Genomic DNA, 288,358 nt, shown 5'->3' on the forward strand with positions numbered 1-288,358 from the left:
CTTTTAATGAGTCTTATTACTTTTAATACAAACCAAGTAAGAATTTGGTTTAAGCCAGTTTAAGAGGGATTTCTGCCACTCGGAATGGAATAGTCTTAATAATGATACTGGATAGAGCTCAGCCTTGGAGGAGCTGAGTATTGGTCCATTCTGTAAGAAAGGTCTCCCTGCACCATGGAACACCCTGCTGTCAAAGCTAAAAAAGGACGTGGATCCCAGAACGAAGTAGAAACATGTACCATCCAGGGGCATAAGACAAGCATTCAGACACTTGATTCTGAGTCCCAGAGTATTGGGGTCTTTAAACATCTCCAATTCAGGCTAAGGCAGAATGAGTATCCAGACTGGGGCTGAGAACTCACTGTGAAGTGTGGGTGCTGGTTGCCATGTATTTACTGGCCCCGGCTGACCCAGTGTCTTTGGACAGGTCATTTTTCTCCATTCTTCCTTGGTTTCCCCATATGTAAAATGAGGACATTGGATCACCTTAAGGTCCTTGCAACCCTTAAAAACTACCTCCTTCTCCTACTCTACCCCATCCAGCAGAGGATATAATTCCCAGGATATCCATTAGTACCTCAAGATGATGGATCCTGGGAATAGATTAAAAGTTTTCCAGAGCAATAATTCTGACTTCTATTTCCACTATAGGGAATTTATCCTCCACACAACTGTTAGTGGGAGGCTCCTAAAACACTAGTGAGAACTTGTTGTTTTCCTGGTTAAAATTTCAATGGCTAAAAAATCTATTGAATCCTAGTGAGGACCACTAGGATTGGGCCAATAGTGGGGGAGTTGAAGTTGGAACATTCTGCCACCTGAAAATTTCGAATTTTATGAAACTCTGATTATGACATCTTTTTACATTCTTTAAACAAAGACATAAGAGGAGCTTATAAATGTTACATAGTATGATTTTATATGGCTTGAATTTCATTATCCTATTTGTGCTTAATGTTACTATAAAGCAAATAGAGAAGGAAAAGACACAGAAAGAGACGATGTGGGCTAGGAGTATGTGTCAAGATGTGACTCTAAATGCATGATAATCTCTCACTTTTATAATAAAAGAGTCACTGCCTCAACTCAGTCCTACACTAATACACTGAGTTGGTTCCAGTTTAGTGGTCCTGAGAGAGAGATATCACTTGCTTCTGATTATTGCAACGTCATGTTAGTCATGGCAGTGCAGCTCCTTGTTGTCAGTAACAGCTCAGCATAAACTTGACCTCACAAAAAATTGCTTCTGGGATGTAACACTTAAAATTATCGCAAGCCCTGAGTGGAACAACGTAGCCCAGATTTAGGAGTTACCAGGAAGGCAGCCTCCCATTCCCACACTCTTTAAAGATGGGGCCATTTTCCAAGGAGTGTTTAAGGAACATTAGCATTTCAAGATGTCCTGTAGGAAACAGGATCTAGACAATTAAGCCTGTACCAGTCTCTAAGCTGAATACTGAGGATGCAAGGGAAAGCTTCTTAAGGAAGACAGAAATTGAAGGAATGCTTAAAAAGGCAGAACCACACATAGACAACTTCATTTTTATGTGGTAAATGCAATAACTGAGATACGCAGAGGGCCAGGAAGAAGTAAAGTGAAAATAAAATTTAAGAAGGGCAGAGTATGGATTTCTGGTGGGAGAACAAGGAATCCAGGGTTTTAAATTGACCAGATGCAACTTGCAGTGTTGAATTTCAGCAAAATATTTTCTCAAGAGATTCTTACTAATTTCATGACTAAGGTTACTATGAGAATGCTTCCAATGTTCATGTTCAAACAATCACTTCCAGTCTCAAAAAAATAAATCTTTTAAAGTCTAAAACACATTTATTTTTAAGTAAATATAAAATATTAAATGGTTATGCAGTACAACACCATGACCAGGAACGAGACACAAACAACAAACAGTGGATGCCTGCGGAAGAGTCGAACTGTGGAGAGTAGTTTGTTTACTTCTCCTGACCAGTTGGTGAAGCAGCCAAAACTAGTCATGGAGAGAAGAGGAGAGGGGATGGAGGTTCACTCTGTGAAGTAAGGGAATTAGAAGATTAAGACAGTGTATAGATTTTCAGTATAGTTTCTCACATTGTTTGATTTTTTAATGTCTGAATTAGTTTAAAGAACCTTGCTGAAAGTTCAAGTTTATGACGTTTCTAAAGTTGTTTCTTGTTAGACTTGGGCAGAACATATTGATTGGGCGTGGACCAAATTATGGACCCAATTCACAGTAGCAGTAAAGGTACTGGAAAAGAGCCCCTTTCTTACCCAAGCACTTCTTAATCATATCCATTAGCCCCTGGCTAATTAACAGATGCTAATGATAAGGAAAGCAAGGGTAAGTAGTCAGGAGAAAGGGAAGTATAGGCTGTGAGAATATACACTGAGAATTAAACATAATGAAAAGAGCATGGAAGAAATGAATTACTAGGGTTCACTGCAATCTCCACTAATTTTATTTTTAGACTTGTGTATAGCATATAAGAAAAATAAAGGTGTTTGATGGGGGAGGGCATGGGGTTAAATTCACTTGATTTTGAAGACAAATTCAGAGATTTATAATTCAGTCTCCTGACCATTCAGATTCTCAGTTTCTTTTTTCCTCATTGGTGAAACAGAGGAATAAGCCCACATAGGATTATGATTTGGATTAGAATCTAAATAAGCAAATCATCTGGCAAAATGCCTAGATCATAGAAGGCATTCAGTCAGTTACAGTCTGTATTATGGGTATACTCAAGTTACTCTGGAGAACTTGGACCACAAAGTAATTATTTATTCTCTAATACCTTGGTTTTTATTGTAAATTCTTAAGCTAAATTGTCTTCCTTTTGCATCAATTAAAATATGGAGACATAAAGGCCCTAGATTTTCATCTCTTTTACTATGAATATAACAAGGATTTTTCATTTGAACATGATGGATAAAATGCATTTTTGCTCTACTCCCATCTCTCAAACCCTATCAAAAATAGCAATTAAAAACATAGAGTAAGATTGAGAGAAGAAAATGTATCAACTTCATATCATACAAGGAATAACCATGATGAACTATGGAACATACCTGGTCTAGACCCAGGTGGTCAAAGATGCTAAGCAAGCTATTCTCCATCTGGAATCCCAAGCAGAATAGATTGTCCTAAAACATTGCCCTCCTGAACAGTGTAGGTATTGATTCTTTGATTAAGTATGTAGGGTTGCATACAAAATATAGAAGAGTTGACCAACCTCCTTTTAGAGATCCCATCCAAAACATGGATTGTATGGAGGTTTGGATCCAAGACTAGGCACGCCATTGCCTCCTGGCTGATGGGTATGGGTAGAAGTCACGTAAGATCCAGAGAGGTAGTGCAAGCAGAAAAATCAACATTGTAGTTCAGAGAACATGTGGCCTTATTGTTAGTCCCAGCCACATCTTGCATGTTGAAAACTGAGGCGCAACATCCCCCAGAAAAAAGGAGATAATAGGTCTTATAAATAGGATGAAAGATTCAGTTTGCCCAGAGTTGAGGCAAAACCTGTCACAGCTCTTTTCCCCTGTCCTTTTTCAGAACATTTGTCTGTAGGTATTTTGGACCATGAAAAATGTTTTAAAGTACCAAAAAAAGACAACAAAAGAGATATAAACAAAAATATATGAAGCATTACATAATATATAATATTATATATATATATATATATATAGGAGGAGGAATTATTCATGTTGATAGACAAAGAGCTTAAATGATTCTACATAGGTTGAGACTTTTCTCTCCAAATGAATTCAAGAAAATTAAACAATAGTTCAAAGAAAATCTTATAAGAATAAAAGAAGTTGATAATCTAGAAAAGAAAAAATATTGAGATAAAATCCATTTTAGAAGCAAGAAAAACAGATAAACACAATTGAAAACAAAAAGACATGAATAATAAGCCTGCAATATTACACAAAATAAAATGGAAAAGAAAGACAACAAAATTATTTTAAGGAAGATAAAGCATATAAAAGACAGTCAGAGAACACCCAATATATGTATAAATGGAGCTCCTGAAGAAAATAACTAATAAAATAGTTCAATGATATTTTAAAAATTTCATGAGATAAAGTCAAAAATATACAGTATAAATAATACATTATACCTCAGGGAAAAAATAATTGAATATGATCAAAATTAAGCTAAATGTTAGTGAAGTGACTGATTATCAAAAACAAAGGAAAAATCATAAAGATATCTAAACAAGAGAAAAATGTTATCCACAAAAAGATTCACATATTCAACTCCAGAAGAAAGTTAACTATTGTCAACAAGTTTCTAAGGGAAAATAGAGTAATTCACAAATTGCATACAAAACCAAGTTAGCTCACCTGCCATTCGGGAGACCTGGGTTCAATTCCCGGTGCCTGCCCATGCAAAAAACAAAACGGAGACTTCTGTTTGAGAGATTTCAAACAGAATCAAGAGGTTATCCTGGAGACTATTCTTACGCATTTTATAGATATCCCCTTTTTAGTTTAAGGTATATAGTGAGACTGGAGGGAAGTGCCTGAAACTGTAGAGCTGTGTTTCAGTAGCCAAGTTTCTTGAAGATGAATGTATAATGATAGAGCTTTTGCAATGTGACTGAAAAAAAAAGAAAAGAAAGAAAAACAAGTTAGCTTTCACCCATAAGAACAATAGACAAAAAAACTATCAAGGATGCAAAATTTAAGGACTACAACAGCCAGGATTAATTATTTAAAAATCTGCTAGACCATAAACCCAGTCAACAATGCTATGAACAAAAATAATGAACCAGGAATAGAGAAGCTCTATTAAGAAGACCAGCAGAAGGTACTGAATCCATTCAAATATAGAACTAAGAATAAGCAACTGTAGAAAGAATGTGTTCCAGTTCGCAAGCTGTTGGAATGCAATAGGCCAGAAATTGAATGGCTTTTAAAAAAGGGAATTTATTAAATTGCAAGTTTATAGTTCTAAGGCCATTAAAATGTCCAAATTAAACCAAGGCTATAAAAATGTCCAATCTAAGGCATCCAGGGAAAGATACCTTGGTTCAAAAAGATTGATGATGTTCAGGGTTTCTCTCTCAACTTGAAAGGCACATGACAAACCTGGCAATGTCTGCTAGCTTTCTCTCCAGGTTTCTTGTTTCATTAAGCTCTTTGGAGGTGTTTTCTTTCTTCATCTCCAAAAGTTTCTGGCTGTATGAGCTCTTAAGGCTCTTTCTAAAATGGTTCCCACTTAAAGGGCTCCAATAAGTAACCCCACCTTGAATGGGTGGAGACACATCTCCATGGAAGTCATCCAATCAAAATTTACCATCCACAAGCTTTCCAGAAACCTACAACCTCCAGATGGGTCTCTGGACCAGATAAGTCCTGAAACGTAGAGGGCTCAGCTTCTCCAGAACATCAGCTAGTTCCATCTCCCTGCCCCATATTATTGACAGCCCCTTTCAACATGAAAAAGTTAGAATGGCCATAGCCCAAATACCCCTAAAGAGTGGGATAGAAAAGTCAAAGGTGGTGATGGAGTTATACAGAGAAGGTAAGGTTAACGAATGAATATGATTGCTGAATCATTGAATTAATATTTCTTTTAGTCTCCAGTATCTTAGAGCAGCTAGAAGTAAAAACCTGAAATTGTGGAATTGTAACCCATACCAAACTTTGAAATCTGTTCTACAACTAATTGTTGTGTTGTGCTTTGAAATTTATTGGCTTTTATGTATATACGTTATTCTTCACAAAAAAGGAAAAAAAAGTTGATTGTGATGATAAAAAAAAAAATTTATTCCTTCTAGCCTCCAACATTTTGGAGCAGCTAGAAGTAAAAATCTGAGAGTATAGTATGATAGCCCATGACAAACTTGGATCTGTCCTGTAACTACAAGTTGAAAAGGGCTTCGAAAACTGTTGCTTTTTTCTTTCTTTGCTTTGTACATGTTATATTATACAATTAAAAAAAAAGTTACCACCCACAATTCAGTGGGTCATATTTCCAGGGATAATCAAAAAGCTCCCACCCAGCAATATTGAATGAGGATTTTAAAAGACATGGCTTTTCTGGGATCCACCACAGATTCAAACAGGCACAGTATGATTTAAAAACATATAAATGTTTAAAAAGTTTAAACAGTAAAAATGGCAAAAGATAAAATATAAAAATGAAGGCATAACAAAAAACAGGGACTAGAAGGAAGGGAGATGGGAGGAAGTATAGGCATGCTCATTTTTTCATCTTTCATAGTAAAAGTCAATAGATACAGTTTAAAGTTGAATATTCCTCTAAAGACCTCAAAGAATTTTCCATTATTTTTATCTCAAATATTTCATAAAGTCATTTACCTAAGTATCATGTTTCTTTTTATTTTCAATATAGCAAAGTAAAGGAAAACTGCATTTAATTTTTATTAAAACTAGAATTATAAATTTTCTAGAAATACACATTCTTTCTAGTTACATTTAAAATTTTCTCCTTTTATATACATAAATGTGCCCAGAATAATACCAGATGTCTCACAATTGTTCTTTCTGAGTAATTCAAAGTGATAATTTTACATTTTGACTTCTCTTTATTGCTTGCATTTTTCATAAATTATCAGAATTTTTTATAAAATAAAAATTGGTTATTCTTATAACAAGATTTAGCAGTATAGAAGATTCAGTTAGAGAATTAGATAAAACCAGTGGCCACTCTGCCAGCCATCCTCACTTTCTACAGATCTCCTGGGCAAGAGTTACACAAAGAGCCACATAAGCGATCATCTAATGCTCTGCTTGCATTTGCAGGTCAAAAATGACCCTCCCCTTGTCATTACCATATTAGCAACCAGAAACATTTGATCCTCCAAAACCCCAGGCCATAGGGAGGAGAGTTTGCTGAGCAGCCATGTCATAATGGAGGTCCCCTTGCCTCTGTCAGGTCTTTGGAAACCAAAGTCCTCGCCATGCACCCAAAGGCCTCAAGTTCAAAAGGACCTTTCCTTTGTATTAATGCTTTGCCACTATCTTAAAATTCTTAATTTTTGGAAAAGGAGTCCCATATTCTCATTCTGCCTTGGACCCCACAAATTAAATAGCAGTTCCTGTTGTAAAAGAGCAAATGGATAAATGAATGCTATCTAAGTGAGTCTGGGCCAATCATTTTGATCTCAAAGCCTCAATTCCTTATTTGCAAGGTAGCGATAATAATTCATCCCCTGCCTAATCCACAGTGCATCATAGGATCACAGTGGAGGTACGTGGAAAGCATGGCTAAAGACAGTTCCTCAAGATATAACCCCACCCAATGTCCTATTCATCCACAGAGCTAGCCCCAACACCAACCCATGCTTCTGCAGCACCAGGCCATTCCTGCTTTTAACTACAAAGGCCCTTTACTTATATTGTTTTACCCTGTTTGGAATGCCTACTCTATTATCTACCTGGCTAGCTGCTCAAGATCATCAGGACAAAGAGAAGACCATTCCTCCTCCAAGAATCCAACCCCACCCCAGAGGATTAGTAGACCTCACCAACCACAGCAACAACTCTCAAAATCCTTCATTTACTTTCATCACAGTACTGTCAACTCTGTGAGCAACTTTGATACAGGGACCACCATCATTAATTCATTTCACAAACATTTTCTGTTATTCTACTCACTGCCAAGTCCTTTGATTAACGCTTGAGATGCCTGAAGCTTTCTCTGGCAGGGCAAACAGACAAGTTTTCCATCTCTTCTTCCATTTCTGCTGAGTCCATAAATGGTACTCAATAATTGCTTGTGGAATGAATGTATGGCTCTGCACTGGGCTTGAGATTTGTGGGACCTGGTTTCTTACCAAGCCTTTGCCACTCTACCACTGCAGGGTGACCTTGGCCAAGTCACTGGATCTTACATGCAGTTTCCCATTTGCAAAACAAGAGGAGTGAAAGGCCAGGCTAGATGACTTCTCTCTTGTCTCCCCTCTAATCCATCAAAATAGGAATGCACATAGCAGGCACCAGACACTTCAAATAGCATCTTCTCTAATCCTTCCTTCAACCTTGTGATCTGGATACTATCATCCCAGTTTTCTCAGAGGGTTAATGCATGGATTAGAGATTTGAAACACATCTTGCTCACTGTCACATAACTATTAAATGACTGTTCCAGGATTACAATTTACCTACCTGACCCCGAAACCCATGCTCCAAACCACTGCACTAAACTACCCCACATCCCCAACCTAATCATGTCTTCAGTTCTCAGTCCCCTCACTGTCCTGAAAACAAAAGCCAATTTGAATTAAGAATAGGGAGTATAAGACTATGCCTATTGTATGTGGTTTTCCCACTGGCTACCTTCCAGTAAGCCAGGGTTAGAAAGCTGGGCATTTTCCTTTTCTGGCTGGCATGAAGCACCCACCAAACCTGTGGAAATCAATCTCCTGGGGGCTTGCAATAAATCACACCCACAAACATAAAGCTTGTCATTCATACCTAACTGGGTCAAACGGAAGAGTTGGCCTTTTCCCCCAAGAAGCTGAATCCCAAGTTCCCCTTCCATCAATCCAAGGTCGCAACTCGAGTGCTTTAGCTGATGACAAAAAAGCTCCCGTGCTGCTGTCAGGAAGTCAATTGTGTGATAGATCTCCCGTGAAGCTGTGCCTGTCTCCAGCCCTCTCTCCAGGCTTACCTTCTGACAGTTATTACTGCTGCAATAAATTCTTCAGTAAAACAAACAGGCACACTGTAAATTTATTAGTCTGGGCACTCTGTGTTACTTAACGTAACGGCTAGTCTTAAACAGGTAACTACTGCAGTAAATAAACCAGTTTATTTAAGCCCTGTCATCCCTAAGTGTTCATAGGGGCCTAGAGAAATGGCAAGGGCCTTTATAAGCATGATATATGCCTACGTAAATTCTGTTTGCCCACTCAGGTATTTGATGGGCAACACACCACCTGGGAAGAGTATGGCACCTCAGAACCTTTCTGTGAACTTCAAAAACTCTATTTATGGGAGACTTGTAACTATATATCTGAGTATCAATGTAAGTAGGACTCATAATTGCAGTCCCAATGTAAAATCAACGGATGCCCTGGATTTGCATTTTATGGAAATGCATGTAAAGTAGACTGAGATTCTTCTCCTGAGCTGTTTGCAGAAGACTAAACAGAGGATGAAAGATAGGAGATGAGAAAAGGGAACCCACATTTATTTAACTGGGCCCTTTGTCAGTCAGTCTGTCTTCTTCACCTTGTATCACTTGATGACTCAGTGCATCTCCAGGCACCAAATGTAAGCAAATAATCAATGCCAGGACTCTGTGATAAGTTCTATACTGGGTTTTGTACAAATATTTATTGGGTACTTCCCATGCACAAAAGTGCTTTGAGGCTGTTATCTCATTTTATTTCTGTTGGTAGGAATCTGTATGTCCTTTTTGCAGATGAGGACACTGAGACTCAGAGATCAGACATCTTGAACAATGTGCCAGAGCTAGTAATTGATGAGGTCAGTGTTCCAATCAGTGTAATCCAAAGTCCTCATTTCCCCAGGGCACTGAAAGGCACATGAGGCATGTGCTCAAGACAAGTGAAAGTTTCTTTAGATCCCTCTAAAAACTGAAGGGTACAGAAAGACATGTATGTGTGTCTATGTATTCAATGAGGTCAATCTCATTGGAAAAGATAGTTTAGATTATTTCAAGGCCAATTGCAAAAGCTAAAAAAATCAGGGCGGGGAGAAGAAAACAGTATATAATGGAACCAGAGCTTTCTTCAGACCATATTTGGATTCAGTTGCCTGCTGCCCGGAGTCCTGGAAATAAATGCACCAATAAATTATCATTTCTTGCTCTGCACATTACCAAATATGACTTTGCCCCATATGGTGGTGAAGGAGCCAATCCATTGTTCAAATGCCTGTCCCCACCCCCACCCCCTTGGCTGCAAAAAAATGTGGCTTAACTTTCCTGTGAATCCCAACTCAAAAAATAGAATGGCACTCTGTCAGCAATGCCTTGCCTTGGCTCACCACTTCCCGGTCCTGGGATCAATTAGATAAAGATGGAGCAATGGGGCGTCCTCTGAATATGGTCAGGGAAGCAGTCTTCTTGGATCTTGTGATTCGGGCACAGACTGTTTGAGAAATGGTGCAGAGACCTGCAGTTAAATAGCATGCCACTCAGAGAGGCCATTCTCCAATATAGTAGCCACAGGGAGGCGTACAATGAAGAATCAAACTTCATTTTGTCTTACAATAAATTGGAGGTGAGAATCAGGAAACTGAATATCATTTTGTCTCACTCAGGAACATCAAGTGGAACAACTACATTTAAAAAAAATGATCTGGTATTTCAGAGCCATGTAGGCTTAGATTTGAAACCTACTCCACTATACTCTTAGCTGTGTGATCTCAGATGAGTCACTTAACCTTCCTGGGTCTCTAACTCTTTCTTTGAAATGATCCATGCCCACCTGTCTATAGAGCAAATGAGCTAACTGACAAATTCCTAGTTAGACAAAATTGGATCCCCTCATCCTATACTCAACAAATGGGGAAACTAAAGTGAAGGCTGACCATTATAATGCTAGCAAAGTCAAGATTTGAATCCAGGTCTCCATTGCCATTAAGGTTAAGATATCTAGAGTGGGAAAGGGATTTGAGGGTTCCCTCAGAGATGCTGCCACTAAAAGGTATATTTTTGCCTCATTAGTTATATTTTAGAGTGATAGTAATCCAAAGAACCACGTACCTTGATGAATTTTCTGCTTATGTGTCCACCTACCCACTAGACTATGATTTAGTTTCATGGTATACCTACTATACCTGGTGCCTTCTTCTCTGTTAATCATCACACATGCATGTGCACACACACACAAACACACACACACACACAGCACAAGCATTATCCCCATTTTACAGATGAGTAAATCAGATATTGGAGAACTGAGCTAAGTTGTTACAGATCTCACAGCCAGTGCATGTCAGAGTTGGGAACAGAGGTCAAGTCTGACCACAAAATCCTTGCTGTACTAGATGTTTCTTCAAATGTTTTCTGAAGAAATGGAGGAAACATTTCCTACATCGCCATTTCATCTAGATGAGCCATGTAGAAACTCTTCCTTGCCGGACCTCCTGCTTACCCTTGCTGTCAGAGGAGCTGGGAGCTGTCCAAGCTGAACAGCAAATTACATTGTCTGAAGGCAGAAGCAAAGGGCTGGGTCTTCTGGACAAAACATCATTAGCATGCTGGGACGCTGTTTTGCACCAGCCAGGGCCCGGTGACTTCCCAGTCAGGGCACGAGGTGGGGGTGAGGGGCTGGGAGGCTGGCTGAGGTGCCAAGAGGAGCTGAGTTGAGTACGTGGCCCTGTGGCCAGCACCGCAGAGCAGGGATGGAATGCCGCTGCGGTGGCCAGGGTTTCCTCAGGCATGTGGGAGCCACTCACAACATGAAATCCAGCCCTCCACGTCTGCCCTGCTCGTTGGACAGGGAGCAGAGAGGGTTTTATGGAGAGAGATGAATCCCAGAGGCATTGACAGATTAATTAGGGAGGAAAAGGACCAGCAGCCAGAGTCCTCATCTGCCCACTTACCCTCCTCCAGAATTAGGCCAGACAGGTCTCCATTTGTGAGTTTACGGATTAAATACTGATTAAGCACGTGCCAGGTTCTAAACCCAGTTCCTTCTTCTATAATCCCATTTGATTCTTAAAAGGGTGCCTTGATGGTCACTTTGCCAATGAGAAAACTGAGTCTCAGTAGACAATTAGAGAAGAAAGTCAGCAAGAGGAGAGAAGTGCTTGTATCCCCACCCCCAATATTAGATTTGGGAGAAAGATACTTAAATGAGGATCTGGAGATTTCTTGAGGAGCTCAAGAATCATTTTTGAATATGAACCCTGGAGACCAGGGAGCTGCATCCTATCATTTCCATTAAAATGAGACATACAGTGGGGAGTGTCCAGCAGTATCTCTCACTTGTGTGAGTTCCCTTCTTTATCTGTTTTGAAGAGTATTGGCCAACTCCATTTTGGGCTATGATATGTTCCTTTGGGGGCTAAATGGGGCATGTTCTAAAGGTTATAAGTATTTTCTCACCTGAAGATGTGCATCCCAGGTTTTCAGAGGGACATTTGCATTGTGCTTTGGGGTCTACAAAACAGTTGGCCACCCATGGACTGCCATCACTGTGAGATAGTTCCAGACCATCTAAAGGAAAGGACAGAGGCTTGGAGACCTGGATTGGCTATCTTTGGGGGAGGAAAAGGGCACAGGCAGATGTTGCACTGCCTTGCACCAAATTGTCTGGATTATGTGGCCTACAGAAGACCCTCAGAGAGGCCCCTACTTGCTCACCACCCCCACAGGCCTGTAGTCCCTAGTCTTCTGCCCCAGGTCTGCTTCCAGATTCCTCTATGGATGTGATCCAGCGAAGTGACCTTCCCTCCTCCTCCTATTCCTGCTGCTTCCCCTCCCCCTCTGCCTCGTCCTCCTCCTCCTCCTCCTCCTCCTCCTCCTCCTCCTCCTCCTCCTCCTCCTCCTCCTCCTCCTCCTCCTCCTCCTCCTCCTCCTCCTTCTTCCCCTCCTCATCTCCAGCACACTGGACACACCAGCCTGACATGTCTTTTCAATTAGGCCAGTCCTTAGCTGCAGAGAAACAGGAAACCACTTGCAACCTCAGACCCATCCAGACGCAGGAAACCGGGGAGAGACAGCGGCGGCCCCGGCAGTGGCGTCAGCCGGAGACGCAGCCTCTGCTTGCCTCCTGCCTGCCAGACGCTGCCCACCCCTCCTGCTGCAGGCCAAGGGCCTTGCCTAAGGAACGGGAGTGGAAGTCTTCCTTCAGATCCCCCACAAACTACCTCCCAGGAAGAGTGGGCTGGAGATCAAATCTATGGGCATCGAGGCAGCCAAACAGCCCTATGCTAAGAGCACTGGCTTAGGAGTACAAAGGCGTGACCACTGGCTAGTTGTGACATCTTGAACAGATTTCTCCAGCTCTCCAAGGCTCCTCATAGACCCTGCAAAGATAGTGGAGTCACTGCCTTGAAGTATTGTGGTGGAAACAGCTCAGCAAGATAAAGTGTGCAAGCCAGAGCCCAGTGTCTGGCTTGTCACCCCGGACTGGGTGCCAATTTGTTAGCCTACCAGTGGGCAAGATCTGTATCCAGGTTATCCCATCTGTTCCTTACAGTACTTCTGGGAGGAAGAGTGTGGGGTCCCATTTTAGAGGTGAGAAGACAGGCTCACAACCTCTGTACGGTGCACTGGCAGACATGTACTTCAGAATACGACAGGGCCAAGGTTCAATCCCAGCCCTGCCATTTGCTAGTTTTGAGCCTAGCGTTGTCCACACCCAGTACCGTGTTTGAACATATCACCACTAATCCTTAATCTTTACAGCCCACCAGACGTGTGTCCTAGCGTTTGTTCTGCAGCGGAGGTGCCTGAGGCTCAGCCACTGTGTCCAAGGACCCATTCCCGTAGTGGTGGGGCCCTCGTCACCTTGGAGGTAGACTCCCTTCATTTCCATACTCCCCTTTTGTCCCAAGTCCCATGGCTAACAACCTTTCTGGGCATCATGTGAAGTGCCAGAACATTCACAAAACAGAAAGAAAATGCTGAAGAAACTGGGGTGCCACTGATTCAGCAATTTCCAGGACAGATGGCTTAACTCCTCAGAGCCTCTCAGGGCCCCCTTTGTCCCCCGAAGGGCCACGTGTCATGAGCCACAAGTCTTCCTTCAGATTCCCCACAAACGACCTCCCAGGAAGAGTGGGCGGGAGAGCCATTTGCACGCCCCAACCCAAGGCTCAAATTTGGCTAAATGCATTCGCCAGATGTCCTCTGCCCAAAGTTCGTTCAGTGACTGCACGATTTGATCTCTCTTCGCTATGCAGCGGACGAACGATGTGACCATGTGTGGCTACCATGGAGGGGATCCCCCAAATGGTAGTCAAAGTGAGGGAAGTGGTTTTCCTCCTGGAAATCCTCAGGAAAGCCCCCCCCAATCGTCCTCCTGCTTGGCCCCCAAGCCTCCCTGTCGTAGCTGTGCTTCCTTTCCAAAAGCAGTACCCACGTGCATGGAGGTGTGAAAGCCCCACCAGAGGGAGGGTGCAAAGAAATTTAGCCATTTTAGTGCGAGAAATGGGCTTGCAAGCAAAGAGAGACAGGGTCTTTCAGGTTTCCTCAGAAAGGGTGGGTGGGGACAATTAACAGTAAAAGGGACATTGGCGTTTCTCCCTGAAATTTTACAGTCACAGATTTTAACGCAAAGAAGCTGTAGGCTGTGAGCTGTGAGCTGTGACCTGTGAAGAAAACTCGTTCAGCAAGTCAAAGGCCTTCGCTGAGTCCCCAAGCCTCCCAGCAGCCACGTTCGTTCACTGACTCAGAGTAGGAATCGACTGTACCCCTGCCACCGGCCAGGCATAGGCTTCCTGTTTCCTTTATTTTAACTAACGTTTTCTTTTACTTAGAAAAAAAAATTCTGCTAAAATAAAGTAAAATAAAAAGACTATGGAGTAGCTAAGGGCATTAAAGTTGATGTGTTTTAAACCCTGATCATAGCAATGTCTTCAAATCTAAGAATAATGGTAAGGACATATGATGTAAACCTCTCCCTACTTTGCTTATAGGCAGTCATTTGCAAATGCACACGTGTGTGTGTATGTGTATGTGTGTATGCACTTGTCATTAGTTCCTTCAGAGTTTGACTCTGGCTTCATTTCAAATAGCTGTAAAATGCATTTAACGAAAGTGGGGTCTTTGGCCTTCTGTTTGGTAATTGTGTCGTGTGTGTGTGTGTGTGTGTGTGTGTGTGTGTGTGTGTGTGTGTGAGAGACAAAGCCATCCCCACCCACTGTGGGCATTCACATCCATAGATCCGAGTCTTTCTGAGAGATGGAAAGAATCAAGACTTGAGTCCTGAATACATTTTCTGAGAGAAACTGAGCCCCAGAGAGTTCATTCACTTGTCCAAGTTCCTGTACGAAGCTTTCCTGCCATCTCCTCCAGAACAGCTGTCTCTACTCATCAGCGTCTGCTCAAAGAGGGGCTTGAACCTGAGAAGTAGAGCCAGGGAACTACCAGTGGAGCTGGACAATCTTTCTAATGTTTGTCTCTAAATATTTTCTTGGTTTAATGAAAACTCTGTGACAGGGACTGTACTGCTCAGACCCTATCTTGTAGCAACAAATTTGGCATCTCAACATGACATTTGTTTCAAAGCAAGGAGTTGTTTTCACTCAATATTCCATTCACAATTGTTTCATAGGCATCCCTTAATTTTTAAATCATAGTATTTCTTTCAGTGTTTTTAACCAGAATCCTGCTCCTGGACTTCCGTACCTTATCATCAGGGTATACTTTCTCTGCTGTTATTTTCTTCAAAAAAATATCAATAAATTGTTTGTGATTCCTCTAATTGATACCACATGTCTATAATGTAGATATTCAATATTTACGTTAAATAGCAAATCTATTCTGTCAGACACTATTATGTGGGAATTGTTTCAGAAAGATAATGATCTTATTCCAGGCAAACACACACACATAGATCAGTTCAGACTGAACTTTCCAGGGAGGAGACATCCAGCGTGTTTCCAGGTTTTTGCAGCACTCAGCAGGATGCCAGATGCAGAGCAACACAGCTTAAATCTCAGTGGTGCCCAGTTAACCCGGCTCCCTTAGCTGATCATAAGGGATCTGATATTCCCTTGTGTTGTTGAGTATGAGTTGATCTGGAGAGAGGGAAGCTTATTTAGTGGCCGCTGAGGTGGTGGGAAGAAGATTGAGTTAGGAACCAGGAGACCCAGGTTCCAGCCAGGTCTTCCCAATAACAGTCAAAGTGATCACTGGTGGAGGCATGCTAGGTGGCAACTGCTTATATGTCGCCAAGATTCCCACTTTATAGAAAGTACCAGAGCTGATAGGAAATGGCTAAGGCCAGCCAGCTAGATGGCCTTGGTACCAGCTTGACCCAAATTTTGTACCTTTTCCATCATAGCCCTTGGTGCTGATTGGTCTTAGGGCAATTTTGTAACCTCTCTAATCCTCAGTTTCTTCATTTGTAACATGGGACGGTTGGACTAAAACGATTTCAGAAGTCTTTTCTGAAAGATGTGTCACTTCAGATCACAGGATCACCACCTGAAATAGTTACAATGCAATTTTATTCCAGGCAAAGACACACACGCACATGCACCTGCAAACACACACATACACACATACACAGCATTTAAAACTGAACTTTCCAAAGACTATATCTTAATGCATCTTTGCAAACTGGGTCAAGTGAAGCCTGGCTCACAGATGACCCATGGACCACTGTGGATCTAAACTGAACCTGTATCCATGTCCCTTGCAACACCTCCCATTAGGAGATAGAGTCCATTTCCCGACCCTTGTGTCTGGTTGTCAGAGAAGGCCATAGGGGAGGCCTTGTATGCTTCTGCCCTCATGTAGAAGGTTGTCCAACCACTAGGAAACAAGCTCCAGTGGGCCTGTTGGAGGCAACAGAGGCAACACGGAGGAGAGTCCTGGGTGTCCACCAAGGCCAGCCCTCCAGCCATCTACTGCTACATAACAAACCATCCCAAACTTAATGGCTTAAAGCAGACCTGTATTATTAGATCCCTGGTTCTGCAGGTCTCTCATGAGTTTGCAGCAGATGACAGTTGTGGCTGAAGCCATCTGAAGTTATCTGAAGGCTCAATGAGGCTGGAAACCCAGATGGTATCTTCATTCTCCACCTAGATGCCTGGCACCTCATGAGGATAGATTTCAGCCTTTCTCTCTGTCTCTCTGTGGGGTATAAGTGGGTGTGTCTCCATTCAGCCTCTTCACCAGAGGGAAAGGCTGCCCCTCCTTCACCCTGTCCCACCCCATCCCCAGCCCAGCTCTCACAGCACCTTGCATCCCCTACCCCCACCCCCAGGCTGTCTGCTGTTCATTCTCCTGCCTCTGGACTTTCTCCCTGAGATTGGACCCCACTCTCAGTGTTTCCACCCAGAAGTCCCTCCTCTGGGCTCTGGGGTAAGTCAGGACACCTCCAAGCAAGGCCCTTTAGAAGAGAGAGGAAATGATGCTGGTTTCAGAAGGCCTATTTAGCAAACTGATGATGCCGTAACTATCCTCACATAGCAGATCTTTGAGTCCCATCACCCATTCTGGCACATCTCTCCTCACTGTTCTCCTGCTAGTCTAGAAACTTCTCTTATAGCACAACAATGACAAGGAGTATAACCCTTGGGAGGTATCCAATTTAAGTCAGGCATACCAACCTTACCATCTCCCATGTTTTAAGATTCATGCTTCTGTTCATGCAGCTGAAAACTGCAATTCTCTTCTTGACACTGATGCTGGAGGGGTCTTGTTAAGCCAATCATTCCAGAACCAAGGCCTCCAGAGTCCCAAGGAAAATTTCCGCATATTGTCTTTCTTCCCCCACCTTTCTCTTTTTTTTTTTTTTACATGGTCAGGCACCGGGAATCGAACCTTGGTCCTCTGGCATGGCAGGCCAGCATTCTTGCCTGCTGAGCCACCGTGGCCCGCCCTATCCCCCTTTTTGATCACGGGATATTGGTTTCTGTTTTTTGGATTCCACATTAGGAACTTGCCCCCACTCATGTCCTAAGGAAGACGACAGCCCCATTTTATGAAATGAGTATAAGGTTTTAGGTCACAGACTCAAACTCACGTCAATATCCCACCCCCTCCTCACTGTATAAGTGGGAGCATCTTTTGTCCATACTGAGCCTCTATCTCCTCACGGGAAAACAAGGACAGTGGATCCCACTTTTCAGCAGGTTCACAGAAGACTTTCAAGTGGCCAGGACTGTATCTGGCACACAACGTTCCAAATAAATGGGACACATTATGGGAAAAAGTATTACTAATTATGAAAATGACAATTAAATTCTAATGTATTTCATAGTGGCTCATGATTCTTGTCCATGAGGATATTTTAGATCGTCATCACACCATCCACTATATTTAAAATTCAGCTTTTTGTCTTCCACAAATTTGTTAACACTGGCAGCATTTCCAACTAACTTTTTAAGAAAAACTTTGATCAGACAGGGAAGCTGATAAAGTCATTGGGAGTTCACTGAATCTCCTAATCAGCATCTGCCATGGATGGCTTTTGAAATAATTTTTTTATCTGCCTAATTTTACCATCATTTCGCCCATATTTCTCCATCATGGCTACATAATTAGAAATCAAAGTAAAATATTTAGCTCTTAAATTTCTTCAAGGCTGTCATTTTATTTTCTTCTCCTTCTCTCCCTGGAGACTTCTTCACCTTCATACTAGCTCCTTACCAACAACTTCAAATGAATATAATCTTTCCACTGCCTCCCCCTTCCCAAATCACAACTTGATACCCCCTGCTTTGCCTTCTCTCTTTGTTGGAACATATTCAATTCCTATTGTCTGGATGATAGAGAATTTTTTAAAGTTGTTTTGTTAATAAAATGCTTCAGTTTAAAAAGTTTGTTCAGCAGCGTGTGTCTCTTAATATGTGTCAACTTCTGTTTAGAGCAATTGACGTGGGATGCTATATTAATTATTCATTTTTGCAGAATGGAAATTAATTATTGTGCATGAGATTCTAAACACATATGGCAACAGTACTGGCTGGACGGGCCCCCCTGCCAGGATTTCAGAGTTTCAGATTCAGAGGTAATATGTTGTTTTGCAAAGCCAAGACCTCCTAAGGGTTCCAGGATAGAAGAATTGAAAAACTGACATTTTTCTGTCTCCAGTCCAACTTCTGCATTTCCTTGAATGCACCCATGACTTCTCTGCTATCTCTTCCAGAATCTGGAAGAGGGGAAGCATCTGAGTCTATCACAATAGGTGAAACGACCTAAAACCTTCTGACTCCTCATCCCTGCCTCCAAATCTGTCTTCCTGCGGCATGTGGTACCGTTAGCCTCTTCTCCCTGAGTCCTTCCAATTGAGTCTTCCTGGTGGGGATGCCTAGGTACGTGGTGCTTTCACTGCGCTCGGTACTACCTCTATCATTTCGCTTATCACTTTGCATTGGAATGAGTCTGTCTGCATCTATCACAACCACTATTTCATGAGTCCTTTGTGGGAAGGAATTATGCCTCATTCCTTCTTGTATGCACCCATGCCTAGCTATTAGATATATAGCTAATTAAATTGAGTTGAAACCCACTAGTTTCATAGGGGAGAAAGTTCACAGAAATACTAGTTCCTCAGAGGGAAATAAAGAAGGAAATGAATTCCTGGAAGAAGAGAAACAGTCTGCACATTTCAAAGGTGAGAGAAGTTACTGAGAATTCTTGATCCACAGGAGAAATGGATCTCTTAATATTTAAAAGGAGAACTATTTTACAAGAGAGCAAAACACCCAATTTAATTTTCCAGCATCTTTATATCCATCCCCTCATTTCATCCTCATTGTATTATTTAGCTCCATGTACAGCAGAAAACAGTAGCTCAATAAATAGTTGCTGAATTAATGAATGCATGAAAGAATGAATAAATAAGACTGTTTGGGTTGCAAGTGAAAAGAGACCCAATCGTAAACAGTTTAGAAGCTGAAAAGAAACATCTTGGTCCCTGTAACTGAACAAGGCTGGCTTCAGGCTGAGTTTGATGCAAGGTCCTATATGATGTCCCCAGGAGCCAGGTTCCTTCTGCCTCTCAAGTCTAATTCCCTTGTGCCGGCTTTATTCTCAGGCAGACTCTTACTCTGCGGTTAAAGAAATGACTTCAGTGGCTCTAAATTTTACATGTTCTCAATTAATTTCCTTTCAGGAAAGTGAGAGTCTACACATTAGACAGTTGAAATGAATCCCAGAGATGAGGGTCCTGGCTCATCTGGTAAGTTTGGATCAATCGCATGTGTCTTCCTGAACCACCACTGTTGTCATGTTTAGAACTAAAATGATTGGCTTCAAACCCAGTAAGTCACGCAATTCTGAAGCCAGTATAATGTTAAGCACCTTATACAAGGTCACTATAAATAGAGAATGGAACTAGTAGAAAGCAGAACTTTCTGGTTCAGGCTTTAGTCCTCTTTTGCCTCAAGCTGCCCTGAACTTCCCTGCATCCCAAACCACTTCACCCTTTGAAGTCCCATTGAAATGGCCTTTCTTTCCCAGTTTTTTGGTCCTTAAAAGTCTTCTCCTTTACAGCTTTGATCTCAGCCCGGAAAGTCATCCTTCCATTACTTTCTAAGTCTCATTCCATTTTACTCTCCATTCTTCTTTAAAGTCCCCCCGTAATGTAAAGTAAAAGAACATTCTTCTATCTGGGAAGATAGCTGTTCTCCACAAAACCTCAGGTATGTTGCCTAGAGTTTAAGCTCCAGGTTGTCACTCAAGTGACATGTTATCTGAAGCAACTCCCTGCCTCTCGGACCCTCGGTTTCAACAAAAGCTGAAGGACTGAGATGCAGAGAACAGTACACCATCCACCTAGTGCAAACAGCCTAACACACCTCTTTCCAGAGGCCCAGAGCCCTCAGGACAGGGTGGCAAGGACTAGGAAGTAAGCCAAGCCACTTTCTGGAATGTGCTACACTCACACGCATCACCCTCCCTGTCCCCAACAACTCACGAGTCCCATCACACCCCACACACCTGAACCCGGTCACCAGGTCCCCCTCCAGTACTCTAAGCACCCCCACCCTGCCCCCCTAACCCTATCCCCCACCCCACGCATCCCCACCCCAAGCACGCATACCCTAACGTGCCTGCCCCAGGCCCACCCGCCTCTCCAGCACAAGCACACAGCCTCTTCCTGCCCCTCCTGAGACCTGGGCACCTGTGTCCAGGCTCTTGACCCCTACCTCCTCCTCCCTGCCCCTTGCAGGCTCTTCACCTTCAGACCTGGGGTAAATATGCCTTCAGACCATACAGTCATGCAAATCCACCCTGTGTCCTCTGAGCTCCGCCCACATGTACATCAGCATCCGGCCTTCCCAAACTCGTGCACGGACATGTGCACAACCCCAGCACACCTCCCTGCGTGCACACACACACACACACACACACACATACACACAGCTCTGGGCAAGGGCTAACCCGCACATCCAGGCCACACCCACCTCCAGCCCACACAGCACAAACCCGCCCAGCTGCCCCTGGGTTCTGAGGATGTGGACACCAGGGCTCCACCCCCCTGACCCTCACATACACACACCCACATCCTCAGCCACATTCTCCCCGCAGGGCACACACGCATCCGTGCAGAGACTTATTGAACCTTGCACCCCAGTCCTCCTGCTCCACACACATGCACACCCTTGCCACACCTACCGGCACAAGTTCCCTGTTCCCACATCTGGCAGGTGCTCACAGGCGTAACTGTGCCACATAGCCCCCGCCCTGCACAGGCGTGCACCCCTGCTCTACCCCACACGTGCACACCCACTCCAGGCCCTGCTCATCTGACATCACCCGCCACTGACTTATGTCCTGCAACCCCGCCACCTGTACCCCAGCACACTTGCGCATCTGCATCCTGGTCCTCCTGGACCCTTCCCCTTTTGCAAAGGCATACCCATGCTCTGCCTTCCCTGTGCACCAACCTCTGTGTCCCGTACTCCCTATCCTGATATCCACAACCCACATGCACTCACCCACATCCTGCCTGCACACCAGCCCCTGTGCATCTGCACAGCCACATCCATCCACTTCCCACCGCACCCTACCTCTGTGTCCCCTACACAGAACCATGATCCTGAACTCCAAGGCCTGCCTGAGCCGCGCCCTGCCATGAGGCACCCCAAACTGCACCTCCACAACCCCACATTCCATACTCCGCAAACACCAGCATAGTGTCTCCTACCAGGGCCTACACCTGTGCCACAACCCCTCACCGCATGGTATTGCCCTGCCCCACACCCACATCCTGCTCCACAACCGTCCTGTGAACACAAAGCTTTAAACTGTTGAAGGAAATCAACTTCCAAAGTAACCCTATCAAGATATTGGCATGCCTCAAAGACAAGATCACTAAGCAAATCAACGTGCAGACAAATATAGCCCAGCCTAATGACCAAATTAAAACATTGGAGGAGACACAGACTTTGGAACAACTAATCAAAGACGTTCATGTACCTTCTCTAAATAAAATCAATGGGATGGCTAATGAAATAAAGGAGATCAATAAGACACTAGAAGAGCATAAAGAGGAATTTGAAAGAATAAACAGAAAAATAGAAGATGTAATAGAGATTAAAGATGCTGTAGACCAAATCAAAAATATAGACTCACAAACAGCAGATTTGAATAGGCAGAAGAAAGAATAAGCAAACTAGAGGACAGGACAACTGATTTTGAGCACACAAAAGAGTAAAAGGCAAAAAAGATGTAAAATTTTAAACCGGATCTCAGGGAAATGATGGGAAAAAGCAAAGTGCACAAATATAAGAATCATCAGTGTACAGAAGGAGAAGAAAAGAGTAAGGGCTAGGAAGATTGGATGAGAATATAATGTGGGAAAACTTCCCCACCTTATCAGAAACATAAACATGCAAGTCAGAGAAACCCAATGAACTCTAAATAGAATAAATCCAAATAAGCATACAACAAGATACATACTAATCAGTCTGTCAAATGTTGAAGAGAAGCAGAAAATCCTGAAAGCAGCAAGAAAAATATAATCTACAACATACAAGGGAAACCGAATAAGGCTGAGTTCAGACTATTCAATTTGCACTACGGAGGTGAGAAAGCAGGAGTATCATATATTTAAGATCCTGAAAGAGAAAAACTTCCAGCCAAGAATTCTGTACCCAAGCAATTTGCCCTTGAAAACTGAGGAAGAGATTAAAATTTTCACAGATGAACAAATGCTGAGAGAATTTGTCCTAAGGAGACTGACCTTGCTGAGTTCTGCCAGCTGAAAAAAAAAAAAATACAGGAGACAGAGGGCTGGAGGAGGGCACAGAACTGAAGAGTACCAATTAGGGTAACTTAATGGATAACAAGAGAAAGAGGGAAAAGAATATATAGACCTGACAAAGAAAATCCAAAGGATAAGAGGGTGAATTCAAGAAATGCCTTTACAGTAATAACTTTGAATGTTAATGGACTAACCTTATGAATTAAAAGTTACAGATTGTGGAGGGGCCAAGACGGTGGCTTAGCAATGTGTGTGTTTTAGTTCGTCCTCCAGAACAACTACTAAATAACCAGTAACAGTACAGAACAGCTCCCGGAGCCATGTCAGTGACCGGACACACAGCGTACCCCAGTCAGGACCAGCTGGACCAGCTGCAAGCCTCCCCAAAACCGTGAGTTCCCCAAGCTGCAGCGGCTGGCACCCTCCACCACAGGCAGCTTCCCAGAGGGAAAGGAAAGAGACTCTAAACCTGGCCAAGGCAGAGTTCGCTCATTGGGCTCATGGAAAAAGAGGAAAGGGGAGGAAACAGAGCTTTTAGTGGCTGTGTTTCTACAGAGACTTGGCAGCCTCTGGATTCAGTGGTGGGACTTCTCAGGCTGCAACTGCCCCAGGCATAGGCAGAAATGGGCTGCTTTCAGGGCTGTCTCCCACCTGTGCCTTCCCCAGGGGAGGGGTGAAGCCCAACTCAGGTGGAATCCCTGTCTCAAGGAATTCAGGCCCCAGGGCTTGGCAATTTGAAGCCATTAAAACCAGCCTACAACCTCTCCTCCATCTCCACCATGCCCCCAGCAGGGAGAGTCTTCCAAAGTTAAAAGTGCCGCAGCATCTTTTGCTGGTGCAATCCACAGGCAGACGTGCCACATACTGGGCAGGATAAGAAAAACAGAGCCCAGAGACTTCACAGGAAAGTCTTTTAACTTGCTGGATCTCACCCTCAGGGAAAACTGATGCAGGTGACTCCTTCCCCCTGATAGGAGGCCAGTTTAGTCCGGGAAAACCTGGCTGGAGTGTAGAATACCTACGTAGACCCTCCTAAGGGTGGGGAGGGAAAAGGCACCATACAAGCAGGGCAAGAAATAAGAAAACAAGAACTGAAAAATTTTCTTCTGTTAAACAAAACCTAAGCTAGAGGTCCGGAAAAAGCTGAACTGAAGGTCAAAGAACAGATAGACCACAAATTCATCTAGCAAGAAAACCCTAGGTAAGAGAAGTGAAAACAATCTCCAGAATAAACTAATTAAGGTAATTAAATGTCTAGACGCCAGCAAAAAATAACAAATCACACCAGGAAAATTGAAGATATGGCCCAGTCAAAGGAACAAACCAATAGTTCAAATGAGATATGAGAGCTGAAACAACTAATTCAGAATGTACCAACAGACATGGAAAACCTCATCAAAAACCAAATCAATGAATTGAGGGAGGATATGAAGAAGGCAAGGAATGAACAAAAAGAAGAAATGGAAAGTCTGAAAAAACAAATCACAAAACTTATGGGAATGAAAGATACAGTAGAAGAGATGAAAAAAACAATGGAAACCTACAATGGTAGATTTCAAGAGACAGAGGTTAGGATTAGTGAACTGGAGGATGGAACATCTGAAATCCAACAAGGTACAGAAACTATAGGGAAAAAAATGGAAAAACTTGAGCAGGGACTCAGGGAACTGAATGATAATATGAAGCGCACGAATATACGTGTTGTGGGTGTCCCGGAAGGAGAAGAGAAGGGAAAAGGAGGATAAAAACTAATAGAAGGAACTATCACTGAAAATTTCCCAACTCTTATGAAAGACTTAAAATTACAGATCCAAGAAGTGCAGTGTACCCCAAAGAGAACAGATCCAAATAGACGTTCTCCAAGACACTTACTAGTCAGAATGTCAGAGGTCAAAGAGAAAGAGAGGATCTTGAAAGCAGCAAGAGAAAAGCAATCCATCACATACAAGGGAAACCCAATAAGACTATGTGTAGATTTCTCAGCAGAAACCATGGAGGCGAGAAGACAGTGGGATGATATATTTAAATTAATAAAAGAGAAAAACTGCCAACCAAGAATTCTATACCCAGCAAAATTGTCCTTCAAAAGTGAGGGAGAAATTAAAACATTTTCAGACAAAAAATCACTGAGAGAATTTGTGTCCAAGAGACCAGTTCTGCAAGAAATATTAAAGGGAGCACTAGAGACAGATATGAAAGGACAGAAGAGAGAGGTGTGGAGAAGAGTGTAGAAAGAAGGAAAATTAGATATGATATATATATAATACAAAAGGCAAAATGGTAGAGGAAAGTACTACCCAAACAGTAATAACACTAAATTTTAATGGATTGAACTCCCCAATCAAAAGACATAAACTGGCAGAATGGATAAAAAAAACAGGATCCTTCTATATGCTGTCTACAGGAAACACATCTTAGACCCAAAGATAAACATAGGTTGAAAGTGAAAGTTTGGGAAAAGATATTTCATGCAAAAACAACCAGAAAAGAGCAAGAGTAGCTATACTAATAGCCAACAAATTAGACTTCAAATGTAAAACAGTTAAAAGAGGCAAAGAAGGATACTATGTACTAATAAAAAGAACAATTCATCAAGAAGACATAACAATCATAAATATTTATGCACCGAACAAGAATGCCCCAAAATACATGAGACAAACACTGCAAATACTGAAAAGGGAAATAGACACATCTACCATAATAGTTGGAGACTTCAATTCCCCACTCTCATCAATGGACAGAACATCTAGACAGAGGATCAATAAAGAAACAGAGAATTGAATATGTTGAATATTACAATAAATGAGCTAGATTTAACAGACATTTATAGGACATTACACCCCACAACAGCAGGATACACATTTTTCTCAAGTCCTCATGGATGATTCTCAAAGACAGAACATATGCTGGGTCACAAAGCAAATCTCAACAAATTTAAAAAGATTGAAATCATACAAAACACTTTCTCAGATCATAAGGGAATGAAGTTAGAAATCAATAATAGGCAAAGCGCCAGAAAATTCACAAATATGTGGAGGCTCAACAACACACTCTTAAAAAACCAGTGGGTCAAGGAAGAAATCACAAGAGAAATCAGTAAATATCTCAAGGCAAATGAAAATGAAAACACAACATATCAAAACTTATGGGATGCAGCAAAGGCAGTGCAAAGAGGGAAATTTATTGCCCTAAATGCCTATAGCAAAAAAGAAGAAAGGACAAAAATACAGGAATTAACTTTCCACTTGGAAGAACTGGAGAAAGAACAGCAAACTAATCCCAAAGCAAGCAAAAGGAAAGAAATAACAAAGATTAGAGCAGAAATAAATGAAATTGAGAACATGAAAACAATAGAGAAAATCAATAAGACCAGAAGTTGGTTCTATGAGAAAATCAATAAGATTGATGGGCCCTTAGCAAGATTGACAAAAAGAAGATGAGAGGATGCAAATAAATAAGATAAGAAATGGAAGAGGAGACATAACCACTGACCCCACAGAAATAAAGAAGTTAATAACAGGATACTATGAACAACTTTATGCCAATAAATACAACAATGTAGATGAAATGGACAACTTCCTAGAAAGGCATGAACAACCAACTTTGACTCAAGAAGAAATACATGACCTCAACAAACCAATCACAAGTAAAGAAATTGAATCAGTCATTCAAAAGCTTCCCAAAAAGAAAATCCAGGACCAGACGGCTTCACATGTGAATTCTACCAAACATTCCAGAAAGAATTAGTACCAACTCTGCTCAAACTCTTCAAAAAAATTGAAGTGGAGGGAAAGCTACCTAATTCATTCTATGAAGCCAACATCACCCTCATACCCAAACCAGGCAAAGATATTACAAAAAAAAGAAAACTACAGACCAATCTCTCTAATGAAGATAGATGCAAAAATCCTCAACAAAATTCTAGCAAGTCGAATCCAGCAACACATTAAAAGAATTATACATCATAACCAAGTAGGATTCATCCCAGGTATGCAAGGATGGTTCAACATAAGAAAATCAATTAATGTAATACACCATATCAACAAATCAAAGCAGAAAAATCACATGATATTCTCAATGGATGCAGAGAAGGCATTTGACAAAATTCAACATCCTTTCCTGTTGAAAACACTTCAAAGGATAGGAATACAAGGGAACTTCCTTAAAATGATAGAGGAAATATATGAAAAACCCTCAGCTAATATCATCCTCAATGGAGAAAAACTGAAAACTTTCCCGCTAAGATCAGGAACAAGACAAGGATGTCCACTATCTCCACTGTTATTCAACCTTGGGTTGGAAGTTCTAGCCAGAGCAATTAAACAAGAAAAAGAAATGCAAGGCATCAAAATTGGAAAGGAAGAAGTAAAACTATCACTGTTTGCAGATGATATGATACTATATGTCGAAAACCCTGAAAAATCCACAGCAAAACCACTAGAGTTAATGAACGAGTACAGCAAAGTGGCAGGTTACAAGATCAACATTCAAAAATCTGTAGTGTCTGTATACACTAGTAATGAACAATCTGAGGAGGAAATCAAGAAGCAAATTCCATTTACAATTGCAACTAAAAGAATAAAATACTTATGTCATTGGTAACAGAGACCAACAGGACTTAGAAACAGGGTAAGATAATGGGTAATTGGAGCTGAAGGGATATAGACTATGCAACAAGACTAGATACAAAAACTCAAAAATGGACAGCACAATAATACCTAATTGTAAAGTAATCATGTTAAAACACTGAATGAAGCTGCATCTGAGCTATAGGGGTTTTTTTTTGTTTGTCTGTTTGTTTGTTTGTTTGTGTCTTTTTTTACTATTATTATTATTTTTATTTTTTTCTCTATATTAACATTCTATATCTTTTTCTGTTGTTTTGCTAGTTCTTTTCCTAAATCAATGCAAATGTACTAAGAAATGATGATCATGCATCTATGTGATGATGTTAAGAATTACTGATTGCATATGTAGAATGAAATGATAAAAAAAGATGAGTAATCCAACAGTTAATTAATATTTAGTGAAGTTAAATATGCTTGTTTAAATACTAGCTGGTGTGTTATCTGGTTATAGTAGAAGTTAATGTCTGATTTAAGTGGTTAATGCCTGTTTATTAGCTATTGTGTTCAGTTTAGTTATTAAATAAAGTGTTCCTGCAAAAAAAAAAAGTTAAAAACTGTACAGTGGTTGTTTAAGAGAACATCCTAATTCTTAGTAATGATACAGTGAAGCATTTAGGAGTAAAGGACCATAATGTATCTAATTTATACTCAAGTCAATCAGAAAATAATTATTAGCAAATAATAAAGGTAAAGCAAATTGGGCAAAATATTAAAAATAGGGGAATCTCAAAAACAAAAAATGCTGATCCATCTCTGTGGTACATTTTGGCAACTTTGGCAGACTAAAACACTATCTTTGAATATTGTGTATCCAAAATCATAGTTTTGTTGTTATTTTTATGTACCTGCAGTTTACACCTGTAAGACATAATAATTAGAGTTACATATAAAATAGTACATTACAATAATACTGATGTTTACATTTACACAAATGGTTATCTTTACCAGAGGGCTTTATTCCCTTATGCTGCTTTGAACCACTGTCTAGTGCCATTTTCTTATAGTCTGAAGAACTTCCTTTAGCACTGCTTTTAGTTCCAGTCTAGTGGCAATGAACTCCCTCAACTTTTGCTTATCTGAGAGACCATCTAATTCTCTGCCTCATTTTTTGGGGGGGAGGGTGCATGATCTGGGAATCAAATCCAGGTCTCCCACATGCCAGGTGAGCATTCTACCACTGAACCACCCATGCACCCCCCTCCCTAATTTTTGAAACAAATTCTTACTAGATATAAAATTATAGGTTGCCAGTTTTTCTTTCAGCAATTAAAGTATTTCAACCCACTGAAAAAAAAAAAGAATAAAATACTTAGGAATAAATTTAACTAAAGAGACAAAAGACCTATATGAAGAAAACTACAAGAAACTGTTAAAATAAATCACAGAAGACCTAAATAGATGGAAGGGCATACCATGTTCATGGATTGGAAGACTAAATATAGTTAAGATGTCAATTCTACCTAAATTGATTTACAGATTCAACACAATATCAATCAAAATCCCAACAACTTACTTTTCAGAAATAGAAAAACCAATAAGCAAACTTATCTGGAATGGTAGGGTGCTTTGAGTATCTTGAGGAAAAAAAAACAAAGTTGGAGGTCTCACGCTGCCTGACTTTAAGGCATATTATGAAGCCACAGTGGTCAAAACAGCATGGTACTGGCATAAAGATAGATATATTGACCAATGGAACTGAACAGAGTGTTCAGATATAGACCCTCTCATCTATGGACATTTGATCTTTGATAAGGCAGTCAAGCCAACTCACCTGGGACAGAACAGTCTCTTCAATAAATGGTGCCTAGAGAACTGGATATCCATATGCAAAAGAATGAAAGAGGACCCGTATCTCACACCCTATACAAAAGTTAACTCAAAATGGATCTAAACATCAGGTCTAAGACCATAAAAGTTAAAGGAAAATGTAGGGAAATATCTTATAAATCTTATAATTGGAGGTGGTTTTATGGACCTTACACCTAAAGCAAGAGCACTGAAGAAAGAAATAAATAAATGAGAACTCCTCAAAATTAAACACTTTTGTGCATCAAAGGCTTCATCAAGAAAATAAAAAGACAGCCTATACAATGGGAGACAATATTTGGAAACGACATATCAGATAAAGGTCTAGTATCCAGAATTTATAAAGAGATTGTTCAACTCAACAACAAAAAAACAGCCAATCCAATTACAAAATGGGAAAAAGACTTGAACAGATAACCCTCAGAAGAAGAAATACAAATGGCCAAAAGGCACATGAAGAGATGTTCAACGTCCCTGGCCGTTAGAGAAATGCAAATCAAAACCACAATGAGATATCACCTCACACCCACCAGAATAGCCATTATCAACAAAACAGAAAATGACAAGTGCTGGAGAGGATGTGGAGAAAGAGGCACATTATTGACTGTTGGTAGGAATGTCAAATGGTGCAACCACTGTGGAAAGCAGTTTGGCGGTTCCTCAAAAAGCTGAATATAGAATTGCCATATGACCCAGCAATACCATTGCTAGGTATCTACTCAGAGGACTTAAGGGCAAAGACACAAACGGACATTTGCACACCAATGTTTATAGTAGCATTATTTACAATTGCAAGGAGATGGAAACAGCCAAAATGTCCATCAACAGAGGAGTGGCTAAACAAACTGTGGAATATACATACAATGGAATATTATGCAGCTTTAAGACAGAATAAACTTATGAAGTGTATAACAACATGGATGGACCTTGAGAACATTATGCTGAGTGAGACTAGACAAAAACTAAAGGACAAATACTGTATGGTCTCATTGATATGAACTGACATTAGTGAATAAACTTGGAATATTTCGTTCATAACAGAGACCATCAGGAGATAGAAATAGGGTAAGATATTGGGTAATTGGAGCTGAAGGGATACAGACTGTGCAACAGGACTGGATACAAAAACTCAGAAATGGACAGCACAATACAACCTAACTGTAATACAATTATGTTAAAACACTGAATGAAGCTGCATGTGGGAATAACAGAGGGAGGAGGGCTGGGGACATAAATGAAATCAGAAAGAAAGATAGATGTTAAAGATTGAGATGGTATAATCTAGGAATGCCTAGAGTGTATAATAATAGTGAAATGTACAAGGTACAATTTTAAAAATGTTTTTGCATGAGGAAGAACAAAGGAATGTCATTATTGCAGGGTACTGAAAATAGATGGTAATTAATATTTTAAAATGTCACCTTCTGTGTGAGACTAAAGCAAAAAAAAGTTTATTAGTTACAAAATTTTTATTTTGACTAGTGCACTTCCTAATATAACTTACGTAGATAGTTTGATTGAATGCCATAAGTACTTGGAATCTCAGGTAGGACATGAGATTTTGCTGGTTTGTCCAGAGTGATGCCCTGATGAATCCCAGAGTAATTTGATCAGTGAGTGGAAAAGTATCTGCAAAGCCCCCTTCGGGGAGTGGTGAGAACGGGGAGAAATTCAACTTCCCCAAGTTGAATTCTTGATATTCTCACAAGCAGTGTGACAACCAAAGATATAGGCAGAGCCCCCAGTCTTGGGGTTTGTTCATATGAAACTTAACCCCACAAAGGATAGGTCAAGTCTACCTAAAATTTAGGCCTGAGTCACCCCCATGAGAGCCTCTTTTGTTGCTCAGATGTGGCCCCTCTCCCCAGCCAACACAACAAGCAGTCTCACCACCTCCCCCTCTCTTCGTGGGACATGACTCCCAGGGGTGTGGACCTTCCTGGCAACGTGGGACAGAGATCTTGGAATGAACAGAGACTCAGCATCAAGGGATTGAGAAAAAACCTAGAATGAGCTGAGATTTAGCATCAAGGGATTGAGAAAACCTTCTCAACCAAAAGGGGGAAGAGGAAAATGAGACAAAGTGTCCATGGCTGAGAGATTCCAAACAGAATCAAGAGGTTATCCTGGAGGTTATTCTTATGCATCAAGTAGATATCATCTTGTTATTCAAGATGTAATGGACAGGCTGGAGGGAACTGCCTGAAAATGTAGAGCTGTGTTCCAGTAGCCATGTTTCTTGAGGATGATTGAATAATGATACAGCTGTCACAGTGTGACTGTGTGATTGTGAAAACCTTGTGTCTGATGCTCCTTTTATCTACCTTGTCAACAAAGGAGTAAAACATATGGAATAAAAATAAATAATAGGGGGAACAAATGCTAAAATAAATTTAGTTTAAATGCTAGTGATCAATGAAAGCAAGGGGTAAGGGGTATGGTAGGTATAATCTTTTTTTTTTTCTTTCCTGTGTTTGTTTTATTTCTTTTTCTATTGTCTTTTTATTTCTTTTACTGAAACAATGCAAATGTTCTAAGAAATGATGAATATGCAACTAAGTGATGATATTGTGAATTACTGATTATGTATGTTGTTTTATTTTGTTTCTTTATTTTTTTAATAAATAAATAAATTAAAATAAAATAAAAAGTTACAGATTGTCAAATGGATTAAGAAATATAATCCAGCTATATGCTGCCTAAAAGAGACTCATCTTAGACCCAAGGATACAAATAGATTGAAAGTGAAAGGATGGAAAAAGATGTTCCACAGAAGCTTTAACCAAAAGACAGCAGGAGTTGCTATACTAGTATCAGACAAAATAGACCATAAATGTAAAGCAACATAAGAGAAAAATAAGGGTACTATATATTAATAAAAGAAAAAATTCACCAAGAAAATAATAACAATCATAAACAATTATGCTTCCAATCAAGGCACTCCACAGTACATGAGACCAACATTGGCAAAACTGAAAGGAGTAATGGATGTTTTAACAATAATAGTAGGAGACTTCAACACACCACTCTCCTCTATAGATACAACCAGACAGAAGATCAGCAAGGAAACAGAGAACTTAAACAATCTGATAAATGAATAAGACCTAACAGGCATGTATAAGTTGTTATATATACACCAGGATGTATACTCTTCTCTAGTGCTCATGGAACATTCTCCAGGATAGATCATATGCTGGGGCACAAAACAGGCCTTTATAAATTTAAAAACACTGAAATTATTTAAAGCACTTTCTCTGATCACAATGGGATGAAGGTGGAAGTCAGTAACTATCAAGTAACAAAAACTCTCACAAATAAACAGACATTGAATAACACACTTGTAAATGGCCAGTGGGTCAAAGAAGACATTGCTAGAGAAATGTTAGCTTTCTGAAGAAGGTTGGAAATGAGAATACAACATATCAGAACTATGGGATGTGGAAAAGGATGTGCTGAGAGGGAAATGTATTGCCTTACATGCATATATTTAAAAAGAAGAAAGAGCAAAAATCAAGGACTTAACTGCTCATCAGAAACTTGAGAAAGAACAGCAAACTAACCCCAAAGCAAACTGAAGAAGATAAATAACAAAGATAAAGCAGAGCTAAATGAATGGGAGAACAAAAGAATGATAGAAAGAATCAATAAAGCCAGAAGTTGGTTCTCTGAGAAAATCAATAAAATTGATAGACCACTAGGAAGGCTGACAAAGAAAAAAAGATGGAGGATGCAAAAAATAAAATCAGAAATGACAGAGGGGCCATTAACACAGACCCTGAGGAAATTTTTTAAAAAATCATAAGAGCATACTATGAAGAACTCTGTGTCAACAAACTAGACAACTTAGATGAAAAGGACAAATTCCTGGAAACAAGGTACACTGACTCAAGAAGAAATAGATGATCTCAACAAACCAATTGCAAATAAAGAGATTCAATCAGTCATCAAAAATCTTCTTACATTTCCCAGTGCCTAGCCATGTAAAAAAAAAAAAAAAAAAAAAACTTACGAAGAAAACCCAGGGCCAGATGGCATCACAGTAGAATGTTATCAAACACTCCCAACAGAACTAACACCAATCCTGCTCAACCATTTCCAAAAAAATTGAGGAAAAAGAACATTATGTAACTCATTTTATGAAGCTAACATCACTTTAATAACAAAACTGGGTAAAAATGCTATAAAAAAGGAAAACTACAGGCCATCTCCTTAATGAACACAGATACAAAAGTTGTCAATAAAATACTAGTAAATTGAATTCAACAACACATGAAAAGAATTACATGCCATGACCAAGTGGGGTTTATACCAGGAATGCAAGGATGGCTCAACAAAAGAAAATCAATTAATGTAATACAGCACATTAAGAAAATGAAAGGCAAAAATCACATGATCATCTTGATTAATGCTGAAAAACATTCAAGAGAATTCAACATTCTTTTCTGATCTTCAAAAGGTAGGAATCAAAGGTAACTTCCTCAATATGATAACGGACATATATGAAAAACCCATAGCCAACATCATACTCAATGGTGAGAGACTGAGAACTTCCCCCTAAGATCACGAATGAGACAAAGATGCCCTCTTTCACTTTATTCAACATTGTACTGGAAGTTCTAGCTACAGCAATCAAGCAGGAAAAAGAAATAAAAGGCATCCAAACTGGAAAGGAAGAAGTAAAACTTTCATTATTTGTATATGACATGATACTGAACTTGGAAAATCTTGAGAAAGCTACAATAAATTTACTTGAGCTAATAAATTCATCAAGGTGTTCAAATATAAAAATAATGTGCAAAAATCAGTAATGTTTCTATACACAAGCAAAACTGAGAAGTCAATTAAAGAAAAAATTCCATTCAAAATAGCAACTAAAAGAATCAGGTATCTAGGAATGAACTTAACTAGGGATGTAAAGAACTTGTACACAGAAAACTACATAATATTGCTAAAAGAAATCAAGGAAAATCTAAATAGGTGGGAAGACATTCCATGCTCATGGATAGGAAGGTTAAATGTAGTTAAGATGTCAAATTGATCTACAGATTCAACACAGTACCAATAAAGTTCCAGTAACTTATTTTGAAAACTTGGAAAGCTAGTTACCAAATTCATCTGGAAGGGAAAGAGACCCCAAATAGCTAAAAGCATCCTAAAAAAGAAAAATTAAGTAGGAGAATTAAAACTCCCCAATTTTAAAATTTATTATAAAGCCACAGTGATCAAAAGAGCATGGCACTGGCACAAAGTAGAAGTATTGACCAGTGGAATCAAATTGAGAATGCAGAAATAGACCACAAAATCTATGGTCAACTGATCTTCAACAAGGCCCCAAATCTACTGACCTGGGACAAAACAGACAATGGGCATGGGAGAACTGGATTTTGATAGCTGTACACTTCATACAAGAATTTACTCAAAGTGGATCACACACCTAAATATAAGAACAGCACCAGAAAGCTGCTAGAATAAAATATAGGAAAACATCTTCAAGACCTAGTAATAGGAGGTAGCTTCCTAAACTTCACACCCAAAGCCCAAGCATAAAAGAAGAAATAGATAAACAAGAACTCCTCATAATAAAATGACTTTGTCAAAAAGCTGAAAAGGCAGCCAACTCAATGGGAGAAAATATTTGGAAATCACACATCTGATAAAGGTTTGATGTCCTGTGTATTTGAAGAAATCATACAACTCAACAGCAAAAGAACAAACAACCCAATTATAAAATGGGCTAAAAATACAAAAAAGGCATTTTTCTGAAGAGCAAATACAGATGCCTCAAAAGCACATGAAGAGATGCTCATTTTCACTGGCTATAAGGGAAATGCAGATCAAGACTACAGTGAGATACCACCTCACACCTATAAGAATGGCTGCTATTAAACAAACAGGAAACTACAAATGTCGGAGAGGATGTGGAGAAATTGGGATAATTATTCACTGCTGCTGGAAATGTATAATGGTACAGTTATTATAGAAAACAGTTTGGCATTTCCTTAGAAAACTATATATCGAGTTGTCCTATGACTCAGCATTACTACTACTCAGTATATACCCAGAAGAGCTGAAAGCAGTGACACAGACACCTATTTTCACACTGATGTTCATAGCAGTATTATTCAATTGCCAAAAGATGGAAACAATCCAAGTGCCCATCAACAGATGAGTGGATTAACAAAATGTGGTATACATATATATATATGATGGAGTATTATGCAGCAGTATGACACAAAATGACATCCTGAAGCACATGACAATACGGATGAGCCTTGAGGACATAATGCTGAATAAAATAAGCCAGACACAAAAGATAGATACTGTATGATTCCACTTTTTTGACTTTGTTAAAGGTAAAATCAGAGACTTATAATACAGAATATAAGGGACCAAGAGATACACAGAAGCTAGAGATGGGTTAACAGTTAGCTAATGAAGTTGAACTTAAATATAAGGGAATCGATAGAAGTGAAGGCAGTTTACTAGTGGGTCTATAAATATTATTACCATATTGAAGATGAACATGATTGAAAGGGATTTTATAAACCCATGTATCCCACCGATTAACGCTACAAACACAAATAAGTTCTTGCCTGAACTACTCAAAGGTATGAATCTTGTACAAAGAATGTATAATTTTGGAGTATAGGGTGAAAGCTACTATTCCATGCTATGGGCTATGTTTTACAGGAAAACATCAGCAGTACCACAGCAACACCAGGGGTAAATAATGGTGAAAGGGACAAGAGTTAAAGGCAGGTTTGGATTTTCTATTTGGTGAGGGTGTGTTTATTGATTGTCTTTCTCTTGGGAACAATGAAATTATCTAAAATTGAGAGTGTTGATGGACTGTTGACTTTGGACATTATACATGATGCCCAATGAATGGAGGTGGTTGAACTATGCACTGACTCAGAAGTGGATTGGCAAACAATGGTGTGTATATATATATGATTAATTACTGTACTGCTTCAAAAAGAACAAAGTTGTGAGGCATGCAACATTGTGAATGAACCTGTGGGACATTTGGTGAGGCAAAATAAGACAGAAACAAAAGAGGAATTGTAGTATGGTCTCATTTAGAAAATACTTTTAAGAAAACATGGCCTAGATTGTAAAATCTTATAGCAGTCACATTTAGTCTGGAGCAGTAATTGTTATTTCTGGATTTTGAGAGGCTGTTTTACATATGTATAACCTGGTAGTTAGAGATAAGAATGAATCTTATCAGATCGGGATTAAGTTAATTCAGAATACAGGGTTAAGGAAGACACTGTCTACATTTTAGAACTTTATCTAGTCTTTGAGGCCAAAGTAGGAAAGTTTTATTTTGCCCAGAACCTAAATTTTGTGTAGCACATAGTCTAACTCAACCTGTCTGGATAGATCATTTAAACAATCCAAATACAGGGAGTCCAGAATAAAATGAGGGCCTTATTTCTGTATAGCTTAATGTGATGTCTGGATATATCCTAAAGTATATTAAACAAATAATTTAAAATATTGACAAAGTCCCTTGAGAGATGGGAGAAAAATTATAGAGCTATTAAACTTTAACCCTGAGGAAACCCGTGACATTTTGTCAAACATTAGGGACACCCATATCAACTGGCCAAGTCCTTGATCTTGAAACTTGCTCTTGTAAAGTTTGTTTATGTAGCAGAGACATTAAGCCTACCTATAGTTACGCCTAAGGGTTACTTCTGGAGGACCTCTTTTGTTGCTCAGATGTGGTCTCTCTCTCTCTCACTAAGCCCACTCTGCGAGTGAAATTATTGCCCTCCCCCCTACATGGGACATGACATCCAGGGGGGAAATCCCCCCTGAAGGCATGGGAGATGACTCCCAAGGATGAGCCTTGCCCTAGCACCATGGGAATCAACAATGTTATCCTGACCAAAAAAGGGGAAAAGAGATGTAACAAATAAGGTATCAATGGCTGAGGGAGTTCAAATAGATTTGAGATGCTACTCTGAAAGTCACTCTTAGGCAAGCTTCAGGTAGTACAGCTTGCCAAACCCCAACCAAAACCATTCCTGCCAATTCTAAAGGACACCTAGGGTGTTATACAAGTTTCTACAAAAGTTCCATACACTTAGGTTAATTTCTCAGAAAATTACAACCTCCAGATGGGTCCCTGGACCAGATAAGTCCTGAAATGCAGAGGGGCTATCCTTTCCAGAGCATCAACTAGTTCCATCCCCCATCCCATATTATCAACAGCCCCTCCCAACATGAAAAAGATAGAATGGACATATCCCCAAACACCTAGAGTGGGAGAAAGATCAAGGTGATGGTGAAGTTATACAGAGAATGTAGGGTTTAACAAATGTGTTTGATTGTTGAATCATTATATTGATATTTATTTTAGTCTCCAGTATTTTAGAGTGGCTCAAAGTGAAAGCCTAAAATTGTGAAATTGTAACTCATACCAAACTTTAAAATCTGTTCTACAACTAATTGTTGCAATATGCTTTGAAATTTATTGCTTTTTTGAAAAAGAGAAAGAAAAAGAAAAAAAGCAATAGGGCCACATCTAAGCCATATCTGCAGGTGAGCTCACAGCTTCTCCCCTATGCAGGACATAACTCCAGGGGTGTAAACCTCCCTGGCAACATGGCATATGACTCCTGGAGATGAGCCTGGTCCTGGCATTGTGGGATTGAGAAAGATTTCTTGACTAAAAGAAAGAAGAGAAATGAGATAAAATAAAATTTCAGTGGCTGAGAGATTTCAGAGTCGAGAGATTATTGTGGAGCTTATTCTTATGTAGTATATAGACATCCCATTTCAGTTTTTAGTGTATTGGAGTAACTAGAGGGAAATACCTGAAACTGTTAACTGTAATCCACCATCTTTGATTCTTGAAGATGACTAAATAACTGTAGAGCTTTTAAGGTGTGATCATGTGATTGTGAAAACTTGTGATTGACTCTTCCTTTTTCCAGTATGTGGACAGACAAGTAAGGAAAAAAAGACAAAAAATAAAAATAATAGGAGGAAATGGAGATATAGGCTGTTTTAGGTCCTCTTTCTAACTTTTATTTTTGTTCTTATTTTTATTGGTTTTTTTTGAGTAATGAAAATGTTCAAAAATCTATTGTGATGATGAATGCACAGGTACATGTTAATACTGTGAAACACTGATTATATTCTTTGGGTGATTATATAATATGTGAATATATTTCAATGAAATTGCATTTAAAAAAGGCAAATTCCTCCTAAAAGAAAAAGCAATAGGGCAATCTCTAGTAAAAACACACACAAACACAGAACTAAAATTTAATAAATAAAGGGATGGCATGGTTCTTATCCTCAAGGAGATTACACCCTATATGGGGAGCAGATCTCCCCACAAAACAACAACAAAACATATTTATAAAGTAATATGAATACAAATAAATATAAACAACACATGAAAGCTAAGGGATATTATGTCAGTAATTGCTTTGAAGTCCCTAGTCATTCACAGAAGGCTTCCTGAAGGAAAAAGTTTGGACTTTCAGCATGATATTAGTGGTGAACGGGGCACATGCAAAGGGATGGAAGTAGTAATAAATATGTCACATCCAGTAAGCAGATTAGCTTGGTTAGAGTATATAAAGTTAAAATAGGTCTAATAAGAAGTGAGAAACTATCTGATGAAAGAAACTGCAATATTACGTCCCTAAAACAAAATGAGCAGGGAAAGAAAGTTTCCTTTTGGTAATGATTATGATTCCAGGACCAATTCTATTGGTCTCAAAGTTTTGAAGTTACTCTAAGAAAAATAAACTAGTAGTGGGATGGTGGAAAAGTACTCAGCATCCTTGAGCAATTCAAGAAGGAGAAACTGCCTTCTGCAAGAATTCTCAGGAAGTAGCAAGTTGATCCCCAAAGGCAAGGAAATTACACTCAATGAAATTCCTAGGTAGAGGATCTGTCACCCAAGGCCAGTTAAATACCAGCAATCTCAAGGGCTCAAGCAGAGTGATCTTGACCCTTGGTACTAATTCTTGGTGGGGAGCAGATTGTATACGCTTATAAAATATTTTTTGAACTATAGCGACAAGAAGTTGAATCCTAAAATTTTATAAATTAAAATAAGAGCATGAGAAGAGCCCTAATCTATAGGGAATGCTTATGTCCCTAAAGATGGATAGGTTAGTAAAAGGCCCACATTCTTCCCTGGTTTTTTAGTGGAAAAGCATATCATTACACCTTGGAAAGAGGTCGCTCTGAGCCAAAGCAAAAGGGCCTCTTCCTTTAAGCCAAGTGATCTAAATCTGTTCCAGGAAGAAAAAAAAGAGTTCAGGCCAAACGTTTAGCAATAGTCAGAGTTGCACCCTAGGTCACGAGAGTTCTGCTGGGAGGTGCAGGGTCCCACTGATGTTGAAATCAGCTGCTGAGGCCCAGTCTTGATGCCACTTACCTCATTGTGAACATCAAACAAGCCCTACTGGATCTTCCTAGATATTTATTTGGCTGTGTTAATTAAGGCCTCTTCAACATTGGAGGCTGTTTGGGTGGAAGTATCCATAAATGTGAGCCCATGATCCTCAGCAAAGACCTCTTCTTCTCTCTTTACATCCCTGCAGGTCTATACATCACTCTTATTTCCAATCAACATGATAACGATGTTAGAGCTGGAGTGTTGCAAAGCATCCTCTAACCATGAGGTGAGGTGGTTGAAGGCTTCATTCCTTATAATGTCATACACAAGCAGTACTCCAGCTGCTCCCGTAGTAGGAACAGGTGATAGAACAGAATTATTCTTGCCCAGCCATATCCCAGATTTGCAGTTTGATTTGTTTTCCATCCATGTTGACCATACGGACACTAACCACCACACCAAATGTAAGGTCACGGACAGGCTGGGACCACTTGTCAGTAAACTGCAGGAGGAGACATGCTTTCCCCACACCTGAAAGAGGACAATGTGTGTTCTCAGTCATGCTGCCCCTAGTATGGGTGCTCAGAACTCCAGGATAAGTTTTCAAAAGTTACTTCTATACTTATACCCAGTCATCTGCTTTCTGTTCAGTCTTGGCTTCAGTTTCCTCATCTACAGAAGAAATATGTTGGTTCACTTCTAAAGTGCTTCCAGTTCTAAAATGTTAAGTTTCAATGGCAAACAGAAAAACCATCGCAATAATTCATTGAATTTTAGGGATAGGACCTACCTTCTACTAAATACTCATTATGTGCCAGACACCACAATAATATATAATAATAACTGCTGCCCATTACTGATGGTCGGTTGTGAGCCAAGCATTGTGCTAAGTCTTTGATATGTGTTATCATTTTGATCCTCATAATAACCCTGCCAAGTATGACTTCATCCTCCTTTCACAGATCAGAAAAATGAGGCAGAGAGGTCAACAAACTTTTCAAAAATCACATGTCTAGTGATAGATTTGAATTCTGCTGTTTATGACTCCCATAGTCTTTATCGCCTCCCATCCTGCCCCTCTCAGGGGAAGTTGGCCAGCAGCATCTCTGGGAACCACCACGTTTACCTTATGCTACTGATTGTCTGGAAAGTTTCAGGGAAGGCATCCCAGATGATCTTGATAGTTTAATAACAGTTTTGTTGTGGAAAAGGACCAGAAAAAATGTCTTAAGGAGGTATTGAGGTTCAGAATGTGGTACTAGAAACTACCTACCTGAGTTTGAATCCTGCCTCTGCCATTTCATAGCAGTATTGCCTTATTCTCTCTGTTATTAAATTTCCCAATATATAAAATGTAGATAAATAATGGGGTTGTTTTAAGGAGTCACTGACTGAGTCCTGGTAAAGCCCTTACAATAATGTCTAGCATACATAAATGAATAACTAGATGGTGAATACAAGTTCTGGGTAGTGGGAAGATAACAAGGCAAGGAGAGACAAAATTGCATGTAGGTCATGAGAACCAACAGACTTTGATGTTAGTGAAAGATGATGTAATGCTTGAGACAGAGGATGCAGCAAAAGATAGATGGAGGACAGGGATAGGTTGGGAAGGGTCCCAAATAGCAAGCTAAAGAGCATGAAGTAAAAGGGAGGCCCTTAGCAGATGTTAGCAGGAAATGGCGAGGCAGGCTTTAAATCTCTAATGTTGCATCTCATTGACTCACATCTTTGATTATTAAAGGTAATGCTTCTTCATAATTCCCACACTCTAGCTTCAGTCCTATACTCAACAAATTCACAGAGAGAACCTAATCTTTTTTATGAAGCATGATGTCTTCATCATGAGAATATGCCATACCTGCCCCCATAAAAACAGAATATCTCGAAGATAATCCAGATGTTGCCCTCATTCCTTATAGAACATAGTATCAAGACTCCTCTCCAGCCTTATCTCTCTCTTGAAAGAAGCACCAGTTTGCATCCACCCTACTTACAATATAGAATTTGGGAAAGCAAAAGAGTGGTTTCCAACAAAATTTATCTCTACAGAAAGAAAATTGGGGGTAGGAATGAGAAAACCAAATCCAAGGAAAATGGAAAGGGAAATCATGAGGGCTCATTTGGTTGATTAGTTTCAAAGTTGAACCCAGAGTTTCCTGGTAGTCAAGACATACAGGAAAACAAAATATTTAAGGTTATCAGACTAGAGAAAGAAACTTCTGTATGGGGTGGGGGGTGGGGGTTGAGCAAAAAGTTCCAGACACTAAATCACAAAAAATATTTCTGAAGTAGAGGCTTTGAATAATGAGACAATGTGCCTTCAACATATTTTTAAATAAAACCCTTAACTTTATAATAATTTTAGATTTACAGAAAGTTTTCAAAGATAGTACAGAGTTTCCATAGGTCATTCACTCAGTTTCCCTGATTTTTAACATCTTACATTGCCATGGCACAATTATCACGCTAAGTAACCAACATGGGTGCATTACTCTTAACTGAACTCTAGATCTTGTCTGTATTTCACTAGTTTTTACATTAATGTCCTCTTTCTAACCCAAGGTTCTACATTACATTTGGTTGTCCTGTCTCTAGTGTCTTCTGGTTTGTGATAGTTTCTCAGTCTTTCCTTGTTCTTCAAGACCTTGATATACTTGACAATTATTGGCCAGGTGTCCTGTCAAATGTCCCCAAATTTGGGCTTGTTTGATATTTTTCTCAGATTGGACTGGAGCAGTGAGTTTTGGGAAAGAAGACCACAGAGGTGGAGTGCCCTTCTCATCACACCACATTAGAGGATGCATGATATACACAAACATCATCTTATTGCAACAACAGAAATAGTTTTCTATCTGTTTCTTCTTGTATGAGTGCAAATATCTATTAAAACAACCAAAAATATATCTTTATTTCATTTCTGCTTTAACAAATACATTCCAATATTGAATCTGAGGTTCCTCTTCAACTAATAATAATCCTTCAGTATTGTTTTTTATTCTAACTAGGCCTATTAAACCTCAATACCCGCTTCCTGTCCTTTGTCCTTGCTTCTTGTTTTTTTATGTGTTTGCTTTTAATAAATAAAATAATGTATACTTTCCCTGTGTAATGAATTTTCACCTTGTTTAGTCGACCATGATGCTCTGGCCAATCTATACCTCCCTGGGTTTTGTCAGACAGTATTTTAATTTTCTCTCCAAGTCTAGACCTTCCCAAATTTATCTCTTGACCTTGTTCACATTGGTGATAAAATCATTGAACAAGGTAGGGATGAGGGCTGAGTTATGAACTCAAAAAACTACCTAGAACTTGGTTTAGGGCTAATAAATTTAATAGCCAGGGGATTAGCTAGGAAAGGAATATACCTTCCATACGCCATCTTCTGCATTGGCTGCCAAAAATGGTATAATCCACCCTAAGCCATTAGTAATGAGGGTTAGAGACAGAGCTGTATAATTATCCACACATGCCTGAAATTACATATCTCAGCATTAGTGTTTTGAGTTAATTTCATTCTGAGTTTCTAGTTTTGAAGAATTCCATTCACCCCACAAGCATTTACAGAATAACCACTCCAGGTCAAATTTGCACTCTTTTTCAAAAAAATGCATTGCTCAACTTAGAATCAGAAATATCTTGTCTGCAAGGAGGAAGAGGTGACCTTCAACTCATGTGATTGAACAGGGATGGCTTAGGTGGAGGGAGTCTGGGTGCAGCTTCTCTGCCACCAGCATTTCCCTAGTAAACCACTGCAACTCTCTTCTGATCACTTGGTCTTATGTTCCCATGTCTATAAAACATAAAGATGGCATGGTGGACTAAACAAGGATTAGCTTGAACTATTTTTTTAGTTTGGTATTTTTTTTAGCACTGGTATTCTAAGTTGAAAGGATTTGAGGAAGGAGAGAAGAGAAAGAGAAAGAGCAAGAGCACAGCACTAGCACCAAGCTGGGTCATTCCTAATGTCACCCCATCTGGCCCTCCAGGGCTCTTTTATGTGTTGGGAACCACCAAACCCATTGACTCAGAGGTTGGCAAGTGCCTTGTAGTTTTCACAGCTTGAATGAACACAGCATGGTCTGAGTTGATGTAGGTTCATGAAAATGTTCATAGAACTCCTTCCACTGCACAGTTGTTGTATCTAATTTTAATGCTATATTACCTGTATAGACAGGCATTGTACAGCTGAATGCTTTCTTTGAAAACTGGTTTGATTCTGAAGTTAACAGCAATGGGTGTCATATCTACCATGTCCACTGACCCCATCATGGTTTCTTTCTAACAATGAAAAAGTAACTATCCTGAGAAGAGGAGTGCCTTGATACTGTCTAGAGCCATTGGCTCTGCTTGGCTTGAAGACCACAATCAAGAGCATCATGTGATTGACCCCGCTGGTAGGTCTTTACTGGCAGCAGGCTGAGCTTGGGATCTGGCACTAAAGACACCAGTGTCGTGCTAGTCTAGTTGTTAAATATGACAGATAGAGAAAGCCATGCTGCACTTAGTCTGGTGCTGATTCACACCCTGCGATTTACAGAGTCACTAGCCTGACTGCTGAATTATATCCTAGATGTGTTCAAAAACATGATGGGTTTAAATATGCAAAGCTCAGGGAGGAGAAACAAAGTCAAGGAAGGGACTATGGGAGAGGTTGATATATGACCTGAGTGATTGTTTTTTCCAAAAGCTACTTGCAAGCATGACTTTCTCAAAGGATGACACTGGGTGCATTAATTAATAAAAACCGCACTGTGTTGAAGGGCTTCAATGTCCTGGCACTGTCAGCCTCCACAAAAACCCTATGAAAACCCTCTGAAGAAGGCACTGCTAGCCTTAGTTTTAAGACGTGAGAAGTAAGATCTAGTGGAGAGATCAAATAGCTTGCCCAAGTTCGCACAGTTAATAAGTAGTGTTAAAATTACATTTGCCTGATACCAAAGCCTGTGAAATTTTCACTGGCCATTGTGAGTGCTGCATTATCCAAATAATGTGAAAAACTGAGTAGTCTGGTGATAGGGAGCACACACATATATACACACACACACACAATAATTATTTAAACTTTCAAGATATTTGTGATAAAGAATGTAATAACATCATCAACATTTTATTTGGAAAACAAGCGTGCAAGTTTCCCACCAATATACCCTCACTAAAGAAACATATTAATTGAAAAGGAAAATAATACAGCAATAAAATCTGAGAAGCAAGACAGATTGGTGAACGAAGAGTTTAGAAAATACGCAGGCAAATCAAACACAATTGTATCCAACAACAATAATGAGGCCTAATTTATCTGATTAAAATTATATAACAATGTACCTAGTAAATGAAGTGCAGTACCCCTCCCCTCTGAGGATTCTGCAGCCCTGAATATCCTTCTGGTAGAAGTCAGTTGAAAGGCTCAAGATTTTATCGGGGAAAACAACAGTTTTTTTTTTTTAAACAATAGTTAGTGGGCATGAAGTCAAAGATGACCCATGAGAAATATAAAAATATTTCTAAAATATAATGCATTTTATAGATGGACAAACAAAACATCAAGTAAATAAAATAACAAAGAAATATTAAATTGATAATAGTTGCTACTTTGCTATTAATTTTCATTGACCGAAAGCCCCGTGAGGGCAGTAGAGACTTTATCTTGGGCACAGGCGTACACTTTGTGAGTTCCTAGTAGAGAACCTCACAAAGTCAGTGCTCAGAAAAATTGTGAATTGTTATACATATACTATTCATCAACTTTGAATTCTCCTCCTAGGAAGATACACACACACAAACACATGTCTCATAGAGTTCTCTCTGTGGAACTTTATGCTGGTCCAATGTGCTGACACTGTGGTTGACAAATTAACTCAAACAAATGAATATTTCCATTAAACTGATTCATCTGGCAAGAAAAGCCACTCAAGGTGCCAAGGCAAGAGCTGACTCATATTATCCCTCCACTTAAAAATAGAAGAATCATTTTTGCATTTTCTGTCCAATGAATATTGAAAAGACATCCGTGTTTCTCTTTTTCTTGTTCTTCCATGTTAATACCTGTTGACAACTTGGCAATCAGACTTCTGCCCATGTGGAAAGAAAGGAAGGCCAAGGAGCTTACCTGGTTGATGTTTTAGCATGACTTTATCAAAATATGCTGCCTGATGATTCCATCCAATGTGCCATGGCTGTTCGGTGGAAGGAGTTGGGTGCCTTCAACATGGCTGGTCAGGGCACCTGTGGACCTATGCTTGCTTCCATCCTATGTTGTTGTCATCTTGAAATTCTTAATTTTTTTTAACGAAGGTTCCTCCACTTTCATTTTGCTCTGGGATCCACGAATTACATAGCTGGTCTTGTGCCTGGCACAATACTTGGTGCTCATTCCCCAAAGATAGACTAAGCATAGTGGTTTCCCACAATGAAGCCCCTTCTCTACCTCTATTGGTCCATAGGTCCTGCCAATGCTACTTCTTTGATGTCCCTTCTCATCCCCTCTTCATGACCAGGGCTCTGTTCAGATCTCATCCAGCTAGGGTGGCCTCGCCCACTTTTCTACACTCAGCTTTATTTCCCCAGCTCACCTAGTTATAGTTACCCCAATCAGGCATGTACTGTCTCTGCACCTGGACTTTGAACATGATTTTCCCACCACTTGGATTAATTAAACATACACACACATACATACACACACACATACATTCACTCACTTTCCCTCTCTCCAGCTAGCTGCCTTTTACTGACCTTCAGGAGTTAGTTCAGTGAGCAACTCCTCTAAGAAGCTTCCCTTGCTTCCACCATCTGGTCAACATCCCTTACCTGTTCTCCCACCACTGTCTTGCTTTTCCCTCTGTGCAGCTCCGCCTTCTCCTGCTGTCATGCTCAGTGTGTGCTTGTCTTCCCCATCAGATTCTGAGCTCTTTGCAGACAGGGACTGTGTCTTTTCCTGTTTGAACCCTGGTACCTGGCAGAGGACCCCTCATTGTCTGTGGAGTAAGAGTGAGTGAAACTCCTGGACAGGACTAGAGTATCTGCAATAACAGGAAAAAGAGCCACCCGGGATGCTTTGCTGGGTGCCCAAACTAAGAATTCAGACCCAAATTTACCTCTACTTGGCCTCATTTTCAGGAAGAAAAGCCATTCTACAGACCTCTATCTCCCAGCATGTGATTCCCCATTGGCGCCTCCTGTCTTAGAGTCTGATTCCCAATTCCCTCCCACTGCCAGATCGAAGCCAGCCCCTGGAGGCCACCTTGGCCACACACAGGCTTCCTCCATCTGGCTTTCCCAAAAGGCAATTGCCTCCTAAAGAGGGATCTCCTTTGCCTTCTGTATAACCCAATGTATACGCTCAGAAATGCCAGTAATAGCAGTGACACTTTGTGCTTTTATAGGCTCTTTCATCAGAACGTCTCTGAGGACTTAAAAAAACATAATCTCATTAATCCTCACAACACCTCGTGAGACAGCTGGCAGGTAAATCTACCCCAGTTTATCAAGAAAGGGAACTGAGACAGAAAGAGGATATTCAGAGAAAGGCCAGGAATCAAACGAAGACACAGAAGTTGCAGCCAAGGCTACCGACCTCGTGCCTGAGCCAACAGGATGTAAAGCCACCCAGTGCTGGAGTCACAAGTGCACATTCTATTAAAAAGTATCCAGATCTCCTGGGTGAGTGATGGATATGCCGACCGTGGTCACCTTTTTGTTTTTCACCAAATATTCCTGGAGCCATCTACTCACTACCACCTCCCATTGAGATACCACTAAATACAGCTTATCAATAATGTTTGTGAATCCTTCTTCCCAAATTTATCCAAGGGCTCATGAAGCTTCCAGCAAAAAGGAAAGAGTATAATCATATATGAATCCCAAAGCCACTTTCAACACCAGAAGCACAAAGCAAGAAGCTGAGAAAATGATAAGAATTACATCTTTTAATGAGGAATTGGGACACTCAATCCACTGAGCTGTGTTTACATTGTTAACTTGGAGCTGAATGGAATATGGATGGGATCTCTAGCTGAACCTTCTCCCTTTTTGGGGGAGTGGGGGGATACATGGTCTGGGAATCAAACCCGGGTCTCCAGCATGAAAGGTGAGCATCCTACCACTGAACCACCTGAATCATCTCCGCTTGCAGTTGGAAGAAAAGAGCCTCAGGGAGGGTGGGGATTTGGCCTGGATCACACCATAAATGAGGGGCAGAGGCAATGCAAGTGGCTTTTGTTGTACTTTTTCAGAGCAACCCGTATCTCACCACAAACACCTAAGCAGTTTGAGAGCATTAGAGAAAGTTCCTGTAAGCACCAATTCTTTCCGTTTTACTTCCAGAGAGTGTGGCTGGGCATTGAATGGGGGAGGAAGGGTAGAGGGAGGGGCCATGGAAGCTTGTGGAGGGGACTTCTTGTGAGGACACACCCAGCTTCCCAGACCCAAATGGGCCAGGCCGAGCCAGGCTCATTGCCTGGGCGAAAAAATCCATGGGCCTCCAATGTGTGAGTGCTGTAAAATAAATACCCGTCTGGTACAATTAATTATATTTTTCCTAAATTTAACATTGCCCAAAGGGGAAAGTCATTTTGCTTGGTAACCCTCCTCACCCGACCCCCAACTCCCCCCCCACACACACACACACTGTGTCTACGAGCCGGCCAGATTTAATTGCTGCGATAAAAACCACAAGAAAGACCAGGTTCCCACTCAATCTATAACCGCATCTACTGAAGAATAGCTTTAATCACCTTTGAAAGGGTGACCACAAGATAATTAAAGGGGAAGGGTGCTCATTGGTAATTATCCAGAAATATCAAATCTCTGTTTATCACAGAGTCCGACTTGAAATGTCTTGGCATGGCTTCACTCCCCCTGCCCCCACCCTATTTTCAGCTAAGACCTTGGAGTTTCCATTACTAGTGGTGGAGAAAACAGAGCTGTTCCCCAAGTTCACATCCACTCACAGGTTGAGAGGTGGAAGGGGCTGACAGCTGAGAAGAGCGCAGAATTTGGGGGAGACCAGACAGAGAATGGAACCCTATTTCCTCTGCCTTCTCCCTGTAGGACCCTGGGGGGGCGATCTAGTAACTCTGAGCCTCTTTCCAAAAACAAGAGCCATGAGAGTTACTTGGCAGTGTCATATTCCAATCTGCATTCCTTTCCTTCGGTAGAATGTCCACCCCTTTCTAGAAACCAAACAGAAATGAATAAAGGCCTGAAACTAATAGGGCAGAGTAGCTGAGTGTCCAGGAAGAGGTGGAGGAAGCTGGAGGGGGATGGATGGGTGGGACAGCTGGTTGGGCTTTCGTGAGCTTGATTTATTTTCTCCTTCTATTGATACTCTCCACTTGGCCTTGAGCAGGGCTCCAAGGGGCAGGAATGAGAACCAATGAAGCGACATTCTTGGCAGCCTGTGTGTACTGAGGGCAGGGAGGGAGGCTTTGTTCCAGACCCAAATCCCCAGGCCCTCTGGGGGTGGGAAGTCTCCCTGCCTGTTACCTCCCTCTACAGTTTTGGGTGTCTTGTCTAACTCATAGAGATGGAGAGGAAAACCCCAGACCCTGCAGCCCTAGGGGTGGGGGGAGGGGAAGCAGAGAGACAACCTGCTGTTCTGCTCAGTGGGAAGGAGAGGTGAGTCTGGTGCGACTGTTCATTTGTTCATTCATTCATTTCCTCAACCTCTGTAACCCGGGTGTCAACTGTGTCCCTCCCCCACCATCATCATAAACTTAGCCCAAACTCCAATTCCAGCCCTCTGAAAGTGGAAACTTGAATGTGATCTCTTCTTCTTTCTGCAGCTCACTTCAGGGTTCCCTCTTCCCTTGAGCTCCTGTGTCTAAACACCACTTGGCTCTGAACCCAGCCCAGTCCCTATATTCAGGCATGAAATTCCACTCTTCCCTATTATTTAAAAAATCTACTCATGTGTCCAGCAACAGGCTCAGTAATGTTCCCCCCCTAAAAAAAAAAAAGGTTATCCATATGTTAATCCTTGGAATCTGTATGCCTTACCTTAGTGACAAAAGAGACTTTGCTGATGTGATCAAGTTAAAGATCTTAAGATGGGAGATGTTCCTGGATTATCTGCGGGTCCAAAGCAATCCCAAGGTCCTTATAGGGAGGATGTAAGAGAGGATGCAAGCAGACTGTAGGAGATGTGACCACAGAAGCAAGAGATTGGAGTGATATAAGGAACACAGGCAGGCTCTAAAAGTTGGAAAAGACAAGGAAACAGTTCCTATCCTGAAGGTTCCAGAATGAATACAGCCTTGCAACACCTTGATTTTAAACCTCTGACCTCCAAAACTGTAAAAGAATAAATTTCATTGTTTTAAGTTGCTAGATTTATGAGAACTCATTACAGCATCAGTAGGAATCTAATACATCTCTGAAATTTGGAGAGCCATACTGTAATGTCATCTTATGGAATATCTGGCCTTCTACAAACATCGCACTCATCCACCATCTCCAGGCCTTGGTATTTTTTTCCAAATGGCATCTTTGCATGTAACATCCAACTAACCATGTTCATTCAAGTAATACCTTATTTTTGCTACACAACCAGATGTCAAGCCTGACAAGGAAGCTGCTGTGACTCTAGATAACATATTTATACTCAGTCCTAGGAGAAGGGGGTGGGCATGGTGCCAGGTGATTCTGTCCTTTTTATCAGAAAAGCAAGCGTTTTCCCAGAAGCATCCAAGCAATCTTTCCTTTTGGTGTCATTGTCCAGAATTGGGTCACACACCACCCCTTATCATCAAGGGAGGCGGGGAATTAATGGAACAGGATTATCACAGTTTTCTTAAGCCAAAAATGAGCCACTGCCTGGGTCTTGACACATTGCTATTGCAAACAATATCACGCAAAATTAGAAAAAAAAGAAAAAGGTGTGGGAGCCTGAGCATTGGCTGCATGGGAGCCTCGTGATAACCACTCATGATAAGTGCACACCAGCCCGACTTGTACATCCCTTTGCCTGAGAGAGGTAGAAGCTGGGATGAGTATAAGATGGAGATGGGGTAGAAGAATTATTTAAGCCAAAGATACAGTATGAAAATGACATCAATGAAGGGTAGGATGCATTTGGGGGCCTGGTGAGTTGTATGGCTAGGTGGGGTAGGGTAGGGTTCGTCCTGGGGAAGGGGAGCAGATGGTGGGGTGGAGGAAGGCAGAACCAAGGGGGAGAAGGTTCATTTGGAGATATACCCCTCAAAGAGAGTCATCCTTCTGCTGAGTTCTAAATCTCAGCATTCATTAAAGGAGCCCATCTCTGGGGGAGGTAGATTACTGATCTCTTTCATTTGCACAATTTACGAGGTATTACAGCATAGAGATTCATATTAAATCTTCACCACAAACTTCAGAGAGAGGATATCCGTCCCATTTTTCAGTGAGAAAGTAAGCCTTAAAATGATAAAGTGTCCTTCCTGAGGCCAGATAGAGACTATCTTTATGGAAAATTGATTTTATCTTCCTGTCAATGTGCTTTTGATTCCACTCTAGATCAACACTGTCCAACAGATGGATGGCGGAATTTTACATTTTCTAGTAGCCACCCTAAAAAAAGTGAGAAAGAACAGGTAAATTGAATTTTAGTAATATATTTTACATGACCCAACATATCCAAAATATCATCATTTTACATATAATCAATACAAAAAATCCTTAATGGGATATTTTCATTCTTGTATTCATACCAATACAGTTTCAGGAACTTCCCTTCAGCCACTTCAATATACTACAAGCTAAAAAGGAATACCTATATAATACATAACTTTAACCTCTAGGTTAGCCTCTCAATTCTGTTTAAAATCTCTCAGCCACTGACACTTTATTTTGTCTCATTTCTCTCTTAGCCCTTTTGCTTAAGAAGACTTTCTCAATCCCTTGATGCTGGGTCCCAGCTCATCCCGGGATTTCTGTCCCATGTTGTCAGGAAGATTTACACTCTTGGGAGTCATATCACACACCTGCTGGGAGAGAGAGGCCACATCTGAGCAACAAAAGAGGTTCTTTGGGGGTGACCCTTAGGCCTAATTTAAAATAAGCTTAGCTTCTGCTTTGCAGGAATAAGTTTCATGGGGGCAAACCCCAAGATCAAAGGGTTTTGTTGTTCCCACTGCTTGCAAGAATATCAAAAATTCTCCAAATGAGGAAATTGAATATTTCCTCCTTTCTCTCCAGGTCCCCAAGGGAACTTTGCAAATACTTCTTTATTCACTTTCCAAAATACTCTGGGATATATTGAGGCATCACCCTAACCTGGACAAGCCAAAAAAATCTCATGTCTTATTCAAGATTCCATGTGCTTTTGGTGTTCAACTAAACTGACCATACAAGTTAAATTAGTAAATGCACTACTCAAAATATGAATTTTGTACCAAATAAACATCTTTTCCTTTGGTCTCACATAGAAGTTGAAGTTTTAAAATATGGATGTTATCATTCTTTACCCTGTATTCTGATTTACCTTGGTCCTATCCAGAGCAGCTTCATTCATATCTCTATTTGAAGTCTGATCACTTTTTCAACTTTTTTAGAGTTCCTGTATGGGGTACTACTGACTTTCATAGCTTCAGAAAGTATATTATTATATTATTATATAATATAAGTATATTATTCACCTAAGTCTGAATCGCAGATGTCACATAAATACCCGAAGTTTCCAAGAATGGCAAGGTCTATCTGGGTATAGTATTCTTGATTCATGCCTCATATACTTAAAAATTCCCTAATCACTGTTCCCTGTCTTGGGTCTGACATATTACTAGGCGGAAATATCAAAGATTGATATTTCTCCCTTAAGGAGTCTTGCATTTGATGTTCAATAAATCCAAAAGTATGTATCTTGGTGTCAAATATTCTTATCAATTATTTGTAAAAATAGTGTGCCCTTTTAAATCAAATTAGTTTTTTCCTTCTTATTGGAGAGATTTTCCTTTAATTGTATCAATATCCATTTGCCCTATTTGTTGGTTTCTGTCCATTAGGGCCACAGATTAGTCTTATAATGCATTATCTCAGTCTACCCTCCATACCTACTTCCTTGTCTCTGATTGATTTAGTCTCTTTACTTGTCCCCTCTGCATTCATTTAGACTATCACAAGCATTTCTCTAAGGTCAGTAATTCAACATTTCAACCATAGTTTTCTGTCCTCTATTGTTGCTAATTTACATTTCTGGCATGCTGTTTTTACAGTCCCCAAATTGTTCTCTTAGTCCTATAATATCACTTTTCTTTTCATCTTTCTATTTTATTAACTCATCTCTAAGTTCCCATTTCACTAAACTTATGATCATATTACATTTTTCTACAGCACAAAGCAGTTGCTGAGATTTTATTCTCTTCTTCAGATTAGGTTCTTCACCTGTATTTTATAATGCTATCTTTAGTTTTTTATTACACTTGACTTTTGATGCACTACATGTTCATAGTTGCCAAACTATTCTTTTTACTAATTCACCCTATGGGCATTACAGTCCAAACTAAGCCTTCTATTTCCTTGTGTAGAGAATGGGTAAAATTTCTGTGGCATTTACCTCATCTTTCCTAAGAATGCTTGCTTTTCCCTCTTATCTGTAGTCTGAAACCTGTTCTCACCTTTTCTTTTTTGTTATCCAAATTCAAATGGAGGACAGGATAGATTAAAGGGTTTGTGTGGTGCTTTTGCTCTGAGGGCTGGGGGCAAACCCCAAGATCAAGGGCTTTCATTGTCCCCACTGCTTGCAAGAATATCAAAAATAAATTTGTCTTGCACATTGGTCACTCCACTCCACAAAAAGTTGGATTCCATTTGAATAGCAAGACTCACCACTTTTGATCATCACATAATTCCACAAAGAGTTTAGGAAACAGCAAAGTCAATTCGCACTCCACTCCATAACTCCCTTGGCTGGTATCAGACTGCTGGTACACAGGGACAACTCAATGGATTTTCCTTAACTTTCCCCAAGGTTGCCTATTCATCTCCTCAGTCCACCTCTCTCAAAATTAGGGAGGAATTATTGACCAAAAAATTTGAGAATCTTATCAACTCACTTTTTCTTCCTCTGGGGCTTGAGATAAGATCTAGATAATCAGTTCAGATTCTGATGTTCCTTTTTTGGCTTCTATGTCTCCATGTGAATAGCACAAGGTTGTGTCCCTTTCATTGCTTTGTTACAATTGTTGCTTTTGGTTGGTTTTGTTCATTTGTATTCATTTTGTTAAGGACTACAGAAGGAAGATTTTGTCATCCATTTCCAACCCTTCATATTTAATCAGATGTTTCCTCACTTTCTTAATCCCAGACTTCAGGATACTGGAGTATACTATTCATTCCCTCTATGTATTTTCCTACAATAGATCTTTTGTCAGAAATAGCTTCCTCCCATCTCCAAATACACAAATCCTAATTCCCCATTAAGATCTAGATCAAATGGCACTCTTATATGAAGTTTCCCTTATTTCCTCCACAAAAAAAAGAGATGGCTTCCCTCCTTTGAATTTGCACCATGTTCCATTCTTATACCATCTGCCACTTTCTACCTTCTACTAAATTTGTTTGCACTCACGTTTGTTTCTTTCACTAGACTGCAGTCTCTGTGAGGGTAAGATCTGTATGTTATTTGTATTTATCTCCTTTATACGTAATGAATCTAGAATGGAGTAGAGGCTCAGTTAAAGATTGTTGAATTAAAATTGTGCTCAGAGGAATTTCCTGATCAAAGACACCTATTGAAAAATCTCACAGCTAGCATCATACAAAAGACTGAATGCTTTCCCCCTAAGAGCAGGAACAAGTCAAAGATGTCTGTCTTGCCACTTATATTCAACAATGTACTGGAGGTTCTAGTTGGGCAAATCAGGCAAGAAAGGGAAAAAAGAGGGATCCAAATTGTAGAGAAAGAAGCAAAACTATCTTTATTGGCAGATGAAATTATCTTGTACATAGAAAACCCTAAGATACACTAAAAACTAATAAAACTGATAAACAAGTTCAGCAAGACTGCAGGATACAAAATCAATACACAAAAATCAAGACACGTGCAATGATCAGTCTAAAAATGAAATTAAGATAACAATTCCGATTATAATTGTCAAAAAATAGTAAAATGCTTAAAAATAAATTTAATACAAAAGCATAAAACATACAGTGCGAAAGCTACAAAGCATTGTTGAAAGAAAGATACAAAGATTGAGATAATTGGAAGACATCCAATGTTCATGGATCAGAAGATTAAAATTGTTAGATGGTGTTCTAGTTTGAAAGCTGCTGGAATACGATATACCAGAAAAGAAACAGCTTTTAGAGAAAGAAATTCAGTAAGTTGCAAGTTTATAGTTCTAAGGCTGTGAAAATATCCAAATTAAAGCAAGGCTATAGAAATGCCCAATCTAAGGCATCCAGGGAAAGATACCTTGGTTCAAGAAGGCCAATGACATTCAGGGTTTTTCTCTCAACTGGAAAGGCACATGGCGAGCATGGTGACGTCTGCTGGCTTTTTCTCCAGGCTTCTTGTTTCATGAAGCTCCCCTAGGGGAGTTTTCCTTCTTCATCTCCAAAGTTCTCTGGCTGTGTGGGCTCTCATGGCTGTAAGGTTTTTTCCAAAATGGTTCCCTCTTAAAGGGCCCCAGTAAGCAACCCTACCTTGAATGGTGGAGATATAGCCATGGAAGCCATCCAATCAAAAGCTACCACCCATCTCTATGGGAACAATCAAAAAGTTCCCACCCAGCAATACTGAATAAGGATGAGAGGACATGGCTTTTCTGGGGGCCACATGAGATTCAAACAGGCACAGATGGCGATACTCCCAAACCCTACACGATCACCATCAGAATCCAAGATGATTTCTTTGTAGAAATTGACAAGCTAATTCAAAAATCCATAAGGAACAGCAAGCCACTCAGAATAGGAAAACTATTCTGAAAAGGAAGAACAAAGTAAAAGAACTCACACTTTCCAATTTCAAAACTTACTGCAAAGTGGCTATAATCAAGACAGTGGTAGTAGCACAAAAATAGACATAGATTGTTTCAGTTTGCTAGAGTTGCCAGAATGCAATATACCAGAAATGGAACAGCTTTTCAGAAAGGAATGTATTAAGTTGCAAGTTTACAGTTCTAAGTCCCTTAAAATGTCTAAACTAAAGCACCAAGAGAAACATACCTTGATTCAAGAAAAGTCAATGGGTCCGGTACACCTCTGTACCGGCACATGGAGATGTCTGCTAGCATTCCCTCCTGGCTTCTCATTTTTATAAGGATTCCCTGGGGGGCGTTTTCCTTCTGCATCTCCAAAGGTCTCTGGCTGAGTGGGCTCGGTCTGCACTGAAGCCTTTTCTAAAATGATTCCTTCTTAAAGGACTCCAGTGAGCAACCCCACCTTAAATGTGTGGAGACACATCTCCATGGAAACTACTTAATCAAAAGTTATCACCCACAACTGAATGGGTCACATCTCCATGGAAACAGTAAGAAAGATCCCACTCAGCAATATTGAATGAGGATTAAAGAACATGGCTTTTCTGGGGTACACAACACTTTCAAACCAGCACACGGATCAATGGAAAAGAGTTGAAAGTCCAGAAATAAACCCATACATCTATGGTTGACAGTTTCAACAAGGATGGCAAGATGACCCAATGGGGAAAGAAGATTAGTTTTTTCAACAAATAATACTGAGACAACTGTATAGCCACATATAAAAGAATGAAATTAGGCCTGTACCTCACATCATAGAAAATTAACTGAAAGTGGATCAAATACCTAAATATAAGGGCCAAAATTACAAAACTTGTAGAAGTAAATATAGGAGTAAATCTCCATGATAATGGCTTGGGGAAAAGATTCTTAGATAAGACCCCAAAAGTATGAGCAGCAAGAGGAAAAGCAGATAAATTGGACTTCATAAAAATTAAAGAAAAAAATACTTTGCTTCAAAGGACATCATCAAAAAAATGAAAAGACCAACCATGAAATGGGACAAAATATTTGCAAATCATATATTTTACAAGGGTCTTGTGTCAAGAATATATAAAGAACTCATATGACTCAATAATAAAAAGAAAAATAACCCAATTAAAAATGAAAAAGGGATATGAATAGATATTTCTCCAAGGAAAATGCACAAATGGCCAAGTGACCAATAATCACCCAAGAAGATGCTTGACATCTTTAGTCATCAGGGATTTGTAAATCAAAATCATAATGAAGTGCTATTTCAGACCCACCAGGATAGCTAGACACAAAACGTCAGATAATAACAAGTGTTGCCAATGACTTAGAGAAATTGGAAACCTCACACACAGCTGGTGTGAATGTAAAATCGTATAGCCACTTCAAAATTAGATTAGCAGATCCTCAAACAATTAAATGCAAGAATTACCATTTCATCCAGCAATTTCACACGTGAGAATATATCCAAGAGAAATGAAATTATTTGTCAAAAAAGTTTGCATATAAATGCTTACAGCAGTATTATTTATAAAAGTCAAAAAGTTGAAAGAACTCAAATGCCCATCAGCTGATGAATGGATAAACAAAATGTGGTATATCCATACAACAGAAAATTATTCAACCATGTATAGGATTGAAGTTCTGACAGATGTGATAGCATGGACAGACCTTATAAACATTATGCTATAAGAAAGATGCCAGTTACAATGGATCACATATTTATATAATTCCAATCATATGTCCAGAACAGGAAAATCTATGGAAATGAAAAGTAGCTTAGCGTTGCTCAAAGCTGAGGGGTAAGGAGAGAATGAGGGCATGGGGAGATGATAATGGTATGGGGTTTCTTCTTAAGTGATAAAAATGCTCTAAAATTGATTGTGGTAATGGCTGCACACATGTGTGAGTATACTAAAAAACTGAATTGTACAACTTAAATTGGTAAACTGTATGGTATGTGAATTAGATAGCAACGAAACTCTTAGGAAACTTTTTTAAATAAAAAAATGTGCTTAGGAAATTATTCACTTTATGTCAATGTGCCTGAAGGCATGAAGGGATGCAAAATGGAGCTCAAATATCAGCTCGAATAACAGGTTTAGAGTCCACAGCAAACCCCATTCTTTACCTGTGATGGTAAAGTCTGCCATCAAAGCCTAGCACTCCAGCTGACAGACGTCTAGCTGGACCAGACAGCCAGCTTGTTTATAGTATGATTTACACAATAGCATGGATGATTACAATAATGTGGGTTGATAATACTATTTACATACATAATATTTACATATCAAAATACCCTCATTATAATTATCCCATTTAATCTTTGAAACAACCTGGAGAAGTCTGTCTTATCAGTTCAGTTTTACAGATGAGGAAAGTGAAGTGTGGACATGTCCAGTGGGCAACAGAGCCAAAGCCGAGGCCACATCTTCCCGCCCATCCCATGACATCTGAGATGCTCTTCCGATCAACACCGGCCACTGTTCACTGCTGGCAGGAACGCCGTGTAGGTTGTACAGGTCGTTGACTGCACATCCAGCTAAGGGACCAAACAAAGAGAGAAATCCATCCCAGGCTCCCCCTCTGCCAGCCTGTTTGTCCTGGCACAAGTCCACTTCTACCAAGAAGATGCCCTTTTTTTAATTCACTTGTAGGCCAGCAGGGCAATAAGGGTGGGGATCAGGTTTTTCTAAGATCTGTCTCCCCAAAGGCCTGTTTAGTACCTTGCACACCATAGGCATTATGAAATGTTGATTGAACATATTTCTCCAACATGTTTATTGAAAAGACATGTTCTCATTTACAAAGCTCATTTTCATCAACTATTCTTTTCAATCCCCATAACAAGTTCCAAAACAAATTCTGAGATACATGAAGGATTTCTGACATTCTTTGGCCCTTCTAATGTTGGAATTTGACCAGAATGTTCCATGCAGAGCTCAGGATCACTGCAAAGTCACGGGGTGAGAGCATGCTCATCTTCAGCCCCAGAGGACAGCAAAACCTTACGTCATTCTTTTCAGCATGTCCCATATTCAATCCAGCCACCCCTGACATGGACAACGTTTCCTACGATCTTCCCAGGTTAAACCTCCCCAAATTATTTTGTCCTCTGCATGAGTGAAAACAAGGAAATGAACGTGCAGATGTCCAGGTAATTACATGTGGTTGACTTTTCCAAATCTGCTGCAAATACGTGAGTCCAGCCCTGTGAACCAGTTCAGCAGGACAGTCTCAGCTGGCTGCAGTGTAAGGAGCATACCACAGACGAGAGACCAGATTGGGCATGAACTTCTTGGGATATGAGTGGGAAGGGGTATTTATCTGGCAGCGGTACAGGGAGGGCCGAGGGATGGAGGATGGAAGTCATTGGAGAGAGCCCTGTCAAATCTACCTCCAAAATATTTCCCAAGCTACCACCAAAACCCGCTCCACTCCAGCCACCCTCTTCGGTCCACTATCAGCTCCAACCTGGACGGCTGCACCAGCTCTGGAGTGGATTTCCCTGTTTCCTTGATTATTGTCTGCCTAGCTCCACTGGAGTGTTGTGCCCAAGGGGGTGGGGACATAGGTCCAGGAAGGACTGGGTCCAGCCACTTCACCGCTGGGGCCTGGTGTTCTCTTCATATGCATTCAGTGGGTGACGGAATAATGGGACGATTAGCATAACTTAATTAGCATAACTTTAGCTGTTGGTAGAATAAAATGAGATGACAACAAACAAAACTGAAGACAAAGACGTCCTGGGCCTGGCGTTGTGTTAGGATTCCATTCTCCAACCCAAAGGAAAGGAAGTGGCAGAAGGAAAGGAAAGGAGAGAAGGAGAGAGAAGCAGAGAGAGAATAAAAAGGCCTTCTCCCTATCTGTTTGGGATGCCTCTCATGACAGACAAACAATGAATTAGAGAGAGATCAGAACATCCGTGAGCAAAACAGTCATTAGCTGCCACTCCCCCAGACCCTTCCCAGCACAGGCCGGCTGCCAGAAGCCGGCCCAGACAGTCCAGTTGGGAAACAAAAAGATGGAACAGAAAGGTCTCTTTGAGCAGCCCGGCTATTAAGAGCTCTAAACAAGGAGAAAGAGAGCAGCTTAACTCAAACATTCGTGCCGAAATGTAAAAAAAATAATTATGACATTCAATTATTCCATTAAGTGAAATTAACTACTCTTCTTGTTCTTTGAAAAGAAGCAAAAATAAAACCTCTGATCTGAATAATTAGGTCAGTGAAGTCTTGTGAAGAAAGGGTGTCTAGACTTTTATTTTTGTTTGAAAGTAGGAGGAGGGTTTTGCATTGGGGTCTGTACATGCGCCTGCGCGTGCATGTGTGTGTGTGTGTGTGTGTGTGTGTGTGTGTGTGTGTGCTGTCTGCCCGTTCTAAGGATGGCTTTGAATTCCTGGGGTGCTCATATCCTTGGCTCTGCCCTGGCAGGTATGGCCAAGTCCGGATCAAGGAGTGGCATTCCCACTTTGATGTCTCCTGTCACACTCCGCTGCTTGACGATCTCTTTGGCTGCCTGCAAGTCTGTTGTCCTGGACAACCAGGTAAACTCAGCCTGGAAGGCAGAGCTTGCCTCCCCTTCCTCTGGCATCTCTTGCAGAGGAGACATTTAGAGGTGGGGACTTTTCCTCCATCCCTCGAATTCCCAAGAGGGATGTTGGCCTTTGATGCTCATCTGTTGAGGCCATATGGTCTGGTGGCAGAGCCACAGACAATACATGTGCACATAGCTGTCTGCTCACACATACGTGCAGATGCACACTCACGCTCGTGGTTCAGGTGTGAAGGCAAAGCCAGTAGGGAGCCAGGACTATTAGAAAGGCAAAGGCCAGTTCTGCAGCCCTGGCGTGAGAGCCCTCACGACTGGCGCTCCCACTGAGGGCAGCGGTGGTCTCCGCGGGACCAGGGGTGGACGGTGTTGAGTGAGCAAGTGCATTAGACTCACCAGCCCAGTGCCCAGCGTCCCTAGGCCAGGAGGGCATGATTTCTCCAGAAAGCTAGTATTTCCCTGTGTGTGTCTGTGTTTCAGAAGCCTGCAAATAATAAGTATCAACACCATCTGTTTTTTGTTTCTTTGTTTGTTTGTTTCTTAAATCATCTGTGAAGTGGTCCATTTCTCCAGAGAGGTTTGGGCCATTGAAACTCTGTGGTTTATCCTAAAAGTTGGCCCCTTGGTAAACATCAGTCCCAAAAGCATGTAACAGTAAACCATGCCCTCCCTGGGCATTCTTCTCAAATCACTTTTAAAGGAGAGAAAAACAGTATCATTTTCTACCCACGGAGAGCAAGTTTCTCTTCAGAGTGTGGAGCTACTGTGACATCACAGAAAATCCTTTGCATTCAAACAGAACCTGGATTAACATTTGGGTTGTAGCACAGACAAGCATTGTCAACTTAGATAAACTATTTAACTTCTCCATGGAGTCACTCTCTTAACAAGCAAAATGCCAAAAAAAAAAAAAAAAAAAAAAAAAAACCAGTGCTTTCCAAACTAGAAAAGTTGTTGGGAAGGTTGAGGAGATGAAGATCAGGTTCAAGAAGGCAAGGAAGGGTCTGCTTTGTACAACACTATGTCCTTGGGGTCTCATGATATGCCTGGCGCAGAGTAAGCCCTTCATAGAAATGATGCGTAAATGAATAAATAAAACCCACCTTATCCAGTACAGGGCACACCAGAGGCTCTCAGTACCTGGGAGCTGATGTTCTTTTCACTGCCATCCTAGAAACCTCAATAGACTGAGCTGAGATGATCATCAAGGCTCATGGGCTCTGCCTCTCCTCCTCCCTCACCCCCTGGCCCAGCCCTGACTCCACCCTCCTCCAGCAGCTCCCCTGGGTGCCTCCTTTCTGCTCCTAGAACTTCTCTTCGGCATCTCTGGGCCCAGGATTTCTTCTGCCCCTCACCCTTCCAGGAGCCAGGGGTTAAATCCTAGTTGGTAGGTAGCCCATCCCAATTTCGGAGGTTCCCAGTCACTGCTGAAAATCCTTCTTTCAGTGGACCAGAAATCTGTGTCCCTGCAGGTTCAGCCTGAGCTCTTCTGCTTATGGTCCCAGAGAATGTCTATCATTCATACATGGGCAAAGAAGTGAGGAAGAGACTAAGACAGCATTTTGAGGACAGAAACCAGAATCCGCAGTTACAGAAGCAGGATGGGAAGTGGCCAACCAAGTTTGATGAGGGGCAATTGAGACATGTCTTTTGGGGTGATAGGACATGAAATAAAGAAATTAGTTGGAAGCAGAAACCTGGGAGGCTAATACCTAACCTGGCAGCTGCGGACAAATTCCCTTCCTGTACACTGCCAGGTGAAGGAATCAGGAAAAGGCTCTTGAGGAGCGGGTGTTCTTTGGGAGCCTGGAGGCGAGCAGAGCTGATAACCTGAGCCTGGGACGTTTTAGCCAACGACCATTGGGACCCACAGAATGTCGATCACAGGCTATGGAGAGCACCCTCGGCCTGAACATAAGGACACAGCAAGAAACCAGAGGCAGCTGGGGAAATTCCAAGGAGAAACTGTTGAGTGTTCATACAAAAATATCTGTGTCACATCAGAAACCTATTCATGTTAGACCCATATAAGCAAGGATGAAAATAGGACCTGGGAGCCTTATAAGCGAATCGCCAATCACTGGCCAGAGATCTCTGTAGTGTCGGCCAGTCTGCATCTATCAGTCATATCATTATTATGATGCTCATTTTGCAGATACGTAAACCGAGGCTCAGAGAGGCAGTTTGGCTTAAGGAAAATTTCATGGGACAAAAGAGCCTATGTTCTCTTCATTCCACTATGCCTGCCCGCTGGGAAACGTAGTATTTGTGACTTGGTAAAAATGTTCTGGCAATTAGAGATAAATTCCAAAATATAGGTGAGGTGGACATCCAACTAATCAGGCAGAAGGAGGCAGAAAGCTGAAACAGGGCCCAGGAGACACCCCACAGGGCCAGGCCTTTACCCTCCAGCTGCTGCATCACCTGACACCCTCTGTGAGCTTCATTCCCTCCTCCATGCCGCCTAACACAGTCACAGGGCCGGGATCAGGACATGACACCTTCAGGGATTGTTTCTCTGCCGTGAACTCTCGCTCACATCCATCGACATTCATACACACTCACACATACATGCACATTCACCACATACACACACATGCATGCATGCACACACATACATATACACACATGCACACTCAAATAAGCATACTCACACATGCACACTCACACACATACACACTCACATACCCTTTTAAAACCTTAAAGCAAAAGGCCTGGGTGCAGTTACTTTGGGTGTTTGCTAAACCCAAAGCATCTGACAATAAATGGTAACGTCTGACCCACCCATCGCCACCACCCTCCAGCCTCAATCATTCTCTCTCTTAACAGGGACACAAACAAAAACAACAGGGAGAAAAACATGCTCTTGTCATGTGTACTCTCTGGCGAGTCCCTCGCATCTGGTTCCGGAAAGCTGAGCAGGAGGTGTAGAGGGTGCCACCGAATGGGCTAGAATCAGCAGGGAGGGTATCTGGAGGAGCTGGTATGAGGGAGTATCAAAAAGCCAGATTCTGGCGCATTAGAGGGCTTGACTTGGTGCTTGGGGAATGGGGGCCAGAGGAAACCTGAGGAAGCATACAAAATCCAATCAGGCTGAAAGGTGGTTGGCCCAGGGCCTGAGGACTCAGTGCCCGCCCTGGGCAAACACAGACTCCCAGATGGCCAGATGCCAGCTTAGCTCTTCCGGGCCAGGGGTGGGGATGCCGAGGGACTTCACTGCAGCGTGGGGAAGTGGGCACCAGAGAGGGGGAACGGGGACCAAGGGTGAGGAGACTGTCTCCAGCAGGGGCTGGGGACACCTCATGAGGACCAGAAGGGCTCTGAGACAGTCCAAGCCCCCCATCTGCGGTTGGCAGCACCGAGACGTGGGAAGAAGCCGCTCCCGCCAGCCCACACAACAAGCAGCAGGGGCAGCGCTAGAACTCAGTGTTTCCAGAGCCCGCAGGAGCCAGTTCTCTGTTCATGTTCCGCTCATTCTCTTTTTCCTGAGACCTCAAATCCCGGAAGTCAGATAAGCAGGAACTTCATTTCTCAGGCCGATATTATATAGGCCTCCATGGACCATTTCAGCTTGCACTGGCACGTTCACTGCAGACCCACAGAGAAAGCCTCAGGGATGGATAAGGGAGTGTAGACCACCCACCCTGCAGTTTCATTGTCCCACCATGAGGCAGAAGGGGATATAGGGGGTAAGGCTGAGAATGGGGCAGAGCTAAAGAAGGATAGGGGTCTAGAAAGCCTGCACTGAAATATCAGCCTCGTCACTTACTAGCTGTGTGACCTTGAGCAAGCTACTGACTCTCTCTGACTCTCTGTTTCTTCACCATGAAAACAGGGCCCCTAGCGGCACCTGCTTTGCAGGGTTATTGTGAACTTAACATACATTAAATTCTAGGCACAGCTCCTGGCCCATGGTGAGTGCTCATTAAATGAGGTCGCTCAGTGGTTTCCCTATTGCTGTCACATTTATTTCCCTGGAGAAGGTGACTTCAGGGAGTGGTGGGAATTTGCCAGGCCAAAGAGAGGAGATGCATATTTAGAGGACCTTGGCAAAACGCAAGAGGCAAGAAAGGGCACGGTGCTTTTCAAGAACAAATAGAGCCACTATTGAACCATTAGGAGAGTGGGGGGCAGGCAGAGAGCAAGATAAGGTACCAGCTCAGGGGGCAGGGTCAGCTCAGGCAAGAGTCTACGTGCCTTGGTGGGGACTGACTTTTTGCCCTGCAGTGATGGCAACAAGTCACAGGCTTCCGAGCAGAAGGGAAGTGAGCTGACCATGGCACTGGATAGTCACTCTGCCTCCAATGTGGGGCCACTGCACCTGTACAGGAAGAGACTTAGGACCCGGTGTCCAACAGAAAGCAGGAGATGGAACAGGATGCAGAACATCAAGATCGGGTCAAGACCGGGAGACAAGAATAACAACCAGTTTATTAAGTTGGGTAACTTTTGCTTTTGATATCATTGCAATCTTAGAGAAACCCTGCAAGGTTAAGAGATGGGCTTCCCATAAAGCCTTCACCCAGACTGAACCAAGGTCTACATGGCACTCATTTGCTTTCTTTCTCTCTCTGTCTCACTATCTCTCTCTGTCTTTCTCTCTCTCTCTCTGCAGTTTGTATTTTTCAAGACATCCTGATAGTTTATTGGAGATGTCAAGCTTTTACACACCTATGTATCTAAAGGACCTAAAGGTGTATTACTAAAGAACAGGGATATGGGTACAGGTACCAAACACAGCATGCCACTTTTTGCTGATGCTTTATTGAGTATTCTCCATGTGGCAGTTCCTGTGTGAGCACAGTCCAGCACCCGACATCTAGGGGTCAGATGAGGTGCTGAGGCTCGGAAAGGGAGGCACACTCCCTGTGTCGCGATGCAGCCCTCTGGAGATTAGGATGGGAGCCCTGAGGGAAGACATGCGCAGGGCTGGATGGGCACCATGCCGCGTGCCATCAAGGAGGAACTGCCTCATGACACTGACCCTGGGGATGCTCAGAATCTGTCTGGCCATGTATGTAGCATGGGCCAAGTTTTCAGACGCCCCTTTCTCCCTGCTCTCTCCTCTCACGAGGTCAGTGAGAGATCAAAGTTTCATTTTGGTGCTACCCAGCTTGCAGGCCACGCTCCAAGTGGTGTCTGAGGGTCTCAGTCAAACCTCCTACTCCCCCACACCTGTGCTACCTGGGTCTGTGCAGCTGAGCTGGGCCTGTCTGGCCCACTCCATGCCAGATGGGAGAGAGGGGAGGGACAGGTGGCCTGAAAAGGCAGAGCCCATGACACTGCATGACCACAAAGTGACAGGGCAGGCAAGAGGTGACAGCCATTAAAATGCAGTGGTCCCACCAACCGGTAAAGCACAGACCCGTCAGACGGTGACTTCCTCCATGGGGAAGGAGAGAGTAAGGGGCAAGCAAGAGGCAGTCACAAAACAGACGCATCCTCCGCAGAGAGGTGAGAGCCAGGAGTATGGACTCTTCTTCCTCCATCCAGCCACGCCCAGCCAATGCCCTGATCTTTAAACCAGAGAGACCAGCCAAGTGTGGAAACTGAGCCTGAAGGCCCACCTGCATTCCTGCCACTCCCTCGCATGAGCCTTCATTCCATCTGAATTCAAAGCCACCATGACATTTTCCTCCTCCACACACTCACCTGTGTGATTTCTTCTTCACCCTCATTTTCTTCTTCAGAACAATTTCTCCCAGACACTGCTTGAACGTTAACTCTTCCAGGAAGGCCCCCAGATGTCTTGAGTTGTTGAGTCCCACCCCTTGCTCCCACCCCATTCAGTTCTCATCTCCACCCAGCTTTACTCACCACACCAAATTATACCTAACCATGTCTTCATCAGGCTCTCCTGATGAAGCGAGACTCTCTTAAGGTTGAGGACCCCATGTTATTCATGTCGTACAGCAAGCACCCACATGTTCCCTGACACTTAGCAGATATTCACTAATAGTTTGTGGATGAATGAATGAATGAGAGTGAGTGAATTAATTGTACCGATAGCAGCCATCATTTGAGTACTGCTTCCTCTGTGCAAGATGCTGGGCTCTGTGCTTCACTTATAAATGGTTGCCTAGTTTTCACAGCAACTCCGTGAAATCAGCCTTGTTGCTATTGTCAATTTACAGATAGGAAAGGTGAGATCTAGAGAAGTTCCATAACTTGTCTGTGGCCACCCAGCCAGAAAGGTTGGTGCACTTTGCATGGAAAAATGAGCAATGCACACCCAGTAACTGGTCCTGCCTTGTTTTCCAGATTCAATTTCAAGGTTTGGAAACACTTTTCTCTTACCCTGAGGCCCTCCGAGCTGTGGCGACCTCCCACAGAAATGGTCTTTGTTCTCAGGCCATTCAAAACAATGGTTGAGAACAACAGAGTCCGAGTCAGATTGAAATCCCAAAGCTGGTCGTCCCATTTGCTTAGGCAAGTCAAACCTCTGGAGACTCAGTTTTATAATCTGCAAAATAGGGATGAAGAAAATTATAAGACACCACATGCAAGAACCCTTGGCACATGGAAAACGGTCACTAAATGGCTCATACTTATTGCTAACCATGTGACAGCCAGGCCAGGAAGCCCATGCAGGAAGCTGGCAGGCCAATGGCCAGGAGACCAATGGCAAAGGATGATGAACTAAGATGCTGGGAGGAGAGCAGAAAAGCAAGGCGGGTGAGCAGGTCCAAGACGTATTTCCAGCCTGGGAAGCATGCAGCAAGAACCCAGTTCCAAGGTTTGGAGGCAATTGCGGCTCGAGTGCTGGGAGAGAATGTCAAAGCTGGAGGGTGTGAGCAAAGACTCCATGGATTCCACACACAAGAGGTCATGCCCAAGACTAGGCTTTTTCTTTTTCTCTTCCTTCCTTTTATTTTTTTCTGAGTTCCAGCACACAAGTGCATGGGTGGGCTGGTCCCACTTAGAGGGGCCTGTGACAGGAAGGACAATTTTCTCCACAGCTGGAGACTCTTGGCTTGCTGGAATTCAATCCCCTGTTGAATGGGTGGTCTGCCTCTTCCTTCATAACTGTCCCCCACACCCCCCACCGTGCCTTTCTTCCTATATTTGAATATATCGTGCACTCTGGATTCAGCCAACACAGAACATTTTCCTTGCTGCTTAAATTAGCACATGAGAAATAACTAGAGATAAAATCACAGTTCACTTAACACTAATTATTTCCCTGGAAATGAAGGTTAATATTGAACTTGTTACTTGTAGTGAGAAGAGTAAACACACCCGGGCACATCCCCTCCAAGGAAATGTGCAGACCTAATCCTTCAATTGCTTCGGACCCAACACACCAAGCAGTCCTGGTGGCCAAATGTCTCCAAGTTTGTTGTTATGATCAAATCCAGGGATTCTGGAATGTTCGAGACTGGCCCCAGGGATTGAGATGCACCACAGAGGAGACAGAATTCCCAGAGTAAATGGGGCTCCAGTACTTCCCAGAAGTACGTTAAGAGCTGCTCACGAGACATGAGGTATCCAGGCTCTCCTGTGCCTGCTTTCTCAGGAGCTCTGTAAGAAGTTCTGGTTGGTTATAGGCATCTTGTTCAAACCATGGGTGAATGAATGAGTGGGCCTGGGGATGAATGAATGGATGAGGGCGTGAACAAGGGAATGGGTAAGTGAGGTAATGAGCGGATGAGTGAGTGTGAATGAAGCACGGTTTGCTTTAGCAGCTCATTCAGGACCACAGAAGGAGCAGAGGTAGTAAGGCCAGCCAGGGGACCTGGTGTCCATTCCAGAGCTCAGGCCACATCACCATAGATCCCAATGTGCACAGCCTGCAACCCAGGCAGGCTTCGCGGAGAAAGCGGCATAGAAACATAGGCACTGTTGTAAGTAAGGACAGAGGGTTTTACAACAGAAGGATGAGTAAGGCAGAGATCTGAGAGCAGGGAAGGAGGAGGCATGGATGCAGAAAAGGTGAGGTGTGTGTGTGTTTTCCTTCTGGAAGAAGCAAAAAGGATTGGGAGGGATAATATTAACCACATTTGTATGGTAAACTGTGGGGTTTATAAAGCAGTTCGTACCATATCACAGGGAAATCTCATGGGCAGGTTTTAGCCCCCGTGTAGATCGAGAAACCCTATGTTTGTTCAGGGAAATTAAATAAATTGTCCAGAGCCACAGACATGGAGAGTCACAGAGCAAAAATGTGACCTTGGCCTGCTGAGTCCAAATAGAGAGTCCTCTCCACCCCCAGAGGCCTTAGAGAGTGGAAAGGCTGGAAAAAGCCCTTGTCCAAGAAGGGAGTGACCAAGGCTGGTGGGCTCTCCACCATGGGAGAATTCCAGAAGGATCTCAGAGCAAGGTTCAGACCTCACGTTGCCAGAAGGTGCTTGCCTCGTGAAAACGTCTCTGGCTACATGGTGACCAGGGAAGGGAGATGGGAATCAGAACTGTGGTCTTCCACTGTCAACCGAACATGAATTATCCAAACCTCATAGCTTCTGTGTCATGTCCACCAAATGTTGAGTATCTGTGCCCCAAACTGTCAAGCTACAGTGTTGCTGGGGTAGTAGATAGGATTCAAAGTTAAATGCAGACTAAAGAGGACACCACTACCTCCCCCCACCCAGAAAAAACACTACAGACTCCAACAGACTCCCCTACCCTGACCCCCATGCGCCCAACTCAGTTGAGATACTTGATCTGCCTTCCTGAAAGCAAAGTTGAAGGAAGAATAAACTATCACCCTTCATTTCAATGAAAGCCCACAGGGGACACAGCCAGGGAAATCTAAGCTGGGGATTTGTCCCTTCAGCCCAGGTCCTGTCAGTCCAGAGGCCATATGATTAATTCAAAAGGGGCCAGGATTTAGAACTATGTAGATGTGAGTTCAAATCTCAGCTCTGCCTGGATCCAGATGAGCAACGCAGGGATGTGCCTTCAGCTTTCAGCCTCGGCCACAGGGTGGCCCTTCTACCTTGCAGAGGCACCAGCGGGGAAGGAAACAAAGGGACAAAGGGGCACGTCGCTTTGGCACACTGCAGTCAACACCAACCCCCTTCTCTTTTTTTTAATCAGTCTCAAAGTCTCTCACTGTCCTAGGGAGGGGGGTCTCCATGATGGGGATGAAAATGACATTAAATACATGCTTTCGAGTTTGGAGGGCTGGGTTCACATGCCCTACTCTAAGAAAGCTGGACGTACCTCTTGAGAGACTTTGGATCTTTCCATGACAGGCCAGTAAGATCCTATTTGATTCTCACATCACCTCTGGGAAATGGGAAAAAGAACCATTATTTCCTGCCACCCCCATGGGTGAGACCCAGAAACTTGTGGGGACTTGGTGTGAGTTTCTTGCAGAAGATAAAGGCTGGTGAGCCTTGGGGAATGCGTGGCCAGCAGAGCCCTTAGTGGGACCTGTTCCAACCCTCCTTCTGCTGCACGAAGCCCCTGATATCCCAATCCAGAAGCAACGTGGGCTCTGAAGGTGGGGCCCAAGGTGTCTCAGTGAATCTACTTCATCCTGGGGCCACGATATTGTTAGAAAGCTGGGATTGATTTGGGAAAGACAGGAGCAAATGCTTGAGATGGACTGGTACACAAGTAAAAATCGCATAAAATAAAATATAAAAATAAGACTATTATTAGTGTAATTAGAGCTTATATGCATAAAAACAACCATACGGATATACTAAAATGGTCAGTCATTAATCAGTAGAAGACAGGAGGGGCATAATTGCAAGCATTTTAATCTTTGCCATATTATTCAACTTTTCATAAAAAACATCTATTTACTTTTATAACTAAGAAAAAGTTAAGCATTATTCAAAAGAAGTTCATCAAACTAAAAATATTTTGTACATCAAAAGGCTTCATCATGAAAATAAAAAGACAATCTTCAGACTAGGAGAAAATATTTGGAACCACATATCTGATAAGGGTTCAATATCCAGAATATATAAAGAAATCCAACAACTCAACAACAAAAAGACAAACAACCAAATTTTTAGAATGGCAGAAGTCTTGAATGGACATTTCTTCAAAGAAGACATACAAATGATCAAAAGGCCTAGGAAAAGATGCTCGGCGCCATTAGCCATTAGGGAAATGCAAAGCAAAACCACAATGAGGTCCCAATTCACATCCACTAGAATAGCTACTGTTAAAAACAAAAGGAAAATTCCAAGTGTTGGACAGGATGTAGAATAATAGGAACTCTTGTTCATTGTTGGTAGGAATATGTAATGATGCAACCACTACAAAAAAGAATTTGGCAGTTTCTCAGAAGTTAAGTATACCATTACCATACGACCCAGCAATCTCACTTCTGAATATATACCCAAAAGAATTGGAAGCAGGGACTCAAACAGATATCTGCACAATGGTGTTCATAGCATCACAATTGCCAAGAGATGGAAGTAACCCAAGGGTCCTTCAACAAATGAATGGATAAATAAGATGTGGTATATACATACAATGGAACATTATTCTATCATAAAAGGAAATGAAGTTCTGATGCACGTGACAATGCAGATGAACCTTGAAGACATCATGTTGAATGAAATGAGCCAGACATAAAAGAACAAATATTGTATGATCTCATGATAGGAAATAATTAAGATAAGCAACTATCATAGAGTCAGAAACTAGAATACAGGAGGGGCTGGGGTGAGGGTAGGGAATGGAGAATTAATGCTTAATTGGTGATGGTAACAAAATTAACAGCACTGAATTATATAGTTGCATGTGGTTGAAGGGGCGAGTTTTAGGTTTTATATATATATTTTTATTATATATATATTGTATATATGCTTTATTAGAATAAAAATATAAAATATGTATTTTACTAGAATAAAAATTTTAAAAACCATGGGGTTATACAACAAAAATAGTGAATTAAATGTATATGTATACACATTATAGAATAATTATAATAATATTATTTCATCAGCTGTAACAAAGTTACCACACTAAGAAAAGCATTAATGATAGAGAAAACTGTGTGTCTGTGTGAGGGAGTGCTGATGAGAACTCTGTATTTTCTGCATGATTTTTCTGTAGACCTAACAAAATACATATATATGTATAGTAAAAATATGTATATAATAAATATATATATACATATATATAGTAAAAAAGAGACTATTGCTTACATCCAAGAGAGATTTATCATTCTAAAACCCAGGTTCCTTGATAATCAGCCCCACACTCTTGCCAATTAAAGCAGCGATGCAGATGGAAGCATCCATGAATTGGCCACGTTCTACCAGGGTGGCTACTGTACAGTTAACTGTGAGCTCCAACACCTAATTAAGGGGTGACCCTCACACATGAAGAGCATCTTTACTCCATGGAAGGACTCACCAGAAGCACACCAAGCTGCCACCCAGAGTCAGTTGCAAATCTGTAAAAGGAAGGACCAAGAGGACGAATGAAGCAGTGTCAGAGTGTGTGACCCTGGAGGCTGATCACGTCACCATTCGGTGCCTCAGTTTCCCACCTGTGAAGAGAAGTTAGACCACATGATTTCTCAGAAAACTATCAACTCCTTTAGGGGGACAACAGGAAAGAAAGAAATCTTGGCATCCAAACATTGAAACAGTGAAAGCTATTGATGACTGGACCCCCGCCCCCACCCTTAGGAATCCTCATCAGCAGACGCAAAAGGGCCTAACCAAACAGAACGTAATAAAAAGAAAAAGAAAAATGAAACAAACCAAAAAAAGAAAAAGAATATTCATGAAAATTGAAATTGGCAAGCACAGTACCAACATTTAAGAGCCATTTCCCCAAGAATATCAGATAAGAACAAAGACAAAACAGCTCTGAAATGTTAATAAGAGTAGCAGAAAAACAGCTTTGTGTTTGCAAAAAGGCAAAACGCACACACACATACCACTCAAATATGCCTCAAGAAGCTTCACCTATTGACACAAAGCAGCTACTTATTAAATAGTAGTAGAAAAATCACAGCACCGGATGGGTCTTCAGAGATCACCCAGCCACTGCTTTTCAATTTGTGCTTGTTTTATCAACAAAACCTTTCATTCAAATGAAATCTTACATAGCAACCTGCCATGTGACACCCACAGGAGTCACCTACAAGTCTCCCCATGGAATGTCAGGTGCTCTACAGAGCATACCTTGAAAACTACCAGTTTAGAAATGGGGGGCCCAGAGAGGTACAATGACTTGCTTAGGTCACACAGCAAGCTGGGAGTTGGTCAGGTACTGGTCCAGGCTCCTTCCATGCATCTTGCTGCCTCCAAACATGGCCAAGGGGATCTGAACACAGGCCACCACAGTGGGCTCACCTAGCAGGCGAGTGATTTTAGATTCCCTCTCACCTTTCGTTCCCGGGAAGCAGCACCACCAAACCAGGTACACCTAGAAGTCATCCCACATCCTGCCTTCTCCCTCATGCCTGGTGTCTAATTGGTGGCCACATTGTCTACGTGATTCTAACTTCTTAATCAATATTAGCTCTGGGGTGAAGCCGAGAATTTAAGGTGGTACCCCAAGACAGCTTGTCTCCCCTGCATCGCTGCAGCTGCTCTGCCCACCTCAAGGGTTGACCCAAGATCTGTGCAGTAGAAGGAGCCACAGACGCTTGTGGTCTCTGTCAGACAGACAGACACATAACATCCGGGAATCTCAGTAAACACAAAGCTGCCCTGGGGCAGAGGCAGTTCATTCCCACTTTGAGATGCCCACAATGGCGGGAACTTCCTTGAAAATAATGTCACTCCTTTTCTTTTTTAATCCTTTTTTTTTTTCTTAAAATTGCCAGGGTGTTTTGTGTTTTTGTTAAAGGATGAGCGATAGCTCCTGGTAAAATGGGTGACCTCTGGGTTTGTCTCCATATCTCAGTTATCTGTTTCGGAGTCCATCAAAGAATGGCGAGGCAGCACCGATGCTTTTATTAGCCACCTTTACACTTTGTCAAAATTAAAATGAAGACGCCAACATTCATATGTAAATCCAGTTACGTTCTAGGTTCCTCTCATCCTTTATCCTGTTCACAAAATTATAGATTATTAAGAAATGCTTGAAGAAAGGAAGACAGCCTTCAGGAGATGTGAAGGGGGCAGAGCGAGGCGAAGGGGGCGGAGCCGGCAAGGTTCCTTGACCCGGACTCTGACGCGCACAGGCAGCTGCATCTGTGGTTTCGTCACCCGTTCATTGTCTGAAACAGTCCACTCCCTGCCAGAGCCCACGTCACAGGTGACTCTAGCCACCCCCGGAATTCTGGAGACAGCAGGAAACGGTGTCAATCAGCACCCTTGTTGCCACCCACGGGCAGGGGGCAGAGCCATCTGTCCTTCTAGCAAGTCCCCCCGTGATCCGACACAGCCTATGCCCAGTTAAGGTTGGGCCCGGCGACTGCATCAGACATCCACAAAATGTCTTCAGCCTTGTTACTTTAGGTGAAATCTCTCTGCTTCTGCCTTCTCCACCATGAAAGTAAGATTGAAGTATCACTCCTTTCACTGTCCACCTTACAGTAAGATAAAGTAGTATGGTGGAAGTGATTCTTGACCTTTTATATCTTGATTGCTTTGAGATGCTGACAAAAGCTATAGAATTTTCCCCTAGAAAAATTTACATGCAAAATTGCACACCATCGCAGGAACTTCACAGCCTCTTCTTCCCCTAAGCTCATCCAAAAAACAAACAAACAAATTCTTTCAGTCCAAGAGTGCTGTAAAACTGCTTGTTTTCAGCAGGCTGAACCCAGAAGCAATCTGGAGGATGCGGAAAGATGGACTGGAGAGTACAGACCAGCAAGCGACCTAGAGGACGACACCACAAAGACACCCAAACTGGGGAACAGTGGTCGGAAGGGAGAAAACTATGTGCCAGATGGAGGGAGGAATCTGCCTGGGCAAAAGCACTGATGACTCAGACATAGGCAGGCAAAGAGCTGGTCAAGAACTGAAAGGAAGGAAGGGAGGGAAAGAAGGAGGGACAGAAAGAAAGAAAGGAAAGAAAGGAAAGAAGGGAGGGAGGGAGGAAGGAAGGAAGGAAGGAGGGAGGGAGGGAGGGAGGGAGGGAGGGAGGGAGGGAGGAGGAAGGGGGGAGGGAGATGGAAGGAACTGGCTATTCAGGGAGATGGTGAGCTCCGTTTCTGCGGGTGAGTTTTTCAAGCTCTGTCTTCTGCTGACGGCTGACAGGGCCTCTGGAGCTCTGCTTGTTGATTCTGGCTGTCCCTGCACTAGAACGGCCAAGTGTCCAGGCTGAATTTCCAGGACGTGCAATCCTCTCCACACAGAGACCACTGACGGGGAACACTGCTCACCGCGGCCATCCCTGCTGGTGGGCGCCAGCTGTCCTGCCACGTCGGGCCCACAGGCTGTGGGCTCAGGACAGGTTCAAGGGGCGCGGCTCGGATGGGAGGCTCTGATTCAGGGAGCTGCTCATCTGGATGGCAGGTCCCCAGACGCTGCTTCTGCATGCTCTGAAAGCAAGGCCTTGGGCTCAGGAGCCCACTCTTTCAGCAAACTTCGCTGAGCACAAACTCAAGGCCCAGAGCCATTCCAGGCTGTTGGGGGGTGGGGGGGTGGGCACACGATGAACGAGACAGAGGTGTCCTCATTTGGAGGTGCAGGTCTCTTCCGTGAGAACCATCGAGGTCACCAAGCAACAAGGCGTGAGGATGGGCGAGGGATAGGGGTGGAAAACTGCCTTCCTGGCCTCACATAGGCTCCAACCCCTCCAAACTGCCTTTCCCGCTACAGTTGCATTTTCCAAAGCTAGTCCTGTGGCACCTATTTGGTGGGGTGTCAATAAAGGTCACACTTTCAGAAAGGAATCTCAGAGATAATGAGGAACAGGTGTGCCGGTCACAGTTCTCAGCACTTTACTAATATTAACTCATGCTAACCTGCCAATTATTATGATTCGTGTTTTGTTTTGTTTGCATGGGCAGGCACCGGGAATCGAACCCAGGTCTCTGGCATGGTAGGCGAGAACTCTGTCACTGAGTCACCGTGGCCCACCCTATGATTCATGTTTACAGATGGGAAGACTGAGGCATAGAAGAGCTATGCTGCTACAGAGCTAATAAGTGACGGAGCTGATATTCAAACCCAGGCACCCAGCACGCAGAGTCCAAGCCTGTCCCACTACACGCGTCACTGCATCTGTGATGGTCAAGCAAGCTTGGAAAATTCTGGGTTTAAAAACAAGTAAGACTCAAACAGGCCCCTGTTAGGCACGTTTTCTTATGCTCATTGGCCATTCAATTGTCTTCTTTTGTAAAGTATCTGCTCAAATATTTTGCCCATTTTTTTTTTGAATCACCTGTCTTTTTATTATTGACTTGCAGATCTTTATAAAACATGATAACCAGTCCTTTTCCAGATATACAGATTGCAAATATTTCCTCCTAGTCTGTGGCTGGCCTATTCATTTACTTAGTGGTGTCTTCTGATGAGTATAAGCTCATCACATTGGCGAAGTCCATTTTATCGATGTTTCCTTTTGTAGTTAATGCTTGCGGTTCTGTTTTTAAAAATATCGTTGCCTACTCCAAGATCACAAAGATATTCTCCTATGTTTTCTTTATGGCTTTACCTTTTACATTTAGAGCTATATTCCCCCTAGAATTATTTTTCACATATGGTGTAAGGTACATTTTTTTCTATACAGTTATCCAGTTATTCCAGTACCATTTTTGAAAAGACTTATTTATCTGCTGAATTGCTTTATTGCTTTTGTTGAAAATCAATTGACTATATACGTGTAGGTCTATTTCTAGGCTCTCTATTTTCATCAATATCCATATCTGTCTTTATATCTATACCACACTGTTTTGATTACTGTAACTTTTATTAGTCATCAAGAAATAAATAAAATTTAAAACCAAAGTGAGATACAACACTACCACACCTAGCAGAATGGCTAAAATTTTAAAAGATTGGCCATACCAAATGTCGCCAAGGATGTTGAGGAACCAGAACCTATATTCATTGCTCGTGGGAATATAAAATGGTATCACTTTGGAAAATTTTTTTGGCAGTTTCATATAAATTTAAAGTTATACCTGCCCCACCATCCAGCAATTCCATTTCTAGGTGTTTACCCAAGAAAAGTGAAAACATGTTCCCCTAAAGACTTACACAAGAATATTCAGAGCAGCCTCCCTTACAATAACCAAACCTACAACAGCCCGCGTGTCCTTCAACAGGTGAATGGATATAAGCAAGTCTGGGACAACCACAGAATGGCATTTCACCCAGCAATAGAAAGCAACAAACTATTTGTAAGTGAAACGACATGGATGAATCTCAAAAATATTATGCTGAGTAAAAGAAAATGAAGACTACAGAGTGCCTACTGTATAATTCTTTTTATAGGAAAAACTAGAATGGGCACAGTTACTCCGTGGTAAGAGGAATTTTTTAAGCAGTGGTTGTTTCCCACCAGTGGGTGGGAAGGATGACTAGGAGGGGGCATGTAGGAACCTTCTGGGGTGACAGAAATTTCTGTATCTTAAAGGGATATATAGATTACACAAGTTGTGTACCTATAAAATTTATCAAGATCTGCCTCAAAAAAAATTTAAAATAAAATGGATGCTAAAGATGCTTTAAAAATAATTTGCTTTCTTCTTACATGTTATTACATGACATTTTAGATAAGCTAAGGCACACCATAAATCTCTATGTGTGAGACAAAGTTTGCAAGGTTTTTCAAATTTATTTTTAGTCACAGACCCTTTTATTTCTCTTGGTGTATCTTCTGGAAACTACCAGATTCTAGCTAATGCCCCTTGTTTTAAGGAATAACTCAGACATTCATGTTTCTTTTTCAATAATAATGATGATAACAATAATGTGAATAAATAAGGGCAGTCTACAGTGGCTCAGCAGGCAGAATTCTCACCTGCCATGCTAGAGACCTGGGTTCAATTCCCAGTGCCTGCCCATACAAAATAATTCAACAATAATTGGCACCTGTTTGAGTTTCCTGGCTGCTAAAGCAAACATCATGCAGTGGGTTGGCTTAAACAATGGGGATTTATTGGCTCATGGTTTTGAGGTGAGGAAAGTGCCATCAAGGGAAGTGCTTTCTTCGCGGCTGGTGTTCTGGGCTGGCTGCTGGTGACCCTTAGTCCTGGGCTCCTCTGTCACATGACTATGCACATGGTGAGTCATTTCTTTTCCCTTCAGTTTCCATTGACCTTCAGCTTCTTGTTCCCTGTGGCTTTCTATCTGTCTGAATTTCATTCTGCGTCTAAAGAAACCCAGTAATAGGATTAAGACTCATCCTGATTGAGTCAGGTCACACCTTAAGTGAAATAACCTCATCTGAAGGGTCCACACCCACAGAACTGGATGAATTTTAGGAACATGATTTCCTGGGGTACATAACTCCAAACCACCACAGCACCTGGTGTGAAAGGAGCAGTTGCAGTCACCTGAATAGAAAAACACAAAACAGATAACATTCCCTGACCTATGTCCAGCATGACCAGATGATGCTCCAATGAATCTTCCCATTTTGCCTGCAAAATCTAGAAAACAAATATCATGGTTCCCATTTTACAGATGAGAAAACAAGGCTCCCATCAGAGGGCAGTTACCTAGCAAGTGCAGCTCTTGCTCCATAGCTGGATGTCAAATCATCTCTTTCTGGTTTTCCACACAGCCACTCCCCATAGCTGCATAGTTACTGGTTCAAATGGGAAGGAGCCAGATTGGTGAGCCAGCATCATGGGCACCTGGCTTGGTCTCCTTACACATTCCCAGGGCTAGACAGGGGACACACACAACTGCTTGGGAATTCTGACTCTGCCGCCCCTGGCTAATAGCCTCTATGGCACAGGGGTGGCCTGGCACTGGGTTTGGAAAATGAAAGGCTATTCCATGATCTTTTCCAAAATGGGTTAAACAGCATGATCTCTCATTGCTCCTTGACGGAAATGGGAAATGCGGAATAATATGCAATAACTAGTTTCAGCTGATTCTGATTTGAGAGATATCTCCTTTTTCCCTGAGATAATAACAGAGAAGTGTGCATTCATGAGGTTTAGCAAAGCAGGCACGGATTAACAACACAGTCAGATGACTTTTGAAACAAAGCTTCTATTAAAGTTGCTGCCAAAAAGTCACTTTATCTTCCCTCCGATGCATCTCAGATTTTATCTACCCTTTTATTCTTTTTGTCCTTAATTTTAAATCCTTTTTTATTATTATTTTTTCCCATGTAAGCACCAAGGGGGTTGTTTGGTACTCATTCTTTTGGAAGCAATTATCCACAAGAGAGGCGTTCACTTCATTTAGGCTGCATTTTATATCCAAACCATGATAAAATTGTGCAAAATTGACTGTGCCTGTGCAAAGTCCTTCCCTCTGAATTGTGAGTCAGCTGCCCGTTGAATGAGCCCTCTTTGGAAGGCAAGATGAGCCGCAATTGCTTAGACCACGTTCTTCCTTGTAGCCCTAAGATTACCTCTTTGCTGCCTAATAGGGCAAATAAAAAAGAAATTTATCGAATTGCCCATTAATTCAGACATTTTAGACCCCAAGCTGTCTGAAAATTTGAAAGGATAGTTATTCTTGTGTGATCTATAAAAGAACTTCTCTTGCCTAGACTTGCAAAATCCTCCAACATCCATGCCTTTAAGTGTTTTCATGAATGAGCCCCTGAGGCGGGCGTGGCAAAGGGGTGATTTGGAGTCCCAGCCCTAAGAAATCCATTGCAAGCATAAAATTTCCATGTGAAGTTTCATACGTTTTAAAACATTACATGAATTTTGCATTCTACTGAATCATATGTTTGCATTACATTTTAATATACTAATGACATTTTAGATTAATTACCATGGGTAACAAACTACAGAAACATCTCCTCCCCATCCTATCACTATTAAGCAAGAGAGAACTGCATTGACTTTTATTAATTTTACAAAAAGCAGCTGAACTCAAGGTCTTTTACATCAAGTTGTACATCAGTATCAACATCTAGGTAAATCAATTCCTCTTTCCTCTTCTTCCATCTCCCAATATTTGAAAGCAGCAACCCACATGCATGCACGAAGAGAATACCGTTGGCTTTTTCTCTGATTCTTATACTCTGTCCACAGATTGACTCCAAATGCAGCCAAAGGGGGGACACAGAATAGCCCTGCAGATAGCACTTAGTGATGATTATTCTATCTACTGACTGAATGGTACCTGTGATTGGTCAAAATATTTTACAGCCTCTGGACAATATTTGTCAATGGCCTTTTTCAATAAGAAAGTGGCTGATGGCATGCTTTACTTTGCCATTGACACTATAATCTCATCCCGTGTAAGTGAACTATTCTCTTGGGATGCCTTCTGCCCACACACACATACTCCCCTCCACCAACCCTCGAGCGTCCCCAACAATGAAGCATTCTTAGCACAAGCCTTTTGAAATAAAAGGAAATGGAGTTTTACTCTGTATTGTTCGGTGAGAACATTCAGACTTGGAAGAAAATAGCTTCTCGACAAATCAACTTCATCAGCTGTATTTGTGACTAATGGGAACAAGAATTCATTATCTATTTTATTTCGGTTTTTACCTTTTATTTTCCTGAAGTCTTGGCTTTTTCCCCCAATGAAGGAAAATAACAATGCGACCTCAAGTTGACAAACTCGGGTCGTACTTCTGCCCTCGAAGTCCACCCGCACGGTGTGTGTTTCAGAAGCACTTTCCATGTCATCCCCAACAGAAAGATGAGCTCGCAGGTCACTGGGTTTTACAGCACAAACGTCTTTGTTGTCCCCAGCGCAGCAGCCACCTCTGGGAGGGGGCAAGGTTGCAGGTGCCTGCGGGGATCAGGTGTGGTCTCGGCCTCAGCTTGGGACCTGCCCCTCTGCCTCTGCAAGCAAATCTTCAAGGGTTTCCCAGTGCCTCTGGCATCCCTGCCTATGGGCCTTCACTCACTCTCTTCCCTCCTTCAGAATATACTCCATTCTCCTACCGATTCCAAAAATATCCATCCACTAGGCAAAAAAGGGGGCTGGAGGAGGGAGCACCTCCATCCCACCCATCTAAATTTCAGAACTCTTGATCATCCCTGTCTCTTAGACACTAACCCCTTCTACCTTGAATCATCTGAAATCACCTCCCACTTAGAGGCAGGGTCTCCCCGAGGGCAAGTTTGCCTTGTTCTGTATGCTGTTTGTACTCTTGCTCTCCAGCTTTGTGTGTGTGTGTAAGTTTGTGTGTGTACACAAGCAAGTGCACATGCTTAGTACAAGTCTAGCTTATATACATTGAAGGGAGGGAAGAAGACGTGGTTAGTTGCAAAAGACCTCATTCACGGTCCTAGACTTTTCTCTGCATATAGGTTTTCCCACTTTCTTACATGGAAAGAGTACTATCAACATTCGTATATGCGTCTAACCTGCTAAACCTTTTCTAAATAATGGTCCACACCTGGAACTAAGCCATGTCCTCCTCAAGGCATCGTTAAGGAACTGAAGGGGATGTATTGACTCCATTGCTTGTTTTAAAGTTAGTTGGTTGGTCATGTCGTCATCATTTTTCTCACGTTACTTTGCTTCATCTCATGACTCAAGGGTGGGGAGAAATAATCTGAATGTCCTGTCCTAGGCCACATACCTGCCCTTGGCTAAGATGAGAAGGTGTGTTTAGTTGGGGGACCCTCTGATAATGCACCCAACAGCATCCTTACCCCCAAAAGAAATCAGAGTGCTGGCACCAAAGTAAATGGACACAAATGAGAGGGAGACAGATTGCCCAAACATTGGCTGTCGCCATGGATGTTTGAGCTGTGTTTGTGCCGGCCAACCTTCCCCCTGCTGCAAGGAGAACATTCTATTCTCTTCTCTCCTCACAACTTTTCTCATCAAAAACAGGACAATCCCTTGCTGTGAAATATTGCAGGTGAGCAGATGCTGTTTCCTTAAATCAGGATATTTGTCAAAAAGCTTTGACAGGTCCTTGTCAATAAAGACAAAAAAATTCAAAACATGTGACCACACTGTGTTAGGGAAAAAAAAAGAGTGATGACACATATGTCACTCTATCCACTCAGTGGTTTGCCCTTATAGGGAAATATTCTTTTCCTTGTTACATAAAATTTTTGAGGTTCTCCAATGTTTCATCTTCTGTTTAAACTTTGATCTAGAACCAAGCTCTGTTCAACTAGTGTGCCCAAATGAAAGAGAATGCAGACCAAAAATGTGAAACGCTGAATTCTTAAGGTAGCAGAAAAGCTTTGCTCTCAGACAGAACTGGTTTCTTACTCAGCTCCACCATTTACTAGTCGCATGGTATTAGCAATTATTTGACTATTTAATCTCACCAAGCCTCAGTTTCCTTATCTGTATAAAACAGTACCTGCATGGTCTGAGGTTGGGTGGAGATTCAATGTGATAACCCATTATCGTCATCAGTCGCCATCCCCCGCTTGCGTGGTGCCAGATGCCATCTACTGTTTGTATGTTATGTATTAGGAGCTTTAGACATAATATTTCTATGCTTGCAATAAGTCCACAAGGTTGTTAAGTCCTAATTTACGGATGAGAAAACCAAGGCTCAGAGAAATGCTGCCACCTTCCCGAGTCTCTAAGTCTAGGGGGCCCTATGCAATAGACAATAGCATTAGCTAATGTGAACTTTCCCAATGATGGACACAAATGGGCCCAGAAAGACTATCAATATTGCTTCCTGCAGCAAGAGGTCCTGGAGATGGTGGAGCCCCCAGCTAGGCGTCCTGCCTTTATCTCAGTGCACCAGAAAACTGTTAGCAGTGTCACTTTCTAAGCACATCAAGATATGTTAAAGGTTGGAAAGCACTGAATCGAAGAGCAGAGAAAATCCCAAAGGGGAACAATGGGGGTTGAATTATTTAGAGGCCCCAATTCATTGAGTCATCAGCAAACCTGCCCGCTTCGTTCACCCGGGCATCCTCTTTGGACAGCCTGGCTCTCACCTGTTTTCCAAAGCAGCAAATGTCCAGGCTGCCAACATCTGTTTGCTTGGCAATCCAACCCCTTGGTAATTAGACGCCTTCTATTTGGACTTGGGAAATGAAAGAGACCGGGAGAGAGGAAGAGAGTTAGCTGGCCGGATAAGGTGAAATGATTTCAATATCACAATCTCGTTCTTATTCGGGCAAAATGAAAAGTCCTCATTATTAAATCACAAAGCAATTAAAAAATTAAAAATTTCATAAGACCCTACATAAAAGAAATACAAGTGTTTAATGATGGATTAGAAAGTGAAAGTCGGGGGGGAAGGGAAAAGTAAAATCTCGCTTGTCTCAGGGGTTTCCCTCTCGGCGGTGATAGTGGTTTCTGCCTTTCACCCTCATGCCAGCCGCAAGAACTAATAAATTCCTGCTCCCCTGCCTAGAAGCCAAGGCCGATTAATATCTGCCTACCTTGTTACCTAATTCATTATGGAATAGCAGTTAATTTGATTTGATATTATTTTAATAAAATTCTGTAATATATTAGATTGTTTCAGGCTATCAAAATAATTTTCCAATTATTACGGTTACTCAAGCAAGTCTTTTTTTTTCCTCCTTCATGAGCGGCAGTTGGTCTGACTCAGAATACATTAGCTCCTACAGCTTCATCTGGCCAGGGGAACAGGGGGTCCATGCATGGCTACCCTGAAGAGTGCCTGCCAAGAACAGGTACCCAGAGCTCAGAGCAAAGCGGCGACAGACTGATATGCATTTGTGACCCCATGACTCTCTGACCCCAGGGCTGGCCCCCTTCAACCACTGGATTAAATGTTAAGGGAACATGGTGATAAAGAGAGAGAGAGAGAACTAATTATGGGAACCAGTGAGCCGAGGATTGGTGATGGCTCGTGTGATCAATAATGGCTGTGTTTGCAAAGTTCAAGTGTGATACTGGCTTCACTGTGAGCTCACTCTGGTGGCCTCTGACCACACTGAACCTCTGGCTCACTCTGCACAAAGCAGGGAAGGCATCACCTGCTCACCACGCAGCGTGAGATTTCAAATGGAGAACTGAGTGCTGGCTTAAAATTGGCATGAAGATATCAATCTGCTCCCTTCCCTGGCAGTCCACCTGGGAGGTGAGGATGGTGGAAGATCAAAACCTGAGGAGGGGGTTTGATCACAGACCTGGAATCAGGAAGCCCAGATATGGGCTCCTGAGGTGTGTGTGATGGCAGGCAGAGGGAACCCTCAGCCTCTATCCCAGAAATTGTCTTTGCTGCTGGTGCCCGCAGGGGCCTCCCCATGGGCTGAGACAGTTGAGGTGCTCAACCACTCACTTAGCGAGTCAGCAAGCATTACTGAGCCCCCGTGTGCCTGGCACTGACCTATGGGGGGTGAGGCAGAGTCGGGCACACGGCATTGCCTCAGTGCCCAGCCCTTTCACTGACACGTCATTGGCACTCACCAAAACATGTTTGATGTGCCAGATAATCAAATAAGCACCTTGTAATAATGATCTTCATCTGACAACCATATAAGCAGAACCTGTGAAAGAAAAGCACAGAGGGCTGTGAGAGCCGAGACATGGGGACTTGGTGGGCGCGGTGAACAGAGATCTAGAGAATGGGGTGGGATCCAGAATGCCAAGAGGGAGGGAAGGGTCCTCAGGTCACGCAAAAGACAGTAGCAAAGGCCCCGAGGCAGGTTGGCGGAAAGTCTCAGGGGACAGAGAGAAGACCATGGAGAGGGCAGTGGGCAGAGGGGTGGGCAGAGGTAACGTAGCCCTGGAACTGGGCGGATGTGATGGCCGGACTCTTGAACTCGGGCCTCGTCCACAGCCATGCGTCAGGAGATCGGACACTGTGCAGATCGCCAACACGGAGGGCCACCTGGCGCGGTGGCTGTGCCCAACCCAGGACTCGCAGGTACCCCCAGTCCCAGCCTCTGGGCCCCTTTGGCTCTCCTCGCAGGCCATGCCCTGTGCTAGCAGGGCTTTCCTCTGATGAATCCGCCCCTCACATAACTGAGCCCACCCACCCCCCCCGCTGCACCCCCAGGCCACAGCACACCCCTCTCAGCCACTCACTCTGTCCCTTACTCTGTCCCACGAGGCCAGGCACTGAAGAAATGTTAACTTCTCCGTCTAAGGAGGAAATGGCCCCCGTGTGTTTGGGCTCCCTGGCTGAGACTCCAGCTGACTCACCCCTTTCCCTGCTTCCTCCACTTTGTCCTTAGAAATGCATGATAGGACTTTGGCTTCCAATTGCAAGGAAGCACTGTAGCTGGGTCTCAGCTGTGATGGGAAGTTATGACGCCTTTGGGGGAGGTGGGGGGTGACACTAAGAGGGGAAAGGGGTGAATCCCCCCACTCTATCAGGAAGGGGGTGGGGAGGGCCCAGGGAACTCCAATAGACCCCCCTCGCCCCCCACCCCAGCCCTGCTCTTGCCTTTCAATCCAGACCTGGCAGGCACCAGGCCTGAGAGTGGAGTCTCCTGGGTAAGGCTGTCCACTGGGGTGAGGAGGTGGGCAGAGAGCATGCACCCCTCATGTGGGCTGCGGGCTGCCAGTGGCACCCCTGGCAGGATTTCCATACCCTCTCTCCAGGCCTCCATAAATCTGCTGGAACCCAAACAGGCTGCCCTCAGCTGTGCTGAGGATTAGACAGAGAGGGTGACTGGGCCACACCTGGGCCAAAGAATTAGAGGGGAATTAGGGAGGAACAAGCAGCTGAAGTCCAGGCACAGCCCCAACGTGCTGGGCCAAGTGCCCAGAGTGCAGGGAGCTCTGGGAACAGGAGAGAGGCCATCTTCCAACTGCCAAGCAAACATGTGTTCAGCACCTACTATGTGCCACTTCCCTGCCATGTGCCAGGGACCCAGAGATGAACAGCGGTGGCCTTTGAGCCAGGGAGAGCTCACCTGTGGCTTAGTGGAAGAGCAAACTATTATCCAGTAGAATGGGGGTGAGGGGGCCACACAGGAAAAGGTGCTATGGTGAAGGTCAGCACACCCCAGGAAAGGCTGCCTGGAAGAGATGCGTGCCAGGTGAGCATAGGGAAACCAAACAGGGTGTGCAGACAGGTGGCAAAGACCACTGTGGTTTAGAGAGACATTCCAAATCAGGTTGGAGGATGCTGGTTAGAGGGGGAGGGAGACCCAAGGTCTGCTGAGTTAGGGACCCAGCAAGGGGCATTAGGCAGAGCAGAAGCATGGTCCTGGGTGCCTTCTAGAGACATGACTTTGCACAGAAGGCAAGGTGGGTTAGAGAGGGAGGGATGGAGGCTGGAAGCTGAGGAGATTCACAGGGAAGAGCTGAACCAGGGTGAGACACAGTTAAGCAGAGGCAGGTTAGAGACCAAGTGAGAAACTTGGCCCAGGCTGGGAGAGCAGCTGGCCTCATGGTGAGAGATGCAGGAGGGCCAGCCAGAAGGGTGGAGGAGTGGACCCCACCACCCATCCCCACCACCCAGAGGAGGGAAAGCCACATGGTGGGTGGGGTGCACAAAGTGGGGTCTGGACTGGGGTAACCAACTGGCTATTGGAGATACGTGTCCAAGTCTCAGGAAGGTGGCCATTAGCCTTCCTTTAGCCAGTGTGTTGTGAGAGCCCAGTACAGCCTGAGGTCAGGGCCACACGTAGTGGTGCACCTGACCCAAAGGCAGCTTCTGGGAACCTGGACACTGGGGGTCTTCCACCTCCCGTCCCCCATCCCAGGCATTCCTCGCAGAAGCATTGCCTCCAAGCCCGTAGGTCCTTGCACAGACCCCAGCAGACACCAATTGCTGGGAGCGCACACTCACTCTCAGAGACACACAACAGGGTTCATTTCAGGGCCCATGGTGGCTCGGCAGAACTTGCATGGCCCCTGGATACACAGCGCCACTAGCATGTCTGTGCATTGATATTATTCGTTAAATTCCCGCTCCAGTGGGCATATCGTCCAACACAAATCTCAGTCATGAGAAATAACAAAGAAGAGAAGTGAATGCCTCATGCCTTGCATCCACTTGAAATGACAGAGGGTAGAAAGATATATAATATAATGTTAACATCAGTGTTAATATAATAATGTAATGTTGAGGCTGTCCTTTAGTGGTAACTTACCATTCATTCAAAGGAGCTTCTGATTTTTCCCATACTTAGGTAGTGTGAATTTTAGGCCAGTCAAACAAGTGAGGGATTTAAATAAAAACAATTCTTAATCTAAGTATACCCATTCCCAGAATAAAGGCTCAGGAGTTTTAGTTTGACAGTTGGCATGGATAATCATCAGAAAGGGAAATCCATGATGTAATAGTATCAGGCCTTCTGACTCAAAAGCCTATTTCCTCTTTGCAAGAGGTGCCTCCTACCAGTGCTGACTTTTATAGTAATTGTAAATAGCTTATATTTCTAAAAGATAATATTTCTGAGGCAGGCAGCATTTGATTCAGAGAATATAAGTCTAATCAACCATTATAAATGTCCACCCATCCTGAGCACATCCAGTTTCCAACCCCAAACTTTTAAACCCAAATGCCCAGCCTTGCCTTTTCTGTCCAACCCATCTGAGACCAAAGGCTAGAGTCTTTCAAAGACGTCTTTAATGCCTGATCAGCTAAAATGATGGCAGGGCCTCGAAATTGCTCCAAGATGGTTATAAAGTCTTTGTGTGGACAACTTTTCCATTTGGTGGTAAAACTGGGAGGCCTTATCACTTTTTTATAACTTTCCATATAATTTTTATGAAACCCAACAGCCAGCATCAAAGACTACAGACTGAAATCATTCCTGTGATCCAAACCAAGTAGCAAACTCCAGTCCTGAAAATGTTGAAGCTCACATCTGGTTTATGGCCTTCCCAGATGACTTGGCCAAAGAACATAGCCTGGAGTGCATGGCTGCAGGAGGAGGCCCAGATAGAATAATCAGGCCCAGTTACTGCATACAGTTATAAAGATGGAGGTGATGAAGTGTGTACCCCGTGTCCTCATTCATCACGTAACAACAGGAGCTGGTAGACCAGGGGGTATAACGGAAAAGAAACAGACCTGGGAGGCAGGATGGCCTATCCTTGGGGTCAGCCAGAAGCTGAACTCCCTTGTTGGGCAGATACAAACACTGAGGCCCCCAACTTGAAACCCAATGTTGGTTTTTGTTTTTATGTTTTTTTCAGCACACTACGTAGAGGATCAAAGAAATCGTTCAGATGTTGATCAGCCTGTGCTGAATCCAAACCCTCACTGTGCCCCTTACCAGGTGGGTAACACTGGGCAAGTCATTTAACCCTTCCCAGGCTCAGTGACACCAATTGCAAAAGGGGACGGTAATTCTGCCATGCAGGGTTGATGTGAGGGGAGGGAGGGGAAATGTGCAGGAAATGTCTGATAGCATAAACAGTTGCTGTTACCATTAGGGATATGGAACAAGGGAAAACAACATGTTTATGGGGTAAGAGGGTGCGTTTGGAAGTCAGACAGACCTGAATTTGAGTCCTGGCTCTGTCAGTCACTAAGTATGAGGTCTAGAACCTTCGGTTTCACTTTTCTTGGTCTCAGGTGCTTCACCTGTTAAATGAAGTTTGTTGAATGATGGCTGCCCACCTCCACAAACCTGAAAAAAAAGATATGTCTGCCAGATGTGTGACCTTATTTGTATAAAGGGTTTTTGTAGATGTAATTAAATTAAGAGTAATGGGATGAGAGCATATAAAGTATCCGGGTGGGCCCTAAGTGTAATGATGAGCATCCTTACAGAAGAAAACCAGAAAAGTGCTCACAGACGCAGAGAGCATGGCCATGTGAACACAGAGGTAGAAGCTGGACTGATGTAGCCACAAGCCAAGGAGCACCAAGGGTGACTGACAACCACCAGAAGCTGGAAGAGAAGCCTGGGTCAGTTTCCCCTCAGAACCTCCAGGGAACCAACTCTGCCAACACCTTGATTTTGGACTTCTGGCCTCCAACACCATGAGAGAGAACACTCCTGTTGGGTTAAGCTGCCAAGTGTGTGGTCATTTGTTTCTGCAGCCCCAGAAAACAATACCCTGCCTCAGCTTAATGCCCCCATCCAATAAGCCCTCATGAGTCTTCAGCTATGAGTGAGCAGAGGCACTAATGTCTTCATTCTTTTTTCCAGTATATGAAAAATACACACAAGTGGGGTGTCCTAGCCTCACTTTCCTCCCTGCTCACCCACCATGCATCCTAGAAAGGTCTTTCTGCCTAACACCCCACATGAGTCTTACAACATTTTGGGTGGAGGCAGCAGAGTCATCTCTGTTTTGCTGAAGATGTTAAGGCAGCATGGTGAGGCTCATGGGTCACAGCCTTATTTCTCCTGGTCACCACTCAAGCACTTTGTCACTTCTTTTTGCTTTGTTTTGTTTAGGTTGAGGAGAGGTGTTTGTAAATGGGTCTGTTTGGTTTTAGTTTGGTCCAGAAATATTTTGTCTCTTAGATTTCGGTTACACATGGATCTCTGGTTTTGTGACAATGACTGAAGTTGTCTCAAGGTGCTTCCAAGCATCCCAATGAGACAGTCTCAAAATACTCCTGACATAAAGTTCATAGCAATTTACCTTAAAGGGAAAAGGAGGTTACAGCCATAGGCATTGCTCTGTAATTGTTGAGAGATAAGAATTAAACACATGTGTGTGTACACACACAGTTACACAATGCCACACTGAAGTTTGTTAAGGAACAACCATCACTGATCGTGGGATGCAGATTAATAAATGCAACTGGGCTTGAGCAGATATGTGGTATCTTGAAACTAAAGGGTTTCAATGATGAGCAGAAACTCATCTCCCCATCTGGAAGAGTTTTGAATATTGTAAAGATTCTCAAGTTGCTTTAAGAAGGAACATAAACTTATCTCAAGGCAGGGAAAAGTCCACCAGTGTCATATCCTACCAGTTGAGGATCTATGCCAAGGTAGGAAGCCACAGGCATCCCCATGGAAATCAGATTTTTCCCGCCAAGAGCTGATCACATCTTGGGACAGGAAAGAATGAGGCTAAGAAACCTTAAGTAGTGCCTGAGAAGGATCTGCCCCTGAGTGAGGCTTTAGCAGAAGATGCTGGTGTATCCCTCTACCCCCAAGTTCTCTTGCTGCACCTGATTTCAGCTCAGCAGAGTGAACAGTCCCATGCAAGCGTCTGGAGAGGGCATATCTCTCTGTTTTCTCAAAATCCACTGAAAGCTACTTGGCCTAATGCAGACAGCCCCAGGAAGTGCAGGGGCGTCAACTTCCTCAGGGACAGCCCTGAACAGGAGGGAGGAGAATCACTGCATGCAGAGCGCAGCCTGCTCTGCCACCATTCTGGGGTACATCCTACTTCGTCCCTCGACGGTGCCCAGGGGAACGTTCCCAGCTCCTCCACAATCTGCAATCATTTTCTCTTTCCCTGTCTCACCATCCTCACCCCCTTGCTTCTGCCTCCCGGTGTCACCAGAGTCTGTTTCAGAGGATGCACTGAACAAAGCCTGGGAACATGGAGAAATGACCAGCCCCTCTGCAAATGAGAGCTCGAGGGGCTTGGGGGAAGGCCATGCTGGCCTGCCAGCCCAGAGCAGAGGCAAGGATGTGTTCTGGAGCCTGAGTGCCTTCCATCCTCATCCTCACCAGCACCTCCTACTTGGCCACTGGACAAGCCCATTAGGCTCTCTCTAGACCTCAGTTTCCTCACCTGTAAAATGAATGTAGAAAGAGCTAACTTGCAAGCTCGGTGAGAGACTCAACTAAGAGAGTATATTTGAAGAATGTGTCCCAAAGCCTAAATTTAAAATGAAACACACAAAAAATGATAAACTGTCTAGAAGAAAACATAGGAGAAAGTCTTTGTGACCTTGGATTAGGACAGAAAAAAATACAAATCATAAATGAAATATATTGATAATTTGAACTTCATCAAAATTTAGTACTTGGGCTTTTTGAAAGACACTGTTAAGAGAACAAAAAGCCATGGGTTGGGAGAAAATATTTGCAAAACATTTATCTGACAAGGGACTTGTGTCCAGAATTTGGACAGACACTTCACCAAAGAAGATGTATGGGTGAAGGATCAGCCACAAGGCATACCAGAGAACTTTGGGGATGATAGAAATACAGTACACTTTGATTGTGGTGGTGGTTACATGCAGAATACATTTGCCAAACCTTATCAAACAGTATAACCAAAATTATATCTCAATAAACCTGACTTAAAAAAATAATAAATGTGCAGCACATGGTGCCCTCTCAGTGCAGGAAGCTTGAAGATTTGCAGGCTCTCTGCCGCCCTTGCCCTGTCCATTGCCCACACGGGACCGTCCCTTTAGAGGGCCTCTCATCTCACTCGTCACGTGTGTCTGCTCTGACACTCCCCCACCTCATCTAGAACACACCCAGCCCTCTCTGCAGACGCACCTGCCAAGCTTCAGAGGAAACTGAAGGCCGTCCGTTTGCTGGAATGGGTGTTGGCTTGGGACTCATGTGTTTAGTGTCCCTGCTTCTGCTGAACAGCATGACCTTATACAAGCGACCTGCTGTCGGTCTGAGGGTCCGGTGTGAGTTTGATGCTGCCCCAGCAGTAGTAGGCAGGTGGGTGCTGCAGCACATGGCAGGGAGGGCATGGGAACCTGCCCCTGGGTTCAAGCCAGCTCTCACACTTGCTCCAGGAAAATCCCCTATTGCTCTGGGCTCAGTTTCCTCACTGTGGAATAGGGGGTAAGAACAGCATGGGCCTCACCAGGTGGTGGTGAGAATTAAATGAATACTGCATCAAGTCCTTAGCCCAGTTTCAGAGCATGCACTTTGCAGACGCCAGCTCTCACCACAGCAATCATCACAAGGCCAGCATCCTGCTGAGCTTCGACCAGGGCTGTGGATTGTAGGGCACCCTTGGTCAGGACCTCTGAAACCCTCAGCCAGGAACAGGAAGCGATACTCTAAACCCAATTTCTCACATCTGGCCCCATGTGCTCCTCTTTGGTATTTTTTTTAGTGAAACCAAAAGAAAGAACCTGGGCTGGCCTCCTCTCTCCTTTCTCCCAGCCTTGCCCACCTCAGGGGCACAGAGGAAGACATTCTGAGCTGTTTATTGGGTGACTTTACCCCAGACCTCATGGGTCAACTGCAGACCCCCAACCCCTGGCCAGACTCCTGACCCACCAAGATCTGTGTCCCCCACACAGGGCAGCTTCATTTCCCTGTGGACCTGGTCTTTCCCTGGAAAGTTTCTTTCTCTTCCTCTTTCTTTTCCCACATGTGCCCTGGAAAGGATCTGGGATGAATCCATCATTGACGATAGCCTCTTGCACATGAAGCTGGAGGCCCACAGTGGAACCCTGGCACCTTGCACCCAGACCCAACCACATTCCTTCCCCAACTCCCAAAAGGATTGATGGTGTCTTCATCTGCCATGGTCCCTGGACACCCAAGATTGAGCTCCACAGCCAGCACCCAGCATTTTCGTGGTGGGAGGCTGACTCCAGGGTGGTAGGCACTGCACAGCTGGCCCCTCGCCTGTTCCCTGCCTGCTCATACACAGTTGCCCCCAATAGATGCTTGGTCTTTGGGCCCTGATCTTTCCCTTCTCACAGTAGTGTTCTGTTCTCTCCTCCTCCCTGCAGCCGAAACTCCTTGTGCTGAAGGGACAGCAAAAATCCTGGGAAGACTTGGGTGGGACTCCTAGCTGGGCTGTCTTCCTGCTCTGTGACCTTGGGAATGTCACTTTCCTCTCTGTGCCTTCATTTCTCCATCAGTGAAGTGGAAAGAAAGAAGAGTGGTTGGGAGATGCACAATAAAACAAGTAACAGCACACCTCTGCCTGGAGAGGCGGGGAACCACATGCCTGAAATAGTCTCTTGCCTTGTTGAATCCTTCCATTAATATGCCGTCATAGGTCCAATGCCAACTCCGTTCTAGGAACGAAGAAAGAGCAATTCACCTAAAGAAGGGAACTGCCTTGCCCAAGGCCCATCACTGCTGACATATTTGAAAGGACACCGTGGAATGATGAAGGGTTTACAGCAGCAGGGAATTTACCTGGGCCTCTGCATGCTCAAGACCCGGAGCACCATGTCAGGGTTGGAAACCCGGCCAAGCCACATCCTGGCAGCACAGTTAAGGTGGCTACACAGCCCTTTCTGCCTGTAAAATGGGGATAATAGCAGTTTTGGTAACGGATCGTGGTGATGGTAGCACGATACCATGAACACAATAACACTGAATTATAGATATGACTGTGGTTGAAAGGGGAAATTTCAGGTTGTATGTATCTTACTAGAATAAAACTTAAAAAAAAAAGGGGCTGTACAATGCAAACACTAAACCTTATTGTAAATGCTGGACCTATTGTTAATAGTACAATTATAAGAAGGTTCTTTCACAAATGATAACAAATGCACTGCCCCACGGCAAGGTGTTAATAAGAGGGTAGTATTTGGGAGCTCTGTACTTCATGCATGACTTTTCTGTAAACCTACTACTTCTGTAATAAAAAAATTAAAAATAAATTAAGTGATAAATAATTGTGTCTCCTTCACTTAGTTGCTGTGGAGTTTAAATGCATTGATGCACGCAAAGCACTTAGAAGTGGGTAGGTGGAGCGACTCAGGCAATGTTCTCTGCAGTCCTATTACTATTCCTACTGTTACCATTACTGCTATTATTGTCATCCTCACTTCCAAAGAGCACTGGACAGGATGTCCAGAGCATGGGAGCCCTTGCTCTTGAAACAGCTCTGCCTCTGGGTGCAGGGAACAGAGAGTTTGGGATCCACTGGGGTCGGGTCCCAGGCCCACTCTGGCCCCTGCCAGCTGTGTCACCCCTGGGTCCTTCAGCTGGGGTTTCCTCCCCTGGAAAGTGAGGCTGCACACACACTGGGATCCAGGTAGGGTCCCCTGACCTTGGGCACATACCTGCTCGTAAAGTAGAAGGTTCTAGAAGGAGAAGGTAAGGGACTGTTTGTGCAGCTGCTGCTGCCACTGTTCCATTGCTGAGCAAGAGCTGAAGAGGGTTGGGGTCTCCCAGCCAGGGTCAATGGGAGCCCAGTCACAAAGGCCCCTCCCATCTCAGGCCAGGGGCTAGATGACCATGTGTCACTCTTTCCTTCCACTGGTCCACAAAAGTGAGGGGCTACTCAGTCACTAATGTGGGAGGTTCAAGATCTGGGCAGCCAAGCAGAGCTGACCCACCTATACTCCCTTACCCCTGCAAGCTCCAGGGTCGCCACATCCTTGTCTCAAGAGAAGGTCAGTGCTTACTGAAGGCCCAAAGGAAAGGGAGTATCCTGATAAAGCATCTATTATTGTTGCTTGTATCACCATTGTTGTGATGGAAAAATTACCTATCATACTACGCAATAATAATTATTGCAATGCAGGGGGTTTTAAAATGCCTGGGGATCAAAGAAGGAAAAGGCCAAGCATATGTTACCTGGAAATGTTTTTAGTAAATCTTCAACATTTGAGTGCTGAGAAAGAGAGGGCCCAGGAGGGTAGCTCAGGGCCCACCCTCCCCACCCCCAGCTTGAATCAGAGCATGAGAAGGGAGAGGGCCATAGCAGAGGACCCTGCCATCCTATGTTCAAGCCCAGTGCCCTCCACTAATACATCCTATGCCTTTGGAAAAGCCACCTCCTCCTCAGATCCTCGGTGACCACTTGGTGGGAGACCCTCATTCAGCCCTTCCTACTTTATGCAGAATGAGACATGTGCTCATGTGTGGGAAACCCAGGGTAAGGCATATTGCAGAGCGAAGGAGGGTCAGGGCGAGTAGGAAGTTCAAAGTGTCGTTGCTCCACCACCAGAAGAGAAGACACTTGAACAAAGTGCCAAAGACAAGCAAGAGTTTTCCAGAGAACCAGAGAAGCAAGGGGAGCTCTGGTAGAAGGACTGGGAGTGGCAGGTCACAGTAGTTATGTTCACTGATCTGTACCTGACATGTGATCCACAGCTACCTGTGCCCAGCTGAGTCCCATCTGGATACCCCTCAGAGGTAAGCAGGATCACTGAACAAGATGTGGTATATTTGGTATTACAACTAATGAATACTCCATCCATCCACTCTCCTACTTCTCATTGGCCTCTTCCGGAATCTTCAAGGGATGTCACCTCTAGAGCAGGCTGGCCTTACACCAGATGCAGAAAGTGGGAGAACGTCTTACCTGGTCTTTGAAACCATCTAAGGGTATACCTGATGCAACTCTCTATGGCTATTCCATAAGTTCCTGGTGTCACAAACCCTGCTGATTCACTCCAGTACACGCATTGCTCACGTCATTCCCTTCACCTCAACTTCCCCTCCCTCTTTTGTTCTTTTACTTCAAACCACCTTAAAAAACCACCTTGGAGTAGGTTTTACTTCAAACCACCTTTAAAAACCGCCTCCTGCAGAAAAGCCATCCACGCTTGGGTGAGGTGACCTTCTCTGGGACAACATTAGCACACTCTGTGGCCACCTTATAATTGTGAGGATTGAATGAGCTATAAATAAATTCATGAATAAACATTTTATCAGTAGGCTTAAAGATAACAGCTCATTAATCAACTGTTTGCTTAGGTCTCACTGTTAGGTGATGACTATCTGGACACAATCAGATTCTGGAACAGTCTATTACACCTTATGGCATTCTGGTGCTCTGGCACATTCCCCCATAAAAATATCCCTAGTGGTAACTATATGTGTGGCATTGATTCCTTGTCTAAACCCACAGAGCAGATTCACCCTTTAAAACCCTCACTGGTTGGATTGTTGGGCCTGTGGGTGGATGAGATAAGCCTTGGAGGTCAGTGTTCTGATAGAAGAGAAGTGGACAAGGAGCCACACACCTGCTGGCATCAGAGAGTGGGAACCCTGAGACCAGAAGGAAAAAACATATAAACACTACAATCATGCCAAATGGAGTTGTCTCTCCAACACGGGGTCATGCACAGATTCCCTGCAATTCCATTCCTCAAACAGAGCAGAAACCAACATGGAAAAGGAAAAGAACCTATTATGTGCCCAAATATCTTGCTATGTAGGGATTGTTACCTCATTTTTCAGGTGCAAAATGGAGCTCAGAGAGAATGAGATGTAGGCTGGCTTGGATCCAGGTCTTCCTGATTCCTAAACCAGCCTGTCCTCACAGAATATTTCATTGTATGAAATTCAAGACACCATGTTATCCAAGGGTAGAGGGGACCATGAGAAAACAGAATAGAAATTTGAGGGCCAGACATGGCTGATTATATGTCTCTAGAGATAGATTTCCCTTCACCAAACAATTATTGAGAACCTAGTGTGTTCAGAGTCCTGGGCTGGTTCCCAGGCTACAGAGGGGAATAAGATGAATGGAAGGCAAGCCCTGCCCTCGGGGAGTTCCAGTCTGATGGGGAACACATCCAACAACCAAACACGACAAAACAAGATGGTAGAAACTATGGAGGGTGCCTCACCATTAGAATAGAAGTACAGACAATAGGCCCTGCTTGAGTAGGTTACCTTGATATAGGTCTGGATGGAAAAGGATACTTAACAAGAAGTAATATTTCAGTCAATGGGCCATACCAAGCCTACAGATAGACTCGATTTGGTCTAACAATGTTTAAAAATTACATTTCATATAAGACCTGCCAACCCGGGACTGGCATGGCTGCATGGCCTCAATCAAGTGGAATTAAACAGTAACACACCCCTACTTCAGACAAGGCAGGTTCTCATCAATATACCAGGGTCCTCACTTCATGCTGTCCCTGCCAGCTTTATTCCACCTGCATGGCTGCAGTGGTCATTTCAGTTTGCAGCCTCTGGGACCATAGCCTTCAAGCAAGCCACTGAACAATCATTCCTTGATTTTGTTTTGGTTGTTTTTTTTCTTTTAAAAAATTATGGAAATCTGCCTTATCAAAAATGTCACAACATGAGTATTCAGCTGAAGGACATTCTAGGAGTCACTGAATCCCACTTTCATTGCAGAGAAGGAAATACAGTGGCCAGAAAGTCAAGACAAGGAGACACGGCCTGCTTTCCACATTCAATTCTCATTTCATTTAGTTGCACAACTCTACGAAGTGGGTGTTGGCCTCTTCATTTTATGTTTGGCAAAGCAAGATTTGAGAAGTTGGGAGATTTGCCCAAGGTCACCCAGCTATTAAGAGGAAGAGCTTGGACTGGACTCAGGAATTCTAACTCCACATCCAACACTTTTCTCATCACACCGCAAAGTGTGTTTCCCACATAGCAAAGACTATGCAAGTCAACAGGGAGTTGGAGACCCAGGGAGGCCCAAAACCACGAGGGTCCGATGTTACCCAACTGTCAACAGCAGACTGGTCAGCTGATGCTCAAATGGCTTTCATCTGTTCCACAAACATTTCTCTGAAACCCCAAAAGCTTAAAGTACATGGTAAAAATTTCTCTGTGATACTCACAAACACACATACACAAACAAAATCTCCTGTTTGTTCTTTGGAACATACATGAGCCTTGCCAGTCCCCGACAGCTGGGAGAGGGTGAAGTAAGCAACAGCCCTGGGCCACCAAAGGGATTTTTGTTTCTTATTAAGTCAAACAGGTCTAGATCAAAGATAAGGAGGGATAATTTCTTCACATGAAAAACCAAAATCTTTAAACAGAATCTCCCAGTCAACAGTCATCAGAGACCAGATACTGGGCACCTGAAGACATGAGCATCTGTAGGCACTCTTCCATAGTGGAAAGAAGAAAATATATCAGAGAGGGAAATTCTGACCATGCATAATTATCTCATATCTCAATAATACCTCTTCTCTCTGGGACAATCATAGAATCAGGAAGTCATTCATTCACAGACATTTCTTCAGAAAGGCCTTTAGGTTGGTTCAAGACTTGTAAGATGGCAAAGAGGTACCCCTCTTCTCTCCAGGAACTCCAAGTCTAGTGGGGAAAAAAGACACCGAAATGAAGGATTGAATAAGACTGAAGGATGCTGTAATAAGTAGCCCATGCAAAATGTTTTCCTCCCCCAGTCTTGCCCATCTCATTAAATGGACCCACCATCCACCCAGATAGTCAAGTATTAGTCTTCTGTCTCTTGCACCTCTCACATCTCAGCCAGAATGCACCCATCTGACCAGTTTCCAGAATGGGTTTCTATTCCCACTCTCACCTTCTCTACCTGCAAGTCTGCACCTTTGTCCAGGTGGCCACCATCTCTTGCAGGGACTGATGCTGTGGCCCCTCTCTGGTCTCTCTGTTTCTGTTCTCCACATCACTCTGAGAGACAGAAATCATACGGAGGCTAAAGTCAAGTCTCTTTCCACCTTCAAACCCTCCTGTGACTTCCTATTGCTCTTAGAATAAAATAGAACCAACCCCAACCACCGCATTGGTGATCTGGCCACTGCACTCCCCATGTCAACTGATTGTACATGCACACACTCCTCCCCAACTAGGCTCCAGCCACCCACATCCCTCAACCACCCAAGCTCCTCTTCCCACGCAGCCCTTTCCTTTGCCATTCCCTCTGCCTCTTTTCCAGGGCTCTCCAAAAGTCCTGGCCCCTCAATCTACAAGCCTTAGTTCATTGTCTGCTCCTCAGAGAAGCCTTCCCTGTCCAACCTACTTGAAGTGAATCGTTATCAAAGCACTGTGTTTATTTATTCAGGATCTTAACACAGATTTTTTTTGGTTCATTAATTTATTTGTGTGTATGTGTATGCATGTGTGTCATCCCCACTAAGCTAGAAGTCCCTTGAGGGCAGGAATGAGGTGTATCTTTGCATTTCAGGGTGTTTTATAATGGTAATAGTCAAAGAGTCTTTAAATCAGGAGAGAACTTGCAAGAGTCCCTTAGTCTAAGACGCATAAGGTTCTTGAACCCCCTTTTTTGCTCTTCAGAAGTAGCCATCTGTCATCTGCTTGGCTGATACCAGTAAAAGGGAGCTATCTTTCTCCTAGGAAGCCTAGCCCATCCTTGAATAACTCTGATCAATAAGAAGCCAAAATTTGCCTCCCTGGAGCTTCTGCTTCGTGATCCTCATTCTGTCCCTTTGAGCTTCCCAGAAGCAGTTCCCTCTCCTGAGAAGACAGGGATTTGGCTCCTCCTGAGCTTTCTCAAGGATAACAATCTTAGGTCCTCTAACTCCTTCTCAGGCAGTGTGTTTGGGAATTCTTGTATCACCCTGGCCACCTTCCTATGGAACTGCTTATAGGTCCTTGACATGTCCTCATTAGAACCAACCTCCACACTCTAGTCATGGGCTAAGCAGCACAGAGGAGAATTTTCACCTCCCTCCAGATACCATGCTCTTGTTAGTGCAATTGAAGGGTACTCTGTTTTGGGAGATGTCTGAGGTCATGTTTCCCAGAAGTGGACCCTGAGGTGAAGATTCACAAGCTAGGGCTTCACTGCAGAAATTCTCCTTGGGAAATTAGTAAGAGAGCTGGGAGAGGAGGATATGGAAGGCGAAGAAGTCAAGGAAAGCCTTATCACAGGCAAAGCCCCATGAAAGACCAGCCTTAAGGAGAGATCTGGAGTGAGGTCACACTTGAGAGTTTGTTCACTCTGCAGTCAGGAAGCAGGGCTTTTATTCTCCCTCACTTGTCAATTATGGCTAAGGATACCCCAATGGGTTGTAACTTCCCAGGAAGTTCCTCTTCGCTTCCTGGAAGGGCAAAGCAGCCCCAGTAGTCTGAGCCAGTCCTCAGGCACAGGTGCAGCAGATTGGAAGCCAAGGGAGGGGCAGGCACATCTAAGGGGATGTGGACAGAGAGCCCACTGGATCCACCAGAGGCCACACCCAACTCACATATGTACACATTGTCTACTAAAGCCTGTTCTCAAGCATTGTCCTCCTAAGCTCTATCTCTTCATTTTGTTCTTGAACCTTTTTCATTTCTGACAACAAGTACAGAACTACATGTTTATCCTTGAATTTTTAAACTTTCCGTGCTTCTGTCTAGCAAGTCAACATAATACAGGACATCTTTTCTGTCATCTGACATATTCTTTATCACTCGTACCTTCATCCCATCTGCAAATCTGACTCAGGTTCCACTACCTTTTATTGAACATCTACTATTTGCATGGCATGGCACTTGACCCTTCTTCTATTTATTTTCTCCACTATTTACATCTTAGCTTGAGGTATGAAATTCTTGTTTTTCCAGCCAATTCAGAAGAAACGTGCTCTATGTGAGTCAGAACCTGAATCTGGTCACAGCTGGTCCAAGGTCAGGCACCCAGGAGAGAAACTGAAGTCAGCCCCGAAACATTCCACAAAGGAAACATGAGGAATCCATAAAAGAACTATATATCTATTGTGAGCTGTAAGATAAAGACATTACTTACCATAACACTTTTCATGGAAGCATGGCAGAGGAATGAGAGCCCTTAAGAAGCAGCAAACTCTTTCCAAGGTGGAATGGACTGCTGGAAGACCAGAGACAATGGAATCTCAGCACTAACCCAAACTAGTTGCACTGTGGAATTTCAACAGTGACATGAGCTAGATGCTTGAAGGGAAGGCACATCATTTACCATCTCTGAGCACTGAAATGTCCATCCATAAAGTGAGGGTAATATTAATCGTGTCTTCTTCCCAGGGCCTTTATGAGGCTAAGAGGAGATAATTGTTTGCGAATGATGTTTTGAAAACTCTGAAATGCTATCTTGTGCACATCGGGTTGTGATAACAGTGTCATTTCCTATGTCTCTCTGTGTCGTGTGCTCTCTTACTCTGATTTTTAAATCCTTTCTTGAGGCCAATATTTTTTCAATCCCCTTAATAATTGGGTTAGAATTCAGATAGGAAAAAGGAAACAGCGGATAAATTTAGACAAAAATGACAGGATTGTTTAACTCTATTTTACAATCAAATTGTCAAACAAATCCCATATTGTAGAGTCTGACAGACCCACGTTAATTTTTAAGGTCAATATTAAAAACAACAACTTTCTAATGAGGTTAAACCATGTAATAATTCTCCAGGCAATTAAGTGAATATCATGTGCTTTTACCTCACCTTGAATTTGCCATTTTCAACATGTCTCCTAAAAGGTAAAGTAGCTCACTGGACCCAGTGATATTTTTCCCCACTTGGATGGTGTCTCAAAAGCCACGACAGAACCTCAGTGCCAGTGAGGGTGATGGATGGTATCTGTTCTGCATGCCTCACTTCAAGATGGAGAACCTCGGATGCAGAGAAGCAAAGGAAACAGCCCATGGCTGCACAGCCACAAAGCCTGGACAAGACCCCATGGAGACATGCTGCAGCAGGTCTCTTATAGTTTGAAGAGGCAGTGACCTAATTAGGCTCAGGGTTGAAAGCTCCTTCAAAGAAATTCAGAGTCTTTCTAGGCAAGGCACTCAGTTCTTTAATGGCCTGTGGCTTTCACCTGTGAATCAGCAGGAAGGGGGAGGCTGCACCATCTTGAAAATGAAGAACAAAGTTGAAGGACTCGCTTCTTGATTTCTGACTAAAGCTACAGTAATCAAGAAAGTATGGTCCTAGCATAAGAATAGACATATAAATCCATGGAATAGACTTGAGGATCCAGAAGAAAAAGAAGAAAAAAACACCAATTTTTGACAAGGTGCAATTGATTTCTGCTGAGTCAGTACAATGGAAGATAACAGTCATTTCAACAAAGAGGTGTCAGGGCAAAAGGATATCCACATAGAAAAGAATGAATTTGGACCCCCTACCTCACAACATTTACAAAAATTAACACAAAATGTATCATAGACCTAAATGTATGAGCTAAACTAAAAAACTCTGAGAAAAAAACATAGAAGAAATATTTGTGACCTTGGCTTTGGTGAAGGATGTTTAGATATGTCACCAAAAGCACAAGCAACAAGAGAAAAAAGATAGATAAATTGGACTTCATCAAAATTAAAAACATTTGCCCATCAATGGAAATCATCAAGAAAGTGAAAAGACAACCCACCGGATGGAAGGGATTTGTATGTATTTGATAAAGAACTTGTATCAAGAACATATAGAGAACTCTTACAATTCAATAATAAAACATGCATAGCAATTTTAAAATGAGCAAAGGATTTGAATAGACATTCTCCAAAAAGGTAGACAAATGGCCAATAAGCACATGAAAATATTCTCAATGCATTAGTCATCAGGGAAATGCAAATCAAAATTACGAGATACCACATCACATCCATTAGGATCACTATAATAAAAAAAGATGGACAGTAACACTCCTTGATGAGGATCTAAAGAAATTGGAAGCCTTGTACATCCCTGTTGAGAATGTAAAATAGTACATTCTTCTTTGAAAACCAGTTTGGTAGTTCCTCAAAGTTTTAAAGAAAGTTACCATATGACCCAACAATTCCACCCTTCAGTATATATCCAAAAGAAATGACAGCATACATACCCACAAAAACTGAATATCCAGGGAGCATCATGCATAATAGACAAATGTCCATCGACTAATGAATGGATGAGTAAAATGGAGTATATGCATACAATGGAGGGTTATTTGGCATTAAAGAGGAATGGAGTTCTGATATATGCTACCAAATGGACAAACCTTGAAAACATTATGCTAAGTGAAAGAAGCCAGTCATAAGAGGCCACATATTATATGAGTCCATTTATTTGAAATGACCCAAACAGTTAAATCTATGAGGATAGAAAATAAGTTAGTGGTTGCTTAGGGCTGAGAGGGTTAGAGGAAATAAAGAGCGATGCTAATGGGCACCAGATTTTGTTTTGGAGTGGAAAAAAGGGTTCTGAAGTTAGATTGTGTTGACTATGGCATAATTCTTCAAATATACTAAAGATCACTGAATTGTACTTTGAATGGATGAACTGTATGAAAGGTGAATTACATCTCAATAAATCTGTTTTTTTTAAGGGCAGGGGATAAACTTAATAAGCATTCATTCATTCATGATTCAACCTTCATAGAAGTTTATTATGTTCTGGGTTCTAGGGATACAGTGATGGATTTAAATAACAAAGCCTCTACCCTCACACAGCTTACATTCTTACTGGGCAGTAGGGATGTTAAACAAGTAAACAAACTACAGCTCTACAGGCCAAATCCAGTTTGTCCTTGCTTTTGTATATAAAGTTTTATTGAAGCACAGCCATGCCCATTCATTTACATATTGCCTATGGATGTTTTCATACCACAATCACAGAGATGAGTTGTTGCATCAGTGACCAAATGGTCTATAAAGCTGAAAATATTTACTAGCGGGCCTCTTATTGATTCCAGTTATAGATCATTAGGTAATGGTAATGCTATGAATTAAAATAAAACAGGGTTAAGAGGATAGTGAGTGAAGAGAGCTGCTATTTTAGGTAGGTGGACAGAGAAGGCCCTTCTGAATAGAGACCCCATGAGGTGATAGAGCAAATCAAACAACCAAGTGGTTGAAAAGAGATCTTGGAAGAGGGAGCAGAAAATGCAGCACTAGGAGCCAGCTAGCAGGACTGTCTCCCAAGATCCAAATTAGCGAGGGAGAATCACAAAAGGGGACATCAGTTCCCAGAGGGGCAAGTCCGAACCCCAAACCCACAGATCATGAAAGTAATTTCATAAAACATTAGGAAAGCAGACACCAGAATCCATTTCATCTCCAGATGGGAGAGACTCTTAACTAAATAATCTCCAAATTCATTGAGGAGAAGTGGATTAGATAAAGCTCTGCTTTAACAAAGAAACACTGAGCTCATCAGTACCACCAGCTCCAGTCACAGAGTCCATAAGGGGTACCAGGGTGTGAGGGTGGCAATGTCCAGGGAAGACCTAAGTTATAAATGTGACTTTGTCCTTTACTTGCTGTGTGATGCAGTGACTGGACTTCTAAGTCCCCGTTATTTCCTTATTACCTTAGAGCCACCTTCCCAGCCTTGTCCACTTCCTTTGCTATGAAGGATAATGTCCATCAATATGTGCAATTATCTGCCTTGAGACTGAGCATGGCTGGCTTCTTGGTTTATCCTGTCAAAGCTGAAGGTGACCGGACTGAGAGATCATCACAGGTATCTGGCTGAGTTTACAATCTTGAAGGTCAATTCTTTCTGGAGGGCCACAAGCTCAATCAACAAATAAACACCCCAAGCAAAGGCACAGGAACACTTTACTGACTAATCCAGGATAAGAAGAGCACAAATATCAGCACTTCACATCTGCAAGCTTCCAAAAATAAAATAAAATAACACACTAAAGGACACACTGAGCTCTCTGCATTTATTTGCAAGGTTGGCTTGGATGCCTAGAATATTCTGGAAACACATCAGGAACCTTGTTTTATTGTGTGGTATGGTTGGAGTTTTCCTTTCTATTCATGTAATATGAACTCATATGAGAAAGCCTGTGTGGCCCAAATAGAATGGATGGTACCACAGCATGGGAAACCCATGGTTTGGCGTTTGCATAGGTCAATGAACAAGAAGCATTTACCTCCTGTCTGATAACTTGGAACCCTAGGACCTCACGGGGCAGGGTGGGGGTGGGGGATCTTTGGTTGCCATGGTCCCTAGAGATGCTTCCCCTTTCAAAAATGGTCATCAATCCCAGCGGTCTGGAACAGCTGCACTTTCCACCTCCCAGGGCCTCCCCATATGCTGGTACAGAGTGGCTGTTTCATCATTCAAAAGTCTCCTCAATCTAGATGACCAAGTGTCCACCTCCCCACTTGTCTTGCACAAATCTCCTAACAACTCTGGTCCACCTGGGAATCAAGCCATTAAAGACTTGTCCACCTCCTTCTTGCCCTTCAGATCCAAAATATTTGCTAAAGCTAAGGAATCCTTTGCTCACAGGAAGCCTTAGGCAGAATGGACCTGGTGTATAAAACAGATAAAAGTAGAAATTCTCTGTGTAAGTGGGAGAGTGGGGAGTATAAACCCCCTCCCGCCCTTGTATTGGTCTTTCCAACTACTTCTGGGGCCTAATGGGGACCCCAGGCTTCAGAAAGTGCAATTTGGAAACCACAATTGAAACCTGCCCTTTCATTATATAAATGGGACAACTAAAACCCAGGGAAAAGCAATGCCTAGCCCAGAGGCCCTGGTGAAATCAGATCCAGGCCTTGGTTCCCTTGATTCAGGAGCTGGCAGACTTTTTAATAAAGGGCCGGGAAGTAAATATTTTTGGCCTTGAGGTCATGCCTATGGTCTCTAAGTGGCAACCACTCAACTCCCTCATTATAGTATAAAAGGAGCCCTGGTTCAACAAATCTTTATTTATAAAAAACAGGGGATGTGCCAGAATTGGCCTGGGGGCTGTAATTTGCCAACCCTTGATAGTCTTGGGACCAAAAAAGGAATCAAATAGCAGATAACCCAGAGAGGTTGAGAGTGTTTCAGGGGAGTGAGGCCCCCAGCTGTTCATTGCTAAAGTTTCTTCTGCCCTGGGATATTCCAATCCATTGAATCAGGAAGTCAACTCCACAGTTGAGTAAAATTACTACCTAGAACCATCCACATCAGTGACTCCAGCCATCATCAGAGTAGAGCTGGTGCATTTCATGGTGTGGCTGGGTGATGAGAACACAGACTGGGCATCAGGCTAACCATGGCTTGCATTCAGAAACCACTGTTCAGTCGCTGTGTGCATTTGGTCAAAGAGTTAGCCTTTCTGACCTCCATTTTCCCATCTATAAAATGACTCTTTTAGACCATGTGCTGTCTTAAATCAGGTAATAAAACCTACTATGCCAGATCATGCTGTCATTTATTTTATCAAAATATGGGCTAAGAACTCACCACTTGGTAGACACTCAATAAATGCTATTTATTTTTATTTCTGGACCTAAAATTAGCAATAACTAAAAAGTAAAGGACTCCCTGAGGAGAAAAAGAAAAACATATTTTTAAAAATTCGAAAAGCAGAAGAATCGCCTGGGAGCTGCTACTGCTGCCGAGATGGAGCCGTTTCTAGGCTCATAGTGAGTGGTAATGAGCCTTGAATGCCGTGTAAAGATATTGGCTGTTATCATGGGTCACAGAGGCAGAGCCACAGAAGTTTCTCTATGAAAACAAATTTTTTTTTTTCAACTGGGAAGATTCAGTTTACGAAACTACTTGCTTCTCTTCCCTGCTCAGAATTTCAAAAAGAAATATTTTAAGACCAAATTCTAGGGATTCTGATGTTTATTTTCATTTCCTTCAATGAAAGAGACTGAGAGGAAAGGACCAGTCCAGCAATGACTTTGGAAGGCTGTCGCAGAGGGGACAGCTTGAACAGTACAAGCGCCGTAAGTTGGGTCACCCAGACGTGGACCCAGTAGGGAAGGGAAATGAGATAGAGAAAGAAAGACATCCATCCTTCAGGAGGTTTGTCTTCAGGTCAATGACCATGGTGGACAACTGGAGCTCAGTCTGGGTGAGGAGTTCCAGGAGCCACCAAAGAACACACACCTCGGAGCTACCCCACCAGGGGTATTTGGACACCAACTTCTGCCCTCATTGGTAGAGGTGGGTGGGATGCCAACTTCTTCTTTACAATGAAAGAGTGTGCTGCCTCCCAATTATTGTCTTGTTTGGAGCCATCCACGTCTTCCACTCCAGCCATGGTCAGACTAGAGTTGATTGAGCTTTTTTTTTTGGTACACTGTATGGCAGGGTCGCATTTCATTATTTTTTCCACATGAGTATCCCATTATTGCAGCACCATTTGTTGAATTTTGTTTGTTTGTTTGTTGTGTGTGGGGTTTTTTGCTTGTTTGTTTTGGGGGAAGTGAATGGACTGGGAATCTAACCTGGGTCTCCTGCATGGCAGGCAAGAAGTCTGTCTGAGCTATCCTTGCACCCCCTGAGCTGGCTGATTTTTAATACATCACATTAGGGGTAGATTCTCCACCTTCAAATTCATGAGACCAAAGATGCTTGAAGACCAGAGAAAAGGTGGCGAAATGTAAATGAATAAATAATTAATTAAGAATAAAAAACAATTACTTACAGAACCTAACTCTTCATCGCAGACCAGGGAGTCTCCCTAGGTTTGTCAAGCTTCTCCTCACCCTCCACATCCAGCCTGCTCCAAGACATGTTCCTTCAACCTCCTCCTTGTGGTCCCAGTTCATTTCTTTGTCTCCATCCTCTTTCCATATCTGATACCCCTGACCAGCCTCCTGGCCTCTGTTCTTCCCTCTCTCCACCTCATAGTGAGAAATCTTTCCAAGTCAGATCTCTTTCCAATCAGCACTTTGTTTCACTCTCTTTGATGGTTTTGCTGGGTCAGGTGTCCATGCCTTGGCCTGGAACTGTGGTCCTCCTGCCCCAGCCCTCAGACCTCTCCAGCTCATCTCCTGAAGCCTCCTTCCCCTTGTTCTGGCTTCTCTGACCCTTGTGTGCTCCCTTGACACTTTTACCCCTCCATGCATCTCACCTACCCTCTCCCCTCTGTCTGGATGATTTCATTCTCTCGTTTTCGCTCAATATTAGGGATCTCCAGAGAAACAGAACTGACAATATATATTTGACTATTATAAGTATATATATTATAAATGTATTATTATAAGCAAATAGGGAGAGATTTATTATAGGAATTGGTACACACAACCAAACTCTGTTGGGCAGGACCCAAGCTGGAAACTCTGATGGAGGTGAATTTTCACTCCCCAGAAGAAGCTGGCTGGCTGAAGTAGAAGTAGAAACTCTTCTTTCTGACTTCTGAAATCCTCAGTTCGGGATTTCCAGCTAATTGGCTGAGGAGACTCTCCACATTGCTGAGGGCAATCTCTTGTGTCGATTGTAGATGCTGTCAGATGTAGATACAATCAACAAGATGCAGATGCAAATCCATCTATGAAATACCCTCACAGTAACCATCAAGCCAGTGCTTGCTTAGCCAAACAACTGGAGACTATAACCTACTTAGCCAGGTTGACAAACGAAATTAACTGTTACACCCTCCTACTCTTCTTCACCCTTGAAGAGCCATCTCGGCTTTGTCTCCTGCAGGAAGCCCCTATCTGGGCTCCCCCATCCTTGTGCCATAGCTAGTATTGCACTTGGAAAATCATGATATAACAATTCTGGATGACTCCACCCTCCTCTTATCAATTGCAGGAGTCAAATCTTCTTATGCCTGGATCCCAGTCTCTAGCCTAAGGCCTGTCCTACAAAATGAAAGAGATAATATCTGTCCCTTTATCCTAGCTTTGTTTGTCTGCTTTCCTTGCTGAGGAAGGGCCTGCTAAACGGACCTCATCTCTTTCTGCTCAGAGGACGGAAGATCAAATATTCACTGGTCACCTCTTCTGTGCTATTTTGGTACTGCGAAAGGAAATGATTCAGTCTCTTGTTAAATGTGAGACTAGAAACCATCGCTTGCTCTCAGGGATGGCTAACGCTGGGCTGACCAAACCGGACCCAGCTCACACCACGTCCAGCCAAAGGCTAGTCTTGCAGACCCATAGGCTGCACTGTGGGGGGACTGAGCAGGCCTCCCTGTAGCACTTACACACCAGGGGGGCAACCACAGGCTGCAGCGCTGTCTGTAAACCCCACAGTGTCACAGGACCACGGCTGCAGAGGAAGTGGCCTCCCAGGCCAGGGAACATGCAATATGTACCCTGTATCAGTCCAGCCAAGTGGCACCCGCTGTGTTCCAGGCCATGTGAGAAATGAGAGCAGGACACAAAACCTTGTCCTCCCTTCTTTCCTCCCACCCTCTTCTGTCCCCTCATCTCCTCCCCCTTGCCTGCTTTTCCTTCCTTCCCCATTTTGAAATGGAGGCACATCCTTTCCCAGAAAGGATGAACATTTGAGAAGAGAATTGAAGGATGAGTGGAAGTTAACTAGACAGAAACTGGGGGCCTTGCAGTAGGAAGTGGGGGCTTCCAAGCAGAGGGAGAGCAGGACCAAAGGCCAGCGGCAGGTGCCAAGGCAGATGGGAGTACTAGGATGATGTAAGAATTGAATAATGATCCAATTAAATAAAACAACCAGCTCCTTCACCTGCATCCTACGCTTCCAGCTCGTGGGAGTCGTTCACAGTTACGTGGTGAGGCAACAATGGGTTTGTCCATCTGTCTCCCCTCCGATGCAAACTCCCTGTGTGTTTTGGGGATAGAGAGCAAAAAGGGCCCTCCTTCTTTGTTTTGGGTTTCCACAACCTAGACGAGTGCCTAACAAATCATGAGTGCATGATCACAGTTTATTGGGAAAGTGCGTGACAATGTTTGGGACGTGACTTCTGTCCTCAGAGATGTGCAGGATGAGGCTCAACCAGCATCCCTGTCCACCAAGGAACTTACAGTGAGGAGGGGGCGAGATTTATGAAAATATGCAGTGTGGTGCCCTGGGCTGCATCCTGGAGCAGAAAAAGGCCATGAATGGGAAAGCAGAGACATTTGAATTAAGTGTGGCGTTTAATGAAGAGCGATGCCCCAATGCTGCCTTCTTAGTTTAGACAAATGCACCAGGGTAATGTGAGCTGGAAACCTTAGGGGAAACAAACTGGTTGAGGGCAAGGCAGGAACTCTCTGTACTGTCTTTGCAACTTTTCTGTAAACTCAAAAGTATTCCAAGATGAAAAATTATTTTAAAAATACATTGAGGGTGGGCCACAGTGGCTCAGCAGGCAGAGGTCTCACCTGACATGCCAGAGACCCGGGTTCAATTCCTGGTACCTACCCATGCAAAAGAAAAAAAGAAAAAAAGAAATGTTGACACAACTGGGGAAATTTGAACACTAGAAATTGATACTATTAAGGAATCAGTGTCCATTTTTGAGTGTGAGCATGGAATGAAGCTCTGTTTTGCATTAAACTCTTATCTGTTGGAAATACACTCTGAAGTAATTACTGATGGAATTATTTGGTGTCAGTAAATCCAAGTTGGTGGGAAGGTGGGGGAGGGGGACGCGGAGACCAGGGCCTGAGGAAATTCATCTAGGGTTTGAAATTTTACATAATCAAAGGTGTTTTTAAAAATGCGTTCTATGGAAACAGGTTGTCCGGGTTCAAATTCTAATTTATTGGGGAGCATAGGTAACTGCTCAGAAGCAGGTCTCCTGGTCTGCAGGAAGGACTTGCTAAAATGCTGCCTCCTAGGCAGCGGCCTGCGGACTGCAACACACAGCCTGGCCTGAGCCCCATGCTCGGTACATGGGCCATTGCTAGGACCGCGAATTTAGGGAGGAGCTTTTACTTCCATGCCATTATGCTCGTTATTCTTCTAAGATGTCCTGGTCCGACTGGAGAGTTGGGGGAAGGCAGGGAAGGAGCTCTTTAAGTAAAATGACACTGTAGGAGCAGTCGGAGACCCTGAGTGAGGTGGGGAAATCTTACATAGCTGGCAGAGAGACACGTGGGTATGAGAATCCTGGTGAGAGCCCAGCCCGGGTGGCGACCTGGAGGCCAGAGGGCTCTCCCCAGCCATAGGAGAGGGTTGGAAGCACCGGACAGAGCAGACCCACAGGGGAAAGAAGCGGCTGAGGAACAAGCATGAGTGAACTTTTGTCCCTTGAGGAGATGAAAAGATGCCTGAGAGGAAGGAGAGAGGACCCTGGGGAGAGGACAGAGTGAAATGGGGAAAGCCCAGCCATGGAATGTTCCAGAAAGACGCAGAAGTCTCAGGCTAGAGAAATGCCTCTGGTTTGGGGGAGTGGATGGCAGGCTGACCTTGGAGAGGAGACTTCAAGTAAGCAGGAGTCTCCAGGCGTATGCGAGGGGCAAGGCACACTGTCAGCTGTGGCTCCTTGGCCAGGCTGCTGAGGAGGGGACGTAGGCAGGGGTCCCAGTGCAGCTGGAGAGGGGAACGGCCTGACCTGGAGGTGAGAGGGAGAGGAGGTGATGGAAAGGGGGAAGACAACAGCAGCCACCACCCGGGAGAAAGGGGAAGGCAGCTAACTCAGTGGCTGGTGTCTAAGGAGTGGGAGGGATGCCTGAAGGGGAGGCCGAGGCCAGGGCTCCACTGAGCCTCCTGAGCCTTTCTGTCCTCTAGGCTAGACTCAGGTAAAAGAAAAGGGAAAAAACTCGGCCGTTAAAAAAAGTTTGAAAACCACTGTTTAAAATTTCCCACACCAGTTCACAGATGTCATCTCATCTGTGACAGCCCCGAAGCCTCAGGATCAAACAAGGAGATGTGAATGCCTCGTCTGGAGGCAAGTGGCATCGTCCTTCATGTTTGCACCCAGAGGCTGCACGGTTTGGTTTAAAATCGTCACTCTGCCTAATCTGGTGACCTGGGGCAGCTTGATTACCTTCCCTGTGCCTCCGTTTCCCTATGCTACAGAATGGGGTATGGTTATGGTGAAGACGAATGAGTATGCCCAAAGTTCAGAAAAAAGCATGGGGTGAGTGTATGCATTACCGTCGCACCATTCCACAGCCGAGGAACCCCACCCTCCATAGGACTGAGCCAGGGAGGATGCGTTCAAGGCCCGCGGGGCCAGGAGCCCCTCATTCTGCGCCCCACTCAGAACCCCTTTTGAAAATCCTACAGAGAAATGGAAACTCAGCAAAGAACTGGCGAGGGTTAGGGGCAGCCAATGGGGTTTCTTTTTTTCTTTTTTTGTAATTCCATCTGAAAGATGGTCATCTGGAAGACGTGGCCAGGAGCAAGAGAGTGGGAGGCAAGAAATGACACTGCCACAGGCGGCTTGGGCAGCTGCATTATTTGCCACGGGAAGGACAGAGAGAGAGAGAGAGAGAGAGAGAGAGAGAGAGAATGCCCCTGCAGTCTTGTCTCTCACTGTCCTTCCCGTGGCAAATAATGCAGCTGCCCAAGCCGCCTGTGGCAGTGTCATTTCTTGCCTCCCACTCTCTTGCTCCTTGTCATCTGCCAAAGCACATTCTGCTGGAGGGCATGCTGGGCCGACAGATCCAAGATGGCGCCATGAACTGTCTAGCAGTTGGATTTGGCTGTTGGCTTGGGTGCCTCCGTTAGCTCTACCTGGCACATCTTTGCACTCAGTAAACCTCTATTGCCTGCCCTCCTCCTTTTTGTCCAGTTCTTCTGCCCCTGAAGCTCTCTCTAGTAAAGGCCTGAAGCAAACATGTAAATGTGCAGGGATTTCAGGAACACTAGGGATGGTCTTTCAAGTTCCACCCTCTGACCACTCTGTCCCTTTGGCTTGAGTCTGTGAGCCCTGTAATGAGGCACAGCTCCACAGAAGTCTTGCCACAACTAAACCAAGGCCAAATTGCTGGCCTCGACGGTCTAGAAAGCTGACAGCTTCCTCTCATTGTAGCAGGGCTGGAGGTCAGGATGCAGCATGCTCCTTGGGTACCAATATCTGGCAGCCCTGATGCTTTCTGGCCTTGAGATTGGCCCCACATAAGGTCTTTCTAGGTGACTGTGCATCCAGCCTGCAGTAAGCTGCTCAGAGTGGGGTGGAAGAGGGGAAGAGGTGTGGGGCACAAGGGACATTGTTTAAGGAGACACTAGGCAGAACAGTGTGAGGGGCTTGATTAGATTTCAGGGCACCACTCTGAACCTCAGGCTTCTCATCTGTAAAATGAGAGCATGAAACAAAGAAGGTGGGCCTGCTGGATCCACTTGACAGTGTACAATTGAAAGCATTTAAGGGAAGACTACCACAGTATTTTGTTCATAGGATCGTTTTTGGTCTTTCCGATACAGAAGCTAAAATCAGACCTGTGCAACTCTGCAAAATGGAAGCTTAAATCTAGGCCACATGAGAAAGAAAATATGACAATACTGAGAAACAAGAGGCTATAGTGTCCAATTTTAAGCACTCAGCTTGTTTGCATTTTCAGGGGAGAAGGGTGGATATCTCTTCTCCTGCACATACTTAAGAAACGCAGCCCGGAAATCTCCCAAGAGCACAGCTCCCAGGAATCTCACTCAGGCGCATGGTGGATAACTCCAGTTGCAAAGTAACAATTTCTATTGTTCTGAATTGCCACGATTCCCCTTTTATTGATGTCATAAAGTAGGTATTTATGAGACGAGGTTATTAAGATCAACAGAATAAATGGAACGTTTAATTCTATCTTTCTTAGAGCAGGCACCAAGCATTCCCCTGGCACAATCTCAATGAATAAAGGGACCAGGAGCCATTGCTTAGGCCTAAGCCCAAAGCAAAGAGCTCACCCTATTAACAGTGACTCACTTTTTACATGCTTCATAGAGTCAGAATTTCTCTTGGCCCTAAGTAGCCTTTATTGGGTGGGGAGAGGGGGAAGTACAGACCAGAATTCAGTGTGCAACTGGATTTACCATGTTTAACCAGGCTGGCAGTACCAGTTTTCACTTCAACATAGGAGAAAAACTGACGCAGAGGAGAGAACCCTCTGCTCTGTTTTAAAGCCATTTGGAAACATGTAACTGATTTGCCCAATTCTCCTTTCAAAGGAAAAATGTCCAGTGTAGGGAGAAGCTTATTCCTTAGATGCCACACAGCCATCTAAGACTGCTATGCTTGTGAGCGGGCAGATCTGCTCCTTCACCCAGGGAAAGAACGCGAGCACTTTGCTGATCTGTTTGTGCACCAGAATGGATACTTCCAGGGGTAATTATCAAGCGTCTATATTTAGACGAACCTTGCCCATTCTGAAATCATAATGCAGGCTCCTATTTACAGAGTATGTTTTCTGAGGAAGAAAGCAATACAGCCATCAGTATTTGTTCAAATTAAAACAACACAGGTACATAGGCAGCAGAACAACCATGTTTTCTGTGGCTTTCTTCTGGTTTCCCTAAGATCTCACAGGGTAACTGAGGTCAGGCAGAACTACAAAGAACTGAGAACATGAGACCCAGCCAACACCCTGCAAGGGTCTTCCAAATCCTTTGTCGCAGCCCTAGTGGGTGCCAGCACCACCCTAAGCACTGGGTGGGACCAATCCTTGATGTATTAGCTATACCAGCATGCAAGGTCAGCTGTGCTCAAGCCTGACTGTCCTGTCCAAAGCTCTCTCCTGTAGATGCTGTATTAGTCAGGACAGGCTAGGTTGTGCTGCAGTAATATACAAAGTGGCTGTGGGATCACACCACATACCCCAAACAGGCTGGCAGGGCAGGCTCAGCTTCATTCTGCTCCCCTTCTGCAGGCATCCTAGGAGCAGGCCGAAGTAAACAGCCTGGTATTCCCTCCCCTGCCTGTGGTTTCCCTCCCCTTAGCCCCGGCTCATGAGCTCCCCTCTAACCAAAGCCTTCTTTCTCTCTGAAGCATGTGCCCATATCATGTCCTTGGATTCACAACCTCCCTCACTGATGGAGGAATCAGCTCAGATTGTTTGCTGGGCATCTTGATGAGTGATGGGAAGAGGGAAATCCTCCCAGGAGCCAGGGTGAGCAGCTCAGCCCAAAGCCCAGGCCCCCTGGGAAAACAAGATGTGGACAGACCAGGAGATCCTGGCACATGCAAGAATTTTAGAGCAAGAACACTGTGGATTCACCCACCAGGCCCTGCCCATCAAGAGGCATTTCCTGACCCATGGCTTCACAGGACCCACCCCAGCCGCGGGGGTAGCAGAGGGTGATTCCTCTTAAGCCTGGGAATTGCAGAAGCCAAGGCTCAGTGATCTGCCCACACATGGAGTGATTGCCCACACAATAAGAACATGAATTTAACCAGCTGATCCTCTGAGCATCCCAGAGAGCAGCAAGGACAGCTGACCTGGACCACTTAGCGAGGCGGTTTGCCAAGGTTCGAATCCCAGCTCCACCACATGTGACCTGTGGGATCTGGGCAAGTATCTTATTAATTGTCTGTGCCTCTATGTCCTCAACTGGGAAATAGGATGATGATGGGAAAATGTGGTCAATGATACTAATGGACAGTAGGGTTGTTTTAAGGATTCACCTAGCTAATGCATGGGAGTCCTTCGTCAGATGCATGGCACATATTACACGCCCAGTAAATGATAACTTGACATTGGCGAGAAAAAAAATGAGGTCCAGAGAGGTGTGACGATAGCCAAGATCACACAGTAAGTGGCCGAGCCAGGGTTGGGACTCCAGACTCTCAGATCGCTAAGACATTTAAGAGCAGCTGGTTCTCTCCCAATGTGATGCGGAAAAATGACAGGCATTGCCTTGTATATGTGGTTAGTGAATGGGGGATCCTGAATGAGACCTGAGTCTCTTGACTCCTGGCTCTGTGCTCTTTTTCACTTCATCACACAGCCCCTTTGTTTAGGTGGGGAGAGGAGATACTCCCAACTAACCAGGGGCCATGGACCAGGAAGACCCCAAGGGGGTGAAGTGAGAGCACTGGCCTTACCAAAGACACTCTGGGATTTCTGGACTTGATACCAATTCATTTCCATCAGGTGGGGCTTCCTGGCAGCACAGCTCAGCCTTCATTCTGGGTAGGAGGTGTTTTATGATAGAGGGGACTCCTATGTCCTGAGAGTGGCAGAATTATAATGTGGGCAAGACAGAAAAGCCATTAGATGAAATGTCCCTGGAAGGGAGGTCTTCTGGTTGTCAGAAACACCTCTCTTGTCCAGGCATTGGGGGTGAGAATCAAGCAGGGGCATTTTCAAGTTTGAATCATCTAGATGCCTAGAGCACTTGGTCACTTCCTCAAGACATGGCCAGACCCTTTGGCAGGTGCTTTCTCTCAGAGCTAGGTCAGGGGATTACCTGACTCTGAGCTCATGCTAAAACAAGCCAGATCCCAGAACATGGGCTCCCAGGGCTGGGAAGGACATTAGAGACCATGTCTTTGGCTTCTGTTTATTTTACAGGTAAACACAGACCTAAAGGGGAAGTTACCCACCCTGATCTCAGAACAAACCCTCGTTCACTGTTACGGTTGATTTCAGGTGTCAGCTTGTCTGGGCTCTGAGGTCCAGTTGTTTGAAAAACCAAATACTGACCTGATTGTTACTGTGAGCATATTTCATTGATGGATTTGCACCTATGAACAGCTGATTGCATCTATGCTCACGCTTCCAAAATCAGCAAAAGAGATGAGCTTCAGCAACATGGAGAGTCCCCTCACCCAATCAGGTAGAAATCTTAAAGCCAGAACTGAGGATTTCAGAAGTCAGAAAGAAGGATTTCTGCCTCTGCTTCAGCCAGCCAGCTTCTTCTGGGGAATGCAACTTCAAGTTTATCAGAGTTTCCAACCTGTGGACTGCTCTAAGAAATTCAGAGTTACTGAATAATTAAAGAGATAATAAATCTCTTTATTGTTTATTGTTTATATACATGTGGGCATATGTAGATATGTATATTTTATATATATATATACACATATAGATAGGGAGAGAGAGAGATAATACGCATACACACACACATATCCTATCAGTTTTATTTCTCTGGAGAATACTGACTAATACACTCACCCAACTCTTAAGGAGCATGTTGTCTGTGCTGGGTCCCCTGCTAGGCAGATGTGAATAAGACTAAGTCCATCAGGATACTCATAGTCATTAGGGAGTGGCCCTCAGAGGACTAAAATAGGGGAATGGAATCACCAAAATCAGCTCCAGAGGTCCCGAACTCAAAAGCACATAGGGAAGCTGACAAGATGTGCTCTCCTGGTGCTGTATTAGTCAGGACAGGATAAGTTGTGCTGCAGTAACAAACACAGTGGCTGTCCCACATGCTCCACACAGGCGACAGGGGAGGCTCTGCCTCACACAGTCCCCCAGAGTCCCAGGCCGACAGAGGTGTCCCCACACTGTGTCTGTATCTCCTGGGGCATGCAACCTTTTCACTCACCCTGGCAGGAAAGAGAATGCTGCTGAATCATGGACCAGAAATTGTAAGCTCTGACCCAGAAGCAGTACACTTCACTACCACCAATAACCCCATCCAAACCCATCACATGACACTACCTAATGACATGAGGGTAGGATATGGTAATCCTCCAATGAGCCCAGGAGAGGCAGGAGGTTGTGGGTGAGCCCCCCGAGTCCCCGCAGACACAGACACACTTTACCCAGCAACTGCTGGGGAAAAGGCTTCCTTCCATCAAGAGTTTACTCTCATCTTTATTGAAACATTGCTTAGTTGGAGCTTTCATTTTCCTGCTTCTCATAGAGATGTGAACACAAGAAATCACTTGCTTCCCTCTTGACTCTTCTATGGATGACAACCAGCACTCAGCCTCACGTGGGAATATGTCAGGGACAGTGGGACGGTGCCCTGGAAGGAACAGCTGCTTCCCTCTCATTTCATTTTTCCCGTGATGGGTTGCAGGTCCAGGGGTGGCAGACCTGTTAACATTTTATTTTTGAGAGAAGTCAAAAATCTGAGTTTTTCAGTAAAATTTCCTTATGTCCTAATATTAGCAATTAATTCAACCTTTTAAACAGTGCTGGCCGTACTATAGAACCATAACAACAAAAAACTTCCAGGCCACTAGTCAGGGACTCTGATCCCTGGAACCTCTTCTCTTCTTTACAGAGAAAGAAGCAAAGCTCCAGGGAAGGTCAGAACCCACCAGCTACTCCTCAGACTCAGTGCAGCTCAGATGTGTTCCAGACCTCCTCACCGCATCCCAATCTTTCTCCCCACTGGCAATTCCTGTGCTGGGCAACCTTCAGTCAACACCAAGCTGCAGGCTCAGAAGCTTACAGAACTTCCAACATGGAGGAGCTTTTCCCTGGCTGCTCATGGAGACATCCTGGAGGCCCAGCCAGGATTAGGACCTTGCAGGAATCTGAGCTCCCCATTCAGGATAGACCCACTGCCAAGCAGGAGTGTCTGGTTCCCTAACTCAATGCATAAGCCGGAGGGTCTATGGAAGCCCCTGTTAGGTGTCCAACTGTTCCCACCATGAGTTCCTGGGACCCATTCCAGGTGGATATTCATGACTCCTAGAACTGAGAACAGCAGCCCCTTAACACCTCACACAAGTCATAAAAGTCATAAAAGTTTCAGAGCTAGTGTCTCATTTGGCCCACCCCAAAGCCCTGAGATGACGAAGGTATCATTACCCAAGAGCCTCTCTTCTGCCATGAAGTTTCAGTGGGAAAAGCCTTCAGCCAAGTTCACTGGTTAGCAGCAGAGCTGGGATTCCACCTATGCCCTTTAGCTTTTAAACTCAATGTTCATTCTGGTCTCCAACTCCCAAAATAGAGCAAAAATTTGTGTCAGCTGGAAATGACAAAACATGCAAGATTGTAGCCATTGTTCATCTAAGAACGAATATTTCTAGTGTTTATCATTACACCAGGCACTCTCCATATTTTAAATCTGAAAAACAAAAACCAATCCTTCAGACTCAGGTACGTTACAATTTCCAATTTACAGAGGAGGATGCAGAGTCTCAAAATCACACAGGTGACAGCAGCAAAGTGGCTGGGTGTGGAAGTTCAGATCTGCCTGGATATTCTGCATCTGAGTTTTCAGAACTTATATCAACACTTCAAATCTATGGGTATTTCAGCTGCAGCCAGGAGAGAGAGGAGAGGAGAAATTACCACCACTGACTGAGCAAGGTACATGTGCCTTTTTCTATACTAGGGATAACACCAAGGGTTTTGTTTAAGAAAAAAAAAGGAAAAGATCATGAATTTCATTTATGATTTACATACCATAAAATCTATTCATGTTACATAGATAATTCAGTGATATTTAGTAAATATGCAGAGTTGTGCATCCATCAAGATCCAATTTTAGCATATTTTCATCACCCCAAAAAGATCCCTTGGGCCTATTGGCAGTCACTGTCCCTTCTGCCCAGCTCCTGGTAACCACTAATTTATTTTCTGGTTCTATGGATTTGACTGTTCTGGAAATTTCATGTAAATGATATCATACAGTATATGGGCTTTTGTGTCTGACATCTTTCACTTAGTTTAACGTTTTTGAGGACTGTCCATTTTGGAGCATGTATCAGAACTTCATCCTTTTTCATGAGGAAATATTATTCCAATGTATGTAAGTACCACATATTGTTTACCTTTTAATCAGTTGATGGGCATTTGGGTTGTTTCCACTTTGGAGCTCTTATGAACGTGCAAGTCTTCGTGTGAACATATGTTTTATTTCCCCTGTGTGGTAGGCTTAGGAACAGAATCACTGGCTTATATGGTAAATTTATATTTAACTTTTTTTAGAAACTGCTAAAGTGTCTCCCCAGAGTGGCTGTATCATTTTATATTTCCACTAGCAATGCAGGAGGCTATCAGATCCTCCTTTTCTTGCCAACACTTAGTATTGATTATAGTCAACAGACTTGTTTTTATGAATTGACTTATAGAACCTTGGCAGATACCCCAGAGACAGAGCCTACCATTAACCTCATTTGGCAGATGGGAAGACTGAAGTCCAATGAAGGGCCACACTGAAGCTGGACCCAGAAGTCCAGGTCTGCCTCTCACCAAGGCCGGTCTGCCTGGCCACCCTTCTCTCTGCTTCCATGATCCTGAGTGCTATGCCAGCCCTTTAATGCCACCCATTCATTAACCAGCACCTGCAGTGGGCTAGCACTAAATGGTCCTTGGAATTCACACTCTAGGCTTTCACTCTCTTAAACCTCACAGCTACTCTTTTACTGAGAAAACTGAGATTCAGGAGGTCCACCCATCTATCTAGAGCCACAAACCTTTTCCCCAAAGACCTGGAAAGGAAACACCCCAGGCTTGGCAGGACAGACAGTTGTTCCAAATACCTAACTCCACCCTTGCTGCAGGAAAACGGCTGCTGACAATGCATAAACCAATGGACGGGGATGTGTTCCAATAAAACTTTATTTGTTAAAACAGGCAGCAGGCCCCATTCGGCCCACAGGCTGCAGTTTGCCCCGATGTTATCCACCGTTACTCCAGTAAACAGTGAGAATTTGCATCCAGGTCGACCTGGCTTTTAGTGGCTTATGCTACTCCCTGCTCTCTGCTTGGTACACAGCCACCTTCTGCACAAACTTCAGGATGCGCTCTTCAATTTGTGGCATGCATTATTCTTTTTCCTCCATTACTGCTCACGATTGACTTGGCTATCTGCTTCGCACAGTTCAACAACCAGCACATTTCTCCTGGCCTGGACTCACAGGGTATGGTATAGAAGCCAAGCACAGGCACCAATACCTGGTATAAGCTACACCTTCACCCTGACTGAACCTCTCTGAGCCTCGCTGTTCTCATCTGTGAAATGGGGGCAGTAAATAGGTGCCTGGTCGTTGAGTCATAGGTCGGTTGTGACAATTAAACACACAAATATCAGAACTTCGCTTACCAACAGGGCCTGCACAAATGAGTTTCTCGGTAAATGACAGCTGCTGCTCCATAGCCCCCACCCTCAAGGGAATAGAATTTGTTTCCTATCTGCATATTATTTAATATCTCACCAGGGAAAGCAAAGAATGCAGTGCACTGAAAAGTCCCTATATAATTAGCGCTGGCTGCACAGGGTGTGTGCGGATGGATTTGTAGAAAGTGGAACTGCCCCAAGGACACAATTGTAACGTTGCTGTGGGTAGTAATAATGCTTATAATGATAGTTCACATTTATAAGGCACTTAGGGAAACAGTGTGCTAAGTGCTTTATACACACGTTTTCACCTTAGAGTAGCATCTAACAAGCTGACAAAGCATTGTCCCGTGTTAAATGTCACCGCACCTCCCAATGGCCAGTGAGAGCGGCCTCTGGGCTACAGATGAGGGAACCAAGGCTCTGAGAGGCAAAGTGACTTATTCAGGTTTTCATCTAGAAAGCAGCCGTTCTGGGCCGTTGCCCAGAACTTTGAATCCCAGAGCCAGCTCCCTGCCGGCACCCATCCCCACATCCACGCCACCCACGCAGGGACCTCATGCCACAGCCCCTGGGTTGTCTTCATTCTTTCCTCACAGCTGCAGAAGAAGCACCTACTAGACTCATCCAGATCAGGTAGCCAGGCCCTCTCCTCTCCTAGGAGACACAATGCTTAACCCAAAAGAGGGCTGTCAGGTGTAGGCTTCAATGAGCTGGGGTGGCCAGGTAAGGGACCTTCCCTGGGTCCCCAGTATCCCTCCAACCCATGACTGTCAGCTCTGTCACCCTCCATACTTTAAAAGTGGAATCCATGTGCAGAAAGTAAAATGCGGAGAAGCCAGAGTGCCCACTCCGGCTGGCCTCCCACCAGTGCAGGGGTCTCCCTCCAAAGATCCAACTCTGATAAATCCTTTTCTGGATGGGGATGACCCCACCTTGGCCTAGCCAAGCATCTCCTACGTGGATTGGGGAAATCTGTCCTCGGCAATGTTCTCTAGGCAGCCCGGACTGTGCCTGCTTGCCTCTGCCCATGGTAGCAATGGCCTTTGCCACCGCAAGGCATCTCTGCAATCCTGACTTCCCCAACTGTCCTAACCCAGGGTCGTCTCAGCAACCTTGAGGAGCAGGCTCAGTCTTCCCTGACCATGCCTGTTGGCAGCTGGCTTTGAATGTGAGTGTGGAGTGCAGTTGTCGCCCTGGGCAACCTCCCATCTCTCAGCCTCTCTCGTAGGGCTGATGTCACCCACAAGGTGGGATGCTGGATGTCCATTTCAGAGGGTAGATGGCAAAATTAGAGGCAGGACATGCAAAGCAGAGTCAAGAACAATGCTTGTCACAGGGTGGCTTTTCTACAGGTGGTAGATAATGGTACTTCCATCTTGAACCCCAACACTGAACCCACTGAACCCCAACACTAGCCAGCTGCCCCACCTTTTTTTTGACCACATATCTAGTAGGCATATCCTCACCTGTCAGATGAGGCTGGTTTTGATTGTACAACACTACACATTTTGATTTAAAAATGTAGTAGGCAGTTTTCTTGGTGAATACCAAGGCCCTGGGAATTTTGCACTCAGGATCTGGCGGGAGGGGGCTCGTCCCACCTGAGACGTGTTTGAGATCAGCATGGAAGGAGAGTCCTGACCTTTCCAGAGCCTTCAATGGCCTCCATTCCAAGCTGGCAAAACCCTCCATTTGTTTCTGCTGTCCCCTCATTCTAGAAGGTTCTCTCTCTTTCCTGTCTCCATGTCCCAGAGCAGCCATCACCACTTCCTTTCAGAAGCTCTCCCTAGCTCTCCCAGGCAGCCTAAGAGTCTCCGTTTTCTAAGCTTCTACCAGGCTTGTCCGTTTCACACCCCTGGTACAGTATAGGGTAAGTGTTCTGCATAAGCTCTGCTCTCCACTGAAGTTACAATAATAATAATGATGATCAACACCTACCTCCAGATAAGTATGCACTGCCAACTCCCCCAGGCCCCACACTGGGTGATTGGTAGCATTTGCTCCACCCTCTTGATACAGGCCTTTTAGCCAGATTTCCATAGAAGACTCAAGTTGAGGATTAAGTAGCCCTTAAGACAGTGGCAGGACTTAACTTTGAGGTCCTAAACTCCATCCACAGTCTGTCTCCATCACCTCTCCATCCCCAGCCCTTAGCATGGCACCTGGTACCTCATAGGAGCTGAGGGAGGGTTGGCTACATCTCTGAACAAAGCCAGGGTGAGTGAATAAATGAATGAATGAAGCCATCCAGACATGGTTTTATCTCAGAAGAACAGAACACAAGCGTATGTTTCTAACCCAGAAATTGCAGCCCTCTCAGGAGAATGGAGATTATTGGTTGTTGTTTTGCAATAATAGGGACCCCTAGATACCTCATTTATTAGCAAACCAGATAGCAGCAGGAGAAGAGTTCCTACTCTAGGGGCACCCTGGAGGGTCACCCTTCATTGCCCGGGGGAAACGGCCTTGCCTCCAGTTGCATCACCTCCCCATCCAGGAGGCTGGGTGGCTCCTGATCTAATGACCTTGGCAAACAGAGCAACTTGTGCCAACCCTGGACCCCTGAACCTGATCTTCTTTCCTTCCTTCTTGTCTTCCCTTCTTTCCTTCTTTCATCCCTTTTTTCCTTCTTTCTTCTTTTCTTCCTTCACTTCTTCACATTCTTCTTTCCCTCCTGCCTCCTTTCCTCCTCCCCTCTGGCATTTTCTTTCTCCTTCACTCATTCACTCATTCATTCAGCAGAGAGTTACTGTGTCCTGGGTCTGGGCTGGTGCTGGGCTAGGTCCTGGTAGCGGGGGCACACTAAGAACTGGGGACCACCCCTGCCCTCTAGGTGCTCAGAGTCAAGTGGAGAGAGAGCTGCCATGGCTGCAAGAACTGGAAGGAACTGGTAAAGAGCAGGGAAGAGGGGAATGCCCCGGGGCAGACAGGGGCTCCAGAAAGGCTTCACAGAAGAGGTATCGCCTGTGCATCATGATACCCTATACTCCCATGATTAATCAAGTGAGATTAACCCACAGCTCCCTGCTCAGAGGTTCACATACGTCTCCCCAGGTCCAAACTCTTATTAGGGCCACCAGCCTCCTCCTTACTTCCTTGACTCAGAAAGCCAAGGCCAGTATAGACCCCTCCCTCTGCAGTGCCCTGATGACCCCTCAGGCATCACATCCTGTGACACCTCACCTTAGGAATGTCACCTACCTGAGCCCCATCCACAAGCCTTGGCAGGGTGGAGCCCACCTTCCTTAGCCTGGATATGAGCCCCCACACCAAGCTTTGTGTTGTGCAGAGGCTCTAGCCTCAACTTCCACTGCACAAAGTTTCCTCTCTAGTCTGGGCCACCAATGCAAGTTTCCCTGAGAGAGCCAGGGAGCTCCCACCTCCGTCTCTTAGCTCCCCACATTTCTCCCTCCCCACGTGGAGGTTGCCCAAATCTGAGAAAGAAAGCAATCAGAGCAGCAGCAGCAGCAACTGAATGTCAACCACAGGCGGTGACTTCTCATAGCCCCACTCAACAAAGCCCCCAAACGGCCCACCAAAGGTGGTATCCATAGACCCTGTTATAGACAAGGAAACTGAAGTTCAGAGAGGTCCAGTGGCTCCCCTTGAGTCGATGGTTTGTAAAAAAAGGGCCCAGAACACAAGTCGGGTCTTCTGCCTACAAAGCTGCCCTAACATTCCATCTCAGGAGCAAAGTGGGTGCCATTAATCCTTTGTCTGTCCGGCTGGTTCTCCCTTTCTTGAAGGATTAGTTCAGTCTGCTCCACCTGGACGTCTTCCCTGAATTTCCCTCCAAGCTGGAGCAGATGCCTCTGCATCGGGCCCTCAGTGCACACCTGGAAGGCACCTCTGCTTCCTGCACCCCACCACCACCCCTCCCACCAATCCTGGGAGTGCCTTGGGGTCTTTCCCTGAAATTGCCACATTGTCATTGCTCAAGAAATCTGGCAGCTTAAATAGAAGTGACAAGCAGAGTGCACAGGTGGTTCAGTGGTAGAATGCTCGCTTTCCATGAAGCAGACTTGGGTTCAATTTCCAGACCATGCACCCCCCCCCAAAAAAAAAAAACCAAAACAGAAATGATGTGCAGAAGATGACATCTCATTCAAGGGGGCTTGGGGAGAATCACTTTCATCAGAGCTTCAAAAAGCAAGAAGGAATTAAACAGATCTGGGCGAAGAGGGTCCCCAGCAGACAGTTCTGCATGAGTGAAATGAACACCCCAGCTGTACTCCTCCAGTGGGATTTTGGGGAGACAAAAGTGAAGCCAGTTGAAGGAGGCTGTAGATAGTCTTGAAGGTTAAGTGCTGCCTCTTCTTCTCAAGCCTTAAGACCAGAGGTCATAGACTGGGAGCCCAATTTTTTGACCAGCACAGTGCTTGGAAGATATATATATATATTTTTGCATCCAATACTCACATTTGGTTATTGGGAATTTCATACTAAAATCAGATTTCCTAGCTTCTCTCAAAAAGTCGATATATCCGGCCACACTGGGCTCCCCCACCTCCCTCCCGGCCCCTCGGATGAGGCCTGCCTCCTCCAGTTCACCACAGCCCTCAGCATTTCCAGTTGTGACCCCACCAAGTTGGACCTCCTGTCACCATCCACCATTGCATCATCAGTGTCCCCTGGCCAACCTCATGCATTGGTGGCACCTGTCTGGCCCTGAAGGCTTTTTTCTTTTTTTTGCAATTTTATGGAAATATAGTCACAAACCATATAATTCATCCAAAGCGCACAGCTCACACCATCATCAGATAGCCTGAAGGCATTTTGATGAACACAATCCCAAGCTCCCCTCTGATGGAAGTCCTTGTCTTCCTCCACTAGACTCCCTGCTAACCCCTGAGGTTAGGACTTGGTACCTTACACCATTTGCATTCACACCTCAAACACAGCCAGGCCGACCTGCACTTGACTCCTAGCCCATGGGGGATCTGAAGTCATCTCACTCTCTCTGAGCCCCAGTCCTCCTCCAGACACTTAACATGGGCAGAGCTTAATAACCCTTTAATCAGGTACACCTACCAGGGCCACCGTCTTTAAAGGACATTTCTCCTTTCCACCTTTAGCTTCATCTCCATCCCCCACATCACCCCCCCACCCCATTTCAGGTTAACTCACTTTCATTTCACTTGTCTCTTCTTCTCTCTCTCTCCCTCTCACTCTTATTTCACAACTCCCAAACACAGAAATATTGGGTTGCATTGAAACTTGGCACCAGAGTCTTGAGCCTTAAGGCAAATATTTGTTCTAGAAATTGTTGGAAACCATTTGGTCTCTCTTTAGCTGAGCGATGGCAAAACCAAAGAGCAACCCCTTCTGTGCCCTTCCTACACAACTGCCACCCCACCCCCAATCAGGAAATTTGGCAAACAGGAGGCTCTTGGAATTTCCCTGGGCCAGACACAAGTAGCTTCTCTAGATATGCAATTCCGCAAACTCCTGGAAAGCTTCAGAGTCAGTGAGTAATTGGCCCTGGCTGGATGGAGCCAAGCCCGGCCTGCATAAAACACGGACTGCCCACTCTATCCCCTAATGCCCTTTGCTGGGCCAGTGCTCATCTGCAAAACTTCTTTGAGTTTTAAGTGGACTTTGCATGCCATCATTAGAAAGCATCCCCATGGCAAGCCATGCTTTGGCAGAGCTTGGTTCCAGAAAACCCAGCAGCACTGAGAGAGGCAGAAAGACCCAGTGCAAATCTGGACCTGCCACTTGTAGCAGCAAGACACAGGATAAGTCACCTCTCCTTTTCATACCTCAAGTTCTCCTCTCATAAAGCAAAAGCAACTATACCAATAGGGCAGGGTTAAGGAGATATTTCTAAATCATAACCCCCATATGCTTGAGGACGCTATTGCCATTATTTTCTATTATAATTATCTTGCAAAAGTTAGCAAGATATATGTTTTAAGAGACTGCAGTTCACTCCCATAGATTCTATAATCTGATACCATTTCCATTACCTTGTCGAATATTTGAAATGGAGTCTAGCACTTAAAGTCATGCCTCGTACAAAATAGGTACTCAATAAATACTTGTGGAATATCTGAATGGAATCTCAGCCACCTCCAAAAGCTTAGATGGACAACTCAGCTGATGACTTCTCCATTACTTATGTATTTATACAAAACCTATTAAGCTCAACTCACTGCCTCATATGGTTGGGCATGGGTGTCACAACATATGGAATTTGAACGGCCAGCAGAAACTGAGGGTCAGAGAAGTGGAGAGGCCAAGAGTCAAACAGATAGTAAGTGATGCTCAGCCAGGAGTGCCATCCATCAAAAATATCTCTTAGGCCTGCCCTCTTACCACACCTCTGGTCTCCCTTCCACACTTCCATGCTTGATGGCCTTAACTTCACCCCCTCCCATCAACTGCCCCTGTGTGGCATTTACTCAGACCCTCACAACAAGGTTCCCCATCTACCTCCCCACAAAGGCTGTCTACCACATACCACACTCAAATTGAATGACACTCCTTGCCGGGACATGCAGTGATTCTGACCAGAGATGAGAAAAACTGTAATAAATCTTCATTCATTCATTCATTCATTCATCTGCCCATTTATTCAGGACAGTCTTCCATCCGGCCATGTCTTCATTCATTTATTCTCATCCATTCATCTATCCACATACCCACTGGTCTCTAATCTCTCCTGCTTCCATTCAGCAATTACAGAACTAAGGGCCAAGCAGAGTCAGATTCCACAGACTCCCCAGAAGGAACCACAACAGCCCAATTAAGCTAATGGTCCATTTGGAAAGCACCATATTTGAAAATGTTTTCTGCAAATAATATTCCTAATTCTCTGAAAGAATAGCAATTTTTAAGTACCTGCACCTCACCCAGTTCCTTGTGAGTAATTAGGATATTTTTTAAGTGACTAAGATATTGAGGCCCTTAAAACATATGTATGGCTTTGCACCCATATTTATTTTCTTATCATTAGTAACAGCTGACATTTACTGTGCACTTATGAGCCAGACTTGAACTTGGGGCTTTACTTAGATTTTTTTCTAATCTTCACAACAGCTTAATAGGTTAAGAAGTATAACTCTGTCTCATACATGGGAAACCAAGGCAGAGAATGGTTAAGAAACTTACCCACAGTAAGTTCGATTTTAGGACTAATTCCGAAGGGGTCTCCTGTTCCACTCCACCCTCTGAAGAGGGCACTGACAAAGGATTCTCTTACCTCTCATAGGAAGGTCCATTTCCCACCTGCAAAGGATACATGGGCATGAAGGGGTTACAAATGGTCATGCTCCCCAAGCCACTCCTACTGCTGTTTTCCTAGGCCCTACACAGCCACCCCTGAGACCCTGTTCCACCCCATAAAGCCCATGATGCTTAATCTGGTCCCTCTCATGCCCTGGCATCCTGAGCCAGAGGAGTCCATTGCAGTAGGATTGTCCAGGCTCCCAGTCCAGCATCATGATGGTACAAATGGGGACTCTGAAGCACAGAGAGCAAGGGAACTAGCCCAAGGCTACACAGCTAGGACTACCATCTCTATCTCCTCATTGTATTTTAACTTAGCCTTATGCAAGAGTCATTTGGCACAGGAAAAAAATGGCCCCAAGACCAAGCTGATCATCCATTGATCCACATTCTGATCCTCTCGGTGGCCTCCAGGGCAAGGAGGCAAGACGACTTTCTTCATTGATCTCATTCATGGTCAAGTTTACTTTTCAACACTCAGCAACACATCATTTTGCCCCAGCACATAGACTGGAGTGGCAATTAGGTTTTGCATAAGTGATTGATTGGTCATGTCTGCTCAGGGCATAGGTACAGACAAAATGACAGGTATCTGCCTTCTAAGCCAAAAGCCAACTCTATGTGCCTGGATTGCACTGGCAAAGCACCTGTCATCTCCTCATCTCACAAAGCCAGCAAGGCCAATCAATCAACTGACAATCATTGAACTTCACTCTGAGGCACCCGGTGCTGGGAGACGTGGGTGATCCAATAGTTAAATCAGTCACCACTCGTCGTAAGGTATTTATAAGATAACCAGGAAAAAAGAGGCAGAGAGGAGCTGTCTATTCACTCTTCTACTCGTTCACTTGCTCACTTCTCCATCCATCCTGCGCTAGTTTGAAAGTATTATGTACCCCAGAAAACCCATGTTTTAGTTCTGATTCAGTCTTGTGGAGGCAGCTGTTTCTTTTAATCCTGATTCAATACTTTAGGTTAGAAACTTTTGATTAGATTATCTCCACTGAGATGTGGTGCACCCAATTTTGGATGTGACTTTTGATTAGATGGAGATGTGACTCCACCCGTTTCAGGTGGTCTTGATTAGTTTTCTGGAGTCCTTTAAAAGAGGAGACAGTTTAAAGAGAGTCAGAAATGACACAGCTGACAAACTTCAGAGCAGAGCTGACAGGCAGAGAACAGAGACACGAACATTTGGAGATGCTTGGAGCCTAGCAGACATTATCATGAGATGTTAACCAAGCCAGAACCTGGAGAGAGCCAAAGAAAGCCAAGAAATGAAAACCAGCCCCAGAGAAACAAAGTGAGGAACCCCACAAAAACAGAGGCTGAAAGCAATGGAACCCAGGAGCAAAGGACAAGCAGATGCCAGCCACATGACCACCCAGCTGACAGAGGTGTTCCTGACCCATGAGACTTCCTTGAATTAAGGCATCTTTCCCTGGATGCATTAATTAGGATAATTTTATAGGCTTAGAACTGTAAACTTGTAACTTTATTAAATTATCTTTTCAAAAGCTGTTCTAGTTCTGGTATATCACATTCCAGCATCTAGCAAACTAACACACATCCATTCATCCATTCATTTATTCCTTCATTTATTCTGGTTCAAACTATTTTATGTGTTTTCTTCCTTACTCATTCATTTACTCAGAGCTGCACTAATTTATATAAATTTTTCATTGTTCATTTGCACATTCATTAACTCATCTACCCATCCACTCACCAATTTATTCATTTACCCACCCATTTATTTCTCATTTATCTATACATCATTCATTGTTTGTTGATTGAGTGACTCATCCATCCATCCACATATCCACTCACTTGGTCACTCCCTCCACTCAGTAACTCATGCACATATTGACTCAAGATAGAGTCCTCTTCCCACTGTGTACAAGGCATTGTGCTCCACCTGAGAGGACAGAGTAGGTTGAAAATATTAGGACATGGGCTCCACCCTCCAACATCTCTCAATCTCACGCAGAACCTTCATTATGAACTCAAGTAACCATCCACCAGGAAGAAAGTGATTTGTGGCACAGTGACGATAGAGAAGGCAAAGGTGGTATATGTTGGGGTACAAGGGCAGAGGTCCACCATGTGGAGGCAACCAGGGAGCTTCCATTCTAAGAGCAACGTCCTATAGGGTGTGGAGGACCCCAAAAGCCAGAGGTAGTGTAGCGAAAACAGTTCAATCAACATGTCGATTGGGCACCTGGGCCAAGAAAGGGGAATCCCAACTCAACTGGCACCTACTCAATTAATAAATAAAGATGTGTTTGCTGGGTGTCACAACTGAGGAAGTGGACATGTGAGCTCAGGAGTGTGAGAGTCCCAGATGCGATTCTAAGATTGCATGGCTTTGGGTCACTCACCTAACCTGGATGAGCCTCACACATAAAAGTGAGCAATGAGTCCCCCTCTCAGCATTATTCTGGGGGCTCCGTTGAGTGTATAGAGGATGTAGTACAGCAACTGGTGAGTTCAATCATTGTCCGTGTCCCACTGGACTGGAAGAGCACTTGACAGCCCGAGCCATGGTTTGTGACTGCCTTGCTCCCGGCTGTTTATCCAGGGCCTGGGATAGGGCTGGCACACACGTGGGTGCTCAGCACATAGTTATTGAATGAACGAGTTAATGAATGAATGAGCTGGAGAAGGATCTTGGCAATTGTGCAGTAGTTTTCAAACACTGCTGTTTTAAAGCTGCTTCAGAGTCCCAGACCTCCAGACTCACCACCCAGTGCTCCTCTGATATTCCCCTCCCTCTGTCCCAAAATGGACCTCTGACTTTCGGGGCCCACCTGCCATCATTCCCCTCCTGTGGGTTTACGAGGGGTTGCCTCCGGGCCGCTGTGATTCCAGATGCCAGTGCAAAGAACCGGTGAACAGGAGGGACTCAGGCCCAGTCACCAACAGAAGGGAGGCCCAGCCACGGCCATGGGGCCCCGCAGGTGTAAAGTTCTTCTGGAAATTCCGTGGGGAGCACAGCTACATCCACACCGCCACGGTGTTGGGTTTTGAATCGTGATACATTTTTTTAAATCTATAATTATGTGGTACACACCTAATTAAAATGGACTATAATTGTTGAAATATTTTATTGAAGTCATTTTTTTTCCCCCAACGACAGGTTTAACAGATGATACAACTTGTCTTGTGGTTAACTCGGGCTGCCAAGAACTCGGAGCAGAGAACAGAGGGTGGGGCTGGCCAGTGGCTGACAGTCAGCGCCCCTGAATGCCAGCATTCTTGGCTAAGCTCTCCTTCTGAAGACTGTCGTGGGCCCCGCGCCAAGCGCTCAGGACGGAGACAAATAGCCTGGGTGGGTGTTTTGTGCACAAAGATGATTGAGGTTTGCTTTAGCTCCATGGAGAAATCCTTTGAAATTGGGCTCCCGGGGAGCTAGGGCAGCTCAGATCAGAGGCAACTGTTTATTCAAAAGCCTAAGGCAAAGAGTGTGATTTCCCCCCACTCATAACCCCACACCCACCTCCACAAATCCAAATGACCACGACGAAACACGCCCCAGCAACGTCGGGGAGAGGGGCCTCGCTCTTCCCAGGAAAAGGAAGCATTTTCTCTAACAAAGCCTCCTATGGCAGCTGCAATTGACAGACTGTTTCCCCGGTGCTGAGTGTTTTAGAAGCTTCATTTCTAATACATATTGGCCACTTTATAGATGAGGAAACTGAGTCATGGATTAAATAAATGATTTGAGGTCTCATCCTCACAAGCATGGCCTAAGCCTTAACTCCAACGCTAACTCAAAAGTCAATGTTTTCCCACCACCGTCTGCTGACTCAAACGAGAGTCCTTGATTATTTCAAAGACTGATTCGGTCCAGGGGTGGGAAGGGCAAGAAACTATACTCCAGAATTATTTGGGGGTTCCTCTCGGTTAGGTTTATCAGATGCCTGCTCCCACCACCCGACCCTGCTGGCAGGCGGCCTGGGGACAGAGCTTGGAAAACGATCAAGGGCTACGTCCACATGTCCATTGTAGAAAAACAAATCCTGCCTGGGAAACAAGAAGAAATTCACTTTATTCCCTGCCCAAGATCTGGGGTGACCATTTTACCCTCAGTTCTGATCTCACTGCAAGAGCACGAAGTAGGATGGGCTGGCCTGGGGTTCATAGCCCCAGTGGGAGCCAGAGGCTGTTCTCCACCATCCCAAACAGGAGGGGTGATGGCTATTGTCCTCCTCAGGTCATAGGTGACAAACAAGAGACCAGAGGCCAACTCTGGCCCAATGTGAGACAGAGTGAAGCAACAGTTAGAATGTTTTGTTTTAAACTCATTCCTTTTCATTCTCCTTCTCTGTTCTTCCTAGGCTGGTCTGCTCCTCCTCAATTTCTTTCTTAATCTTCATTAAACTGTTTTATTGAGCATCTGCTATACACAAGACCCTTGCTAGATGCTTATCCCTTCACCCAAGAACCGAGGCAATAGAAGAGATATGAGCTTGCCACTTAGTCCTGAAATCAAAAGCTGCTCGGCACACTTGGCCATGGGATTCAAGCAAGTCTTTCTACTCCCTCAGTTCAGTTTCTGCCTCTGCAAGACGGAGATAAAAGCCCTGACCCCTCCCGGTTGTTGTATGAAAGGAAGTTCAAGGCCATTGAGCCCCCTACTGCACCCACCCTCTGCCCAGCTCCCCACCCCTCATTCCCCCATCCTCCTCCTCCTCTTCCTTCTCCTTCTCCGGAGAGACAGAGGAAGCTTCATGCAGCACGTCACTCTGACAGCTGCCCAGGAAGGGGGGTTATTTGTACAAAGTAGCCTGGCTATTTCTAAATCCTTCCCTGGGGCACTGGTTCCAAATTAAAATGTGGCAGGTCTGATCCCTACCCCCCTCCTGCCCCCACAGCACCCCCCCTTTCCCCTCCCACGTGCTCTCACCATGATGGGCACCCCCATCTGCTCAGAGTTGGCTTCCCCAACTGTCCTGTTGCATCGCCCTTTTGCTGGGTCCTACCCTCCCCCACCCCGCTGGCTCTCTCAGTCACCATCGCCTCCTTGCTTCTTTTCCACCTGTGGGATCTGTCCACTTTGGCATGGGGTGGAGGGAGTAGGTGATGCCTTCCCCTCCAGCCTCTCCAGCCTTAACCCCAGGAGAGCAGTAAGCGGGCAGTTACATTATGGAGCTAATTCATTATTCAATCTCTCCTTTGCCAGTTATGTCATACCATTTCTTCACCCACCCTGAGAGAGAGATGTCCCGTTACACCCATTTAAAAGATGAGGAAATTATAGCTCAAGTCGGTCATGACCTAAGGTAACAAATAGCCCAGCAAGTGGTGGAGTGGAATTCACACTCAGGAATTCTAATTCTACCTAGAGTGAGAGCGGCTGCATTTTGGAATGTTCTTCTAGTTATTTTGATCTTTTCATGACCTGCCTAGGTAGGTATCATACCTTCAGCCCACCTCACCTGTGGGAAAACAAGTCTAGTAACTTGCTTGAGAACCCCAGCAAGGGACTAAGCAACAGAAGCAGGGCTTGGACCTTAGTGACCTTGTGGCTCCTCTCTTCCTCTTCCTTTAGAGACCCAGCCAAGGATAAAATCCAACTTGCCTCACAGACGTGTTTCTCATCCTGGGACTGTTGACATTTGGGGCCGGATAATGCTTTGTTTTGGATGGGAGGGCGGGGTGGATTGTCTTGTGTATCGTAGGATGTTTAGCAGCATCCATGGCCGTATCCACTAAATACAGTTGCAGTCTGTCCCCCAAGTTGTGACAACCCAAAATTTCTGCAGGTGTAGCATTCCCAGATCCCACCACTTTGGGATCCGTGTTATCCCAGAGCACAGAAGCGCATAGGCTCTAGGGTGTGTCCATCTGGGCTCTGACCATGGTCCCAGCACATAGTGGCTGGGTAGCCTTAAACAGGACACTTAACCTCTCTGTGTGTCTGCCTCCTCATCTGTCAAACAAGGATCATCATAGTTGCCCGTGGCGGTCTTGAGCATTAACTGACACTTTTCATAGCCTATAAGAATGACTTAGTATTATCAGAAACACCCAAGGAGTATGTAAAAGCACATGGACCTCAGTCCCTACCACCCACAGGTCCCCTGAATTTGATCTTGAATGGGTAGGAATCGTGTGGACATGTTTTTAAATCTGCTCAAATGATCCTGAAGTACTGGGTCCTTGGTCTTGCATGCATGAACTACTATAAGTTGGCATTCTCTGATATTAGGGATATTCTACCCAATGTTTCGAGTACACTCTGTGCAGGGTCCTGTCTGGCACTGAGTGGTACCAGATTGGAAAGGTACTCTCTCTGTTCTCCAATCAACTGGTCAAGACTAACTGGTCAAGACTGACATATAAACTAAGCACATGGCTCAAGTGGGCCTCTGTGGTCAGGGTCATGAAGAACTTTGGGACAGTGTGCTCAGAGACTACAGAGGATGGAGATGACTTGCAGAGTGGCCAAGTCCAGTTGTGAAGATTGTTGACTGCACAAGGGTACTCAAAGAAGGTTAATTTTTCTAATTCACACAAAAGCACCATATGGGCCAGTGGCAGTCCTAGAGAGCAGCATTCACCCAGGCTGCCCAGGAAGCTCCTACTCATCCATCAGTGCCAACTGCGTTACCTCTTCCCTGGAAAATCTTCCCTTAAATCCCCACTAATGGAATCCACCATTTCCTCCTGGATGCAATTTCCTATCAGAGTCCTGCCTCTCCCAAATCCAAAATTGCATGTTAGGGGCACTACCTCCCTACCTAGATTATGATTTTGAAAACATGGACTGGGTCTTATTTTTTCAGTGTTCTCAACGCCCAACATAGGCATGGTACAGAGTAGATGATGAGTGGATGCTTGTTAGAGGAATAACTGAACAAACGAGTTCCACCTAACTAAAAGGGTCTTAGCTGGTGTCAATGGGAAGGATACTGGACCACCAATCAAGGGACCTAGGTGCTAGCTGAAGCACCTTCTTAGAGAAGGTGGCCCTAGAAATGGGACTTAAGGACTCAGTTTGCTAGGCAGGGATAAGGTACAGAAGAAATGAAGGCAGTGCTCTCCAGTCAATCTCGTGCCCAGCAAATGAGATTTTAAAAAAAAGAAGATACTGGAAGTCATTAATTTAGTGTTCAGGGAAATCATGATTTGATGGTTGCCACACCAACATGCTCATCATTTGATATGAAATCACAAAGTAAATATTTTCACAGAAGCAACAAGAAAATAAGATATGTTACATTATCTCAGGAAAAGTTAGTCTTTGCACTCTGGTGTGTGTGTGTCATTGATAAATTAATTATTTTGCTCACAGCTTCCCTTGAGCATTGGACAAACGGAGGATCACATATTCAAGTTCCGTGTCCCCTGGGAGGGGATCCCAAAATGCACTGATAACACACGTGTCCGTGCCAGTGATATCCCTCCCATCTGCAGTCAGGAATGTCCTGGCTTTAGCACCGGACATTCCTTCACCTTAGTGTATAACCTCTGACAAACCTCTGGACCTCAGTTTTCTCATCCAAACAATGGGAATATAAATCTCCGCTCTCAGAACTCATTCATCGACTTTAACGGCACTTACTACAGGTCTCTCTTTCCCCAGAATGTTCCATTATTGTCCATTTGGACTTCATTGTGGCTCGGCTAAGTTCAGGAATCCATCTCCACACCTCAGAGATGACGTGTATTTAAAACAGATGGAGGGTGGGCCACAGTGGCTCGGTAGGTAGAGTTCTCACCTGCTGTGCTGGAGACCCGGGTTCGATTCCCGGTGCCTGCCCATGCAAAAAAAATAAAATAAAATAAAAATAAATAAAAATGATGGAATTTCCTTTAAACCAGTATTTCCATCAAGGGGCTCCACCTTTCGATGATCCAAAAAGCAAAGACCAATACCTGAGCGTTTCCATCATAGAGCTATTATAATATTTAAAATGATGGAGGTAATAACCTGTATCCATTCACAGACAAATGGATAAACAAAATGTGGTACATGCCCACAATGGGTATTATTCCGCCATAAGAAGGAATGAAGTTCTGAGACCTGTAGCAACATGGAAGAACCCTGCAAACATCAGGCTCAGTGAAATAAGCCAGATACAAGGGCAGATATTGCATGATGTCACTTGGCTGTTTAGAAATAACAAATCCACAGAGATCAAAAGCAGATTTGAAGTTACCAGGGAATGGTGGAAGAGGATGAAGGGAAGTCTATGCTTGTAAAACAAAATAATAAATAAAATTAATGAAATTTAAATTTTTAAAAGAAGATTCAGAATAGCAGAAAATTTTCAAATGATAAATGATAAAGAAAAAATCCTTCACATATCTAGAAAAGAATATAAGTGACATGTGGATGTTTATGGAGACAGAAAACCACTCATAATAAGAATATTGTGCAGACTGGAAGAGTACGAGGGCCGGGGATTTAATAACACAGGGACATTCTTCTGCCCTATTGTTAATTGGGTAGCTTCAAACAAAACTCATAATCAGTTTTACTTTTGGGTTATTTTCTTCTGTGAGTTTAGTTTTTGCTTCTTTGTTTGCTTGCTGAGAAAGCGTCAGAGTAGAACACCTTGGGACCACTTCCTCCATCAACCCCAAAGTGAACTCAACACTCAAGGGCCACGCGACTACCATCACATGCACGTCGCCTGCACTTCACGGTGGTGCCCAAAGCTTCAGACCTGTGTGATGTCCCGGGGCCCTCCCCGCCTCCCCAGAGCTGTGGCTGTGCCCCTGGTCTCAGGCTAGGTTCTGCGGACAAGGGGGAAGACTGGGAACAGCCCTGATGAGGAAGAGGTGGGGGCGTATGTGTGCAGGGGTCACCAGTTCTCAAGAGTATCTTTTCTTTATGCCCTGCGCCTCCCTGCCTGATTCTAGGTCCCACCCTGGATGTTGATACTAGAGGTAGCTTGGAGGTTCAGGGCACAGATGCCGCAGCCAGGCTGCCCAGGAGCAGAGCCTGGCTTTGCCAGGTACCAGCTCATGAGCCTGAGCATGTGCTATGATCTCCCTGTGCCTCAATTTTCCCTTCTGGAAAGGAAAGATCACATTGCCCTCTTTGTATGGCATTTGTGGGCCCCCTTGGTCTGTAAAGCTCTTAGAAAGAAGCCTAACCTGAAGTGAGTGTCACACCAGTGCTTTCTATTAATATAAGTCAGAGGCAGCTGAGATAAGACCGTCTGACTTCCAATCACACCATATTTCCATCAACCGCTTGGCCAGATGTCCACAAATAACTCTGAAACAAGACTCCATAGGAAAGGCTAAAATAGAAGGTCAAATAGGACTCCACATGCCCTCTGGGATGCAGAGGAAGGCCTGGGGGGTGGGGTGGAGGGGCAGGAGCACTGGAATTTGGTAGACTTAGGCTCAAATTCTGCCATGACTACTTAAGAATGATGTAATCTTCCTACTGAAGCCCTCCACACCTCGATCTTCTTGCCAGCAGGATGAGGCTCCTGGAGACGTTTCCATCGGCCATCGGCAATCCTCACGTATCAGAGGAAGCTCAGGAAGCCACACACGGCTGTGGGAAAGGTTACGTGAGAGGATATACCTCTGGCATCTGCATCCTAGTTGCCAGTTTCCTCTTTTGCGTATGAAAGACACAAAGAGGAAAGAGATCCCTGAAGAAGGGATTTTAGATGACATTGAAGGAAGAGGAGGCTGTGCACAGTCAGACAGGGTGTGGGGCCTTCCAAGCAGAGGAGACAGCTTGAGTAATGACCCAAAGCCTTGGGGAGTCCTCAAATGGTACATTGCTAAGAGAGCTTGCAGCACATGCCTGGAACTTGGCAGGTGGTGGGAGGGAGGGATCAGGGGAGGGGAAGGGACAAATAAGAGAATGGAGTATGGGAAATGTTTGGGACCAGCCCTTTTCCCAAAGCCCCCATCTGTGGTCAGGAAGCTGAGGACACCATCTCGCCACCACCCAAGCCCTCACAGAGGGCCCTTGTCCCACAGGCTCTCCGGGGTAGATGATGGGAAACCTCAACACTCCCATTTACCCTTTCAAAGAGCCCTGCTCCCACTCTGGCGTCTGCTTTGCGCCCCATAGCGGACATGAAGTAGCCGACTCAATACCACGAGATTTAGGGCCCCTCCTATTCATGTCATTTTACAATAGCTTCATTCATTCCTACAGGCTGCATGATTTTTTTTTTTAATTTATAGAGTACATTTGTGATGTATGAATTAGAGAAAAGAAATGTTATTAGAAACATCCTGGGCAGTGAGCTGTCTCCCATCTCAGGATGGGGAAAGTCAGTGTAAAAGAAAGAGGAGTGGGCTGGGGGCCAGGACAGCTGGGTTCTAGCCTGAACGGTCCCCTAATGTGTGGCAGGGTTTTGGGCAAGGAACTTCACCTCTCTGGGTCTCATTATTCTCTAAGGGGCAACTTCCTACTCTCATCAGATGGTGCGTCCATTAACTATTCCAACAACCAACCTGAGAGTTAGGTATGGTCGTGCAGTAATAAATATGAGGGTTTGCTCTGTAGGAGACCCAACCCAGACCACTCCCTGTTTCATGGGGCCTCCAACTGGGAGAAGAGCAAGGCTGAGCTTCTCCTCCCCCCTCTTGGTGTCCAGCTTTGTGTCCAGCTGCCAGGGCCCCTCGTGGGCAGAAGCATCACTGAAAACCCCAGTAAAGCTGGGGAATGCCATCGTCTTTGGCCTCATAAATCCCTTTTCCAAAACAGCTGGCCACAGCTGCCCAGAGCTAAGTCCTGCAGTAAATTGGCCCACAGCCCTGGAAACTGAGGGGCTGGGGCCTGGGGGCCAGAGAGAGGAGAAGGAACAAAAGGCATTTCTGGTGGAACAGAAAAAGACTGGCCAGGAAGCAGATATCCCAGATTTGTGGCTCTTGCCTTCTCCAAACTTCGGTTTCCCTGACTCTGAAGCGCAGTTAATCCTCATGGAGCTCAGTGACCAAAAGAACATGCCGGGATCATGATACCAGTCCACACATGGAATAGATTCTCATGGGGCATTAATTTTACTCCAAAGCCCAGCCTCTGTGATTGCATAGCCCACCCCAGCCCCACGCAGCCCCTAGGCCCCGGGAACATGCCAGCTGCCATCTCTTACTCCTCTCTCCCCTCTCACGTGCACCAAGTACAAATTCCAGGGCTTCCACGCAGCCTGGCCTAGCTCAGTGCCAGGTCCCTAGCGGCTCCAAAATCACACATGGCACTGGCCATTCAAAAAACTGAGTATTATTTGCATTTCATTTACAGAAATTTCCCCACCAAGTTGCAGCTGAAAAACAAGAAGGATAAACTAGAAGGAGAGTGTAGCTCAATAGCCCAATATATGCCATGTCCCAGACTCAAAGGGAATGAACTTGGTTTGCAGAATTCATTTCTGCCAATGGCAGAAAACTGTTGGTTTGTGATAACCCAGTCTCTTCTGATTTAAAGAACCACCTTTGGGGAAACACCCCGGCCATTCAGGAAAGGCTAAATGGGAGGGAGAGAGAGTAGCAAGGGAGCAGGGGCAGAGCCCACTGTTAACCTCAGTGCCTGCAGGACTTGGCCTGGCTGTTCCCACCCCCTTGGGTCCTTGTTTCCATATCCAGGCATCTGAGGGCCTGGATGGCAGGGGCCTCCCAAGGTCTTCCCTGTCCTGAGTCAGGGCTCTCCTGGGCCCCCGAGTCTTTTCTCAGCAACCCGCTTCAGGAGATTTGGGTCATCCCAGAGCCTTCCCAGACGGGTGCCATGCAAAAGCATAGGGGACCGGGAGGCCACCCCCTGCCAGTCCACTGAGAAACCTGTCAGCCTCGGATGCTCCATGCTCTGCAGCCAGGCAGGCCTCTCACTCCCACCTAGATCACATGCAGAGGTCAAGGTGCAGAGTCTCTCTGCTGTAGCCCCCCCACCCACCCAATTATCCATGGTTGTTATTGTCTGTTCCCACCCAAAGGTGATCACATGAGGGGACAGGGTCCTCTTGCAGGAACCCCTCAACCCCTGGACTGAGTTCACAGTCTCTCTGATAACCCCCTGCCCATTCACCAGGGAAACTTTGACCTCCTTTGCTGATGGTAGAAAATTGACTCTTGCATTTTTCTGTGGTCTGCCCCAATCTGAGTATTGTCATCAGTTCTGTGTTCTGAGTTTGCCAGACCCATGCTAGGGAGAAAAACTATACTAAAGAGCTAAGCTGAAACCTGACAAGGTACTTATGAGATATGCAATATCTTCAAAGGCAGACTCACTGTGATGGCTAATTTCATATGTCCCCTTGATTAGATCATGGTATCCAGTTGTTGGGTCAAGCAACACCTGGCCTGATGGTCACCATGAGGTCATTCAGAAGAGATTGCCTTCAGCTATGAGAGATGTCTCACCCAATCGTTGAAGGCTTTAAAGAGAGAGCTGAGGATTTCAGAAGGGAGAATTTCATCTCTACTTGAGGCAGCCAGTTTCTCCTAGGGATTTTATCAAAACCTTCATCATAATTCCCAGCTCATGGCCAATCCTCATGGTTATGTGAAGCAAGTCCCATAATAAATCTCCAAATAGTTACATATTAATAAATAATATTAACAGTGTAAATATCTGGATAGATATATAGATGAGTAATAATGTCAGTTAAATTTGATCACTGCCCTCCAGTCCTTACAGTCTCGTATTGCCTTCAAGAAGGTAGAAAGTGCTTTGCATATAAACTCTGCCCTTGCTACTCCCACCTGTCCTTCCCCCAGAGGACAGCACAGCTGTGCCCCTCATCTCCTTCAGGTCTGTATTCAGCTGCAAGGAGGTCTTCTCTGAAAGCCACCATGCAGCCCCTTACCTGCATTCCCTTCCTCTCTCCCTTACTTTCTTTTTCTTCATAACGTTGATCACAATCTGGCATGCTCTGTGGAGTATACAAGTTGATTTTTTGTAGATTTTATTCAAGTATAACCTGCATATAGAAAAGTGTACATATCATCTCAATGTTTTTCCCAAACCAAATGTTCTGTGTAACCCAAGCCCAGCCGAAGAACGGAGCCGCCCCAGCTCCCAGATGCCCCCGGGTGCCCTCCTCCCCCAGCCGCCACCTCTCCGCAGAGTGAGGCTGTCCCGCACCAGCAACACAGGTCAGCCTCACCTGGTCGTGGGCTTTATGTAAATAGATCATGCAATCTCCATCTCTTGTTTATCATGTTGTGTGTGGTAGAGCTCTCTCTCTTATGGCTGTAAGCATTCTAATTGTATGAACACACCAGTTTATTCACCCTGTTGATGGAAATTTGGGTTGTTTCCAGTTGGTAACTATTACAAATAATGCTTCTAGGAACTTTCTAGTACATCTGCACATATTTCTCTTGGGAATATACCTAGAGAATATTGGTATATTATTCTAGGTATATTCATAATATTCATTGGCTGATTGGTTGATAGAATTGATTGCTGGCACATACACTCAGCTTTAGTAGATAGGACCAAATAATTTTCCAAAATGTCTGTACCAATTTACACTCCCACCAACAATGTAGAAAAATTGATATTGTCTGCCTTTTTCATGTTAGCCATTCTGGTGGGCGTATCATGATATCCTGTGGAGGTCTCACACTGTGGTTTAATTTACATGACAAGTAAATTAACTGAGTAGTGAGGTTGAGCATATTCCCATTTATATTGGACAGTTAGGCATCTACTTTTATGAGTGTCTAATAATGTCTTTTGATATTTTTCTATTTGGTTGTCTGTTTCTTTCTTATTGATTTGTGGTAGTTCTTTATATATTGTAGATTTAAGGTCCTTGTTGGATATATGCATTATTAATGACTTCTCCCACTCTGTGGGGTGCATTTCTTCTCCTTTAATGATATGTCTTCTTATGAACAAAAGTTCTAACTTTTAACATGGTCCAAATTATCATTTTTTTTACTTTGTCTAACACTCTTTGTGTCCAGTTAGTCTTATTTTTTTATTGTCTTTCAGCTCCAGAAGGGCAAGGAACTTGACCTCACTGTTGGATCCACCACGCTTAGAACAGTAGCTACCTAGACCAGCATATATTTGTTGAATGAATAAGCAAACTAAAGGTTTTTTACCTGTAACTTTCACTGCTAAATGAGGCAAGCCTGCATTCTGGGACAAAAAAATCAAGTCTGTTCCCACTCTACCCTTCAAAGATTTGAACACAGTCATCTCATCACCCCCCTAAGATTTCTTTTCAATAGCACCAATAGGCCTTGTTCTCTTAACCAACATTCATTCAGTGGGATGCAGCTTCTTCCACTCCCTGCCAAACACCCCTCTCCCCTAGCATCCTTCTTAAAACAAAATGCACAGGTCTAAGTTCTCAATTGTCCCGTGCATGGGATGACACTTTCTTGGACCTCGACTAGCATTGTCCAATAGAAATAAAAAACAAGCCACCAACGTAAGCCACAAATGTCATCTGAACTTTAAATTATAAAAGCACCCATATTTAAAAGAGCAAATGGGAGGAGGTCAAATTAATTTTAATATATTCTATTAACCCAATGGATCCAAAATATTGTCATCTCATCATATAATCAATATAAAAATTATTAATGGACTATTTTACCTATATATTTTATTTTTAGTCTTTGAAATCTGAAATTTATACTTAATTTGAAGTAGCCACATTTTGAATCCTCACTAGCCACGTGTGCTACTGGCCACCATTTAGGACAGCTCAGACCTGGAGTTTCCACTCTCACTGTCACCCCACAGGCCATGAGCACTGAAGTGAGATTCACAAAAGTAGGTTGGTGGCTTAGCTGAAGAGTTTCACTTCGGACACGTGGAGTTTGAGGAGTCTCTGGAGGTATAAAAATGGCAAGAACCAGCCTGCTGTTGGCATGCTTTCTGATATTTAATTTCTACAATAGCTGTATCAGCTAGGATTAAGTTTGGCTCCAAGTAGAAGGGACCCAACTAATAGTGGCCTAAGTGGCTATAGGCAGTCCAAAACAGGTACGGCAGGGCCACCCCATGGAGATAGCGGAGCACCAGCTCCTTCCAGCTCCCTACAGTTCTACCTATAGTATATGGACTTCAAACTCAGGCCCAAGCCATCCCAGCTGCTTTCCAGCTGTTAGGGAGAACGCACAAAGAATAACAAGGGACAATACACCAGCTAATGTTTAAGGAGACTTCCAGTAAGCTGTCAACAGGAGATGTCCACTTTCACCCATTGGCCAGAACGTAGCCACATGACAGTCCTTTGATGCAAGAGAGGCTGAGAAGTGTAGTCTTTACTTTGGGTGGATATCTGTTCAGCTAAAAATAAGGGTTAGCAACAATATGTAAAAAGGAGGAAATGTGTATCTTCCACAGTGGCCTCCTAAGGGAGACACTCTTTCCTCCATTACCTAGATGACATGAGATCTGCAAGGTGGAGCAATTTCTCCCTGTTCACACAGCCAAGAGGAGGGAGACCCAGGAGGACCCTCAATTCTGTACTTCCTCCCTGTCATGGGCCATTGCACATCCATCCCGGTATCTCCAACAAATAGCAATGACAAAATACCCATCAAACCATCACTGGACACCATCTACCTTCCAGACCCTAGGGCCACCAGGAGGCCATTGGGCCATTCTCCCACTCTGCAGACCCCTATGATACTGAAGTTAGCAGAAAGTGACCCAAATAGAATTGCAAACAAAATGAGATGCAAGATCATATCAGTCCTTCTGACAGTTAAAGTAAAATTTTATGTGAGCAATATACTCTTGCTCTGATTACCATTCAATATAATTTTATTCTGGTTTTTCTGGGCCTGCTGAACCCCTGCTCTTTTAAGTGTTCAAGTGTTCTGCTTGCCAAGATAAATGATTATAATTGACAGAGCAGTGTCAATCTACAGGAAAGCAGATTTCAATAAGCATGCCAAGGGCCAGCATTGGGGGCAGGTAGCTGAGCTGAGAGGGATTTTGATCCCACCCTTTCCCTGTAGTACAGTCCACACTGGCCCAAAGGCTGGAGGGCAAGAGAACAAAGGGAACGCTATATATCTCTGAATTCAAATCTTTCCCTTTGAAATGAGGCATCCGGAATGGCCAATAAAACTGTGGAAATGGATTTCTGGCTGCATTTGATGTTAAGCCTTTAGTGTCAAGTGCCAGTTCTGTTGGTTGTCTTATTTTACTCCTTTCCTTTTTTTCTTCCTTTTTTTCTCTCCCTGTATCCCAACCCCCTTCTCTGGATGGCATTGTGGGGAAAGCATCCTTTCACAAATAATTTCTTAGCAGTAGTGGATAGGCCATTGCATCCTGTTTCTGCTTAAAAATGAGTAGAGAAAGTTAGTCTTAAATGAGTTGCGAACTTGCCCATATATCTGCAATAAAATTAGTTTCGCCCAAATAGATGAAGATGCAAACTGCTCCTACTTCAATCCTAAAAATTTTGCTTAGCAAAGTGTTTCTTTGTATGGAGTCTGCTTCCTTTCCCCTATTAAAGTATCACAATCCCACAATCTCCCTTTCTAAAGAGAGTGAGAAAGTCCAAGGATCTGGGCCTGTTAGTTGACCTCTGTGACCAGGCCAGGATGTAAGCTTCTTCCTCAGGATACCACCCAGGGCTGACGGAGAGAGAAGACCACAGCCCACCCACACAGCTCCCCTGCCATCATCCATGCAAAACTGATCTTTGAGCCCCGGGATCAGAGTTAACCTGTGGGATCCCAGTGAAACTGATGGGTATCTCTGAGCACCCCCGTTCAATTGTTTGGTGGGGGCAAGTGAATGAATGGCCTCAATTTTATAGTGGTCTGTGGTGGGAGAAGGTACTGTTGAAGAGAAATGGAAATGGTACAGGGAATCCAAAAATCTAATTTCCAATCCTGACGCTGGCCCTGCCTGGGTGACCTTGGGCTACACTCTACATCTTTCTCCTCCATGTGGTTCCAACTTCTCAGAGGTAAAATGAGGGCAGTGATGCCTCCCCACCACGTGCACTCAATGAGAGTGGATGCAAAGGGATTGTTTAAATCCCAAACCATCAAACAAATGAGAATTCACATCATTTCAAGAAGATCATACCCATTAATCTTATTTGATCTTCCTAATAATTAATCTTATTTGATCTTCCCAATACAGTAGTAGAAAAAGGATGACTTCTGTCCACTTTGGAGCAAGGAAACTGAGGCACCAGAGCACCTTGTCAGCAATCATAAAATACACAAGTCACTAGGAAAGTTCCAGCCAGGTATTCTTGCAAACTCTTGCTGAAAACAATGAAGAGCCCTTTGTGTAATACACAAAGCATCTTCTTAAAAGCTTGAAGGCAAGATAAAAGAAATTACTAGGCTGAAGTCAAAGTGGAGGCTAGAACTTAAAGAAAGAAGAGCTGTGAAGCCACTTTTGCCCTGAAGATATCCACTAACCTTGGAGAACTTAAACTTGGGTTTTCACAGCCTCAGAGGGTCAGAGGACATATGACAAAACTCAGACCCTGTTCAAGGTAGAGAATCCAAGAGAAGACCCTCCTTTAAAAAAGTCAAAGTCCAAGAGTATAAAGGCAAACCAGATGAACTCACACACATATACATACACGCACACAAATATTTGTACACGGAGGACAGCAAGGAACACTGACCTGGTGCTGAGCAGAGAAGACATTATCATCAACTTTGGACCCACCATCAGTCCCAGTCTTCTTCTCTGGGCTCATCCCCCTTCTCTGCCCAGAGTCCAAGCTATCTGCTTCATCTTTGCCCCCTAGGCTTCTTTGACTTCACTCAGCTGTCCATCTCCTATCCACCCCTTAATTGCTATAGCCCCCACTGGTTAGTGCTTTCACTGATTGTCCCCCTTTACTGCACCTCCCTGAGCAACCCCCAGCTTCACTCCATACCAACAACTCCCTACATCAGGTTCATCCCTCCTAATCAGACCCCTGAAAGGTCAGCCTTAGAAGACGTAAGCCATGTGATAATATTGTACTCTAATAATAAGAAATATGAAGACAGTCACAGGCACGTCTTCTGGAAACAGTTTCTCCTGCATTTGCATGGACCCAGCTGCTCCATAGGGGAGCAGGGCTGGATGCCAGTAAGGAGCCCCTTTCATCACTGACCCACGTCACAGGTGTGCCCAGTGTCAGACCCACCATAAGCCCTTACCTCTCAGAGAGACCAGGGCTTCAGATGCAGAAAAAGGAGGGATGGCTTGGCCCAAACCCCTACCCCATGTTGCTACCCAGAGCATCTGGACCAGGCCTGAGGCCACAGAGTGCACAGGTAGGGACAAAGCCCAGGTGAGATCCCACACCTCAGCTCAGCCCAAGTCTTCATGCTCTTATGCTCGCAATAGCTTCTTTGCTACTCACTGCAATCCCAGAGGATGGACAAGCAATCTTGGCCATGTCCACTAAAAGATGAAGAAGTTACTGCTAGCAAGAAAGTCATCCAGCCAAGGCATAAGAAAATTGGAGAGAGGAAAGGGGATATGAGATGGTGTGCTTGGAGTTCACAGATGCTTTCTCCTCAGATGAACTTAAATGCAAGAAAAAATTAAAAGACTCTTTAAATTAAGTATGGCTTCCCATACTTAAGCCCACTCAGGGTCAGGACCAAGTGGGCCATGGGCTCAACACAGAACTAGGTTTTCACAATGGGAAAACACCATTGCCTCCTTGTCACTGACCTGGTGAAGGTGGAAAAGGGGGTGAAAGGGAAGGATGGAGTGAGGGATGAGTAGAAACACTTTATGCTTCAGGCTGGACTGAAAATCAGTCCTGAGATTATGGAATCTCAATTAGGATCAGAATATGGAGGTGCTGTGATTTCAAAGCTGCAAACTGATGGGTTATTGTATTTAGAAGTGAACTTACCCTTGGGGAGAGAGAGCACTTTTGTTTTGTGAAAAAACAATGCTCATCAGTCTAGAACATAGTTTTGTAGCTGAAAGAGTAATATCTGTGAAGCACACTCTTCTAGATTCCATTCAACAAATATTTATTGAATGCCTACTATGTGCCAGACACAGTTCTAGATTCTGGAATACAGCAGAAAAGAAAGCAGACAAAAATTCTTGCTCTCACAGAGAAGTCAGATAATAAAAGTAAGAAAGTAGGTTTTATGGCATGTATTAGGTGTTAAATGCTATGGAGAAATCAGTCAAGGAAGGGGGTCAGAAAATGTCAAGCAGGGATGTGAATTTAAATAAAGTGATCAGGGAAGGCCTGTTAAAATGGAGTCATTTGAACAAAGAATTAACGAAGATGAGGTTGAAGCCCTGCAGATAAAAAGCATTCCAGGTATCTAGAATAGCAAGTGCAAAGGCCCTGAGGCAAGTGAAGGAAAGAGAGAACTAAGAGATGAATTTTAGAGAAAAGGCTTGGGGAAAAATTCAGTAATTTAAAAGGGGGAAATCTATAATATAACAGAATAAGGGTTTAGACCCAGAAGTTATCAGAAAGTGTATGCAGGTTTGACAATCACCTTTAGTGGGCCATGGAAAGCCAGAGAATGGGTGCTGTGTGCTTCATATTTAGTCAAGACTGAGTAATGAAGACATTTGGGAAAATGCTTGAAGACAATAAGTATTTATGGGATTGCCCTCATTTGGGAGGATTGGGTTCCCAAAAAGTTGAGTCCTTTCATGAGAAGAGTGGGGTTTCCTTGGAGGGTGTGGACATTTCCCCTCTCAACCACTCTGGAAAGAATTCTGTTCTAAGAGGGGAAAGGATAGGGGAACTGGCCTTAGGCTGGAGGGGAAAGAAACTGTTTTTCTCTCTGGGCCTTGGTATGGTAGGACAGGAACAGACGCTGGCCGCTGAGTGGGGCAGAGAAGGGCTCTCCCATGGCAGCAGGAGAAAAGACCCTGTAAGGGGCCTATATGCATCTGTACTTTATTCCCAAGCCATCCTTCCCTCCCATCATCCCTGAACTGGGGAACGCCAGGTCCAGTCTCTATTCTGCCTCTGCTTGCTTAGGATTGGGTCAGCAGGAAGCTCGACACAAAGCAAACAGGGCTGTGAGACAGACAGCTGAAATGCCCAGAGACCTCTGGGACAGTGTTGGGGAATGTGGAAGCCTTTTATGTGAGTTTTAGGAAGACTTTAAAAAGGCAGGAGTCCTTTTACCAGGCAAGAGAGAGGCTGGCGTCACTCTACCCTACAAATTAAAAGTTAATGTGACCAAGGCAGGCCACGGTAGCTCAGTAGGCAAGAACACTTACCTGCCATGCCGTGGACCTGGGTTCAATTCCCGGTGTCTGCCCATGTAAAAAAAAAAAAAAAGAGGCATTTAAAGGTTAATGTGACCAGAGGTACTTATTACCTCCCCATTCTGATTTTGTTAAATCAAAGATAAAATAATTAAATAATTAACAAAACCACGAACGATTAAGGGAGGAGCACCAGCAGATAAGGGAGTTTAACAGATTCCTGCAAGAAGGAAACAGGGAGAGGATAGTGAGGAGAGAATCAGAGCAGGAGAAACCACAATCCAGGAACACAGCAAAGGAGAGGGAAGCGTGGTTTGGGAAACCCAGACATGCTTAAGATCAGAAACATCGTACATGAAATGCAGCAGTGAGAAAAGGATTTGAAAACAGAAGATGAATTGAACTCTTTATTTGCCCATTCCTACACTAATAGAGAAAAGAAATGACCAAATATCTACCCCCATAAAAATTTGGAGAATTTTTCCTTAAAGAAAGCACTAGGAGTGCTGGTGTAAACACACCCCCACATCCCACACCCCCACATCCCACACAAATAAATGTTATCAACGTTAACAATGTAAAAAAGTGCAGTTGGTAGAAATGAGAAGTAGAAGAGGGAGAAGCAGGAGAAAAGGCAGAAGAACAGTTGGGGTATTAAAATGCTGATCTTATAAACAGTAAGTCAAACATCATCGTATATAGTTCAGAGGATAAAAATGTACACAAGCGTAATTTAAATTTACAAAGGCAACTAATGAGCAACTAAAAGAGTATATGAATATAAAATGAGTTGAGGGAAGAGATTTGGGTGACGGTCATATGAACGAATTCTTCATCCATTACAGCTGAGAGTCAGTAGATAATGTCTTAAAACTTGATCAATCAAAATAACATCAGCATGTATACAGACACATGGAGTTTATCACCAGGACAAACAAAAACAAATAAGTAAAAACAGTTGAAAGGGTTAAAAGTGGTTTATTAAGGAGAGAAGGACTACAGGACTAGAGTTAAGAAGCAATGTGACCAGGGGCTATTAGAAATGAGCCATTATTAAATTGGAAATATTTCTCTACTGCCTGATTTTAACCATGTGTAGATATTTAATAAATATCTGAGGAATAATAAATAATAAAATAATAAATAATAAGTAATAAAACAATAAAATAAATATTTTAAGGGAGTTTGACTTTGTTTTATAGCCACAGGTACTCCCAATCATATTTATCATTCTTAAGACATTGTTAGTTTGTCGTCATTGTTGTTGCTGATATGTCTATAACTTTCATCTAAAAGCAATTTTAAACCAAAAACTAAATTGTGCTATTCCACTCTATTCACAGATCTAAGTTAAAATGCAAATTCTACAGAGAAAAAGAAGCAGCTACAGTTCGAAAACACTTTTTAAAGTATGAATACACCATCAAAATCCTACCATTATTAGAGATTAATTCAGTCATACGGCCATCTTTTATTAAGTTCCTACTAAGAACCCTATTTTGAATTTCTTTCCAAAACCAGGTCACTAGGGAAAAACACAGAGGCAAGATGTCCTACTGCATATACTCATCCACCCCTCAAAAATCAAAACAGATTTTTGATCATCTGTTTAAGGAAAGGACTAAACTCAAGGGATTGGAACTTCTAGACTCAGCTTTCTCAGTGTCTTCCAGCTGTATCATCTTGGTCAAATCGCCTGGCTTATTACTTTTTTCAAATACAAAATGATAGTGTGTGGAATGGTTGGGATCTGAGGCATTGCCCATCAGTCTTGTTACCTTAAGTTGACTGGTCAACCCAACAGTGGCAGCATCAGGGAGTTCAAGTCTGCCTCTGGAGGCAGAACAGGCAAACTGGTGTTATTAAAAAAGATTTTTTCGGCACCAAAGTGCAATCTGCAATGTTCACCTGAGGAATCAGGTGACAGCCTATGAAATAATCCATTGTGGTGGAAAGATTGTAGGCCTGGGGGTCTAGAGATATAGGGCTCAGTTCCAGCTCTGCCAAAACTTTGCTGGAGGATCCTAAACAAGTCACTACAGCTCTGTGGCCCTCAGTGTCCTCACCTGGAAGATTAAAGGATTCAACTAGACAATCCTCAAACTCCTTTCCAGCTCTAACATGCTCTCATTCCATTATTGCGTGACCACCAAATTAAACTAAAATCGAAGCTTTTGCATCACCCGTATGTTGGCGAAGACAAATAACACACCCATATGTACATGAAAAAGCTTCCGACAGTAGGTCGCTTGGCTTCTTGTTGGTGTTGTGTGTGTGTGTGTGTGTGTGTGTGTGTGTGTGTGTGTGTTTCCCTTTCATGAGCTTATCAGTCCATGATCAAGGGCTCCTTCTCCAATGCAGGTGCTTATCTGCCCATGTGGCCAAAGGCGCATCTTAGTAACTTACAGCTTGTGAGGCAACTCGGGCATTTCTGCCTGTTAAGCCACCACCTCTGGCTACAACAAGGCGTTGCCTGATAAACAGACTTGCTACATACACGTCTGCCCAGGAGTGAGTGAAGCTCCCTACCAGTCCACTCCTGCCAAGGTCTGCACCCAGACATCTACAGGTGGGATCTGAGCATGGGGAGGTGTTGGGGCTGTTCATAATGCTGTCAGACCAGACCCCGTGATGAAACAGATAGGAACCAGGGACCCTGTGTAGTGAGCTTCCTAGGCACCTGAACAGCTTCAAGGGTCCCTGGGAGACTCCCAAGGTCAAGGTGGAGACCTGAGGCCTCCAGTAGTTGGTGTGGGGTGGGAGGATGGTTTCCTGGAAAACCAAGTCTGGGTTTAGTTCACTGAGTCAAGGAGAAATGACCCTCAGATCTACTTCTAAAGCCCAGGATGACTCATTCTTCCAAGAAATTTTCCTGAGAACTGATATTTACTAGGTATTGAGGAAACAGAGATGAATTAATTTATCCCGGGCCCTCCTATCAGAGTTCCCAGTCTGGGTTGTTAAAGGAAAAGGACACATAAAGCAAATAATTTCAGTCCATTTTATTTTCACTTATCTGATGGATGCAAAACAATTGCCTCGTGTATACCAGGCATCATTCTAGGTACTGGAGAAATGCAAATGTTAGTCAGGGTTCTCTAGAGAAACAGAACCAACAAGAAAGATGTGTAAAAATGAGATTTATAAAGGTGTCTCATGCAACCGTGGGAACAGAAGAGTCCCAAATCCACAGATCAGGCAATGAAGCTGGCAGCTCTGATGAAGAGATTGGACGAACTCCACAAGACAGGCTCACCAGCTGAAGAAGATTGAGAGTCTCTTCTTCCTTAAAAACCTCCAACAGATTGGATTATCTCATTGTGGGAGACACACCTTAGTTGATCACAGATATAATCAGCCACAGATGCAATCAACTGATTGATTATTTAATCAACCAGCCATGAAATATTCTTGCAGCAATGGCCAGGCCAGTGCTTGCCTGACCAGACAACTGGGCATAATCATTTGGCCAAGTTGACACCAGAACCTAACCATCACAGGAAGTGAACAAATTAGGAAAGATGTCTGATTCCAGAAAACTTAAATCTTCTCACCATCTTCTGAGGGCAATCATAGTTTACTGCATGTATCCTAGGCTTGGCTGCATACTACATGCTCTCCATTTGTCAACTTGTCACCCCCAAGGTCAACAAAATAGTGATGACAACTGCCCCTATTTTACAAATAAGGAAACTGAGGTCACAGAGACCAGGGGACTTGCCTGCAACCACTTGACCAGTAGGTGGATGTCTATAGCAAATACCACAGGCTGGTGGGCTTAAACATCAGCAATTTATTGTCTCACATTTTGGAAGGCTTAAAGTCCAAAGCCAAGTAGGATCTCCAATCATACCAGATTAATGCCCACCCTAATTCAGTTTGGCCTCACCTTAACTCATAACATCTTTAAAATTCTTATTTGCAAATAAGTCTACATTCACAGAACTGGGGGTTCTGCTTCATGCCTTGCTCTGATTGTTCCTTCTCCTTGATCACCACATTCAGGGAATGGCATCCTCACTTTAGTCAGTATAGGATAGGTTATGCTGCAGTAATAAACAAGTCCAGACATACATGACAAGACAAGGAGTGTTTATATCTCACTTATGCTCCATGGCAAGATGGGTAGGCATGTGGGTTCTGCTCATCATAGTCTCTCAGGTACACAAGCTGATGGAGTTTGGATCTCAGCATATGGTTCCCTGGTCACCAAAGCAGAAGAGTAGAGCTGGAAGGTCTCACACCAGCTATGAAATACTCTAGTCCAGAAGTGACATATGTCAGTTTCACTCTCAATACATTGGCACAGGAGAGGAGAACTGATATTGGTAAGCAGTGGCAGTGTCTGCCAAATCACCACTCACCTTGTCCGCAAGGGTGAAATCTTAATCTTCTAGGATTCCTGCCCACTTCTCCCCTCTTAGCCAGAAAGTATGGGGGGAAAAAAGACTTGATTATGGAGTCACACAGATTTGTAGGATTGTAAAGATTGCATAAATTCTTTGAGACTCCTCCCTATCTGCAAAATGGGGATAATAATGCCTCTATCACAAGGTTATTGTGAAAGTTTACAGACCAGGGCATGTAAAACATGCCCTTTAAATGTTAAGTCCTCTATCTTCCCTCTCACCCATGCCATCATGCTCCCTTAACACATCTTTCATCTTCTGCTTTCCAGCACCACGTGGCTAGCACCTCTCCCTGTATACAACAGTTTCATCCACTGTTCCTTCCAACCCTCCCCACACACACACATGCAATCTACCCCACAGTTGCCCTGGTGATTTTCCTGAGCCACCAATCTCACTAGCTACCTCCTTACTTTTAATTGTCTTCTAAACCATTCCTCATCCCCTGACTTCCCTGATTTGTACCTGCACATCTTTGACCATTTACTCCTTTGGCTTGGAATGGCCTTTCTCTGGGAGAACTCCTATTCATACGCCAAAACTTACATCCCCTCTGAAGGTTTTCACAGTGACCACAGCAATTAACTGATGTTTATCTCCTGCTAGACTCTTCTTACTGCTGCCTGAAATTCCTCCATCAGCAGTCTGTTCTATGAGTCAAGGTGAAATTTCTTCACACATTCCTCTTTCACATTGGGCAGAGTGAGAAGAGCCCATGGACTGCAGACCAAGCCCTGGGTGTCGATCTTCCTTTGTAATCTTAGAAACGTCCCCTTTGGGAACTGCCATAGAAATATCTCAACCTCTTCATGATCATCATCTGCCTGGGGCTTTTTCTAGTCTGAAGACCCATCTGTTCCCAGGATGACAGACAGTAAAATTGACCTCACCCTCAAGGAGAATGCTGCCCTTTCCACTCAGAGGGGTGGCCTCCCCATTGCTGGCTCATTATATCCTGACAAGACAGAAAGCCCGACGCTCCCATGACAAAATTTACATACACAAAGCAAGCACTGCAGGGTAGTGATGGTCATTCCATCCCCAAAACACCCCATAATGGCAGCAAGAGCTCCTGTCCTTACACTCTCAGATGTGGGAGGAGCCAGAACTATGGTGGGACTCCATATTTATGCACACAATTCTTTGGCAATTTGCACTCAACAAGTAAGGAAACTGAGGCACAGAATAGCACAGTAACTCACTCAAGGTCCCTCCGTAATTTCAGGGCATGGCCAGAAACAAGACGCAAAAGTCCTTCTCATTTCCATGTTCATTGTCCAGAAGGTCACTGAAAGGCAAGCCATGGCAGCTTGATGATAAGCCCCTTGATGTGTGGATAACTAAAAAAGTGGCAAGTTAATATGATGGTACCAGGGGAAACACACACAGACCTTCCAAACGAGTTGAAGATAGTTCTAATACATATGATATAACATGCCATTTATGTAAATGTGTAAATGTTTAAAAACAAAACCAATAATACATATATATATAGCCATATTTTATTTTCACATGTATTTACACATAAACACGTATGCATAGAAAATATATATGGCCTGTAAGGAAGCACATCACACTCATAATAATGGTTATTTCTTGGGGAAAGGAGAGGGGCGCAGGACAAGTGTGGTGGTTGTGGGAGGCAGCTTTAGATTTATCTGTAAGATCCTAATAGTTTCTTTTTCCTTTCTTTCTTTTTTTTTTCACATGGGCAGGCACCGGGAATTGTTCCCAGGTCTCAGGCATGGCAGGCGAGAACTCTGCCTGCTAAGCCACCATGGCCCACCCCTAATAGTTTCTTTTTACTAGAGAAGTTGTGCATTTACAGAACAATCGTGCATAAAATATAGGATTCCCATACACCCCATTATTAACACCTTGCATTGTCTGGTACATTTATTTCAAATTGATAAAAGCACATTTTCATGATTGTACTATCAACTATATTCTACGGTTTAACTTGGGGTTCACTAAAGTATGTAGAGCACTCACATGGTACTTAAAGAAGATTTCATGTGCATAGATAGAAAAATAGCAAATATTTAAACAGATAAATGATAGTGGGGACCATAAGGTGATAGAATTTTTTTCATTGCACATTATTCTTTTTTTCAAATTTCAAAAAAATACTGTGAAAGAAATTCTGGGTTTACATGCCCATCTCTGCTGCTAACAAGCTCTGAGACTCTAGACAATTCACTTACAGTCTAGGCTGTCTGTGGCCTCAGTTTCCTCTCTGGTAACCAGAGGGGTTGGGTTAGTCAGTCAGGTTCCAGCTTTCAGCCCTACAAGCTTCATAATTAGGCAGGCTAGATTTGCCCCCAACTGGGTGATGTTTTCAGCCAGATTTAAAATAGTCCAAAAGTTTCACATGTATTAGTGTTGACTGAATTAGTTGCTAAAGGCAACAAAGAAAGGAAGAAAAGAGGATGGAAGAAGAAACAATCAACTTAGGGTGCATGTTGAGAAACAGGCATTGGGTCTTGCCAACTCAATGAAAGTTTCTCTGCATGTTTTTACTCCACCTCTATCATGTAGACAGGCATGTGCATGCACACACATGTCCTATACACACACACACACACACACACACACACACACATCAGTGCTGTAGAAGTGACTTAACTCGGGCCCCAAGCCTGTCCCAGCTACATGGACCACAACAATCTTCTGTGATATTTCATTCCAGAAAAATCAGACCAGTTCAGCCCAAAGAAATTATCTTCACCTAGGCAGGTTCTGTACCTTCCCACCAGCTCTAGCTCCTCTTTGCAAGGGCACATATTCACAAAGTGCCATGTTTCCCCTTCTAGTGGAGTCAAGACCAGGTGTAACAATCCTGTCTATCCATTTCCATGGCCATCTCTCAAGGCAGGTGCGATAAAAGCCCCTCCCTTACATGAAACCATTGATGACTTGATCCAGGGAAGAAGGCTGAACTCCCACTCTCCACAATAATAAAAGCTGGCACGCTGCTCTGTGTGGTTAACAACACGGTAAGCACATCACTTGCTCTTTCTCTCTATTCCTCACAATGACCCAATTTTGCAGGCAGAAGCCATGGACCAGTACAGTCTGCCCAGGTCCGCACCCTGCCAGGTCAGGAACCAGGCACATGTTCAAAGAGTCTTGCCCTGGACAGAGCTTCCATCTCTTTGTAGCACAGCAAATTAGGAGCTGTGCAAGGCAGGGTACCAGACGCAGACCCTCTTTATAACATTTACCCCATTCCCCTTCAGAACATTTTCAACCCTCTGAATTAATAAGGAGCAGTGGCCAGGCCATTTGGATGTTTGCAGGAGAAAGGAAAAGCACTTGGATCATCAGACAAGCTTTTGCAATACCTTGGCATTTCCATCTGTGAAATGGGACAACAGTGTGCACCTCACAGTGCTCCCATGAGTATCGAATAAGACAGCAGGGATGCTCACCCTTCCCCTTCAGGTCAATCTGAAACCATCACAATGGTTTCAAACTTGCCCTCTCCAAGATACTGAGACTGAATGGCATGTTCCAGTGAGAGCAAGCATGATGTTCTGCCACCGGGTTGAGCTCTGCCTGAGGAGTTGCAGGATGTGGTCAGCTAGAGCAGCTGCACAGAGCATACCAGGGAGCTTCCCAAAGGCCTTTGCAGCAAAGCCACAGGTTAGGGCAATAATTTGTTGCCTTTGCTCTCTTGATGCAGACTTTTAAGGCTAATAAAATAAAAAATATATATGGCTACTTTCTTCCAAAATGCTCTTCCCTCTCATGAAAGGGTGAACATGGAAATTATTAGCCTAAGAGACAACCTAGTGTGCCAACTTTGAAATTTCACTAGGACGCTGGACAGACTGCATTTAGAAAAGAATCTGAACTCCTTTATGAGCACATTAGGCAGTTCTTTTAGCGTTGGAAAAAAGTCATAAATCATCAGGTCAAGGAGAAGTTTGAAAAGGAGAAGGGAGGGAAAGAGGAAGGAAACAGCTTATAATGGCTGCTTGAACATCAAATTCATCTTACAAAACAGACTTTGATGAGTTCCATGTAAATGAATCCAAAACATGTGATTTAAAAGTCCCTCAAAATCTAGAAAACTTGACAATTAGCAGGAGAATATCCTTTAAAATAATCAATCTTGGGGCTTTGCAAAACCAAAATACCTGGAAAATGATTTTTAACTATGGCTTGGCATCCCTGGCCACTAACTCTGAAAGTCAGAATGGACTCTTGGTGCATATGGGAGTGTGTAAAGGAATCACCAGCAAAGTCCTCCTAGTGTGACCCACCCACCTGTTCACATATTTTTAGAAAGCAAAGTGGCATGGTTGCCCACCCTGGCACGTCACTTCTTTCTTGTCATTCCCAAAGCAATGTGGTTTCACAGAGTGAATGGGCAGGCTACATGCACTTTGACTAGCCTTGTCCCTTTGCTTTTCATCAGTGGGAAATGCCTCCTCTCCTCTCATGTTCCCTCTGCAAGACCAGGTCTCCTTTTGTTGCTGGATGGGTCAGACAAGGGAGGCTAGGGCCCAGGGCTCTTGAAAAGTAGTACAGGTAGGTCCAGGGAATGAGGTGGCAGGAGGTAGCCATAGAATCATGGCAGTATCCTCAGGGCATCCAGAGAGAGTAGGAAGGGCCCCACTGTTTGGATACTAACCCCAGAGAAACACAGAAAAGACAAGCACTCTACACCTTGATACCTGCCCAGGACCAGGTTCCTAGGAAACAGAATGTAAGATGCTAAAAGTTTTGTGTAGAAGGTTTCTTGAGGCATGCTCTCAGAAACAATGTGTCAGGAGGCTGGAGAGGAAGTTGAGGGATGCAGGATTGGGCAGAGAGAGACAAGTGTTACTGTGATTTAGTTGCAAGAGGAGCTATAGCTGATCCCATAGGAAGTACTGCAGCTGGGATGGGCCATCAGGGATGTTCCAAATCAGTGTCCTTTGAACCCCTGTATTAACCAGACATTGGATTCAGGTGGTCCTTGGGCAAGGGGATGAGGGTGTGTAACCATGGGCATGGCAGCTTCTTTGAGCCAACAGAATTTTCTAGAGAATGCTGATGTCACTGTGAGCCAACACTCCAGGTACCGAGTTGTTGAGTGCCTTGGCCCTAAAGTGCTAAAGTGGGATCTGGGTACATGGCAGCACCCACTACAGTCCACCCCTCAAGCCACTTGTATTTATTTGCTTCATACAGTAGCTTCTGACCCTAGCTGGAAACAATCCTTCCAGGATTCTGGTTTGTGTCTTCTATGAAAACTAAGAAGAGGAAGGTTAATAAAACCAACTTCTGCACTAGTTTCAGGACTGCTTGTGATACTCATTAACCCCTCCTCTCTCATCTGTTCTATATCCTCACCTTGTTGGCCAGAATCTCTACTAGTCTGGTAGCTGACCTGGTGGGATGACTCGCCCAATTGTACCACCAGTAGAATGCTTAACTTTTAAGGGAGCAGGGGAAGCAGGATTTGGCAAAGGGAGATCTTGAACTCGGAAGGGCCCCACTTCTTCCCATTTAGGGGCCTGTCTTTGGCTTAGAAGAGTTGTGGGGGTTGAAATTTCGGTTTCTTCTAGAACACTGCTGCTCATATAATTAAGACCTCAGCCCAATCCACTTTTTCTGCCCTCCAGGAGGATGAATCTCCTGGTAGGTGTCCCTCTGGCTTTCACACTCAGCCTTTAATCACCCTTAGCCTGTCACTGCCTCTGAAATGCATCAATTGCCCCCAGTGGTAAGCATCCAGTCCCACAATACTTTCAATTACTACCCCTTCTATCCTCACGTGAAACACTGGGCCTGCTGTGTGGTGCATTCCCTTCCTCTAGCATCCCATCCCATCTCACTACCAGTAAAAGTTTCAACAACTGCATCAGTGTGCCAGGGTCTACACACAGAGACCTACTGCCAAGGAGGAGGCCCTCACTGCCAGTCAGCCAGCAGATGACCTGGCTCCCAAATGCCATTTCAGAAACACTTCCTGGATCACCCCAGTATTCTTGTTTGCATGGTGGGCTGGCTCCCCAGGGAATAGACTGTGGAATGGAGATTTACTTGCAAGAGGATTGGTGGAGGAGTGCTCTTGGGAACACCTGTAAGTGTATGAAGGAAGAAATTCGGGCGAAGAGAGATGTTGAGCTGTGAGTGATGCAGTCATAGTTAAGCCCATCCTATGGGGACCACTGGAGATAGAGTAGCCCATCAGAGGTGTCCTGAACTGAGGGCAGGGGCCAGTTGCAGGAAGAGGGCTACTCCCATCAGGAGTAAAAAGCTATGGACCAGGCAGTTTCCTTCAGCAAAGGGAAGTTCCCAAGACAGAAGCAGCTGTAAGCTATCCTCAGCTGACATCTCTGGCAGCTGGGCATCTCTGGTACCGAAGGGGCATTAGGGCATGGGGCACAGCAGCCACTATAGTACATGAGGCAAGATTCATCCTAGAGCCACACAAATAAGTACACAGTTATAGATCCAGTGAGGTACTGGAGGGTGTGTGTATGAGGGTCTGTGAAGCTCCAAACACCCATTAATGAGGGCCTCTGGCTTCATCATGAGGGACAGGGATGCTGACCCCAAGGAAGGGAATTTGAGCTGAGTCATTCCAGAGGTATGAGTAGGCAAAAGCCAGGGGGACTTAAGAGAGGACAAAGCCATCCAACAGAGGACAGGATTGACCTGAGCAAAACCTGAGAGGTCAAGGAACAAGGTGCATTTGCACAAATACAAAGCCAGGACAGCTAACAGGGACACATTGACCTGATATGAGGCTGGACGAAAAAGGGAACCTACAGGACCAGGGAATATCTGGGAGGGAGTTGCAATTGAAGGCTTGGAGAGGAGCCCCAGCCCAAGGCTATACCCCAAAAGTCACTTATTTGGGGTCTCCAGAGAATCAGCACCTGCTAACTTCAGCCCTTGTTAATGTGGATCTGTTGCAAGGCTATAGCTGTCTGCTCTGGAGCTGGCATGAGGAAGCCTGAAATACTACAGGCATGGGTAGGAAGTGGTCAGGGAAAAAACTGGCCAGATAAGCGTCCTTCAGTGATACCAGGCTGTCCACTAGAGGAGCAAGGGTAGGCAAGAAGGGATCAGCCTGTGGTCAGGCTTGAGCTGGGCTGAGATGGGCTGTGCAGAGTGGGAGGTCGGCAATGGACCAGGCAGAGGGTGGAGGATAGAGAAGCAAGGTTAAAGCTGTAGTCAGGAGATTGCTAAGGGGTCAGACTGTGGGGCCAGATACAAGTTAGCACTGGGGGAACCCAGAAGCTGGAGAAACTGAGGTGATGGGAGCAGAGGAGGAGCAGAAAGGGAAGGAGAAGAGAGACCCTCAGGGCATGGAGAATTCAACATGCTGAGCTGTGTAGAACACACTGCATAGTCCCAGCACTTAATAAACACACATAAAGTAGTGATGAAGGCCGTGGTGGTTAGAATGAGAGAAATCAGGAGAAAGAAAGGAAATAAGGAAAAGAAAGAGAAACTAACTGAATAACATGTATTGAGCATTCCCTCTGGCCTTTTATCCTTGGTGTTTGATTAACTCTGCTCAGCGACTCCATGAGATAAGTGGCTGCAACCCCTTCTACAGATAAGGAAACCAAGCCTCTAAGAGCAAAGCTATCTTCCCAGCTACGAGTCAGCGTGGGGACTTAGGCCCAGGTCTGCGTGATACTACAGCTTCTAGTGAAGAGGTGGGAAAAGCAGGAGACACAGACCCTGGGAGATGAACAAAGCACCAGAGAACCATTCAGTAGAGCTTTATAGCCCACCAGAGGCCGGATCCTGAGCTGGGCACAGAAAACTCAAATATGTATAAAGTCCCAGCTCTGACCCCCTAGAGCTCACAAGGCAGGTACATGAGAAAAGTAGAGATGATATGAGCAGTGAGCAGATGAAGGGTGAACTGTGCCACAATAGAGGATACACAATGAACTAAGAGCACAGAGGAGAGAAACCAGGGAAGGCTTCCTGGAGGAAGTGATATTTGAACTAGGTCTTGAATGTAAGTGAAAGTCCATCTTCTCAGATGATCACAGAACATTCGGTTCAGGGCAATGTTTGAAACCGTAGATCCTGCAGTTGCTCCAAACATATCTCACCATCTTCTTCAGACTTTGTTCTTCCTTTTCTCCAAGGAACATTCAGTGTCCATCATCCCCACCCTAAGACTTCCCAATACCTGGCTAGGAAAAGAACTGTTTTGGCCAAGCAGCCTTCTGGCAAAACATCTCCCCCAGAAGAGAGAGAAGTTTCCTGGATTTGGGGAGTGGGAGGCATAAATCAATCCACAGAGTACAAGGGAAAATAGAATAGTATCTCGCCCAAATAGGTTACATAACTTTTAAAAGGCAGCTCTCAAATAGGAAGAACATTTATCTGTTATGAATGTTTTCCATTTTTAGTGGTAATTGAAATTTTTCATCGGTGGCTCACGCTAAAAGTGCCGACGCATTGTGATCGTCCCTACCCCTTTGAATGCAATTAGGGAATTTAATCAAACTCCACTGCAAGTGCAGTGCCAGCTAAGTTATTTTTGCATTTTTCAATCTAGAATCATTTGGGGACTTTTTAATTGTTAGTTGGGCTTATTTATTTATTGAACTCGAGGCTTAGAAGAAAAATAAACAGCAAGGAGGCAAGAAGTGGCTGAAAAGACAAGAATCCAACCCGTGAGGTTTAATAAAGCCTGCCCTGGGTACCTCCAGAGATTGCTAAATTCCAATGAATTCAAATTCCAACTCAGTCTCTAAACATCACATTATTTACATCTCTCATCTGTTATGATATTTCAAATAAGATTGTTCTAAAATTGCCCCAACTTTGGGCAACTGTAGATCATAAACTAGGAACGTTATTGCATTAAAGGAGAGGAGCTGTATCTCATTTAAAACACATAAGCACATAATTTCATAGCTGTATATCTGTAGCTGGATATATAACTATAAACAATGAAATTGCCCCAAAATTAAAAGCCTTCTGGCTATATATTTGTAAATGCAATCAGATCACAATCCAATAAAGAGACTCTTTTGAATTAATGTCCATCACATGGCTTTCCTGTCATTACATTTATAACTTTCCTTTTGAACAGCTCACTGCCTCCCCTTTGTCTCCATAAAAAATGCAAGGGTTTGTGTGTATTTTCTTGTTTCCTTTGGCTTATGGTACATATAACCATTCTTGTATCTAGGGCAAAAAAAAAATTGGATCAGAATTGCGGAAAACACCAAACGAAAGAAAACCTCCCTTTTATACCTGCACGGAGGAAAAGGCCCTACCCAATTTCTCATAACTTCTGACATAAAACACTTTGCATTTTAAACAGAAACTGTCACCTCAATCTTTTTTATGATTCTGATAATGAGAATGGAAGCTATATTGTTAAACAGGAAAGTGCAATAATTTTATATGCACATTAAAAGGGAAAGACCATTCCTTTAATTTAGATCATTTAAAACAAAACTTTCCAAGTGACAACCCTTTAGTTGTAATTCATTCTTCTGTGACAGTTCAGTCCTCATGGGGAAAGTCTTTCCTGAGACACAAGGTGCAAAGTAGGTGATTAAGGCTTCCTCTTCAGAAAACAAAGCTATATACTCAGGGAAACTGAAATGTCAGGTGAGTTTCTTGAGGGGCAATTTGGAAAGTCTGGTGAAAGGAGTTCCACCTTTCACCAAGTGTGGGGTGTTTTCCAAATACATTCAGCCTCAAGCAACAGAAAGCCAGCTCAACAGAGCAAGAAGAGGACTTCACCACCATGTACCCCAAGTCATGGTAGATGGGATTCAGGCGAGGGTGGATACAGGAGCTTCAACAACGAAATGAGAACCTACCTTACCACCCTTTCTTGGCTGTGTTTTCCCCTGGGTTGGCTTTATTCTGGAGCCATGTGGTGTTCCCTAGCAGTTACAGGCTTGCATCATCCATACTTCTACCGCAGTACCAGGAAACAAAACATCTCTTCATCGGCCACACCAGAAAAAGTCCCAATGCACTGGGTGCCTGGGTCCAGCTCACCTACCTCTCTGGGATTTGAAGAATGAAGTAAACCCACCCCAATAACAGGGACTGAGAAGTGCCATCATGAATCCTAAGGTGTACTGGGGCTTCATAAAGTAGCAGACACTGGCTTAGAAAACCAATTCTAAAGTCTGTTCCTGGCATCCTAGTTTCCACAATTCAAGATTTTGGCTCCAGTTTCTGGCTTGGAAGTTAAATTCCTGGTGGAAGTTGCCTGAACCTCCCACAAATTCCATCTCAATCCTTAAAATGGATGGAGCACTGCCTCTCTTATAGATTTCTATTAATTGAGATATGTAACAATATTTGGTGGAGTACAAATAAAGTGAGTTTTATAATACTAGACTTAAAGTACATATTATTATTATTATGGGATGTATTGATGTGAAACAGAAGATGACACCAGAAGAGTATCTAAATGAGTCCAAAACATATGCATTTACTCAGTGATACTGGCTTCTCTGCCTGACAATTTGCTAACACAAAAGATTGGGGTCTATATTATCACCTCCCTGTAGTCAGGTAAGTGTATTCTTGGTAATTAACTTAGATGTGGGTGCACTTTTCCTTTATTTCAATGTATGTCTTAGAGAATACAATACCTGGAAATAGTTCAATTTACAGTTACTATTATAAGTCAAGTCCCCAGAATTGCAGTCCAAATAGGCACTTCCTATGATAGAATGAGACAAAACAAAATTAGCTTCACCTTTTCTCACCATTGTGATGACTTGTTTTTTTAAGTATATTAACTTAATTCATGTAGTAAATATGATATACGACCATTATGAAAATACTTCAACAGTACAAAAAAGTAAACTTTTAAAAAAATCCTAACTCCACTGCTCAGAAATAATGGTCATCAGTATTTGGTGAACATATTCCAGGCATTATTCTATGTATAAAGATAGACAAAAGAATAAAGAGATGATAGTATGAAAGAAAGATAAAGTCATAAAAATAGGACTACATTATGCCAACTGCTTCTAATTTTTAGAAGTACTGAACTCTCTTTTACTTGAATCAAGTAGGGATAAAAAGAATCAAGTAAAACTGGAAGATTACTAAGCTTCAGATAAATTGTCTTCTCTATTTGGGATATGATTGCCTTACTAAAAATCTTTTTCCTTAGCTTAGCGGGATCAAATCACATCTTAATTTTGGACAATTAACTCCCTCCTATGAAGGGGGAGGAAATGAACCTCATATGCTTTTCCTTCTCTACATCCCAATCTTTTGTTATGTTTTTCTTGTCTAGCTTTATAATATTTGCATTCTGTTCAATAAAGGTAATTTCATAGTTAGTCAGTCATAGCCCTATATTTAAAAGACTTTGATGTTCACCATCTGAACACAATGCCCTCATTCTACGTTTTTTTCTTCATTCCTCTCTGTGTTGTCTAGATTTCAAGGACAAGATAAATTAAGGTGTTCAATTTTGGGGAGGGCTCATAGGTATTGTGGTCTGTGAGTCTGTGCATGTTTGTCAACAATTTAAACAATATCTGAAGGACAACATAGCTAGGTATAAAATTCTTGGATCTCACTTTTTACTCTTTCCCTTATCACTTTGTATACATTTGTCTTTCAGCTTTGAGTATTGTTGTGGGTAACTCTAAGATTATCCTGATTTTTTTCCTTCTTTGTACCTTAAAATTTGCTTTGTCTGGTAGAAGCCAATAGAATTCTTTCTTCTCCGTGACATTCAATATTTTCACAAGGGTGTATATTGAGGTTGCTCATCATCTATCACATTGTCCTATCATGGAGTATCCTGAGATCAGCCCTTAACTTGTTTCAATAAAGTTTTCTTCATTACAGCATCTAATATTTTTCTGTGTCATTTGTTCTGTTTTATCATAAAGAACGCAGATTATACATTCATCTTAGATTTCCCCTCTGCCTGTTGAGCCAAATTATGTATTTATAACCATTTTCACACCCTTATTCTTTAAAATAGGGGAGAGGAGAGTATTTTTACTGACACAATAATTGGAGGGACATAACTGGGATTTGGGGGATGAGGGTTTAAGGATACTAAGTGTCCTGCAATATACAGGAGTCCTGCTCTTTGATAAATGTCCTGCTCAAAATGCCAAGAAGGTCTGGCCACCATGTCCACATTTATCCAAATTTTTGAAGATTCTAATATGGTTTTAACTTATGCAAACATTATTGTTTTTCCTGTGATTCATTTTCTTCATTCCTGCAAGCTCATTTTTCATCTCCTTATGTTGTTCCATAATTTCTTCTTTGTGCTTTTTCTAAAAAAGATCATATTTTTGTAATATTTTCAGTATTATGGAAAAGGATTTGTCTGAACTTTTCCACTATTTAGTTGAACACTTTATTTTATGTGTGGCCCTTATCTGTCTTTTGATGTACAACTTCTTCCCTCCATGTTTATAATTATTCTATTTTTTATAATATGGTAAGTCACACAAGCTGGATTCTGTATACGACATTTTGGTTTGAATAGAGCTAGCCATGTATTGACTTGGGACACAGTGGAGAGTGTAATGAATTGGGAGATGGGAAACTTGGATTCAGTCTGTTGTCTGCAACTTCTCTTTTGCTACATCTCATTTCCTTTGCCCTGAGGCATATCTCCACCTTGTTTGGCTTTCAAAGGGTCTTTACTTGCTTGGGAGATCTCTGCATTTTACCCAGTATTCGCTGCCTTCTTTCCCTCATCTACATTGTCTTTCCTAGGAGTGTTGGTCCTAGGTTCTAGAAATGGCATGTTGGATTAGTTCCTCTTAGAGCTCCACCACTCCACTGCTACATGATGTCAAACTGGGTCTCTATAGGGACATTGCCACCCATGCTCTGATATTGCCATAATTAATGGATCATTGGATATGCCTTCTAATCCTGGATCATTTATTCTCAGGGAAATTTGTTTCCTGTTCAAAGTCTGAGGAGATAGGTACCAGCTGCTCTGGGTACTCTCTCATTCAAATTTCACAGGATTTGGAAGATTTGCATTGTGTTCTATGATTCAGGATTGTGGCTCTCATTTCAAGGAGAGTGAAAAGTTTTTCCATTTCCACTATTTGTTGGCAAGGACAAGTTTTAAAGGACAATAATAAAGAAAAATGCCTGTGGTGGTTTGAAGCTGTATGTGCCCTGGTAAAACACATTATTTAAGTTAATCTACTCCTATGAGGACTTTCTTTTTTGCCTAGGCAGTCTCCAGGAATCAAACAATAGAACCTGGGTCTCTGGCATGGCAGGCGAGAATTTTGCCATTGAGCCACTATTGCACCACCCAAGTAGGACCTTTTGATGAGGCTATTTCAGTTAAGGTATGACCCACCTCATTCAGGATGGGTCTTAATCCTATTACTGGAGTCCTTTATAAACAGAATGAGTACAGTAAGAGAGAAAGCCACAGGAAGCAAGAAGTTGAAATGGAATTCAGAACAGAAGGAAGAGACCAGGAGATGCTGCCATGTGCCCTGCCATGTAGCAGAGGAACCCAGGATCATTGACACATGGTCTTCAGGAAGAAAGCATCATCATGATGATGCCTTGACTTGGACATTTCCATGGCCTCAAAACTGTAAGCTAAAAATTACCATTGTTTAAACCAAACCATTTCCTAGTATCTGCTGGAGCAGCCTAGGAAACTTACACAATGTCTTAAACCAATTTTCTTCAACTAGACACCTGGTTTTAATCTTGTTTAGTAAAGGCTTTCCATTTTCAGGGGGTCTTCATCATTCTCAAATTGATTTTTCTAGTTGTATAACCTCAGTCATCAATTTCTTAACTCTGTCTCAGTGTTGTCATCTGTAAAATGGGGGCAATAATCACACTTCAACTCTATAGGCTTGTTGTGGGGATTAAATGAATGAAAACATGAAAGGATCTTACCATAGCCCATGACATACAGCAAGCAGTCAATAAATATTTCCTATCATTGTTATAATCTGCATAACAACTCCATGAGGTGTGTATCACTGTTACAGATATGAAAACTGAGACAAAAATTTAAGTGGCTTTCCCTGGTTTTCACAGTAAATAAGTGGCAAAACTCAACTTCAAGAACTAGATATTTGTTTGAACATGTTCCCAAAGTTGGAAAGACAGCATGTAAAGAATTCTTCACCAAATACTTTTGCATTCATTAGAGTTTTGAATCAAGGTGGACCCATTTTGTGGATGAGAGAAACTAAAGGCACAGTCACCTAGAACCACCCAGCTAGTTGGTCAGAGTCTGGCTAGAACGCTGACCTTCAGCGACACAGCACATATGGATAAATGTAAATGGACTGGTTGACTCATGCCTAAAATAGTGCCGGCACTTGGGCATGGGGACAGAGAGACCAGAGGAGGAAAGGAGGTGATATGAAGGAGAGAGGGCCCCATCCTCCTATTTGAACTTAGACAAGACATTTCACCTCTCTCAGCCTCAAATAATGCTTCACGTGGAAAATTGGGTGAATATAATTGCATTGTAAAAATGCTTATAAGATAATATTAAATAAACAAAGAGAAAACAGTATCTACTCTCTGATCACAGTATTATTTAAAATAATCTTAGTTCATCAGTACCTGTATCTGTAATTTCACCTCTCATATCTGTTTGTCCAAATATAGGAAGAATGCAAACAGAAAATACACGTATTTTTCTGGATGACGGGAACACAGGTGATGTTAACTTTTTATACGTTTCTAAATTTTCAAACTTTTCTGTAAAGAAATGAACATGTGATACTGATATTACCAAGGGATATAACAAGTCCCACAAAAATATTGACTTTGAAGGGTTGTCGAAGGACAACCAAGACAATTTATGTGCCTGGAAGTGCTGGATTTTGCTATCTAACAGAACTGAGTTCATTTCCTGCTCATTGGCCTGTGACTCTGGCTGCATTATTCCTTGCTGTCTCTGAGCCTCGATTTTCTCATCTATCAAACGGGAGGTGATGCTGATCTCTGGGGCTGGTGTAAGAGTTTAACAGGGCAACCTAGCTCAGTGCCTCATACAAGGCCAGGCACATTCCCAAAAGGCAGTTCCTTCGCCTGAGCTGAAAATTCCAGCTGGATTGTCTGCAAGCCTTTCAGTAGTAGGGGCCAAAACTGCAGCCAAGGAGAATTCCTGAACAGTATTCTTTATTTATACAGTGGGAAGATTGAAATCACTCTATGACTGGCAGGAGCTATTTATAGGCCTTATTCCCAGAGAGCTGTTGGGATCAGGGCTCTCCTCCACAAATTTACCGACTCCCCAACTCAGCCACAAAACTCCATGGATATCTGTGTGGGCCTCTGCTCCCCACTACATGAAGACATAATTTCTTCTCCATTTTATTACAGTGAAATCATTCCCTGCAGTAAAAAAGGCACCAGAGAGAGGTGGTTAGAGGGAGCCCTCTAAAAATGAGGAGGCGGAACACAGTGGTCCAAATAAACACCAAATCCTTCAGCTCAGCTCCACACCCTGAGTCTGAAGGCCAAGCAATTATGGATTTCATCACTGGTTCTAGATCTGGAGAAGGTTAATCTCTCTGTGATTCCTGTAGTCATTCCCAAGTATTGATGGAGCACAGATTCTAGACAAAGCATTGGAATAAATATTGTGGGTGTAAGTGGATAGGATTTGGGTGGAAAAGGGCATGCCGGGCAGAGGAACCAGCAGAAGTGCACGTGAAGAGGCTGGGACAGTAGAGCATGGGATTAGAGAACAGAAGCCATGGGAGCTGATCCCAGAAACCATGCAGCAATGTTGGCACATCGTCAGTCAATGTTGATGGCTGATAGGACATCGATATACTCCAGGCACAATTAGAATGGATGGCGGGTCTTCAGAAGAGAGAAGGTTGAAGCTTCATTTTTCACCCTCAGATCTTAGTTCTCTCCCTGTGTGCAGAGTATTACAAAGCAGGCCTGGGTCCAACCCTGAGGGACTCTGGGCCCTGCAAGAGGCCCTTTTGCTTCCAGGCCAACTGAAGACACTTCTGGAGAGTACAAGAGGGCCCATTTGGAGTGCACATTCTTCAAATACCTTATGCCAAGTTTTCAAAGCCAGAGCATTGAGTAAAATCCAGACTGTTTCCCTTTTTTTTTTTTTCTAACTTTCCTTTAAGTTCAATGTGCATTTGAAGTCAAGGGAAAACACAGGCCACATGCTTTTAATCCATCAATACTTAAACCATCACAAAGTTGTAGGCCAAAGGTTTGGAGGCCAACAGGAATGCCAGAGTCTTTTAAAGACTTTCTCTCTCTCTAGCAACCAGGAAGTAGCCTTTTTCCAAGAGGAAACCAAATTTTCACTCCAAAGAGGCTGCATTCATTTCCAAACTCAGCACCTTCAAAGGCCAAGTAGACTCAGAACTTGGCAAAATCCATTGTTGCAATCATGGCGACAAAGGAATTTCTACTCCAAGAAGCCCTGGGGACCCATTCTTCCACTGAAGACCTGGCAAGAAGAAGGCAGGAAAAGTCAACTAGACTGTCCCCTGCTTGCAAGATGACCAGGAAACCTAGAGGAAAATGCAGACCTGGGGCTGCCACTCAGCCAAAATGAGGCATGGCAGGAACCCTGGGCCATTGGGTTCTTGGCTTCTCCTCATGAAAGTGGGTATCAACCCCTACTCCACGGCACTGCACAAAGGAGGAGACATTTAATAAGAAGGAAAGACAATGAAAAGAGATAAGATGAAACAAAGTGAAGTACAGGTAAAACATAGCAGGAAACACACCTGGCCACGAATATGCCTGGACAGACAGAATCCTATTAGCTTTTGTTCACAACTGGGGCCAAAACCATGTCCCTGAGAGTCATGGAACCTCCACTTCAGGAGCCTACCTCTCTCGGCAGGTGGCATGCTGCCTGGAATAACAATGGCAGGGATTCTATAACTCAGTCAACTGAAGAATGAATTGAGAAAGACCAAATGCCTTCTGGGGAGCCCAGAAGAAGTAGTGTTTGCTGTGTTGTGACCATACCTATATTTTATAGGTTCTGGTATCAACTCCTAAAGTATCCTCACTGAGAAATGGAAACAATAATAGCAACAATTGATACAGGCCTGTTGCCATTCATCTTAGATTTATTTTGTGGATCTCTTCCTGCGGATTCTATGCTGTCATTTCCTCAGGCCTGGGAGGCTGCATCCATCTTTTGGTGACCGTCTCACCCCTATCACCCCTGGATCCCATGCAAGCAGGTTGGGAGAAGTTGTCTCTGTTGGTATGGGTATAGGGTGTAGCTGTACAGCCCCTCCATGCCCCTTCAGCACCCAGACTTACAAAAGCCTGGGGCAGGGGGTGCCTGGCCCTATCAAAAGCATAGATTTGCCATCTGGCATCAGCAGAGACCCTGGGCGTCAGTCTGCTTAGGTTTTGAAACTTGTGTTCCTCACTTCTGAGCTATGTCTCCTTGAACAGGTTACTTATCATCTCTGTGCTTCAAAATCCTTCAAGGTAAAGTGAGGATGAGAATAGTTCCCACTTGACATGAGTGCTGAAAACTAAATCTGTTGGCGCATGCAAAATGCTGACCACAGCAGGCACAGGCACATAGAGTACCCCATTTGTGTCAACATTGTCAGTGTCAGTCTAAACAGGAATAAACTCTGTGGATACAAAAAGAAGGTGGCAGAGTGAGTTCTCAACTAACACTGTTGCTTTACTTCCTGCCTTCCACACTTCCATCGAAAGAAAACTAGAGTGGTCCAGGGAAGCACAAGACTTTGATTCTGAGTGCTGGGAGGCAGAAGGTTAGAGGGTCAAGTCCTAATACTGCTCTCAGAATATCATGCCTTTCTTAACTGTTATTTTCGCTTTATAATTCACCATTGACACTTCCATCTCCAATGCTTTGGAAAGATTCCCCACTTAGGTCAGTGGCTGTCTTCCTAGAACTGGAAAATTCTCCTCCCAAAAATCTGGACCATGCACAACTGCAATCTTCACTAAGCAGCCCCTCCTGTCTGCTAATTGAGACATGGAGAAGAAGCCAAAAAAAGGTGGAAGAGTAGGTAGGGGAAAAAGGGAAAGAGATGGGGAGGTTAAAGGGGAACAAGGCAGGAGAAACTGGAAATCTTAATCTTTTGGCCCTGCCATCCTGTCCAGAAATGAATCATCACTGTTTAGTTAAAAGATGTTTTAAGATCCTGGAAGAAAGATTATGTCAAAACAATGGGTCTCATGGTCAGAGGAGGGGATGGGCAACATGGCTTGGTATCTGGGGGACACATATCTCTAAGGAGCTGAAAATTTCCTTGCATTCAAAATTAAAAATACAAAAAAAAAAGTGTTGCAATGGCCATTGTGTCACGAGCAATATGCAACTCTGACACTTCGGAACAGCTCTGCCCAGAGAACAAGACACAGAGGCAATTCCCGTGGGTCTTGTCTTGCTGGTTACTGCAGTGTGGATGAATGCAAGTGCCGACTGGCCTGCTGATTTGTGTAGAGATGAACAATCACCTCCTCCTCTCACCTCCAAGTCCTCACGTAACAGGGTAGATCACATTATTAGGGTGAGGTGAAGCCAAATAAGAGGAGACCTGGCTACCCAAGTGGCCAACCAGAAGTAGACAATGCAGCACAACCCAGATTCAGATGTCAGCAAGGCGCTGACAACTCTACCTTACTGGGCAACCGAGAAGAACGGGCAGGTACTTGGCACTGGCCATGGATGTAGACCATGGGTGTCAGGAGTTGTGCTTCTCTGTCTTCTATGACTTCAGCAAGGGGCCTGGACTTCCTATGCCTCTATTTGCTCCATGGGACAATGAGGAGAGGGACTTCTTTTGTAGGGTTGAGGTGAGGGAGAGTGAAAGTCACCTCAGCCCCAGGCCCAAAGTAGGTGAAGAAACAACATCTGGTTCAGACTGAATCTGAGCTGCAATTTCCATCTCAGTGTCTTTGAGCCCGACTTTCCAAGGAGTATCTGATCTTTGGTGGTTTGGAAGAGGCAGAAATGATGACCAGTGACTGAGTGCTTGCCGGTACAACCTGGTGCAGAAACAGGCTCCACTGCCCTGGGACTCTCACTTCATTCTTTCAGGAGAGAGCATGGATGCTGGTGTGAGGGCCTGGCCCAGGAAAACTGAAATCCAGCCCCCAGCTCCAACGTCATGTGCACCTTGAGAAGGTGGTTTTCCTTTTCATCTTGAATTTCCCTGCCAGTTAAATGGGGCTACTTCCCAGGAAGACCTACCTCTCAGGAAAGTGAGGGCAAAGGAATCCAGAAAATGAGAAGGGGCTTCTTCTCAGTCTCAGAGAGCTGAATGGCCAGGAGGGAAAAGGGCATTTTCTGAGTATCCATAGCATGAACCTCTTATGCATTGTGAGGGTCTGTCCTGGATACAATCAGCTCTCAGCATCCTAGGTTCAGGCCTGGGAGACAATTCCAGAACAGAGACAGTCATGCACAAGGAGATAAGGAGAGGTGGGAAGATAATCTCATGCACTGGAATGAATGAATGCATCAATGGATCATCAATTGAGAAACTAGACCAGGATTTATGACTATGTCCTTTCTCTTCCACAGCAATTCTTCCATATTTTCCCCTTTGGCATTTTCTCAAAGCCTTTCAAATAGAACCAGAGGTAAATTCAGTCATGGGCAGTGGGGCCACAACTTAAAGAAAATGAGATACACTTTCCTGAAACCAGCCAACCAGGTAGTTCCCAGGAACACCACCTCATGCCCTGAAGGTCGCTTTAGTGAGAGTACCAAAGAGCAACAGGAGAAAAAAAGCAAAAAAAATGTAGGTTCCAAGTCAGAAAGCTCAGGGTTCGAACCCTAGCTCCACCAAGAGCAGTTCATACCTCATTTTCCCCATCTTTCTGAAGGGGAAGCTAAACTGTGCCTCTTGGTTTGCTGTCAGGTTGATGGGGCTCACATGGAGGGACCCAGCATAGGCAGGCTCATGGAAGGCCACAGGCAAACTAGTTACGTCCTGCCGCCTCTCCCCAGCCCAAATTAGGAGGTTGAGCCAACCATGGAAGGTGGATGGGCCTCCTTGAAGGGCTTGGCAGGCAGCTTAGGTGGTTCCAGGAAAAAAGGGAGCCCAGCTTGAGGCCATGGAAAGCACGGTCCCCAGCTTGAGTCAACCTTGAGTCATGAGCTAAAAACACGCCTTTGCCAATCACAGCTCTTGGCAGCCATAATTAACACAGGGCTGATGAAAATTGTTTTCCCCTCAACAGAGGAGGGTATCTCAGGTAATTAAGCACAAACTCCTGTTTCAGTAGTTTGCCTTTTTTACATGAGTTCTCCTGTCATGTCCAGAGCCTGCCTCAAAAAAAAAAAAAAATACACCAACATCAACCAACAAGACGTGTTTCATTTCAAAGGATTACCTTTCCTCCCTAAGTATTTTGAGTGCAAAACGCTAAATAGCTAAATACACAAATGTCCCCAAATGGCTTGTTCTAATTTACTGGCTTTAGCCTCTCTGTGAGGCTATCCCACCAGCTGGCTTTTGTTGATAATTCTGCTGTGAGCCGCTCCCAGGGCTAGGTACTTCATAGACTGAAAAGAAGCAGAGAAGATGTGTTCCACCATCACTCTCTCATCACAGCCACTGGGAATCCACTGTGTGCCAGGCTGCAAAGAAATGAGAACTCAACTTAGGGAGATTGAAATTGAGATGGATGGTAAAGACCATGTCTGATCCTTTCCTTCTATAGACCAAACTGCAAGGTCCTGACTTGCCCAAGTTCACCCAACAAGCTAATGGTGGAGCAATGAATAGAAGTTGGGTCCATGCCTGCCCGCATGCTTGGGAGGCCACAGAAGTCTTAGCTGTGTCTTCACCAGCCTGGGATGAGCACCTCCTATGGGGGTGGGCATGGGCAGTCCTCTGGGTTCCCGCCTAGGCCAGCAATGCTTCTGCCAGGTGACGACTTGCAGAACCAGACCGTGTCCCCAGCAGGCCCCTGAGTAACCACCCATCCCACCACCCAGGCCCTGCCTGGATTGCAGGACACTCCTGGGAGAGTTTCCCCAGGTTCCCATGACTCAGGTGGCTCCCCCAGGGCAGCTCTATTTTTCACACTGGGCCAATGTTGCAATGCCCAGCCAGATGAAGCAAGAGGGACATTTGGTACCTGCCCAACAGTTCCAGAAAAACACAGGAAAAATTGCCAAAGACTCAAATTCCTAGGGGCTGACTATTAACTCCTCATGATCCTCACCCCGTCTTCAGTGTCAACATCCCCTTTCCCTTAATTTTAATTCCAACAGCCTCTCATGGCAATAAAAATAGCAGTGTGGGCTGGCTGAGCAGCAACCGGAGCTAGGCAGGAGCCCCATCATCTCAGGGGGTGCCACCAGCCCCATTTTGCACATAAGGAAATTGAGGCTTGGAGGCTTTATGGGATTTGCTTAAGGTCACTCATAGGCAAGTTTGGATCTGGAACCCAAGTCACCTATCATGATAACGGGAGTAACAGCTATCTCTGCCCGTGATGTGCTGGGCTCGATGCAGAGTCCTTAATGCGTGTCACTCATTTAAACTCAGTAACCAGCTTCCCAAGTGGAATTCATCATCACCCCCATTTCACTGCCAAGCAGAGTGAGGTGCAAAGAGGGGAATGCCCTGCCTCAGACAGAAGTGAGGGGCAGGGCTCAAACCCAGCCTCTCTAAAGCTGCAGCAGAGAAGTATAACCACAGGAAATACCACCACAGCTAGTCCACCTGCAACACTCCTTGGGGTCTTTGGAGTTGAAAGTCCTCAGTGGCAGGTAAGTGAGACCATGGTGCCTCTCACAGTAAGTGAAATGATGGCTGTTAAGCCCATGGGAAAGACTCAGGAAACCTCAGTTCTCTTCTTTTTTCTTTTCCATCTCCAAATCCATGCCCCTTTCTAGTCACATATACTCAAGAACCCCACATTAATATCCCATAGACACCGTACTCTATTTTGTGAAAGTAAAGCTGCATGCTAAGACTGAAACCAGAGGGGCAAGGCTAGGCTGTGGGGGGGGGGGGGGGGGGGTGCAGGAGGTGTGCCCTCAGGCAAGGGCATCTCCAAGCTGGGCCCCCCATTCTCATCTATAACAGGAAGGCTCTGCTCAGGCTGCCTCACCAGCACCCTGCACTGTTTCACCATGCTGTGATTCTAAACTCGTTCTCCAGTTCAACAGGTCAGAAATATAAAAGTATTCATTTCCTCTGCTCCTCAAAAAAGGGCAGCAAAAATCTTTTACTGAGTACCTATTACATGCCTGACACTTGCAAGGCACTCAATATTTGTTGAACGAACAAATTCATTTGTTCACCTCACTGGTTCATGTATTCCCTCACTGTTGGGATTTGAATCCGACTCCCCCTAAAAGGCATGCTCAGGTCCAACCTCTGATGCTGTGGGTGGGAACCCATTTGGAAATAGCACCTTTGAAGAGGTTATGAGTTAAGAAGGCCAAAATGAATGAGGGTGGGCCTTAATAATCCAACATGGCTGAGTTCCTTATAAGCAAAGTCCTTACAGGCAAAGGGAATTAGACACCGAGGGAGAAGTCATGGGAGAAACAACAGGATGGAAGTCAATGGAACCTGGAGGAAAGAGAAGATGCTGCCATTGGGGCAGAAAAGTTAAGGACCCCAAAGATTGCCAGCCAGCCAGAAGATACTGCTCCTGGGAGGAAGCCTGCCTTCTAGTCTCTGAAATTACAAGCCAATAAATTACCGTGGTTCAGCCAATTGATTGTATGGTATTTCTTTTAGTTGCTGGGAAACTAATGTGTGAATTTATGAATGAATGAATGAATGCATACCCTGTACTGGAGCCTGGTGGCTCTAATGGAAATGGACACTGAGCCAGCCATGTGGACTTCCAGAATGAAACTCTCACAATCTGCTCTGAAATAAACTAGCCTTATGCCATTGGAGCAAATCAACGGTGGCCTCTGAGCCTTAGTTTCCTTCTTTCCAGATCGGGACTCTTGGCATCTCTTTCAACAGGAGCTGTGAGGATTCATGGAGAGGTCTGGCTGCCTCCATTCTTCTCTCAGGGAAGCAGAGAACTGGCTTCAGCTGGGGCTGGTGAGAGGGCTGTGGGCAAGGCGTTTCCCAGGCTGGAGAAAGGTAGGAAGGAGGATGGAGAGGGACGAGGGGAGGAAGTAGGGCCGTGAAGCGAGAGAAGAAGGTTTGCCATTCATTCAAGTAAGCAGGGCGTGAAGGCAGGCTGACAGCCTCTTTGCTGCAGCGCCCCAACACTGAACAAGCCAATGCCCCCCGCCTCAGGGAACTTGAGTTCTGTGGGAGATGGGGAGACCATAGCCCTGCACTGAGGAGGAGAAGTAGAATTGAAGAGGGAGGAGGTGTCCACAGGGCCGTGCATCCCAGGCTAAGGAGTGAGGTTTTCTGACCTACCACATGGCACTGGTGAAAGCAGCTTTAGAGAAATGCATTTTGCAGTGGTTCCAACAAGAGATTTGACACAAGGAGCGACCTGGAGAGACAAAGAGGAAAGCTAGTGCAAGATTCCAGGTAAGATACAGATAAGCACAACAGCTGTGGGCCTAGAAAGAAGGGATGGATGGAAAGGGAATTGTGGAAGTCAAATAGGATGGATGCAGGGCACCGGGGAGGAGGCCAAGCGAGGTCGGGTTTGGGGCCCGGGTAACGTGGGTTTGGGGACTCAGCCCCAACCAGGACTGGGGAGGAAGAGCTGCCCAGGGGGGGCAGACAGGGAGCCCCGGGTGCAGTAGGTGGCAGTTGGAGCTGCGGGTGTCAACTTCACACAAACAGTGGAAATGTGGGACAATAGCCCCAGACAGAGATCAGGGCTGGAGGTGGGGGGCTGGTGCACTCCCCATCTGGAGCAGGTGTGTCATCACCTCCCCCGGGATAGGGACCCCAAGAGTCTGGAGCAACTGGAGGTCACCTGGACACCACTCAATCCTGAAAAGAATGCTGATCGGCCCTTTAACCTAGAAAATAAAAAATCATCTTGCAAAAAAAACAGTTCTGTTTTGTTTTTAACTATTATTTGGAAGCCTCGTGTCTGGTTCCAAGAAGAGGGAAATCTTTGGTTTTCCATGAATCAGTATTTCTCAACCTTGGCAATACTGATGTTTTGGACCAGATAATTCTTTGGGGGAGGGGACCTTCCAGTGTTTTATAGGCTGTCCAGCAGCATCCCCGGCCTCTACTCACTACATGCCGGCAGCACCCACTCCCCACATTTTTTGTGTGTGACAACTAAAAATGTCTCCAGACATTGCCAGCTGTTCCCCAGAGATGGGAAGGGGTGCAGGGGAGGGGTCGGAGGACAAATCACCTGGGTTGTTAGAGAACCAGTGTCCTATGACAAGGGACACTTTCAAATTCAGGTCCTCATCTAACACACCCACAGGACTTTTAAAAAATTGAAAAGTAAATTAATAACAAGAAGAAGAACAAGCAAGGACTATCAGACAAACGGACCCCAGGGAAAAGCTACTCCTTGCTCCCCGGCCTTGAGGCTTAGGCAAATGGCTGAAACTTTCCAGGGACCATCATCTGTGAAATGGGAACGGTGGAAGGAACAAAGCATCCCACAGGGATGGTCAAGAAGAGTCCAGGCCCTTCCCCAGGGAGGTATCTGGACCTTTGAGCCACTACCGTCTTTTTGCCTGGAGTCCTCAGTGACTCAGCAGGCAGAGATGCTGCTGCTTATACAAAAGAGGGTGGATGCCGTGAAGCAAGAATTGGATCCTGAGTGAAAGGCCCAGAGATGATCTGAGCCCTTTGGCTGACTAATGGAGACGCTCTCACTTTCTAGAAATCTGGTGCATTCACCAGCAACAATTGCATCACAAGAATTAAGAAGAAACAGGGGTCTCAGTGAGTCCTGGTTGGGATTTGTCCGGGGGCAACCATGAAGACCTGGTCTAAGGACCAGTGAGCACGTGTTACTGGGTGACCCCCAGCCTCACAGGCCTCCTTAGGAAGTTGTCCACATCATCCAAGGGCAGGCGTTTTTCAGGTGGGTGGGAATGGGTGTCGACAGGAAGGAGCTGACCGGTTGGCAAGACAGTCATCGGATTACAAAATCGGGAGGAGACCAGGAAGTAACAGTCCGTTTTGCGAAAGGCAGAGCCCAGGCCTGGACAGAGCCAGCCAGATCTCGTTATCGTACCTGCTTCTAGGGTGAGGAAATAGACACACAGAGAGGTCAAGTCAGTTTCCTGAGAGCCCAGCTAGGAAGAGGTGACCTGAGATTTGAAGCCATGACTTCTGGACTTCAAAATTGCCAAAGGCCCCCAGCACCCAGCTGTTTAGAGGAGGTGGGGTGGAGCCATCTCTCCCAGGTGTGGGCAAAGGCCTAGATTAAAGGCTTTTGTACTAAAAGCTCCACCTTACAATCCACCTGATTCCATCTAGCATTTAGACCAACTTCCACTGGGCCAGGCATAGGGGAAAGAGGCTGCTAGGTGGTATGGCCCATGGGTCTAGCCAAGACGCAAGACTCATTAGAGTCATTCAAAATCATTAGGAAGGTTGGGCTCTGAGGTCAGATAAACAGGATAAATAAACTCTGGAGGAACCCATTTCACCTTTTTCTTACAGCTGCTGCTCTTCCAAGCCCAGCACCCGGATAGCCACGCTCCCTAGGACCCGGCATTGGGTCCTATGAATGAATCGATGAGGAGCCCCAGGTAGCTCCCTGCCCTGCCTGCCCCATCTCTAAGCGCGTCAAAAGTTTGGTTTGACTTCACCGGTCTTTTCATATTTGAGCAGAAAGAGTAGGGCTACCCAAAGGAATGTCCATGGGTGGGTTTCCTTAGGAACTCTCTGCACCTGCTTTGTCTTGCCAATGTTGCACAAACATGCAGATGCAGAGACGAACTTTTGCAAGGGAAATATCACACTGTGGTGCATTTGCTTGTCCATCTGTCACCACTTCCACACCAGTCCTTGGAGGACAGGAACTATGTCTTAATAATTGCTGCTCCCATTTACTCTGTGCACCAGGCATTTTACGTATATCCTCACAAACAAATGAGAAAACTGAGGGCTATGGCATTTAAATGGCTTGCCCCAGACCACATCTGTAAATTGCAGGGCCCTATAAGGAGCCTCACCCATCCACATACATAAAAGGTGCTGACCGATGGTCACTGGAATCAATGAATGAATCAGTGAGGAAATGAATAAAATGAACTTAAATAGAATTTTCCAAGTTGGGTACATCAGCAAGGCTGTGAGAAAGAAAACAGACTGTTGATGAAATAGTCTCCTGGATTTTTGAACTCACTGAAAACAATCTCTAAACAATTTTGTGGCTTTTGACCCACACTTAACACAACAGAAATATTTTAATTAAAGTTTATTCCTAAGCCAACTTTTTCTTCTTAAGAGTGGAAAAACCGTTGTTTGCTGAGCATCTATTACATGCACACATACCGCTTTGTCTAGATCAGCACACCAGATCTTCACAGCAACCCAGTTTCCAGAGGAGGAGACTGAGGTTCAGAGTGGTCATATGACTTGCTGAGGGCAAAAAGTTAGGTGAAGCCAAGAAGGTCAAAGGCTAGGACTGTGCAAGTCCACACCCCATTCCTACCACTACCCCAGAACAGCTTTTGAACTCTGTCAGCATTATCCTTTCTCTAACAGGTCTTTTAAATATGCACTCAGGACATCAGAGAAGCAGACACCAAAAATAAATTCATGAAAAGAAAGAATAATCTAGAAAGAGACTGATTGGTTTTTGACATCCATACATATTTTGTGTCATTTCAAAAAGTAAAAAGATCTCTTGTGGTTTTAGCATTGGTTGTATTTGGAATGGCATGTGGAGGGTGGAGAAAAGACCCCAACTGTTCCAGGGTTTATTGCTGCTGTATCCAGCCTGCCGCTCCCAACAAATGAACTTTGATACAGAAGTCTCCAGTGGAGGAAGGGAGTTTCCCATCAGTCAGTTCTTCTGGGTGCCCTGGTGAGGCTGCCAGCTCACCCTGCTCTGCTGAAGGGTCTGTCTCTTTTAGATCTGTGCAGACATGCACAGTCGCAACTGCCCTCCCACTCCCCACCCTAAGCATCCCCCAACCCACCCCAGGACCTGCAAAGGCAGGCAGAGGAGGCTGGCCCTGCAGCCCCGGCAGGAGAGTCCTTGGCAAGAGGCCACCTCAACAACTGCTAGAACCTGGCTACTCCCTGTGCAGATGCAGTCAGGGCTGCTGAGAGAATTCCAGGCTCTGGGACCGGGCAGACAATCTCTTTGTGTCTTCCCATCTTCCCACCGTTGCTGCCAGGAGCTGGCCCAGCCTTGGAGATGCTGAATAGGCCATTTGTTGTGAGATCAAAAGGCCACCTGCGAGAAGCGCTCCACTGCCTGCAGCAGGACCAGTCTGCGTCCTGCCTCAGCGCAGCCTCCCATCTGCCCAGATCACGGGCTTTTCCAAACAGTCCACCTTGGCTGGGACAGCTCTCCACCCTCACCTCCCTCAAGTGCTGTGCCCTCTTGACATTCCATGCTTCTTCTGCTGCTGGTCCCTCTGCTCAGCACACTCTTCCTTGCCTTCCATGCTCAGATAAGGCTCACACGTGAACTTGGGCAGCAATCCTTCCCCCATACTCGGCATCCCTAATCGAGTACAGTTGAGCTCCGTGGCCATTGCCAGGCTGCCCACCAGGCTATGCTGGGCCGTGAGCTCCCTGAGAGTGGGCTGGTTCCAGTCCTATGTGCAGCCCCAGAGGCCCATCCGTACATAGCCCTCCACAGCTGGCACCAGACACTGGTGGCAGAGAGCCCCTCCATGGCCTTCTCCTCCTCAGCCAGTGAAGAATGGGTGGGTGGGCCCTGCTCAAAGGTGTGTCTGAAAAGGAGTTCAGACAGAAAATGTCAAACTGAACCCCACCTAGATGGAGCCTTGCATGGCCTTAGGCAGTTCTGTCTCCCTGGGGCCAGCGCCCGCCGCTCTGGCTCCCTGCACTCGTGCCCCTGCGGGTCAGTCTCTGCCCTGAAACCAGCAGCATGGTGTCAGCCTGATCACGTCACCCCACCTGCCACCTAAAACCCACTAGTGTCCCCAACCCAGCGAGGTGGAAATAAAGACAAGCTCTTCAACCTGGCTTGCAAACCATGAACCCGGCCATCCCGATTCCCATCTGTTTTGGCATCTGGGCGTCCGACTTTTTCCTGTGCTATTTTCTTTTCTTTTTCTTCACCCCATCCCCCCAGTCCACCCGAAGTATCCTTGGAGTCACTGGCATAGTCTCTCATACCACATTCTCGCTCTCACCGCCACCTAGCAATAGAGGACCCCCACCACTGCCCTGGGGAGAGAGCTGCCAGCGGGCAGGGCTTGGCCTGGGGTGACTGCAGGACGGGGCCGTTTTTGGTCTCACCCCTCCAGCTCATCTCACACCCTCTGCCCCGTGATGTGTTCACCCGCCTGCCCCCTGGCCCAAACATCTCAGAGCCAGAAGCCAGACCCATTAGAGGTACCTTCTGAGGTGATTTTCTCAACAAGCAAGTGAAGGAGCAGCAGTTGCTATGCCAGAAATAGTCCCCACATGCCCCGGACATTCCTGTCCGCTGCCCGGAATCCACAGGTCCGCGGCAGCCAGCCTCCGGCCTGGGCAGACCCAGCCCTCTCTGCTTCATTTCATTTTCCCTTGGCCCTCTCCTGGCTCTTCCTGTTCCACCTTTTCTGAAATTGAAAACTTTGACTGAGCTGGAAGTAAATTGTGGCCAGATGGGCCACAGAGGGATGAGAATCTACTCTCGTATTTGGCAAACTGTACGTTTGCCTCTTGGTGGAGAGGGAAGAGCTGTGGAAATACTCTTCAAATTAGTCATTTTGGTCCACCCCGTTTCTGGTTGGACCTCTCCCCACCACCACCACACACACACACTCCTTACCTTACAAGTTGGAAAAGAATGGTTTTAGGAATGAGATGTCACCTCCCCTTCCAAATCCCTTCTCAAAGGCTGACTCCTCCTGGAAGTCCTCCTGGATTTCCCAGGGAAAGTGCTCATTGCTCTCAGCAACCCCTCAGGCCTTGCCCTATCACATTTGGGGCTGTGATTCACTGGCCTCATCACCCTATGTCTTGAAGCAAGGACTGGGAACTCCTTTTCTCTATGTCCACTCATTCATCTGGGTTTTCTCTGTGCTGTGCCCTGGGCTGGGTGCTGAGGACAGAGGTACATAACATTGGCATCCTCCAGCAGCTAATGATCTAATTGGGGAAGGGGGGTTCAGATAAGAAGCCCTTACTGCACAGAATGATAGGAGTTCTGATGGTTTGGGTGTGACGGCTGAAAGAGCCAAAAAGCTACTGACACAGCCAAGGATGGGGTGCAGGTCAGCAGACAATTCTTAGAGGAAGCAACGTGAGTAGGATTTAAAAGGGTTGAGTAGGAGTTTGCAGACCCATTAAGGAACTGTCAAATAACTCAACCTGGCTGACCCCAAGCAGTATAGTGCAGCCCTGGGACATGAGGCATCCCATAGAGCAAGATAAGAAATTTCCACATTGTCTTGCTTTCATTTCCAGGACCCAAAATAGTCCTGGGCCAAACCTAAGGACACAAAAGGGGCTCAGAAAGTAAATGTTCATGTCCATTGCAGGTAGCTCTTCACCCTATCCCCCATTTAATTCCAAGCTCTGGATTACCAACTTCCACACACATGTATATATTTGTGTGTTTTTACAGCAATTTACACAGTACATGGTACTTAACAGATGCTCAGTAAATATTTGCCTTAACCAGCAACACACTGAATTTGACAAAGTATTTACAACAATGCCAAATAGTGGCCTTTTCCTGCCCAGTGCAAAGCAACCTGGAAGTCTTCTGTATGTGCTATCATTTGATACCCATCATCACACCTTGAGGAAGGCATTGCGATCTCTATTTTGCAGGTAAAGAAATTCACTGGAGTCAGAGGAACTTGTCCAAGGGCACAAGAGGAGATGTAAAGGAGTGACATAAACTCTCACATAGGTTCCCATTTCGCAGGATGGCTGACTGAGGGAATAGCTGGCCCCAGCAGAGTACCACTCACTCTGAAGCCTCTCCAAGACTTGATTTTCCTTGGCTGTGCCTCCAGCTAAACAGGGAAGGGTGCACATTCATTTTGTCACTCAAAATCCATTCATAACAAGTCCTCAAGACACCCAGCAGCCGGCCAGTTCCTCCATCGCCCAGCACCCACCTGACGAGCTTGTGAGGCTAAACAGACCCTGCCGGGGCTCTGTCTGCCAAAGGCTGGCCACCAGGAAGGGCCTGGCACCCACTTGCCCACTGCCTGTGCGGCCCTGCCGTGTGTGAGACGACCTCCCAGCGAGCTGCCTGGGGCCAGGAGGCGAGAAGTAAAGGAACTGAAGGCCCCACCCTGCTCCTTCCATCTCCGCCAGGCCTTGGACTCCAGGCTCTGGGCTGTAAGACCACAGGGTGGAGCTTTGCACACACACACACACACACACACACACACACATGCACACACACACACACACACACACACACACACGGGCCTGGGTTCAGATGACACAGACCTCCTATGGGGGCTGGGAGGACAAAGAGAGAGAATACAGAATATCCAGCAGCCTGGCTGACTTGGAGTCTCCTGGAAGAGCCTCAAAACGTAGATTCCACAGCTGGCCTGGAAGCTGTATATCTGCATGGACTCTCCAGGCGATCCTGACTGATAGGAAGCCAGGGCAGGCATGCACCGAGAAGGCAGGGGCGAAAGAGCCCAGCACGCCGCCCTCACCTGGAAGACTCAGGAAGCGGAGCCCTCCAACCCAGGCCAGGCTTCCAGGCCTCTCTTTGAAGGTATCACCAAGCTAGAGGCATGGTCACCGCTCACACACACCCCGCCTCATTGTCCCATCGGTTACCCAAAGCGGCCCCTCCCTCCATTCTCTTCTCCATCCCTACGTCCGCCACAAGGCCCAGGTCCCTGGGAACTTCTCACCTAGAGAACACAGCAGCTGCCTCCCCTGCTCCCTCACCTCCGGCCTCTCCCCAGGCCAAGTCTGTCCTGCCGTATTAGTCTGCCCTAAGCCCGGTTCTGCTCCTTTCTCCTCACTTCTCAAAGCCTTCAGTGGACACTTACTTCCCATGGAATCAAACACTCTCACACCGTCAAGGAATCAAACCAGCCCTTAGCAACATGAGTGCTCTGTCTTAGCTTCACTGCCTTGTGTCCACGCCCTGAGCTCCTGGGAAGTCCAAACACCTTCCCTTCTGCCACCTCTGAGCCTCTGCTCCTGCATTCCTCCCTTTTATGTGCCTCGGCCTACTGCCACCATCTCCCAGGTCCAAAGCCCACCCACTCTTCCCCTTTCCAGGCCGCCTCTGAGGTGGCGTCCTCTGTGGTGCCGCCCCATGGTCACGGGTAGCTCTCGCCAGTCCCAGGGCTGGACTGTGTTGCTTGGCAGAGCCTCACCTACTTCCTCATCAGGCAGATTGACCATGCTGTCCTCTTCCGTTTGCTTCCCCTGGCCTGCTCTCGGTTCTCCTCCTCTGGCCCAAGAAACTGACCCAAAAGGATGAACAGGACTTCTGGGTCTGTGAGAGTATGGACAATGGGACCAAGAATAACAGGCAGTGGGGTGGGGGTGCTTTCCTCTCAGCACCACTCCTGCAGGCCCTCAGGGACTGCTGCAACCCCTCCCACCAAAGACCTCAGCCTCTGCAGGTGTCCCCTCCCCACCGTGGCTCTGCCTCCAGGTCCCAGGAGTCTCCCCTTACCCCACTCCTCCCTTCAGACTCAGGGGTGCTGAGCAGGCCCCAGGTGCCAGGTCACTGCATGGTCTCTGAGTGTCCGCCCTCCTCGCCCATGTATTCGCAGATGGCACATTGTTACATTCTCCTCCGAGGACCTGATGTGAGGCTGCCTCTGCTGCCTGCCGGGGCCTGCGGGGTCCGCATCCCACATGAGAGCGGCTCCTGCAGCCCCATCAGAGGAACCCTCCCAATGCCTGGCTTCCTTCAGGGTGGAAGGTGCTGGGTCCCATCCGAACCCAGGCACACCTGAAGAAATTAGGTTCCAGGCATCCAAGAGCCGGGCGGCAGGCTCAGGAGTTCTCCTCTGTCGACTGGTTGCACTACTGGGGCCATTGGAGCCCTGACCTCTCTGGGCAACCTCTGGGAAATGGGTCTCAGACTCCCAGAGCCTGGGGGGAGAGAACCCCAGGGGGCAAAGGCAGCCAGCAGGCTGAGGGCTTCCCAGTGTGAGGGAGTTCAAGAAGGCAGGAGGTGGGGAGGGGAAGGGAGAAATGCTCCTGATCTATCCCATACCCCGGGGTGAAGGGGACCCCCGGGAGAGTATCGCCTGACGGCTGCACTGGGCCCCACCACACCTGCTAATTCCGCATCTCAAGAAGCCACCTGGAAATGAGAATGTTTTCAAATTCCCAAAGACTCTGACAAGCAGCCAAACATGGTCACTAAATACACCTGCAATTCCTTCCGACTCAGAGTGTACAATTAAATGATCTAATAGTAGTCAAAATCAAAGAGATTCTGAGCGCTGGTTCTACTCTGTTCTTAGAATAATCCAGAAGAAAGAAGGCAGGGGTGTTTCAGAGCTCCCCACGCTGCCTCCAGGGTCTCCCCAACCACACTGTACACTGCAAATGCTCCCCCCAAACTCAGACCTCATAAAGATCAAAAGATCCCTGTGTTCGGCTTCCAAAGAGGTGAAGACGGCATTGCCACACCCCAATCCATCTCCAGCATAAATTCCATTTGCGTTTCATGAACAAAAAGTGCATGTCAGAATTAATACCAACATTTATTGGGGTTTTACCAGAATCCACACCGATGAACATCTCTGAATTTGAGCTCCATGTCCCTTATAAAGTTATTAGAGCACCAAAATAAAATTTTAATAATCAGTGGGATTTTAATTAACCCACAATAATGATCCTATTCAATCGAACTCCTCAGATTCAGAAAGTAATTACTCATTCACGACACTTAATTTGAAGCGTTACCACAGATTTGTATCTCCTGAAGCCACAAGAAGTTAGATCATATTATTTCTTGTTAGAACTTATAAAACAAGTTCACTTCAGAAAAGTGTTTCAAGGGAGGAGGTAAGAAATGGAAAGAGCTGGAAACCAGTTGGGTGGCCTCCGAAGAAGGAGAATGAGTGTGGTCTCAGAAGTGAGAACTCCACCAGCACATCAGCTGTTTGGGGCATGGCCCAGCACGCTTCCCTGGCCCTGTCCTGGGTCCCCAGCATTGAACCCTTCCAGGGATGGAGAGCTCATTACCATATAAAGAGAGATGCCCTGTGTAACCCTGAAAGGTCCCTTCTCTCTGGACATCCATTTTCTCATCTACAAAATGGGAGAAGAGCAAGAGTCCTACCTGCCTCCCTCATTGCATGAGGTCCAAGGAGCAGCCCGTTGGGAGCCTCTACAAGCACATCTCTGCAGACACATGCAGTGTTCAGGAATGACCTTGGAAATGCTCTGGAAACTCAATTCCTGAGGTTGGTGGACAGAAGTGGAGACTCTGGTTTCTCGGGCACCTTTGGAGGCCTCAGGCTAGAAGATCAAATGTGGGCCTGGGCAAGCACTGGCTTTCAAATCCCTGGGCCCTCAACCCTCCCACCACAACCCACATCCAAGGCATCTCCCACTGACACACATATCCTCCCAGCTCCATACGTTTATCCTTCCCTGTTGCACCCAAAGGCCTAAAGCAGGTTACTCTGGATGCAGGACCAGCTCATCGCAAAGAGCATGACCATCCCCAAGGCGGAGGCACCCTGAAGCTAAAAGAAGAGAGGCGGCTTCTCAATGCACACCTTGGAAACACCTGGTAGGTCCACAAGAGAGACCTGTACACATGGTCCGCAGCAGCAAATACTGGAGACGCCCACATTTCCAGGAGTCGGGAACCAGCCTGTAGACCCAGCTATGCCGTGCCCACTGCCAGGAAGGTGATTATGTTCAATGAGGCCGATTTCCTTCCATCAAATATTTTCCAGCTGCACACAAATCGTCCCCTCATGATGTTCATGGCCAGTTTTCCGGGGGGGGCAACTTGCTTATTTCTAGAACAGTGGTTCTCAGCCCAGGGCAATTTTGTCTCCCCAGAGCACATTCAGCAACATCTGAGACATTTTTGCCTGCCACAAGGTGGGCTTGTTAGTAGGCGCTAACAGGCAGGAATGCTGCTAAATGTCTTACAAGGTACAGGACAGCGCCCACCACAACGAACCGCCCAGTCCAATGTGTCCAAAGAGCCAAGGTGGAGAAATCCTGCTCCAAGTCTGTATCTGACCCACATTTTATTCATGAATATGGCTAGTAAGGCCGGCATCATTCACCTACGATCCTACCTCCTCTTCACCTTAGGTAAGGTAAGTGTGGCGATCCCTATTCCATAGTTGAGAAAACCAAGGCTCCTAATGGTTAAATAACCTGTCCACAGTCATACAGAAATGGGCCGAGAGGGGCTAAACCGTATCTATCTACCTCCTGAGACCCTTATAAGACATCACACTGCATCCCAACTGCTGAAGGCATTTCTAACACTAAGAACACCTTGCGGAGACAGACCAGCCAGCCCAATGCATGCTTTAATTTCAGGATCTGTAGTTTCTTCTAGGGTCTCAGTTTTCACCATAAAGCACAAAACTCAGGTCACTATGGAGTTTCTTTCTCTCATGATTTGCCATCTTGAGCCCATTTGGAATGGCACATAAGTAATCCCTAGATTTGACCCCTAAACAAGACAAACTATATATTCAAGAGCTGCAGTTGCTTTGAAATTCATATGGAACATACCCGGAGGGACCAAGCCATGGGAGGCTCCCAGGAGTGAACAAATCCTGTCAACTCAAAAAACGTGTATTTGGCTATGAGGCTCACAAAAAGCTTCATACTGTGTGTCCATGTTGATGCAAAACCCAGTGCCTTGGAGGGTACCTTTTTCTTATATTCATCACGTGTTTTGAAGAGACCAAGGAAAGAAAATGACCGTATTCATTAAGAATTGATTACCATTTTGTTCATTGAAAGAATTGTCCTCCAACAGGCCCATGGGGCACACGCAAGGGGAAGGGAGCTTTGGCCTGCTTGCTCGAGCCCATAAGAATTGCAGGTGGGAAGACCTGCAATGGTAATTATTTCTTAGCTCTGATGTCTCTCAAGGTCACTCAAGGGTTTGGTGGTACCTAAAGTACCCTAACCCCCAGGTCAGTGCTTTTTTGCATTCCAAAGGAAGGCTACTCTGATAAAAGGTGCACCTTAATTTATAGGAATTTTCTCTGCCCCAGCACCTTAAATATCATGGCCAATTAGTACCTCCAAATGAAGAGATAAAGGGGGGATTGAGGCAAGTGCTGATTATTTCTTTCTTACAGCAATTTCAAAGATACTGCCTGGAATGATGACGGTTTCTTTTAGAACCTTAGAGGATGCCCTGTCCAATGCCCACCAGCCCATCCCCGGAGCTGAAAAGATTGAGATCCAGAACAGTATATTTTCTCGAGTGGGTAGATGTTCAAGGTCAAATGCCAGATTGTGCCAATTTGAAAGTACTATCTACCCCAGAACAGTCATGTTTTAATCCTGACTCAATCTTGCAGAAGCAGCTATTTCTTTTAATCCTGATTCAATACCACAGGTCTGAAACCTTGATTAGATTATCTCCGCACGGTTGCGACACACCCAATTGTGGGTGTGACTTTTGATTAGATGGAGATATGACTCTACCCATTCCAGGTGGGTCTTGATAAGTTTATGGAATCCTTTAAAAGAGGAAACATTTTGGAGAGAATCAGAAACCACAGAACCTCAGAGCCAACAGAAACGTCAGAGCCAAGCTGACACAGATGCCAACATTTGGAGAACAGAGACATGGATATTTGGAGATGCTTGGAGTCCAGCAGACATCACCATGAGATGTTAAGCAAGCCAGAACCTAGAGAGAACCAAGGGAAGCCAAGAGATAAAGGCCAACCCGGTGAAGCAAAGTGAGGAACCCCCACAGGCACACAGGCCAAAGGCAACAGAGCCCAGGACCAAGGGGTCAGCATGCCTTTCCAGCTGGCAGAGATATTCCAGGTGCATCAACCTTTCTTGAATTAAGATGTCTTTCTCTGGATGCCTTAGTTTGGACATTTCCAAAGGCTTAGAACAGTAAACTTGTTATTTATTAAATTTCCTTTATAAAAGCTTTTCCATTTCTGGTATATTGCATTCTGGCAGCATTTAAGAAACTAATACACAGGTCCATCCAGAATAAGCAGATAAGAAGCAGGCCTTCTTCTACACACCCTCCCGATTCAGGAAATATTCACGTAGAGAGACCCAAGGGGGTGGAGTTAGAGAAAGAGAACAGCAGAACTGACAATACGGAAAACCAAAGTAGGAATTGAGAGGAGAAATCTCCACAACTTGAGAAAAAGGATCAAGAGAAAAGCACAAAAAGCAAAATGAAATGAGATGTGTAAGACCTTAGACATACAATATGTGTGCAATAGGCATTCTAGAAAGAGAGTTCATGGCCAAGAGAAAGTAAGTATTAATTTTAAGACTAAGAGAAAAAAAAATGTCCGTAGAACAAGGAAAACTCTCTTTACATTGATTTTTCAAGTTCTAAGTGCTAAACAAAATTTAAAAAAAGAGATTCATAACTTTGGTGAATATTTTTAAATCCAAAAGATGAAGTAAAAAATCTTACAGGCATCCATACTGGGGAGAAAAAATGATTTGGTATCAGACCTGTCTTCACATCCCCAAATGGCAGAACCCAGTGGAACATTCTCCATGGACTCTGAGGGAGATGTAGGGGTTCTAGAATTTATCCCCGCCAAGAAATTTCCAAAATGGGAAGGGAAGGAATTCTCAAAAAAGCAAGGGCTTTGAAAGTATATCCCTCACATGCTTTGAAATAAAAAAAATAACCTAGAAAGCAGTCCTCTAACCAAGTGAAAATTCTATCAAAATAAATTAAAAATTTGAATAGTATTGATGTCAAAGATACATAACTTACATTTAATTTCACTAATAAAGAATGAAAATAAATACAGCATCATGTTTGCCTACTAAGTTGGTGACAATTAACGTTTTTAAGTGCAGGCTTACAGGACACCTCAGAGTGTAGATTCGTTTTCAAATTTAGAATTTTCCAGATTTTAGAAGCAAGTTGGTGCATGCGGTGCACATTAGCAAACCCCTCTACCCCAGAAATGTCTGGAGCAGCACTCCAAAATCCAACACTAAGATATTTTTGCAGTGAAACATGAATATTCACACTGTAGCGGATGAATAGAGGCTATGAACAGTTTCAGGTCAATTGAGGTCAGGTTTTGTCACCAAATGAGTTGCACTCAGGTTTGCCAAATGAAAGGTGAAAACAATCCTTGGTTTTCAGAGCTTTTTGGATTTCAGAATTACAGATAACAGATTGAAAATTTGTAAATAACACAAGTGTTGATGTGTATGGCTGCAAAAAAGAAGCTTTCTTTCTTTTATGAGTGGAACTTTATATCAATAGAACGTGTCCTACAATTTCATTTATAATATATTTCAAAGCCTTAAAAGTATAAATCCCCTTGAATTTTCATTCCCAGACATTCTTCTGCTAAAAACTGAACCCAAGGAAATTATCAGAGATGAGTACAAAGACACTAGGACTTTCGGCATAGAATTGTTCCATATACTGAAGATTTGCAAACCAAAGTCATGGCATAGCTAAAAGAATACATTGCAGGCATTAAGAATGACATGGTCAAAGAATATTTAATTATGTAGAAAACCAATTATGGAGTAATTACGTGAAAAAATTACAAAGCCATATATACTGTATAATACCATTTAAAAAAACAATCTGTATATGCATAAGCATACAGAAGAAGAAAAAGAGGGACTAGATCTTATCTAGCTTAAATGATCTTACCAAGAATATATATAGAAATTGAATTTGCAAAGTGCCTGACACGAATGAAACATCCCATGTGAGATCCCATAAGAGAGAAAATTAATGTAATCTGAAATAGTAGAACCATTTACTATCAGAGTTGGAAAGAAAATGCTGAACCTCTGTTTATAGCTGGTGGGCCTAGCAAAGAAGAGCCAGGTGGCTGGTAGGTGAACAGTAGGATTTGACCTTGAAGGAACCTGATTCCTAAGACTTTTCCAATGACCCAGTCTTTGATCAGTTTTGGCTTTTATGTCTTTCCCTCAGGTTCTCTCGTTTCAAGAAAACATCTGGGCTTAAGTATAGGACCAAGACTGTTTAAATAAGGAAAATTCACCACAGGGAGAACTGATCAGAATTCATGAGGGTCATTGGTCTCATTTCACTTTGCTGACCAATTCACACGCTCAAAGACTTAGAACAGCTTCAAATTTCAGCTGAGGCAAAGAGATGCTGTCATCTTCCCAGAAGGACAACAAAAAGATGTTCTTTGAGGAAACCAGTCATTGGTACCCAAAGCCAAGAGTTCAAGTGACATCTTTCATAATTTCTGTAAATCTAGTTTGTCATGCAACCCAAAACATATACTTGAATTTGATGCTACATGGAAACCTAAAATTTTGTTATTGGCGCACAACATATATTAGGTTTTAGTACCAAAAGGTATTTTTTCATCACTACTGACAAAACGAAGGGTTGTTTTCTCAAGGTAAAAAAAAAAAAAAAACTTATCTCCTGGTCATGTTAATCATGCTAATGATAAATTGCCATCCCTTGCATATTTACTCATTATCACTCCGGCTCTCAATATAGCGAATCAGTCATTCTAACTCCTGCTCAGTGGATGACGGGGCACACCGCATGTTCCCCTAACCCTTGGTGAAAATATTCCACCCAAACTACATAATTCTAAATACTGCCCTTGCACTTTTCCTCTTAGAACCTTGAGGGGCAGTGGGAAGGAAAGGGCAATTGTCAGTAGATTTGTTAAGTCTTTGAGACTGTCCATTAGTAAGTGAAGGCGAAATAAAATCTTCTTCAGACATACAAAAGCTGAAAGAATTCATCACCAGTAAACCACACTACAAGAATATTAAAGGAAGTTCTTCACGCACTTGGGGGAAAATGCACCTAAAGTAAGTAATGCACATTAGATATCTTAATAATTTTTCATCAGTTGTAACAAAGGTAACTACTGTTTAAAAAAAAAGTACGATTATTATTTTTTTTTACAATTATTTTTAAAAGTGCTATTATCAATAATAACAAATGTTCTACACCAATGTAAGGAGTTAGTGGTGGGGTGGTGTATGGGAATCCTGCATTTTATACATGGTTGCTTTGTAAACTCAAAATTTCTCTTAAAAAAAAAGAATGTTAAAGGTACTTCTTCCTGCAAGAAGAAAATGATAGCAGATGGAAACCTGGATCAATGAAAGAATGAAGAGCACCAGAAATGGTAACCATGTGGATTACTATAAAGACTCCTTTCTTATTATTTAAAACTTTTAAAAAGATAATTGGCTGTTTAAAGGAAAAACAACTACAATATATTATGGATCTTATAACACATGTATAAAGTGAATGAAAACATAGCACAAAGACCAGGAGAGAAATAAATGTATATAAGAACGTTATAATGTTCTTATATATGAAATGGTATCACTTGAAGATTAGACCATGATAAAGTCAAGATGTGTATTACAAATCCCTAAATAACTACTAAAATACCTCAACACAGCTAACAAACCAACAAGGGAGATAAAATAGAATCATAAAAAAAATAAGGAAAGGACAAAGAGTGAAACAAATAGAAAACTAATAGCAACATGGTAGATCTAAACTTTACCATATCAGTAATTACATTAAATATTAACGACCTAAATACCACAATACAGATTGGATAAAAACAAGTCCCAACTATAGCCTGCCTACAAGAAAATCACTTTAAAGATAAAGGCACTAAGAGGTTAAAAGTAAGAGGATGGAAAAAGACATATCATTCTAACACTGAAAATTTAAAAAGCTGGGATGGCTATAATAATATTAAATAAAGTAGATTTCAGAGCAAAGAACATTGCCAAGGACAATGAAGTTAATGGCATAAGGTAAAGGAATCAGTTCATCAAGCTGTCATCATAATTTCACATGTCTCGGCACACAATAAATAAAATACAAGAAGCAAAAACTGTTCAAACTGAATGGAAAAATAGACAAATCCACAATTATAGTCAGAAATACCAATACCCATTTTTCAAAAATTGACAGAACAAATAGAAAATTATTAATAACTTAGCAGATTTGAACTGTGCTATTGACCAACTTGGCCTAATTCACATTTATAGAGTACTTCATCCAACAACGTTCTTTTCAAGTGCACTGAATGGCTCACCAAAATAAAGCATATTTGGGGCCATAAATAAGATTCAACCATTTAAATTATGCAAATAATGTTTTCTGACCACCATGAAGTCAAATTGAAAATCAATCTGGAAAATCGACTATTTAGTCTAGTAACCCACGAGCCAGAGGAGAAATGAAAAAGAAAATGAGAAAGTATTTTTAACTGAATGAAAATGAAAACACATCAAATTTTATGGGATGCCACTAAAAAAGCATTTAAAGGAAAAATTATAGTTTTAAATGAATACATTAGAAAGGAAAAAGGGTCCCAAATTAAATAGTTAATCTTCCACTTAAAGAAAAAATGATATAAAGAAGAACAAATAAAATCAAAATTAAGCAGATAAAAAGAAATTTAAAACTCACAGCAGAAAACAAAGAATATGGGAAACAAAAAATCAACAGAGAAAATCAATAAAACCAAAAGCTAGTTTTTTTATAACATCAATAAAAATGATGACACACTAGCCAGAATGATCATGGAAAAAAGAGACAAGAAGCAAATTACTAGTATCAAGAACAAAGGAGGTGACATCATTACAAATTCTTCAGTTACTGAAAGGATAATCAGGAAACTTAATTAAAAATTTTTGTGCCAACAAAATCAACCACTTAGATGAAATGTACAAATTTCTTGAAAGATACAAATTACCAAACTTTACTAAATAAGAAATAACAACCATATTAGTGCTATAATTATTTTTTTTATTGAAAATTCAGTTTAAAACTTTCCCCCCAAAAAACACCAGCCCCAAATGGCTTCACTAGTGAAATTTACCAAACATTTCAGGAAGAAATAATACAAACTCCTCCAGAAAATAAAAGCAGACGGAACATTTCCTAACTCATTTTCTGAGGTCAGCATAACCTTCATACCAAAACCAGGTAAGGATATTACAAGAGAAAAAGCTACAGAAAATCCCACATGAACACAAATGCAAAAATTCTTAACAACATTTTAACAAATTAAATCCAATAATACATATATAGCGAGTCATAACCAAGTGCGTTTTCTCTTCAGAATGCAAGGTTGGTTTAATTTTTTTTTTTTTTTTTTTTTTTTTAAAGGAAAGACAGAGAGAAGGAAGGAAGGATAGAAGGAAGGAAGGAAGGAAGGAAGGGAAACATTTTTAAACATTTTCTTGTTTTATTGTATTCTGTTTCTCCGTTTTTGTTACATGGGCTGGGGCCGGGAATCGAACCGAGGTCCTCCGGCATAGCAGGCAAGCACTTTGCCCGCTGAGCCACCGCGGCCCGCCCAAGGTTGGTTTAATTTTTAAAAAACAGTCAGTGCAATTCATCATACCAGCAGACTAAAAAAAGAAAAACCATATGGTTATCTTCATGACTACAGAAAATGTATATGACTAAAATCAAACATCCATTCCTGATAAAAACTTCAGCAAACAAGGAATAGAAGGGAACATTCTCAGTCTGGGGAAGGGCGCTACCGAAAACCTTGGTGAAAGACTGAATACTTTACCCCTGAGATGAGGAAGAAGTCACAGAAGTTCCTTCCCACCTCTTCTATTCACCATTGTCCTGGAAGTTCAAGTTAGGCCAATAAGGCAGGAAAAAGAACAAAAAGAATCCAGACTTAAAAGGAAGACATAAAGCTGTTCTTATTCATGGAATCAGTTCTCTCTGTAGAAAATTCTATGTAACCTACAAAAAAAGTAACTAGAACTAAGAAGTATGCATAGCAAGTTTACTTTTAAGGATCCCTATACAAAAATCAGATATATTTCTAGATGCTAGCAACACACAATTGGAAATTTGAATAATTACATATATGTGTGTATATCTTATATAATAGTACCAAACAATAAAAGCTATCTAGGCATAAATAAAAAAAAAGATGTACAAGGACTGAACACATAAAACTGTTAGATATTGCTAAGAGAAATTAAAGACCTAAATAAATGGGGAAATTTACTATCTTCATGGATCAGAAAATTCATATGATATCAATTCTCCCCTAATTGATCTATAGATCTAACACAATTTCAATGAAAATCCCAGAAGGCTTTGTTGTAAAAAATTTATATGCTAACCTAAAGTTAATATGGAAATGCAAAGGACCTAGAATAGCTAAAACAACTTTGAAAAAGAACGTAGTTGGGAGATTACACTAGCTGATTTTAAGAGATTTTAAAGCTATTGTATTCAAGATAGTGGGGTTTTTGTGTCATGTAGACATATAGATCAATGGAATGAATCTATTATTTTTATCTTGGAAACACAGCTACACGTGCATGGCTGACGGACTGTTTTTTTTGTTTGTTTTTTTTTTTTTGTATGCTGTATGGCAGGGGTCACGTTTCATTCTTTTTCCATGTGAGAACACTGTAACTACAGCACGATTTGTTGAATTTCTGTTTGTTTGGGGAAGTGCATGAAATGAGCCAAGAATCGAGCCCACGTCTCCAATATAGTAGGCGAGAATTCTACCACTGAACTACCCTTGTACCCCCTTCTGACAGACTTATAATAAAATATAAAGATAAATCAGTGGAGGAAGGATAGTCCTTTCGAAAAGTGGTTGAACAATTAAACAACCAAGTGCAACAAAATATAAATGTCAAGCTCGCATCATATACAAGTTCATGCACTTTGTCCCAAAGAGAAGTCACAAACTTTCCCTTCTAGCTTGCTTACTCTCTCTAGTAAGAATCTCGTTTATTTACTTTTTTGTTCATACAAACAGATCTAAGGCAGCTAGGACATGTGTTGATGCTTGTTTGTTTGTTTGTTTGTTTTTCCCACCCCACTGCTCATTTGGGGAGGAGAGAGGGAAAAACTGAAAAATAGGCTAACCAGCGAAAGGGATGACAGAAGCACTGAGCTAGAAGGGACTCAAAAGTGGTCAAGTCCAGCTGTTTATTTTACAAACGAGGACCCCAGGACACAGGAAAGGGAAGGGATCTCTCCAAGGTCACCAAATAGGTTATTGGTTAAGCTGAAAATTAAATCCAAATCTTTCAAACCTCCTATCAGGCTCTTGCCTTTGTATAGCAGCTTGAGAATGAGACAGAACAGCTGCAAAGCGCAGGTAAAAAGCCTCGGAAGGGGCAGGAGTATGAGGCTCCTGGTGTCAGTATAAACCCAACAGTCTCATGTTGAAGCTTCTACAATATTCCAGTGTGGTACTAGGTTCCCAACCGGAACCCAGAATTCCACAGACAAAGTTGCATAATATTCCATCGCCTCTGCCTCACAACAGGGAAGAATACGATAGAGTTTAGAAAATTTCTTCCCATTGGTTAAATCAAAGTGTAGTTAGTGCTTAATACTGGAGCTTCCGTCATCTAAGCATGGCTTCCAAAATGTTTCTAATCAGAAAAAGAATGTTTTAGGGAGCACGCACTCCCTAAATACATATACTTATTTATATTAAACAGATATACTGTTATGCATATATTGTTATTTGTATTGAGATGAATTTAATTTACATAACAGTTCTAATATTTCTTCCTTATCCTCAGTGGCAGCTCCTTTAATGTGTACATCCCTCTTCGAGGACCAGCAAGGTAGAACATTCCAGTACGTGAAGCAGAGGGCCAGCCTGGGGCCAGGAGACAGGGATCTCACTGCCACTTTTGTGGCCCTCAGTGTCACCCAGCTCTTACAATGCACGTAAGATAACAATAGGTTTTGGATCTCCTCTGTGCACAACAGGAAACTGGAAGGCAGAGAGATTGCATGACTTGCCAGATGGCACTGATAACAACTAGGTGGCAAACTCTGTACTGGACCCAGATTCGACTCCAGAACTATGTTCTGTAACAGGGCCAGCCATCTCTGCCCTCAAACGCAAGCCCACAGAGGCCCCAAGATGCACATCCAAGTAGCACTGGGTAAGAATAGGAGATCTTAGAGGTGTCACGGTAGAGTAGTCACCCAACTTCTGGAATGTCATAGCAGAAAACACTGGAGTCTGGCAACTTAGTCGGGGAAAGAGATATCATGCCAAATAAACAAACCACTAAAACTGGCGATAAGTGCTAAGAAGGGGGGAAAGTGTAATGAGAGAGTAAGATGGGAGGAATATTTGGGCTGAGAAGCCAGGGAGCTTTTTGGCCTACTTTCTGGATTTTGCAAGGGAATGCATCAGGTGCTTGTGGGAGAGGAGTTGGTTTTAGCACCCCTTCCCTGCCCCCAGTTAGCATTCGTAACAGGGTGAAAATTTTCCACTTAGTCCAATACCAAGATGCCAGCTCCACTCGGCAGTCTGTAAAGAGGCTAACAGCCAATTTATGTCACTAGGAAATCTGTTGTGAACTTACCCAATTTGCTGCCACTGTATGTATGTTTAATATTTCCTGTTAGGAATCATCTGTGTCCCCGCCATTTCAAGCTCTCCCCCTCTTTGTTTTATGAACACAGAGTGCCAATTAATATTCCGGCAGTTTTGATAATTGTTCCCTATTCATGTGAATAGCCACCGCCACCCCATTTTTATTACATGTGACTTTCTGAAGAGGTTTTAGCCTACACTGAAATTTCTTTCTAGCAGGGCCTAGGCCAGATCTGGAACAACTACTTACTGAGTACAAAATCCCTTCTCTGTCTCCCACCCAACACGTGCCACTTCCTAAAGCTGCGGCTCCTCCCACAGAGAGAGAACACTAGAAGCTTCCATTGCCATTTGAGGTATTTTGGGCTCTCTTGGTAGCAAATTGGTTCTCAGGGCAGGGAGGAGTTGTGATACCCTCGCTCAGGTGTAAAGTACCCCCGGCATTGCATATGAATCTCCTGCTAAAAGGGACAAAAGGGTTTGGTATTGTGAGGCAGCAGCATCAACAAAAAGGAATAAAGAGTGCTCAGCATTTTTAACAAACTAAAAAGGAAAGAGGTGACTTATTACCCTTTTCTGTTCTGGGGACTGAATCCAGAGCACTGCAGCAGTCCCAAATACAACAAATGCAGGTTCCAAGAACACGGCGGCCTCACTGCTTGGGAACGGAAAAGCATGCTGGCTTCAGAGAACAGCAAAACCCCAGCTTTGCCACCAGCTAAGCCAAGTGACTTGGGCACGAGCCTCTCTAGGTCTTCACTGGCTCAGCTGTGAACGCCCACCTGGGATCTGGGTTAGAGCCCTCCTAGGTGACTCTTAGTCCCACATGCTTTCTTTCTCAGAATGCACCTCCATGAGTGGCATATGGTCTGATGATTTGTTGAACTCAACCTCCCTCCCAAGTCCGGAAGTTTCCCCATGCCCCCTGCTTTGTAGTGGTCAGTGCTCTCTGGGCTGCAGAGCTCCAGAGAGATGTGGAATAGATGCCTCTCTATGCAAAGGCTGCAACCAGACCAGGACAGCAAACAGTGCTGAGTTTGCTTTATTGAGTATTTGTTCTATCTAGGTACTTTCCTCAGTTGGTCAATTGCTTATTCTTAACAACAGTCCTTTAAAGGAAGTGTTGAAAACCCCATTTTACAGATGAGGGAAAGGAAGCCCAGGGGTGAAGTGACTTTCCCACGGTCTCATAGCTAATAAGTAAAGAGCCAGAGCTGAAACCCAGCTCTGCCCACCCCGAAACCCCGTTCTCTCTTCCTCCGCTTCTGATGGTCTTGGACCAGGGTACCCGGAGGCACAGCTGTGGAGGAAGAAGCCAGAAGTGCAGACACAGCACTTCACTGACCAAGTCAGAGTCTTGCCAGCCAATCAGTCTGAGGCAGGAAGCCCCGTCTGCATCTCATCTGCCCTTATCTCCTCCCTGGGCTGCCAAGCTTTGCAAGGTCAGATCACCTGCTCCTTATCAGAACATCTGCACCGCCTGGAGACACAGTCCCATCAACTCAGAACAGCCATTTCCCTTAGCTCTTTCCCCAGAAGCCCCCATATCTCAGGCATCAGAAGGGAAAACAAGAAGCCCCAAACTGAAACTCAAGGGGCTTCTTCCCATGCAGAGCTTGTCCTGGAGCAGAAGCCAAGGGGAAGCATAGGTAGCAAGCACCCTTTCCCCTTTCTTCAGCTGATGAGCTCTTGTTACCCATAAGAACCCCAGTTCAAAAGCCCTTCTTCCATGGGCGGGCCGCGGTGGCTCAGCGGGCAGAGTGCTTGCCTGCCATGCCGGAGGACCTCGGTTCGATTCCCGGCCCCAGCCCATGTAAAAAACAAACAAACAAACAAAATACAATAAAACAAGAAAATGTTTAAAGATGTTTCCCTTTCTTCCTCCCTTCCTTCCTTCCATCCTTCCTTCCTTCTCTCTCTGTCTTTCCTTCCCTTCCTCCAAAAAAAAAAAAAAAAAAAAAAAAGCCCTTCTTCCAGATTTCCCAGTCACCCTATGCCCCCTGCTATAGTGGTCAGTGCTCCAATACCTTGTCCACCTGTCTCACTGGATTGTAATTACTTGATTTTGTGTCTATCTCCCCCCACCAGATTGTGAACAGGGGAATATAAACCTCATGGTGTAAATACAGCTTAGTCACAGAATGAATATAGGATTTAGTCTGATTGATGAAGTTACTATCTCTGTGACCTTGGGCAATCTCACCTTTTTATTAAAATAGGTATCTCTATTGCTTGAAAATTAATAATTTCAAGGTCTAGAAATTTAGTAGCCACTTAACAAATGTTAGCTCCCCTCCTTCTCCCCCTCCCCATGGGAAGCACCAGGCCTGGCACATGGAGATGCTTACCAGTCTTTGTTTAAAAGAGTGACTGAATGGGTGGAATCAAATGAAACACTGAGGTTTTACTCAGAGATAATCTTTAGAAGAGCAAGGAGAGATCTAACTCAAAGAAGAGCACACGCACATACACACACACACACACACACACACTTGCCAAGGAAATGGTGTGGCAGTCCAGCTAGAGCTTCACCACTTTTCTTTCTTTTTGGACCCACAGAGAAACTACATCTGCCAACATCTCTCACAGTTACAGTAGGGCCAATGGAATGCAAGTGGATAGAGTGGGCACCTTTCTAAGCTCATATGTCCTTCCACACTCTCTTCCTTTCCTGTCCTCATGACTAGCGGAGAACTATGAGATGATGGAGTGCATGATAGAAGAAGCCCAGTTTCATGAGTCAGTGCTTGAAGGACAGTCACCAACCTTCCATGGACTCTAACATGAGTGAAAAATGAACTTTTATTATGTTAAGCCACTGAAAGACTGGGTTGTTTGATACAGCAGCTGGTGTTACTCATCTTGGCTGATATAGAAAGAGGAGCCAGAAGGCGGGTACAGATTAAAAAACAAATTCTTAAATAGTTGACATCAGCTTATTAGTCAAGGGGCAGGAGGTGAGGGAATAGATATAGGGTGGACAGCTGGACATACAGGTTAAGCAAGCACTTGCTAAGACTGTGATTACTTGGAGGGCAGAATTTGTGCCTACTGAACGTGTAGTTCCAGAAGAGATGTTGGAAAACAGAACATTAATTATGTGTGCATATCAGCCACAGTTGGCTGCATGTGGAAAAGCATAATAAAGAAAGAGAGATACTCTTTATTATTTATTATAATAAATAATAATAAATATATTATTTATATATTTATAAATAAAATAAAATTTTATAAATTAAAATAAATAAATAAATATATTATTTATTTTTTGCAAACCTGACCAGTTTGCAAGCAGGATGAAAGAGCAAGAGAGTGTCCAAAAATTTAGGGTCTTGCCAAGTTGGAAGAGTCAATTGCTTCTTAATCTAAATTGTAAGAAATGAGATTTGAGAAGGTTTGAAGGGCAAAAGCCTAGTAAATCTTCTGAGTTGGATAAAGTGACCAAAGAGAAGATAAGACCAAAGGTGTAGTCCTTCTGTTCAATTTCAACCGCAAGAAGACCCCAATAGGTTCAGAGACCAAGAGAAAAAGGCATAGGAGAGAAAGCAAAGAAAAGATGGAGATCTGAGAATTCCACCTAGAAGTGTACTTTTAGGTGCAGTTACTGGTACACAGAATGGGGTAAAAGCAAATTGATCAGAAGCTTGCAAGGTCTTTAACAGATATGCATTGCCAAAGAAACCAGAAGTCTGAATTTTAAAGGCCTTCTACCGTTAAAGACTTGAAACACATTTTGTTCTAAAAGACAACATAAGGGAAGATCTTGGTGACCCTAAATGAGGTAAAGACTTCTTAGATACAACACCAAAAATACAGTCCTTGAAGGAAAAATAACATAAACTGGACTTCATAAAAATTAAAACTTCTGCTCTTTGAAAGACACCATTAAGAAACTGAAAAGACAAGCCAAAGACTGGGAGAAAATATTTGCAAATCACATATCTGATAAATAACTCGTATCCAGAATATATAAAGAACTCTCACAATTCAAAATAAGAAAACAAAAAACTCAATAACAAAAAAGACAAAAGATTTGAACTAACACATCACTTAAGAAGACACATGTATGGCAAATAAACACATGGAAAGATGCTCAATATCATTAGCTATTAGGGAAATGCAAGTTAAAATAACAAGATACCACTATACACCTATTAGGATGGCTAAAATTAATAATAGTAATAAGAATAGTACTAATAATAACATCACCAAAGGCTTGCAAAGAGAGAAAGCAATAGAAACCTCACATGGAGCTGGTGGGATTGCAAAATGGTACAGCTTCTTTGGAAAGCAGTTTGGCAGTTTCTCATGATGTTAAACATACACTTACCATACGACCCAGCAATTCTATCCTGGTTATTTACCCAAGAGAAATGAAAATTTGAATTCACACAGAATATCTATGTGTCAATGTTTACAGCAGTTTTATTCATGCTTGCAGACCAAAACTGGAAACATTTCAAATGCCTTTCATGGGTGACATTCATACAAAGGAATACTACTTGTGCTAATTTGAATTTGTTATGTGCCCCAGAAAAACCTATGCTCTTTTCTTTTTTTTCACATGGGCAGGCACTGGGAAACAAACCTGGGTCTCTGGCATGGCAGGCAAGAATTCTGCCACTGAGCCACCATCACACCACCCAAGCTGATGTTCTTTTAACCCAATCTTGTGGGGGCAGACTTATTGTTGGGTGGGTCCCAACAATAGGTTTTTATTTTTATTAGGTTGCTTCCATGGAAATGTGACCCTGCTCATTCAAAGTGGGTCTTAATCTACTTCCTGAAATCCTCTAAAGGAGAGACATTTTTGGAGAGAGCTCGAGGCCCGGAGAAGCTGAGAAAGAAAGAAAATACCCACAAAGACATTTTGGAGAGAAGGACCAACAGACATCACCTTATGTCTTCCCATGTGACAGAGGAAACCTGGATACTAGTAGCCTTTCTTCCGAGAAGGTATCTTGGTGCCTTAATTTGGACATTTTCACAGTCTTAGAATTGTAACTTGAAACTTACTAAATTCCCTTTGTAAAAGCCAATTCATTTCTGGTATATTGCATTCTGGCAGCTTTAGCAAACCAAAACACTGCTCAACAATAAAATGGAACATACTACTCATATACCCAAAGACATGGATGAATCTCAAACGCACAATGCTAAATGCAAGAAGTTAGACTCAAGAGGCTGCATGCTGTATGAGTCCAAAACAGACCAAATGTTGCCAGGAGCTGGGAAGGGAGGAAAGGAATACAAAGCAGAATGAGGGAAATTTGGCGGATGATGAAACTATTCTAAATCTTAACTGTGGTAGTGGTTACATAATTATATGTGTTTGTCAAAACTCAGAAAATAGTACACAAAAAGATTAATTTTTCTTAAACCTCAATTTCTTAAATACCAAAAAAAAAAAAAAATTCCTGGGGGAGTGGTACATGGTAGGTAGCCAATAAATGATTAGCATTAAAAACACATACACACATTTAAGTCACCAATCTTTTCTCTAATAAGAGGCAGGCTTCCAACACTGCACAGCATCCCCACTAACATTCACTTCAGAAGTGCCCAAAGAGAGAAATCGACACGGGGGAGTCTCCTAAAACATGCAGCCAGGAGCCACAAAAAAATCATAGACCAGGGAGCTTTTCCCAGAGATCAGATTCAATGCCTAACCAAAGGCATTCCTCAGCCCCAGGATGCAGGGTTCCTCTGCGAGGTTTGCCCAGGTTCAGAATCCTCAGAATTGTTACGTATCAGAGACTGCTATCATCTCCAATTCATCTATTTTCCTAAAGGGCATGTTTACTGCAATTACCCAACCACTGGTCCATCAGCATACATTGAGTGTATAGCGGACATGTAACTTGCCTCTCAGTTCACAGATCACCAGGCCATGAGCACCCACATTTGGACTGGGTGGAAAGGACTCTGAGATCCCAAAAACCTTGGACTTTAAGCTGATACAGGATCTGGATGTCGTTCTGGGTTGTTCCACTCGAGGATAATACGATGGTCTTCCACGCGTGGGAGGAAAAGTAAATCAATTATTTCATGACCAGAAAGGTAGACTGTAATCAAGACTAGCTAACAGCTCATCAATCCCATTTCCTCCGCCAGGAGACATGGGAAGCACTCCCAACACAATTATAGTCAAGTTTGGATCATATGACAGAATTCTAGCCAAGTGAATGTGGGCAGAAGTCATACAAGTCAATTCTATGCCTGCTCTCTAAAATGTACCACACCACCCTCCCTTGTCTCTTTCACTCCATTCCACTTTGCTAGATGCAAAGGGTCACAAAATGGTAAAGCCACACAATGGAAGGAACCAGGGTCCCTAAAACCCTCACTTGGAGAAGCTATCCCCAGCAGAAAACCTCTGAGTCTCATTGGACTATGCTGTGAGTAAGAAACTAACTTTCATTTTATTAAGCTCTGGAGCTTAATAAATTTTAGGTTCTGGCTTGAAATGATTGTTTTAGCAACCAGTGTTTGTTATACTGACCGATACATGTGGCAATATCTGTAGAAGTATGTGTCACCCCAGCATGGGTGTATGTAACATTTGAGCCAAGAAAAAAGCCTGGGTGACATCTAAGGCTGATGTAACTTCTGCAGAAGCTTGGGTGGTATAGAGATAGCCAGACTCCAGAGCAACTTTAGGGAAACTATAGGGAGCAATGCGGACAGGAAGAAGTCACTTCGCAGCAGCACTAAGAATTTGAATTGACTGCTGGATCCCAGAATCACCTATAGCATAAAATATCTTGCCCCAGTCTTAGAGGATCAGGGACATGGAAACCCAGGGACAGGGTTCCAGAAACAGGTGGTCAACAGCTGTCATTCACTGGTTGGTCAGAGCCAGGATTCATTCCCCAGGGAGAAGTTCCTACCAGTGTGAGGCAGGATCTAGCCTCAATGGACTGGAATGGCCAGTGTCATTAAGAAGCACCCCCAGAGAAATCCAGTTCCCAAATCCGGGACCCAGTTAGGAAACCAGCAGCTGGGATGAGGCCAAAACCCACAGGCCACAAATACTCCACAAATGTAATTCAGAGCTAACAGAGGGGACAGGTCCCTACCAACCTACCCCAGCCCCCTCCACTAGCCCGGCAGTGCTGATCCAGGAGTGTAGGGTGGCGTTAAACTTGAGCATGGAGGTCAAGTGGTCCCTAGCTGGGATTGGAAAGGTGCTCAGAAGGGGCCAGAGCAAGGCAGGGCCTGATATTTAAAGTTCTAGAAAGGTGTATTTTGATATCAAAGTTCCCTAATTAGTAACAAGGGGTGTGTGCAGGCACTGGCAGTGGATCTTCAGGAAACGGAGAGTCTAAAGGTTAAAACAAGCTAAAGTAAATATTGCATTCAAAACAGCCTAAATTATAGACCAAGCTATAAATATTTACCTATAACCAGATAGTAGCTAGAGTGCAAGCTCTATAAAAGTGGAGACCACAGCTCTGTCTCTCAGAGCTTCTTGCACACTGTCTAGCACTCAAGGGGTACGGACAGGTGAGTGTTGATTGTTACGTCAAGTTTTTTTTTTCTTCTAAGTAAGTAAACAGCCCTTCAGGTTTCTATGGAGCTGTCAAGTTTACAAAGGGCATTTGTGTCTGCTGTCTCACACGGTCTTCCCCAAACCCTTTGAGGCAGATGCCTATTCTCCCTTGTCAGCAGATGAAGAAACAGAGGCTCAGAAGGGGGAAAGGCCTCTATTGTTCTCTGAGTCAGGGTTTCCCACACTCAACACTATTTACATTTTGGAGGAGATAAATTTTGTGGTGGGGGCTGTCCTGGATGTTGTAGATTGTTCAGCAGCATCCCTGGCCTAACCAACTAGATGCCAACAGCAGCCCTCTTCTGAATTGTTGACAATCAAAAATGTCTCCATATATTGCCAAATGTCCCCAAGAGGGTAAAATCACATCAGGTGAGAATCTTACTGCTGTTAAGTAGATTAACTCAAACGCCTATGTAAGGTGCTGGTCTGAAACCCTTGAGGCCTGGTGTGATTTAGAATCCAGAATTTTTTTTTAATTTTAGAAAGGAAAATACATAATATCCCAGTGGAGTTGAGGGGCAGCATCCCATAATCCAACACATTACTCTACCTACAGCAAAATGAATGAATATCCGCATTAAGTAGGATAAATAAAGATTACAAATAGCCTCACATCAGTTCAGGTCGGGCTTTGCTGCCAAATGAGTTTGCTATAAAAGAATTGACTTTGGGAGCTCTTTGGATTTTAGAATCATAGAACAACTGATGAGCAAATTGCAACACTAGTGATTAAATACCAAGCCCAAAACAACCATTGTTTGGTGAGTCAGTTCTCTGGGCTCCTCACTATCTCTCCATGTTCACCTCTCTTGCTCTGCCTCTTGACCTGCCAGGGCCCCACATTGGCCAAAAGAAGACCTGGGGGCAGGTGTTTTGCCCCTACTCCTGTCCCACCTGCCCTGCCCCAGGCCCCTTTGATTTCATTGGTCATGCTCTTATTCTTTTCCAGGTTGTCTCTGTGTGTGCAGGCTTCCCAAGAGGTTAACCCAAGAGCTGATCATCAATAAATCAAGACCCAAGGATTTAGGCAAAGTAAAGAAAACACGTCTTAATTACAAAGATTTTTTTTAAAAAAAAAGAGGAAAAATCTCACACAGCCAGGAGCCTTAGGTGGAAACCAGCTTGATGAGCTTTCCATGCAGCAGTCTGACAAAGGGGATGTAACGGCCTGGCTTTCTGTCCCCTGTATCGGCCATGATGCTAGCTCTGTTCCGATGGTGACACTCACCCTAAAGCAAACCTCACAGGGTCAGGTCTGTTTACTCAAATATTTGTCCCCCGAAAACCGAGCTGTGAAAACCGTCTACCTCACCCAAAGCTGGGGACGCCGATTTGCCTCCAGCTCCAGAAGCAAATCCTGTGCCTTTACAATTGGGACCAATCAGAAGATGAGACAGTCCATGGGGTGCGGGCGCCCATGCTATCCTGCCATCTGGGGGCCCCCCGCTTTTCCCGGCCGGCAGTGGAGACAACGAGAGTTTTTCCCAGAGTTCGGTGGAGCTCCATATGGTTGAGATCAAAGGTGTTGCTGGGTGCATGGTTCTGCTTTATTTCCAAGCACTGCTGTTAATTAGAAAACAAGATCAGAGGCAGTATTAAAATCCAATTAAATTGATATGAACAGATTGCCAAGTGATGTTCACTAATGTATAATTGAGCACCATGCAAATTTCGGTGGCTGCCTTTTGTTTTTTTCCCCCACACTCTGGAATGAATGATGAGGCTATGAAGTTTTCCTTCATTGTAAAAAACAAACAAGTTAATGCATTGATCTAGGGGGTATTGCCCCTGTGATTGATGAAAAACGAGGGAAGAATAGTAAAGTGCGACTTTTTGAAGTGAGGGGGCAAGGATTCTTGCATTCTCCCTCTTTTTTTTCTCTCTTTGGTTCTATATCCATTTCTTATGCCAGATGTCAGCACTAGCTTTCTCTTGACATTTTATCGTTAATGATCCAGAGAAAGTTTGGATTTCAAGTATGGATTGAAAACAAAATTGGGAAGTTTGAGGGAAAAGGTGACAAATAAAAAGGGATTCACGTGCATCTAGGTTTTGTTTTAACGTTAATTTCTCATTTGTGCCTTTGTGCATTAAAAAAAAGAAAATCTGTCCTGATTTGAGTTCATGAGCAAAACCCCCCAGGATATGAACTCCTGGGAGAAGATATCAAGAAGGTGAAAAAAGGCCAGTTTCCCCAACAGTGAAGCAATGGTTGCCTCCTGAAAAGAAGCGTTAGCATGAACACACGTCAGGAGGAGCTTAGATTGTTGCAAAATCAAACTGATTGCTTACTATGGATACAGCAGGTTTGTGAGCATGCTGTCAGCGTTAATGGTAAAAAAAAAAAAAAAAAAAAATGTACCACCAAGAAATCAAAAAAGACAACGGCGGATGGCAGTGTCTACATATTCATGATATGCTCACAGCATTTTTTTTAATTCCCTAAAAAGAAAGGAAAGTCTAATCAGCTCCCTCACAATGTATTAGACAGTGAGGAAGGCCAGACTCATCACGTCAGCTTTAGGCTCCAGTAAGGGGGTGGGGCAGGAGTGGGGGAAAACTTAAGCAGCCACGGGTGCAGAGAGAGGGCATAAGGCAGCCTCACATCTTCCATCACCCTGCTCTTCTCTCCTGATAGCTGCCCAGCTTTAACTCAAGGAGACCCTCTACCCACCATGCAATTCAAGGGCTGGTGACCCCAGCTCCCCCCATTTCGTGTGCCTGTGATAGGACGAGGCATGAGCATGTGACCTAATTCTGGCCAATGAGATATGATGGAGGGCCGTCTCCCGGAGGCTTCTGGGAAAGGTCGTCCTAGCTGATGAGGCAGGGGCTCATGGGAAGCAGGGGTCACGCCACTTCCCCAGGAGGTCATCAGGGCTGATGGGACACTACCAGTCGAAAGGTAAACCGTCAACCAGGACCCAGAAGATCACAGAGAAGCGGAGCAAGACCTCAGAACTCAGCACCTGAAATCTACACACCTGGGGGTTTGTTCTTATGCATAATGGTAAATCCCTCATTATGCAAGTCTCTGAGCCAGATTTCCTGTTAAATTAAGTTGCCAAAAGCACCCCTTGATACAGAATGAAACACCGAAAAGGAGGGCAAATTTTTTCCCACTTGTGGGATCAAGGGAAACTTCCTGAAGGAAATGGGCTCTACACATATTTATTTCAGTTGTGGAAGAGGGGCATAGGTTAGGCTGTTTGGTTGTTTCGATGATTGATTTTCAGAGAAAAGCTTCCATAAAGGACCAAAAGACAGAATAGAGTTTTTGTCAACCCCTCTACTCATTTTCACAGAAAGGGGAAGGAGAGCGACATTTGTTGTTGCCCTGTATACTTCCCAAATAACAGTTCTCTGTTGTTAAATAGTGTGCGTTGAATGCAGTGTCTCTTGTAATCCTCCAGCAAACATCTGAAATAGGTTTTATTATCCCCATTTTGCAAATGAGAAAGGTGAGTCTTAAAAAAAATTAACTTCCTCTGAACCCTGTACATTTCCTTGATAGCATTTACCAAAACAGTAAACAAATATGTTTGTAAGCTATTTTGTTAATATCTAATCTCCTTAGACTATAAATTCTAAGAGGAAGGAACCATATCAATCAGCTCACAATTGTGTCCTGGATCCACATATATGATTCCAACACTCCATACGTGCTGTATGAATATGGCCAATGTCACTGGGCTAAGATGGGTGAAGCTCCCATTTGAACCCAATCCTTCCTGTCTCCAGAGGTCTCCAGAGGCCAAGCTTGTAGCCACTAGTCCACATTGCCTCACCAATGTGGCTGTGATCCTAGCAGTAGGCCCTCAGCCCAACACATGGTGGGACTCCCCAAATATTGTTAGATGAATATCCCATTATACCACCAGAAGGGTCAGATCATAGAAAGTGCCCACCAGATTTCCATCTGTAGAGTAGAGAAAATTGATTGAGGCCTCTGGACACCAAGATATGGAATCCCTTGGGTTCAAGTCCTGGCTCTGTTGCTGATAAGTTGTGGGACCTTGGGAAAGTCACTTCCCTTCCCTGGTCCTTAGCTCACCATTTGGGAAGTGAATGAACCAAATAAGCAGAATCCAAAAGAAAATCTAACTTTCAAAGGAAAGAGATTGTTTCTCAGCAATTGCTTATTCCCATGAAAACTTCTCAGAGTGGGCCCATATCCAATCCTGAGCATTTCATTGTGTGATACTCTGTGGAGCCTTTATCCTGCAAGGATGTGGCTTCATATCTCCGTGTCTCAGTCCCAATCAGAGACTAAGTCAAGGATAACCACAAAATTTGTGGGAACCAGTGCAAAATGTAAATGCAGAGACCCTTGTTCAACAAAACAGAAAAGGAGCAGCCTTCAAAAGCCTAAGATATAAAGCTTTTTCTTTTTGACTGCAGTCTCTCTCTCAACTTGTCATGGTGTATATTTGCTATTTGATGTCATTCAAAGCAAAGAAAACCAACATTTTAAATTATTAGCATGAATTTTACCATTCCTCTTTATACTGGGCAATGCCAATTTTAATCGCTAATATAAGAGAATTTAACTCAGGTGTGCAACCACCAAAATTACACTTCATATTTCATAACTTGTACATGCACATGTATTTCCTTTTCACCAGAACAGAGGAAACAATGCACAAAAAGAACTCACTCGTTTGCATTTCCCTTCTCAATGCACGCACATTCTATCAATACTCTCTGGCAGCCAACAACTTCCACAACACACCTTTGTAGTCACACCGAATCTCCCTGGAGATCTGCTCCCAGGGCAGCAGAGCCCAGTCCTGTGCATACTGCACTTTCTCCTCTGCCTACATGCATGCTCCATTTTCCCATCAGGTCTCATAAAACTCAAGTTCTATGATAAAATTATTAATAATGTCAAGACAAGAACAGTAGAACGTTCACCCAAGCATGGAACCCTTCTGGGCACAGGGCCCCATGTGCCCACACAGGTATGTGCCCATGAAATCAGCCCTGGACTTGATGCTGCTGTCTCAGCCACTTGTAACAGCCAAGCCATCCAACTTGAGCCCTGAACCCCCTGGGTTCCAACTGTAACAAAGCTCATGGTTTATTGGCACTCTCTATTCAAAGTCAAAACAACTGGATTTTTAAAAATCCATATTTCCTCCAGATGTTTGACCATTTCAGGCACTGCAGCCAAATTATTTTGGATCCAGCCTTATTCCAACAGAGTCATAAATTGGTTTACCAACGTACATTTAGTAAGACAAAAGTAGATAAATAACTTGTGTGAAGGGACGTTGTCATCACAGTACCCACACTCCCTTTCGCCTACCAGATGGCAACACAGCATCTTAAGCCCTTTTATTTTCGAAAGAATACATGGCACTTCTTTGAAAACACTTGGTGCCTAATAATTGTGGAATGACTAAATGAAGCACGCACAACATTCTTTTGACTTAACAACATGCCTTCTAATGCAAGCCTCATTTCTTAACTAATTAATTAACAATACTTGAAAAAATGTATGGTACTTTTTTAATCCACAAAGTCTTTTCGTGGGCTTATTTCATTCGATGCTCAAAATAAGTTTCTAGTATAAACTATTTTGGTCCTATTTGGCAGAGCAAGCCCTGAGAAGGGAAAAGCCTCGCCCATCATAACAAAATGAGACTCAACAGGTTTCAAACCCAATTCTCTCTGACTCCCAGGACTTCTCACCACATAACCCTTTGAGGTTTTAAGGTCACTTTTAGCCAGAGGAACTGTGCAAATTTGAAAGTATTGTGTACCCCAGAAAAGCCATGTTTGAATCCTGACTCAATCTTATGGGGTCAGTTTCTTTTAATTCTAATTCAATATTGTAGGCAGAAACTTTTGATTCGATTATCTTCACGGAGATGGGACATACTCAATTGCAAGTGTGACCATCGATTAGGTGGAGATGTAGTTCCACCCATTCCAGGTGGATTTTGATTAACTTACTGGAATCCTTTAAAGAGGGAACATTTTGGAGAGAGTCAGAAAGGACAGAAGCCTCAGGGCCGTTAGAAACTTCAGAGCAGATCTGACACAGATGCCAACACTTGGAGACTAGAAACACGGATGTCTGAAGATGTTTGGAGCCCAGCAGACATCGTCATGAGATGTTAAGCAAGCCAAACCTGGAGAGAGCCAAGGGAAGCCAAAAGATGAAAGCCAGTCCTGGAAAAACAAAGTGAGAAAGCCCCAGAGGAACAGAGGCTGAAAGCAACAGAGTCCAGTAGCAAGGGACCAGCAGATGCCAGCCACATGACCTTCCAGCTGACAGAGCTATTCCAGACCCATCAGCCTTCCTTGAATTAAAAGTATCTTTCCCTAGATGCCTTAGTTTGGACATTTTTATAGACTTAGAACTGTAAACTTGTAACTTATTAAATTCCCTTTTTAACAGCCATTCCATTTCTGGAATATTTCATTCTGGCAGCTTATAAACTAATACAAGAACAAAAAGAGAAAGAAAGGAAAGAAAAAATGGGATTCCTTAGAGAATGTAAATTGGCTAGTTCCTTTAGCTATGGGCCCCCCACACCCCCACCCCCATTCCTAGAACTAGAAGATGATTAAAATCCCCTGCCAGGCGCCTGATGGGTCAGTAGCCAGCATTATTGAATAGCCCAACCCTGCTCCTCAACCAGGACAACGGTTCTTCCTCATAACAAAGATTCTGCATGTGGACCCACATACAGAGTAAAAACAATGAAACACAATTGTAATTGATCAGTTGAATATGGTTAATGAAGCTTGGGGAGCAAATCCAAACCTGATTGCTTTACTGAAATTGGCCTACAAAGAATCCCACTCCACTCCACTCCCTGCTCCAGGACATGTTTGTGTGCCCCTACAGTCCAGCATCTTGTCCTTGTTACTGGCCCTGTCAGCCCACAATGCCAGGAGGGGAAGGCACCAGGGTGGGGCTCTGAGGCTTCCCTGCAGGCGGAAGCTTGGACTTCCAGGAGCCCCAGGGTCTCTTCCCACTGGTGAAGACACAAGGTCAACTCCTGGGCCCAGGAGCTCCTTCTCACCTTCTGCCTTGGGCATGGGTCATGGCAGAGATGGCCAGCCAGCACCCCTCCTCTCCAAGGCCTCCAGGAGAAATACTTGGAGGGCCCAGAATGCTTCTCCATGAGCTGTTCTGAGATATAAGCCCCCATACCTTTTCACTTCCCAGGTCTTGCCACATCTCCTTATGGAAATATCATGGGAGTAGCAAACTAACAAAGCAAGGATGTGACCAGCTCCAGGGTCTCCCATGGTTCCCCTTCCAAGGTATCCCCCCAGCAACTCCAGTGTCCTCCCACTCTCTTCTTGATTGCTCCTTCCATTCAACAAGCGTTCATTCATCCATCAGATGGGAGACATCGGCCAAGTTCTGGGGGATACAAAGCTGTCACTGGGGAACTCACAGCCCAGCAGGGATAAAATCAGGGCAAGGAACCTATCCCCTGGGGAGCCTGTCCACAGAGGCCTGTAAAATGTTAGGAAGCCTCCGGGCCCAGTGGATTCCCCACAGTGTTGGGGGCTCCTCAGCCCTCCTTCCTCATACCTGTACCCCTGTGTACTGCAGGCCTTATCTCCAGGGGAGGCCCAGCTCTGAGTCCAGGCCTGGAGGGACCCTGGGGAAAGAGCAAAGGGTCACTTTCCATGCCTCAAGGGCATCATGTCCAACTCAGCCTTCTTTCCTGCAGAATCCAAGTCTTTGGCTGCTCGGTAACTCAGAGAAGGCCAACAGGGAACCCAGACATTCAGCCCTCCTTTCTTCAGGGTGTGGGAAGCTGAGAGTGGCAAAGAAAAGGGTTTTAGCACATCAGCTAGCCCCCTCCTTCTAGAGAGCACAAGGCCCTCTGCTCATCCTCTCCCTCCAGCTGCTGGCCGCTGAGAGCCAGTGACCTTTTGCCACTAGAAGCTGCGTGCAGAGAGGCAGCTCAAGGGATGTGAAGAACTCGCAAGCATCAGGCACAGGAGCACAAATGACACTTGGCGGGTTATGTGGGTATTTCGGAGCCTCAGCTTTGGCAAACATAAAATAGGGCACTAGTTGGCTTTTCCAGGGCACAATGGACACTAATTAGCTCCAGTAAATAGGGGACAGAGGGGCAAAGGATGAGATGCAGAGAAGGACTCACTGTGAAGATACACATGAAAATTTTGGGGGCAGAAAGAAAACAAAAAGTAACTGACAATCTTGGGCCTGGTCTTGAAAACCTGCTTGTGTCTCTCTATCACTTCATCTTCCCCTACCCAACACACATGCAGGTGCACACATACTTCTTCCCTCTTACTCTGGGGTCTCCTGTCCCCTTCTCTGCTTCTCCCCACTCTCCGTCCCTTCTGTCTGGAGACTGGCTTCCCCTGCTGGCACACAGGCCACCAGAGGAACCTCTTCATTGCTTTCTTGCCTCATCATAAACCAAACCCTCAAAGCTTCCTAATTCAGCCTCCTTGTGTCCCAATTCCAAGAGAAATTTCCAAGAGTAAAACCAAAACTCCAATTAGGTGAGATGTCTGCCCGGGTGTTACCAGCTGTGTCAGAGGCCCATGGTCATGTAGCCAAAGGGCTGCTTATTCACCTCTGCAGACAGTTCCCCAAGGTGGAGCATGACTGGAACGGGCATGGCAATGGACATCTCTGATGCATTACCAGCTTCCTTGAAGGGAGGACGTGGATAAATTGTATCACAAGGTCAGCACATGGCACGTTCTCAGTGGACCAATGGACTGTGGCTAAGATGCCTCTAGCAACTCAACTCTGTGCAGAGCTGTTCCCCAGGGATGCCAATTCCTTCTGCTCAATTCTGGTGCCCACCTATACAGAGGCTGATACCTCATTCCAAATTAGGTTTCAAAATCAATCACCGCCTGTCTCCCGTTGTTCTCCAATTGTTTCCTGGACTTCCATCCTACCTCCTTCCCATGATGGTCACCCTCCTTCTTACCTGTGAACCTCACTACACAGACCCTCTCTCCCCATTTACAGCTAAGGAAAATGAAGCCAGGGTAGTTAACTGGCCAGTCCAAGATGGCTGAGTCAATGAGAGGAAGAGCCAGGACTTGAGCCAAGATCACCTTATACCAAATCCAGTGTGTTTCCCCACACATCACAATTTCCTTTAAGCCACAACGTATCACATTTGTAAAGTCCTGCTAGTCTCCTGGGGCTGCCATAACAAAGTTCCACTGACGGTGGTAGAAACAATAGAAATATATTTTCTTACTGTGCTGAAGGCTAGAAGACTGAAATCAAGGTGCAGCAGGGCCACGAGCTCTCTGAAAACTTTCATGAGAATCCTTCCTTGCCTCTCCCTACCTTCAGGTGGCCCCAGGCATTCCTTGGCTTATAGCTTCATCTCTCAATTTTTGCCTCCATCTTCACACAGCTGCCTTCCCTCTGTATTCTACATATCTGAGTCTCTCCTCTTCATGTAAGAACCTCACTCATAATGATTCAGGGCCCATTATGACCTCATCCCAAGTTGATGACCTCTGCAAAGATTCTCTTTCCAAATAAGGTCACCTCCACAAGTACCAGGGATTAGGACCTGAACATGTCTTTTTGGGAACAAATCCAGTTCCTCGCAGCCCCTTACAATTGTCAGAGCATTTATCATATCCGTGATCTCGTTGGAGCCCCTGGCAGCCTATGTGAATCAGCAATCAGCATTCCCACTTTACAGACGAGCAAATTGTGTCCCTGAGAGCCAAACTGATATGTCCAAGGTCACAGAACGTTGAAGCAGTAGCAACGGGCTTGTAACTCATGTCTGTCTGGTTTCAAAGGCAATATTTTTTCTCAACACCACACTACCTCCATAAAGACATGGAAGACCCATGAAATTGTAGGTTACTTTTGTGGGCTGGGCAATCAATGATCTACCTTCCAAGATCCATTTAATACCACATTATTGGGTGTCATGGAGACCTGGTGGTATGGGGGCTAAGATTAATTGCACATGTGTGCCTGGTGCCTTGCAGTTTATAAAATGTTTTCTCATATATTATCTCAGAACTCACGTGATCATCCTTTCAATTTGATTTGCAAACACTCCACTGATGGGTGGTGTGAGGCCCTCCCATCTCTGCAAAGGGAGAAAGGGACAGCATTTATTCCCATCCAAGCCAGTGGCAGATCTTGTTCTGGCAGAATTTTGTTTCAACCGCATGACAACCCTATAAAGTCTAAGCTCTTCACTGCACTTTATGGATGACAGAAGGGAAGCTCCAAGATGCCAAGCAAAGAGCAATGGGCCTGGTGCCTGAGCTGGAGTGAGCAGCTTATGCAACAGGCCATGAGGAGTGAAAGGCTGCTTTCAGGACCTAGGAACTTGGCAATTCTTCTTTTCCACCACTGCGCAAATACATTCACTTACTCTCTCCTTAGGCAGGAAAGGATGGACCTGTCCAGTTTAAAATGCCCCTGTGTGCCAGGGCAAAAAGTCCCCAGTGCCCAGGAAAGACACACATGATCACATTTCAGAGTTTATGTTTGTCACTGACATGGAGATTTTGCCTCTTCATTTATTCCAGAATTTAAGAAGAATAGGAAGATGGAAGCTAGAGATTACTGGGGAATAAGAAAAAATCAGGGAAGGTAACTCCAAACTGGGGTCAAAAGAAAACTGGTCATTGGCTGCAATGAATGCTGAGAAGGTTGCATTCCAGAACAGGAGTTGAAGCATATAGAAAACAAATAAACTGGAAAGAGAGTGACCATGATCAGCTCAGTCCACCAACCTGTGAGAAGCACAGACAACTCCTCTTTCATCTGACCTTTTTTTCCAGCACTAGGAATACAGACCCGTTCCAGCCCCTTTCCTCAACCCAGCATCCCACACATAACTGCTGGATTCAGCTTTAAGACATTGCCAGTTTGGTGGCCTCTGGCTCCATCCTTAGAAATGTAGCAGCAGTGTTTGAGCTTTAGAGTCTCTCACCACTCACTGAAATGAGAGGGGCCTTGAGGGCAATGAGGCCACCCAGGAAAAGAGGAGGCTAGGGGTCAGAGTAAGGCAGGGGGTGTTGGGCATGAGACTTCAGGTGTGAAATATTGGATTCTTCCCAAGAGTTCCAGCAAATTGGAGATTAAAAGGAGACAGAATGTCAGGGCTCCAGCTCAAAGGAAGAGTAGCCAAGCATGTGACTTCCCTGGAGAGAGAGTGAGAAAGTTTTGGGCTCCCAGATGAGGCCATTTACCCCTGATGTGCCTTAGGATGTGAGGTAAGTAACAACGTGGCAATAAGCTTTGTTTGGAAGGGTGAGGAGAGGCAGAAATGAGTGTCCACCACCAAGTGGAAAGCATGTCTACAATCGCATGACACACAGCCACGCTCTGTGTCTACCGCAGAAGCCAACGCTTCCCGAAGTGTCTTCTTCAGATCCTGCTAGGCCTGTGCTCCACAGTCAACAAAGGCAGGTGAGCACTGGATTAAACAAAGTAAAGCAATCTCACTGCTGCAGGACTTCTCAGGACCTTTATCATATGATTTTCATTGTGACTCTCCAAGTGATGGATAGAAAATACTGGGTTTCCCACACACATACCCAGTGACTGGGTCCTTCTCTCCTGGAACTGGTATTACATTTTGGGTATTGCCAAGGGTGAAGAGTGTGGAAGCCCAAGACTTCATAATTGGGTGGCTGGGTGCCTGAACAAGGAGCCTGGGGACTTCCAATTCAGAAGACATTCATGCTCAGATATGGTTGTGACATCTCTTCTCTTAGAGCCTTGTACCAACCAGGGCAGTTGTTGAGAGAGATCATGAATGTAAAGCCCCAGGGCCAAGTCTGACACGGGGCACATGCTCTTCGAGCTCAGTCCCTCCCGCCTCTCCCCCAGTGGGGTCACACAAATGTAGCCACTCTGACCTGCCCACCCCCTCAACCCCGTTGATGAGAGTGTGGTTCTGATGTCCACCCCCATGTCCTTTGCCAACATCCCATCGCAGGTGCTTCTCTGCCCTGGCGCTTTCTCCTGAGCCACAGAAGTAAGCTTGGCCCACAGGCAGGGGCAGCCTGGAAGGGAATAATCACTGTCAGGTGGGGAATCTCAGCCTCCCATTTTCAAAGGGATAATTCTCACAGGTGGTCTGCACAGTTCCTCCACAGTCCCCACAGCCACCGAGCCCCAGCTGCTGGAGGTGGTGATCCGCTCAATAAGGCCCTTTTCTTGACTTTTTCTAAAACCTTCCCTGCCTCCCTCACCCCACTCCCTTGCCACTGCTTCCTGGATAAACTCCCAAATAAACAGTCTGCACCAAGCCCTTGTCTCAGCCTCCTCTGTCAGCAGGACCCAAACGAAGACCCTGAGCACATGTCTTTTTACAACCTAAAGGCTTCCGTTGAGAAGGTTGGTCTGAGCTGACCAGCCAGCCTTGGGAGGGAGTGAGCTGGTGGTCACGAGACATACAGATAAACACGGACACGGGTGCTACGTCTGTCAGTACCTGCCAACAACCCATCGTTGTAAATGGGAGCCCAGCCTCGGGCTAAGAGACTGGATTAAGCGATGTCCAAATGTCCCTCCACTCTTAGGAGACCTTGGCTGTGCCCCACCTGAGAACAAGGAGATGTCTTCTCTCTCCTGTAGTCTGTAGGGGCACAGACCAGGGGCCCCCAGGGACAGGCTGGGCCTGGAGGTAGCTTCAGCTCAAGGGGAGAGCCCAAGCAATGAGGAGAGGAGCCAGCTCCTAGGTGGGGAAATGAAGCCAAACACCCAGACACCTCCAAGGCCAGGAGTGTGAGGAGTGGCTGGGTGAGGGGTTTACAGGAGGAGTCGGGGAGGCGGCGGTGTGGGGTCATGTGACCAGCCCCTGGGGCGAATGTGAGCTGCAGCTGGTTGGAGCAGTGCAGGGACCCCAGTGCACAGACTTTGACCTGGCTAATTGTCTCAATTGCAGCCATTTCTGAGGCTAAGGAAATGGTGAAATAGAAAACGATTTATCGCCAAGGATGTCCATTGCAGTATTATTAATGACAACAGTGCACTGAAATAACCAAAGGGTCAAACAGTTAGAAATTGTACATAAATGATACAGGTGTATCCATACAATAGGCTATTTCAAAAAAGCTGAAGGAGACTCAGGATTTGAGAATGTATTTAAGATGCATAGTCCACAGTTATTTTAGCATAATCCATGTAAAAGAACAAACAAAAATGATATATTTCCACTTAAAAAGCTGTGGGCCCTGGGGTCCAGCCTCAGAGCCGGGTCCCAGTGAGAGTGACCCAGACATGAACTTTCCTTTCTTGCTCACATGTCATTGCCTGCAAACACTTTAGAGGGGTCAAGTTTACTACTCAAGTTTCAAGTCCGAGGTCTCCCTCTCTTCTCTAGAATCCCCAACCCCCAGGTGGTCCTCCCACTCTCTCATGCCATCAGGACCCCCCCCCCCATCTTCTCTCATCCATCCCACGCCCCAGCCCTGTTCCATGAGCTGCTTCCAGTAAATCTCCCACACACTGCTCTCCCGGCGTACAGCTCTCCTTCTGTGCAGACCAGCCTCCTCCTTGGAGTCATCCCTGGGGGCACTAGCCCAAGGCCCTCCCAACACCACCTATACTATCCAACAATCTGAGCTTGCAGTGTTCCATTTCACTTCCTATTCACATGCTAGCTAGGGGAGGAGAGCCTCAGTTTCCTCATCTGTGGAATGGGCACAGCACACTCTGCCGCAAAGGAGACTCCCTGAAATCTACGGCAGCAGCCTGCAGGTGGCCCGGGCCGTACCCCTTGCTCAGCATGTATCAACTCTTTCCCTCTGGGTCATGTGCTCCCCTTGAGAATCAAAAGTAAAGGCAGCCCACTCAGGAAACAAATGCCATGGCAGAGCAGCAACGGAGCCCGGAACCCCCGGGGCCTGGAGTAGGTCCCTCATCCCAGCAGGTGCCCTGAGAAAACGGGGTCAGATTCAGGAATTGGACTGTACCTGGGGAATCTCAGCGACAGCACCTCCACGCTGCCTGGCTTCCAATCCCGGCCCTGCCATCAAGGAGAGAAAGGCTTTGTGACTCAGTTTCTTCATCTGTAAAATAGGGACAAGAAGAGTGCTTGCCTGACAGCACTGCCTGAGTCCCGCATTCACCAAGACCAGTAAAAAAGTGAAAATCACAAGGAGATACCACCACACCCTCGAAATGGCCAAACACATGGAATTTTTACACATAGTGGTGGGGATGCAAAATGGTACAGCTGCTTTGGGAAATAGTTGTACCATTTCTTGCAAAGTTAAATAAATACTTAAATGGCCCAGCAACTTCAATCCCTGGTATTTTCCCAAGTGATTTGAGCACACAGTCACAATATTAAATATAGACAGAGACAAATGAAAACAATCCAAATGCTCATCAGTGTGAGAATGGCTGGAGAGGCTGTGGTACAGTGCAAGCAGCGGAACACGACTCAGCAGTGAAAAGGGACAGAGCTCAGATCCACGCCACAGAGTAGATGATGCTCCCTGGTATACTGCTGGGTGGAAAGAACCAGATGCAAAGAGGGGTGCAGGCAGGATGATTCCATTCATGTCACATTCTAGAAAACAAAAAGCCAATCTATGATGGAAAAAATAGAACGGTCATCACCTCTCGCTGGAGAGGGGGCAGGTCAATAAGGGGGCGCACAGGGAACTCTGTGAGGAGTGGCAGCTTCTTTATCTTCCCCACGTTGTGTACAGGAACGGACACATATGTCAACTTGCGGTCTGAGGCTCATAAATACACAATGGCACCTAATAAAATAATCACTCCACGCTGGCACATGACGAGCATTCTGTAAAGAGGTTACCACCATGATGCTCGATGCTTTACTCCTTGGACTCACAAGGCAGCTGGGCTTGCTGGACACCTGGAGAGCCATTTTCATCCCAAGGACCCTTCTGGCAGACCTTCTCAGAAGAAAAGTTTTGCACGCATGAAATAAAACGCATTTGATGACAAAGGAAACCGATTCTTTTGAAAAACAGTTATCAAATATTAAAAACAGATAAGCAATCTAGATATGCATGTGCTTCCTTATTAATGCACTAAATAACAAGTCCTACCAGAGGGGCTAATAATTATCATAATTTCAAAGTAGCAGTGAGTGTAAATGGCATTCTGAGATTTCTGCAACAACTGCAGTGGAAAACAAAAATATCTAGGCACTGGTAACAAAGTCACAGGTGGGTAAAGTGAGACAGAGGCACATGTTCACAGCTAACGGAGGGGCTCAATTTCCACTCAAGGTTAATGAAAATGAAGAGGTAATTTTATTTTCTCAGCCAGGTGCGTACACCTTTGAAATCCTGCTCTGCTCCAAACCCTTTCTATCCCCAGAGGAGAAGTGAAGGCAGAGAGCGGAGCTGTTTATCCAAAGCTGCCCAAAGTTTGAACTTGGTCCTTGGTTTTCCTGCTCCCCCAGGTCGGCCCTCTGCCCTTCAGAGATAAAATATATAAAGCATTTAGCACAGAGCCCAGCACGGGGGAATCTCACCATTAATGACAACGATGGTTGTGATTCACTCATGCTGTGGCAAGCAAAAGCAGCATGCAATGCTCACTTCCACACGCACTCACATGCACACACACAGGTGCACACACAGAGGCATGCACACGCTCACACACTTGCACGTGCACACACACCCACATGAACACAGTGCACACGTACAAATGCACTTGCATGTACGCACACACAATTGCATGTGCAAACACTCACGTGCATGCATGTGCACACACTCCAGCACACACACCTCAGGCCTTCCTGACTTAATTGTGCAGGACTCGGGGAGGGACCCAGACCCCACAGCTCCTGCCAGGCCCCGGCCCAGGCGTGGGAGACCCTTCCAGCGGCCAGCAGGCCAGCGTCCACCCCGCGGCTGGCAGGCTGGCAGGTTGTCAGTCAGCCGGACGCCTGCCGTGCGCTCGGCCTCTGCCCACATTAACTCCCTGCTGGGATAATTCTTCTCCAGCCTTTTTTTTCTGGCCACCAAGTGGGCCTGCCACCACACTGCTGTTTTTCATCTTGTTAATTGAGTCATTTATTTCGTTAAAAGGTGAAACTTTATCAGGGTTTATGTGCCAAGTGTGAGAAGGTATATTTAATGATACATCAAATGGCCACGGCTTCAGGTTGGGGGTGGGAGATGGACAGAATGGAGCTTAATTAAATTGTTCTGATTTTTAAAAAATAGCCACGAGTTTGCTCCCAGGCCACACCAGTGCTAGGGTACGTGCAATGAAGTGTCCGCCCACCAGGAAACATACACGATGGTCAGGGCCTCAAGAGCAGGGAACTGTCCTGTCCATTCTGGTCCCCACATCATCCTGGTGGCTCTCCCTGCACTCTCCCGTGAAACTCGGACAGGACACCCTTTGCTCCTGGCTCCCTGGCACCCGGCTCCAGGCTCCAGGGCCCCTCAAGGGCAGACACAGGAGATGGCTCAGTTCAGTTCCCAAGGGACATCTCTCATCTGCACCTCTGACAGCCCCATTCCCAGCTTCCAGGCCCTTGAGGGCTTGCTGGGAATCCATTCTGCATCCTGAGACCCCCAGAGGAATCTTCTAGAACACTTTCTGGGGATCGTTAGGAGGAGATGCCAAGTGGTTGAAAGAGCCTGGAATCTGGCATTTCACTCATTCCTGGCCCTGCCATTCCAAGCTGGGCAACCTTGGGCCTCTGGCTCAACCTCTCTGAGCCTGTTTTCTCATCTGTAAAGGGGGGTAGTGGTGTCCTAACTCAGGGCGAATTGGGAAGACTGCGCAACATGTGAAATACAAAACCCACTACTGCACAGTCACGTCCAAGAGAATAATTCCCTTGCCAAGGATGAGAATCCTGCATCTTCCTAGCTTCTCTCCTCTTAGAGAGCCTAGAAGAAGTCTAGACTGGCCTCCAGTTTGGCCTCCATGCCTTCTACGGCAGCCGCTCCTTCCTTCCCACGCATCCAGAATACACAAGAGGTTTCTGCGGCAGGTGTTTCTCGCAGTCAAGCTGCATCTCCCTCTGAGCAGCAGGTTTTGCTTTAATTGTTTGCTTGTGCACTTATTAAGCACCTGCTGCATGCCAGGCCATGCTAGGGAATGAGGAGGCCCTGAGGAGCCATGGGCATTTTTTTCCTTTCTGGTCCTGGACCAGGACATCAGAGCTGGGAGGGTCTGGCCTCGCCAGCCTCCTTTGCCCTGGAACCTCCTGCATATGGTGCCGGCACATGGTGAGCACACAGCCCCCGGCACACGGTGAGCACGCAGCCCCCAGGCTCGACAAGCCATCGCAGAGGACTGGGGCCCAAACCCACCAGTGGCCCACTTCCTGGATTTCAACAAGGACTTGCAAAAGATCCTCCAGAGACAGTCTCCCTTTAAGAATCAGAAGCCGACGTCCGAAGGCACTATGGCTCTGTCCTGCGAATGCCAGTCAGGAGGATGGTCAAAGCCACCGAAGCACGTGTGAGCCTCTCCTGTCCCTTGTCTCTGCGTCTGGGTCAAACATTCACGGACGGTGTGGGTTTCCCTTTCAAAGAGTCCCAGGGGGCTGTTCACAGCTGAGATTCCGCGCGGGGCAGACACGGGGCACCCTAGTGACTGTGTCTTGGCAAAGTGCCCTGTGCACAGATGGATTCATCTGCTCCGCCTGGCCGGGTAGAGCTCATCTGCGCTCAATTCCAAACCACACCGCACAGCGAGAAGGCTGTCTGCTGGTTCGCCTCTCAGATTCACTCCCCACTCTGCAGCGGGCGCTGAGGGAGCCAGCCAAGGAGCCCTGAGCCCTGGTTCCTGTGGGTTCCCCAAGGGGAGAACTAAGGGCAAGGGGAGGGAGGTGGGTATGTCCTCCCCCCACAGCTGCCCCGTTGGAGCATGCAGCTTAGCTGCCTCCTTCTTCAGAAGGGAGCTCAAGCCCCAGGTTCCTGTAAAGGCCCCTCCTGTACCCTGAAGACGTCCGGGGTCAGCAGCTCCTTGCCGAGGCTGGTCCCAGATCAACTGACCTGTCCCTTTGTAAACAGTCCCAAGAGTCCCTTCATCAAACCATCCTCGATCACTACCCTTGAATGTGCCATTTGTTCCTGTTACTCCCCCAACACTTTAACCCCCAAACTAAGGGATTCTGTCATCCAGCTCTGCTTGCCGTCTTCTCAAGGGTGAAAGTCCCTGGCGCGTACAGAGAAGGGCCTTTCGTAATCCCGTCATAGTCCCTGAACCTGTCACCAGGGGTTTAGGTGGTGGCTGTTTCATTCCCCACCTTTCCCCTCCCAGCACACATACATTCACACACACACACTCAACCATGCACATACTCATGCACACTCACACACAGTCATGCACACACATTCACACAATCACACTCATGCACACGATCATGCACACATTCCTGCACACACTCACACACACACACAGATGTTAATATCAAGCCAGTGGCACCCCATCTCCTGCCAGTCCTCCTCCAGCCTCGCCTTCCACCTCCGGGAGAGCCCTGGCCCCACACTTACGGGCCATGTGACCTGGCCATGTGACTCCACCTCTCTGTGACTCAGTTCCTCATCTGAAACCTCATTGGGTTGTTGTGGGGATGACAGTAGTCGACATGCAGCACTTGGCACAGGTCCTGACATCTATCTAGGGCATAGTCATGAAGTGAGAGCAGTGTCACTTCCTAATTTCTATGCCCGCCCCATTTGCATGGCTCTCCCCCTCCTACTGAACCACTTGCAGTTTGCTGAATGCAAAATGCGGTTTTTCAGAGAAGGCCTCAGGGTGGCCATATATGTTGCTCCATCTGCTTAAAATATCTTTCCCCTTTACTTCCAGTGCCAGTTTGAAATTATGTGCTCCAGAAAAGCCATATTTTAATTCTGATCCAATCTTGTGGGAGCAACCATTTATTTTAATCCTGATTCAGTACTGTAGGCTGGAAATTGATTAAATTATCTCCATGGAGATGTGGCACACGCAATTGTGGGTGTGACCTTTGACTAGATGGAGATGTGACTCCACCCATCCAGGTAGGTCTTTATTAGTTTACTGGAATCCTTTAAAAGAGGAAACATTTTGGGGAGAGTCAGAAAGGACAGAGTAGACAGAAAATTCAGAGCAGAGCTGACAGTCAGAGAACACAGACACAGATATTTGGACAGGCTTGGAGCCCAGCAGATGTCGCCATGAGATGTTAAAGCAAGGCCAGAACCTGGAGGGAGCCAAGGGCAGCCAAGAGATGAAAGCCAACCCTGGAGAAGCAAAATGAGGAACCCACAGGAACAGAGGCTGAAAGCAACAGAGCTCAGGAGCAAGGGACCAGTAGATGCCAGCCATGTGACTTCCCACTTGACAGAGCTGTTCCAGACCCATTGGCCTTCCTTGAATTAAGGGATCTTTACCTGGATGCCTTAGTTTGGACATTTTCATGGGCTCAGAGCTGTAAAGATGTAACATTAAATTCTCCCTTTTAAAAGCCATTCCAGTTCTGGTATATCACATTCTGACAGCTTGCAAACTAACACAGTTCCCCTCACTACTTCTTGTGGCATCTCTGCAGGCATTTCCTCCTCCAATAAGCCTTCCTGGGCCACCTTAGGGTTGGAGCTTCCCACTACCCTGAACTTCAATTAGTTGTTTGCTTGAATGTCTTTCAAACCAGATGATGCTTTACTTGAGAGCAGAGACCAACTCTTAATGGTCTTCCTCTCTCCTCCATCCTGACCCAGTATTTGGACAAGCAGGGTCTCAAGACATACTGGCTAAAGAAGGAAGAGAGGTGGAAAGAGAGGGAGGGAGGGAAGGTGGAAGGGAGGGAGGGAGGGATCTCTAGGGCCTGGCTATGTTACCTCAGAATTTCTTAATTATCGAACCACATCATCAACATCGATCCTTCCAAGCTCCTGTTTGCAGCTGACTGGTGTCCTTGGACACTTAGTGTTTTCTGTCTCCTCTTTTGACAAGACCCTCAATCAAAAAGCACTCAGTGGTCTGCGTAACCCTGAGTAGCCCGTGAAGAATCTTTCAGGTATTTTCTGGTATTTCCTGTTGAAACAAAAAAAAAAAAAAGGTAAAAGTGTAGCTTTTTAAAAGGCATGATATTGTCTTTCATTAAGAAGAGAACTTTGGTAATAGTCTCCAGACTTAAAGGAGCAGGAGCAAGTAAGGAAAAGCCCAAATGAGATATATGAACTTAATTCTCCACTATTGCTGGCAAATTCACTCAGTTGTCCTTCTGGGGATTTAGACAACTTTGAGTTTGGTATTTTGGTCAACCAGCAACTGGTTTACCTTTGTCAAAAATAGCTGATTAATGCCTTAGCTATTTTCTAAGCAATCTTCATAGTTGTTCTTCTGTGTGAAAACCCCAGATGCTTATATTAGCAACTTCTGTACAATCACCATGGTCATATCAGGGAAAAAATTCCCTCATATGGAGGCCACTAAAAAATGGCTTCTCAGGATTTAAAACCCTGGAAACCCAGAAAGAACAAAGCATTCAGAAGTTAATATGGTATCCCACACTCACCGACCTGGTGTAGCCAAGCTTCGCAAAGAAATCTGTCTCCAGGAATGGCCCAAAGTTGCATCCAGAAGGGCCTATGGGGAACACACTTTCCGCATCTTCTGCTCGGTGAGGCTTCAGCTGGGATGAGCTGTCCGGGAGAGATAAGTAGGCAGGCAGGGCTAAGGCCAGATAACTGTGGCCTGGCCCTGGGGACCTCTGGCTGCCTCAGCCAATGCATCCTGGACATGGGTGGACATCTCCATTCTTGGAATGGAGAATGTTTCAGGAGGCCAGGCAGGTGGCTGCACAGCACAACACTGGCACCTGACATTCAGGTGTCTACTCTCGGGTATGACCACACTCACAGCACTCACTCCCAACTACTGGCAGGCACTGTTCTCATCCCCCTATTAACTCATCATCATCAGACTTATTACCCCCATTTCACAGGGAAGGAATCTGAGGTTTCTAGCAGGAGTTTGGTGTGGTTTCACCTAGCAAATACTGTGCCCCTTGTCCATCAGGAATGGGGGATGCCCCGACAGGCAACACCTTCTCTAATTTTCACAGTAACTCTCTAAGAGAGGGGTTGCTAACCCCATCTTGCAGACAAAGACACCAAGGCTCAGAGGAGGTGAGGAAATCATCTCACTCTCAGCTAGAAAGTAGCAGAGCCAACATTGAAACCAAGTCCACCTCAGTCCATAGAAAAACCCCAATGGCAAATGATCATCAGGCTGGGGAAAGTGAAATGGAAATGCAGTGGGGGAAGAAGAGTTAGCATCTTAGCCTTCAGACCTCCTGCTCACCTTCCTCTTGCCTTTATCTGGCAGAATTTCCCTCCTTTCTGAGGCCCCAGCACCTGACTCTAAGCCAGGGTGACATGTGAGCACTAATTACCACACTCTTGCATCCTCCGTAACCACATGGTGATGGAGCGCTAACCTCATGCCAAGATGAAAACCTTCGCTCATTTCCTCTCCCTGACCTGACCAGGCCACCCTGGCCTAAAAGGTGGCATACCTTTAGGGCTAGTCAGACCTGGCTTTGAATCCCAACTCTGCAATCCACTGGCAGTGTGGACACAGGCCACCTTACCTCTCCAGACCTTCATGTCGTTATCTCTCAAATGGGCAAGTGCTACCTACTCAGTGTGAGGAGAAGATATGATTTAATAAATGGCTTATGGTCATTTTCAAAAAAGTATGGGTCCCTTTCCTGCCTCACCTACAGAGGTCAGGAGACCAGACTTCACATGAAATCCTTTGAGACTGCCACACACCTGGTCAAGGTCTCCTGGAGCTGGGATTTTACAAACAGCTGTAGGCTCCATCCTCCAAGGACAGTGTTGACAGTCACTAATCATTACAAGGACAAAGCCTTACACTAACTGGTAAACTCATGCCAGTGTCAGAAATCTATGTGCTTAGGGGAAAACTGAAGGGACATTATGTGCCCGTGTCACAGCAGGACTGACAGCCCTGGCTTTTGAAAATACTTTCTCCAGTGTCTCCACAATACCTGAACTCTTCATGAAAGAGCTCCTCAGTTCTTCACAGTAACTTCAAAAGTCTCTTTGCCCACACTCTTTCCTTTTCCTAAGTCTATAGGACTCTCTAGAATTCCCTTTTTCACCTGACACTCCAAATTGTTCTTCAGATTGTCTCCAATGTTCTTCCTGTGTGGTCCTAAACTACCTACTCACCTCTTTAAGCCCATTTTTCTTCTATTGAGCTTGTCTGCTGCATGATTGTCTTGCCTAGAAAACTGGACTCTCTGTGGGTTTGGACCCATGCCTGATCCATCCCTGAATCCCTACTCTCTAATGCAGGCCTGGACCTGGTGGGGTCTTGGTATACCATATGGTCCCAACAACCAACCAACCAAGACCCATGTTTCTTTGCCTTTTACAACATGATTGGTATTCACAGGGGAAGGAAAAATAAAACAGGACATTTGTGGTCAAATTGGTGGGAACCACCGAACTCGTTGAAACCCCTCATTTTCCGCAGAAGCAACCAGAGGCCCTAAAGGGAAGTGTCTTGCGCAAGACCATAAAACAAAGTGGTGGTAGAGCAAGAAATATGACCCTGATTCATCTGATTCATGGTTTCCACTTAACTTCCCTGCTTAAGAGTCAAGGGTGGGAAATAGGGAGAAGAGAGAAGATGGGTACAAACAAGGGGAATTGCCTCATTCTGAGAACATTGGCTGTACATCCAACTCAGGGCTGTGGGGCCAAAACTCATTCTGGCTCCAAGCCCACCTTCAAAGCTTCCACCAGTGTTAATTAAAAGAGCTTTCTCAGTGTTCACCAGGCCAGGCTTTGCTGAGAACCAAATGTCTCCATGACATTAGCAGTGTGTTTCACCGTAGTGTGCAGAGTGCCCTCAGCAGGGCAGGCTACACCTTCTTAAGGGGTTAGAAGAAATTCAAGAGTCATTAGAACTACCTGGTCTGTGGAGTCAGCTTCTAGGTTTGCTGCAACAAATTAATCACAGCTTGGCATCTTAAACCAACAGAAGTGTCTTCTCCCACCATTCTGGAGGCTGGAAGTTCTAAATTCAAGTATCAGCAGGATTGGTCCATACTGAAGGTCCTGAGCGAAAATCTGTCCCATGATTGTCTCCTGGGTTTCAGTGGCTGCTGGCAACCTTTGGTGTTCCTTGGCTTATGACTGCATCACACCAATCTCTGCCTCTATCTTCACATGGTTTTCTTCCTTCTGTATCTCTGTGTCTTTTCCTTTTCTGTCTCTTATAAGGTCATTTGTCATCAGATTTAGGGCTCACCCTCGCCTCAGATTATGTCATTGTGAGTTCTTTACCTTAATTACATCTGCAAAGACCCTTATTCCAAAAAAGTTCACAAATTCTAAGGTTCTGGGTGAACATATCTTTTGGGAGTCACAATTCAACCTGCTTAGCGGAGGTATGTGCTAGACCAAGAGGGCTCAAATCTGAAGGTCAGTAGAGTTAACTAGGGGAAGGGGAGAGGAAACAGCAGCAAGAGAGCAACAGTGGGGGACAAACAGAGAGAAAGATGAGGAAAGCAGGCTCTGGGTGGCAGGTAGACATGGGTCTTAGTAAAGAGGTTTCCCTTAGCCCTAAATAAATAAGCTACCAAGGGGTTAAACAAGGGAGGGGCATGAGCTCCTCACATTAAGGAGAATGGACTAGAGAGGGGCTGAGGTAAATACAGAAAAACCAGTAAGATGTTATTACAAAGTCCAAGTAAAAGATGAAGCTGGCTTAATGAGGGCGTAAAAGTAATATGAATCAGAATAGCATAATGGTCAAGAGAGAGGAAATGAAAGTATATCATTATAAGATTCTTATACTATACTTGAAGGGCTAAAATATCACTTCAAGGCAGACTGTGATAAGTTAAAACAACCACTGAAATTATAAAATAAAGCTAATAAGCAAATAAAGGAGATAAAGCAATTATACAAATATTCAAGTGGTCCAAAATAAGATGAAATAAAGGGAAAACAGGAACAGTAAATGTTAGAAAAATAGAAAAAAAAATAGCAAGATGATAGATGTTAACCTACCTATATCAATAATCACACTAAATAAAAATAGTCTCACCAACTTAATTGGGGTGATACAACAGCATGATGCCACAAACACTGCTAGAAGAATTGGATATCAAAATGCTAAAAACACTTTGATCCATCTCTCAAACCATATACAAAGAATTAATGCAAAAAATAGATTACAGACCTAAATGTAAAACCTAGAATAATAAATCTTCTAGAAGAAAACACAGGAAAGTCTTCATGATACTACTTTCCTACTCTGGGCATTTACTCAAGCAGTTTTAACCTTGGGTATCAAAATTGTTCTTTCAAATCTATAATTTTGCAAGATCTAAATAAAATATAATCTCTTCCACATTCTTTGAAACTTTTCAAATAAAATCCAACTCCCTTCTTTAAATTTCACAGCTTGTTCTATTTTTTCAGCATTTCTCACTGACTACCTAGAATTCTTATTATTCATTTATCTGCCTTAATTTTCCTATGAGACAGGGAGCTCCTTGAAGGCAGGGATAGGTCTAATTTATACTCTAATTTCTCAAACACAGAACCAAGCAAGGTACTTGGAACAGAGTAGCCTTCACTAATATTTTTCATGCACATACCAGGTGCCAGGCTCCATTCCAAGTTCCTTAGATGTATTAACTTATCTAATACCCTTTGTGATGATGACAGAGTTATGTGAAGCCACTGGTGCCTAGAGAGGAGATGAGCCCAAGACCACGAGGCTGGGGATGGTGGGGGCCAGATTTTAATCTTGGCAGTCTGACCCAAAGCCTATGCCCTCAACTCAGACACAACACCTCCTGTCTTGACCCTGAGGCTGAGGTCCCAGAGATCCCCAATTGTCAAGCTACAAGAAGGGAGACCAAGAAAGCAGGGAGCTGGGTATAGCTAGAGCTCTAAGGTCCAGGGCATAAATCGGAACATGAACTAATTATAGCTTAGCTATGAGCACTGAGATGTGCAGGCCAAACAGCACACCTGGAGCTCCAGGTCCACCTCAAGAAATAGAAACTTGAGTGCCTACTATTCCCTGCTGGGTCCCAGATCCTTCCAGTAGCACCCAGCTAGGGGTGCACAGCCGGCATGACAGCAGCTTGGATGGTAGAGGATGTAATGCTGGACTGGAGCCCCAACCCTACCATTTACTGTTCATTCATTCACCCAAGAACCATCTAGCTAGCCACCCTCTGTCAGGCTCTCTGTCCTCGTGGAGTTTATACTGAAGTTTAGTTGTGTGGTCTTATGGTATATACTCTCTGAATTTCAACTTTCTTATCAGCAAAGAGGGGCAATAAAATTTATTGTAATGAACAGAATCACTGGTGGCCCCACATCCCCACTCCCTGGGCTTTATGCCCTTGTATGTCAGTAGGACCTGTGACCTAATTCTAAACAATAGAATATGACAAAGATGATGAGACATCACCCATTACATTATGTGATTACATGACTCTGCCTTGCTAACAGCCTCACACCGGAGACTCTCCTTGCTGGCTCCATGAAGTAAGCAGCCATGCTGAAGAAGCTGTGCACACAGCAAGGAAGTAGAGGTGGGCTAGAAAGATGGTAGGCAGCCTCCAGGAGCTGAGGGCAGCCTCCAGCCAACAGCCAGCAAAAGAAGGAAGCTCTCAATCCTTTGACCCCAAGAGAACCAAATGCTGCCAACACCAATGCAAGCAGGTGTTTCCCTTCCCCAGTCAAGCCTCCATAGGAGAGCATGGCCAGGCCACGATGTTCATCACAGCCAGGCGAGACCCTGAGCAGAGCACCTGGTAAGTTACACTGAACTCCTGACTCACAGACTGTGAGATCATAGAGTGTGCCATTTGAAGCCACTATCTTAGCAGATATTTGTTACACAGCATTGAAGACTAATACACCTATCTTCAGGATTAAAGAGCATATTGCCCATAGTGCATGCTCAATAAAATAGCGAATTGACTATTCATGACTAATGACAGATTTTGTCTGAAAATTGGAAGGTCAAAGGTGCCTGCTCAAACCAAGAACCTAAGAGAGAGGAAAACATGCACAAATTGCACAGACTGGAATATCCAAGCAAGAGGAATCTCAGCGATAACTAGTCTAATGCTTGATGCTTTTCAAACATTTTTAAAGTCCTTGAACTTTTTGTATAGAGGAAATCTTACTCAAGATCCATGAAGAAAAAAGAGAAAATTTAAGAGTGCTCTGAATGCCCATTGACAGGAAGAATCATGATGATTATAGGATGGAATTCTACAGAGCATACAAAATGACTGTACATGAGCTATATGTACCAATGGGTATAAATCTCAGAAAGACAGTGTTGTGTGAGAAAGGCAAGGGACATCCTGATGCATTGTGATGTGATACCTTTATGTGAAATTTAAAGGCACACAAAGCTATATTGTATATTTATAAATAAGATGTATCAGTACCAAAGATGTAAAGCAAGCATGAGATAGGAGTTGCCCCTGCAGAGGAAGAAGGAAGTTGGTGGACTCAGGAAGGAGTTTGCAGGATGGGGGATGAGCTTCATTTGTGTTTGTCAAGTTGTATTTCCTAAGCTTGAGAATCCAGGCTTAGGGGAGTCCACAAGGAGTTGCCATATATCTCTTTATTCATTTGCATGCCTCAGACAAAAGCTGAGATACTCTGAATAAGGGGGAGCAGCATCTCCTGCTCTGGGTTCCTGTTCCCTGGGTAATCCCTTAGACAAAAATGGACAACTCTGAGATCTGCTGGTCTGACTTGAAGGCTAAGTGGCCAAGCTGGACATTAAGGTCCACATTGCCTGACTTTTGCTTTTCCTTGAACTTGACTGAACAAGCAGCTAGAAACTGGGAGGGGTGGCAGTGGGCAAAATGAGTAACCCTGGACAGCCCAGTTAAAACAGAAGCTGGGGCCAGACCCCAGTACTGTGCAAACTGAATGCAATCTGAGCCAGGTGGCAGAATCCAAACCCATCTCTATTGGCTAATACCATTGGCTCTCCATGTGTTTATCATAGGGGGCGGCAGGGAGTCCCCAGTTCAGGTAGGAAAACTAACATGAACACTGAAAACTAAAATTAACAGAAGAGGGGGGCACCTGTGCACTCATGCCAGGCCCCCTGGCCCCCACACAACCTATGCATGCAAGCCCCACACCCTCAACCTACCCCCAGCTCCGTGCAAGCATACATCCCTACCCTGGCTCTGGTCCCCAATGCCTGGCACATGTGCACACCCACATCCCACCCCATGCACACACGCATTCTGCCCACCCCACCGTAGCACCCCAATCCTCACCAACATGCATGTGCACCCCACCCCCCTACACCTCAACCTCCATGCTCCAATACCCACAACCCCCATGCAAAACGTGTGTGCTCGCACCCTACACAAACATCCACCCCCATGCACCTGCACAGCCCCCCTAATTCGATTCTTGCAGTGCCCTGCCCCCATGTCCACCATGCCATGCCCTGCACCTGCACTCTGAGGCCTACGTGCTTGAGCTGCACCCTGCCTCCACAGCCCCTGTGCTGCCCCCCTGCAGTTCCTGCTCTTGGACACCAGCATAGTACTCCCACCCTGTGCCTAGCCCTGCACCCTCTGCCTAGCCCTGCACCACAATCCACCACCACACTGCATCCTCCCACATACCCATCATACAACTACAAAAGTTTAGACTACAGAAGGAAATCAACTTCCAAAGTAACCATACCAAGATAATTTCATGCCTCAAAGGCAACAGAAAATCACAAGCGTATGAAGATGCAGACAGACTAATGACTAAATTAAACACTGGAGGAGACACAGCCTTTGGAACAACTCTATTAAATAAATTCAATGGGTTGGCTAATAACATAAAGGAGATTAAGAAGACATTAAAAGAGCATAAAGAAGAATTTGAAAGCATAAGTAGAAAAGTAGCAGATATCACAGGGATTAAAGTTACTGCAAACCAAATCAAAAATACACTAGAAACACACAACAGCAGACTTGAAGAGGCAGAAGTAAGAATAAGTGAACAAAAGGACAGGACAATTGATTCTGAATGCACAAAACAACAAATGGCAAAAAAGTTGAAAAAATTTTAATTGGATCTTAAGGAAATGATGGACAAAATGAAGTATACAAATGTAAGAATCATCAGTGTCCCTGAAGGAGAAAAGAACAGTAAAGGGCTAGGATGATTAGTTGAGGAGATAATGGGGGAAAACCTTCCCAATCCTTGTAAAAGACATAAATAGGCAAATCAAAGAAGCCCAGTGAACCCCAAATAGAAATAAATTCAAATAGGCCTATTCTAAGACACACTAATCAGCTATCAAATATTGAAGAGAAGCAGAAAATCCTAAAAGTGGCAAGAGAAAAGTGCTCTACTACATACAGGGGGAACCACATAAGACTGAGTTTGGACTACTCAACAGGTACCACCATGGTAAGAAGGCAGTGTTAAGATATATTTAAGGGAGTTCTGTTAGCTGGAAAAAAAAAACCGTAAGCAAAAGATGGAGGTCTGGAGGAGGGCACTGAATTGAAGAGTACCAGTAAGGGTAACTTAAAGGATAAAGAGAGAAAGAGGGGAAAGAATGTATAGATCTGACAAAGAAAATCTAAAGAATAAGATGGTGTATTCAAGAAATACCTTTACAGTAATAAATCACCAATTAAAAGATACAGATTGGCAGAATGGATTAAAAAATATGATCCAGCTATATGCTGCTTACCAGAGACTGATATTAGACCAGGAGAAATAAATATATTGAAAGTAAAAGCATGGAAAAAGATGTTCCGTGTAAGGTGTAACCAAAAGAAAGCAGGAGTAGCTATACTAATATCAGACAAAATAAATTTTAAATGTAAAGACATCAAAGAGACAAAGAATGACACTATATATTAATAAAAAGGGACAATACACCAAGAAGAGATAACAATCATAAATGTTTAAACTCCTAATCAAGATCCTCCAAAAAACATGAGGCAAACATTAGCAAAACTGAAGGGAGTTATAGATATTTCTCCAATAATAGTGTGAGATTTCAATATATCACTCTTCTCTATAGATAAAACAACCAGACAGAGGATCAACAAGTAAATAGAGAACTTTAACAATTTGATTAATGAATTAGACCTAACAAACATATATAGATTGTTACACCCCAAAACACCAGGATATATATCCTTCTCTAGGGCTCATGGAACATTCTCTAGGATAGATCGTATGCTAGAGCACACAAAAAAATTCTTTATAAATTTTAAAAGATTGAAATTATTCAAAGCACTTTCTCTGATCACAATGGAATGAAGCTGGAAATCTATAACCACCAAATAACCAGAACTTTCACAAATATATGGAGATTAAATAATACATTCATTGAAGAGACCAGTGAGTGAAAGACAATCAGTAACTATCTGGAGACAAATGATAATGAGAACACAACATATCAGAACTTATGGGATGCAGCAAAGGCAGAGCTGAGAGGGAAATTTGTTGCCTTAAATGCCTATATTAAAAAACACTAAAGAGCAGAACTCAGGACTTAACTGCTCACTAGAGAAACTAGAGAAACAACAGTAAACTAAACCCAAAGCAAATAAAAGAAGAGAGATAACAAAGATTAAAACAGAGTTAAATGAATTGGAGGAAAAAAGAAAAATAAACCCAACAGTTGGTCCTTTGAGAAAATCCATAAAATTGATGCATTGCTAGCTAATCTGACATAGTAAAAAACAGAGAGGACGCAAATGAACAAATTCAGAAATAAGAGGGGGACATTAAAATGGACCCTGAAGAAATAAAAGAGATCATAAGAGGATACTATGAACACCTATATGCCAACAAACTAGACAACTTAGATGAAATGGGCAAATTTCTAGAAACATGGACAAACTACACTGACTCAGGAAGAAATAGAAGATCTCAACAAAGCAATCACAAGGAAACAGATTCAATCAGTCATCAAAAATCTTTCTACAAAGAAAACCCCAGGGCCAGATAGCTTCACAGGGGAATTTTATCAAACATTCAAAAAAGAACTAATACCAATCCTGCTCAAACTTTTCCAAAGGATTGAAGGAAATGGAACACTACCTAACTCATTTTATGAAGCTAACATCACTATAATACCAACACTAGGTAAAGACACTATAAGAAAGGAAAATTAAAGGCCAATCTCCCTAATGAATATTCTCAATAAAATACTAGCAGATCAAATCCAATGGCACATTGAAAAAATTACACACCATGACCAAGTAGGTTTATACCAGGAATACAAGGATGGTTCAACATAAGAAAATCAATGTAATACGGCACATAAACAAATCAAAAGGAAAAACAGCATGTGATCATGTTTACTGATGCTGAAAAAAAATTTGATAAAATTTGACATCCTTTTCTGATAAAAACACTTCAAAAGGTAGGAATCAAAGGTAACTTCCTCAATATGATAAAGGGCATATGTGAAAAACCCATAGCCAGCATCATAAGAAATCGTGAGACACTGAAAGCCTTCCCCCCAAGATCAGGACTGAGACAAGGATGCCCTCTGTCACCACTATTATTCAACATTGTACTGGAAGTTCTAGCCAGAGTAACCAGGCAAGAAAAAGAAATAAATGGCATTTAAATCAAAAAGGAAGTAAAACTTTCATTATTTGCAGATGACATGATACTATTCTTGGAAAATCCTGAGAAATCTATAGCAAAGTTACTCGAGCTAATAAACAAATTCTGCAAGGTGGTAGGATATAAGATTAATGTGCAGAAATCAGTGATATTTCTGTACACAAGCAATGACCTAACTGAGGAGTCGATTAAGGAAACAATTCCATTCAAAATAACAACTAAAAGAATGAACTATTTAGAAATAAACTCAACTAGGGATGTAAAGGACCTGTACACAGAAAACTATATAACATTGCTAAAAGAAATCAAAGAAGATCTAAATGGATGGTAAGACATTCCATGCTCATGGATAGGAAGGTTAAATGTAGCTAAGATGTCAGTTCTCCCCAAATTAATCTACAGAGTCAATGCAATACCAATCAAAATTCCAACAATCTAATTTGAAGATTTGGAAAAGTTGGTTATCAAATTCATTGGGAAAGGAAAGAGACCTTAAGTAACTAAAAATATCCTCAAAAAGATGAACAAGTAGGAGGATAAAGTAGGAGGATAAATGCTTCCTGATTTCAAAGGTTATTATAAAGCCACAGTGGTCAAAACAGCATGGTACCAGCACAAACATAGAAGTACTGACAAGTGGAATCAAATTCAGAGCACCAAATGTACAGTCAATTGATCTTCAACACAGCCCCAAATTCACTTATTGTTTCTTTAATGGGAGAAAATATTTGGAAACCACATATTAGATAAAGGTTTCATATCTCTGTATACGTAAGGAAATCATACAACCCAACAACAAAATAACAAACAACCCAATTATAAAATGGGCTAAAGATGTGAATAGGCATTTTTTTGAAGCACAAATACAGATGCCTGAAAAGCATATGATGAGAGGCTCATTTTCATAGCTATAAGTGAAATGCAGATTAAAACTATCCTGAGATACCACCTCATATCTATAAGAATGGCTGCTAGTAAACAAACAGGAAACTACAAATGTTAGAACACGTTGGAGAAATTGATACACTTAGGCCCTGCTGGTGGGAATGTATAATGGTACAGCCACTATGGAAGAAAGTCTGGTGATTTCTTAGAAAAGTAAATATAGAGTTGCCCTATGACCCAACAATACAACTACTCTGTATATACCCAGAAGAGCTGAAAGCAGTAACACAAACAGGAATTTGCACACTGATGTTCATAGCAGCACTATTCACAATCGCCAAAAGATAGGAACAATCCAAATGCACATCAACAGACGAATGGATTTACAAAATGTGCTCAACATACTATGGGATGTAAAATGTGGTATATACATACGATGGAATATTATGCAGCAATAAGACAAAATGAAGAATACAACAAGTGCTATATTTTTCTATATAGATACATAGATATATATAACCTGGTATTTCCCTGGAACCTTGGCTACCTGTGTGATACCTAATACTCAGAGTAGGCGTTCTGCAGTTCTGAAGGTCAGCATTGCCATATACTACAACTGTTGAAGAAATTAAAAAAGAGACCAGCCTTCAATTAGAAATAAGAACAAAGCTGATCAAGTTCAGGACTAAGGTAAATCAGAATATAGGGGTAAGGAAGACATTGTCTGTATTTTAGAACTTTACCTACTCTATGAGTCCAGAAGAAGAGAGGTTTATTTTGTCCAGAATCTAAATTTTCTGTAGCACAAAATGTAACGCAACCTGTATGGATAGATCATTTGAACAACGCAAACACAGGGTGCCCAGAATGGGAATGAGGACTTGTTTATGTAATGCCTGGATACATCCCATAGTATGTTGAGCAGATAATTAAAAGGTATTGGCAAAGTCCCCTGAGAGACAGGATAAAATACGGAACTATAATACCACCGGGGAAACCCTCGATACTGCTTCAAACATTAGGGACTCTCAAGTCAATAGGCCAAGCCCTTGATCTTGAGGTTTGCTCTTGTAAAGCTTATTTACACAGTGGAGTAGCTTAGCCTACTTATAGTTATGCCTAAGAGTTACTTCTGGAGGACCTCTTTGGCTACTCAGATGTGGCCTCTCCCTCTCTAAGTCCAACTCTGCAAGTGAAATCATTACCCTGCTCCCTATGTGGGACATGACATCTAGGGGTAAAAGTCGCCCTGTCAACATGGAATATGACTCCCAGGGTTGAGCCTGGCCCTGGCACTGTGGTATCGACAATACCTTCCTGACCAAAAGGGGAAAAAGAAGTGTAAAAAAAATTAGGTATCAGAGGCTGAGACAGTTTTAATAGAGTCAAGGGCTATTCTGAAGGCTACTCTTATACAGGCTTCAGCTAGATATTTCTATTTACCGTGGTTTGCCAAACCTCAACCAAAACCATTCCTACCAACCCTAAAAAAAAAAAGCTAGGGCTTTATCTGAGATTCTACAAAGTTTCCATGCACAATAATTACTTTCCAGAAACCTATGACCTCCATTTGGGTTCATAGGCCAGATAAATCCTGAAACTCAGAGGGGCCAGCCTCTCTAGAACGTAAACTGGTTCCATTCCCCTATCCCATATTATCAACAGCCCTTTCCAATATTGAAAAGTTAGAATGGGCTTAGTCCAAATACCCTTAAAGATTGGGAGAAAGATCAAAGGAAAAGGTGGAGTTATAATAGAAAAGATAGGATTTAAAGCATGACTATGATTGCTGAATCATTATACTGATATTTCGTTTAGTCTCCAGTATCTTGCAGCAGCTAGAAAGAAAAACTTAAAATTGTGAAATTGTAACCCATACCAAACTCTGAAATCTGTTTTACAACTAATTGTTGTGGTGTGCTTTGAAATTTATTGCTTTTTTGTATATACGTTAATTTTCAAAAAAAAAAAAAATAATGAAATGACCAAGCCTGAAAAAGAAAGAAAAAGCAGAGGGGGACTCTGGGACCCACCTGGATTCCTGCCTTCTCAAGGGACTCTCCATAGCCACTGGGGAGGCTCCCCCTGATGGGTCACTGGGGGAAAGTTATGGAGACTTCTTCCAGAATATTTGGACTTTGAGGCCCCCACTCTATCAGCCAGGCTCCTGATTTCAACAAGCATATTGAAATCATCCTGCCAGCTCCATTTTTGTCTCTCAAATCCACGTGCCTAGCCACGTTTTGAGTCTGGACGGCACCTCTGGTGTTCCCTGGAAGCTAGGGCACTGTACCTCTCCCAGCCCTCCCTGGCTGTCAGGTGCCCGATAGGATGTCTGCCCATTGCCTGCCCTTGGCCTTGACACTCCCACCTTGGGTACCTGCCTGCCTGCCCAGTGCCCCTTTCCCTCCAACAGAGACACCTCCCCTTGGCCGCACTGCCCTCTGGTGCCTGCAGCCAACTCTACCCATCTGCCCCCAGCCTGGGAAGGCGGCCACCCACTGGAGTACAGTTGGCTGAGCCAAAGCTCTCGCAGGCTCTCTCTTGGCAAGCGTAAGAGGTTAATGGTGTCCTGGAATCACAGAGAGGGAACTGCCTCACCAAGGGATTCAGAATTCCTGTCCTGGACTCGTACAGGAAACCTATCCATAGTTGGGTTGCTCTTTCTTGATTTCCCAGGACAAAAGTGCATTCATGGCTCCTTTCTGCTTTCATTCTGGCATGAGGAATCCAAAATCTTGGGGGTCCCCTAGGTAAATAAATAACCCCAGGAACAGAAATAGAAGCTAGTATTTATTGTTTTCTCTGAACCAGACCCTTTGAACACATGATCTCAGTCACCCCAACAACCTAAGAGTGGGAATTATTAATTTTCCCATTTTGCAGATGAGTTGTTGATGGGATTTACCTCATATCACCCAGTTTTGAACAAGCCCAAGTCTGTCTAATGCCAGAGCCAGTTCTTGACCTCTAAACTCTGCTGGCATCGGTCAAATTTCCACCAGAAAAACAGAACCAGAAGGAGTTCCACACTAAGCGCTTTAGCGGAGAAATTGATTTACATGGGTTATCGTAAGGACTGGCAGGGCAAGTCTGACAGTCAGGCAGCTGTCAGGAAAGGCAGGCTGTCTATAGGCAGAATTTCTTCTGGGAAACCTGTTTTGTTCTTAGATCCTTTCAACTGATTGAATCAGGTCCACCCAGATCATCTAGGATAATCTCCTTTAGAGTCAACTGATTTTAGACGTTAATCACATCTGCAAATTACCTTCACAACCACACCTAGATTACAGCTTGATTGAATAACAGGGGCCTGCAGACCAGCCGAGTTGACCCATAAAGCCGACCACGTGTTCCCTTGACCTTGTACTGTTGGACGTCACACACTTAAAGGGGATTGTGTGTCTGAGTATCTTTGCAATCCAGAAGTGTGGTCCCCCTGGGGGAATCACAGAACCTAGTGGGAAAGGGACCAGGAGAGTAGGTTGGAAAGTGCCAGAAAAGCAGGGAGGGACGGAGAAAGTACAGCTGGGAAGTGAGCCAAGATGTTCTACTGCTGGGCTTTTCAAGAGTTAGAAACATGCCCGACCTATGAGGTTGCTGCATAGCTTAACATTCATGCAAAGATCAGTCGTCAGTGGCACCAGTACATGGTCAGTATAAATCTGAAACAATTCAATGTCTTTACCCATCATCTCCAGTTCAGATGGCTAGGGCCAACCGCACAAGAAAAATTACATAATTTTTTTCTTATTTTTAAATATTTCTCATGTATGATACTATTATGTTGCTGAAATAGGAGTTTGGCCTTGATTTTAGCATCACTGAAAAAAAATTGAGCATTTGACATAGACTTACATGCAGGGAGGCAAGAAAATTGGCTTGAGGAATCAGGGACAATTTTTCTGGTACAGAGAAGCCCCAAGAAGACTAGATCCACCCATTCTCCACCAGATCCTGGTAATCAAAGGGCAAGAAAGACCCAGAATTGGCAGCATCCAAGAATTTGCCTGTCCAACAGATATTTGGATGGTGGGTGTTTGGAATACCACCATGGACACCACTCAGCCAATGCAGCAAAGGTGAGAAAACTACGGTAAGTCCAGTGTATTCTGACAGCACAGAGAAGGGGCACCCACCTCAGGCTGAAGGGAAGAAGGGAAGGCTTCCTGGAAGAGGTGGGCACCTATGCAGAGACTGAAGGAAGCCTAGGATATAGACAGCAAGAGAGAGAAAAATGTACAAAGATTTCTGGGCAAAAGCTCAGATGCAAAAGAGCAGAAGGTCACTCTGGGCTAGTTCAAGAAGATCTGGGTAGCTCTACCCAGGTTGAGGAGCTGGTGTCAGGGGCAGATCCTAGGGAGCTAACTGTGTAGAGTACAGCCTTTGGGCTTTACTTTGAAGGTCGTGGGGATTAATGAGAGCTCAGATTTGTAAGGGAAGACCTCTGACTGACTGCTCTGGGGAACATTTGATGTGTCCCAGGACTCAGCCACAGCCTGGTGCCTAAGGCAGGAAGGCCTTTTCGGACAGGTGGTTTGGGAAGGAGAAGTGTCCAGATCTGCAGAGAAACAAACTTTAAATTACAAACTGAGATCAATGCTAGGAAGCCTGGTCAGGGGTTCTAGGAGAGTCCCCAGGGGTTGGGAAGGCTTCCCAAAGAAGTGACTATTGGGTGGGGATCAAAGACATGAGAGGAAAATGGAAATGAGAGAGGCTGCCAGGCACAGGGAACAGTCTCTGCTAAAGGCTATGGCCTCTCACAGCCTCTCCATACTCATCTCCCATGAACCCCACGCTCCAGCCACCCAAAGTATAACATGTACTGCCCCATCATGGGACACCCTGGACCTGAATTGAGTGGTGTCTCCTGTGTGAGCCCCCAGTGACTCACCAGGCCCTTGCTCACTCACTGTTCTGCAGCCCCAGGCACCAAACAGGTGCTGTTTATGCACCTGCCTTCCCCACTGACCTGTGAGCGCCTTGAGTCCAGAGGCCATGGCTTGCTTTTTTATCTCTGCTTTCCCCTTTTTTCTGGCACAAGGTGGCCCCCCAACAAGCAGGGATTTTCACACTAATGGATTAATCCAGGGTTTCTCAACCTCAGTGCTTTGAACACATGCAGTCTGACAACTCTTTGTTGGGGCCAGGGGGTGGGGGGGCGGGGGTCACTGCCCTGTGCACTGCAGGAGGTTTAGCAACAACTGTGGCCTCCACCCACTTGATGTCATAGCAAGCAACCCCCTCCCCCAATTTGTAACACCCAGAATGTTCCCAGACATGGCCCAGTGTTCCCCAAGGGGTAGAGAGCCCCTCCCCTGCCCGAGCTGGCGACAGCCAGTTTAATCTAATCTCAGCTGTTTCTTTTCCGAACATGGACACCGAGGAACAGAGGACCCCTGCCAGCCTAACTTTCTCTCCTTCTCCATGAAAAGGACTCCAAGTAGACAAGGAAACAACCAGTAGACAAGTGAAAGTAAAGCAAGCAAGAAAGAAAGCGAGCCAGCATCAGCTACTCGGTCACTGAGTTGGTTCTCATGGTATAAACATGAAGGAAAATGGTTCACCCGAAAACACTCCCACTCCTGGGCACTGAGCAAGGTTGGTGCCTCACCAGGTCTGGGACAGGATGGTGACTCTGAGCATAAGCAAGTACCCCCTACCACCACTGCTTAGTGGGAAGGAGGTGGGGGAGAGGAGCACCCCAACAAGGCTGCCAGGGTCCAGTCTCCTAACAGCGGGCCACACAGCTGCAGAGTTACAGGCTGAGGGAAGAGAGGGCTAGGAAAGGAGCCGAGGAGAAGTTATCAGACGACAGTCACATGAGGCTTACTTACACTGGAGTTTTCCAGACTAGGAATGAACCACAGTTGAATGGTTGAGAGTGTGACCACTAGGGCCAAAGGATGTAGGTTTGGTCCCTTAGTGTAGCGAGGCCCAGGTAAGCAGAGGTATTTGTCGGCTCCTACTGCCATCACCTGTGCAGGTCAAGAGAGTATAAGTTCTTCCTTGAAAGATGTAGAATGTTTCTAAGAATGGTACAGAGGCTGGATTTGGGAGTAGAGGGAGAGGAAGATACAGGGAAGCCCAGTTCTGCCATGCAATCTACACTGGTTTCCTCTTTGATGAAAAGAAAATGATGAAATCTCCCCCTGATTGCTTGTCAAAGCTGTGGCAAGGGCTAAATTAGATTGATGTTTTCCTGACATTTTTTTACTGGGACCCACAATAAAAAATACATTGCATACTAAAGCATTATGCACACACACACATAACTGAACCAAAGTTCTTCTTACTATGTGTGCTACACCCTGATGTTTTCTATTTTATCCTGCTTAACTTTTTGCAACCTACTAAAAGGATCATATGACCCACTATTGAGTCATGACTTCCCATTTGAAAAACGTTGGCTTCGTGAATAAATGGGAAAGTGGTTGATGAGCCATAGAGTAATAGTCATGCCTAAGTTTTCATCTTGGTATTATGCATAGTGTTCCTCTTAAATGCTATACCACCTAACAAGCAACCCTAAGACCTGGTGCCTTAAACCAACCATTTCTAATTACCTCTCACCCCTGGGATGATGTGGGATGACAGGCAGGGCTCCATTGGGGGACCCCTTTTGCGATCAGCTGGGCTGTGAATCCAAGATGGCGCATGCAGAGGGCCAAAAGTTGACCCTGTTGGCTGGGAGCTCAGCAGGTACTGTCGACTGGGTGGGAAGGTGGCATCACGGAAGAGCAGGTGGGATGCGAGACATAGTGGTGTCTTTGGAAAATATAATCTGTTGCAATTAGTGGTAGAAAAAGCCTTTCTCAGCCCCAGCTCACTCTGTGACAGTGGGAAAGTCACTCCATCTAACCTGGTCTAGTAGAAAAAGGGTGTTGATTAGATGTGTCAGAAGACCTTCCATCTGAAAAGCCCTGAGTTAATGATAAGGTTTGAGAACACACCTACACCACCTGCTTTAGTTTCCTAGGCTGCTCAAGCAAATGCTATGAAATGGGACAGGATAAACAATGGCTCATGATTTTGAGAAATGTCCAAGTCAAACCAATGCTTTCTTCCCAAAGACTGTGGCACTCTGGGGTTGGCTGGCAGCGATCCTAGGTCCTGGGCTCTTCTGTCACACACCCACACACATGGCGGCCACTACTGGTATCTCCATTTTCTTCCAGGTTCAGCTTCTGTTTCCTGTAGCTTTTGCATCTGACTTCCACTCTGCTTATAAAGGACTCTAATAATAGGATTAAGTTCCATCCTGACTGAGGTGAGCTGCACCTTAACTGAAGTAGCGTCATCGAAAAGTCCTACATGCGATGTGTTCATACCCACAGGAATGGATTAGATTTAAGAACACCTTTTTTGAAGTACATACACTTCAAACCATCACACTACCTAACATTTGAGCATTTAACAAAGGCTAAAATCTCCCTCTCTAACTAGACATTGATTCTTATTTTGTATTCGCTAAATTTTGAAATCTTCCCATCAGTTTTAGAATAAGGAAAGACACCTCTTTCTCCTCCTACCAGCAAGATCCTCATGGGTCGCCCTTTCCTTTCATTCCCCAGAGGTCCTACAACATAAACAAGATTTTCCTTTGAGGTACCCATTTGGTCCAAACCATCACACAATGAAAATTTGGATTAAGGAGAGGAGCTTGCTCTCTGCTCAGTCCTGCACAGGCTCCATGGGAAGGAAGAAAACACTGCTAAGATATTACAAAGTGTTATTTTATTAGACTGAGGGATGATAGAAAAGAAACGCAGTAGCAACAATGAAATAATAAAAACACATATCTGTTATTCAAGATCAATTCCAAATAGAAACCAAAATGGCTGCTTTTCAGAGTGAATCTTATTTTTCAGCCACTGTATCAAGAATCGATAGGCATTTAAAGTATTCAAATCTGTTCTCTTTCTCCTTGGATACAGTCACTAATCTTTCTTCCTTGCCTCTTTCTTTTTTCCTGGGGATGCAACCTACTTACCTGGCACATAAAATACTCATATTATGACACCCTGGCTTTAGAGATTTACATGAAAATCAGCAAACCTTATTTTAGCCCAATATAGAGAAAGTGCAATGCATTGAGGGAACTCTGGGCTTATTCCCCAGATAAGTCATTTATTTCTTTCCTCAAAGAAAAATCCAATATCCTGAGATCAGATGCATATTGAAGCTTTGGTGGAAAAGAACCAGACCAGGGCTGGATTAACATGTTCAAGTCGGCCTCTCCCTGACAGAGTGATCTGTGAGCTGAAAGGAGTCCCACAAATGTGCCACGACAGCCAGGAGCCAAGCCACCGACTCAGTCCTCTAGGACACACGTGGTCTTAAAATGGGCTAGCTTTCCACCCTTCTATTCTCAGTGTGTTTGGCCCTCTCAGTCCGGGTCTTTGGACTTCATGGGATGGCCAACACTGCCAGAGTGGGTCTGTAGGCGGCTGTTTTCTTTTTATTGTAAAGCTTTCCCTGCCTTGCTTCCTGAGTAGGTCTGGAAGCAATTTCTGATTTACCAACTCATGAGAGGTGTGTGAGCTTTCTGTCTGTGCTTCATTTATTTTTTTAACATGGGCAGGCACCGAGAATTGAACCCGGGTCTCCGGCATGGCAGGTGAGAACTCTGCCTGCTGAGCCACCATGACCCGCCCTCTGTGCTTCAAGATATTGTTAAAAAGCCAGCAAAGGAAAAAAATCTTGGTCTCTCATGCCTATCCCTGGACCCCCTCTTCCTAGCCTCCAATATAGCTGTTGCCAGCCGTGCCATCTCCCCACATGGGCCAGGCCATTGCTGACCCCTGGTCCTGGGCTCACAAAGATGCCTCTGACCAGGTTGCCCCTTCCCCCATCCTCTCTATCAAATACCTTCTCATCTTTGAGTTTTTGGGAACTTCTCTGCCCCTACTCCACCCTCAGTGTAATCTGCCTCCCCCCACTCCTGTGCCAAACCCCACAGTGGAGCCTGAACCAAAGTTGAGTATACACTCTAATATGTTATCATTTCCCTTACTCTCAACCCAGTTTCTTAAAGGCAGAAACTTATTTATTGGGGGGTCATTGGAACCCTGAACAATGTCCCACACCTGTATGAGGCATTCAATGCATTTTTATTAAAAAACTAGATAAGCAATGGAAAGAATGTTCAAGCAGCCACCAAGGAGGCTGCAGGCTTTTTGTTCCCCAAGGTTTTCATCCAATTATTTGGAACCAGCCTCACAAAAATGTCCCCACTCTCCAGCCTACCTTCTCACAGCAAAAATATAGAAATCTTTCTTGACATCTCCCTTTCCCCCACAGCACACATTCCACCCATCACCACGTCCTGTCCATTCTGCCTCCAAAACAGGTCTTAAAGTGCCACGACTCTCCCCATCAAGACAACCTGCCCAGTCCAAGCTCCACCATCTCTCAGTGGATGCCTGAACACCCCCTGACCAACTGCCCTCCACGTCCACACTCCCCTTCAATTGGTTCTACACAGAGTGGCCAGAGGAACATTTGTAAAATGCAAATCAGATCATGTCACATCCCCGGGTAAACCCTGCAACTGCTTCCCATCATTTTTCCAATCACATGAAAATTCCATAGAAGCTTACAAGGCTCTGCACAATGCACAACACACACACACACACAAACACACACCCAAGCTCTCTGCCCACTGTCCTCCTGGCTCACCCTCTCCTGGTGCCTTGGCCATTCTAAAGACCCTGGAATACACCAAGCTCTTTCCTTCTTGAGGATATCACTGTACCTTATTCCTTCTTCTAGGAATCTCCCTCCCCCCAACCCCAGGACACTCAATTTCATCTTGTGCTTCCGATCCCAATATAAATGTCACCCCCTCAGTCTTTACTTGCTCTCTCCCCCAATACAATTAGGAACCCCATTATTCTTTATATTCTGATATCTGAAGTTTTCTCCAGAGCGCTTATCACAACTTATAATCATATATTTATATGTTACTTTCCCTTCTAGATGGAAAGCTGTAGGAGGCAACTAAAGTCCATCCAGAACCTAAAATAGCACCTGGCACTGAGCAGACCTTTGACAAACAAACTCAGTAGTGTTATCTCATGGAACCAATCATTGCTAAATAAAATGCTGAAGACAGCTTCCCAGTGCACCCCTAAACAGTTTGTTGGAGACCTGAGCCCCACCTGCATTCCTGCCTCTTTGAATCTGGCCTCTGCCCCCTAAGCTCTGAGCTCCCACAGGCCTGTGCTCTCCCACCTGGATGTAGAGGTCTGGGGAAGAAAAGAACAGCAGCTCCCATAGCTTCCATAAGAAGGACTCTAGTCAAAAGGTGACAAAATGTCTGGGTTCATGTTTCATCTGATGACTCAAAGGAATATTCTCCATGATATACTTTCCCTCATTGTTAGGATGATAATAAAACAAATGTTTGAATAAAGTAGGGACCCAATGAGTCCACTCTGTGTGATGAGGAGGCCCCGGTGACTTCATGTTTCCAGATGTGAGACTCAGCCTCTTTCCTCTGCTCTCAATTGTGCCCCCACTCCACGGGCCCAGTAGTCAAAGGAAGCATCACTGGGTCACTTGAAAGCCTCACCCTCTGGCATCACAGTAGGAGTGGTTCCTAATTGCCCGTGATAAAGCAGCATACGCCACCTGAGGTTGGGACTGGAGAACCATCCCTGCACCTTGAAAGATACTCATTCAGTCATTCCAATGGCGTGTCAGGCTTGGCTGTTGGCCAAGCACTAAGTGGGCATCAGCAGAGCCATGCACGGTTCAGGATGGTCTCGCCCTCACCGAGCCTGCCATCTACATGGAAGTTCTGTGTTGAGCAGTAATCACAGCTATATGACCATTCTAAATGAAGAAGTCCAAAGTGATAAACACTTTGAAGGGAATAAGGTGGGTTGGTGAGATGTGCATGGAATCAGAGCCATGCTGTATGTGAATTGGTTAAGCAAGTGTGTGCGTGTGCTCCTGACTCCAGGGGAACCTCTTAACGGTGTTGCACAGAAAGTGTCTCAGCACTGCACAGCGGGGGATGTATTTTCAGGTGCCTCTCTAAGCAGGAGGTGGATCTTTCTGGCCAAAAAAGCAAAACTTCTCATTCCTTACTATCTACAGACAGCACCAATCCTGTGGAGACCGTAATTCACCCTTGTATCAAAGACCCAGAGAGACAGAGAGCTGCAGGGTCACATGGCCCTCTCCAGCCCAGCATCCTTCAAGGGAAGCAGAGTCTTCCTGTAGATTGAGGTCCCTGGACTCCCCATAGTGCTTTGGGTGAATAAGCAGGTGCATGGTGACGGTAGACTTTTCGAGGATGAGTGTTCCCCTATGCTCAGTAAGTCCTTCCATCATCTTCTTCCAAGCCCTGAGCCACAGAGCCCCTTCAGATCTTGTTGTCTAGAGATGCCTGCCAAGGAAGATGCCACCCTACCATTAGAATCAAGATTCTGGGAGGTGAGATGGACAAAATGAGTTGAACCCTTAACAGTATGGTCATGCCCAGACTTAGAGCTGTCTGAGAGTCAAACACATTACCCTGGATTGTTCTGGCTAGAAATCTGTAGCTAGAACATTGTTCTAGAAATTTCTATATTATCATAACTCATCTGCAAACTTCAAGTTTATTTAACGTTGAGAGGGAAAAGGATTGGGAAGTCAATTTGATTCTTGGTTGACACAACTATAAGCCACAGACGTGAACTAACAGCACCATTCTCTCTTGGTGGGGCCACCGGAACACACTTGCAGCCCTTCAAAACACGTTTTCATCAGCTTTCTCCTATGAGCCTCAAGGTAAGAAAATAAATATTATTGCAATTGTCACTTCATAGATGAGAAATGGGGCTCTGAGAGCTGCTTGACGTCACAGAGCTGGTGAATAATAAAGCAAGGATTTTGATCCAAGTCTCCCTTCTCTAAGAGCAGCTGCTCTGCAGGTGTGCATGCAGGAAGAATAGCGGCCATATATTGGTTAGTTCTCTAAGTAAGGCACTGTGTTAAGCATCCTAGAAACCACTGAATTCAATTCTCAGAACTAACCCATGAGGAGGTATCATTATCGTCATTTTACAAATGAGGGAATAAAATGCAAAGAGTTCCATTATTAGCCCAAAGCCACACAGCTTGAAAGTGGGAGAACCAGGATCTAAACCCATGCCTATCTGACCCCAGAGCCTGTGACGTGTCATCCCACCAGCAGTTTCCACCTGTACTCCATAGAGTGCTGAGGTTCTTGGGCAGAGCCTCAAGGCTCACCTTAGGTGGCACGTGGGAGTGTGGTGTCCACAGAGGTGTGCTATCTGGAGCCCCCTTCAAGGAAGGACTTGTCGCCCCAGGTGCCCGCTCCTTCAGAGATTCCCTGCTGCAGGGAACTACCTTGCCCAAGGGCAAATCCCTTCTGAGCCAGCCCCCAGCCAGTGGTTGACGGAGCAGGACTGGGAAGCCCAGGCCATTTTGGCCCAATGTGGAATAACCTTGATGAGCCCTACGTACTCCAGAGCTCCCCAAGGGGTTGGTAAAAGTTTGGTCATGCCTACACTGCAATTTGGCTTCTCCTTCTGTCCAATCCTATTTGCTTTACAACGATTTCACCCTAATAAACTCCCTGTATGCCAATTCTAGCTCAGCACCTGCTCTGGGAAGGCCAATCTACTGGTGTCAGTACTTGGGTGGCCGAAGGAAGCAGGTAATAAGATGGGGTTGGGGCCTGGACCATGCTTTCTGGCTGATAACAAGGACTCATCACTAATGGGACACAGATCACCCATGCAGAAAGTAGTGATTTGATTGTTTCAAATCTCACTAGTGATGGGAACGCATTAACTGGTATGATTTTGTGGTGTTTTGGGAAATAGTGGCTACCAGGACAAGGGGACTGACTGGCTGCACTTAGCACCACTGACACCCAAGGAAAGGGAAAAAGCCAGAAGTCTTCCTTGGTAGCTTAGAAGGAGGACGAGGATACACAGGATTGGAGGCTGAGAGGGTCAGAATAATTGGAGAAGGGAGGGTTTATTGACTTAGGAACCACTGTCCCAAGATACAGAATTTGACAATCCATTGAAGACCCCAGGAGATGGTACAGACTCACTATTCCATGACATCCAGAAGCAATAAATAGGTGATGCCTGCACTGATTGAGGTTGAAATGCCAGGATTGCCAGGCCAGACTGCGAGGATAGTACTAAAAGACTCAGAGAACTGGGCCAGCTGGAGTGGATTTTCTCTCTAAAGTCAGGAGGCCTGCTGGACCCTGATGTTCTAAGGAATGAGCTGGCAAGAGGGGAACAAGCTTCACCAAAATGTGTAGCAGCAGCCTCTCTTCTCCAGAAAAGTTCACCACAGAACCAGACTCACTCATAGCAATAAGGTAGTTCTCCCCCACAACAGAGGGGGGCATATACATGCACACACATACACAATGCACATACACATACCCATACAAATATACACACCTGTGCCCATGTACACACACACATGCATGTCACCACCAGAAGCCAGGTGCACACAAGTACTGTACTAAGCAGAAAGGTAAATGCGGACAACAAGATTCAGTTGCAGTTTTCCCCAGAGCCATCATAACTCTACTGCCTACTGTCATCATGTTGTCCAGAGACCTGGATTGTCTCGACACTGCACAGAACACCATTGTGATTGATTGCCTCAATGATATATTATTGTTTATTTGGCCAGGTGAGTAAGAAGTGGCTGGCAAGCTGGAGACCTTGGGAAGACACATGCACTACATCTCAGCAAACTGTTTAGAGGTCCATCAATCAGGGGCATCAGACGACACCCCCACAAAGGAAAATAAAAACTATTATATTGGGTACTTCCTGCCGCAGAGAAGGTCTACATAGAAGTATATTTTCCACCAGGGAATCCTGTTCTGATCAAGGTGTCAGGCGACACAAGCAGCTGCCAGCTTTACAGTGCAAGCAACCTTGTCACTGGGGCCAGAAGACCTATAATACCTGGCAGAGGTGTTGGCAGTGGAGAAAGGAGCCACATGGAGCTTATGGCAAGCTCCAGGGAGAGAGTCACAATCCAGGAGGCCACTGGCATCTTCCAGCAAGGCCATGCCATCTGCAGTAAGAACCGTGTGCCTTTGGAAAAGTAACCCTTGTTGTGCCACTGAACCCTGACAGAGAGAGCACCTGGCATCAGCTAGCTGGTAGCCCTAACCTGTGTCCAGAACTGCCATAATGAGCCAGGCTCTCACAGAACCAGCATGACATAAGGCTTGGTGACACACCCAATGGCAATCCATCATAAGGTGGAAGTGGTACATTCAGGATCAATTATGAGCAGGACCAGGAGATACAGCAGGCTACATGAGCAGATGGCCTCGGCTCTTCAATCAAGCAACACCACTGTCCAGGCACCACCACCCACTGCCTTGGTCACAACTGTGGTTGTATAAGAGAGAGAATCCCCACTTGGGATCTCCTGGGGTCCCTTTTGATATTCCCTTGCTCTATTATAACTGTGAGTGAATAAAGGCAACAAGCTTGTCCTGGAAGGTCATGGTGACCAGAGCCCAGGATTTTCAGGGCTGAGCGTCTGTATCCCACCCAAGGTGAACCACCAAGACCAGCAGAGGTTCAAGCTGAGGGTGAGACAGATCTAAAATGGGTAGTGGGGAAGCACGGCCAGGACCATCAGCTACACCTCTGAGACTGGCTACGGAGGCAGAAGCCGTCGTTCATCTACCAGCCTTTCAGGAATCCTCATGGAGTCACTCCCCAAATGTATATGAAGTAGTGCAAGGGGGGGCTGAGGTGGACCCCAGTGCTGCCCCAGTGAGCTCTGTGGCCCCAGCAGTCTGCCTCCAGCCGTCATCTCCTGCAGGGGTGGCCTCAGTCACAGAGGCTTGCCCCACCCAAATCGGCCCCCAGTCAATGTCTCGGGGTCTGAGACAGGAGTACAAAGGTCTAGACATTTGGGCCCAATATGGGGCAACTCTGATGGGCCAAAAATTCTCCCCACAGAGTTGGCTGAAGTTTCGTCAGCCTGCACCACAGCTGGCCTTCTCCCTCTGCCCAATCCTGCTTCTCCCTCCTCCCTCCCACAGGTGTTGACCCCTAATAAATACACCGCCAGCCAAATTCCATCTCAGCATCTGCTTCTAGAGAGGCCAAACTGTAATGGGGAGTGGCAAGGGAGCAGCCAGGACCCCAGAAGAACTGTTGCCCTTTTTCCAATTTTAGATTTTGGATATCATGTGAAAGTGCATTTTTTAAAAAGCTCCACTGCTAAAAATTGCAAATGCTATTCCACTGCACAGCACTGCCTCCTGATTGCAGCATTTCCAAAACATCTGGTAAGAAGCAAAAGGACGACAAAAGGAAGGGAGAAGAAAAGAAGAGGTGAGGGGAAAGAAGGAGAAGAAAAACTTCTGGGACCATCCACACAGCATAAGGCCCTTTGTGATGCTCTGCCTCCCCCCTGCCTTTTCTCCCACTGCCATACACATGCACACATATGCACACACACCTTGCACTTACATATGCACGTGTGCATGCACAAACATGCGCACATACACAATGCACATACACATGCCCACACAAATATACATGCTGTGCACGTGTACACACACACACACCCTCTTTCTATCTTCAGTCTGTCTCCCCCTGACTCAAACACCTTGAGGGCACAGACAGTGTTTTATTTCTCTGCATTGCTCCAGGACGAGGACCAGGCGAGGTACACGGTATTTGCCCAGTAAATGTTTGTTGCATGACTGCACCTGCCCTCGAGTAATGAACTTGACTTTTTCCAGAGGCTCTGGCTGAATATTTTCAGCCACTATTTAATCCGATCTTTCTTCACAATGGGAACCAGTGTCAAACATGAAATACACAAACTCCTTCCTCCACCCCCCTTGAATGTTTAATGCATGTTGTCAAAACACACTCCTTTTGTGAGACTCCTTTTATCCTCCCTCCGTCTTTGGTCCATTCAAGCAGATTCAGGGTCAGTTCTAGTTTGGCTGTTGAGCAGCAATCCCCTTGAGGTCCCCTCCCTTACTCAGTTCCTGCCAATGGGCCTTGCCCAAACTTGACCTCTTGGCACAATCAGGTGTGTGCTCTCCCTTCTCTCCTTTCTGTGGTGCAGGGAGCTGGCCTTGGCCATGAAGACAAGAGCTAAAACAAATTGACTATCTAGACTCACAGGCTAAATCCAGTCGCCCACTTGGTTTGGTTTAACCTATAGATGTCACCCAGCAGGTTTGCCTGGGAGTCATGGAAACCAAGCCGGACATCCCCATCTGTCCCATTTTCTCCTCATCTCACAATGCCTGCCTCCCCAGCTAATAGCTGCACCTCACCACTGCCAAGAGTCACTACATAGTGGGGACTCCGATGTTGAACTGCCAGGCACCAGGCAGTGGAATCTCAGTCCACAAGTCGCTGCCCCTCCAAAGGCTGCCCTTGTTGAGAAGGAGGAGAAATGGGGCAATGGGCATTCCTAGGACCAAGAGTGAAACAGACTCCTCAAGTCCACTAGTTCCCTCCCCCTCGGGACAATGGGCCTTCATCATGAAAATGTCTCCAGCTGATGGTAACAGGGTGCAAAACATGTCACCACCCAGGACGATCTACCCCAGGTATTTTAGTTTCCTGGGCTGCTCAAAGCAATTACCACAAAGCGGGTTGTATTGAACAATGGGAATTTATTCACTCATGGTTTCGAGGCCAGGAAAATGTCCAAATCAAGGCATCAACAAGGCAATTCTTTCTTCCCAAAGACTGGTTGCCAGTGATCCTTGGCTCTTGTGTCACATGGCAAGGCACATAGCAGCATCTGCTGACCTCTCCCTTCTCTTCTGGGTTTTATTGATTTCAGCTTCTTGCTTCTGTGGCTTTCTCTGTCTGAATTTTATTCTGCTTATAAAGGACTCCAGTAATAGAATTCAAACCCATCCTGACTGAGGTGGACCACACCTTAACTGAATAAGCCTCATCAGAAGGTCCTACTTACAGTGAATAGATCAGATACAATAACATGTTTTTCTAGGGTACATACAGCTTCAAACCACCACAACAGGCAGGGTGGACAGGAGTTTTCAGTGTACTTACATAACATACTCAATTTCATGTCTTGGACCATAAAGCTTAAAGTATTTGCTATCTGACTCTGTACAGAGAAAATGTTCACCAACCCTATCCTGAGGATGAGGAGCAACAAGGTGGAGAGAACCTGGGCCCCTGATGACTTCATGGCCACCTAAGCTGCCCACCCACCCTTGGAGAGAAATAATTCTCTTTACAGGACTGCTGTGGGAGGTCTCTCTGTTGGGTTTTCACTCATTAAATTGCCACCCAAACTAAATCATACACATTAAGCTGTGGTTAAACAAAATGTCTTGTTAATCCACTCATTCATTCGGGGCACATTCACTAAGCATCTACTAAGTCCCAGGCTTTGTTTCAGATCCCAGGAGGTAAAGATGAATAAGACAAAAATCACTCCCCAGCAGGAGTCCTGTGGTAGTTGAAAGAGAAAGGAAAAGGATCGTTCACTGAACAACTCTTGGTGCCTTTCTATTGGACCCCCCATGGTGTGATGCACATCACTGGGGTGTGTAATGAGATTTTAAGGTGATGCCGTGCACACATCACCTCAATAGGTTTGTAATTATTTTATATTTATAATAGGTCTGTAATTATTTTGATTACTGTATATATAATCAGTCTTTGTATTAGTCAGAGTTTCCAGAATTCTCTATAGGAAATAGAGATACAGATACATTTACAAGAATTTTTATGAAAATTGGCTCACACAACTCTGGGGGCTGACAAGTCCAAACTCCATGGACAGGCCACAAGCTGGAAAATCCAATATAGATGCAGTTGAATTCCTCAGCGGGAGCTAGCTGGTTGAAGACGAGGGATAAGTTCTTCTTTCTGACTTCTGAAATGCTCAGTTCTGGTTTTAAAGATCTCCAACTGATTAAATGAGGAGATTCCTCACATGGTTAAGGAAAATCTCACTTGTTAATTGTAGATGCAATCAGCCATAGATGCAACCAACTGACTAATGATCTAAATCCATCTATAAAATACCCTCACAGTAACTGTCAGGCCAGTCTTTGCTTAACCAAACAAATGGACACCAAACCTAGCCAAGTTGACACATGAAATTAATCGTCACTGTCTTGAAATCAGGTAATGATCCCTCTCACTTTCTTCTTCTCTGAAATTGTTTTAGCTATTCCAGTTCCTTTACCTTGCCATATAAATTTTAGAACAATCTTGTCCATATCTTCAAAAATCTTGCTGAGATTTTGATAGGAATTCCATTAATCTGTATACCAATTTGGGAAGAATCAGCATCTTTATTATGTTGAGTCTTCTAATCCATGAATATAGTAGGTCTCTCCATTTATTTAGAGTTTCTTTGATTACTTTTGCCAGAATTTTGTAGTTTTCAGCTGTAGTTTACAAATTCTGTACAAGTTTTGTTAGATTTACACCCAAGTATTTCTCATTTTTTGAGTGTTTGTTAATGATATTATATTTTTAATTTCTATTTCCCCATTTTTTATTTCAATTTATTTACTATTTCTATAGTAATTGCTGGAATATAAAAATAGAATTGATTTTTGCAGGGTAATCTTATATCCTGTGTCCTTTCTGACTCACTTATTAATTCTAGGAGCTTCTTGGGATTTTCTACAGAGACAATCATGTCATCTGCAGGTTTATACTTATTTTGATTATTTACAGCAGGCATGTAAAAATGATCCTAGTTTTCCATTTACAGTAGTAATGTAATGTTTCCAGGCTAAACAAATTCATCTAGAAAAAAGCAAATTGATTTCACTAAAAATAGTAAGTATATAGTAGTAGAGAAAATGCACAGATAAGGCAAAAATTGTGGTCTGGAAAGACAGTTTGAGAATCCCTATATTATATCACACACAGTGTTCTAACTAACCCTGCCAGGTGGGTATACCAGCTTCCTGTTATACATGAGGAAAAACCGAGGCTCAGAGAGATGAAGTAACTTGCCTGAGATCACACAGAAAATAGGAGTCAGAGCTGCGATGAAAACCCAGGGGAAAGAAACCGTCAGAGAAGCCTGCAAGGGGAGCTTGGAGGGAACAGATGTGTAAAAGGAAAGTACTATTATCCTTGTTGTCGCTAATGGGGTTTTGCCATTATCTTGGCGGCACTAGCTCATCGTCCCTTAAAAAACACAGAAATTGATGAACTTTTTTCTATTTTCTTTTATTTCTTTTTCTGAACTGATGCAAATGTTCTAAGAAATGATCATGATGATGAATATACAACTACGTGATGATATTGTGAGTTATTGATTATATATCAAGAATGGAATGACCATATGGTAAAAATATTTGTGTGTGTGTATCGCTATATTTAATAAATAAATAAATAAAATAAAGATTTTTAAAAAACACAGAAATTGGCCTACTAGCACTGCTACAGGTAAGGACTTCTTAGCCTTTCCGCATTAAGTCGCATAACCCAGGGTGTCTTCATTGGCCAGTCTGGTATCTGAATATCCTCTTTCATTTTTATGCAAACAGCCTCTTCAGATTTAATAAAAATCTCTCCCTCTGAACAAGAAGTTCGATGACATCACTCTCCTCGGGGGAGCCTGGGAAAATGACCTTCCGTTTGATGAAAGAGGAGAATTAATTTTTATGGTCTGCCCCTGCTAATGTGTGTTTAGACAGAGTGGGGCAATCAATACTCAGTGGAAGAGGCTGATTTGACTCACGGGGGTTGAGAAAAGGACGCTGCTCCTCCATGCATTTTTATAAATCACTGTAAAGGCCGATGGCGCGGACCGTGGGCAGGAGGGGCGCTAACCCGGGGAGTGGCTCCCCTTGGCGCCTCCTCACCTTGTCTGATGTCCCTGTTCCAGTATGGGAACGCTGCTTGCCGTGTCCCAAGCCAGCGCCCGCACACCCAGGGCCTAAAGTTCCGCTGAACCGATTCACCAAGAGTTACTTTCAAGGCAACCAGGAAATGTGTCTTCTTCCCTTTGACACGCACAGACACACACACACACAGGCCCACACAGATCAGGTGACGGGATAAAACGAGGGCAGGAAGCACACAGACAAGCAGTCGGTTTGCCAACCACCCCTTAACCAAGCAAGCCGAAAGGGTACTTTTCTCCTTGAACACCTTCCTGTGTTCCTTTTAAGCAGATTTCACCCAGGAAGGGGACAGAGCAGCATGGAGTGGGGTTTGATCTGGGCCACCCCAAATTTCAGGGACAACTCTGATCTGGAGTCCCCTCTCCCCAGTCCAAAAGCATCCCCTAACCAGTGGCTCTCCGCTGGGACGCCCAAGCACAAGGGCTCAGTGAGAGCTCTTAAGACGCCCCACGTTGTGCTTAAGAATAATCATGTCAAAGAGGGCAGAGCAGAGTCCACGCCTGGAGTGGATGGCTACCGAGAGCTCTGGCTTCCCACCCCGCCCCGCTTCACCGTGATGTGTCTCTGCCAAGGCCCTTCCCGGGGACCCGTCGTAGCTGTGGGCCATTGTGTGACATCGCAGCACTCAAGGGCCTGAAGTCCGCAGGGTCGTGGCAGGACACAGGCCCAGGCTGGCTGCTGGGAGCCCGGTGGGGTCCGGGTGAGTGCTCAGAGGGGCTGAGCGGTCTCCGCCGTGGCCAGGGGCTCCTAGGCAAGTGTCTGGTATCTGCAGTGATGACCGGCTTTGGGTGGCCCACCTGGGTCTGATGAACACCTGTCGGGGCCCTGGGGCGGGGGAAGCAGGATGTGGCAGCAGTGTGGGAACCTGCTCTGCTCTAGCACTGACCTCAACAACCACGCCTCCCTCTTCATCTCAATCTCACCCAGCTCCATCCTTTTTATGGGACTAAAACCAAACATCCCAATAGAGATTGGCATCAGATACTGTCAATTCTACTTGAGAAAATAAAGGCAAGAAGACAGGAAGGAAATAAGGCAGGAAGGAAGGGAGTGGGGAGGGGCTCTCTTCCCTGACGCTCCTCTGTTCCCCACCCCCTTGCTCTCCATGGTCTTCCTGCTCCCGCCGTGGCCCCTCCGGGCAACCTGTTCCAATCAACAGCTCAAGTGATCTTTCTAAGGTACAGAGCAGTCCACATCACCTCCATTTTCTTCAGTCTCATGCCACTAAGAGAATAAAACCAGACTTCTTTCCCTGCATTCCTCGGCTTCCCATATCCTTTGGTCTCTGTCCCCCACCCCAGGACTCCTCCACCACAGTTCCGGCCATTCCCACGGCCATGCACCCCCCTCTTCCCTGCACCCCCACATGATACCACTCATTTCATGCCCTCTCTCATTCATTCACGCCCACGTGTTATTATTCCAGCTTCAGACAGAGAAACTGAGTTTCAAAGAGACTGAAGTGCTTGCCCAAGGTCACGCACTCTTAAATGAGGAACCCAAAACCCATGCACATTCTCCTGTAGGAAAAGGCCAGATGCTTAAATGTGAGGTACTTTTCTGCCCTTTCCAGCCCCAATGGCACCAATGCCTGGCAGCCCTACACTGAATCCCAGCTTCCCCCTTTTCCCACTGGGTGACCTTTGGGAGTTGCTGATCCTCTCTGGACTACTAACCAGTAAAAGGGAGTGAAAGCCACAGTCTGGTCTGACACAACTGTTAAGCAGATCCCCCCCCCCCCCCCCATTCAGGAAGTGGTGTGCAGTGGAGTTTGATCTGAGCCACCCCAAAGTTCAGGGATAACTCTGATCCTCCATACCCCCAAGATTAGAGAATTATCCTGAAAACACATTGTCAACCACGAAGCACTCTGGGTAAATGTGAGGATTACCATGCTGGATGGCAAGGTTGTGGAGAGGCTTGAAAAGGAAAGAGATGAGACTGAGAAGGTGCTGGAAAATCCTATGGTGGGCAGGGCTCCAACAGACAAGTGCTGATTCGAGAAAACCATTTACTTATAGAAGATTCCACTTGTCCAACCTTCCTGTGCGATCCTGGGTAAGTTACTGAACATCTCTGAAACTCAGTTCCCCATCTATGCAACTAGGATACTGGGCCAGTCCCCTGGATGCTTCTGGGCATTAAAAGTCTATGAATTGTCACCACGGCTCCCCAACTCTGTGCAATGAAACACAATACCACCCACCCCACTGAGGGAAGTTAACCAGAGGAGCCTTGTTCCCACTTCAATATGAGCAAATGGAGCCTCCTTGAGCCCTGTTTGCAGGGCAAGGGGCCCAGGGGACAGTGGAACCAGTTCCATTTGCCTCCAGGGTGGTACCTCGGCTCAGGCCCGGGGGAGCATGGCCTTCTGGGGCAGGCTCTGGCCTGAATGGGCTGGCAGCCTGCAGATCCTCCCATGCCGGTGGGAGGGCCTCCATGCATAGCTGGTGTGTCCTCCTCGGTGGCTGATGCCAAGCAGCCCTGCCCAGACCGCACGAGGAGCTGGCCGTGGCCTGCCAGACCCACTAAGCCCTTCCAACCTGTTTCTCATTTAGAGCAAGCCCCGGCCGCAGCCCAGACATTCCAGAGGGGACAGTCAGACACCAATCCCGCCCTTCATTTGGGAAACTGGGATGCAGGCAGCCCCGCGGTCAGAAAACTCCACAATGTTTTCTCTTCCTGGTCCACATTTTAAAAGTTGTTTAACCCCTCAGAGACTTGGGTTCATGCTGCTGGGGCCCTGTGGAATTGGCATTTTCCTCCTCCTACAGCCTCACCTCCAGCTGGGAAGCCAGGAAGCCTTCCTGGTGGAGGTGGCATGAGAACACTACAATTGCCAATAATTAGCCATCAGCTGGTGGCTGAAGACGAAGGCCTCAGCCCCCCTCACTCACTTCCCGGGAAGATACAGGTGGAATCGCTCTCGCTGTCCCTGGAAGATTCCTGCCCTTCACACACCCTTGAGTGAGTTAATTATAGATTGCCACCTAATGACATAAGTAGGGCTCCTGAATTCCGCCAAAGTGACAATTTGCCATCAAAATAAAGCCGGCCACCCGTGCAGAGCTCCGGCCGAGCGTCCGGGCCCAGGAGTCATGTTCCCCTCAGCCCCTCCTTCCAGCCCCGGCTCAGCACCTGCATTCCTCGTGCTTGGCTTGCTAGTCAAAATAAATTCTTTCTCCTGTCAGGGCTGCCATTTCAGCCCCCAGAGGTAGGTCTTTTACTATTTTTTTCCCGTATGTTTTTTTCCCCTGATTTATAAACCCATAAGGACAGGACCGGGAGGCTTTAAAAGCAGCTCCCCCAGCCTCCTGACGGTGGCCTCCAGCAGCTTCAGGGCAGGTCAGTCTGGTTGCAGGAGAACCTGGAGTCCCTGCCCCATCACCAGCACAATGCGTGCAGACGTGGGACAGGTGACTTCATCTCAGACCTCCCTCAACCCTCATCAATCCATCACCAAAGTGGGTCATCATCTCCCCATTGTCACATCAGCGAGGCGAGTTGACCCAACGTGCACCCTGTCGGAGCAGGGAGTCAGGGTGCAGCCCTCACACCATGGAGGGCGCCATCTCTGCAGGACAGAAGCATAGAAGAGGGTGCCCCACCCACACCCTGAGACCACAGCTGCGCCTTCTGTACATAAAATCGGGTCTGGGAGGTGGGTCCCTCCCTTCCCCAAAACCACACACGCACACACACACAGGAGACAGGGAAGACACGGGTAAGGGGGCTGTGCGCCACCCCTACCCCCCCACTGAGTCTCTTTAATCCCGCCAACTCCCTCAATTCTGGCTCGAATTGTGCCCCCCAAAAAGACATGTTTCAGGTACTTGTGGATGTGACCAGATTTGGAAATAAGGTCTTTGCAGATGTGACAAGTTAAAACGGAGTCACATTGGATTTGGGCTGGGGTTCTGATGAGGAGGGAGAACTGGAGAGCGACACCATGAGCTCCCAGGGATATAGAGGTGGAGATTGGGGTGATGCAGCCACAAGCCCAGGAAGGAGTCTCTCCCAAGCTTCCAGAGGGACGTGGCCCTGCAGATACCCTGATTTCGGACTGTTGGCCTCCAGAATGCTGAAAGGATACACGTCTGCTGTTTGAGGCCACCCAGTTCATGGTCCTTTGTTACAGCAGCCACAGGGCCTAAAGCACCCCTGAAATACAGGCATCCTGGGAAAACCTAGAAGTTGGCCTGGGGTGGTGGGTGTGTCTCTGTCTGACCAGCCTCCTTCCCCTTATTTTAGTAAGAGCAGATTTCCTTGGGGCCACCCCTTAACTACTCCCCGCCCAGGGGGCTTGATGAAGGCTGACTGCACCTCCAGCTCCAAGGGTGGGCACATGACACAGGCCTGACCAGTTAGACCACAGTACAGCCCACCTTCTACCCCCAGCCCCGCCCGTCACTCCCGCCAACACAGGGCTTAACGCAGCAAAGGGTTATTTCTGACACACAACCCGGCCTGCAGCAGGGGAGAGAGCTAGTGAGGGGCTGCCCTGGGCTAAGCAGCTACCCAAGGAACCAGACAAACGAAGAGCCAGAGCACAAGAAGAAGACACATCTGCTCTTAGCACAGCCCAGAGGTGGCAGCCCCTTCTGCTCATCCTCCAGAATATGACTCAGATACAAAGAGACAGAAAATGCAGGCCCCTGTGTGCCTGCGGAAAGGAGACCTGGGGGCTGGACAGCACCATCTTTCTTACCCACTCTGGACTTCAGCTTCCCCTTCCAGCCCCGTGCTCAATTTTTTTTACCTCTCACCATTTGCTTGCCTCTCTGCTTTGCCTTCCCATCCTCCTCAACTCATATCCACTTTCATTTTAATTACCTGGGAGGGTTTTGCCCATCCCCCAAGCACCTAGCATGATTTGACCTCTGGCCTCAGACACCCCAGGACTGGCACCACCTGCCCCCACCCACCTTTGTTCTTTGTGGGGTGGGGGCTATGTGCGACCAACCAGGGTACGAAATAATTCCGGTGGCATCCAGAATGCCTGCCCTCGCCCAGCTCTCTAGCCTCACTCCCCTCCCCCTTCTCCCACTATCACCGCCCGGTCGGGACTCTCAATGGAAACCCAAAAGGAGCTTGCAGAATGGGTCATTACCAAGTTCATTTTATGAATGGGTCACTGAGGACCAAGGCAGAAGAACAGCTTTCCCAGGGCGGCGCGGGGACCGAGTGACCTCGGGCTGGGCCTGGATGTGGTCTCCCCATCTCAGTCGGCCAGGCCTGCTGTGAAAAACTCCATACCCTGGTGGCTTAAACAACCGGAATTCATTGTGTCACAGTTTGGGGATGGAGAAACCCGAAATCAAGATCTCGATGCTCTATGCTTTGGCCCGAGTCTGCGGCACTCGCCTGGCTTCCCGCGCTCCTTGGGGTTCTTTTGCAGGCACCGCGGTGATCCGTCTCCTTATCCCCTCCTACATCTTCCTCCCAATGGCTGCCGCAGAGTTTCCTCTCCCTGTAAGGACTCCAGTCATGCAGGTGGAGGCCCACCCTGGTTCAATTTGGCCTCATCTAAACAGGGTCTTCTAAGATCCTGTCCACAAATGAATCCTTCCCTAAGCAGAACGTCTTCGGATAGGTTCACGCCCACAGGATGCCAGTCAACACTCGAGCCTGTCTTTTGCGGGGGAACATGATTCGACCCCAAGACCCTCCCCGCCGCAGGGCTCAGCCCCTAGACCAGCCCCGAGCCCCGAGCCCCAGCCCCCACCCAGGAGAGGACACACACAGCCGGGAAGGGACCACGGTTGAAGCTGCCTCTGCCAAGAACCCAAGACAGTGAAAGTTGCTTTTTTATCATTTCACTCTATCCATTCACGATTCCATGGGATAAGTAATACAATTGGTGCCTTCGGACAGAGGGGAAATCTGGGGTCGCAGAGGTGAGGAAGCAGCCGGCCCAGCTGTGAGCAACCAGCGGCAGAGCCAGGGTGTGGCCTGGGGTGTGCCCCGACCCAGCACCGGCGCTTCCCCAGAGCCGCCCACTCCCACCCCGCCGCCGCAGACAGAGACAGCGGGGACCTGGGTGCAGCCCCTCACTCACCTCCCCTGGCCCCTGACCACCCACCGCCCCCCGGATCCTGGACGCCAACTCCAGAGAGCATGTGAGCTGGGCGCGCGCCGAGAAAAACAGGGGGCAGAGAAAGCACACAAAGCCTCCAATGCCAAGAGGGAGGAAAAGGAGAGAAATAAAGAAGGAAACACAGTGAAAACGAAGGCTCTGAAAAATAAAAGCTGAAAACAAAGGTCTCTAATATTACTAGTTAAAAACCAATTTCACTGTAAACTTTAATTCATCTACTAAATGTCAAGCACCATTGGCTGGAGCCGCCGTTTCTATACCTCTCCTTGTTATTAATACGTACTTAGCGGCAGTGGAAATTAGAAGCTCTGTAATAATACCCTTCCCAAAACACTTTAGATGAAAATTTCTGTTTGAGATTTAAGGAGAATTCTATTCCGGCTGCAACACGTTATATAAAAAGAAAATGCCAGGAGAGAAGGCTTTCGTTCCGGCCCCCAGTGGCTAGTGTCCTGGTGCCTGGACAGAAGCCCATGAAATGTGCTGTGCATGGTCAGAGGCAAAGGGACGCGTGGGCCAGGTTGGCCTGGGTTTGAAAACTGTGGGATTCTGCTAACACTTCAAGGCCTCCTGTCAGCCTTCACTGAGCACCCAGTAGGAAGCCTCGTCCCTGGAGCACGCAGAAGAGAACCTGGGGATCCCACCCCCATCCCACTAGCAGGTGGGTACAATAACATGCCAGGCCCTTGTCCAAACCCCAGCCACCTCACTGATGGAAGAACGAGAGCCAGGCTTGGGAACACCAAGGATGAAAAATAAAATCTGCTCCTTGTTTATATCTCATCTTCTTCCCTGAAGTCTGAGGTATCCATCACCCGAGGCTGGTTTTCATTTCCTTCAGAGATGGTGAAGGAAAGTGACATCATTAAGTCCAGGACACTTCACTGTGTCTGCTGAAATCTCCATCATCTCTTACCAAGACCCCCACATCAGCCCCCAGCCCAACTAATGGCATGCAGACTCTCTTTTCCCTTCCAAGTCAGGCTTGGCTGGCATGTCTTTCTGAAACCCAGATCTGACCATGTGACACTCCCATATATCCCCAGTCAAGCTCCTTAACCAAGAGCCCAAGACACTCCAAGTGTTGTTGGCCCACACTGACCTTTCCTGCCTCATGTCTCAGTTCCAATGTCCCCTCACCTTCATGTGCTGGCCAGACTGAGTGACCCTCAGTTCCTGCAATCTGTGCACTGTCCTATACCTCAGGGCCTTTGCACATGCTGGCTCATGGAACCATTTACCTCCTTCTTTGCCAAGCTGACTTCTGCTTCACGCTCTAGTCAGCCCCTCCAAGAAGTGCTGCTGCCCTCCTGCCTTCTGCAGCCTAGCTCCATGGCCCCATACTATCTCTGGGATAACCTCTGCACTAGTATTGCCTGGTTCTGAGCTTGTCCCTTTGACCAACCTGGCAGTTCCTTAGGGCAGGACCTGGATCTGAGTCAACTCTGTGTCGCAAGTACATGGCCCAGGCCTGATATACAATAAGTGCCCAATAAAAGTTGGTTGAGTAAATAAAAAGTGCTAAACTATAGTCCCAAACTCTCCATCTGAGTGGTTCAAGGTTAATGCAGGAGAGTGGTGGTTTTGGTAATGAGTCCACTTGGCCAGGCTGAACTACATTTCCCAGAACTCTACTCTCTGAATGTTTCCACTTAGTAGGTCACAAGAGGCATCTCCACATGAGATTTGGAGGGCAGAAGTGAAGCAGCAGTCCCCTTTGCATTTTCATACTCAGAAGTTTGGAGAAGATACTTCTGTAGCTCACACATAATTGTCGATTTGAAGGTTTATCTCATAGGCTGGAGCAGCAGGCAAGCCTGAAATTGCCCCACCTTCCCCTGGATCCTCTTTTGCTCCTTAACACCTGCGCCAGGTGCATGTTTAGCTCCATGATAAAGGGCATGATCTTCATCACACAGGCCACCCTGAAGGACATCATGCAGTCTGGACACAGGTCCCAGTCCATCCTCAAGGGTTCCCACCATGCATGTGATTTCCAACTACATCTTAATCTCCCCATTTCCCACTTGACATCCACTTTCCTTCCCAGCTACCTGCCCTGCAGACTTCAAAGTCCATGTTGAGACACAGAGACAGCAGATTTATGAGAATTCTCAACTAGCTCCTACAATTGCACAAGGTCAAATCCCTGTAACAGGTCCCTTTCTGTATATATATATGCTAGTTGTTCTGCTTCCCTGAGTGAACCCTGATTGACAGAAGAAGTTGGCCTCCAACTAAGCAAACAGACTGAAATATAATAAGTGCTCTGAGTCTGAAGAAGCCAAACATGGTGGAGCAGGAGTGTAAGGGGAGTTCACAGTGAGGGGAGCAGGTTTGGGGTCAGCCTTGAAGAGCAGGACCATCAGAAGAGAGCGGCCTCCAGGCTGAAAGAGGAGCCTCAAATGGGACCAGCGGTTCCTCGACCATCCAGAGCCAGCCCCACCACATGGGAGGAATTCCACCCAAGGCCTCCAGCTTCTGCTTCCATGCCTGAGAGGTGATGCAAACCCATACCCTGTCTGATCGGGCTTCACCATCATCAGAGAATGAAGATCAGTCATGGGAGAAAAAGTTCTGAGTCAAACACAGATTAAGAAGATTGGGTGTTAGCAGTTTGGGTTGAGAAGAAGGTTCTGGGTGGTATGTGGGGAAAGAGTTTGGGTGATCTGAGAGCAGAGTGGAGAGCGCAGAAAGATGACCATCCACAAGCTTCCCACCACCCCCACCATCAGCAGGGCTGTCCGGGAGCCGTGGTGTGACGGTGGCTGTATTAGAGCCTGAGATGGCCACAAACAGCTCTCCCTGGCGCTCCCTGAACCTCCCAAGGAGATATGCAAGTATCTGGGAGAGGACCACCCTGGAAAGACAAGGGACATCCCTGGGAACCACGTGGGAATGAGGATGACAAGCAATGACCATGGGCGAACCAAACACTCTGACCGCTACAATCTGCCTAGAACATGGCCTCAACTCCAGGGAGAAGGGTGGCCCTGAATTGACTGGATTAAGTCTCTGTCATTTGGAGTTAAGTTTGAGTACAAGACATTCAAGGAGGTCCCTGGCACGGCCAAGCTAGTGGCCTGAGATCTGCAGAGACAGATCTCGAGTTCGTATTTCAAAATGACCCCATGTGTCTGCCAGCATCAGAAACGGGGCCGCCCCTGGAGTGGCCAACAGCCATGGTGGAAAGATTTCCAGCAGCAATGGAAAAAGTCAGAGTAAGGATTAAAACTAACCAGCAAAGGCAATTGGAAACAGCAGGGGAATTTGCTGTTAAACTTGGTTTCAGGCACAACCCATCCATAATTACTCATTTTGAAAGTGTCATGATTCTCCTGCCAAAATTATGGCATTCCTTCACTTGTTAAACCCTTTCACACCACTCCTTCTCTGCTCTTCAAAAATGGATTTCACTCAAAAAAGAAATTAGAAGAATAATTGATGTAATGACCATAACCTTGAAAATACTTCTGCCAGAAAAGAGCAGAAGGGAAAGGAGGCTCAAAATAAAGGCATCTCTCTGGAAATCAGAAACCTAAATTAGTTTTAAACACTAGATGCACCCACTTCCCCACCAGCTCCCTGAAGGTCAGTGTGAGTTTCAAAAGAGGCAGGACCCAGGCTGCTTCAGAATGTGGGGCACCACAGCCAGCAAGGAGGGGCCAGCTGGTCCTGCCCCCTGATTTTGCAAATAGGGAAACTGAGGCTCACAGGTATACTAGCTCTCCTTCCGGACACACAATAGGATTGCACATCCCCGCTTACTTGGGAGTTTAAGAGTGTCCATGCTAGCTTGCTTCAGCGAATAACATAGGAGTGGAAGTGACGCGCATCACTTCTGGGGGAAGCTTGAAGAGCCACTGCGCCTTCACCATCTTCCCTTGGCTGCCTCTAGGGTCACAGAGCCCAAGTTCAGGTGATTCTCCATCAGCTGGTGACAAACAGAGCCCTCTTGCTCTGACCAGTTTTGGGCACGTAGCAAGAGCAAAAGTCAAGCTTTTGTTGTTTTCAAGCCACAAAATGTGTAGTTTGTTGGTTATTAGAGCATCACCTACCCACACTGACGGATACGTACTTTTGTGATGGTGGTTGACGAGTTGTCACTTTTATTTTTATTAAAGTTTAAAATGACAGAATTCAGCCATTGTTCTGGCTACCCAGTGTCTTGCAAAGAGTTAGGGCTCAGGAGATATTTGTTAAGTGAATGAATGAACGAAGATTCAGTTTTGCAATAAAAGCAAACTGATGCAAACTGACATTTTCCCGAACGAGGGAGATAAATCTGACCCATGTGCAGGTCATGAGAGTCTAGTCTGTGCTCTAAGTACAGATGAACAGGACACATAAACTTTTATTTTTAACTAAAAACTCTACCCAAATAAGTATAATTATTGCCTCCCTAAGACAATGAAGTCCAGAGTGCTTGAGTGAGCTGCTAGCAAACCTCCAGCACGGAACCTTTGCAGAGCAGCCCATGCCCTCAGGGCTCACCTGCCCCTTTCTGTCAAACTGGCGCAGGCGAGAACGCAAAGATGAAGTGTGCAAACAATCCTATGTCAGCCCTCAGATGCTTCTTTGGGAATGCGGGAACCCACAGAAGGTAGGAAGGCTACAGAGTCAAAAAAGAGGACTGAAACTTATCAGGAGACCTGCATTCAAATGCTGGAGTTCGCAGCCTGTTGCTTCGTCTCCTCCCTGGGCCTCAGTTTCCCCAAACTGAGGACTGACTGCAGACAGACTGGAAAAATCATCCCCAGGATCCTTTCCGGCTCTGAAGTCCTGCAGTTCCTGTGTACATGCTTCTGGCCAATGCAGGAAAGAAAGTCAAACCCTTTTAAGAAAATCGCTAAAGCCCTAAAATTACGTTAAAGCCTTTGAGATTCCTGAAAGAAAGGCATTTGCTAAATCCCCTCTATTATTTCCAGAGGATATTTTCTATTATTATTATTTACCAAAGGAATTTCTGGACAGAGTTTAAGTGCCCCAGAGCCTACAAAATAATAATCTCTTCAAAACACAATAAAAGGATCTGCATATTCTTGGCTGATGGCTTTTTCTTTGAAATGCATTCTCCACTGAACAAAGGGCTTTCTTTTGTCCTTTTTTATTTTCAGTTTCTCTAAATTGAAGCAAAACATACACATGCACAGCCTCATCCTGATTACCAACTTAGAAAACTTTTTTAGTTAGCCAGATGGCCCAAGAATACACTCACAATATGGAGGATTCTCATCCAGACCCACCCAATTGCTTCCACTGTCCTGGGGGAGGCTCATTAGGAACAAGACCATAATAATATGTATTTATTTGGCTATAGCCCCTGCTCTGTGCTAATATGTTCACGCGCATTAACTCACATAAACCTCTGCATTACCCAGTGAGGCAGATGCAGAAACTAAGATTTTGAGATATCGAGGTGCTTGTTGAAGATTGCATAGCCAGTAGGAGCTGGAGCTGCGACTTAAACACAGGTCTCAGGGAATCTTGAGTCTCTGCCTCACAATCATGCTATGTTCTCATCCACACATCGATTGATTTGATTCTTGCCCCCTCCCATCAAGACATAACTAGGAGTCCCATTATACAGCTGGAGAAACTGAAGATGGGCAAGGTCAAGACATTGTCCTGGGGTCACATAAAGTGAGTGTCAATCAGTGAAGTCAGGATTCGAACTCTGGTCCATCAGCCCAAAAGCCCTTTTCCTGACTTCATGCTACTTCCTGGCAATATAAGCACCAAGATGCATGTTTCTCTCACCAGAGTGCTAACTCATGGCCCAACACGCAGGTAGGGCCAACACCAAGCCTGCCCCAGGTCTCCAATGAATGTAAGAACAAGGAAATTCTTTGCAATGCAAGTGAATATATGTGGCGGGAGAACAGATTAAATCTTCAGAGCCAGGGTGGAAATCTCCTTATTCAGTGGGCAGTGCAACGATGCCTACTCTTGCCCGGTAATTCCACTGCAGGCAGCTGTTTGCAAAGGTTAATAACTCGGCCCATAAAAATGTGCGGCGAGTTGCAACTTGGCACCAGCTGCCTCAGACTGGGAGAGGAGCTAGCGTTTGCAAAATTTGGTTCAAATGATCCAGCACCCCCACTCCTTTTCTTCTTCTTCTTCTTCTTTAGTTTTAAGAGTGCAAGAAACATAGACGTTTTGTGGTTTCACACTGGCCTTTTTATGGTTCGAAAGACTCCCAAACAGATTTGATTAAAAAAAGGCCTCTGTGCATATTTACCGACCAGTGTGTGAGCGTTTTAAAGGAAACATGTATCCGGTTTGGGGACTTGAGGGCCTTGGATCCTCTTCATTGGCTTAAAGAAAAGGTTTCGTTTTCAAACAAAAGAGATATCCTGACTCGACAACTGTTTGTGCCTCAAGCTCGGCAGCCAAATCCCAAGTCTGCTCACAGAGGCAACTGGATACGAGGCAACAAGTATGGACCTCGGGCCCAGCCAAGAAAATCTACAGTTCAAGCCTGGCTCTGCCTCCTCCTTGCTTTAGGAATCTGGGAATCCTACTTGTCTCTTTCTCGCTTTCCTCATCTCTATAATGGTCCTAGTAATTTCTATTTCATGGGGCTGTTAAGAGACTTGAAGAAAATAATCAAATCAATTTGCCTTTTCCTTCAAGAGTGATTCTTGAGTGCCTACTATGTGCCAGATATCATTCTGGATACTGGGAAAGCAATTACGAGCAAAGCAGGCCCCACCCCTGCCCTGGGGGAGTTCATGTCCTTGTTTGGGGCAAGAGACCAATAAATAAGACCATGTTTGATGATAAGGCTTGCAGAGTGAAGCAGAGTGATGGAATAGAGAACAGCGAGGGGAAGAGGAGACTGTGCTACTGCAGCAAAGACGTTCAGCAGAGGCGCCTCTGAGGACTTGGCATTTGAGCAGAGGCTGATGAAGTTAAGACAGCAGGGAGTAAAGTATTTCGGATGGAAGGAGCAGCCAGTGCAAAGGCCCTGGGTTGAAAAGAGAAGACAGGCTGGAGCATGTAAGCCAGTGAAGAGTGGAAAAGATGACATGATGCTGAGAAGGAACTCAGGGACCAGATTAGGTAGTGCCTTGAAGGTCACAATCAGGAGTTATATCAGATTTTATTTTAAATTTAATAAGAAGCCATTGGTGGGTATTAGGCAGTGGAATTACAGGAACAAATTTGCACTTTGACTCTGCTTGTTGGATGGAGAATGAATCATGGTAAAATAAGTAGGAAAACAAGGAGACTGAGGAAGTCTAAGGAAAGCTGATGGGTTAGGGTGGAGGAAAAGGAGATGGAGACCAGAACATTGATTCAGGATAGAGCTCAGAGGTGGAGCCATTCATGGTGTACCCATCTAGGGAAAGAGAAACCAGGCACACCCAACATTTAGAGGTTGGGTAAAGGTGGTGATGCCTGCAGAGCAGTGTGGAAACTGGCCATTGAGTTGGGAAGAGACCGGGAGCATGTGGTGTCCTGGAAACATTGCAAAGAAAGAGTTACAGGAAGGCTGGAGCCATCAGCTGAGTCATGTGAGCAAGAGGAAGAGAAAACTGGCCATTAAATATGTAGGGGAAATGTCACATCAACATCATGGTACACAGCATTTCCATGGGGGAGATGAGAAAATGGAGACTGCAGAGACAGGCAGGTCTCTCAGTAATTTCAATACAGAGAAGGTATTTTAAAAACTCCTCCTTTAGGGTTGGAAATTGAGCACCTCCTATTTTTCATTGATAGAGAATGCTATAAAGTCTACAAGGTAGCTTTACACCCATTGTCATATTTCCAGTGAGTTATGTAACTCCCTTCATGATAATAATATCATAACAATAATCCATGATATTCTGGCCTCTAGTTAATATGGTGGATGGAGCAGATACAAAAGGACTGTCTACCCCAACCACCCCCAACCAAACACATACAAATGTTGGATACAATGTGTCAACAAAACTACTTAAATACAAAGCCAAGATCAAAAATAAGAAAGGAAAATCTTCAGGGGCTCAAATTGAAGTTAAAATTCAAACCAGAATTGTCAATAAAAGCTGAAGATGAACAACTCACAGGGACATTGGAACTGGATTATAGGAGCTGGAGGCTAGGGTGGGAAACAAGACTCCAGGCTTAGTGAGGCAGAGCTATGTCTCTGAGCCCTTGAATTAAGCCACAGACCATAAAGCACTATCCACATGTGAAATCCTGAGTTAAAAATTCATTATAAAATAATTACAGAATTGATAAAAGCCATAGGATCCTAACAGGGGCAAAGGTGAAACTACTCAGAAGGGAAACTTCCCAAACTCAATAAAGCAAGGCCCCTACAGAAGATTATCCCCACTGAAAATGATCTCACAATAAAAAATTACAATCCACATAAGCAAAAATCATGTCAAGGTCTAGAGCAATTAAGAGACGTAGCAAATGACATTTTACTGTAAGAAGAAAACAGAAAAATCTGAAAAAAAATTTTAAATAAACATATTTAAAAATTTCAAAGAGAGAGAGAGGAAGAAATACAGCCCATGAAAGAAGAAGATTGTATGAAAAAGAAAAGGCATATTTGAAAAATAATTAACTATAGATTTTTTAAATGAAAAATCCTGTCATTAAATTGAAAAGGTCGATAGACAAGTTGAACAGAAGAATGGATACATTGAAGACAAACTACTGAACTCTAAAATGGAGCTTTGGATGTCACAGATTGCAGCAGAAAGAGTGATAAATAGATGGAAAATACACAGTAGTTTGTGATAGAAAGAGAAACTGAGAAATATTAGGTTGAAACATGGGAAACTGACGTTTTTATACATCAAAAATGGCTGACTATTGGGAATTTCACATGGTTCAATCTACTACCTCTAAAATGATGTAGGAAAAGAGAGGAAAACAAGAAATAATGCAGGTTAGGGACAGACAATTTCCAGAACTAAAAAAGAAAATAAGCCCTCATTGACTCAAAGCAACATAAATACAGTGTAGTGAAGTTATGAAACATCGAAGACAAAGAGAAAAGCTTAGAAGTCACCAGAGAGGAAAGGCAGGAAGGACTAAGTAATAGTTTTCCCATCAGCATCCCTGAAGTCGAAGAGGACAATAGTAAAATCTTTTAAAGGCTGACAGAAGATAACTTCAACCCATAAGTAAGAAATATAAAAAGCATTTAAGACATATCAAGACAAAGCAATTACCACTTGCAGAGCCTAACTATAAAAAAAGTACTTCAACAAGAAGGAAATCAAAGTCAGAAGGAAGGAAGGGATTGAAAGAGGCATGAGTCTACAAATTGGTAAATATGTTGGAAAATTAAAGAGCGATTCACAGAAGAATAAGAATACACAAAGAATGGGTTAAAATAAAGGTAGAATTAAACCTTTAGATAGCAATAACATTTTTAAAGGGAGGGAGGAGCTCAGAATTAAAGAGTTCTGAGGTCACTGAATTGTTAGAGAAGAAGACAGATGGATAGCTTTAGATTTTGCTAAATATTCACCTTAAGAATTTGAGGGCAACTAAATAGATATACAATGCATTACTTCTGTTGACGATTGACTCACACCCCCCACAAAGACATGCTGGAGTCTGAATCTGCGTTCCTTTAAGTGTGAACCCATTTGTATAGAGGGTCTTCAAAGAGGTATGGTCAGTTAAGGTGTGGACTTATTTGCAAACAGGATCTTTGGAGATCCCATTTAGATGAGGCCAAATTGAAATCAGCGTGGGCTTCAATCCATTCAGCTGATGTCCTTATAAGAAGAGGAAATTGAATCAGCGTGGGCTTCAATCCATTCAGCTGATGTCCTTATAAGAAGAGGAAATCCAGACACATCACAGACAACTGAGCAGGAGTCATAAAAGCTAGGAGAAGCTGTATGACAGAGGCAACGTTCTAAGCCGAAGAACCCTATCAAATGCAACAGGCCAGCACTAGCACATGAAGATTCTGGAAGAAAGCATGGCCTGCAAAGACCTTGATTTTGTACGTCTTGCCTCCACAACCATCAGAGAATAAATAAGACAATTCACTGTGCGGGAAGTGTTATAACAGCCCTGACAGACTAAGACAACTTCCAAATCCGTAGGTAAAATTAAACTCAATCTCACAAAACAGACATCAGCAAACTTTCTCTGTAAAGGGCCAGATAGTACATATTTTCAGCTTTGCCTGCCCTTCAAAACAAATGAGCCTGACTGTGGTCCAATAAAACTTTATTTACAAATACAGGTGGCGGGTTGGAATTGACCTGCATGCCATAACTTGCTGTCCACTGCAGCAGAAGGCCAAGTGAAGGGATAAAAAAGAAAAAAAGGAATAATATAGAAAATACATATACATAGAAAACAAAACAAAACAAAACATAAGCCTATTAGGAATCATAAATATGAATGGATTAAGTACATCTATTAGAATATCCAAGTTGTGAAATGATACAGTATGATGTCATTTATATACATGTTTGAAATACGCAAAACATTGCTGTTTACTGTTTATGGATGTGTTCACATTTAATAAAAGTATCAAAAGGGACTTATCCACTTCCAGAAAGTGATGCCTCAGGGAGGAAATAAGAAAGAGATATGAATGGAATGTCAGAGTAACCAGCAAAGGTTTTGTTTCCAAAATAAACAAACAAAAAAGCCAAAGCCAATTTGGTAAAAATATTAGTATTTGTTTATTCTAGGTGGTGGGTATTTGTTACATTAGTCTCTATATTTTTCTCTCAACTTTGCAAAAACAATACTTTTTAAGCCCTTGCATCTCATTTTGAACTTAAACGGCTCATTAAGAGAAGCGTATCATAAACTCCATTTATCTAGATGAGGAATTTGAGGTTCTGGTAGGGCAAGAAACTTGTAGAAATGAAATAATAATCTTCTAACTCAATTAAATGCACTCACTCTAGATACTGTATGCGTTTTGGGAGAATTTGAAGCACTCTATTTTGCAAACACTTCCTCTTCCTATAATCCCTACAGCCCCTGACATTGCCCAGGGGCTCACTCTGTTTACTGATCTTTTTGCCCCCAAATCACTGCTGCTGCCCCAATTCATCCTCTGCTCTCTAGACATTTATGCTGCAAATTGCAGCTTGAGCCACATCATACTCCAGCTCTTGAACGTCAGCTGTGGACCTCAGTTAGATGTGGTTTAACTTTTAATTCAATCGATCTCTAGCTGGGTAGCCCTGAGCAAGCATTACTTCCCTAAACCTCCATTTCCTCATCTGTAAAACAGGAATCACCATCCCAACCCTAAAAGCCTCCTGGGGTTAAAATGAAATAATATAGCAGATTACTGCTCTTACAAAAAAAGCCCAGTGCGGTGCGACAGTGGCTCAGTGGCAGAACTCTTGCCTGCTGTGCGGGAGACCCGGGTTCGATTCCCAGTGCCTGCCTATGCAAAAAAAAAAAAAAAAATAGCGTGCTTTCCTGAGGTTCCCGTTCAATGCTATCTTGGACCTCACACCCTACCTGCCTTATCTTCAATCACCCCTTACTCCTCCATATCCACCCTCAACTCATGCCATTTACTCTCCCGTTTCAAAACATTTCTCAGCTGCTCCTCTTTCTAGATTGCCTTCTTGTTCCAGCCCTCCATCACTAGTCAAAATTAAATTTTACCTGAAAAGATACAACGTTCCAGAAATTTTCTCAAAATCTCCAGTGAGAAGTAATTGTTCCTTCCTTTGAGCATTTACAATCTTTGCTTGTATATCAATATGTACATTCTGCCTGTACCCAAACTGTTCCAATAGCTAAAATATGAAGGGCACCACATTCAAAGTATCTAACCTTGTGCAATGATTAATTTCATGTGTCAACTTTGACTAGTTTATGATCTCCAGTTGTTTGGAGATCAAGTAATCACTGGCCTGATTGTTACTGGGAGGGTATTTTGTAGAGGAATTTGCATTTATAGACGGTTGATTGCATCTACAGTCAACAAAGAAGCTTGCCCTCAGTAAAGAAAAGAGTCTCCTCATCCAACCAGTTGGAGGTCTTAAAGCCAGAACTGAGGATCTCAGAAGACAGAAGGAAGAAGTTCTGCCACATTTCAGACAACCACCTTCTCTGAGCATTTCAACTTCATCTTCATTGGAGTTTCCAATTTGCAGCCTGCCATATGAAATTTGGACTTGCCCATCCCCACAGTTGTGTGAGGCAATTCTTCTAGTAAATCTCTTAGTATTTACATATATTTTACACGTATTCATATATAATATACACAATATTTATATACATACATAACATATATATATCATATATGCCTCATATTAACACATATATATATATATATATATATGTCTTGTTGGTTCTGTTCCTCTGGAGAACCCTAATGCACCAAGGTTTTCAATAAATACCTCTCTGATTGTAAAGAGCTGTGTCTTACAAGTTGAACTGAGTAAGCTGAGTCCAGCTGAGTTTGTTGAGTTGCGCAGAGTTGGACGGAATTGAGGTGGGTAAAATGAGTAAAGTTGAGTTGATCTGAGGTCTGAGCCAAACTGAGCTGATATCGGCTAAGCTAAGCGGACTTTAGTTGCACTGAGCTGAATTTAATCGTGCTACACTGGGCTGAGCTAAACTGAGTCAAGCTGAATTAAACTGATCAGCGCTGATCAAACCCTACAATCTGAAGATCTCAAACAGTTCGGGCTTCTTTAAATAGAAACACTCTGCCATCTAGTCCCAATGATACACCAGTAGTTTATCCACTCGTCAGATTCTTTTTGACTTCTTTTGTCTAGACTATAATCACTGATTTCCATGAGGTTTGGGGCCCAGCCAGTTATGTCACTTGCGAGTTGTGTGCATTTCCTCAGCTGGTGGGGGGGGTGCATAGAAGCCAACTGGAATGAATTTCAGGGTTCTTTTGTGTAGCCACTGTCTTCTGCCTGGTTTCCCTCAACCCCATTCCCATTGCTTAAGTAGAACCCTTGGATCGGGGAAAAGAATGCAAGGAAAGACTGTCAGCCAGGAGCTGTTTGTAAAGGCAACCTGCTTCAAAGAGGAGATCAAGTCTGAATGCTGGCTAGCCAAAAAAATTCATACATGTCTCTACATCTGATGTACCTCCCAATCAACTAAAGTTGAACAATTTCATCAGAATGAAATTAGGTTTCTAGAGGAAGCATTCTATGTGAGAAAAAACATGGACTTTGGAGTCAGCAAAACCCTTGGATTTACTAACAGTGAATTTAGACAGATTATGTAATCTCTCTGAATTTCAGTCTCCCTCTGTGTATGAAATGAAAAATAATAACACTTACTTCATAGAGTTGCTAAGATGGGTAAATAAAACGATCTTTAAAAGCTCATGACACAGCATTTGGCTCATAGTAGGTATGTAAACACTATCCAACCCCCCTCTCTGTGGTTTCATCTGTGACTCCTATAGGTGTCTGTTTTGAGCTGTTGATAAATTCAAGTGGGCCTTGTAGATTCACCCTGGTCAGCCAGGAGACCACATTTGAAGAATAGCGGTGTGCTGTTTTGCTCATACTCGGCCCTCCCTGGGACATCCTAGGCAGGCTCCGTTCCTCTCCCGAGCTCCACTTCCCAATCATTAAAGTAGATTGGACAATACAAACTCTAAGTGCCCTTTCAGCTCTGCCATCAAGGATCACCCACTTGTTTCCCCATGAAAGCAGAGCTCCTCAAGGCATCTTATGCAGACATCAGCCCTGGTATGGTAAAGAACATAGCATCATTAGCATTGCTTGTAATAAGTTCCCTAGAAATGAAAAGGCTTATTTTCTAGAGGCCTGGCAAGAGGGACCAACATTCCAGCTGCTGCTTCCCAGCCACACTGGCTTCTTTCAGTTTCTGAATGGGGGGGCTTTGGCACACATTGTTCTCTCGCACAGAATGCTCTTCCCCACCCCTTCATCTAGTCAACGCCTACTCTTCCACCAGATCTCAGCTCAGACTTCATTTCATTAGAAAAGCTTTACCTAATCCCTCAGATTAGTCATATTGTCTAATTATACACTCTCACAAAAACCCTGATTTCCCTGTATCAGTCGTGTATTGCCATGATAAAGCTGCATATCAGACTATCTCAAAACTTAATCACCATTTATTTCTCTAGATCTGCAAGATGGCTGGGTGGCTCTACTCATCTGGGCCAGGACCCACTGACTTCATCAGGGCTCCCTCTTGGATCTGAGATCAGCTGACGAGTTGGCTTGGGGCTATAAGCCAACTGGGTGGTCTACAATAGGTTCAGCTATATGGCTCAGCTCTGCTCCACATGCCCTTTTACCTGCAGGAAGTTTACCTGGGCATATTCCCAGGGTGGTGGCAGAAGCATGCAAGTAACGCCTCTTGAGGCATAGACTCTGAGCTGGCACAGCACTACTATACTCCATTGGCCAAAGTGAGTCACAGACCATCCCCAATTTCGGAGGAGGAGAAACAGATTCTACCTCTTGATGGAAGGAACTGCAGAGCCACACTGAGGAAGGTTTGAATACAGAGAATTCTGGCCATCTTTACAATCAATGCAAGACACTCCTCTTTAAAGTACTGGTCAAAATCTTAATTCTCAGTTTTATATCTGTGACCATTTATTATCTTACCCACTACTGTAAGTCCCAGGAAGGTTGGAACTAAGTCTTGTCTTTTCTCACCACTCTATGCACAGTGTTCATTAATTTATTGATTCACAGACGACCTAAAAGGAAAGGAGCACTGTGCTGGGCATTTTTATGTATTATTTCATTTAATCCCTCACATTAGCCAGTTGAATAAACTGTTCTAGACACTGGGTGTATCAGGTGACTGGAAAGGCAAAGCTCCTGCCTGTGTGTGGGAGCTCCTGTCCCGTGCATTCTGGTGGGAGAGGAGAAAGTGGATCAGGCATCCACTAAGGGAGCACGTCAGAATCACCAAAAGATTTGGGACCCACCCTTTAGTATTCATCACTACACTTGCAGAAAATTCTCCAGGAGCTGCTCCCTGAAGCCGTGTTTGGAAATACTAATGTACTGAAAAGGGTGCTGGCCTAGGGGAGTCCTGGACACCCCTCCCAAATGAGACAAGTCTCTAAGTCCATATCAAAAGTGGTCAGTCTCACTAGCCTCAGACAAGCTCTGTAGGGGTTTGCATAATGAGTGAGACAGGCTAGGCAGAATCCCCAGTGTTTTCACCCACTGATAAAGGATAGAGTGTGATTCAGTGTTATCAGCTAACCTTGGCAGGACACCAGGCTATAAACATCCATTTGAATTATTGTTTATGGATAGATTCCAGAATTCAAAAGTGACCTCCTCGACGTCCCATTGTCAGAATTTCCCCACTCAGCTCTTCTGCCCTTCTCCACCTATGTTTTCTCTTCAATTAGTTTCCTCAAGGGCAGAGACCACATCTGGTTCATTTCTGCAATCCCACTGCCCAGCACACAATCCAAGATCCTCAGTGAATGCTTTTAAACGTTCATTAAAATGAAAATCGGTCCAGCAATGGTGAGTCCATAAGGTGGGTAAGTGGACATGCAAAAGGACAATAGAATTTCAAATAACTCCTCCCCAAACACCCATTCAGCACCAGCCTCATCAAGAAGTGAAGTGGAGAGGCAGGTTGGCTCCCCACGGTTCCTCGACGTGGGACTCTGGCCAGCTACTTTACTGCATAAATTCACATTTCTGGGGTGTGGAAAATGCACACCCATCTTTCCAACTGTGGGTTGGCGCATTAGCAAGATATCCACAAAATATAGGTTTGGGGAATCAGTCAATAAAATGGAGTAAGCCATTCTCCAAAATAGAAAATTGTCTGATCACTTAAGGGCTTATTGTTGTTGTTTACAGCCAGTCAAATATCCATGGTCTTTGCTCCCAATTACTCTGGACCTGCTGCTGTGTAATGGAGGGGGAAAAGGGTGGATTTATTTGCATTTTCTAATAACCCTTTTCTCTGAATGAGGTGTACATGCCAACACTATGCAAAGAGATATAAATATTCCAATTGAGTTATAAAAGGATGCAGACTTAGAATTCTGAACCTCCTGATTCCAATTGTTTACAAATTATTTCTCCATGCTATGATTTGTTCAAGGTATTTAATAAGCAGATGCATCTATAATAAGACAAAAGGCATATTTTTTTTATTCAAGATGACCTTATGAATCTCAATCCCTTAAAAATACAGTCTGCTTTTGCCTTTGCAGAAAGAATGGAAACCTTTAGATTTTCATAAAGAAGGAGGGAAAAAATGAACCACATAAGTTATAAACAAACAATCCAAACAGAATGAAATATTTATTAGTGCAAGTTGCAGTTCAAGGAGATACTAAAATTGCCCTTGGCATATAGCTCCATTCATCCAGGTTTCTGAGGACCACAAGGAGGGTATGGTATCGTGTCCTGGGATGCAGACCTCACAAAAGCTGGTTGGGATGCTTGAAGAATCAGAACTGGATTCCTGGCCCAGGTACTGGTTTCAGGTCTTACACTCAGCTTTATCACATTTGTTCTCATGTCCTTTCTGAGTGTCCTCCATCAGGGATCAATCCTTTTTCCAAAACATATGCAAAGCACTTACTTGGAGCAAGGCACGAGAACTGTTCTGGGTTCCCGGAAATGGATGAAGTCAAGTCCTGCCCTGGAGACACCAACAGCAGAGAACCCGCTTCCACTGGGTTAATGTAGGGAGCCCAGGGCCCGGCTGGAGACATCTCCAGGGGCCTGGGTTTATGGGAAACACACACCCTATGAGTTTCTTCTTCCTAAAGGCCTTCAAAGATCTCTTTGTATATCTGGTGGTGATAATAATTTTTTTTAATTCATAAATTTGTGTCTACCACATGTAGCACATCCCATGCTCAAAGACGTGGAGTAAATGTCTCAGGATGCAAAACTTGTGCGTGGTGACAGACCAGGGGATCCACCCCTTCCGGCTCCAGACTCTGGGATGCTCTCTCCCCCGTGTCCCCTGGCTTAGAAGATGAATCCTATGGCTCTTTACATGTCTCATGGCTTGCACACTTCAAACAAATGAACATGTGTGCACAGCGTGAGTCGGAGAAAATGAGGCACTGGCTCAGCCATCCCATCACTTGATCACAAAAGAGGAAACTGAGATGCAGGAAGGTGAAAGGGCCTTCCCAGGCTCACGCAGCAGAGCAGCACAGAGCCAAGTCTTGAAGCCGGGTCTTCTGAGCCCCAGTCAAATGCTCCACGCACAGCTCCATGGCCCCAGAGCACCCTCCCTTCCTTGCCTCCCACCAACCTTAACCTGACACATGGGTACCATGTCAAAAACCTCCTCGATGGAACTGCTGTAAATATTTTCCACTCCGTTTGCAGGTTAGCAAGACTTCTTTTCTGCCTCACCGTTTTAGACAATTTACGCTTCCATTCTCAAAACAGATTTTTATCCTAATAAAGGCTTTTATTACTATTATCTGCCTGTCATTACACAGCATTAGACAATTACAGAGCTCAGCCCGACGCTCCCACCTAGAACCTTCCCCCTCGCACACGGTGGGGGGAAGGGCACGCATCAACAGAACGCTCCGTTAAAAAAACAGATGGATTTTTATTTTTTTTAAGCACTGCCAAGACTGCTACCTACGCTTTGAAAAACTTTGTTGTGAAAAGTCGTTGGTGTGAGCGAGAGAGGGTTGAAAAAGAAGTGTGGGCTCGAGACCGTCTCCAGTCCCATTTTGATTGCCAGACGATTGACAAAATAATTTGTACCCGTCGATGCTCATGAAGGGAATTTTTACAATGGATTTGCCAAGCAGATTTTTAATTTTAATCAGTAATGAGAAAACGACAACATGGATCACAACAAGACATCAGCTGCGGAAGGGTTTTGCAGTCCCTGTCAGTCGCTCTCCAACGGGAAGCCGCACCTCCGCGAACATCAATCACTCGCTTCAAACCCTGGTACATCTTCGGGATTTAATTAGACATTTAAGTTCTTTACCCGCAATTTGCAAAACTGTCACTAAGCAAAAGTGCAAGACGCCAAAAAAAAAAAAAAAATCTCCGCGTGAGCCTTGGAGACTGTTTATCTCCTTCCGGGAGAGGGCTGGGGGCTGACATTTGGACACCCTTACACATTCTCAGCTGGGTGTCTCGGACCCATGGCTACAGATATTTGCAAAAAGCAAAAAAAAAAACTGAACAGGGTAAAAAAGGAACCGGAATGCTATTGTGGAAGGACAAGGGAAAGGAGCCCTTTGGGAGAGGGGAAGGTTGGGCTGGCTGACTGTGTACCTAATCGGAGACAGCCTTGGTCTTGTAGTCAGAACGGGCAGGGCTGTCCAGTGACCTGGCTCCAGCTCAAAGCAGTTATGAGACCTCGAGCCAATTCCTTCACCTCTCTGAGCCTTTGTTTCCTGTAAAACCAGAAACAGATAAATAAACAACTAACCACCCCTTATTAATTAACTGCAACAGTGTACATACAGTTCCTGTAGGGTGCTTAATTGGGTTTGATGCAAATGTATGTGCAAAAGAATCAGGAAATACACAACCACCGCCTCCACCACCCCCTCCCCACATGTGAAGGGGGACGTCTAGGAACGCACCCCTATGACCTGGAGCGATGTGGCCAGGAGCCAGCTCCCCCCTGCCACACACACCCCCACCAGCCAGGCCACCTGTCCCAGGACCCCTGACCCACAACCTCGACCTCAGACACTCCAGGGTATTTCAGTGTCTGGGGATTTCCTCTTTCACCTTCCAAAACCCCTAAAGCTGTGTTTGCTTTGAAATCTTCAGAGTTTGGGGCTTTTCATTCCGTTTGGTTTTCTGGTCTAGCTTGAACGGGAGGATTCTTCGTTTAATTGTTCACTGACAGGGAGTGGGTTGGAAGATGAATCTTCAAAGGTTTGCTCAGGCCCTTAGCTGAGCTGCACCACCCCTGAAGCAGATCAGGAAAGAAACATGGCCTTCTCCCTTAAGAGAAGCTTGGCTTACCAAGGCTCATTATTGAAATAAATATACAAGGTGGATTGTGAAACACCTATTACTCACCGATAAGAAATGCACCTCAGGCAAAGATGAAGAGCACAAACCCCTTTTCTAGCTGAGTTTCTTTAAAATGAGCTTTAATCCCCACCCCTAAGAAAAGCGGGATGGAGAAATTAAGGGAACTGGAAAGGGTGGTGTCACCTTTCTCTTGAGTCTCCAGCACGACGGACAAGTGTCCCAAACTGCCAGCGTTAAACCAATTTACTACTCAAAATTGACACACTGCATTTTGCAATTTCCTCCTTAAAAAGATCACCTGTTCTCACCTGTATGACTCGCCGCTGCTTTGCTGCAGGAGACAGACAAGCCACTGTCTCATTATCCCTCTAGCCTTACATTCTTGTCTCCCGAGTGACCACAAGGTCCTTTCTGGGAAGGATGCAGCTCGGGCTGTCTGTACTGCAGACTCACAGAACCCAAATCCCATTGCGACATCGGTGGGAACTGACACTCCACAGCTTGGGGCCGGAGCTCTGGGACTGGGCACTAATTCATTGTGTGACCTGGGGAGGCGGCACCCCACTCTGGGACTCAGCTACAGCTCAGCTGTAAAATGAATGAGCTGGTCAGGATAACCAATAAAATTCCTTCCGCCTCCTAATGAGCCATGAATTCTATGGATGGGAAATGTTTACCTAGGAAAAAAAACATAGGTTAAAAATCAGGTTCAATTGAGGTTCAAACCCCAACACTGCCTGAGTTTCTGTGTGTGTGCATGTGTGCACCAATCCTCAGGAAGAGTCACCTCCTCCAAGAAGTCCTCCTAGATTTCTCCATGCCTGAGCCATTGGGGGCAGGACCTGTCAAGTAATGCTTCCTCCAAAATCCCCTTCAGCTCTCACCGGGAGCTCTGCTGCTGCACCATCGGGTACCTTAACAGTAGCAATCCTGGACACTTTCACTCCTACTGTGGGCTGTTGGCACAGCTGACCACGTCCTTAGATTACAGATTCCTATTCACTTCTTTAACCCTCATATTGGTCCATGTCTGTCTCCACTCAGATCCCCGGGACCTTCTCTACATTTCTGTAGCTCAGTCCACTTTGCTTCTCTCAGCTTGTACCCAGGACTCTTTAGAGGCCAGGCCCTGGGATCCCTTAGCTACCTGACCTGCAGGCAGACAGCTGAAGTGCCTGGAGTCCTTAGCCAATCCCAGCTTGCTGCCTAAGGTCAGAGCAAGCTCCAAGGCAAAATTCACCCTCCGGAGCTTCCTGGCTAGCTGGATCAGTCTGAGGAAGGGAGTTTGCCTGAAATCACAGCCTCACCTGACTTCTTCCCCTGCTCCATCCTTCTCCAGGCCTCCCATCCCTTACCAGAGTCTTCCAGGAGCACTTCCTCAATAAATCACTTCACTCTGGATTTGCTTCTGTGCAACCAAACTAAGACATTCTCGATTGCTAATAAAAGGTGTGGTATATGGTGGGCGCCGCTTCAGTGAGTAAGCGAATGAATGAATGAGCATTCCCATAGGCTCAGGAGTGGATAAGTAAATCATTTCCTAGACCTGGAAAGCCAGAAAAGGCTAGAGAAATCTAGAAGTCTACACTGGAGTAGAAGCTCCACAACAGTAGGGATTTTTATCTGTTTGTGCAGCACTCACAGTGAAACCCTGGGACGTCACTTTGCCTTCCCGACGCTGAACGTCCAGCATTCTTCCTCCCGGACCCACCACCCTCCATCGGGGCTGGAGCCCCCAGCTCGGCCCGGAACCCCCATGGAGACGGAGACCAGCCAGGCCCATCTCAGCCAAAGCGAGTCCATCCTCCGCACCCACAAGAGACACCTCTGGGCAGCGTCACCCCAAGTGACCTCCTCCGAGGGACCTCCCCCGCGCTGTGGGAACAGTGGCTGGGCAGAGTGATCCAGCCGTGCGTGGGCTGGGCGGGCGGGTCGACAGGTTCGCACACTCCAGACCTGTGCGTGAGCGAGTGCCTTCATAATGGGGCATTGTGTGGCTGCAGCAAGCCAACGTCAGAGCGTGGGAAGGCGCGGGCGGCTCTCACAGACCCAGCGCCACCTTCCAGCTTCAAGAGGCTCTTTCCAGAGTCTGGAAGCATAGGTGGCTTCCGGTGGGGAGAGGGGCGGGTCCTAGAAGGCCAGCTGCCAATGCCTTTCCCTAGTGTTGGGATTTCCAAAGGCAGGAGTATTCCTGGCCATTTGCAAAGAGGGATGTGACAGGACCACAGGAAGAGAAGGAAGATGGCATTTAGAGAGCATTTACTGGACACGAGGCACTGCACCACTGTGCATTTTATGTTCCTTATCATTTTTGTTGTCCAGATGGGTAAATTGAGGCTCTGAGCAGTAAAGTAATTTCCCCACAGTCTCCAGAACCCCAGGTGTGTCTGCCAGTGAGGCCTGTTTGCTCTTCCACTCCCCCACATAGACCCTCTGAGACCTTCCCTGACTCCCGAAACATCCATCCACCTGCCTCTCACCTTGTGCCACAGTGGCCACAGCCAGGTGGACGTGGCGTTTGGACCCATCCCTGGCTGCTTTTACATTCCTTGACCTCTCACCTCACCTGGGTCACCCAGAGCATGGGGACATTTCTGCAAAATTCTCCTTTCACAAGCCAACTGCCAGCTGCCCTGTAACACTCTCTCTTCTCCAGAGAGGGGGAAGGAAAGGTACTGCAACCTAGCCTTGTCCCCAGTCTCCACCCTCACTCATCCCCGGGGGTTGGGAGTGGCAGGGTACATGGGGTAGGGATGGGACAGACAGCCTCCCAGCCGGACAGCCGACAGGCACTGGGCTCCCTCCTCTGGGAGAGCTTGGGCTCACCACCAACCCACCTCTCCTTTGGGTTTCTCTCTGTCAAGCCTCAGAGCACCCTCGGGGCACATAGGGAAGCAATGCAAAAGCCGTCTCTGCCTATAAGAACCCTCCGTCCGGTGTACAAGGCTGAGCCAGGTTGCAACGCAATGTGACCGAAGGCCAGGCCTTTGTGTGCTGGGGGATTTTCACCTCCTGCCCACTACCAAGACTCTGCCCAGCTCCTGTCAGGACTCTACCGCTCTGGGGGCCCACATGGAGCCACACTCAAGAAGGAGGCAAAGCCAAAGCTTCACTGTCTGCCTCTGCCCAGAGGGGAGCTCAAGGACCTTCGGAGCAGCCTGGCTCAAGGTTCTAGAGGATGCAGCTGAGTCCTTTCCACCCCAGCCAGCACCAGTGCACACCCAGCGGCCAGCCCGGAGCTGCTGCAGGGCTGAAATAGGACACCAATGGCCCCAGCCCACAGGACTGGAAAGGCCGCAACAGAGGTCACAGGTCAGACGGCACTTGTAAGACACCCCTATTGGCCAGGCCCTGCACTTCGGCACAAATCACCTTCTCTGTCCTCCTAGACGTAGGCCATCAGGTCAGCAGGTGCACCTTTCAGGGGAGTGGGAAGGACGTTGCTAAGCCAGGTGGCTGGTCCCACGTCACACAGCCAGGCAGCGGCAGGATCAGGGAGGGAAGCCAGGGCTGACTCTTCCCAAGACATCCAAGATCCAAATTCATGATCCCGAAGGTAGACAGAGCCCTTCCTCTCCCTGCGGGAACTCTTTCTCTGGCCTCTTCCAGCCCCTCAAGCAGGTACAGCTCTGAGTAGCAGGGTCCCAAAGGGGAGGGGACAGGTAACCTTGTGATGCTTTTAAATCATCCCCATCAACACCCACTGAGAACCACCCAGGTTTCCTGACACCAGGTACAGCTCTGAGAAATAAGCACCCAAGATTGCCTCCCTTTAGGAAATCTCAATATGCACAAATCCAGAGTCAATGGCACCGACAGTCAACATATACTATGGACCATCCCTACAACAACCCCATGAAGCAGATACTATTATTGATCAACAATCATAGGCACCAACAGGTCAAGCAATTTGCCCAGAGTCACACAGCTCTTAAGTAGCAGCACTTTGGCTCCAAATTTCACAGTTTTTGCTTTGTTTTGTTTTGTTTTGTTTTTTGACATCTATAATACACTGGCTCCCAGGCTGATCCAACAGAAGGGGAAAGTAGGAGCAGGGATGGGAGATATTTTTTTACTTGATGGGGGAAAAAAAACTCATTAGAGTTTACTCTCAAACTGCCAGCTCCCTTGGACTGAAATTGATACAAGATTTTATCCACTGAAATGGTTTCTTTGGCCATCTTTGTAAGAGCATAGGCATGGTGAGAGGGAGGAAACACCATGAAGAGTGAGGTCAGCTGCTCGAATGGAGGTGGTCAGCAGGCAAACATTTGTGGGACCTTGCAGGTGCCAGCCTGCACTGTGCTCTGCAGAGGCTGACCATGCCCTACCTTGAATCAGAGTCCAAGTTACAGCTCTCATCCCCAGACATCAACAGGTGTGATCGTCATCGTAAGTATAGTCTTCATCACAGGTATGAACCTCATCACAGGTGTGATCCTCATTGCAGATGTGATCCTCCCCACAGGTGTGATCTTCACTACAGGTGTGATCCTAATTGCAGGTGTGATCCTCACCACAGGTGTGAACCTTACCATAGGTGTATCCTCACTGCAGGTATGATCCTTGTCTCAGGTGCACTCCTTATCTCAGGTGTGCTCCTCAAAACAAGTCTGTTCCTCATTGAAGGTTCTGCCCGCCAACACACCAGTCCACCATGGCTGCCCAGAAGGTTGGGGAGGATGTTCTTCCATTTCCCCGATGGAAAAGTGGAGGTGGGAAAACTGGTTCAAGTTCATTGAGACTGGAATCAAGGGCAGGGACTTGAACTCAGGAAGACTGACCAAGCACCAGGCAGCCCAGTTTCTGCCTGCACCACCTGCTTCATGCATTTCTCTCTACCTTTGTGCTCTTGGCAGGAGATGCAGAGTGGGACCGAGGACTGAGATTGAGGTGACAGCCTGCATGTTAGGGGCAGTAAGACCTAGGTTTGAGGAACATCTGCATTTGGGGCAGAGTATCATGCCTGCCACATAAATCTGTTGCAAGCATTATATGAAAGGATATTCCTGGCACATGGAAAACGTCAGCGAAGGTCAGTTTTGTTTCTGACCACGTCACCACCACAGTTAAGGTCCAGGTCTGACAGTTACAGGCTGGGGAACTTAGACAGGTTCGTCAACCTCTGTGGGCCTGAGTTTTTTCATCTATAAAATGAGAAAAAAACCTTCCTCCCAAATAGCACCATCTCAAACAACAAGACACCATACATTAATGTTTTTAGCGTGGTGCTAACAGGAGCAGATATGCCATACCTTTCTCATACAACTTCTGCTTTCTGACACACAGTCATTTCCTGTTTTCCATTTGGAAGATTAACTCGACATACCCAAATAACAGCAGTACAGAGCCACCACTGGCTCGCAGGAACTGATTGTGCACGTCATTTCCCAGCCTGGCGTGCACTGAGTTCATGTGGGGAGCTTGACGTCGGCCACGGCTGCAGAATTTATACCATGGAAACTAGCAAATGCTGCAGATCCAGGTGCGTTCTTTGTCTTTCCGGGGAGCTGCTTATCAAACATTTCCCAGCACACACCGATCATGGACACCATTTCCACAAACTTGCTCAGGAAGTAGGCCAGAGTGAGTGCCAAAGGAGATCCGTGCAGGCAACAAGCAGAGTACCTGCCCGTGGGACCAGACACCAGCCCCTGGCCTACTTGGCAAGGAAATGCAGGCTCAGGAAGCCCTGCTCTGCAGAGCCGGGTCCTACAATCTTGAGTCCTCCCACAGAGGGACACAAGGCCATGAAAATTGCGGGGACCATCAAAAGTCCCCAAGCAAGTGTACACCTGAAGCCCTCAGTCACGCTCCGAACCTGGGAGAGACTCAGTGGTGCCAGCTCCCCAAGGCCATGCTCTTCTGAGAGCAGCCAACTCTATCTGTCCCACCCAATGCAGTCAAGAGGAGAGCTCAGTTTCCCAATGACAGATTGCCTCCTGTCAGTGTACACATGCATCCAGGCAGGTAGCCCTGCCCTTCAAACACTCGCCTGTTACTGGCCACTGTGGGCAAGTACCAGCTAGGAGAAAAACACAAAAGCATGCAAGGCATGCCTCAAACCCCTGCAAGACACTCAGCTCACCCTGGCCTCGTCCTACCCTGGCCATTCCCTATGCAGAGCCATGGGCTGCCCCATCGGCCCCTGCCTCCCACTCCAATCTCAGATGGCTCCAGGATTGGGTGGCACCTCCAGGGCTTCCCTCAGCCATCCTCCAGTGCCTTCTCCTCTCCCTCTTCCTCCTACTTCTCCTCTTTCTCCTCCATCTCTTCCTTCATGTTTCATCTTTCTCCTTTTCCTCCCCTTTCTCCTCTATCACAGGAGCTAATATTTATTAACACTTATCTATATGCCAGGCCCCAAGCTGCGTGCTTATATCTATTATAACATCCAACCCTCCCAGCCACGGGAGTTGGCATTGGTATGAAATCCTCCTTCTACTGCAGAAGGAAGTTGGTCTTCAAGAGGTTAAATAGCTGCGCCAAGTACACGCAGATCATCAGTGCTGGAATGTCTGACTGCAGAGACCAAACAGCATCCAAAAATGAGCCAATCAGTCCATATTTGTGAAATAAGTGAGTACTTTATTTATCAGTGAGTAAATGCATGAATAAATTTTTTAAAGCCTAAATTTGGTCTCGCCCCTCCCCTGCATAAGGCCTTTCTAGGACACCCATGGCCTTCAGAGTCCATTCCAAGCCCCTCCCCTGGTGCTCAAAGCTCCCACCTTTCAGTCTCCTCTCCTGGGCGCCTGCATGGCAGCCCGGCCCCGGTTAGGGTGCTATGTGTGTCCTCTCCGCAGGCCATGCCTCCGCTAGCTCGGCACAGGTCACCCAGAGTACCCTCTACCTGCCCACTCTAGCAGCCCGCAACTCTTGCTCGGCTTTCTGCTCTCTCTTATATGCGGCCTTCAGGGAAGCTTCCCCTAGTCCTTCCAAGCCAATTCAGCAACTATTTCTCACCTCCAAGGTACCCCTGCCCCACACCTTTGTAGCACTCTGTGCATCTCCTGCCTCCTCGCTGGTCCTCGGGGTCCCTTTCATACTTGCCTCCCATGCCTGCCTCCATGCCTGTGTCTATTAGGCAATAGGACGAGTGCACAGAAGGATAACTGAGCCAATGAGCATAGTGTATCAGAGCCAAAATCTCAACAGATTTGTGTGCCAAATTAATCTGACAACTGAGTTTCTTTTCCCTCAATCCCACAAAAGTTTTGGCCAGTCATTTTCAGATAATACACCCTGGCAAAGGGAAGTGATTTGTTCAGTCAAATCCAAGAGCACTTCCTGGATTTGACTGGGCACCTGCCAGTATCCAGGGAGAGACTCCCACAGGTCTCCAATGTTCTTGAGAAGAGTCAAGGTGCTCCACCACAATGGAAGACTTTCCCCAACACACCTGTTCGTCTGCACAGAGCATGTTAACTAGCGTAGTTTTCTCAACTTTTTCTTCTAAATTTCTCTTAAACTTTTGACTTTAGAGTACCAGTATAAGATGTCATCTATCACAGCTTCAAACTATATTTAGTAGATTTAATTGTTTGAGGCTTAAAATGTCAATAAAATTTCCCGACATTAAGCAAAGTGCACCATGACCCTCTCTTCTTAACTTGATGACCTCAGAAGTTCCCAAACTGTTCACAAAGAGGTTACACGATTTTTGTTTGTTTTAGGGGGTGAAGTAGGCATGTGCATATTCATTCACCAATTCAAGTCTATTTGTTAATTCAAGAAACACTACTGAGATCCCCCGTTTCTCCCAGGTACATGCCAGGGGCAACTGGGGCAACTTCACTTCATTACTCAGTGAAGACTCTCTGAGGACCCACTGTGTGCCAGGGTTGGGGCCAGCCACTGGGTGGAGGTAGCTGGGTGATACAAAGTCCTTGTCCCACCATTGCCTAGGCCCTGCCCCCACTGCCCTCATAGCCTTGGAGTGTTGGACAATGGGGGAGGCATGGAGGAAATGTCTTTGAGAGCTACGTTTGGACAAGTCATGGGGGCTGAGTACATAGGATGAGCTTTATCTGCCAAAATTGCAACATCAAGCCTCATATGAGAGCATCTGCCATGAGGTGGCTAGGAAGGTCCATATTGGTAAGGCCAGGACTTGCTCAGTAAGAAAGCAAGAGATCCCAAACCAAGGAGACCAGGGAAGCTAAATTTCTGTATGCCCAAACACCCCACTCTACTGCAATTTATTTGCATGTGTCTGTCTGGTTAAATTGTGAGCAGTTTGAGAACTCTGCCTGCATCCCTGCCCCTAGCCCAGCAACCAAACATGGTGCAAGCTGCACAAATGTTGGGTAGACTGCGCACAATATTTGTGCATCACAACAGAGCAGTTAGAGCCATGTCTAACTAGTCCTGAGCTGTTGAGGGCTCTGCCTTTCCCAACCCAGCACCTCTGCCCGCTTAGTACAGCAACTGACCCCACTTATATTGGGACTGGCCCCTTTTGACACAGCCCATTGCCAAGTTGCATAAGGAGAACTCAGGGACCCTGAGCACCAAGTGTGAACCAGGCACTTTCCGGGGGCATTTCCTGCCCGCTGAGAGACTCAGTAAGATCTTACACACCCTGTACGTGCTGGGGGAAGCAGGCATCTAACAAATAGTTATCGTTTTCACACTTGGAACTCTGTGAGGGTCTCTTCTCCTTGCTGGACATAAATGGGTCTCCAGGAGACAGAGCAATTGCCTGAAACCAGGGAGCTGACAAGGGGCAAGACCAAGAAGTGACCTTGGTATAGCTTCAGTCTGGGCTCCTCCTACAGCACCAGGCCATGGGACAAGATGATGACAATGATGATGACGATAATAACAAAACAACAGTCCTGAGACAAGTCTTCCCCCAAGCCAGGCACTGTGCAAAGCACTTAATGTTCACGCTCTTGTTTGGTCCTCACTAACCATCACTGCAGGGAAGGGTTATTATTATGCTTAGCTGACAGATGGAGACACTGAGGCACAGAGAGCAGGAAGTTGCCTGAAGGCATGCAACTAATAAGTGGCTGGACCAG

General features: G+C 44.6%; 3 long non-coding RNA genes and 1 pseudogene across 5 annotated transcripts; all 4 read right to left on the reverse strand.

Moving 5' to 3' along the window:
• Positions 1-39,576: 39,576 nt before the first annotated feature.
• LOC143651542 (ras-related protein Rab-2B pseudogene) lies at positions 39,577-40,168 on the reverse strand (annotated as a pseudogene).
• A 36,985-nt stretch (positions 40,169-77,153) lies between these two features.
• LOC143652192 (uncharacterized) lies at positions 77,154-99,345 on the reverse strand. Its single transcript, XR_013160481.1, has 5 exons — positions 99,278-99,345; positions 97,117-97,200; positions 96,729-96,861; positions 87,461-87,591; positions 77,154-77,318 (listed from the first exon to the last, which is right to left on the reverse strand). It is a non-coding gene; the product is annotated as an uncharacterized LOC143652192 (long non-coding RNA).
• Positions 99,346-115,807: 16,462 nt separating this feature from the next.
• Positions 115,808-212,383, reverse strand: LOC143652191 (uncharacterized). 3 transcript variants are annotated; one of them, XR_013160479.1, is made up of 6 exons: positions 212,140-212,383; positions 204,225-204,475; positions 201,223-201,368; positions 126,153-126,269; positions 116,780-116,939; positions 115,808-116,056 (listed from the first exon to the last, which is right to left on the reverse strand). It is a non-coding gene; the product is annotated as an uncharacterized LOC143652191 (long non-coding RNA). The 3 variants fall into 3 exon arrangements; XR_013160478.1 differs by having other exon boundaries at positions 204,220-204,475; XR_013160480.1 differs by lacking the exon at positions 201,223-201,368 and having other exon boundaries at positions 212,140-212,381.
• A 65,796-nt stretch (positions 212,384-278,179) lies between these two features.
• Positions 278,180-281,262, reverse strand: LOC143651543 (uncharacterized). Its single transcript, XR_013160027.1, has 4 exons — positions 281,158-281,262; positions 279,641-280,009; positions 278,616-278,737; positions 278,180-278,288 (listed from the first exon to the last, which is right to left on the reverse strand). It is a non-coding gene; the product is annotated as an uncharacterized LOC143651543 (long non-coding RNA).
• Positions 281,263-288,358: the final 7,096 nt, after the last annotated feature.

Source organism: Tamandua tetradactyla, chromosome 12, assembly GCF_023851605.1.
Source record: "Tamandua tetradactyla isolate mTamTet1 chromosome 12, mTamTet1.pri, whole genome shotgun sequence".
NCBI classification, from domain to species: Eukaryota; Metazoa; Chordata; class Mammalia; order Pilosa; family Myrmecophagidae; genus Tamandua; species Tamandua tetradactyla.